Source organism: Lissotriton helveticus, chromosome 12 (assembly GCF_964261635.1).
Source record: "Lissotriton helveticus chromosome 12, aLisHel1.1, whole genome shotgun sequence".
Lineage (NCBI taxonomy): Eukaryota > Metazoa > Chordata > Amphibia > Caudata > Salamandridae > Lissotriton > Lissotriton helveticus.
In genome coordinates this window covers 19,936,342-20,216,241 of record NC_136073.1, presented here as the reverse complement: position 1 = coordinate 20,216,241, position 279,900 = coordinate 19,936,342, and the positions used below count along the sequence as shown (strand labels likewise).

General features: G+C 47.9%; 2 protein-coding genes across 5 annotated transcripts in view; both read right to left on the bottom strand.

The window, feature by feature from the left end:
• Positions 1-51,391: 51,391 nt before the first annotated feature.
• Positions 51,392-173,201, bottom strand: LOC144798708 (occludin-like). Of its 3 annotated transcripts, XR_013603622.1 has the most exons (9): positions 172,807-173,201; positions 150,950-151,748; positions 120,830-120,991; positions 71,922-72,094; positions 62,711-62,902; positions 60,908-61,079; positions 60,093-60,134; positions 51,671-55,186; positions 51,392-51,607 (listed from the first exon to the last, which is right to left on the bottom strand). XR_013603622.1 is itself a non-coding variant. In XM_078669716.1 (8 exons), the coding sequence occupies exons 2-8, from the start codon at positions 151,664-151,666 to the stop codon at positions 55,085-55,087; spliced, it is 1,560 nt and encodes a 519-aa protein (XP_078525842.1). In that variant the 5' UTR covers positions 151,667-151,748; positions 172,807-173,201; the 3' UTR covers positions 51,392-55,084. The 3 variants fall into 3 exon arrangements, 2 of the variants coding, with proteins under 2 accessions (XP_078525842.1, XP_078525843.1); XM_078669716.1 differs by having other exon boundaries at positions 51,392-55,186; XM_078669717.1 differs by having other exon boundaries at positions 51,392-55,186; positions 172,811-173,185.
• A 71,682-nt stretch (positions 173,202-244,883) lies between these two features.
• The window catches only part of OCEL1 (occludin/ELL domain containing 1), a 102,628-nt gene continuing 67,611 nt past the window's right edge, over positions 244,884-279,900 (bottom strand). Inside the window, exons 5-8 of one of the 2 annotated variants that reach the window (XM_078671168.1) lie at positions 248,709-248,759; positions 246,802-248,174; positions 245,705-246,440; positions 244,884-245,653 (exon numbers count right to left, since the gene is read on the bottom strand). In XM_078671168.1, coding sequence (XP_078527294.1) covers positions 248,055-248,174; positions 248,709-248,759 — 171 coding nt within the window. In that variant the 3' untranslated portion in view covers positions 244,884-245,653; positions 245,705-246,440; positions 246,802-248,054. Of the gene's footprint in view, positions 246,441-246,801; positions 248,175-248,708; positions 248,760-279,900 lie in introns of both variants that reach the window. The other variant, XM_078671167.1, reaches the window with a different exon arrangement.

Genomic DNA, 279,900 nt, shown 5'->3' with positions numbered 1-279,900 from the left:
GCCAACAAAGGTCATACCAGTCCTTTCAAAGTAACCAACAATACCAGTCCCAACGCCAACCGTCTTACGAACATTGAAATACCTCCTATTCACAGAATAAGAGAAAGCCCTCCTATCGCAGACGAGACACATCTAAAAAACTGTGACAACCTCCACCTGCCACCTATTCTACCGCCTACCCCCTAAAAGTTGGAGGGAGATTCTCCCAATTTTACTCGAACTGGTCCGCTATAACATCAGACAAGTGGTCCTGGACATTGTGGCCAGAGGCCATGTTCTAGAGTTCATAAAGATTCCTCCAAACTCTCCTCCCATAGGCCCACCACCATCTCATCTCAAGGAGCTTTTTTCCCAAATAAATTTGATGCTACGAAAGGGAGTGATCAAAATGGTTCCGCAATCGCAAGGAGGAACCGGGTTTTATTCAAGATTTTTCCTGATAAAGAAAACTTCGGGAGAATGGCACCCCATTCTGGATCTTCGATCCCTCAACAAATATTTTTAAAAGTAATCCTTCCGGATGTTAACGCTTCAAGAAATACTTCAACTCCTTTCTGCGGGGGATCACATGGCCACCCTCGACTTCCAGGACGCATATTTCCATGTACAGATTCTACCCAGACACAGAAAATTCTTGTGGTTCAGAGTGGCTGGCATGGACTTCCAGTTCAAAGTCCTTCCTTTCGGACTACGTTCCGCACCCCGTGTGTTTACGAAGGCTCTAGCACCGGTGGCCGCTCACCACCGTCTGGAGGGGATCCAAATCTTTCGATAACTAGACGACTACCGTATCAAGGCAAATTCTTTCACAGTCGCAAGCGCCCACATTCAGAGATCTTTGTCCCTCTTCCAATCTCTGGGCCTCTCCATTACCCTCGACAAGTCTCATCTCGTCCCATCGCAAAGAAAGACGTTCTTGGGAGCTACGTTAGACACTCAACTGACACAAGCATTTGTCTCAAACGAAAGGCAACAAAAAATGTGCAGACTTGCCCACCTGTTGCGATCAAAAAGGTGCGTTTCAGTCTGGCAGTTAGTCATTTCTGGGGATGATTTCTTACTGCATTCCTTTAGTCCCCAACTGCTGTCTCAGAATGAGACCCCTACAAGAAGAGCTCAACGACCAATGGTTGCAGGTTTCAGGGTCCTTCGACAATCTCATTCGCATCACTCCGCGGATGTGAGAGGCCTTACTCTGGTGGTCTCTCATAAGGAACCTGGAAAAAGGGTGCGCATTCCTAGTGGAAGCCCCAAGTTTCACCATCACCACAGATGCATCCCTCGAGGGGTGGGGAGCACACCTTCAAGGCAGCGGCAAGTGGAACGTCCAGCAGCGGAAGTGGCCTATCAACCTTCTTGAATTGCTGGCCATCTTCCTGGCCCTAAAATCTTTTCGCACCATCATTCTGGGTGTATCAATATTAATCCGGACGGACAACACAAGTATGCACTACTTGAACAAACAAAGAGGAACAAGGTCTGCCCTGCTCTCTCAACAAGCTCAAGATACGACACAGGATCAGCTTGTCAGCGATACATTTTCTGGGAGTTTCCAATGTCCTGGCGGATTCCCTCAGCAGATCAACAGTATCCAATCACGAGTGGGAGCTACATCAACCAACGTTGGATCGAATGTTTCAGGAGTGGGGCCGTCCTGATCTAGACCTGTTTGCGGCCAGTCAGAACCGCAAATGCCCATTCTTCGCAAGTTGGCTTCCCCGCAAGGGGTCACGTGGGAATGCGTTTTCGATTAATTGGTCACAGATCTATGCTAACGCCTTTTCTCCAATACCTTTGGTTCCCAGGTTTCTCCGGAAAATGAAGAGAGAACCGTGTCGCCTAATTATTGCTCCCAGGTGGCCTCCCCAGTTCTGGTTCATAGAACTCCTCCTCTCAGAATGCTATCCCATTCAGTTTCAACCAATACCGAAACTTCTGTCCATCCAGAGCGGACAGATCTGCCATCTGGACCCTGCATCTCTGAGATTAGCGGCCTGGTGCCTGAGCACCTTGAATTCGCTCATTTAAACAATCCTTCAGACTGTTAGGAAGTCTTAATGCTCGAGCGCCTTCCACTATTACGACGTACTGGCTTAAATGGAAGAAATTTTGCATGTGGTGTCAAACTGCCAATATTCATCCAATCCATGCAAAACCGGAGCAGATTCTACCATTCTTTTTGCAATTGGCAAGATCAGGCCTTTCTCATTCTACTCTGAAGGTATTTTTAGTGGCTATTTCAAGATATCGTCAAGATGATTCCAACTCTCTTTACTCAGCTAGGATCATTCAACAGTTCTTCAAAGGATTGGTTTGAACGTTTCCTCCTATTCGCCGTCCACCTCCATCCTGGCATCTTAACGTGGTGCTTGCACAACTTATGCGACACCCTCTAGAACCTATTCATAGAGTGGATTTGACGTTTCTGTCGTGGAAAGTGTCTCTGCTGTTAGCTTTAACATCAGCTAGGAGGGTCAGTGACATTCAAGCCTTCACTATGAATCCGCCTTTCCTTCAATTCACTTCAAACTCGGTAGTGCTACTCACTAACCCCAGTTTTGTGCCTAAAGTACCTTCGGACTTCCACCTAAACGTACCAATAATTTTAAAGACTTTCTTTCCTAATCCTCAATCACTTGCTTAAAGGACTTTGCATACCTTTGACATCAAGAGATATCTCAAATTCTATTTACAACGGACTTCTTCAATCCGTAAATCTGACCCGCTATTTGTGGCCCATGGAAGGATACGCCAGGGACACCCAATATCCAAACAGACCATAGCTCGTTGAATTCTGCTGCAATTTGTTTGTCATCAGCAAGCAGTAAGACCATTACAAACAACTCCAAGAGCACATTCTACTAGAGCAATCTCCTCCTCTACTGCTCTTTTTGCTGGTGTACCTCTTCAGCAAATCTGCAGAGCTGCAACATGGTCCTGCAGGCACACGTTTACCAAGCACTACTGTTTGGAAGCTGCCAGTAATGCAGATACGTCTGTAGGACAAGCGGTTCTCCGTAATCTTTTTAAAAAAAAGGTGAGCCTCTGTTCTTCCCTCCTCCTCTTTACTGTTTCCCAGACACATATCAGCTATGCTTATTATTTATATAAACATTGCCCTAAATTTATATATATTTAGTATATATATATATATATATATATATATATATATATATATATATATATGTGCATATGCATATTATGGAACTTCTATGTATGCTACTGCATAATGTCTCTTATACATATGATTGTTACAAGTAGAATCTTACGAGCATTTTTGGGATGTACTGCTTTCTACTCTGATTCAGGCTTGTGAATCTATGAAAGATACCCCAATACTGGAGAAGAACAATTGTTACTTACCTGTAATCCGTGGTTCTCATGTATTGGTATCTTTCATAGATTCACGTGCAACCCAGCCATCTCCCCTCAGAGGCTCTCTTATGCTCTTTTCACTTTGGTTCACTCTTATGCGAGAAAATCTGAGAGCCTGAGCCTCTGAGGAGAACATTCTGGAGGGTACTGTCTCCTGATTTGCTGCAGTTTGGACTGTATATACTGTCCTAAATGTGGAAGTTTTTTTCCTTGCAGTTTCTGCCTACTTTACTTCCTGGTTCTGGTTCCATGTTACCTATGTTATGGTTATTATGTGCATAATTATTGTTTTTTTTATGTACTGTGGGACTCCCACTCCGATGACGGGGAATGATTCAGGCATGTGAATCTATGAAAGATATAAATACTGGAGAACCACAGATTACAGGTAAGTAACTATTGTTCTCATCCAGTATTGGGGTATCTTTCATGGGTTCACATGCCTGAATCATTCCCCTTCACCGAGGCGGGAGTCCCACAGTAAATTACAAAAGTAGTGCCATAAGTAAGTAATAGTAGTAGGCTAAAAGAAAAAAGCCAAAGGCCTAAATCTTAGTAGGTTATCTACATCCGTATAGTAAAAAGAACTAAAAGTCAGCTCCAACCAATCCGCTACCAGCACTCTCCAGAACACTCTCAGCAGAGGCAGTTCTCAGATTTTCACCGATCGTCGTGTGGAAGGCGTCTCCCTGAGTGCCACTCAGTTCTTATCTACAACTCTTCACACTATTTTGCAGAAAAGCTCTGTTCAAACCCTGCAGGACCTGTGATAAGAAGAGGGTCCATATTGATGACCAACATAAGGACTGCATTTATTGCCTTTATCCTAAGCATGAGGCAAAGGATTGCAAGATCTGCTGTACTTTCCCTACCAAGACTCTTAGGGATAGAGAGCCAAGACTGCTGTTGTTGCTCAAATCCTCTTTGGCTGAAGAGGATGACCGAGCCTCAACTTCTAGCAAAAGAGCTAGATCCCATGACAGCTCTTCAAGTGAGGGAAGAAAACACCTTAAATCTTCCCATGATGTTTCTGACCCTTCTCAGAGGTCACCTAAGCTTTCCTCTGGGTCAACGCTACTTCCACCCCCTACATCGGTTAAGGAGTCTAAGAAGACATCTACTTCAAAATCTGTGAGTAAAAGCCATGTCAAATCTGTCACTTTGACTCTATCGTCGATGATTGGTTTGACTTCTTCTGCCCTATCGACAGCTACTGTCTCGACAACGGCCATTACTTCACCTATTCTGTCTACCAGAATCTCAATCTCGACCAAAAAAGCCAGTTTTTGAAGAATCGTCGACGAGGAAATCATTGATGAAGTCCCCGTCGACGACCGCGTCGATGACGAGTCCATCAATGACGATACAGTCGATGCCTCCACTGTCGACGCGAAGTCTACGTTGTCGACGACTGCCCCGTCGTCGATGTCGACGATTGTTCTGTTGACGACCGTTCCGTTGACGACGGCACCATCAGTGAAGAGCACGTCGACGACTGATTTACGAATTCAATCTAATGTACCGACGGTGATAGTTTTACTTTCGCAGTCAACGCCCATATCGTCTGGGCTTTACCAACTCGAGACTTTTCAAAGTCATCAGGATTACAGTAAGATTTCTCGGCTTCTGCTTTCACATCTCTTAGAAACTTACGTTGAAGATGATCACTATGAGGACGAAGACCATGAAGGACCATTTGGCACAGCTCACCATCCTTCTGAGGTTAACATCAAGTGTCAAGATGATGACGACAATTACCAGGAGCAATATTATCAGGAAGAACTTATGGTTCTCTACCATAGATTTCATGAAGGGAGTCACGCCAGAGGGAAATGAGTTGCCTCCTTCCAACGCTCATACAGGATCTCCAGGCCATGCTCGCGGATTACCGTCAAAGTTTTCCCCCCACAACAGGCTGTCCCATAAAATCCACCCCAACCAGCGGTGGTTCCTGATCCGTTACCTCAGTCTGAGGTTCCTGTAACATGGGCTCATCTTTCAGGTCCTTTTGAACAGGTGCATCATGACACTACCTCCTCTGAAGATGAGGTTGAAGAGGGCGAATTACCTGAAAATACTCGTATTACGGATCCCTGGGATGAATATATAATACTGATGCCTTCCCCACCTCTTCCTCTACCTTCTGATTCTCCCCCTGAGGACATCGGGGGCTTTCATAATTTAATGCAACGGGCGGCAGCTAGATTCCAACTGCCTGTTACGGTTGAACAGACAGTGTGTGTGTTTTTTATACATGATTTCAAGGAGGAGTTCAGGAAAATCACGCGAGCTGTACAAATCATAGACTATATCTGGAATGAAGGAGTTAAGATCATGAAGACGCCTGCATCTATTCCGACAGTGCTTCCTCACATAGAGAAAACATACCGTGCCCCTGTTAACAGCCCATCTTGTCTGATTGGTCATCCACGATCAAATTTGGTAATTTCGCAAGCCGCCCAACAGTGATCTAAAAATCCTGCAACGCCTATCGCCACACCGCCTGAGAAGGAAGGAAGTCATCTGGACCTCATAGGCAAAACATTCTCTACCATGGCAGCGGCCTCTATTAGAGCTGCTAACTCTCTAGCGATAATCGGCCGTTATGACCGTCAAATGTGGTCAGATGTGGCGGGTCTCATTGACCTCATTCTTGAAGACCGTATAGACAGGAAGCCAGGAAAATTCTGTTCTTAGGAGAACGTGCTGCATCAGAAACTATAGATTGCGCACTGGTCATTGTAAACACCAACTTCCGTCACCTCGCTGGGGCTGCAGTGCTTAGACGTCAGGGATGGCTTAAAGCCACTACTTTCAGACCTGAGGTACAAACAAAGAATCTGAAAGAAACAGGTTAGTATTAGATTCCTTACCTTAGAATATCCCCAGGCGTCAGTCTGGATCCGGAAACTTTTGCGTAGCAGTACCCCTGCACGTCGGTAGGCGTCGTCTGCAGGCGTCCCCTGCGGCTCCGCGTCCGTCGTCGGCGTCGTGCGCCGTGATGACGTCGCTGGAGTATATAGACGCCGCCTCCGCGCGCTGACGTCAGTTCTTTTTTCCGCGCAGATCCGAAGAGCAGTACTCCGGTCTTTTGACCAAGTTTTTTGTTTACTATCTAACTCTTACGGTGCCGGTAGGATGCCCGGTTTTAAGAATTGTGACGGGTGTGACCGCACGATGTCGGTCACCGACCACCATCGACTCTGCCTCCGGTGCCTGGGCGCGGACCACGACGTGGAGTCCTGCGTCAACTGCCGGGCCTTAACGAGTAAGGCTAGACGGGAGCGGTCCCGCAAGCTACTCGAGCTCCGGGTGTCGGCCCCGCGTCGAGAGCGGTCCCGGTCCGGCCGGAGGTCAAGGGAGCGGTCGAGGGAACGGTCGTGGAGCCGCCACGAGCGCTCCGGAAGTCGTCACCATTCCTCCGGTAAGAAACACAAGAAGTCGGGGCGTCGTCATCGCACCCCCGACTCCCCCCGACACTCGCGCGATGCGGCCGGGGGTTCGGGTGGCCCCACCCCCGCGGCTCCGCGTGGGTCGCCGACGCTGCCTGCTCCATACCCGTCGGTCCCTGGGCAAGGCGCGTCGCGCGAGGAGATAGAGGAGTTCCTCATGGCCATGAGGGCGCTGTCTCCTCCGGCGGGGCCTACGGCGCCTGTGGGCCCGGTGGTCCCGTCCGGGGGCCCGAGCGGTTCGGGTGCTCCTGCCCCGACGCCGTCTTGATACGACCGACTCGCTGTGCAGAGCGATGTCCACGACGGTGGCGATTCGTCGCCACGCCTGGCTGAGATCCGCCAATTTTTCGGCAGATGTCCAAAATACTTTGATGGACATGCCGTTCGATGGCAGTCGCCTGTTTGGCGACAAGGCGGACCACGCGCTGGAGCGCTTCAAGGACTCCAGGGTCACGGCCAAGTCCTTGGGTCTTTCGACCCAGCGCCAGCAAACGGGTTCGTTTCGCTCCTTTCGTGGCCAAGGAAGGGGCGGTCCCACACGTGCTGCCAGCCACGCACCGCAGAACACTTCTCAACGCGGTGGCAGCCGTGGATTCCGCCGTGGAGGCGGTCGGGGACAACGGCGAGGTCAGACCACACCTCCCCCCGCAGCGACAGCCTCCAAATCCTCCTAGTCCGTGCTTTCAGGCCCATGTGACGCCAGTGGGTGGCAGGGTTCGCCATCACCACTCCCGCTGGCGCACTATCACATCGGACAGGTGGGTGCTGCAGCTTGTCCGAAGGGGCTACTCCCTCCCCTTCGAGACCACTCCTCCAGCCATGCCACCGCAGAACCACCGTGTGTCGGGGGACCACTTGACACTTCTGCAGGAGGAAGTTACGGCCCTCTTGGCCAAGGGGGCCATCGAGCGCGTTCCTGGGCCAGAAGTAGGGTGTGGTTGCTATTCCCACTACTTTCTGGTACCCAAGAAGGACAAGGGGGGCCTGCGTCCTATCTTGGATCTACGGAACGTCAACGGCTTCCTCCGGAAGGAGAAGTTCAAGATGTTGACTTTGGCTCAGGTCTTGGCTGCTCTAGACCCGCAAGACTGGATGGTGGCGTTGGACTTGCAGGATTCGTATTTTCACATCCCCGTCCTGCCGGCCCACCGGCGTTACCTGCGGTTCACGGTAGGCCACGAGCACTTTCAGTTTATCGTGCTCCCATTCGGCCTTACCAGCGCCCCACGGGTGTTCACGAAAGTGATGGCGGTGGTCGCAGCTCATCTGCGCCGGTTAGGGGTTTCAGTCTTCCCCTACCTCGACGACTGGTTGTTGAAGGCGGGCTCGCCCCAGACAGTCGTCCACCACCTTCAGATGACGGCAGACCTCCTGCACGAGCTGGGGTTTTCCATCAATGTGCCGAAATCACACCTGTGTCCCTCTCAAAAGCTCCTTTTCATCGGAGCGGTTCTCGACTCGGCGCAGTTTCGGGTTTATCCTCCGGAACGGCGGGTCCGGGATATACAGGCTTTGATTCCCATCTTTCAGCCGTTATCCCGGGTCTCGGTCAGGTTGACGCTGCGGCTTCTGGGGCTGATGGCCTCCTGCATCCTTCTGGTGCATCACGCCAGGTGGCGGATGCAGGCTCTGCAGTGGGACCTGAAGTTTCAGTGGGCCCAGCATCAAGGCAACCTATCCGACCATGTCCTGATCTCGGAGGGCACTGCGAGACAGTTGCAGTGGTGGCTTACGGACCGCGATTGGGTCAGAGGCAGATCCCTCTCCCTTCCCCAACCGGAGCACGTAGTTGTGACGGACGCGTCCCTCCAGGGCTGGGGAGGCCACTTGGGAGAGGCGGAGATCAGAGGCATCTGGTCTCCGGCGGAGTCCCGGCTCCATATCAACCTGTTGGAGCTGCGAGCGATTCGCCTAGCACTGAAGGCATTCCTCCCCTTTGTCAACGGGAGTGTAGTGCAGGTGTTCACGGACAACACCACCGCCATGTGGGGTACTGCAACAAGCAGGGCGGAGTGGGGTTGTGGACCCTTTGCCAGGAGGCCCTGCGTCTCTGGCAATGGCTGGAACGTCAGAGCGTGACTCTGACGGTTCAACACCTGGCAGGTTCTCTGAACGCCAGGGCGGACGAACTCAGCCGTCGGTGCTCGGTGGATCACGAATGGCGTCTGAACTCGGACGTGGCGAAAGGCCTCTTTCTGCAATGGGGAGAGCCTTGGTTAGATCTATTCGCCACAGAAGAGAACGCGCAATGTCATCAGTTCTGCGCGTTGGAGTTTCCAAGACGGCACTCGCTCGGAGACGCCTTTCGGTGCGAGTGGAGTTGCGGTCTGTTGTACGCCTTTCCGCTTATACCACTTCTGCCCAGAGTGCTGAAGAAGATCAGGCGCGACCGGGCCCAAGTTATCCTTGTGGCTCCGGACTGGGCTCGAAGGTACTGGTATCCCGAGCTACTCAGCATGTCAATCGGTCCCTCGATCCGCCTGCCCCTTCAGGAGGACCTTCTGTCGCAGCAGCAGGGGACGGTCCTCCACCCGAACCTGTCCAGTCTCCACCTCCATGCGTGGAGATTGAGCGGCGACAGTTGAGGCCATTTGACTTGCCTCCTGAAGTCTGTGATGTGATTCTGGCAGCCAGGCGCCCCTCCACAAAGTCGGTATACGCCTGCCGGTGGAACAGATTTGTGGCATGGTGCACAGCAAAGGCTGTGGATCCCCTTTCTGCCCCTCTCTCCGAGGTTCTCCTCTTTCTTCTCTCTCTTGCCCAGCAGGGCTCTGCTCTGGGCACTATCAAGGGCTACCTTTCTGCCCTTTCCGCCTTCTTACGGCTACCTGATCAGCCATCTTTGTTCAAGTCCCCTATTGTAACGAGATTCTTGAAGGGCATCACGCACATGTATCCACCTGTTCCGTTCGTGATGCCTCAGTGGGACTTGAACCTGGTTCTGACTTTCTTGATGTGCGCTCCCTTTGAGCCGCTTCATTCCTGTCCTCTCCGTCTCCTGACTTTAAAGACGGCCTTCCTGGTTGCCATCACCTCTGCCAGGAGAGTGAGTGAGCTCCAGGCTCTTTCTGTCAAACCTCCTTTCATGTCCATTCATCCAGACAAGGTGGTTCTGAGAACTAGACCTTCTTTCCTGCCCAAAGTAGTTTCTGCTTTTCACATCGGGCAGTCCATCACCTTACCCTCCTTCTTCCCGCCTCCGCATCCTTCAAAAGATGAAGAGCGGCTCCATCGTCTGGACCCAAAACGTGCGCTTTCATTTTATATGGATCGCACACGCCAGTTCCGGGTGGATGACCAACTGTTTGTTGGCTACGTGGGTGAGAAGAAGGGAAGGGCGGTACAGAAACGAACCATCTCTCGGTGGGTCGTCCTGTGCATCAAAGCGTGCTACTCTTTGGCTCGGAAGGAGCCTCCTGTTGGGCTGAGAGCCCATTCCACTCGGGCCACGGCGGCTACTACTGCCCTGGGCCGGGGAGTCCCTTTGCAGGACATTTGCCAGGCGGCTACGTGGGCCTCGCTGCACACCTTTGCGAGGCACTACTGCCTGGACAGTCAAGTCCGGAGGGATGGCTTCTTTGGCCGTTCGGTCCTCCAGGACTTTCTGGTGTAGGTTTGTATTGGTTCGCAGACCCACCACCGGGGTTGGTATTGCTGGGGTATCTATTCTAAGGTAAGGAATCTAATACTAACCTGTTTCTTTCAGATGAACAAGTTACTTACCTTCGGTAACGATATATCTGTAAGAAACAGTAGTTAGTATTAGATTCCTTACCGCCCCTCCCATCCTCCCCGTTCTGCGAACTGATACCTAGGGTTGAGGACATCCCTTTCAGGGCCCTAGTTTCAAATGGCACCAGTGTTGGTTCTCACATGGCTCTGCGTGTTCTGGCGCTGAAAAGCTGTGTGCAAAGAACTGACGTCAGCGTGCGGAGGCGGCGTCTATATACTCCAGCGACGTCATCACGACGCCGACGACGGACGCGGAGCCGCAGGGGACGCCTGCAGACGACGCCTACCGACGCGCAGGGGTACTGCTACGCAAAAGTTTCCGGATCCAGACTGACGCCTGGGGATATTCTAAGGTAAGGAATCTAATACTAACTACTGTTTCTTACAGATATATCGTTACCGAAGGTAAGTAACTTGTTCTTTTAGACTTGCCCTATGACGGAGTGTCTTTGTTTGGTAAACACATTGATTAGGCCCTCCTAGCTATCAAAACGGACACAGATACTGCTAGATCGTTAGGCGCCCTTCAATACAGGCGCAGATCTTTCAGAGGTGCAAGAGGATTTGGTTTTACATCAAGAGGAGGATACCAAAACCAACAAAACAGGCAGTATCAATCTCAGTATAGACAGCCTTACAATCAGTCATCGTACCGCCAATCCTCTACGGTTTGTTTCTCCTGTCAGGGTGGTCGAAGGCGATCATTAAATCAAAGTCAAGGCATTAACAGGAAACCGTGAGCGCCAACCAAATTACCCTCCATACCTTTGGGCGCAAAGATTTCAGCTTTTGTTCACAAGTTGCAGGAAATTACTTCAGACCAATGGGTCCTGGACCTAGAAATCAACGGCCATACCCTGGAATTTATCAAACAGCCACCTACTACTCCGCCCAGGGGTCCCCTCCCCTTCACTTATTATTCAAAGAAGCCTTAATGATGCTCCTCAAGAATGCGATAGAGAAGGTTCCATCATCTCAAAAAGGAACAGGTTTACATTCTCATTTCTTCCTGATCAAAAAGAAGTCAGAGGAATGGCAACAGATTCTAGACCTCCGCAAGCTCAACAGATTCCTCAAAAAGCAAAGTTTCCGGATGTTCACTGTTTCCGAGATTTTAAGCTATTTAAAAAAGGATATTTTATGGCTTCTCTGGATATGGAAGACTCGTATTTCCACATCCCTATCCACCCCAAACATCACAAATATCTTCGCTTCAGTGTGGCTGGCGCCCACTATCAGTTCAAAGTGCTCCAGTTTGGGCTGAAATCGACAACAAGAATCTTCACGAAGTGCTTGACTGCAGTATTGAGATCTCGTGGAATCCAAGTGTTCCCTTATCGCCACGATTGGCTGCTCAAAGGTCCTTAGGAACACGAAGCCAAGGTTGCCACAACAGCATGTCTCCATCTCTTCGCTTCTCTGGGGGGGGGGGGGGGCTAACTTTCAACTAGAGAAAATCGCAGTTGCGTCCACTCAGTCATTCTTTTTCTCGGAGCAATGCTAGACATGGTCCTGTGCAAAGCATTCTTGTCGCACGACCGTCAAATATGTCTCCAAAAATTAGCAACTATAATTTCAAGAAGGTCCGTTTCTGTCCGGATGTTTGCTTCACTCCTGGGAATGTGCTCTTCTGCAATAAATTTCATACCCTTGGCACGGCTCAAAATGAGACTTCTTCAGTAGGAGCTACACCTTCAATGGCAACAAGCCGTGGGTTTGTTTGACTATTCCATGATAGATTCTCTGCATTGGTGGTCACAAATAGCGAATCTAGCCCAAGGTCTCACATTCCTACAAACCATTCCAGACTTTGTTTTAACGACCAATGCCTCCATGGAGGGATGGGGAGGTCCTCTGCAAGATTTGAAGATTCAAGGAAAATGGTCTCAAGTACACAAACTACAGCATATCAACAGACTGGAGCTCCGTGCCATCTTTCTGTCTCTGCAAGCGTTCCTCAGTGCTGGTCCGTACCGACAATACGAGCAGCATGTATTACATAAACAAGCAAGGAGGAACAAAATCAGCTCCACTCTTGCAGGAGGCTCAGGAATTGTGGGAGTGGGTCACATTCCACAAGATAACCCTGAGAGCCGAACACGTCAGAGGTCTCCACAATACCCTGGCGGACACGCTGAGCAGGTCTCAATCGGACTGACACGAGTGGGAGCTAGAGCAGGCGAACCGAGTATTCCAGGCTTGGGGCAAACCAGCACTGGATCTATTCGCAACGAGGGAGAACAAGAAATGCCGATACTATGCCAGCAGGTTCCCTCAACAGGGCTCAAAGGGGAATGCCCTCTCCATGCGATGGTCATGGATTTGTGCATACGCTTTTCCCCCCAATACCTTTGATCCCGAAAGTGCTCCGCAAGATAAAGCTGGAGGGTTGCCGTCTAATTTTGATTGCACCCCGTTGGCCAAGGCAGTATTGCTTCCTAGAACTTCTGCTCGTGTCTCAAGACAAGCCCATTCGTCTTTTCCGATGCCTACAATGTTGTCGAGGGACAGAGGCCAAGTGGTTCATCCGGACCCACCGTCCCTACACTTGCACTCATGGCTCCTGATTTGTTCGAGTTCAAGGACCTCAACATTTCACAAGACTGTCGTGAAATTTTGGCCAAATCTCGTGCCCAGAGCACAATCATGACTTATTGCCTAAAATGGAAGCGATTTTGCTGTTGGTGCGAGGCTAATAATAATCACCCAGTTCGAGCTCCTGTGAGACAAATCCTCCCTTATTTGCTTTCTCTAGCCAAGTCTGTGCTTACCTTTTCATCAGTCAAGGTCCATCTTGCTGCTCTTTCCAGATTCAGAAAATGCGTTAACTTTACTTCTCTCTGTTGGTCTTCACTTGTCAAACAATTCATGAAAGGGCTTTTCTGAGTCTTCCCTTCAGTGCGAGCACCCCCTCCAGAGTGGGAACTCAACATTGTGCTAGCGCAATTAATAAAACATGCATTTGATCCGATCCACAAAGCTGATCTCAAGTTCCTCACTTGGAAGGTTGCCCTTTTACTGGCTCTTACTTCTGCAAGAAGGGTTAGTGAAATCCAGGCTTACGCTATCACTGAACCCTTTTTACATTTTACTCAGGACTTCGCAACTCTTCGAACAAATCCTAGATTCATCCCTAAAGTACAGTCACAATTTCATTTGAATGAACCAGTAAGATTAAGAACTTTCTTTCCGGATCCATCCACTCCAGCTGAAATGTCATTACACTCTCTGGATGTTAAGCGCGGTTTAAAATTCTACCTACAGAAAACTAAAGATATCAGACGTTCCAACCAACTGTTCTTGGCCTATGGTCAAGCAACACTTGGAACTGCAGTGACAAAGGCAACAATCGGCAGATGGCTGGCATCTACAAGTCATTTCTGACATGACAAGGCCAACAAACCTGTACAGAGGAGAGCCAAAGCTCATTCTACAAGAACTATGGCAGCTTCTACAGCATTGTTTGCTGGAGTGACTGGAAAATAACTGTTGTGCTGCGACATCGAAAAATGTCCACAAGTTCACGAAGCATGACTGTCTTCAATCTGCACAACAAGAAGATGCAGCGGTTGGACAGGCTGTCCTATGCCATCTCTTGATTAAGGTCCGATTCAGGTACTTTTTCTCTTTTTATATGCTGTTCTATTGCTTTCATTATTCATGCTACAATGTTTCAAGCAACATACATATGTATATGTCTAAAGAGATGTGTATGTGTGTGTATATATATCCATATGTTAATATTTATGTATTCATGTTTTATTTTGATAATGTCTTTTAAAATGGCTTTTGATTTCTTAAAGGCTTGGTCATTTAAAAAAATTCTTAACCATTGTGGATGCAGTTTGGGAGTTTATGAAAACTTGTCTCCCACCATCCGCAAACGACAGTACGTTTGATGTACTGCTTGCTACTCTGATTCAGGCATGTGAATCTATGAAAGATACCCCAATACTGGATAAGAAAACAAGTTACTTACCTGTAACTACAGTTATCCAGTATTGGTATCATTCATAGATTCACATGCACCCACCCTCCTCCCCGGCGAGGCAGTTCTCTATGATTGGAATGCTTACTTCCCATTTGTGCTTAGAAAATCTGAGAACTGCCTCTGCTGACTGTTCTAGAGAGTGCTGGTAGCTGATTGGTTGGAGCTGACTTTTGGTTCTTTTCACTAAAAGGATGTAGATAGGCTACTAAGATTTAGGCCTTAGGCTTTTTTCTTTTAGCCTACTACTTTTATTTATTTTTTAATTCACCGTGGGACTCCCGCCACTGCAACGGGGAATGATTCAGGCATGTGAATCTATGAAAGAAACCAATACTGGATAACTGTAGTTACAGGTATATAACTTGTTTTCTTCTCTCGCAGGGGATTTCGATGTATAATCATACGTGCTAAATAGTCCCGCTCATGTGCGGGGACCCAAGAGCAGTTGTTTATATGTTCGAGGCATATGAGCTGTAGATCGTATACTTGTGCATAGATCTTCATCTGGTGTTGGGCTCGGATGTTTGCACTTTGATTTTGTCTTGGAAGAAGTCTTTGTGGTCACGAGGTAGGTGACTCCTCCTTAGGACGATAGTGCGCATGGGCATCAACTCGCATCTCCAAATTGTTTTTTCCGCCATCGGGTTTCGATGTGTATTGCACCGCTCCAGTTCGGGACGGTCTTCGAACCTTATCCACGCGCAATCCTTACCACTCGGCGGTATTGTTTTCGATCGCGGTTTCCCTTTCAACGCGCATCGTAACAAATCCAACGACTTCAATCGACGCGGGCCGTGAGGCCTACCTGCTCCGAACACAACGTCAGTCCATGGAACGGACTCCATTTAAAAAATGACCCGGGTGTGGTGCTAAGTTCCCACACACGGACTTGCACATGGTCTGTAACCTCTGCCTCTTCCGAGAGCACGAAGATACCAGCTGCGAGGCCGTCAATCGTTCAGTTCGAAGAAAACAATTCGTGATTGTCGGGCTCGACGGCACCAGATGAGCCGCGGCACTAGTCCGGTGCCAGATATCTTCCGTGTCAGAAGCCGACGACTCAGACATGGAAGAGGACTCAAGCATCACTCCGGGTCAATGAACTGTGAGTAACAAGCCCAAACTGCCCACAAAAACACCAAAGACTCCGGTTACACCAAGCCCAAACTGCCCACAAAAACACCAAAGACTCCGGTTACACCTTCGCCTTCGGGCTTAGGTCAACACCGTGATACTATTTCAGACGTCCCGCCTTCGAGCCCGTCTATGAAACATAAAGACAAGCCCTCCAGCTCGATATCGAGCCAACTCCGTCCAGGTGTCGACCCTACATCTTTGGCAACGAAACACAAGGCTAAGTGTGACGCATCGCTGTCGGCACCGAAAGACTCTCATAAGCCAAAGACTTCAGAGCCGATGCCACCGAAAGCTTTGGATCCAACACCCGCTAAACCAAAAACATCAGAGACAATACCATTTAAAGAAAAAAAAAATCAGAACCAAAACCAAAAGAAAAGCCTGAAACAGGGGAAACCCAAGCCCCTCGGAGCTGAAACAACCCGCACCTAAGGGCACCAAGCCTAAAAACACACAGAAGCCCTCCTAAACATCCATCTAAAGAATTGTCTTCACAAGACTGTTTGGATCCGAAGCAAAAACAGCTACATATTGACTCAAACACTGGGAAAAGTCGAGCAACACTTCCCAAAAAACGGAAACTGGACCTCCTTGAAGACTACCACATACCTCTTAAGAAAAAAGTCATGGGTACTATCCCTTCTACCCCTTACATACCTCCCTCTCCTCCACCTTTTAATCCACATCTTATAATTTCACCAGCAAATTCACCACCAAGTTTTTCATCTGGGCCACAGGATGATAATGATGGGGATGGAGATGAAGAAGGAGATGAGTAAGGGGTTGGGGATGATAATCAGGATAGCATCCCACAGGACCCAGACAACTGGGATCATTATGATAAAGACCCAGATCATACTAATGACCCCGATCTATATCCCTCAAGACCATCACCACCAGATGACAATATTGGTTTCGCACAGCTCATTAATAGAGCTGCTCAGTACCATGATTTTCTAGTGGAAATTTTCGGTCACTCATAAAAAAAACATACTCTGCCCATGGTCAAAGGTACGATAAAACACGCTAATGAGGTATTCAAAGACCCTGTTGGAGCCAGAATACTGACGCCAAGGGTAGAGAAAAAATATAAAGCAGCTCCTACAGACCCAATTTACATCAGGGGTCAGGCACCCTTCGATTCGCTTGTTGTTGCAAATGCACGGAAAAGGGCAAATTCTCAGACAACAGGTGACGCCCCTCCACCTGACAAAGAATCAAAACTTATAGATGCATCAGGCAAAAGAATCGCATCTCACGCTGCCAACCATTGGCACTTTGCCAATGCACAAACTCTCCTGGCGTGGTATGATAGAGCTCACTATGACGAGCTAGAAAAACTAATGCAACACTTACCAGTCCAATACAAGGATAAAGCACCCGACCTCATTCAAGAGGGTAAACTTATCACAAACACTGCCATCATATGTGCCGCTGACGCAGCTGACACAGCCTCGCGTGCCAAAAACGGCAGCGTTTTGCTACGCTGACACGCTTGGTTTCGAATCTCAGGATGCAAACAAGAAGTACAGTCAGCACTCCTTAATCAGCCATTTGATCAACAACAACAACTTTTTGGCCCCACAGTCGATTCTTCATTGGAGAAAATGAAGAAAAAGACAGACTGCTAAATCCATGGGGGCATTACAACTCCGAGGTTCTTTTAGTTGCTCAAAGACGGCTGCATCAGAAAACACCTCCTCAACTTATAAAAGCCCCAATCAATCAATGTTCAGGTGCAAGAGTTTCTTGCTGCGATGGGCCGAATCTTTGGGCCGTCTGGCACCGCCGGTGCGCCTTCGGGCCCCGCGGGCCCGACTGGGGGTCCTGCCCTTCCGACGCCGGTGGCTTCGTCCCCGGCACCGCCAACTGCTTCGGCCCCGGTGGCACAGGACCGCCCTGGATCCAGTCTTAGATCCCGGGCGAGGCCGGTTGACCTCATAGCACCTCCATCGGTGTCGACCCCACCTCCGGCACAGTCCGGTGCAACCGTCTTACCCGGTTTCAGCCCTGAGCAGGACGATTCCGACACTGATGGGGCCTTTCTACCCCTACTTCCCTCCTCCTTATTTTCAGTCTGTTTCACAGACTTCGGAGGAAGGGGAGGACTGCGAGGGGTCTGAGGACCCTCTCACACAACAGTGTGGTTATGACGCGGACTGAGCAAAGGATTTGGGGGGTGCCAGTGGTCTAGACACCTCACCTGACCTTGGCATGCTGTCTCCTCCTTCCGTGGCTACGGAGGAGGGTGCAAGTTACGCAGTGGTGTTGCGTAGGGCAGCCGGGGCCCTCCACCTCGAACTCCCTACAGTGGCCGTCAGCACTAACCTCCTGACTGAAGTGCTGCAGCCTGCGGCAACCTATTCGGAGCTCTTGCTGCCTTTTAATGATGCACTGTGTGACGTTCTTTTGGGTACTTGGTCCAGACCCAACACATGGGCTCCTGTGGACAGGAACGTGGCCTGAAGCCATTGCCCGGCTCTGGGTGACCTCCTCTTTCTCTCCAATACCACACCCCTGAGAGCTTGGGTTGTCCAAGTTGCTTCCCAGAGCGCATTCCCTTCCGCACCTCCGGATAGGGAAATCTAAGAAGCTGGAGCAGCTTGGCAAGAAGCTGTTTTGTTCTGCCAGCTTAGGGCTGCGGTCGGTGAACACTGCATGCCTCTTGGGCCGTTACCCCCACTCTGTGTGGGACACGGTTGTGCAGGTGCTGCCCAACTGTCCGGAGGAGGCCCAGGCAGTACTCTCCCAGGCTATTGCAGCTGGGAGAGACGCAGCGAAGATCACCATCCGTTGTGGGCTTGATACCACCGATTCGCTACGCAGGGCGATTTCCACGAAGGTGGCACTTCGGCGGCATGCCTGGCTGAGGACAACTGGCTTCTCGGGGATGTCCAGAACACTTTGATGGACAAGCCCTTTGATGGCATTCGCCTTTTTGGCAATAAAGCAGATAGTGCGTTTGAGCGCTTTAAGGACTCGCGGGCTACGGCCAAGTCCTTGGGCATGTCTGCAACTCTGCCTCCTCAGCCTTCTGCTTTTCACTCCTTTTGTGGCCACGGAAGGGGTTCCCCAACACGTTAATTTCAGAGCCACAGGTCTGCGCAGCAACAACCTCAGCGCGGCTGCGGACGTGGGAACCGCCGGGGCCGTTCTGGGGGCCAGCGGGCGGGTCAGTCCAGTCCACATCCACCCCCGCAGCATCCACTTCAAAGCCTTCCTAGTCCAAACTTTCAGGCCCATCAAACGCCAGTGGGTGGCAGAATGCACCATCATCTCCCCCACTGGCGCAACATCACCTCGGACAGGTGGGTGCTACAAATAGTCTGAAGGGGCTACTCCCTCCCCTTCAGCACTACCCCTCCAGCCATGCCACCTCAGTACCAGGGATTTGATTTACAATCTATTTGAATTATTCATAAAATTAAATTTCAGGCCTCTTCTCATTAGTAGATTTCGATAACTGGTGTCGGTTATTGAAATCTACTATCGAAATCTACTACTAATGAGAAGAAGCAACTATTTGCTTGGCCTGAAATTTAATTTGATGAATAATTCAAATAGATTACACTTACCCTATCGTTTCATTTTGGCCTGAGCCCCCCAAGGGTATATTGGGTTGCCCATTTCTGTACAGTACCTCAGTATCTGAAAGAAACAGGTTAGTATTAGATTCCTTACCTTAGAATATCCCCAGGCGTCAGTCTGGATCCGGAAACTTTTGCGTAGCAGTACCCCTGCGCGTCGGTAGGCGTCGTCTGCAGGCGTCCCCTGCGGCTCCGCGTCGTCGGCGTCGTGCGCCGTGATGACGTCGCTGGAGTATATAGACGCCGCCTCCGCGTGCTGACGTCAGTTCTTCTTTTTTCCGCGCCAGTTAGCGCAGATCCGAAGAGCAGTACTCCGGTCTTTTGACCTAAGTTTTTGATAACTCTAACTCTTTCAGGTGCCGGTAGGATGCCCGGTTTTAAAAGTTGTGACGGGTGCGACCGCCTGATGTCGGTCACCGACCACCATCGACTCTGCCTCCGGTGTCTGGGCACGGACCACGACGTGGAGTCCTGCGTCGACTGCCGGGCCTTGACGAGTAAGGCTAGGTGGGAGCAGTCCCGCAAGCTACTCGAGCTCCGGGTGTCGGCCCCGCGTCGAGAGCGGTCCCGGTCCGGACGGAGGTCGAGGGAGCGGTCGAGAGAACGGTCGCGGAGCCGCCACGAGCGCTCCGGAAGTCGTCACCATTCCTCCGGTTCCTCAGGTAAGCGACACAAGAAGTCGGGGCGTCGTCATCGTACCCCCGACTCCCCCCGACGCCCGCGTGATGCGGCCGGGGGCTCGGGTGGCCCCACCCCCGCGGCCCCGCGTGGGTCGCCGACGCCGTCTGCCCCATACCCGGCGGTCCCTGGGGAAGGCGCGTCGCGCGAGGAGATTGAGGTGATCCTCATGGCCATGAGGGCGCTGTCTCCTCCGGCGGGGCCTACGGCGCCTGCGGGCCCGTCGGTCCCGTCTGGGGGCCCAAGCGGTTCGGGTGCACCTGCCCCGACGCCGCCGGCGGTTCCGGCCCCGGCGCCGCTGGGCCCTTCAGGGTCGTCGCCGGCTGGTCAACCGGCCTCTCCGGCGCCGATTCCATCGGGGCAACCCGTGGTGCCGCCTCCGCGCGGCGCCGTGACTCCGACGCCGGTTCCGGCCGGCGTCGGGGCTGCGGCGCCACCCCCATTCCCTCTCCGAATCCGGACGCGGAGTCGGACCGGCATCGTCCGACGCCGAGTCCGGCGCCGTTGGGGCCCATTGGCTCCGAGGAGCCGGTCTATATCGTTGATTCCAACTATGGCGATGAGGACGATTATGGAGAGGGTTGGGAGGGGTCTGAGGACCCTCTGTCACGAGACTGCCAGTACGACGTGGACTGGGCAGGTGACTTGGGTGATGCCAGTGGTCTGGACGAATCGCCTAACCCTGGGTTTGTCTCGCCTCCCACTGTGGCGTCGGAGGCTGGGGCTGCCTATTCTGTGGTACTGATGAGGGCTGCCAAGGCCTTGAGCCTTGAGCTCCCCGTCGCTAAGGTGACATCCTAACATCCTCACCGAGGTATTCAAACCGCAGTCATGCCCACAGGAGCCTCTGCTGCCGTTTAATGACGCCTTGACGGATGTCCTTTTGGGCACGTGGTCCAGGCCCGCTTCCGGTGCACCTGTTGATCGGAACGTTGCCTGGCGCCACCGTCTGTGTTCGGACGACCCTGCCTTCCTGTCCACCCATCCCTCCCCTGAGAGTTTGGTGATCCAGGCCTCCACTTCCCAGTCCGCATTCCCTTCGGCCCCGCCCGATCGGGAATCTAAGCGGTACGACCAGTATGGCAAGAAGGTCTTCTCGTCTCTGAGTCTGGGGCTGCGGTCTTGCAACACCGCATGCCTCTTGGGCCGCTACACCCACTCTCTGTGGGATACGGTCGCAGAGTGCCTGCCTCAATGCCCGCAGGAGGTACGGGACAAGCTCGGCCAGGCTTTGGTTGAAGGCCGAGACGCGGCGAGGTATTCCATTCGGTGTGGTCTTGACACGACCGACTCGCTGGGCAGAGCGATGTCCACGACGGTGGCGATTCGTCGCCATGCTTGGCTGAGATCCGCCAACTTCTCGCAAGATGTCCAAAATGCCTTAATGGACATGCCGTTCGATGGCAGTCGCCTGTTCGGCGACAAAGCGGACAACGCGCTTGAGCGCTTCAAGGACTCCAGGGTCACGGCCAAGTCCTTGGGTCTCTCGACCCAGCGCCAGCAAACGGGTTCGTTTCGCTCCTTTCGTGGCCACGGAAGGGGCTGTCCCACACGTGCTGCCAGCCACGCACCGCAGAACGCTCCTCAGCGCGGTGGCGGCCGTGGATTCCGCCGTGGTGGCGGTCGGGGACAGCGGCGAGGTCAGTCCACACCTCCCCCCGCAGCAGCCTCCAAATCCTCCTAGTCCGAGCTTTCAGGCCCATGTGACGCCAGTGGGTGGCAGGGTTCGCCATCACCTCTCCCGCTGGCGCACTATCACGTCGGACAGGTGGGTGCTGCAGCTCGTCCGAAGGGGCTACTCCCTCCCCTTCGAGACCACTCCTCCAGCCATGCCACCGCAGAACCACCGTGTGTCGGGGGACCACTTGACACTTCTGCAGGAGGAAGTTACGGCCCTCTTGGCCAAGGGGGCCATCGAGCGCGTTCCTGGGCCAGAAGTAGGGTGTGGTTGCTACTCCCACTACTTTCTGGTACCCAAGAAGGACAAAGGGGGCCTACGTCCTATCTTGGACCTACGGAACGTCAACGGCTTCCTCCGGAAGGAGAAGTTCAAGATGTTGACTTTGGCTCAGGTCTTGGCTGCTCTAGACCCACAAGACTGGATGGTAGCGTTGGACTTGCAGGATGCGTACTTTCACATCCCCGTCCTGCCGGCCCACCGGCGTTACCTGCGGTTCACGGTAGGCCACGAGCACTTTCAGTTTATCGTGCTCCCATTCGGCCTTACCAGCGCCCCACGGGTGTTCACGAAAGTGATGGCGGTGGTCGCAGCTCATCTGCGCCGGTTAGGGGTTTCAGTCTTCCCCTACCTCGACGACTGGTTGTTGAAGGCGGGCTCGCCCCAAACAGTCGTCCACCACCTTCAGGTGACGGCAGACCTCCTGCAGGAGCTGGGGTTTTCCATCAATGTGCCGAAATCACACCTGTGTCCCTCTCAAAAGCTCCTTTTCATCGGAGCGGTTCTCGACTCGGCCCAGTTTCGGGTTTATCCTCCGGAACGGCGGGTCTGGGATATTCAGGCCTTGATTCCCATCTTTCAGCCGTTATCCCGGGTTTCGGTCAGGTTGACGCTGCGGCTTCTGGGGCTGATGGCCTCCTGCATCCTTCTGGTGCATCACGCCAGGTGGCGGATGCGGGCTCTGCAGTGGGACCTGAAGTTTCAGTGGGCCCAGCATCAGGGCAACCTTTCCGACCATGTCCTGATCTCGGAGGGCACTGCGAGACAGTTGCAGTGGTGGCTCCAGGACCGCGATTGGGTCAGAGGCAGATCCCTCTCCCTTCCCCAACCGGAGCACGTAGTTGTGACGGACGCGTCCCTCCAGGGCTGGGGTGGCCACTTGGGAGAGGCGGAGATCAGAGGCATCTGGTCTCCGGCGGAGTCCCGGCTCCATATCAACATGTTGGAGCTGCGGGCGATTCGCCTAGCACTGAAGGCATTCCTCCCCTTTGTCAACGGGAGTGTAGTGCAGGTGTTCACGGACAACACCACCGCCATGTGGTACTGCAACAAACAGGGCGGTGTGGGGTCGTGGACCCTTTGCCAGGAGGCCCTGCGTCTCTGGCAATGGCTGGAACGTCAGGGCGTGACTCTGACGGTTCAACACCTGGCAGGTTCTCTGAACGCCAGGGCGGACGAACTCAGCCGTCGGTGCTCGGTGGATCACGAATGGCGTCTGAACTCGGACGTGGCGAAAGGCCTCTTTCTGCAATGGGGAGAGCCTTGGTTAGATCTATTCGCCACAGAAGAGAACGCGCAATGTCATCAGTTCTGCGCGTTGGAGTTTCCAAGACGGCACTCGCTCGGCGACGCCTTTCGGCGCGAGTGGAGTTGCGGTCTGTTGTACGCCTTTCCGCCTATACCACTTCTGCCCAGAGTGCTGAAGAAGATCAGGCGCGACCGGGCCCAAGTTATTCTTGTGGCTCCGGACTGGGCTCGAAGGTACTGGTATCCCGAGCTACTCAGCATGTCAGTCGGTCCCTCGATCCGCCTGCCCCTTCAGGAGGACCTTCTGTCACAGCAGCAGGGGACGGTCCTCCACCCGAACCTGTCCAGCCTCCACCTCCATGCGTGGAGCTTGAGCGGCGACAGTTGAGGCCATTTGACTTGCCTCCTGAAGTCTGTGATGTGATTCTGGCAGCCAGGCGTCCCTCCACAAAGTCGGTATACGCCTGCCGGTGGAACAGATTTGTGGCATGGTGCACAGCAAAGGCTGTGGACCCTCTCTCTGCTCCCCTTTCTGAGGTTCTCCTCTTCCTTCCTTCTCTTGCCCAGCAGGGCTCTGCTCTGGGCACTATCAAGGGCTACCTTTCTGCCCTTTCCGCCTTCTTAAGGCTACCTGATCAGCCATCTTTATTCAAGTCCCCTATTGTACTGAGATTCTTGAAAGGCATCACGCACATGTATCCACCTGTTCCGTTCGTGATGCCTCAGTGGGACTTGAACCTGGTTCTGACATTCTTGATGTGTGCTCCCTTTGAGCCGCTTCATTCCTGTCCTCTCCGTCTTCTCACTTTAAAGACGGCCTTCCTGGTTGCCATCACCTCTGCCAGGAGAGTGAGTGAGCTCCAGGCTCTTTCTGTTAAACCTCCTTTCTTGTCCGTTCATCCTGACAAGGTGGTTCTTAGGACTAGACCTTCTTTCCTGCCCAAGGTAGTTCCTGCTTTTCACATCGGGCAGTCCATCACCTTACCCTCCTTCTTCCCGCCTCCGCATCCTTCAAAAGATGAAGAGCGGCTCCATCGTCTGGACCCAAAACGTGCGCTCTCATTTTATATGGATCGCACACGCCAGTTCCGGGTGGATGACCAGCTGTTTGTTGGCTACGTGGGTGAGAAGAAGGGAAGGGCGGTACAGAAACGAACCATCTCTCGGTGGGTCGTCCTGTGCATCAAAGCATGCTGCTCTTTGGCTCGGAAGGAGCCTCCTGTTGGGCTGAGGGCCCATTCCACTCGGGCCACGGCAGCTACTACTGCCCTGGGCCGGGGAGTCCCTTTGCAGGACATTTGCCAGGCGGCTACGTGGGCCTCGCTGCACACCTTTGCAAGGCATTACTGCCTGGACAGTCAAGTCCGGAGGGACGGCTTCTTTGGCCGTTCGGTCCTCCAGGATTTTCTAGTGTAGGATTGCATTGGTTCGCAGACCCACCACCGGGGTTGGTATTGCTGGGGTATCTATTCTAAGGTAAGGAATCTAAAACTAACCTGTTTCTTTCAGATGAACAAGTTACTTACCTTCGGTAACGATATATCTGTAAGAAACAGTAGTTAGTATTAGATTCCTTACCGCCCCACCCATCCTCCCCGTTCTGCGAACTGATACCTAGGGTTAAGGACATCCCTTTCAGGGCCCTAGTTTCAAATGGCACCAGTGTTAGTTCTCACATGGCTCTGCGTGTTCTGGCGCGGAAAAGCTGTGTGCAAAGAACTGACGACAGCGCGCGGACGCGGCGTCTATATACTCCAGCGACGTCATCACGGCGCACGACGCCGACGACGCGGAGCCGCAGGGGACGCCTGCAGACGACGCCTACCGACGCGCAGGGGTACTGCTACGCAAAAGTTTCCGGATCCAGACTGACGCCTGGGGATATTCTAAGGTAAGGAATCTAATACTAACTACTGTTTCTTACAGATATATCGTTACCGAAGGTAAGTAACTTGTTCACCAGGGCATGTCGGGACCATCTTGCGCTTCTGCAGCAGGAAGTCACGGCCCTCTTGGCCAAGGGGGCCATCAAGCGCGTTCTTGGGCCAGAAGTAGGTTGTGGTTGTTATTCCCACTACTTTCTGGTCCCCAAGAAGGACAAGGGCCTGCGTCCTATCTTGGACCTCAGGAACGTCAACCGCTTCCTCCAAAAGGAGAAGTTCAAGATGTGGATCCTAGCTCAGGTCTTGTCTGCCCTTGACCGTGGAGACTGGATGACAGCGTTGGACTTGCAGGACGCATATTTCCACATCCCTGTCCTGCCGGCCCACTGGCGTTACCTGCGGTTCACGGTAGGCCACGAGCACTTTGTTTACCTTGCTCCCCTTTGCCCTTACCATTGCCCCTCGGGTGTTCACGAAAGTCATAGCGGTGGTCGCAGTTCACCTGCACAGATCAGGGGTGCCAGTCCTCCCCTATCTCGACGGCTGGTTGTTGAAGGCAGGCTCGCCCCAGGAAGTCGTCTCGTCTCCCACCTCCAGACTACGGCCGACCTCCTGCATTTGCTGGGGTTCTCCATCAACGTGCCGAAGTTGCACCTGATTCCCTCTCAGAAGCTCCTCTTCATCAGAGCGGGTCTGGACTTGGCGCAGTTTCGGGTTTATCCTCCTGAGCAGCGAGTGCGGGATATTCAGGCTACGATTCCGATCTTTCATCCTCTATCCCAGGTTTCGGTCAGGATGACCCTCCGGCTCCTGGGCCTGATGGCCTCCTGAATCCTGCTAGTGGATCATGCCAGATGGCATATGCGGGCTCTGCGGTGGGACCCGAAGTTCCAGTGGGCGCAGCATCAGGGTAAACTGTCCGATGACGTCCATATCTCGGAGGGTACTGCACGACAATTGCAGTGGTGGCTCACAAATTGCGATTGGGTAAATGGCAGATTCCTCTCCCTTCCCCACCCGGAACACACAGTTGTGACGGACGCATCCCTTCTGGGATGGGTTGGCCACATGGGAGAGGTGGAGATCAGAGACCTCTGGTCTCCGGCGGAGTCCGGGCTCCACATCAACCTTCTGGAGCTTTGGGCGCTCCGGCTTGCAGTGAAGGCATTCCTTCCCTCTGTCCGGGGAGGAGTAGTGCAGGTGTTCACTGACACCACCGCCATGTGGTACTGCAACAAACAGGGTGAGGTGGGGTCGTGGACCCTTTGTCAGGAGGCTCTGCGCCTCTGGAGATGGCTGGAGCATCAGGGCATTTCCCTGGTTGTTCAACACCTGGCAGGTTCTCTGAACGCCATGCTGGACGAACTCAGCCGCCGGTGCATGATGGATCACGAATGGGGTCTGAACTCTGACGTGGCACAAGGTCTTTTTCAGCACTGGGAAAATCGCAGTTGCGTCCACTCAGTCATTCTTTTTCTCGGAGCAATGCTAGACATGGTCCAGTGCAAAGCATTCTTGTCGCACGACCGTCAAATATGTCTCCAAAAATTAGCAACTATAATTTCAAGAAGGTCCGTTTCTGTCCGGATGTTTGCTTCACTCCTGGGAATGTGCTCTTCTGCAATAAATCTCATACCCTTGGCACGGCTCAAAATGAGACTTCTTCAGTAGGAGCTACACCTTCAATGGCAACAAGCCGTGGGTTTGTTTGACTATTCCATGATAGATTCTCTGCATTGGTGGTCACAAATAGCGAATCTAGCCCAAGGTCTCACATTCCTACAAACCATTCCAGACTTTGTTTTAACGACCAATGCCTCCATGGAGGGATGGGGAGGTCCTCTGCAAGATTTGAAGATTCAAGGAAAATGGTCTCAAGTACACAAACTACAGCATATCAACAGACTGGAGCTCCGTGCCATCTTTCTGTCTCTGCAAGCGTTCCTCAGTGCTGGTCCGTACCGACAATACGAGCAGCATGTATTACATGAACAAGCAAGGAGGAACAAAATCAGCTCCACTCTTGCAGGAGGCTCAGGAATTGTGGGAGTGGGTCACATTCCACAAGATAACCCTGAGAGCCGAACACGTCAGAGGTCTCCACAATACCCTGGCGGACACGCTGAGCAGGTCTCAATCGGACTGACACGAGTGGGAGCTAGAGCAGGCGAACCGAGTATTCCAGGCTTGGGGCAAACCAGCACTGGATCTATTCGCAACGAGGGAGAACAAGAAATGCCGATACTATGCCAGCAGGTTCCCTCAACAGGGCTCAAAGGGGAATGCCCTCTCCATGCGATGGTCATGGATTTGTGCATACGCTTTTCCCCCCAATACCTTTGATCCCGAAAGTGCTCCGCAAGATAAAGCTGGAAGGTTGCCGTCTAATTTTGATTGCACCCCGTTGGCCAAGGCAGTATTGCTTCCTAGAACTTCTGCTCGTGTCTCAAGACAAGCCCATTCGTCTTTTCCGATGCCTACAATGTTGTCGAGGGACAGAGGCCAAGTGGTTCATCCGGACCCACCGTCCCTACACTTGCACTCATGGCTCCTGATTTCTTCGAGTTCAAGGACCTCAACATTTCACAAGACTGTCGTGAAATTTTGGCCAAATCTCGTGCCCAGAGCACAATCATGACTTATTGCCTAAAATGGAAGCGATTTTGCTGTTGGTGCGAGGCTAATAATAATCACCCAGTTCGAGCTCCTGTGAGACAAATCCTCCCTTATTTGCTTTCTCTAGCCAAGTCTGTGCTTACCTTTTCATCAGTCAAGGTCCATCTTGCTGCTCTTTCCAGATTCAGAAAATGTGTTAACTTTACTTCTCTCTGTTGGTCTTCACTTGTCAAACAATTCATGAAAGGGCTTTTCTGAGTCTTCCCTCCAGTGCGAGCACCCCCTCCAGAGTGGGAACTCAACATTGTGCTAGCGCAATTAATGAAACATGCATTTGATCCGATCCACAAAGCTGATCTCAAGTTCCTCACTTGGAAGGTTGCCCTTTTACTGGCTCTTACTTCTGCAAGAAGGGTTAGTGAAATCCAGGCTTACGCTATCACTGAACCCTTTTTACATTTTACTCAGGACTTCGCAACTCTTCGAACAAATCCTAGATTCATCCCTAAAGTACAGTCACAATTTCATTTGAATGAACCAGTAAGATTAAGAACTTTCTTTCCGCATCCATCCACTCCAGCTGAAATGTCATTACACTCTCTGGATGTTAAGCGCTGTTTAAAATTCTACCTACAGAAAACTAAAGATATCAGACGTTCCAATCAACTGTTCTTGGTCCATAGTCAAGCAACACTTGGAACTGCAGTGACAAAGGCAACAATCGGCAGATGGCTGGCATCTACAAGTCATTTCTGACATGACAAGGCCAACAAACCTGTACAGAGGAGAGCCAAAGCTCATTCTACAAGAACTATGGCAGCTTCTACAGCATTGTTTGCTGGAGTGACTGGAAAATAACTGTTGTGCTGCGACATCGAAAAATGTCCACAAGTTCACGAAGCATTACTGTCTTCAATCTACACAACAAGAAGATGCAGCGGTTGGACAGGCTGTCCTATGCCATCTCTTTCATTAAGGTCCGATTCAGGTACTTTTTCTCTTTTTATATGCTGTTCTATTGCTTTAATTATTCATGCTACAATGTTTCATGCAACATGCATATGTATATGTCTAAAGAGATGTGTATGTGTGTGTATATATATCCATATGTTAATATTTATGTATTCATGTTTTATTTCGATAATGTCTTTTAAAATGGCTTTTGATTTCTTAAAGGCTTGGTCATTTAAAAAAATTCTTAACCATTGTGGATGCAGTTTGGGAGTTTATGAAAACTTGTCTCCCACCATCCGCAAACGACAGTACATTTGATGTACTGCTTGCTACTCTGATTCAGGCATGTGAATCTATGAAAGATACCCCAATACTGGATAAGAAAACAAGTTACTTACCTGTAACTACAGTTATCCAGTATTGGTATCTTTCATAGATTCACATGCACCCACCCTCCTCCCCGGCGAGGCAGTTCTCTATGATTGGAATGCTTACTTCCCATTTGTGCTTAGAAAATCTGAGAACTGCATCTGCTGACTGTTCTAGAGAGTGCTGGTAGCTGATTGGTTGGAGCTGACTTTTGGTTCTTTTCACTAAAATGATGTAGATAGGCTACTAAGATTTAGGCCTTAGGCTTTTTTCTTTTAGCCTACTACTTTTATTTATTTTTTAATTCACCGTGGGACTCCCGCCTCGGCAACGGGGAATGATTCAGGCATGTGAATCTATGAAAGAAACCAATACTGGATAACTAGTTACAGGTATATAACTTGTTTTCTTCTCTCGCAGGTGATTTCGATGTATAATCATACGTGCTAAATAGTCCCGCTCATGTGCGGGGACCCAAGAGCAGTTGTTTATATGTTCGAGGCATATGAGCTGTAGATCGTATACTTGTGCATAGATCTTCATCTGGTGTTGGGCTCGGATGTTTGCACTTTGATTTTGTCTTGGAAGAAGTCTTTGTGGTCACGAGGTAGGTGACTCCTCCTTAGGACGATAGTGCGCATGAGCATCAACTCGCATCTCCAAATTGGTTTTTCCGCCATCGGGTTTCGATGTGTATTGCACCGCTCCAGTTCGGGACGGTCTTTGAACCTTATCGACGCGCAATCCTTACCACTCGGCGGTATTGTTTTCGATCGCGGTTTCCCTTTCAACGCGCTTCGTAACAAATCCAACGACTTCAATCGACGCGGGCCGTGAGGCCTACCTGCTCCGAACACAACGTCAGTCCATGGAACGGACTCCATTAAAAAAATTACCCGGGTGTGGTGCTAAGTTCCCACACACGGACTTGCACATGGTCTGTAACCTCTGCCTCTTCCGAGAGCACGAAGATACCAGCTGCGAGGCCGTCAATCGTTCAGTTTGAAGAAAACAATTCGTGAATGTCGGGCTCGACGGCACCAGATGTGCCGCGGCACTAGTCCGGTGCCAGATATCTTCCGTGTCAGAAGCCGACGACTCAGACATGGAAGAGGACTCAAGCATCACTCCGGGTCAATGAACTGTGAGTAACAAGCCCAAACTGCCCACAAAAACACCAAAGACTCCGGTTACACCAAGCCCAAACTGCCCACAAAAACACCAAAGACTCCGGTTACACCTTCGCCTTCGGGCTTAGGTCAACACCGTGATACTATTTCAGACGTCCCACCTTCGAACCCGTCTATGAAACATAAAGACAAGCCCTCCGGCTCGATATCGAGCCAACTCCGTCCAGGTGTCGACCCTACATCTTTGGCAACGAAACACAAGGCTAAGTCTGACGCATCGCTGTCGGCACCGAAAGACTCTCATAAGCCAAAGACTTCAGAGCCGATGCCACCGAAAGCTTTGGATCCAACACCGGCTAAACCAAAAACATCAGAGAAAATACCATTTAAAGAAAAAAAAATCAGAACCAAAAGAAAAGCCTTCCGATCCTGAAACAGGGGAAACCCAAGCCCCTCGGAGCCGAAACAACCCGCACCTAAGGGCACCAAGCCTAAAAACACACAGAAGCCCTCCTAAACATCCATCTAAAGAATTGTCTCCACAAGACTGTTTGGATCCGAAGCAAAAACAGCTGCATATTGACTCAAACACTGGGAAAAGTCGAGCAACACTTCCCAAAAAACGGAAACTGGACCTCCTTGAAGACTACCACATACCTCTTAAGAAAAAAGTCATGGGTACTATCCCTTCTAGCCCTCACATACCTCCCTCTCCTCCACCTTTTAATCCACATCTTATAATTTCACCAGCAAATTCACCACCACGTTTTTCATCTGGGCCACAGGATGATAATGATGGGGATGGAGATGAAGAAGGAGATGGGTAAGGGGTTGGGGATGATAATCAGGATAGCATCCCACAGGACCCAGACAACTGGGATCATTATGATAAAGACCCAGATCATACTAATGACCCCGATCTATATCCCTCAAGACCATCACCACCAGATGACAATATTGGTTTCGCACAGCTCCTTAATAGAGCTGCTCAGTACCATGATTTTCTAGTGGAAATTTTCGGCCACTCACAAAAAAAACATACTCTGCCCATGGTCAAAGGTACGATAAAACACGCTAATGAGGTATTCAAAGACCCTGTTGGAGCCAGAATACTGACGCCAAGGGTAGAGAAAAAATATAAAGCAGCTCCTACAGACCCAATTTACATCAGGGGTCAGGTACCCTTCGATTCGCTTGTTGTTGCAAATGCACGGAAAAGGGCAAATTCTCAGACAACAGGTGACGCCCCTCCACCTGACAAAGAATCAAAACTTATAGATGCATCAGGCAAAAGAATCGCATCTCAAGCTGCCAAACATTGGCGCTTTGCCAATGCACAAACTCTCCTGGCGCGGTATGATAGAGCTCACTATGACGAACTAGAAAAACTAATGCAACACTTACCAGTCCAATACAAGGATAAAGCACCCGACCTCATTCAAGAGGGTAAACTTATCACAAACACTGCCATCATATGTGCCCCTGACGCAGCTGACACAGCCTCGCGTGCCAAAAATGGCAGCGTTTTGCTACGCTGACACGCTTGGTTTCGAATCTCAGGATGCAAACAAGAAGTACAGTCAGCACTCCTTAATCAGCCATTTGATCAACAACAACAACTTTTTGGCCCCACAGTCGATTCTTCATTGGAGAAAATGAAGAAAAAGACAGACTGCTAAATCCATGGGGGCATTACAACTACCCTCTAATAGAGGTTCTTTTAGTTGCTCAAAGACGGCTGCATCAGAAAACACCTCCTCAACTTATAAAAGCCCCAATCAATCAATGCTCAGGTTCAAGAGTTTCTTGCTGCGATGGGCCGAATCTTTGGGCCGTCTGGCACCGCCGGTGCGCCTTCGGGCCCCGCGGGCCCGACTGGGGGTCCTTCCCTTCCGACGCCGGTGGCTTCGTCCCCAGCACCGCCAACTGCTTCGGCCCCGGTGGCGCAGGACCGCCCAGGATCCAGTCTTAGATCCCGGGCGAGGCCGGTTGACCTCATAGCACCTCCATCGGTGTCGACCCCACCTCCGGCACAGTCCGGTGCTACCGTCTTACCCGGTTTCAGCCCTGAGCAGGACGATTCCGACACTGATGGGGCCTTTCTACCCCTACTTCCCTCCTCCTTATTTTCAGTCTGTTTCACAGACTTCGGAGGAAGGGGAGGACTGCGAGGGGTCTGAGGACCCTCTCACACAACAGTGTGGTTATGACCCGTACTGAGCAAAGGATTTGGGGGGTGCCAGTGGTCTAGACACCTCACCTGACCTTGGCATGCTGTCTCCTCCTTCCGTGGCTACGGAGGAGGGTGCAAGTTACGCAGTGGTGTTGAGTAGGGCAGCCGGGGCCCTCCACCTCGAACTCCCTACAGTGGCCGTCAGCACTAACCTCCTGACTGAAGTGCTGCAGCCTGCGGCAACCTATTCGGAGCTCTTGCTGCCTTTTAATGATGCACTGTGTGACGTTCTTTTGGGTACTTGGTCCAGGCCCAACACATGGGCTCCTGTGTACAGGAACGTGGCCTGACGCCATTGCCCGGCTCTGGGTGACCTCCTCTTTCTCTCCAATACCACACCCCTGAGAGCTTGGGTTGTCCAAGTTGCTTCCCAGAGCGCATTCCCTTCCGCACCTCCGGATAGGGAAATCTAAGAAGCTGGAGCAGCTTGGCAAGAAGCTGTTTTGATCTGCCAGCTTAGGGCTGCGGTCGGTGAACACTGCATGCCTCTTGGGCTGTTACCCCCACTCTGTGTGGGACACGGTTGTGCAGGTGCTGCCCAACTGTCCGGAGGAGGCCCAGGCAGTACTCTCCCAGGCTATTGCAGCTGGGAGAGACGCAGCGAAGACCACCATCCGTTGTGGGCTTGATACCGCCGATTCGCTAGGCAGGGCGATTTCCACGACGGTGGCACTTCGGCGGCATGCCTGGCTGAGGACAACTAGCTTCTCGGGGATCTCCAGAACACTTTGATGGACAAGCCCTTTGATGGCATTCACCTTTTTGGCAATAAAGCGGATAGTGCGTTTGAGCGCTTTAAGGACTCGCGGGCTACGGCCAAGTCCTTGGGCCTGTCTGCAACTCTGCCTCCTCCGCCTTCTGCTTTTCACTCCTTTTGTGGCCACGGAAGGGGTTCCCCAACACGTTAATTTTAGAGCCACAGGTCTGCGCAGCAACAACCTCAGCGCGGCTGCGGACGTGGGAACCGCCGGGGCGGTTCTGGGGGCCAGCGGGCGGGTCTGTCCACATCCACCCCCGCAGCATCCACTTCAAAGCCTTCCTAGTCCAAACTTTCAGGCCCATCAAACGCCAGTGGGTGGCAGAATACACCATCATCTCCCCCACTGGCGCAACATCACCTCGGACAGGTGGGTGCTACAAATAGTCTGAAGGGGCTACTCCCTCCCCTTCAACACTACCCCTCCAGCCATGCCACCTCAAGTACCAGGGATTTGATTTACAATCTATTTGAATTATTCATAAAATTAAATTTCAGGCCTCTTCTCATTAGTAGATTTCAATAACTGGTGTCGGTTATTGAAATCTACTATCGAAATCTACTACTAATGAGAAGAAGCAACTATTTGCTTGGCCTGAAATTAAATTTTATGAATAATTCAAATAGATTACACTTACCCTATCGTTTCATTTTGGCCCGAGCCCCCCAAGGGTATATTGGGTTTCCCATTTCTGTACAGTACCTCAGTACCAGGGCATGTCGGGACCATCTTGCGCTTCTGCAGCAAGAAGTCACGCCCCTCTTGGCCAAGGGGGCCATCAAGCGCGTTCTTGGGCCAGAAGTAGGTTGTGGTTGTTATTCCCACTACTTTCTAGTCCCCAAGAAGGACAAGGGCCTGCGTCCTATCTTGGACCTCAGGAACGTCAACCGCTTCCTCCAAAAGGAGAAGTTCAAGATGTGGATCCTAGCTCAGGTCTTGTCTGCCCTTGACCCTGGAGACTGGATGACAGCGTTGGACTTGCAGGACGCATATTTCCACTTCCTATCCTGCCGGCCCACCGGCGTTACCTGCGGTTCACGGTAGGCCACAAGCACTTTGTTTACCTTGCTCCCCTTTGCCCTTACCATTGCCCCTCGGGTGTTCACGAAAGTAATAGCGGTGGTCACAGTTCACCTGCACAGATCAGGGGTGCCAGTCCTCCCCTATCTCGACGGCTGGTTGTTGAAGGCAGGCTCGCCCCAGGAAGTCGTCTAGTCTCCCACCTCCAGACTACGGCCGACCTCCTGCATTTGCTGGGGTTCTCCATCAACGTGCCGAAGTTGCACCTGATTCCCTCTCAGAAGCTCCTCTTCATCAGAGCGGGTCTGGACTTGGCGCAGTTTCGGGTTTATCCTCCTGAGCAGCGAGTCCGGGATATTCAGGCTACGATTCCGATCTTTCAGCCTCTATCCCAGGTTTCGGTCAGGATGACCCTCCGGCTCCTGGGCCTGATGGCCTCCTGCATCCTGCTAGTGGATCATGCCAGATGGCATATGCGGGCTCTGCGGTGGGACCCGAAGTTCCAGTGGGCGCAGCATCAGGGTAAACTGTCCGATCACGTCCAGATCTCGGAGGGTACTGCACGACAATTGCAGTGGTGGCTCACAAATTGCGATTGGATAAATGACAGATCCCTCTCCCTTCCCCACCCGGAACACACAGTTGTGACGGACGCATCCCTTCTGGGATGGGTTGGCCACATGGGAGAGGTGGAGATCAGAGACCTCTGGTCTCCGGCAGAGTCCGGGCTCCACATCAACCTTCTGGAGCTTTGGGCGCTCCGGCTTGCACTGAAGGCATTCCTTCCCTCTGTCCGGGGAGGAGTAGTGCAGGTGTTCACTGACACCACCGCCATGTGGTACTGCAACAAACAGGGTGAGGTGGGGTCGTGGACCCTTTGTCAGGAGGCTCTGCGCCTCTGGAGATGGCTGGAGCATCTGGGCATTTCCCTGGTTGTTCAACACCTGGCAGGTGCTCTGAACGCCAGGCCGGACGAACTCAGCCGCCGGTGCATGATGGATCACGAATGGGGTCTGAACTCTGACGTGGCACAAGGTCTTTTTCAGCACTGGGGAGAGTCTTGGTTAGATCTATTCGCCCCCGAAGAGCACGCGCAATGATCATTGTGAGAAGTTGGCCTGATATATGATGTTCACTAGTTCTAGTGATCACCTTGTATCAGTCCAAACAACCCTTATGGTGATTGGTTGTAAGTCAACCTTATAGACCAGCTATCCTAATGGTAGCATGGACAAAGCAGTCTTAGGCTAAACTCTTTTGGCATGTGAAGCCAGCTGTTTTACCACATATAACCCCTTGAATACCAGATGAAAGGACACCACACAGGTTGTTATGAAAATAAACAATATATTTATTAATAACAAACACCTCTGAACTCTTTATGAGATCAGAGGGCTAAGCACATGACAATCTCTTAGGAAAAATACGATAAGTTGCACAAAATTACAATGGTGCCCTAGGGGCACGGCAAACCATATACTAAGTAAATGGTATAATGAAATCGATAGAGGAAATGGAGCTGTCCAGAGGCTGTAGGTTCGCTGGGACTACACTATCCTAACCACAGGTAAGTAATAGGAGGCCCACGGAGCGCGTGTGCAGAGTGTGAACTCACACGCGGGATGCGGAACAAAGTCAATGGACAGTACAGTTTACGAAAAAGGTAAGTACGGACAGTCTTTACTATCTAGGACTAAAACGACTGGGAATCTGGACACTAGGAGAGTTAATCTACCCTTGAGCACCGAAATGCTCTCGTTAACTCACCCACGGGCTGCGGGTGCATAGGTGTCAAAGTGTGTCGGGTTTCCGCGTCGAAGTCAATGGAGCCTTGAAGAAAGATGCTGCAGGCGACCAAGTGGAAGATGTCCGGTGCGATCCATGGGTGGATCGAGGAAGAAGAGGACCTGAAAGCAGAGGGGACAATGTTCACAGTCACTAGCCAGTGACTGGAGTGGAACCAGGAAGGAACCAGATGTCGTCGTCGCGATCAGGTGAAGAGTGGGCGCTTGACTCTGCAGCCACGTGGACCAGGAGGTGTCTTCGACGACCAGGATGGAGGCACGAGCTGTCCCACGCAGGCTCTCGCTGTCGGCGGTGTCTGTTCCGGATTCGGCGTCAACAGGCCTTGACAAAGGCAACCCACGCGGTGAGTGGAAAAGGCGTCTGGTGCGGACTAGGAGAATCCGGGGTGCTCCTCTTTTGGAGGGGAGCAAGGGCCAGTCTGGAGCAACCAGACCAGCAGTGAAGATTTCAAGGATCGTTGTCTAGGAGGTCACTAGCCAGCCGGCAAGTGACCAGACAACACGTCGAGCAGCAACCAAGCAAAAGAGCCCCACGCAGATCTCGTGGATGCTGGAGGGCTTGTCTTCGGTGCAGGGACCTTAGAAGTCGTGCTGGAAGCGAAGTGCAGTTTCTTTCAAGATGGCCGGTCCCACGTGTCTCGTCGCACTCACGGATCTCAGCTGTGCTGCAGATGTGAGTTGAGGTCGGAGAGGTCTGGGAATCCGGGTCTCTTCGGGCTCTGAAGTCTGGATCCTCGAGGGAAGACGACAAAGGGAAGCTGCTGGACGCTTGATGGTGCCTGCAGTTGCAGGGTGGACACTCCTTGTCCACAAGGGAGATTCTTCAGTCTTCTGTGGAGCAGAACGTCGAAGTCCAGAGTTTCTTCTTGTAAAAGTTGTTCAGGATAATCTAATTTGGAATGGGACCAGCTCCTACCTTTATTCTCCTAAAGGGGGCTGCACTACGACTAGGTCCCTCCCATGGGTGGGACCAGGAAGGGGGGTGGTTACACCCCCTATCCTTTGTCCGGCTTCGCGCCAGAACTGGGGCAGGGGTGCCCCAGCAACTGGTTTGAACCGGTGTATGCACAGGGCACCTTGTGTGCCCCAGGCATGTCTCATTCCTTTCAGGCCGGTCCTACCCAATACACAAAATCCTGTCTGGGGTGGTGCTAGCACCTCCCAAGGCAGGAAACCCTTTGTCCAAGCCTCCCTCGCTGGAAGGACTCCCAGCAGCAGGAGGTCAGACTTGTGTCTGTGGTGTCAGCATCCATTTTGTGATGCTGAGGCTCGAGTTAACTTTAACCGGGGTTCACAGTTACATACATGTCGTGTCCCTCTAGAAGGGTGGAATGCTGCCCCCGTCGCCAGAACTGGCGAGGGGGTAGTATTCCAATTCGTATGACACCTTACTCGACATGTTTTGATAATGTTATACCAAACTTGGCATTCAACCGCGAGGATGATAATGCACTTAAGAGTATATGGTATAGCGTTATCATGGAACAGCTATTAGGACTTGGTTCCGCAAGCTGCAGACAGGCTCAGCTCATGCCAGAGCACCATATCACATAATTCCAAGCACTCTGCCCTCAGGATCGATAAGGTCTGCCATAGGAGTGACTGATAGGAGGATATGTGTCCATTTTAGGGTTAGATATAGGTATACTATATCTACAGCAAAGGGTGATTACACCACCTTGCCCCAGCTGTCTTACCAGCCAGTTGTGTCTGTTTAGAGGGCCAGCCAGGGGTGGCATAATACATGCTTCAGCCCCTGGTAGGCCTTGGGTTCACCTATGCCCGGGGTACCTAAGGTACACTGTACAGGGGCTGATAAGGTGTCCCAATACCAATTGGTAAATGCACCTAAAGTACATGGATGTCAATTTAGAGAGAGAACAGCGAGGCTGTGGGTCTGATTAGCAGGCCCACAGCCAGGGAAAGTCGTAAACCAGTGAAGCAAAAAGCAAACATCTGGGGTGACCATAGGATTGCAGACCCTACTCTCCTACAATCATCAGTTCTGCACGTTGGAATTTCCAAGGTGGCACTCGATAGGCAACTCTTTTCATCGCGAGTAGAGTTGCGGTCTACTGTACGCCACTTCTACCCAGAGTGCTGAAAAAGATCAAGCGCGACCGGGCCCAAGTAATCCGTGTGGATCCGGACTGGGCTCGAAGAGTATGGTATCCCGAGCTACTCAGCATGGCTATCGATCCCCGATCCGACTGCCTCTTCGGAAGGATCTTCTGTTGCAGCAACAGGAAACAGTCCTCCAACCGAACCTGTCCAGCCTCCACCTCCTTGCGTGGAGATTGAGCGGCGGCAGTTAACGTCTTTTGACCTGCCTTCCGAAGTTTGTAATGTAATCTTGGCAGCCAGGCGTCCCTCCACTAAGACGGTATACGCCTGCAGGCGGAATAAGTGTGTGGCATGGTGCACAACAAAGGCTGTGGATCCCCTTTCGGCCCCTCTTTCAGAGGTCCTTCTATTCCTCCTTTCTTTGGCCCAGCAGGGATCTGCTCTAGGCACTATTGAGGGCTATCTCGGCCATTTCAGCCTTTTAACAGCTTCCAGATCCGCCTTCCCTTTTCAAGTCCCCGTTGTAAATAGATTCTTAAAAGGCATTACTAATCTTTTCCCTCCTGTTTCTTTCATAATGCCTCAGGGGAACTTGAACCTTGTTCCGACATATTTGATGTGTGGTCCCTTTGAGCCACTTCACAACTGTCCTCTATGTCATCTTACTTTAAAGACAGCTTTCCAGGTGTCCATCGCCTCTGCCAGAAGAGTGAGCTCCAGGCTCTTCTAAACCTCCTTTTCTCTCTGTCCATCTGGACAAAGTTGTTCTAAGGACTCATCCTTTTTTCCAGCCAAAGGTTGTCACTGCCTTTCACATCGGGCAGACCATCACTTTGCCCAACTTATTTCCGCATCCCTCAAAAGAGGAAGAGAGGCTCCACCGTCTGGACCCAAAACATGCGCTCTCGTTCTATTTGAACCGCACACAACAGTTCCGGGTGGATGATCAGCTCTTTGTTGGCTACTCGGGCGCCAAGAAAGGTCGGGCCGTGCACAAGTGTGCTGTCTCTCGATGGGTCGTTCTGTGCATAAAGGCTTGTTATTCTTTGGCTAAAAACAAGCCTTCGTGGGGCTGCGTGCCCATTCTACCAGGGCGACGGCAGCCACTACTGCTTTGGGACGGGGAGTTCCCTTGCATGACATCTCTCAGGCAGCTATGTGGGCCTCGCTGCTCACGTTTACCAAGCATTACTGCCTGGACAGCCAAGTCCGGAGAGACGGCTTCTTTGGCTGTTCTGTTCTCCAGGACTTTCTGGTGTGATTTTGGTTCGCAGATCCACCACTGGGGTTGGTACTGCTGGGGTATCTATTCTAAAGTAAGGAATCTATCACTATGTGTTTCTTTCAGATGCACAAGTTACTTACCTTCGGTAACGATATATCTGTAAGAAACATTAGTAGTGATAGATTCCTTACCGCCCCACCCATCCTACCAGTTCTGCAAACTGATTTCTAGGGTTAAGGTCATTCATTTCAGGGCCCTAGTTTCAAGGCACTAGTGGTCAGTTTCTTCCATGGCTCTGCATTCCTGGCGCGGAAAGTCGCGTACAGAACTGACGCCAGCTCGCATGGGTGCATCTAAGTAGCTCCAGCGACGTCGTCTCGGCGACAAAAATACCAACGACGCACGCGGAGCCGCACGACGACTCCTACCGACGCGCAGGGGTACTGCTGACGAAAACTTTCCGGATCCAGTCTGATGCCTGGGGGTAATTTTAAGGTAAGGAATCTATCGCTACTAATGTTTCTTACAGATATATTGTTACTGAAGGTAAGTAACTTGTGCAATAGGATGCTTCTCTCGTGCTTTTATGTAGAATATCCTCTTTCAACTGAAAGTCCTGCAAGCAGACCAGAATATCTGCTGGTGGGGCTGAGTCCGCTCGCTGTGTGCCTACATTGTGCGCTTGATCAATTTAGATCTCAAGAGTAGGGGGAGCGTCCATTACAACTCAAAAGAGGTTCGAGACATAGCCCCTGAGATCGGTGCCTTCTGTTTTGGGTGGTACGCCTCTAATCCGATGTTGTTCCATCGGAACCTGTTCTCCAGGACTTACTGTTGCGCCTATAGGTCCACCTGCTGGTCCCGAAGCTGAAAGGTTTCTTGTTGTAGCGCTTCCACTTCTTCTGCATATCCGTTGCCTTGGTCTTCCAGTGCAGAGACCCTATCTCCCAGCGAGTCCACGTCTCGCCTAATTTCCAGGATGTCTGAGGAGAGGTCTTGTTTGACCTCTTGCAGGTCGTCTCAGAGCAGTAAATCGGAATTCCAGGAACGACTGGGTTACCGGTTCTTCTGGGCATTCTTCCTCCTGTGTGTGTTCTGTGGACAGCGGGGCGCTCACTGGCCTGACCTCCTTGTGGTCTAGAGAGCATTTGTTTTAAGATGCAATCCTTTTTGGCTCTGGCAGCCGCCATCTGGGCGGGGAGGGGACTAGCACCCCCCGGTCCGGTTCGTACTGCTATATGGCCACCCTCTGGGGAGGCTCCTGGAATCGTGACCACCTGGTTGCAATGGGGAGGGAAGTAGCCGCTCTCTCGAAGTCACTGTTGCGCCAAGGAGTACTCTGATATGCCAGCTGGGTAATGCTATGGGGGGGGCAGACTGCTGCTTTGTGTCTCCGCGATCCTCAAGCCGGGCCCCTGTTCTGCCAAGACAAGTGACCAGTGGTGGAGTACACATCAGCGCAGCTTTGGCCCATTGTGTTTCCTTTGGTGCCTACACCAACCCCTGGGCACCTGCGTGCCAGCGTGTTCCAGCTATGTGGCCTCTACGCTTGGGTCTTCCAAGACCCCCTGTTATGTTATGTTATGTATACTTGTATAGCGCATGGCTACCCCAGCAACGGGGCGTCCCAGCGCTGCGGACATGTCAAAGGCTAGTGCGTTGGAGGATGTACTAGATGGACGCAAACAGCCAAGTTTTTATCAGTTTTCGGAATTGCAGGTGATTTGAAGTGGCCCGGGCTTTTGGGGGGATGGAGTTCCAAAGCTTGGGGGCCAAATACCTGAAGGAGCGGCCACCGGCTCTACTCCTCCGAATCCTGACAGTGCAGTACAGTGACCCTGCTGCTTCTACCTCCACCAATCAATCTAAAGAAATATTTAACATCGTAGAGGAACTGTTTAATCCAGACAGAGTATTACGTAAGCCTACTCCCTCACAAATTCTGTGACAAATTGAACAATTTGTTTATTGAGAAAATCTCCCTTATCAAGGATAGCATTCCTACTCGTATAGCCCAGAAGTTTCCCCCTCCATATATAAAAACTCGTGTTCCTTGGGCACTTTCTCCCCTACTTTTTTATTTTTTTTAATTTTTATTTGGAAAACCTCACATGCAGCAGTACAGTCAAAAGCAAACACCAGCCGAAGAATCACAAAGCACCAACTCAAAAAGATTCAAAGCCTCGCGCAGCGAGTGACGACAGTACAGTTATCTTCAGTCCGGCTTAGTCCATTAAATCAGGATTCATAGATAGGTTGTCCACAGTGTCTCAGGAGAAAGAGGTTCCCATTTTATAATAAGGGTAGAAGGATCAAATGGCCAGCGATATCGCGAAATCGTAAACTAAGCAAGTCTTAAAACAGGATAATAGGCTTCAATTGAAATGCGCAGTTGGGAAGTCAAAAACAGGACTTGAAGCAACAATAGCTATGTACTAGCACTCAACACCATACTCATGAAGCAACAATAATAAAGCATATACGTAAGTACATATTACAGGAGTCTTCCCAACATGACTAAAACCCACCCCAACTATGAAAAATATTCCAGAAGAGAAGGGACACTATAAGAAGAGAAGAAAGGAAAAGTAGGCCATAGAGACAAAGAAATAACGAAAAACACTTCCCATCCCCCAACCCCCCACCCTACATACCAGCAGAGGGCTACGGCCCACCCCCTCCCATAGGCATGCCTGTCGCCCCAAGAAGACCCCGAAAGTGGGATCCACAAGGATGGCCTTACTGTAGCAGCTAACTTCCAGAAAGCTATGCTTGAGGTCAGTACCTGGATGGCCTTGAATTGCCTTAGGCTTAACTCGGACAAGACCGAGATTATGACCTTCGGAAGACTCTCCCCTGAATGGTCTCTTGGTTGGTGGCCAGAAAAGCTTGGCCATCCACCTGTCCCAGTGGAAAAAGCCAGAAATCTGGGAGTGATTTTTGACAACAAGCTGGCTTTTGACCTCCACACTAATAAGGTCGTGTCGTCGTCATTTTTCATTCTGAAAAAAATTAAGAAGCTGTTACCTTATCTCCCTCCGTCAGCTGGGAAGACCCTGGTTTCTACCTTAGTCTTCTCTAAAATAGATTATGGGAACGCTCTCTTTCTCCATACTCAGAAGCGGGTCACAACGAAGCTGCAATCCATACAGAACGCGGCTGCCAGGATTCTTCTCAACATTCCTCGCCGCAAATCTACCACTCTTGGTATTCGTCAGCTCCACTGGCTGAGAGTTGAGAGCCGCGTTAAATTCAAGGCCCTCTGTATAGCTTATAAGGCCATACATGGCATAGGACCCAGGTTCCTGATTGAAGCCTTTCAGCTGTATACTCCCAGAAGGCAATTAAGATCGGCCAATACCAGTCTTCTGCCTGTGCCACGCACAAGATCGGTCACTTGGGGAGACAGGCGCTTTCTTGTGGCCACCCCAAAACTTTGGAACCTTTTGCCATTCGCCATCAAAGCCGCCCCGAATCTGATGAGTTTTCGCAGGCTTTTGAAGACATGGCTGTTTAACCAGTGAGAGGACGGCAGGATAGCGAACTTTAGTTGCTCCACAGCGCCGAGACACCTTCGGGTATTTGTTGCGCTATAAAAGTTGCGTAAATAAATAAATAAATAAATAAAGTGGAAAAGCCCGGAGGAGGGCCCCAGCCTCGGCCCCAGTCCCACCCCCTCACCCCACTGACCGAAAAGCATGTGAGCCCACCAAGATGGAAAGTGAGCATCAATTTACGTTCATCTCAGCCCCCCAAAATCACAGTCAAAAGCCATGGTCCACATCATAACTAGGATCACCCAGAAAACGCCGCAAACAGTCCGCGATCAACCCTGGCCAGTCCGAGCAGATACAGACAAGTTCCACAGTCCCCGAGCAGGCAAATCCGATGGACCCGCTGTCGCAATAGGGGCCACCCGGGCCCTCAGCAAAGAGTGCGGTACAAAGTTAACACTGTTCCTCCATGGTTCACCGTCCGTTATCAAAAAGGCAAGGCACTTTTGTTCCGGAGGTGGAGCAGCCGGCAGGTAGGTAACAAGGGCGGCAGACATGCAGCTCCGGCCGCCGTGCTCACTGGTTTCACATCCCAACTCTGGACACTCCAGGGAGTCCTCGGCATCGACCCACTGGAAAGGGCCGGGCATCCAACCTACACTGTGCCCATCTGTCTCTGTAAATCCCGTGGCAGGAGCAATGATCGCCTGGGAGCCATTGATGACCAACCACCAACGTTGCAGGGTGGAGTGCAAATCCGTAATGGCCGATAAGACATCCCTCACTGTGGGTTCCATCCCTCCGCCGCCAACGTACAAAACACTGCCCCTCTCAAAGGAGCCTCCGAACAGGAAACTGAGCAGTTCGATCAGGCAGCTAGGACAACAACATCAGACTGCGGCGCGCATATGGGTCATAATACGAACCCACTCACTCGCTCAATGCCGCGCACCGCTCACCGGCCGTAACCAGGCAAGGGATCCACATCCGATGTCCGCCTCAGAAGGTGCGTGGTCGCCCACTGGCAGCCCCTAAAGAATGGCCGGCCTAGGTTAGTCACTCCACTTTGCACCCCAGTTTATCCACCTCCACAGGCGCCGACTCAAACCTACGCCACAAAGCTTGAGGGTCCAGAGCTATGTCGAGCCCATCCGCCCACTGCTCTGTATGCGCGACGAATTTCGGCTCGGGTTACCGATCCAATATGGCCGACCAGGGCCGATGTTGATCACTTCCACGGCGGGTGCAGTGCAAATCGAGGTCCCGGCTCGCCCACTGTAGAGGCCGGAATCTTTACAACGACGGCACTCGGCCGTCCGGGGCAGTTTTCAGTGCGGAGTCACACGGCCGGGCACCGCAACCGTTCATCTACGCGGGGCCACAGCCGAGATGCAGGATCATTGCCAGGATGAGGCGGGAGGCGAGGGCGAGCGGCGGAGCCGAGCGTCTAAGCGGCCATGTTGATCGCCGTCGTGGCTCCTCCACTTTCTCCCCTATTGATTCTGAGACCTTTCATAGCCTTCTGTTTAAAGTCAGCTCTACAGACCATTGCTCTCCACATGTCTTAAAGGCGGTCTTTACTTCCCTTCCTAGCCCTGCTCTTGCCTTGCTAAATGACTCTTTATCTCAAGGCTATGTACCTAAATATTTTAAATAAGCTACAGTGATCTCCCTCTTGAAGAAATCTGGAGCCGACCCCCTGACACTGTCCAACTATCGACCCATTTCCCTGCTCCCTTATCTGGCAAAGATGCTGGAGGCTCATGTGGCAAAGTGCCTGTCCAGTTTTCTGGAACAAACTAACTTTCTTGATCCTCACCAAGCGGGTTTCCGTTCCGGCCATTCCACCGAGACAGTCATTACTGCAGTAATGGACACCCTATAGGAGAAGGCTGATAAGACGGTTACTCAAGCCCTGGTGCTGCTGGACTTATCCGCAGCTTTTGACACGGTGGACCATGGTATCTTAGTGGACCATGTCAAGGAAGCGGGCATCCAGGGGCCAGCCTAAAGCTGGATTTGTTCCTTTCTGGAGGATCGCTCCCAGGCCGTTTGCCTGGCTCAGTTTGTGGCGCCCAAGCAAAGTACCACGTGCAGGGTGCCACAAGGATCTTCGCTCTCTCCACTTTTATTCAACCTATATCTCCTTCCACTGGTCAGGTCACTGAAGATAAGAAAAACGTTTACCTTCAACTATGCTGAAGACCTGCAGCTACTCTTCACCGTTGATAACTCACCCCTCGGAGTCTCTAATTTACAGTCAACCTTGCGATTTATCAGTCACTGGATGGACAGAAATCATCTAAAACTAAACCCAGAAAAGACTGAATTAATCTTGACAGGTGGCAACCAGAAATTCTGGGGCTCTCACTACTGGTCAGGAGAACTGGGTCCATCTTCCACTCCCTCCTCTTCTGCCAAGAGCCTTGGAGGTACGATATTCAACGACCTGTCCCTAAAGAGGCAAGTGGGTTCTGTTATATCTTTGTGTGCTCATCAGCTACGTAAAAACAGAAAGATAAGCAGATTGCTGACCCAAGCCGAGCTGGTACAGGTTGTAATGGGCATGGTTCTATTGCGGCTCGACTACTCTAATGCAATTTACCTTGGTTTATCAGCTGTTCTTATGAAACGGCTGCAGATAGTCCAAAACCAGGCGGCCAAACTGATATATCGGCAACCTAGGTGGCATCATGCTTCCCCCCCTTTTGAGGGAATTGCACTGGATCCCTATGCCCCAACGCTGTGTTTTTAAGATTTGTTGCTTGGTATTCAAGTCACTGCATGGCCAGGACCCTGGATTCATAAATAGTCTTATTTCTAGATACACTCCCTCTTGAAACCTTCGATCAGCTCCCCTTCAGCTACTATCAATCACCACTTACAAATTAAAGCGACAAGGAGGTGCCAGGTTTGCTACCCTGACCCCTAACCTATGGAATTCCATCCCTCTGGAAATCGGGTCCACTGCTGACCTACTTAAATTCAGAAAGCTGCTTAAAACCTGGTTGTAGTGTCAGGCTTACAATTGAACTATCCATCTCTCTGGCATTTCCTAGATCCAGCGCCAAGAAATCTATCCGGTGAAGGAGCGCTTTACAAAACACTACTAACATAACATAACATGCGTTATACCAAGGGCCTTGCTGGGGCTCAGGAGCACTCCGGGAGCGGCTCCGCCGCAGGCGGAGACACTCTCACTCCGAGGGACGGCCACTGCGACCAGCACTATTTCCAGGTTGCGCCCGGCCTCCTTCTGGGATCCGCATAGGCAGCGGTCGCCATTACGTGGTGCTGGCAGCCTGCTCTCCGGCATCTAATAGTTCCGGCAGGTCAAAAGCTTGCCAATTGGGCTCTGGTAGTCCCCGTTTCCGCCTGTGGTGAACGTTAACTTTCCTGGGCGATTTTGGCGTTTGCTGCAGTAATGGCATGCGGCGGTGCCGAGGAGACTAGAAGGACACGTTTCACTAGCCAGCCATCAGTTCCACGCCCCCCTCTTGGTTTTAGAGAACTTTGGGGGCTGGTTGGGACCTCCTGGAAGGATCATAAGCCCTAGATTGCCTTCCCTCCTGGAGATGGGTTTGAAGTGGCGCTCTACATGCTGCAAGAGTGTCTTCACCAGGGGGGCCACCACCACGGCCAATGCCTTTGTTATTGAGGATTCCATGACCTTGGAAAAAGCAATGGGAAGGTAAGTCATAGACTCCTCCAGGTAAGTTTCTTCAATGTTGCTCATGGTGACTAGTTAGCATGAGGCACATAATGCGAAATGTTCCCAACTTAGTTGGGCCCAGGGCCAGCACAGGCCAATGACTCGGACAATTACTCTGGGGGTCCAGCTGTTTCCTCCAGAGATTATATAATGGGGATATATCCACACAATTATAGAAGTCCACAGGGCCAATAACCGGGTTAGGCCCTGGGGGACACCAATCCGCCACTTGAACTACTAAGGGCAGATGGACTTCCCAGGCAAGTGTCCATGTTCGGAGGAGGGAGAACGCGCTAAGCGCAGTGTGTAGATCTCTTACAGCAACTAGATTTCTGAAAGATTTCATGTCCACCCTACCAGTACTAAGGTATTGTTCCTGACTGACAACATCCATGTCCCTACAATCGAATTTGTCTGTAGCCCACAGAAGCCACTCCTTATGGTTTTGTCAAGCATTAGCCCTCACACTCCTGTTTTCCAATGTTTTTATTTGCACTTTTCTTAGGTCTGTCATCTCCTTTTGCTCATTTTATTTTTTTAGCTTTGGCTCCTAACCTGCTGAGAAGGAGGGAGGAACACGTGCAAGAAAAAGCTAAATTACCTTTATGAGAGTATTAAATCAGTACTCCCCTGTCTTCACAACACACACAGTCATTGCCTGTAGCTTCATTGTGCAGTTTGAAAACAGATAGCCTCTCGTGCATTGGATGTGTGTTGTCTTTCAATCATGTGTTACAGCAAACAAATGATTGACGGAATGCAAACATTCTTCCCCAGTTGAAAGATCTGGGTTAAATCCATCGTTCTTTTGCTCACTACGCCACCCAAGTTTGGATCCAGCCATATGCAAATCAGTCTTGACCCTGTGCCCCTTGGGAACAGTCCAGACTGAACTGCCGGGCCCTCCCTAGACCAACAAGCATTTACAATGCAACGGTCTCGCCTTTGCAAAAGTTAGAGCTATTGGCATTGTAAATGACAAAAAATGTTTTTGTGTTGGTTTTGAAAACAGATAAATAAATGGCGTTGTCATTTACAATGCCAATAGCTTAATCTCTCGCAAATGCGAGACCTATTGCATTTGCACACACACAGAGCCCCACGCACACACACACACACACAGAGCCACACACACACAGAGCCACACACACAGCCACACACACAGCCACACACACAGAGCCACACACACACACACACACACAAGAGCCACACACACAGCCACACACAGCCACACACACACAGAGCCACACACACACACACAGAGCCACACACACACACACAGAGCCACACACACACACACACAGAGCCACACACACACACACAGAGCCACACACACACAGAGACACACACACACACACAGAGCCACACACACAGAGCCACACACAGCCACACATACACACACACACAGAGCCACACATACATACACAGAGCCACAGAGTCGCTGTAAATTCCTGGCGCAAACTTCCACAAAATCTCAAAATCCTTAATAGGATTTAGAAAAGCACTACTTTTGATTGCAATTTGTAGCACTATACAGCTCGATGATGATGCTGGTGATCAAATAGAACCCTCATCCGACTATCTTCAAGAGGGGACGAGGAGCAAAACCAAGGCCCAAGTGATTGGTTCTTTCTGAAATGATAGTGATGAGCTAAAATGATAGCATGGAATGCACTGCTAGTGATTTAGAGTAATTCAAGCATTTCCACGTGTCACTTTTATTCTCTCCCAGGAATGTGCTGCCATCATTCTCACCTAAGATCCCATTACTTGTTAGACAGGTGGGCTGATAATCGAAAAAACAGGTGTAAGAGCTCATATGTTAAGTAGTTCTTATTTTTCAACATGCATTGCTGTAAGTGTATGCGTGTTTGTGCTCACATCAATAAAGAAGGGAGAATTTCGAATATATTTGTAAATGAATCCACCTGTTCTGGCCACTCCCCACTCCTCTCCCATCCTGCATTGTTATGGTGGGCGAGAGGGTTTAGTATTTAACTGACAGGGGAAAACTTGGTCAGCAGACGCCATGAGAGTCAAAGTAGATGCAATGTCCCCATGACTCTCCAGCCGCATTCTGGGACTGCATACCTTTGCCTCGCCCACTCGGGCAACCTCATAGACCGTGGCCATTAGTAACAATACTGTTTGCCAGAAATATCATGACCAAATTATCATTTATGAAGGAATTGCCCCATGCCCTAAACTGGTAAACTGTGGGCCTAGGCACCCAACTCGGTGTGAAGGTCCTTGCAGAATAAGGCTTGCAGCCCATCACCTCAGTGCTGTCCTGAAAAGTAATGGATGGAGAGCAAATCTGTCATTGAAATCATTTAATGTTATGCTATTACCGCCGCTCCACCATGGGAAACTTAAAACCCCCAAATCCCCCAAGGTTAAGGGGCTGCGTGTGTGGGTGTGATTATTGTTTGATTTCAATCTAGAGTGATGATGCCTCACCCCGGACCCCATGCCGCGATGGTCACTTGAAAAGAGGGAACACAAGTCGCTGCCTACCCTAAGTGGCTGCTGGTCATCACAACATAGGGGCGGAATTGATGGGTTAATCGCATCCTAGGCTTTCTGGCTCCTGCCCGTGACTTACAACACAGGACCAAGAAGTCCCGCCTGTGCTGCCCACAGCCTCCCCTTCTTTACACCAGAGTCACTAAGTAAGAGAGGGTCGAGAACGCGAATGGGCCTCATTGCCTAGTGCTCTGCTCTTGACAGCCAGAGTGTCGGGAGGAGTGTTTTGAAAATGTCCTTACTAGTGTACACGAACAAAAAATGCAATTGGAAGAGCAAACGGCAAGAACAATAGGTATGAATGGGTCAGGGTTCCTGACAGGCAGCACTTATCGAGCTGTTGGCAAGGCATTCAACGGATTGCACTGTAAATGTCTGCAGTGACTGTCCTGTACGGGAATGTGAACTGCCTATTCACTGATGGACATAGACCAGTCAAATGCAGAGCTTCCAGGGTTAGTTTGAAAACGTGTAAACTGTAAGATAGGTTACTACGCCCACTCCTGAAATCATTGTATAATTTGTAGATCACAGGATCAAAGTCAAGCAGGGCTGGCTCCGCCTGTCACCCATTTCAGGTGGATAAGATAGATGTTATTTCCAAGTGGGAATTATGAAAGTGTACAAAATGTTCTCACCCTAAATTATGAAATATAACGAGTCACACTTGCATAGTAACCCTGTGCGTGGATCTCCCTCCAGTGCGCGGTAAGGCGGTGCAGGTCCACCCTGCTGTGTGCAGCCTCGGCTGAGTGATGATGCCTCACACCGGACCCCATGCTGCGATGGTCACTTGAAAAGAGGGAACACAATTCGCTGCCTACCCTAAGTGGCCTCTGGTCATCACAACATAGGGAGCGGAACTGACGGGTCAATCGCATCCTAGGTTTTCTGGCTCCTGCCCGTGACTTACAACACAGGACCAAGAAATCCCGCCTGTGCTGCCCACAGCCTTCCCTTCTTTGCACCAGAGTCACTAAAATAAGAGAAGGACGAGAGCGCGAATGGGCCTCATTGCCTAGCGCTCTGCTGTTGACAGCCAGAGTGTCGGGAGGAGTGTTTTGAAAATGTCCTTACTAGTGCATACGAATAAAAAAATGCAATGGGAAGAGCAAACGGCAAGAACAATAGGCATGAATAGGTCAGGGTTCCTGACAGGCAGCACTTATCGAGCGGATGGCAAGGCATTCAACGGATTGCACTGTAAATGTCTGCAGTGACTGTCCTGTACGGGACGAGGGTCTGAAGCAGGGCACGCGTTTCCTTCGTTTCTCCCCGAAACCTCTCGTCTCTGTAAAAAAAAAAAAAAGCATTCGCCATGACACAGCCCCGTCCCTTTCAGACTGACTTCCTGCTGGCATAAAAGCTTCCTTATCTTCTTTATGGGGCCATCTGGACCCATAAAGAAGATAAGAAACCTTTTACCACAAACGTAAGGCAAGGAACCCAGTTTGAAATGGACGGGGCTTAAAGAGAAAGAAATACGTCATGGCCAACCTCTTCTCCAATGGCTGACCACCGTTTAGGAGGCCAGCCGATGGAGAAGAGGGGCAGGGCCTAACCCTCGCTAGTGTGCACACTGTAAAACATAAAATCTCGCTAGCTCGACTGCGCATGTGCGCAGTAGCCACGCAAGACCTAAAAACGAGCATCCTGAGACCGGTTTCAGGGTATGTCACCCTTCTTCAGCCAGACGATTGATTTGCGCCCAGATCTCTGTACTGGGGTGAATGTATGACATTGTTCTGCATTCTTTCCATCAATTGTTCTTTTTGCATTTGTCACCCCGAGAGGGACGGGTATGCCCAGACGTGGGTCCTGTGCTCTCCATGCCACTGGAGTCAAGCTGTCCTGGCTAATGAGGGCTGAAAGCCCAAAACTGGTCCTAGGAGGCTTGTTTCCAGTCCAGGGAGGACCAGGCCTGGCAGTTTGTGCCGGACTGTTCCCATTGGGCGCAGGGGCAAGACTGATTTGCATATGGCTGTGTCCAAACTGGAATGGCGTGTTAAGAAAAAAAACGATGGATTTGGGCCCAGATCTCTGTACTGGGGTGAATGTATGACATTGTTCTGCATTCTGTCCATCAATTGTTCTTTTTACGTCTTTCAGTCATGTAGCAATAAGTCATGCCCATGTGAAGGCTGCCAACATGACGTCCATGATCCATGCTAGGGGCTTGTAGAGCTGCTGAGTTTTTGTCATCCATGACACCTTCAGCCATTATTGGCATTTTGGCCAATAGGACCCACATGCCGGGTTTCTGAGTTCACGTTTACAGCCTTAATGGAAAACCTAGAAGTTCCAGAGTGCTAAGTGCAACTGGCTAAAAAAAAAAAAAAAAAAAAAAAACGTAAATGTCTAAAGGTGATGCATGTTTAGAAGCGGACACCATTTGCACACTAAATGTATTTACTTCATCAAGCATTGATTGAGTATCTGCAACAGTTAAAGTTGGAGATCAAGATTTATTTACAATATTCTGTTAGTCCCACATTGCATGTTTTTACAACTGAAAAATTTATTGCAGTACAATTTAAGATAGGAAAGGCATACGATTCACAAAATTAAAAACAAATAAAGTTACACCGAGAACTACCTATTTTCAATAATGTCTTGGATGTTTACAACACGTTCCCTTAACCCCTTCGGTGCTGATGACGGCTCCCGGTCGTCATCAGTTACGGTGGGCGTGTGATGATGACGGCCGGGAGCCGTCATGACCACGCCCGCCATCGGAATGTGCCGCACAGGCACAGAATTCCGGCCGCAGCCAGGGGGTTAAAACAGAATTATAACCGTAAATATTATTTTTGCTACTTGCAAAGCTTATATTACATATGTACATGTTTATTAATTATAAAAGGATGGTATGCTCATGTTTATTGTGCAATACACTAAATGTGATCTATCTATAGGTAATTGCGGTAGTGGTTTTCCATTCCTATTTCATGTATTGTTTGTCCTGCGACTTGTGTACTTGAAGTAGCCTCTGTAACAGTCACCGCCGGCTTTCACCCTCTGCATCCTGAAGAGTACTTATGCCAGGGACACATGACTTGGCTCTGCCTCAAGTTTTATTTATCATTTTCACCAACATTCTTGTTTCGAATAATAATATTACCTGTACTTCTACTCAGACCCAGTAATGACCACCGCTTAGATTCTGGCCAGCAGCACTGCGACTGACTTTCCTCGCGCAAGTACCTGGAGAGTGACGGTTGTACTCCTTTTGAGAAGTGCAGGTGTCCCCACCACTTTTTTGGGTTGGATGAGTGGTAAACAAATTAGTTGTCCAGACAACCTTCCTTTCTTGTTCCTTTCTCTATCTCCCTTCTCTAAATTAGAAAGCCACTGCTGCCCTTTCCCTCACTGAGACTTAAAATTGACAACTGCTGCTTTGTCTGGGTGGGTCCCACTTCCCTATTACAGGTTCTTCTTGCAAGCCTCCTGCACCAACTCACAATCCGACTGACCTGCCCATTTTTGTATATTTCTTGTAAATCTTGAGTACGTTTGCACCAATGAGAATGCTGCTATTTATTGTTTATTTACTACACATTTTCATAGAGTGCTTATCAGCCCCACTATCATCAGGCTAGTGTACAAAGGGAAAAAGGAAACGAGAAAACAAGCGTACATTGCTTGATATTAAATACAATAACCTGTATAAAATATACAGGATAGGGTGTCGCTCAAAAGTTAATGAGAATAATATACAGACGTGTTTACGTTTAAAGGAAAGAAATGACAATAAGGTAGATCACAGAGGTACACAATAAGTGCAGATGACTGTCGAGCAAAAAATCAGATGTAAATCCGTAGTCCTGAGCAGACCTTGAAACTCCAAAAACCACATGAGATGCAGAGGACTAAGAGGGGCGGAGACTACAGATCAGCTAAAGCATGGAGTGAAGTATTGATCAAAAGAAAGGGATTTTGCCCTCATTCAAAAGTGCAATGGTGCGAATCAACCGCAGAATAGCATTCCAAATTCAGGGAGCACATCTAGAGAAGGGATGGTTAAAAGTTTTTTGTTAAATACAAGGATTTCCGGAATACCACTATCCAAGCAACCATATTGTTGAGAACACCTCAAAGTCTTCTGTTTACTTGCTGTGTATAGTATTCAGAGTTTCAAAGTTTGTACACTAAGCATGCAAGGTTGCGGATTTGTCTGCCCCTAATATGGAGTGAACAGACGTGATCAGAGCAGCCAGTCCCCGAGATCAAGCGAGCTGCCGCATGCAAGGAAGCCTTGAGTGGAGCACGGGGAGCTTTAGACGTGCTCTTGCAGATATCGTTGATTCTCAGTAATATCAACGCTTTGGTCACACCTTGAGGTATTATTCGCAGGTAAAATCCAATCATACACCATCAAACAAAGGGAACATTTGGAACTTGAGTCCCAATTAAACATCATCAAACTAAGACACAATCTGGAACTTGAAATCCACCTAGACATCATGAAACAGAAAGATTCGTCAATCCTTGTTGGTGATGCAGAATGGACAAGGAAGCTTTTCAATGGATACCTAATTACGATAGACAAACATGGACTCTGCTTTTAAAACATGAACACCTTCCTCTTTAGTATTATTTAGATGTCAGTTCCCTCAATTGGCATAGCGCTGGGACGCTTTCTCCTTGAGCCGTCACTCGCACTTTACAATAAGGTCTTCATTCATTCCTTCCTTCCTTCAAAGTTAAATACTATTTTAGAAATCCCTGGACCGATATTTGGTGATGGCACCAGAACCAAAGAGGCTCATAACTGAAGCTGAGCTAACGTTGTGTGAGTCTTCATAGATAATATTACTTTATTAATTTATTTTTAATTGTGCAATATGCCATATTTGGTGTTGTCGGGCCACAACAGGTTGAGAGCATATGACAGCAATCAGCGGTCGAGATAGGCCGTGACAGAGGCTGAAGGTTTCATTTTTCTCTGTGCCTGGGCATTCTTGAACTGTGGCATTGATGGAGCAGGTGGGTGAATGGGTGAAGGGGTGGATTTCTCATTCATGAGTTGGTTGTCAGCAGTAGATCGGTTAGAGTGTTCGAGGTTCTAGGACAACACACAGTTCTACTGAAGATGAAAAGGCTTTAATGTTTACAAGTTGAGTTTTCAGTAGTTCTGTGAACACTGGAATATCAGTTGTACCTCATAAAAGGGAGAGATGTGTAGTTGTTTCAGGAGACCACAGCCATATCTTGTACTTCTTGATCCAGGAAAGGGGAGTGTAAGTTGGACAGTCACGTGCTCCTTCATAATACACTTTGTTACTATCTATGCACATGGCTGGATTCAGATTTGGCAAGTCACAAGGATTGCTAATGTAGAATTAATTCCAAGCGTAAAGTACCTTAGACATTATTGTGTGTTTTTGAGATTCCCACTCCATCACACCTCTGGATATTTCAACAATCGTTTTCCAATTGCTCTTTTGCGGCATCCATTTCTAGTCCAGCACTTAGATCTTACACGAAGTTCCTCATTCCACCTGTCGCACCTTTATTGGCCTTTTATTTTTGATCCCATATGAAATGTGATCGAATGATTGTCTTTGAAGCAAATGGAGTAATGAGCAACTCAGGGTACCTTTGAAGGATCATTGAGAAGTCCCAGGATTGGAAAATAATGCTTACGTATGTCTAATGTAAATTCTAAGGTGAGGAGACCATAGGAAAGGCTTTGAAAACACATTTTCGTTGTTTCTCTGAGCTTTGGAATAACTATGCTTATGTCCACCCACCCTTGCTTGATCACTCACTGTGCTGGTATTGGCAATGCCCTTTCGGGGGTGGAAGAGTGTGCAGAGGTGCCAGTAAAACCAAGAGAGGCGTCTGCAGAATGACGTTTGTGTTGGAACCTTCCATTTTGAGTTATTCTCTGTTGTGCGGCCAGCCTGCCATAGTAAAAAGATTCAGAATGGTAAGATCCTATACAAGAGCCCACATTAAAAAAAATTCTAATTCGAAAATGTTCCTAGCTGCATCCTACATGTGTTCAGATAACATACTAGGATGCTTCTTTTCAGTAACGGTCTTTGGCATGGTTCTTAGCAATGTTCACGATTGAAAGGTGAATTTTGTTCATTCACCACACTTCGCTCAGTAATGGGGGAATGAGTGTGCTTTTCATCCTCTTGCTTTGTCATAATCACCAACCATCCGCTTGAGGTGAAACAGCTTGGTCCGAAGGTGCTTGGTCTCCAGTTTCTTGGTCTGGTAGTCTGGGGTCTGGAAGAACAAAAAGAGCGGGTTAGCCACAAAAATAGTTTATCCGCCACAGCCACCACGTTATATTGACAGATTATGTTTTTCTTTTCTTTTCTAAGGGAGGTGACCTTTTCTCCCCCTCCACTGTGTTCTCCCACTTTACCTTTTAATTCTTCCCAACTTTTTGTAATCTGGCATTCTCACGCCTGATGCAGGACAGAAACCCCATCTTTTTTAATCAATTATTGTAAGGAAAACTGTGTTTTAACATCATGTCCCTAAATTCAGGGTCACGAAACCCCAGATAGAGCCTCATCAGAAATCTCAGGACCAAGGACGGTTTGTTGAATTCAATGTGTATAAAGTTCTCCAAAAAGAAAAACTCCGTTGCAGTGAGTCAGACGACTACGTAGAGAGGAAGTCACACCAAGTGAGTACGAATGTACGCCAACAAGTAAGGCTCCCACCCAATGAGTGAGACTGTGCTCTAAGATGTAAATTTCACATTTGCGAGTGCTCCAGGAAGTGAAACTCAAACCCAATGAGTTATACAGTGCTGCAGTGAGTCTTGAAACCCATTGAGAGAGACTGACCACCAAGAAGTAAAACTTGACCCTGGGCTTCAGTGCATGAGACTTGCACCCAGTTAGGGAGGGTGAATGTCTTCCTTTTTGCTGTCTCTGATGCCTTCCTCTTTACCTCTCTGTTCTTTGTCACCACCACCACCACCCTTCTGTCACTGGTGCCCACACTTTCACGTCCTATGTACTCTCTTTTTCTGTATGCGGTCTTTAGTCTTGTTGCCATCCAGTGCCTGCTTCTGACAGACTGCAGATTTTCAGAATCTGGGCTTTGGCTACAAGAAACTGAAGCAGTCGCACAAGGAATTTAACATTTATCCAGTATTAGGGGTGTCTTTCATAGATTCACATGCCTGAATCATTCCCCGTCGTCGGAATGGGAGTCCCCGGTATATAAATAAAGTAATGTCCCATAGACATATAGATAAATAGGCCTAAAGGCCTCACATTAGTAACCTATCCCTGTCCTTTTGTAGAAAGGACCAAACTCTAGAAAAGAGCCAATCAGCTGTCACCTCCCTCTAGAACCCTCCGGAAGCAGCCTCAGTCCCTCAGATTTTCTACCACACGTTGTGCTAAGGGAGTCTCCCCTGAGCCTGCTCAGTTTTTTTCTTCACAACTGGTTTCCAGTGTTCTAGGATATTGTATTCTGATCCATCTGTGATTGCTAATATCACCATGGCGGAAACACCAAAAAAGGGTCTTTTTAGATCCTGCGCTTCATGTGGAAAAAAGAGGCTGCATATTGATGACCGCAAAAAACACAGTTGATGGACAGAATGTAGAACAATGTCATACATTCACCCCAGTACAAGGATCTGGGCCTAAATCCATCGTTTTTTGCACTCCACACCACCCTGGGTTAGACACTGGCTATATGCAAATCAGCTCTGACCCTGTGCCTCATGGGAACAGTCCAGTCCGAACTACCAAGCCATGTCTTTCCCAGACCGGAATCAAGCATCCAAGGACCGGTTTCTGGCTATCAGCCTTCTTCAGCCTGGATAGCTTGACTCCAGTGGTGTGGAGAGCCTGGGACTCACGTCTGAGCATACCCAGCCCACTCGGGGTGAAAATTGCAAAAAACACAGTTGATGGACAGAATGTAGAACAATGTCATACATTCACCCCAGTACAAGGATCTGGGCCTAAATCCATCGTTTTTTGCACTCCACACCACCCTGGGTTAGACACTGGCTATATGCAAATCAGCTCTGACCCTCTGCCTCATGGGAACAGTCCAGTCCGAACTACCAAGCCATGTCTTTCCCAGACCGGAATCAAGCATCCAATGACCGGTTTCTGGCTATCAGCCTTCTTCAGCCTGGATAGCTTGACTCCAGCTTTTCTTCAAGAGCTACAGATAAGCGGAAAGTGGTCCCCCTTAGAAAAAGGGCTCCATATTAATCTCCTGGAACTGCGGGCGGTCTTCCTCGCCCTTCAAGCCTTTCTTCCAAGAATCAAAAATGCTCGTCCGTACGGACACTACGACGATGCACTACCTCAACAAACAGGGAGGGACTTGCTCTCTGACACTCTCTCTCGCAGAAAATCTGGAATTGGTTAATTGGACACAATATATCTCTTCGGGTGGAGTACGTCCCAGGCATGGACAATGTACTCGCCGACTCATTAAGCAGACAGACGACAACGTCTCACGAATGGGAACTGGACCTTGGAATCCTCAACCAAATCTTCTCGCGATGGGGCACTCGTCAGATCGACCTGTTCGCCACAAGATCCAACACCAAATGCCCCCACTTTGCAAGTTGGCATCCCCAGAAAGGGTCCCTAGGGAATGCATTTTCGATCGCATGGTGCAAAGTCTTTGCATACGCCTTTCCACCATTTCCTATGATTCCCAGGGTCCTCAGAAAGTTGAAAGCAGAACCTTGTACACTCATTCTGGTAGCCCCAACTTGGCCATGCCAACATTGATTCACGGAGCTCCACCGCCTATCTTTGGAGCCGCCGATCCGCTTGAAACAGTTCCCGTCTCTTCTCACGATGAGCAACCAACAACGCCAACATCCGAATCTAGCCTCACTCAAATTAGCGGCTTGGCTCCTGAGTTCAGAGAACTTCCGAATTTGAATATTCCGCCAGACTGTAGGGCCATCCTAGCTCGAGCACGGGCAGATAGCACCAACAAAACATACTCTTAAAATAGAAGAGATTTTGCATCTGGTGTAAGGCTCAAGGTATACATCCTTTCTCTTCTTCTCCGGAACAAATATTGCCTTATCTTCTCCATCTGGCGAACTCAGGCCTTGCTCATGCTTCCATTAGGGTCCACTTGGCGGCGATATCTCGTTACAGAAGATCTCATACTGGCCCTTCTCTTTGGTCTCACAGATTGATCAAACAGTTTTTAAAAGGACTCTACAGAACTTTTCCCCCTGTGAGAATTTTGCCACCTACCTGGCATCTCAGCACAGCCCTTAACCAGCTCATGAAACATCCCTTTGAGCCAGTTCACAGGGCTGACCTGAAATACCTTTCTTGGAAGAAAGCCCTCCTACTTGCACTCACCTCCGCAAGACGAGTGAGCGAGCTCCAAGCTTTCTCAATACAGGAACCTTTCCTACAATTCAAGCAGGATAGAGTAATTTTACAGACGAATCCTACATTTATTCCAAAAGTCCAGTCGGACTTCCATCTCAAAGAATCTGTGGTCTTACGCTCTTTCTTCCCGAATCCTACTACGGCAGCGGAAAGGTCGCTACACTCTCTGGATCTTAAGCGCTGCCTAAAATTTTATATTGAAAAGACAAAAACCTTCAGGAAGTCTCATCAGCTATTCGTGGCTTACAGTACGCCCAGGAGGGGTCTTCCACTCACCAAACAAAGTATTTCCCGCTGGATTTCTGCAGCTATTTCGTTTTGTCATGAACAAGCAGGGCAACCCCTACAATCTAAAGTGAGAGCCCACTCTGCCAGGGCAATATCTACATCCATGGCGCTTTTTGCCGGTTATAGACATTTGTAGAGCGGCAACATGGAAGTCGCCACATACCTTCACGAGGCATTACTGCCTGGATACAGAACTCATGAAGGATGCTGCGGTGGGACAAGCAGTACTTCGTCATCTGTTTCAGTAGAGGTGAGCCTTTCTTTTCATCCCTCCATCCTTCTCATGTATGCACATTTCTCTATTGTATAATTTGGCGGTATTTCTTGCTTGCGAATGCATGTTTCTATTAGTCATTTGGTATGTTGACATCTAATGACTTGTATATCCTATACCATCCGAAATGTGCTTTGTTCATTGCTTGCTACTCTGATTCAGGCATGTGAATCTATGAAAGACACCCCTATTACTGGATAAGAAATGCGTTACTTACCTGTAACTGCAGTTATCCAGTATTTGTGTCTTTCATAGATTCACATGCAACCCTCCCGCGTCCCCTGTAAGGGCTCACCTACTTCTCTCAGTAATACGCCTACTTGGCTTTGTACATACGAAAATCTGAGGGACTGAGGCTCCTTCCAGGAGGGTTCTAGAGGGAGGTGACAGCTGATTGGCTCTTTTCTAGAGTTTGGTCCTTTCTTCAAAAGGACAGGGATAGGTTACTAATGTGAGGTCTTCAGGCCTATTTATCTATATGTCTATGGGACATTACTTTATTTATATACCGGGGACTCCCATTCCGACGACGGGGAATGATTCATGCATGCGAATCTATTAAAAAAACACCAATACTGGATAACTGCAGTTACAGGTAAGTAACGCATTTCATATGTTACGCATCTCAAACAAATAATCGCCCACTAAAGTAGGAAACTGCTGAGTCGACCCTCAAGTCCCAGGGATTTGGCTCTACATGGAATACAACTGTAAAGAATTTGTGACTTTAACGTTAAGCACAAATCTTCGCAGCAGTTGCATTAGGCTAATATATGGAGTGTATGTATATGTAAATAATGGTTGTTGCAAAGGCATATCGAGCTATTCTGAAAACTTTATTGCAGTATGTTTGCTGTGAAATGGTTTGTTAAAGGGACTGTAATACAATTGTGTAGCATGCAGGGCTACCCTCGCGACTGAAGCAACCGCGCTATACAAATACTGATTGATTGAACATGTTACACTCATGGAGGTCGGTATAACCGCAAATGGCTACCAAACACGTTTAGTGACATATACCGATATTTTGCTTCGGCTGGCAGAGTGAGTGAGTCATGATTCTCAGAATCTGCTATATACTAGTATACATGCATATGGTTTTTATGTATACATTAGTGTTCTTTTATAGACATTTGATAGGAACCTGGGCGATAAAGTACACTGTAGTGGAGGACATTGGCACATCTGTAGTTTACTATAATTCAAGAGACATACTTACCCTCTTCAGATCTTTAAGTCTGTTGTACTCTTCAGCCACTCCCTGGAAATAAAATAAAATCATACCTGTATTTACTTTTATCTATGTGTTTCAGATACATAAACACGTACACAAATGGTGAAGTCCCCACAATGCCAGTTCCTTCGGCTGAAACTCTTTGAGCCATCTACTTGACTCATACGGTCTTCCTTCGTTTACCCAGCTCATTATAGTAATCAGAAATGCAATCATCCCTTACATGACATATGTACAGCTGAGGCAGCCACAGTGCAAGCATCTCTCACATACTGGTGCAGCGCAAACACCAGCTGCACGTTACCGTCGTATAGAGCAAGCTTTCCTAAGATATACTGAACAGGAGCAGTGCAGTCTACCCTCACCCAAAACAGGTACTGCACGCAAACACGCACAGCAGATGTACAAGCTTCTTTTACACGCAGAATATGTATATCATTTGCAGAGGTAGTTCCCTGGTGCAGCAGTACAAGCTTCCCTAACACACAGAACAGTATCAGCACTTGCGGAGGCAGGCCACCATTTACACACACACACACACACACACCCCACTCCCCACACATTCCCCCAGGCAGCAGTAGTACATGCTTTCCTCAGACATAGACCAGGTGCATCCTATGCAGGTAGTTCAAGCTTCCCACATGCACAAAAGTGACACATCACAGGCAGCAGCAGTACACACTTCGCTCAGAAACAAAACAAGTGTAAAACTGAGAGCGGAGTAAAGTTAGTGTGCTGTCACATTGTCCACAGACTGTGCCAGCCCGCTGCACTTTGATACTGTAAGTCTCCTGTGGTACCTGGTACGGCGGACTGTCCTCAGACAGGCCATCCAGCTGCTTGTTGAGCTGATTAATCTGGTCGTTGATGTCATCCATCTCGGCGCACATCTGTTTGTAGTGTTTCAGGTCCAGGTCAAACTCCCTCTTGTACTCCTGGCGAAGCTCGTCAGTGGTGATCGGAGGATAGACACTGGCAAGAGAGACGGGAGAGATGAGGGTGGTGGAGGTGCAGCAGACTCAGTGTGTTTGCCACCTAGAGAATAGGTGATTCAGTGCAGACTGAGTCTCACAGGGCAGACCCTGAGCATCATTCAACGGTGGGAAGAAGCAAGCGCAGTGAAGTGTTGAGCCCCAGATCACACACTCAGAGGCAGTGGCAGCTTGAAGTAAATCCTTTCTACTCGCCTAGTCATATTAAATCTGCTGTTAGTCTGCACAGGAATATAAAAGCTGCAGCTGCTGGTTATTTGAAGGGGAAGATTAAGTGTTGCCTTAATCTCAAAGATGAAAAAGTAGATATCATTAAACTTGTCTATAGGAATGAATTGCTCCTCCTTGATCTTTGTGCAAGTAGGCAGATGAGGGAGGATCTTCTTTTGGTGACCATAACACAAATTGAGAGCTCTTCTCGTCGCTTTGATCCACAGCAAGAGAGAAACGCACAAAAGACAGAAAGAAGGAGGAAGAGAGAGATGGAAAAACTCTGTCCACGGGAGAAAGAAGAGATGAAAAAGAGCCAGCCAGAGTGAGATAAAGGCAGGGAGTGTCTGGTGGATTAAAAGGGTATAAGGTGGATTCAAGCCTATGTGCCTTGGTGTTAAGCCTCCTGATCTTTGGTAGCATTTGACACTGGTTTCTAAGCAAAACTGCATCTGTCCTACTGCTAAGAGGACCGAATACCTTGGTAGTATATAATCTGATTTGTATGTTTTGTAGTTGAAGCCCGATACAAAGGTCATCTTGTTGACCTATTACCCAGTTGCCCCACAGTTAATACATTTATGATGTTGACCAAATCAGCAGATTCGCAATTAGTAATATTTAGTCAAATACGAGGGCACCAGTTGTGGCATCGTACGACCTCATTCACTTTTAATCTTTCTAAATATACTTTGATATTTGGACATTGAACAGCAACATCTGTACGCTTTAGAGGAAATGGAAGACATCTCTGTTCATACCTGTGGAAGACATAGCGGAGACAATCACTACCTTATCTCTCTCCTGCTCATGCATCCAGGGCCAAAGTCCACAGTAGTGCAATATCTTTTTACTTCCACTGGCAGTTTTATGCACCTTCTGTTACATACTGACCATAATGTCTTTCTTTGAATCCGTCCCCTAAACTCACGTTACCGGAATAAACAGACACAAGTTGGCCTATTTGAAAACAGATTGTGCAGTGGGCCAGGGCTTCTGAAACCACGGTAGACAGTGTCTGAGCCAGTCACCTTGTAGGAAATGCTAGCCAGAATGGTTTCATAGAGGCAGCGTGAGAGAATGTGTTGTTGGACTAGTTAAGCTTAGCCTCGTTGATGCCCTATGGAAAAGGGTGTGAATCTGAGAAGTGATACTTAGCCTAGCAGGAGTGTTATGGGCTAGTGTATTGCCCTTTACCTTTTCGGTTTAACCCTGTAAGAACATCATGGAACAGTGTGTGAACTCTGATCTTTATTGTTTTACCCTAGAGGAATTCTGCGTCTAAGTGCGGACAGATAATTTAAGCTGTAAGGTGTGGACTCTGGTCTGTTCTACAGGGACTCCTAGCCACCTTCTCAGACCTGCCCCACCCTGCCTTACTGGACACTTGTGAATACAGACCTGCCCCACTCGGTCTCGTCGCGGTCATCTCCAGACTCCATGGCAGTGGTGTAGTCCGTTTCATATTGAGATTCGTCCAGTTCAGGGTTGCGCCTCTTGCGTCTCCCCCTGCGCGCTGCGGGCTTGCTCGGTGTCTCTTTGTCCACTGTGCTGGTGCTGAAGGTTCTCGCTGGGTAATCTGCTGTTGGGGTACTAGAGTGGAAAGAGGGAAGACATCACCATCATAAAATAGAGCTGCTAGAAAAGAGCTGTCCCGGACAGCACATAGTGACATCGAGGTACCTCTCCGTCTGAGATAAATGTACTTGATCATGCTTGCTCTGAGAAAAGCCATCCATGTGTGCTCGAGAATGCTGTGTAAGAAGGATGAAGCCCAAACGTCTTCACTTCCGTGATATTTTGAGATCTGACCTTGTCGCTAAAGATGCTCGAGTGGGCAAAACATAAGACACCCACCAGCATTGTGCTATTTGGGTCGGTTTAGGCATGACTGGAGAAATGCCTCTGGTGTAAGGACGTGTCTGTGGCAATTGATATGGAAGAAGAACAATAGTTACTTACCTGTAATCTGTGGTTCTCCAGTATTGGTGTCTTTCATAGATTCACATGCCTGAATCATTCCCCGTCGTCGTAGTGGGAGTCCCACGGTACATAAAAAAGCAATAATATGCCATAAATATGTAGTAAATACCAATAAAAAACAAACCAGGAAGTAAAGTAGCCAAAGCTACAGTATGAAAAACGTCCACATCTATGACTATCCTAGTCATTTTGTATAGTCCAAACTACAGCCAATCAGGCGCCAGCACCCACCAGAATGTTCTCCCCATAGGCTCAGGCTCTCAGATTTTCTCGCAAGGAGTGAAGGTAAACCAAAATAGCCTAAAAGCCTCTGAGGGGAGGTGGGCGGGCTGCATGTGAATCTATGAAAGACACCAATACTGGAGAACCACAGATTACAGGTAAGTAACTATTGTTCTTCTCCAGTATTGGGGTGTCTTTCATAGATTCACATGCCTGAATCAGAGTAGCTAGCAGTACATATCCGTGCTAGGCAGACGCCAATGGTTGTAAAGCTTGTCAGCATATAAGTCATAAAACAGTGTAAACTGAAAATACACATATCATATAAGCATAGGAGAATGCAATCATGTAAACATGTGTAAAAACATAACATATGAAGCGTCTGACAGCAGTAATGGAGGTGGGAAACAGAGGCTCACCTTATTTGCAAAAGATTTCGTAGAACTGCACGACCCACAGAAGTATCAGCTTCGCTGGTTGCCTCCAGACAGTAATGCTTGGTAAATGTATGGCGACTGGCCCAAGTAGCCGCTCTGCAGATCTGCTGAAGAGGAACTCCAGCAAATAAAGCCGTAGACGATGACATTGCTCTTGTGGAATGAGCTCTAGGAGCTGCTTGCAACGGTCGTCCTGCTTGCATATGGCAAAAGGCAATGGCAGAAGATATCCATCTCGCAATAGTCTGTTTTAAAACTGCCTGCCCTTTATGAATAGCACCGTAGGTGATAAACAGTTGGTCAGAAGAGCGTAAGGCGGATGTCCTCGGCAGATAGAATTTAAGACATCTCTTAACATTCAGCGTATGCAATGCCCTTTCCGCCGGTGTTTGCGGGTTAGGAAAAAATGACTTCAGAATTATTGGTTCGTTGAGGTGAAAATCCGAAGGTACTTTAGGAATGTACTTCGGATTAGTGCGGAGTATCACAGAGTCACTTGTAAACTGCAGGAAAGGATGGTGAACTGTAAAGGCCTGAAGATCACTGACTCTTCTGGAGGATGTTAAAGCCAGCAGCAGTGCTACCTTCCACGAGAGATATTTTAGATCGGCCTTGTGGATGGGTTCGAAAGGATGCCGCATGAGTTGTGCCAGGACAACGTTAAGATGCCACACCGGAGGTGGTCGTCGTACTGGAGGGAACATCCTAAAGAGGCCTTTAAAGAATTGTTGTATAATCCTCGCAGAGTATAAGGAATTAGTACCATCCTGCCGATATCTTGAGATCGCCGCCAGGTAAACTTTCAGGGTTGCGTGAGACAGGCCTGATTTTGCTAATTGTAGGAAGAAAGGTAGGATCTCTCCGGCGTTGCTGAAAAAGGGTGAACCCCGTTTGCGCGACACCAGATGCAGAAACGCTTCCATTTTAGACTGTATGTCTTTATGGTAGCGGGTGCCCTTGCCCTGGCCAGAACCTCCTTGCATTCCTCCGGGATGTTTAGGTGGGCGAACTCACGGTACTCAGGCGCCAAGCCGCTAATCTCAGTGATGTCGGATTTGGATGATAGACCTGACCGTTCTGCATGCTGAGTAAGTTCGGGACTGGATTCAACTGAATCGGTTCGCACTCTGACAGAAGAAGAAGTTCTGTAAACCAATACTGGCGCGGCCATCTGGGGGCAATCAGGATCAATCTGCAAGGTTCCTTTTTCATTTTCCGCAGAACCCTGGGGACTAGTGGAATCGGTGGAAAAGCGTACGCATATGTCAGAGACCAATCTATCAAAAACGCATTCCCCTGAGAGTCTTTGTGGGGATGCCAGCTTGCAAAGAATTGCCATTTGCTGTTGGTCTTTGTCGCAAATAGATCTAGGTCTGGACTACCCCACAGGCGAAAGATGCGTTCCACTGTCTGCTGATGTAGTTCCCACTCGTGAGTGGAGACTGTCGTCCTGCTGAGTGCGTCTGCCAAGACATTCTCTGTTCCTGGAACATGCACTGCTTGAAGATTTACATTGTGCTTAAAGGCCCATGCCCATAAGTCTTGGGCTTCCTGGGATAGGAGAAGAGATCGTGTTCCTCCCTGCTTGTTGACGTAATGCATGCTTGTTGTGTTGTCTGTTCTTATCAACACATTGGCATCCTGAATGAGTGCATGAAACGCCTTGAGTGCTAGAAATATGGCTCGCAGCTCCAGACGGTTGATGTGCCATCGCTTTTGTGGAGCAGTCCACTTGCCGCTGATTGTGAGACCCTGAAGATGCGCTCCCCAGCCCTCGAGAGACGCATCCGTAGTGATGGTGAGGCTTGGTGCCTCTTGAAGAAATGCACACCCCTGCTGGAGATGTCGTTTTTGTGTCCACCAGCGTAGAGAGTTTTGCATGAGCGGTGTGATCCTGATAAGATCTTCAAACGTTCCGGAGACCTGTAACCACTGCAGGTTTAGCTCTTCCTGGAGAGGTCTCATTCTGAGGCGACAGTTTGGTAGTAATGGGATGCAAGAAGATACCATCCCCAGAAAAGACTTGTATAGCCGAACAGAAACTGACTTTTTTGATAACAGATTCTGCGCCATGTTTTTGATCTTCATTTGTCTCTCCTCCGAGACAAAAGCTTGTAGTTTCTGGGTGTCCAATGTTGCTCCCAAGAAAGCTTGTCTTTGAGAAGGTCTCAATTGGGATTTTTCGAGATTGATGGAAAGGCCCAGAGATTGGAACAGGTGTAGACACTGTTGTAGATGAGATTGCACGACTTCTCGAGAATTGGCCTTTATAAGGCAGTCATCTAAGTACGGCAAAATTTGGATTCCCTCCAGCCGGAGGTGCACCGCTACTGGAGCCAGAACCTTGGTAAAAACTCTTGGCGCTGACCGTAGTCCGAAAGGAAGAACTTTGAATTGGTAATCCCTGCCAGCCACCCTGAAGCGCAGGAATTTTCTGTGGCGAGGTAGAATGGGAATATGGAAATATGCATCTTGGAGATCTAAGGTGACCATGTAATCTCCCGCTGCCAAAATATGTAATATTTCCTGAAGCGAAAACATCCTGAAAGTTAATTTCCTTAAGTACTTGTTTAGAGCGCGAAGATCTAGAATCGGGCGTCACTCTCCGTTTTTCTTCCTTATTAGAAAAAATCTGGAGTAAAACCCCATTCCTCTCATCTTCTGAGGTACGCTCTCGATCGCTCCTTTTTGCATCATCAATCTGATTTGGGCAAATAGCTCCTTCAGGTGAGCTGGAGGTGGTCCTTTCGGGGAACATTTGGAGGACATTTCTCGAATTCTAGGGCATGACCCCTGGCCACAATATCCAGGACCCATTTGTCTGATGTTATTGACTGCCAATTTGAGTAAAATTTTGATATTCGCCCTCCAATCCTTTCTTGAGAGCAGGGCAGTGGTGGTGACAGGTGAAAAGTCTCATTGGCGCTTATCTTTTCCGCGGTAATTCGCTTTTCCCCTGTTCTGGGCATAAGTAGGCTTTCTCTGGCCGTAAGATTGATAGCGTTGAGCATGGTATCGTTGATTGTTTTGTCTGTAAGAGGATTGTTGGTTATATCCACCTCTGTAGGAGGATGATCCTCGTCCTCTCGCTCCTCGAAAGGGCGGCTTGCGGAATTGGAGGGTGCCTAAGGATTTTGCTGTTTTTGTATCACTCTTTATTGTCTGTAAGGCGTCCTCCACCTGAGGGCCAAACAGATATTCGCCATCATATGGCATGTCCAGCACCTTACTTTGGACTTCTTGTCTAAAGGAAGTAGAACGTAGCCAACCCTGTCTACGAAGAACCGCAGCCCCCGCTAGCTGTCGAAAGCCCGTTGAGGCTACATCCACTGCTGAATCAATAATCTCTTCTGAGATTCTTTGGCCCTCTTGCAGTATCTTGAGCGCTTCAGCCTTAGAAGGTTCAGGGAGGAGGTCAATGAATGGTGCAATGTCTGACCACATCTGTCGGTCATACCTTCCTAAGATGGCCAACGAATTTGCCGCTCGAACTGTCGTAGCCGCCATAGTGGAGACACGTTTCCCTATCGAATCTAGGCGTTTGCCATCTCTGTCTAGCGAGGCTGTAAGCGGAAAAGAAGGGTTCCGAGCCCTCTTTTGAGCTGCCTGGACAATCACAGAGTCAAGCTCCGGCTGTCCGATAAGGCACGCAGGAGATTTGTCCGGTTCTCTGTACTTCTTTTCCAAACGTGGCAGGACTGGAGGAATGGATGCCGGGGTTGCCATGACTTTTATACCCTCCTGCCAAATAAAGCCAATGATGGGTATAGACTTAATCTGTTTCCTGGGCTGATCCTTAAAGTCATATAGGAAACAGTCTTGTTCCTTATGCTCCATATCGATGTGAAAACGTTTAGTTGCACGTTCCATTAAAAGGTGGAAGCTAACCACGTCCACTGGTGGTGAAATTGAGACTGCTTGATGCGAAGGGGAAGGTGTTTGAACCTGATATTCATCCCACTCCGACTCATCCTGTACCTCTCCTTCTTCTCTTTGCTCCTCGTCCTCCGAAGAACGAGGATCTACTTCCTCCACCTGAGACTGCGGAGTAGGTGAAGCAGCATTCGTTGGTTGTAAAACTGGCACCGGTACTTCAGAGGCCGGAGTAGCAGGCACTGAGCCTGTAGCTTCAGAAGGTGGAAACCTTCTATAATAATCGTCCAACATGTATTGTAGGTTGGTCAGTAAAGCAACTGGTACTTGCGCGACAGGTACACTGTCCATCTGGGGCGCCATCTGTACAGGTGGTTGTTCATCCTCCTGTTTCTCTTCTTGCAACTTGATATTCAGTTCAGACGGACTAGTGGCCGCTCCGAATGTATGAACCACGTCATCCTCACTGTCCGAGTCTAAAAGTCGGTCAGGCACCTGCGATGATGGCTTTGGTGTAAAGAACACCGTCGACGGTGACCATACCTGCAACGCAGTGCAAGATGACAATTGCGGCGTCGACGGGACGGACTTCGTCGACGGAACAGACTTTGTCGACGGAATGGACTTCGTCGACGGGACGGACTTCGTCGACGGGACGGACTTCGTCGACGGGATGGACTTCGTCGACGGGATGGACTTCGTCGACGGGATGGGCTTCGTCGACGGAATGGGCTTCGTCGACGGAATGGGCTTCGTCGACGGATTGGGCTTCGTCGACGGAATGTTCGTCGCCGACGGTACAACCTTCGTCGACGACTTCGTCGACGGTGGTAATTTCGTCGGCGGAATGGAGCTCGCCGACGAAACCGTCGATGGCATCTTCGTCGACGGTAGAGCTTTCAGAAGAGCCGACGACGAGGTGTCGACGACGGCCGTCATCGACGAGAGAGGTCTTACGGTTACATAGACCATGGTAGGTGAAGAAGCTGTCGTAGTCATAACCATAGTTGGTTTAGGAGATGAGAAGGTCATCGTCAACGTGGATGATGCGTCGACGGAGGTCTTCGTCGACGAGAAGACAGAAGAAGGCGTCGTCGACGATAATGAAGTTTCCTGAGGTGAAACCTTGTCAGTTGTCTGAGGCAAACTCTTGGTGGACCGTTTTTGAGGTACAGAAGAAACCTCCAAGCCCTTGCCTGTGGTGCAGCCTTAGAAGTGGAAGGCTTGTCAGAACCCTTAGAAGGTTGATGTTTCTTAAAACCGCAGGCCTCTTTCTAGACGCTGAAGTGGAACCAGAGGCAATACTGCCAACCTCAGACACAGGATTATCAGAATCCTTAAGCCTTTGTAGCCACAAAGCAACCGACCCTCTCTGTCTCTGAGAGTCTTTTGAGGAAAGGTTCTGCAGATCTTACAGTCCTTGACTTGGTGATCTGGATAGAGACAATAAAAACATTTTTTGTGGGGGTCCTCTTTAAAAAGCCGGAGCTTACCACAAGATTCACAGGCTCTAAACAGAGACTTCTTTGAAGACATTCTTGAAGAAATGATCCAAAAGGAAGATAAGTTGAAAAAGCTGAGCAGAGCTCAGGGAGACTCCCTTCACACGACGTGCGGTAGAAAATCTGAGAGCCTGAGCCTCTGGGGAGAACATTCTGGTGGGTGCTGGCGCCTGATTGGCTGTAGTTTGGACTATACAAAATGACTAGGATAGTCATAGATGTGGAAGTTTTTCATACTGTAGCTTTGGCTACTTTACTTCCTGGTTTATTTTTTATTGGTATTTACTACATATTTATGGCATATTATTGCTTTTTTATGTACCGTGGGACTCCCACTCCGACGACGGGGAATGATTCAGGCATGTGAATCTATGAAAGACACCCCTAATACTGGAGAAGATGGCTGTCCAGGCGGAACATTCTGTAGACCTCCTGCGTGAAAGGGATGCGCAGACTTCTGCCTGTATCGTAAGTAGTGTTTGTTAGGAGCAGTTTCACTGCTGCGGTCTGTCCTGTGTGTGGCATAAGCTTGTACTGCTGCTGCTTCCTGTCGCCCAATGCATGCGAGGGAAGCTTGTGCTATGGCTCCTACCGTGCATTGCCAGTACAAGAGACGGTGCACTGCAGGCTCCACCCAGCCCTTGCAAAAGAACTGCGTTCACTACTGCTGCCTCTGCTGTAGGTGCTTGCACTGCTGGCGCCTAAGCTTAAGTGTGGGATGCTTGCTGTCTTATCCCCTACCACGTGCGGTGCCTTATCTGTGTAGCAAGGCCTTTGGAAGAGCTCCTGCCCAAAGCACATCTCAGTGTGGTGCGACGATACCATTAAGGAGGGAGACGCGGGATCAGGGAGATTGTATGAACACAAAGGGAGAACCTGTGTAGACGCCTTCAGTGACATGATGTCTGTACCTGTGGGCTGGATAAGATAAGATGAGGACCATGGAGATTCTGAATATTGACTCTATGATTCCAGAAGGAAGTATCATTCATAGCCTCGCACTTGAGAAATTATTTTAAAGATGGTTGTCATTTTGCAATTTCAGAAGACTACTTGAGTATCACTTGGATTAGATGCACATTGAGAAAATTATCTTTAAAGCCCTAAGTAGGGCATTGTGCGCAAAACACGTGTTGACTGTAGATTGTATTTGATGTATACAACTAAAGATTTAATAAACAACAGCAGAAGAAATAAAAACTACGAAAGAATGAGTGTTATGTGACTTTTGGTCATATCTCAGTCTTGTTATTTTGTATTATTAGTCACTATACTGGTGGGGACCAGTACACTGAGATCATAGCGCCGGGTGAAATTCCTAATACCTAAAACATTCTCTAAGAACACACACACTAATATATATATATATATATATATATATATATATATATATATATATATATATATATATATATATTATACTTGGAATGAAGGTGTGCAGTTGCGTTCCTACATATAAGTCCCTCCACAGTGTCGCCAAGACCGGGTCAGCTCATTAACCTAATTTCTTGGTTGTCAACCAATTGAATTTTACTGGCTCTTGCTTCAATCGTTCGTTTCTCTATTTTTGTACATATGTGCTTCCCACAATTTTATGCCAAACACGGTCTACCTGCAAGCTCTACTTTAAAAGAATCTAGGAGCCGAAAGATTGTTCGTACCTTACCAGGACACACAGCTGGTATCGAAGAAGGGTGTTACTATGTACATGATTGACACTTTATTTTCGCTTGCTGCTAGCTGGAACCCCTAGCTGGTTGAATATCTTTGGTATCTGTGCTTCTGGGCCATATGTATCAACATTCCGTTTTGCGATTCCTAAATAGCGATTTTTAAGGAATCGCTATTTAGAAATCGCAAAATGGTATATATGTAGGAAATCGCTTCTTTTTAGCGATTCCTTAAAATTCCTAAATTGCGATTAGCAAATTGCTAATCGCAAATTTCCCATTCATTTCTATGGGCCAGGAGGCCCATAGGAATGAAGGGGAAATTTGCGATTAGCAATTTGCTAATCGCAAATTGTGAATATTTTCAAGGGTGCAGGAGTGTTTCAAGAACACCCTGCTGAAAATGACATGTGTGCGCATATGGCGCACATACATGCCCTAAGGGCATGTATGAGCGTCACATGGCACCTTTTGATGTTCAAAAAATGCTTTTTTAAAAGAATTCGCAACTTACCACCAACTAGAAGTTGGTGGTAATTTGCGATTCCTTAATGGCATTTTGGGATGTTTTTTTCCTTGATACATTGCATTTAAGGATCGCAAAATTTGCAATTCCTTAAATGCAAACGCAAAATAAGGAATGGCAAAGTTAGCGATTCCTTATTTTGCACCAAAAAAGTTTCATACATACCATTTAGCGAAAATGGGTTCGCAAACGCTGGAATTCTATGAATTTCGGCGTTTGCGAACCCATTTTGCTTTGATACATATAGCCCTTAGTCTCTTGTTTTGTAGCATACACACACTGTGCACCTCTATCTATCCCGACAGATCTTCAACCCTCCACACCCGTACAGCTGGCTGGTGCCACATTATGCCAATCCTGAAGCCCAGCGGGCCCGTCTTCCTCTCTGCCGTCACTCACCTGCTGCTGTTGTGGTAGCTCGCAGTGCTCGTCGGGCCCAAGTAGCCGTTTTCCTTCAGCTTGTAGCTGCTGCCAGTAGGGAGGGCGTTGGCAGCCTGGACGGGGCTGAGTGGTTTCTCCGAGTAAACCAGGGTGGCTGTATCGTCGGGGGTCCCCTCTCCAACATTCTTCACCTGGAAGAAAGCAAGGATCCCATTGAAGACACAAAGGGGGTGTTCAGAGGAAGAGTGGACGCCCCCACTGATTCTGCTGCTGCCTCCGCCCTGGTGTCAGATCCCAACAAGGGGGCAGCAGCGGCGGTCTAGGGCTCGCTGAAAGGAATCTTTCAGCTAGATTCATCATTGAAAAATGGGCTCGCAAAGGGCCAGATTCTGAGAATCTGGCCCTTTGCGAGCGCAATTTTTGCATTTGGGATTCATCATCCCAAATGCAAAAATCGCAAAATTGCGAGGAATTGCATTTAAGGAATCTCTATTTGAGATTCCTTAAATGCAATTCATGAACCATTTTGGAATTGCGAATTCGCAATTTTTGGCCGCTATTTACCGCGAAGTCTGACTTCATGGTAAATAGCGAAAACATAGAAAAACGCAATTTAGTGCATTTTTGTAAGTTGTATGTTACACACACACATGTCCTTTGGACATGTGTGTGCGCAACATCAGTCTACATTTTCATTTCAGGGGTGCTACAGGGTGTCCTTTGGACACCCCTGGCACCCTTGAAATCGCATCCTTATTTGCGATTAGCAAATTGCTAATCGCAAATAAGGAATAACTCCCCATTCATTCCTAGGGGGCCATTAGGCCCATAGGAATGAATGGGGAGTTATTCCTCATTTGCGATTAGCAATTAGCTAATCGCAAATAAGGAAGCTGTAGGAATCGCAAAAAAATATTGCGATTTCTACAAGAATCCCGTTTTGCGAGTCTGTAATAGCGATTCCTTAATAATCGCTATTACAGACTCGCAAAACATGCCGATGATGAATCTAGGTGTTAATTTTAGAGTCCTATTACGCGGATGGATAATTCTCTTTTTTACTCAAAAGTGAAAACGTTTTAAGGAGAGATTTCCAACTCATGTCCTCGTTAATCAAAGATCTTCGCCTTAGAAGATTGTGCAAGCGTTCCCACTAGTTGCTACTTCCCCTGTTCTCAGGTGTAACTCTTCAATAAAGGCGCACAGGTGTGTGGCGATCCCTTCATTTCGCATCTATTTGTATGTTTTGGCCGGCAGGGTAGCTCCAAAACAAAAAACATAAAGGAAAACTCATAGGTAAAATGAATGCTTTGTTACCTTAGACATATGTATAGAAACGACAGGGCCAGTAGTGCCACTGAGGGCTGTAGTGACACCACATACCACGAGTCAGATGCAGAATAATTTGTAAATGTTACCAGAAACCCAAGATGGCAGTATAGGACACTATTACACATTTGCCTGTTATGTATGTAATGTCTGTTTTTGCTGCATAATGTTGATAACTTTAGCACTTAGTTTGGTCCCCTATGCCGCATAATCCAAGTAGCCTTGACAATGGTAAAGGGCGCATTGGTTTGGGGGATATATATATATATGTGTGTGTGTGGTGTGTGTGGGTATATATATATATATATATATATATATATATATGTGTGTGTGTGTGTGTATATATATATATATATATATCAACTCACAATCTGTTTTAGCTGCAAGGGATGTATGACGTTACAACGCATACTTTTACAACGCATACCGTTACAACGAATTTTTTACAACGCAAAAACTTTTACAACGCATACCATTACAACGCATGTTTTTACAACGCAAGTACTTTTACAACGCATGCCATTACAACGTAAGTATTGGTAAGTATATAATATTTTTTTTATTTTAAATTAATTGTAATTAATATAATTTAATTTAATTTAATGTAATTAATTTAATTTTTTTTTACCCTGTACCCCTGTACCCCAAAAAAACCCAAATTAACCCAGAACCCTAAAAATACCCCTGTACCCCAAAAACCCAAAACTGTCCCTGAACCCTAAAAATACCCCTGTACCCCAAAAACCCAAAACTGACCCTGAACCCTAAAAATACCCCTTTACCCAAAAACTGAAAACTGACCCTGAACCCTAAAAATACCCCTTTACCCAAAAACTGAAAACTGACCCTGAACCCTAAAAATACCCCTTTACCCAAAAACTGAAAACTGACCCTGAACCCTAAAAATACCCCTTTACCCAAAAACTGAAAACTGACCCTGAACCTTAAAAATACCCCTTTACCCAAAAACTGAAAACTGACCCTGAACCCTAAAAATACCCCTTTACCCAAAAACTGAAAACTGACCCTGAACCCTAAAAATACCCCTTTACCCAAAAACTGAAAACTGACCCTGAACCCTAAAAATACCCCTTTACCCAAAAACTGAAAACTGACCCTGAACCCTAAAAATACCCCTTTACCCAAAAACTGTAAACTGACCCTGAACCCTAAAAATACCCCTTTACCCAAAAACTGAAAACTGACCCTGAACCCTAAAAATACCCCTTTACCCAAAAACTGAAAACTTAAAAAAAAAAAATACATATAAAATATAAAATATAATTATATACTTACCAATACTTACGTTGTAATGGCATGCGTTGTAAAAGTACTTGCGTTGTAAAAACATGTGTTGTAATGGTATGCGTTGTAAAAGTTTTTGCGTTGTAAAAGTTTCGTTGTAATGGTAGTGCGTTGTAAAAGTTGCGCTGTAAAGGTTGTTTCCCGGCTGCAAGCAGCCTTGTTTTGTGAGCACATGTACAGACATTTCTTCTAAATTAAGTGTTTATGGAGGTTTGATCTCAAGTGAACCAATATGTTCAGACTCTGATATTTTACTTAACTAAAGTCTAAAGTACCTGATTACCACCATTACTCTTGAATGGGTCTATTCTGTAACATTTTAATAATTCGCCATGATTTCAGGTAGCAGTTGTTGAAAGTGCCGTGCTACTCAATGCAGCTGACCCTTAATTGTTAGAACACCTTTGTGCTGCCCAATAAGCTTTTTTTTTTATATTGGTGTTGCCTAACTCGCTGACTTTCACTTCGCAGAATTCCACAAAGTTATATAAAAACTCCACAAGGTCCACGGAGGTCCGCCAATGGGCAGAAAATATGCAGCTTGTGCTGCAATTTAGCACCGGCAGTGCGAGCAGTGCTGAAAGTCCGCACAAACTGCGCCATGCATTGCGCAAGAGCACGCAGCCATTCAAGTTGGTTCTGCGGTTGCTCGAGCAGAAAATCTACTAGAGCGTCAGCAAATCTGCTGAAATGGCAGACCTCTGACTGCAACCACCCGGGTTAGAAAATAGCGCTGGGAGATACCAAATCTCACTCGCCAGCTCGCATTTTCTAGAGCCTCACAAGAGAAAAATTCTGCCACGCTGTGATTGGCGGAAGTTGGCAAGGACTCCACATTAAAGAGAAACACGGAGTGATGAAAATTCCGCCAAGTTCGCAGGTGGAACAAACATTCTATCAAACTCAACTTTTTAATTGGATTTATGGTACATCCCAAATACCTAAGTTTTGGTCTTAGCGTTTTTCAGAACAAGTGTTGGATATCCTCTATTTTGTTCAGGGAGCACCTGGCTTGTCAGTTCGGGCTGGGCTGTTCCTATTGGAGCAGGATCAAGACTGATTAGCATATAGCTGGTATAGGAAGCTAGCTTTCTCCATAGTGCACTCAAACGAAGTGCAGTGTGTAGTGAGTCCAGGCAAACTCCTATTGGTTTACAGAGGCAAACATTTTAACATTAAATGCTCTCGTTTGTGGTAGTGTGGGCGAGCAGTTAAGGCTTATCAGAAGTTAGTACTATGCATTTTTTATACTCACAGAGGCAACAAATGAGACACACACTCAAAGAATAAATCTGAAACCAATTTAGAAAAAAATAGCACACATTTTTACGTAAATGTTGATACCAAAAACGTTATCAATTAAGTACTTTTTAAAATATCGACTTTTACAGGTAAGTAAAAATGTTCACTTAAATGCGTCTTTATGCAGCAATGCTTTCCTATTGGAAAAAACGCATATGTTGCATACAGTTAGCTATGGTCGTTTTCTGGAGGCCTCCTTCAGGACTTGGGGTCGTAGGGGCCTAGCTCCAAAGCACCACCAGCAGTTACTCGCTACCTGCCCTGGGGCGTACGAGTGCAGAGTTGCTGGTTAGGTTGGTAGCTTTGCATGCTATGCCATTAAAAGGAAGAGGGGGGTCACCTGGAAACAGGCTGCAGAGGGGGACTTGGGGATGAGTCCAGCAGCTCCCAATGGGGAGCTTGCGTCACAAGATTCCTGGGTGCAAGAACGCATAGTCGTTTCTCCAGTACCCGGGCTGGTCCCCTCGGTTGCATAATAGATAGGTAGCATATACATAGTGAAAATCAAAAATCTCCCAGTGATCATATACACACAAACATGAGACCTTGGTGACGCACATGCAGAGGAAAATAGCAGACAAGACAGGTGCTCCTGCAGTGTATATTTTAAATGAAGCAACAATTGGGCCAAGAGGACTACAATTTAAGGAGGGTAAAAATAACCCTATCCCCACATCGAGTGAACCCCGGCTGGGGTCTGAGATGTCATGGTACATAACTAATGAATACTGTTTTGGGCACACTATTATGTGTCATTCTTTTAGAACATTTAAGGCTGCATTTGGTCTGTTTTAGTCCTGAGTAGGCCTGGACGGAAAACTACGCTACGCTCGCGTAGTTTGTTTAACTACGCGCTACGCGAATTGCATGTAGCACAGTGCAAAAACGCGTAGCAGGCATTTTTTGCTTGCTCGCGGTCCTCAACGTCAAGTTGGCGACCGTGAGTGAGCAAAATTACATCCGGGCGAGACTTTTTCCTCGTTCGCGTTCAGCAACATCAAGTTGCCGATCATGAGCGTTGAGAAAACTGCAGTTCGAGTACAAATCTACTCGAGCGGCAGAAAACGGCGCTTGCACTGTGCAAGATGCCGTTTGCAATGATTGCACAGTGCGGACAAGCATCCGGGACTGTGCAATCATTGTGAACAGCATTTCCTACCGCACTATGCAGCTCGCGTAGTGCTACGCGTAGCTCACGTAGTGCGAAGTGCACTTCGCGTAGCTATGCGGAATGCTACTACTCGAACTACTCCCAGGGTTAGTCCTGAGGAAGAACTGCCATGATGTAGTCAATAACACTTGAACACAGGGTCAAAACGTCTACGACATTACGTTATGTCCTATGTCAGCTATCCTTGAATTATGTAAAGAAGATATAAGGATACATTGAACAAAACATTTTTGGGACATTTTGATTATATGTGGTTCCAAGGTCTCATGTTTGTGTATGTGATCACTGGGAGATTTGTGATTTTTCACTATGCATATGTAATGTGATGTATTGTTCTTGATGTTCTCTGGACAGCCGTTGAAAAGAGAAACATGAAAAGAGATAGATATACATGTTTTGATATAGGAAAAATAATATATTTAAAATATAAGTTAATGGTTGCGTTGTATCAGTGTTTTTTTGATATCATTTTCTTGAAAGATTTGTGTGCAATTTGAGCCAGAAGTTTCACACGTGTTTGAGGGAGCATTTATAGGACTTTCTAGTATTTAATGTTTAAGAAAAAACATTATTTACAATTCTCCTTGAGGAGATTTTGTTCACCTGTCAGAACTATTTGTAGCTCATTACTGTATACCCAGGCTCTGAAGGACACAGGGTAACCCCATTATATTTAATGTTCCTGTGGGAAGTGGGCATAGCTGACGGAGTAAACCTAATTCCACCAAAAAATGAAAAACAAACAAAGGTAGGGGAATTCTATTTTTCGTGTTCACAAACTTAGGGGTGGAACTAGCTTGATGGAGAATATGCCTCCTGACTAGCTACTTTTACTGTTTCTCCTGGTGCCAAATGGGCCCAGGCCAGGGGGTTTCATTTCCCCTGTCTGCGGAATCCAGTGTCACATATCAAAGGTGGCAGAGGCCTTTGAAGCCTCCTGCCTTGATATGCTAATTATTTAGCCTTCCTTCTTAAAGGAGGTGACAACACCTCTGGCTAGAGCAGGCATTGTTTCTGCCCTCAGAGAGTGTGAACTCTCACCTGTAGGGTGTCAGAAACTTGTCTGTAGTGGCAGGCTGGTCTACACCAGTCAGCCAGTACATTAGACGTCAATAGGTTTTCAGGGGGCACCTATAAGGTGCTCTCTGTATGCATGATTTAATAAATCCATCACTGCAATCAGTATGGGTTTATTAATATGAAATGCTTTATACCAAACATCATGGGTTTCAGTGAAGCCATCATGTAGCTGGGGAACTTGTAATTACCAGTGTCCGGCACATGTACTTAAAATGCCTTCTCTGTTCTCTTGCAAACTGAGATTTTAGGCTGTGTAACAGAGTGCAGAGAAAAATTAAGACACAACATGGCACACTTCCAGTCTGCCATGTCTGCAGACACTGCATGCAGTACAGGTAAGTCGCCCCAACAGCAGGCATTACAGCCCTCAGGCTGGGTGCACTATACTACATGTGTGGACATATTTGTATGGCAGATATGCACTTCTGTCTAAATTGGATCAAATACCAGGCAATAAATTGGGGTACCGTGTCATAAAGGGCACTTTCCTACAGCTGGGTCTAATCTGGGGTGACATGGTGAGCAAGAGAACGATGGATTTGAATGCTGCCCCATACAATTTCCATTAGCAAGACTACATGCAAGCATTCCTCCCATCATCTTTTATAGATTTGTAGTAATGCCCTAGGTGGCCAAGATGGCCAAGGGTATGCCCAGATGTGCATCCCTTGCTCACTGAGCCACTGGATCCAAGCTGCACTCGACAGACGACCCTAATATGGGTGAAACCACTCTTGGGTTTCTTGTGTTCTGGTTCAGAGAGGACTTGGCCTGGCAGTTTGGGCTGGACTGTTCCTATTGGAGCAAAGTCAAGGCTGGTTAGAGCTTACCATGGAAGAATTTTAGTAAATGACTATCTGTAGCTTTCAAATCTCTGCTGAAACCTAAAGTCCTGTCTTACAAGCCTATAAAATAAATTAATTAGAACATTTCATGCCACAAATGAAACAGTTCTTAACATTAAACATTCAGGTACCTGTGGCCAGTTCACAAGAGATTTCCTGGTTTGTATCAGCTGAAGAAACGGTTGATCCCAGGTCAGGTCTTATAACATATTATGAATATTCTAAGGAAGTTTGGAAACATCATTACAAGTATTAAACGCTAACCAATCATTTAGTGACTTGGAGCTACTGGCTAGAGCCTGAATTCCCATTCAAACTTAATCTAAAACTGCTAGCAAATAAGTTATATTTCATGTTAGCAAATTATTCCTCCCCCTTGATGGTAGTACTAACTTCACTCAACTGAGAGGAAGAGATGCATTCTGTTTGAAGTGTTTGTGCCACCGCCTGAGTTTCTTTGGGCAGTTCAAATACTTTTTCTCCTCTCATCCTGCCTCTCTTCTGAGTTGTTTATTGCTTTTTGTCTGGCGTTGGTTTACTTGTGTGTGATTTGACTGTGCTTTACAGTATTATTTACAGACATGTAGATTTAAATACTGCTTTCTGGTATTAAAGATTGGTGGTAGCTGCATGTGCCAGAGGAATAGTTGAAGGCGGTGACCGGTACATAGTTTAAGGTGGGTGCTTGCAGGCATGACGTGGTATTCATAAATTTCATAGGCGCCGATGGTGGCTCTTGCGGTATTACAGGTGTTGTCAGTGCTGTCTATAGGTACCATGGGTGCGGGTGTTGTTGCTTATAGCTATTGTTTTCGGTTCTTACAGGTGCAGATGGTGACACTTACAGGTATCAGAGCTACATTATTGTTCAGAACAGAAAGTGAGGCTGAACGAAGCTTGATTGCGTGTGAGAAGGATTAGGTAAAGCGAAGGCAGTTTGCGTCTGCTGGTTTGTGGAACTGGCTTTTTATTGCTGTTTATTTGTTCATTGGCTTAGTCCTGACTTCATATTTAGAAACTGGCCTCACAGCTGCATCACATAGGACTAGGGGTGGACAGACTGTGCTCACCTGACCCTGCATCATTATGCTGCGAAATAATGCAGCTGGTTCTCCTCCAGGGAGCATGAACATGAGGATGTTTATGTTTAGGTTTATGTTTATTAAGCTTATAGAGCGCACAGATACTCGAAGTGTCCCGGCGCTAGCTCCTGAAGAGTGAATGAATGTGCGTCAGATTAAAACAGCAAGGTCTTGAGTTTCTTTCTAAAAAAACACTGGATGGCAGTGGTCCTGTTTGTCACACATTACATACTGCCAGCATCTCACTAAGAAGAATTCAGTAACACCTGCACCTACCTCTTGATTTCTGTGTAGGGAAGGGGAAGAACTAAATCTATCGTTTTTGAGTTTAGAGACGTGGTCCAGGTTCGGGGGAGGTAGAAGGAGACCTTTATCTCAAGGTGTCGTATTGAGATGTGGTCAAGGTTTAGAGAAGCAGGAAGGAGGCCCTTATCTCCAGTGTTTAATTTGAGCCAGTGGGGACACCTACACTCATTTGTGGGGCCAATGGGGCCCACTGGCACTAATTTCTTGGCACTGGCACGTTTTTTTCCTCATCCAATATTTTCACCTACGAAGGAAAACAGACAACTGAGAAAGATGGAAAAACCATCACTAAGGGAAAAAGCAAAAACCTACAAGAGAGAGATAAGGGGCAGGGAGTGTTTGAAATTGGGGCAAAGAGGCATGAGGTTGATTCTCTTCCAGGGGATCCTCATCAAAGTCATAAGCACTGAATATTCCCGCCCATGTGCGGAACCCCGGAAACAATATAAAAATATATATGTAAAGAATACATATATCTCGCTCGAAATATATGTAAATACATATATAATTTTTCTCACACCAATGCAGCCCTAAAAACAAGGCTAGACAATGTAAACCCTTGTATATGTATAGCAATTAGAAAGGAAACAAAAAACACATTAGGTCAAATAGTCCCTGAACTTTGTGTTTTAATGAGTAAAACCACTCATAAATCCTGAAAATTGCTCATAAAAGACATTGTCAGCCATAGGCTGCATTGAGAAGCAATAACACAGAAACTGAAAGCATTTTCAGCTAAAAACTTGCACCTTGCCTCTAGGGCAGCCATGACCCCAGGCTTCCCATCATGCCTCAGGGGTGACAGTTAGGTCAGTTGTTCTTTCCGGCTCTTTCAGTCAGAACCCTGGTTAAACAGCTCCTACCTTTTTTGACTTTCTGTCAAAAATACTTGGTGTTTTCCTTCAACTTTTGTATTCACTCGACGGCTTTTGGCCTTAGAGAGATAGTGCTACCTGTTTTGGGCTCAAAAAAGGTTAATTTTTTGTCAAAATGCCTTCGCTTTTTGATCCCTGCCCTTCCTGTGGGAAGAAGAAGACTAAGTCTGACACATTCTGTGTGTATCCTCTGTCTTCCTAACTCTCATTCTGCAGAAAGCTGTGTTCACTGCAAGTCCTTGTCAAGTAGAACTCTCAAAGACAGAGAAAAAATCAGAATGTATGGACTTTCTGAGAGAGGTAGGTCTCCAAAGAGACAGAAAAAGCAGAGGACGCGGTTGACGTTGAAAGATGTCCCGACTTGCTCTCCTTCGGGATCGGCGTCGAAGGTTCCACCGACGACGAGTCAACTCCCCTCGACGGTGAAGACTTCAGCGTCGAGAGTCAAGGTAACTCCGCTGCCGTCAACCGGGCGACGGGCAGCGTCGAGAGAGAGGTTGCCGTTGGAGCATGGCAGCTCAAAGTCGATACCTCCGCCGTCGAAGTCTCAGGTCCAGTCTTCGACGCCGAGGCCTTCGTCGACGCCTAGTCATCGGCGTTCGACGTCGAGGCATCCTCCGTCGGCGTCCCATCATCAACGCTCGACGTCGAGGCATCCTCCGTCGGGGTCACATCATCGACGCTCAACGTCGAGGAACCCTCCGTCGTCGCCAGGCCATCAGCGATCGACGTTGAGGCACCCTCCATCGCCATCGACGGTCGACGTCGAGACATCCTCCGTCGGCGTCTCACCATCGACGCTCGACGTCGAGACATTTATCGTCGTCGACAGGACATCGGCGTTCGACGTCGAGACATGCATCGCAGTCCAGTCGAGGGCATTCAGCGTCCAAGCATCCTCCGTCTGTGTCCAGTGATCGGCGCTCGATGTCGAGAAAGCCTCCGTCGACGTCACCTCACCGGCGTTCGACGTCGAGACAGGAGACTCCAGCACAGTCTCGACAGGTTCACCATTCCTCGGCACAGCCTCAGCCAGTGGTGGCACAGCACACCGAGACGTCGACTCGACCAGCTCCGTCTTCGAGTCATGGGCCTACATCTCAGAGGTCCTCAAGAACAGCTTCAGCTGCGGAAGGTGACCAGGGCTCTCCAGTGAGCATCAGTCATGCTGCCAAGAGGAAGAGAACACCAGAACGTGGTTCTCGCAGTCGCACAGCTTCTCCTGTGAGTCTGTTTTCCTCGTCAGGCTCATCTTCCGGCCCTGATGTGATCATTTATACCTCAGGTAGCGAGGGATCAAGGCATTCTCCTACACCTCCTCCACATGGGCAAAAGGATGTCACACCTGTGCGCTCTCCAGTGAGGGACACAGCGCAGCAGTCTCCTGCCATCAGACTGTCTCCGCGATGGTATAAACCACTACATCACTGGTCTACAGACTAGGCCTAGAGAACGGTCACGCTCTCCGGTGAGGCCCAGAGAAAGATCACGCTCCCCGGTTCGCCATAGGGAAAGATCACGCTCCATGGTGCGATCCACCAGGCGTAGATCAAGATCTAGGTGCAGGAGGAGGGAACGAAGATCTCCTACTACCTCTTCTTCTCCAACACGCTCTCCCACTCTGACGGACCCCCCTCCATCAAGGGTATCTCCGATCGATATCGTCACCTTTCAGGACATACTGGGTAGAGGGGCTCTGAAACTGGGAGTTCCCTTAACAACTCCGCAGGTCAAGACCTCAGTGATTTTTGAAACGCTGCATCACAGGTCTGCACCCAAACCCCTTTTGCCGTTAGTGCCTGGGATTATAGATCTGGTGATGGAAGTATTCCTCACCCCAGCAACGATCAAAGCGGCTCCGGCGAGGATCCTGAAGAAATACAGATCTCCAGAGGAGGACCCTCTGTTTCTCAGAGCTGATCCGCCCCCAGACTCAGTAATCATCGCAGCAGCGAAGATGTCCTGTGCGGTCTCCTCTTCCGCCACTGTACCTCCGGACAAGGACAGCAAGACACAAGACTCATGGGGTAGACGAGTCTGTAGTACTTCAGCGTCCTTTCTCAAAGTTTCCAACACGGAAGCCCTTTTGGGGCGTTATGATAGGTCCCTGTAAGATTCGCTACAGCGTTTTGTGGAGAAGCTCCCTCAAGAAGACCGTAAGGATTTTGAGGAGATCCTTCTGGAAGGCAGTCAGGTCTCCAATCAAATTATAAGTGCAGCAGCGGACGGGGCTACTCTGGCGGCGCATGGATATGCCCATGGAATATCAGCAAGGAGATCGTCCTGGTTGCGCCTAACGGCTTTAAAACCAGAAGCTCAAGCGCGCATCTTGAACTTGCCCTTTTCAGGGACTTCACTGTTTGGAGCGAGCACGGACGAAGAGATGCAGCGCATGAAATCAGAGCTGCACACTCTCAAGGAGGTAGGGCTTAAAAAGAAAAAAGAATTCAAAAAGAAATATCGCTCCTACAACAAGGGCTCTTCAAAACAGCGGGTTCAAACCCCTAACTGGCAGAAGAGTCAAGACCAGCAGGGACAGCAAAAGTCCCAGTATAGAGGAAAGCGTAATTCCAGAGGAGGAGGGAATCAACGCCAGGGCAACAATAACGGAAAAGCCCAGTCAAAGCAATGAGTCTTTCCTTTTCCCAGCGCCGTGGACCACTCCAGTGGGGGGGGGGCCTTGTGGGTCATTTGGAAGAGTGGCGAAACATCACAAAAGACAGATGGGTGTTATCTACACTTCAGAATGGATACTGTCTTCGTTTCAGTCATCCGCCTCCACCTGTTCCCCCGATGGCAACATCGAATCATCAGTTACACCTTCTGCAAAAAGAAGTGGCCACTCTCCTCGAGAAGTCAGCCATCGAGAGAGTGCCAAAGGGGAAAAGGAGTGTACTCCCGATATTTTCAGGTCAGAAAAAAGGGCCAAAAGGCAGAATACTGACCCATTCTGGACTTGCGAACTCTCAATCTGTGCGTCAAAAAGGAAAGATTTTGCATGTTGGCGCTTCCTCAAATATATCCACATCTCAGGAGTGGAGATTGGATGTGCTCGCTGGACCTCCAAGATGCCTACTTTCATGTTCCAATACCCTCCAGTCACAGACGATTTCTTCGGTTCCGGGTGGGGACCTCCCACTATCAGTTCAAAGTCCTGCGGTTTGGGTTGAAGTCGGCTCCCCGGGTGTTCACGAAGTGTGCTGCAGTGGTAGCAGCCGCTCTACGCCTCAGAAGGGTCTTCGTATACCCATTCCTGGACGATTGGCTGTTGAAGGGTCCTTCCCCAGACAGCGTAAGAAGTCAGTTTCAGACTTGCATAGAGCTCTACCAGCGACTAGGGCTACATGTAAACTTCGGAAAATCAGTCTCTCAACCCACCCAGAAGATTCACTTCCTAGGGGCTCTGCTCGGCTCCGAGGTAAGAAAAGTGTTTCCTTCGGAGGAGAGACAGTTTTCGATAACCCAGAAATGTCAGCTGGTACTTCGCAACAAGGCTCAGAAAGTGCGCCGGATTGCCTCCCTGCTAGGGTCGATGGCATCATGCATCTTCCTGGTCCCGAATGCCGGACTTCGAATGCGTCCTCTTCAGCAGGATCTGGAGGACAAGTGGGACCAATAATCTGCTTGCTGGGACGATCACATCACTCTCTCAGACGCAGATCGAGCTTCCATTCCATGGTGGACTAAAAAACAAAATATGCAAGTGGGAGTTCTGTTCCATCAACCTCCCCCTGTACAGACACTGATCACGGATGCTTCCCTTCTAGGTTGGGGAGCGCACATGGGTCAACTACAGGTGCATGGTCTGTGGTCTCACAAAGAAAGTACCTACCACATCAACATGCTGGAGCTGAGAGCAGTCCATCTAGCTCTCAAGGCGTTCCTTCCCTCGATTCACGAAGCTTCAGTACTAGTACAGACGGACAACACCACCATTATGTACTACTTGAACAAGCAGGGGGGAACACGCTCACGAACTCTGTCGTTGGAAGCACAACGGATCTGGCATTGGCTTCTGGCTCGCAAGTTGTCCATCACAGCAGTCTACCTCCCAGGAGAGCAGAATGTGATGGCGGACGCTCTAAGCCGTCATTTCGACGACAGGGAGGATTGGGTCCTCCACGACGCAGTGGTAGAATGCATTTTTCAATCCTGGGGTCGTCCCACCATAGACCTGTTCGCGGGCGACCAAAACACTAAGGGCCAGATGTAGGTGGGAGATTTTGGCCATTTACCAGCCGGTAACGGCCGAATTCGGACGTTACCGACCGGTAAATGGCCATGGAGATGTAGGGGGATAAAAAAACATGCATTTTCGGTAATTTTACCGAATCGGTAATTTTACCGATTCGGTAAAATTACAGAATCGGTAAAATGACCGATTCTGTATATTTTACCGAATCTGTAAATATACCGGTCAGTAAAATTACTGAAAATGCATGTTTGGTATGTAGGTGCCAATTTTAACATTGACACAGGGCTTTGAAAATCTGTATTTTACCATGCAATACAATTGCATGGTAAAATACCGATTCAGGTGTACATGCACATCTGTGCATGTAAACCTGTGCCATGTGGCACACATACATGCCCTTAGGGCATGTATGTGTGCCACATGGCACACAAGCCTAAAACAGGGGTGCCAGAGGGTGTCAAAGTGACACCCCCTGCACCCGTGCAAAATTCGGTATTTACAGATTCGGTAAATACCGAATCGGTATTTGATATTGAATCCTATGGGGTTCAAGGTAAATACCGATTTTTACCGATTCAGTAAAATTTACCGAATTGGTACCTACATTAGAAATACCTACTCTTAATTACCGAATCGGTAAAATTCGGTAATTAAGAGTCGGTATTTCTGATTTTGCTACATCTGGCCCCAAATGCCGAGACTTCGCCTCCAGGTTCTACCGGCCAGGATCGAGAGGGAATGCTCTTTTGATCGACTGGTCAGGGGAATTCCTGTACGCTTTTCCACCCCTTCCGTTGATCCCGAAGGTGGTGAGCAAACTGACACACTCGTGCACAACGATGATCCTCATCGCCCCAGACTGGCCGAGGCAATGGTGGTACACTGACCTGCTTCACCTGTCAGTGACTCCTCACAAGAGGCTACCATGCAGGCCGTACCTGTTGTCCAAAATGAACGGGAGGATCCACCATCCCAACCTTCCGTCACTGAGCTTGGCAGGATGGCTCCTGAGGTCATACAGTACGGCCATCTAGGGCTGCCAGAGGACTGCATGTTCATTCTAAAAGAGGCAAGACATCCCTCCACAAGACATTCTTATGCATGCAATTGGAAGCGATTTTATATGTGGTGTATACAGAATGATCATAATCCAGTTCAATGTCAGGAAGAAGCAGTTCTTCCTTATTTGTTAATTCTGGCTAAAGCAGATTTAAAGTTTAATTCCATCAAGGTGCACCTAGCTGCTATAACAGCTTATAGGAGGTCACCTTCGCAAACTTCTTTTTTCCGGTTGCCACCTGTCAAGGACTTCCTGCAAGGGTTAAAAAAAAGTGTACCCTTCAGTGCGTCCTCCTTCTCCTCCCTGGGAGTTGAACCTGGCGCTATCGGAGCTAATGGGTCCGCCTTTTGAACCCATTCACAAAGCTACTTTACAACATCTTTCCTGGAAAGCAGCTTTTTTGGTAGCAATCACGTCAGCTAGTAGGGTGAGCGAGATTCAAGCTCTCTGTTCCTCTGAACCCTATACGGTGTTCCATTTGAATAGAGTGGTGCTACGGACGCAGCCATCTTTTCTCCCTAAAGTGGTGTCAGATTTTCATGTAAATCAGACCATTTCTCTGCCCACTTTCTTTCCCAATCCCTCCACTCCAGCTGAGGGTGCTCTGCATTCTCTAGACCTGAAAAGAGTTTTAAAATTCTATCTAGATAGGTCTAAGGGTATTCGTCATTCTGATCATCTCTTTGTTAACTATGGATCGATCAGGACAGGTCATGCTGCCTCAAAACGTTCTATTTCTAGATGGATCGTTTCATGTATTAAACTTGCTTACCAGCTAGCGCAGAAGCCCCTGGGGTTTTCTCCCAAAGCGCATTCCACCAGAGGGAGAGCTGCGTCTGCGGCTTTCCTCAATAATGTACCCATGTCTGAGATCTGTAAGGTGGTGACCTGGAGGTCCGTCCATAAATTTACCAGACATTACTGTCTTGATTCTGATACGAGAGCAGATACCCAGGTAGGCCAGGCCTCCTTGCGGAATCTGTTTAACAGCTAGTTTTAAGGTTGTTATGATTGGTCTTTTTAAGTTGGGTCATGTACTTCTCATTTACCTGCAGGTGGTTGATGGGCTTGCTATTCTCTTCAGTGCTTATGACTATTGATGACGATCCCCTGGAAGAGAAGGATACGTTACTTACCTGTAATCCTAGTTCTCTTCCAGGGGTATCCTCATCAAAGTCATATGCAACCCACCCGCCTCCCCAGGTAAATGAGAGCTGTACGTCTCTGACTTGTGGTTTAGCCCTGACTTCAGGGTTATGCAAAGAACAACTGACCTAACTGTCACCCCTGAGGCATGATGGGAAGCCTGGGGTCATGGCTGCCTTAAAGGCACGGTGCCAGTTTTTAGCTGAAAATGCTTTCAGTTTCTGTGTTATTGCTTCTCAATGCAGCCTATGGCTGACAATGTCTTTTATGAGCAATTTTCAGGATTTATGAGTGGTTTTACTCATTAAAACACATTGTTCAAGTACTATTTGACCTAATGTGTTTTTTGTTTCCTTTCTAATTGCTATACATATACAAATGTTTACATTGTCTAGCCTTGTTTTTAGGGCTGCATTGGTGTGAGAAAAATGATATATGTATTTACATATATTTGCAGCGAGATGTATGTATTCTTTACATATATATTTTTATATTGTTTCCGGGGTCCCGCACATGGGTGGGAATATTCAGTGCTTATGACTTTGATGAGGATACCCCTGGAAGAAGAGAACTAGGATTACAGGTAAGTAACTTATCTTTCCAGACTATGGAGCCTTGGTATTCTGTGTGCAGGTGCCAGCTGCAGGTTTCTGAGCAAAGCTTTGGGCACCTACACTTATTTCTCAACAAATTAAGCACTGCTTATTTCAAGTGGTAGTCCAGGTTTGGAGGAGCACGAAGGAGGCCTTTAACTCTAGCTATGGTCCAGGTTTGGAAGAGCAGGCAGGAAGCCATTGTCGTGAGATGTAGTCCAGGTTCAGAGAAGTAAGAAGAAAGCCTTTATCTAAAGGTGGCAGAGTCAGATGTGGTCCAGGTTCTGGGAGCATTATATTTGGGGGGAAAGGGAAGAGACCTTCATCTCAAAACTGTGCAAGGTGGCTTTCAGGTCAAGGTAGTAAGATCAGGTGTGCTCCAGATCATCAGCCATTCTGTCCCCTAAGAATTGGGACCGAGAAGGATGGCTCTGGGTCTGCATGATCTAGAATAGTTCCTCTAAACATTTCAACCAGTGGGTCACAGTCTGTGTGGAAAATCCAACTGCACTGCTAGGCTCTATCTGGTGGGCCCGTGGTGGTCTGACGCAAGCCCTTAGAAGGACTCTGATCACCAGTGACAGAAGGGAGGACTAAGCCAGTTCTCTTTGAGGCCCATCTGTCACTCAATGCTAAGCCACTTAGATTCACATTAGGCAGAAATCTCAACTTCAAGGAACACACTGCCCAACATAAAAAGATGGAATAGTACCGGCTCTTTCTTCTCAAGTAGGCTGCACTGTTTCTTTCAGAAAACGAATTCAGAACTGCTGTTAAAGCCCTTGTACTCTTGCTTTGGGATTGGGTTTCCCAGGCTCCTCACGTGTACCACTTAAGGGTGTCTTACACACCGCAGCATGTCTTATCCAGGGTCCGATGAAACTCCATCAGCTCCCTTTGCCTGTGGCTCTCGGCACAGCCAGGACACCATCAGACTACGGACTAAGAAGTGTAAAAAAGGACAGAATCATGGCAGTAGACCTTGTTTCATCTATGCACCCGGGATCTGGAACAACATCCTCTTATTCCTCTTGACTTCCCCAAGGCTGTTCCAATTTAGGAAGGAGTTGAGGACTAGGCTCTTTAACCACTTGAACGCTATGGGGATTTTTCCCCTGTGCTGTAAATACAGGAACACCATTATTCATGACGAGCTGGGCTCGTCATCAGTGTAGCAGGAGGCTACTGCATGACGAGCCCAGCTCGTCATGAGCGTGGAAGGGGTTAAAGAACACAACATTAACAATGTGCTTCTGCTCCCAGAAGCCAGCTGCCTCTCCTATTACTCATCACTGTATCCTTGCCTTCGACCCTCTAGGGATCTCTGCTATCTTTTGGCTGGGTTTGCACTATACAAACACCACATATATAGAGGTCCCAAACAATACAAAAGGCAAAGATAATATTTGGGACTCCCTCATGTAGAATATGTATCCTAGACAATAAGAAAGCCCCCTGTCTCATGTCAAGAGATACTTCTAAATGGAAAGTTGAGACTAATATTGTTAATTGAAAGAAAAGGGATGTCCTGTGTGCTTCCGCTCACAGCAGGATGGCGGCACAAGCAGTGTGCAGGTCTGCCTTGATGCAGTCCCAGCCAGGATGAGGCTGCCACCGATCTCGTAGGTGAGAAGCACACTGACTGGTCACATGAGAGACGTGTGTGTGCCTGCCTCCCTCCCTCCTTTGCCCCCCAGTCCTTTGTCACGGAGTTGGCCTCGGTAGGTGATCATTAACCTAACCGAAACTACCTTATCACAAATAAACATTACTGGATGGGAGGAAAGAAACTTCAAGTGCCTGATACGCGTGAATGCAGATTTTTCGTTGCAGTGAGTGCTACCAGCCGTCAGGGAAACTGCCACCCTATTGTGCTGTCTGACCGCGGGGAGTGCCAATGCTCTTTCAGAAATCACCTTCTGCCATTACCTGGTGCTGTCTGTCGCCAGGGAGCGCTCCAGGATTTAGTTCCATCAGAGAGAGTCTGCTAGCAGGGGGCCCTATCTTTGTGGTGCTTGTCCTGTTCTGTGTATGTCCTGTCTGGTTGGGCGAATAGGGTGCTTGCGAAAGAATATGAGATAAAACAAATTTTGTCTTATAGTTGTACTCGTTTTGACTCCATTTGCTTTACCTAACTTATTATTGTCTGATGGGCCCCTGGCATTGTTTTCACTTTGCAAATAAAAAACAGAAACATGCACTTTTGGTGGCAACCACAACACACATTCAGCAGTAGCAGCAGTGTTATGACATCACAGCTGCACCTGAACAAAGAAAAAAAGAATATAGCGATACCAGTAAGAGAAAAGGGACTGGCAGGTGTCCCCTTCTACAAGCCAACTGGTCTATTTGTAGGACTGACTAGACCGCACAAATGCCATCTAACTATTTTTACTTATTCTTTTTAAAATATATAAAACGGGCCTTGATTCCCGAGTGTTGTCTCTCTCACCTTATGCCATTGACTAGTTGCTGCACATTCTGCCCTCTTGGGTTGGCAAACATTGAAGTGCATGAGGGACTCTTTTACATCTGAAATGCACTCACTCATCTCCTTGTTTTTCACGCTTAGTTCGTCATCTCCTACATACATTCTATACTGAAAGTAACCCTTTTTAGCTGCACATTTTTCCAGCACTGTCAAAGCGTAGAGTAAACAGTTTCTGTACAGCACATTGCATCAACATTTAGGTTTGCATGTATTAGCACATTAGAACCAGACCTTTTGGTTTGCAAATGTTGTTTCTATCTGTGTCAGAATTGGGCATAGGCAGTTTTGTCTTGCATCCTACTGCTCCAGGCATCCCAGAATACCCTCACAAGCAGGTCGACCCCTCTGCGAAACTTCCAAGAACAGTATCTTTCTTCATGATCACAGGGAAAGGCTCTGTTCTCACACAGCACTGCATTTACAAGTGGCAGGTATACCTTTAGAAATTATGTTGCTGACTCCAGTATTGGAACTTTCTTAGATTCACATGCTTGAATCCTTCCCCGTCGTCATGATGGGAGTCCCTGGTACATTTAACATAGTAGTACTGTGAGAAGTTGGCCTGATGTGCAGTGCTCACTATTCTAGTGATCACTATATATCAGTCCAAACAACCCTTATTGATGATTGGTTGTAAGTCAACCTTATAGACCAGCTATCCTAGTAGCATGGATACGAGCAGTCTAAGGCTAAGACTCTAGAGGGCGTGTTAAGCCAGCTGTTTTACCATCACATTACCCCTTGAACACCCAGTGAAAGGACACCACACAAGTGTTATGAAAATAAACAGTGTATTTATTAGAATCACAACAACCCTGTACTCTTTATGAGGACAGGGTGCTAGGCACACAACAAAACTCTTACGAAAATACTTAAGTTAGCACGTTATACACAAATGCCCGAGGGGCACGAAAAACCATATACTTTAAAAGTGGAATGCGAATTACTAGCAGGTAAGTAACAGTTCTAATAGGCTTTGGAATCGCTAGGACTGGACTAGGGAATCGTTAGATTACTACTAGGAGACCCAGGGGACTCGGGTGCAGAGTGTGCACTCTCACGCGGGATGCGGGACAAAGTCTATGGAGGCTAGTAAAGGCAAAGTTAGTGTTCACGGGCGAACCCGACCTGGTAGGAAGAAAACGACAGTGGATCCTGACCCTAGGATAGTGAGGCTATGCTGGGACACCGAAGTGCCGAAGTTACCTAGCCCAGGGGCTGCAGCTGCATAGGTCTGAAAAGACGTCGGGGATCTCGTTGCCGGACCAGGAGCCTGGAAGGAAGAAGTTGCTGGCAGGCGACCAGTGAAGAAAAGTTCGATGGATCCAAGCCTGGATCAAGGAAGAAGAAAACCTGAAAGCAGAGGGGACCAAGTTCTTGAATCACTAGCCAGTGATTAAGTGGGCACCAGGATGGCACCGGGCGAAGTCACCGCAGTCAGGTGAGTGGGCGCTGCTGGGCTCTGCAGTCTCTCGGACCAGGAGGCGTTGTCGGCGACCAGGATGGAGGTGCGAGCTGTCCCACGAAGGTTCTTGCTGTCGACGTCGCTGGACCCAGGATTGGGCAACAAGTCTTGGCAAATGCAAGGCCCATGCGGTAGGCCTAAAATGGCGTCTTGGGCGGACCAGGAGGGTCCAGGGTACTTCTCCGATGGAGGGAAGCAAGGGCCAGTCTGGAGCAACCAGACCAGCAGCAGAAATGTCGTCGGGCGTCGTCAGGAAGGCCACAAGCCAGCGGGCTAGTAGCCAAACAACGCGGTGAGCAGTAAAAAGCAGAAGGGCCCCACGCAGATCGTGGAGATGCTGGGGGGCTGCTCTTCGGTGCTGGAGCTGCTCAGGGTGGGGGCTTCTCGGACCCCAAAGCACTCACCAGGAATTCACTCGGCGGGCTTGCTGGAAAGAAGTCGTGCAGTCTTGCAGATGGCCGGTCCCTTGAGGTCTCGTCGCACCCACGGTTCTCAGCTGGGCTGTAGAGGTGGGTAGAGGTCAGAGGTGCCAGGGAAGCCGGTTCTCGTCGAGCTGGACAGTCGGATTCCGGAGGAAGGACTTGCAGCGGACCGCAGTGTTCTTAGATGGTGCCTGCGGATGCAGGGTGACTACTCCTTAGTCACAAGGGAGAAATCTTAGGAAGAAGTCTTGAGTTCCTTTCGCAGAAAGTAGTTTCAGGATTCAAAGATGATCTGATTTGGAAGGGGGCCAGTCTCTACCTTTATCCTGTAAAAAGGGGCTGGCACGCGACTAAGTCCTGCCCTATGGGTGGGACTAGGAGGGGGGTGGTTACACCCACTTCGTTGGCGGGCTTTTCCCCAGCACAGGGTCTGGAGAGACCCTGGAACTGGTTCCAGCCAGCCTATGCACAGTGAGCACCGGGGTGCCACGTGCAGTCACCTTCCTCTAAAGCCCTGCCTACCTACAATACACAAAACCCTGTCTGGGACGGTGCTGGCACCGCCCCTGGCAGGAAACCCTTTGTCTTTATCTCCTGCTCTGGGAGGACTCCCAGCAGCAGGAGGGCAGACTTGTGTCTCGGTGGCAGCATCCATTTTGTGGATGCTAAGGCTCTGTCTGACTTTAACCGGGGTTAGGGGTTACATACATGTCGTGTCCCTCTAGAAGGGTGGAATGCTAACCCCGTCGCCAGAATTGGCGAGGGGTTAGTATTCCAATTCGTATGACACCTTACTCGACATGTTTTGATAAAGCGATACCAGAGTTGGCACATAACCGCGAGGATTATAATGCACTTAAGAGTATATGGTATGCGATATCATGGAAACGGCTAAGGGATGGATCCCGAAAGCCGCAGACAGGCTCAGCTCATGCCAGAGCACCATCTCACACGATTCCAAGCACTCTGCCTTCAGGATTGTTAAGGCCTGCCATAGGAGTGACTGATAGGAGATCTGTGTGTCCATTTTAGGGTTAGATATAGGTATACTATATCTAAAGCAAAGGGTGAGTACACCACCTTGCCCCAGCTGTCGTGCAGCCAGTTGTGTCAGTTTTAGTTAGTCAATCCAGGGGTGGCACAATACATGCTTCAGCCCCTGGGAGACTTCTGGGTGCACCTCAGCCCTGGGTACAGGGACTTGGAGAGGGCCCAGTGCCAATTCAGTACCTAAGTACAATTTGGATAGAGAGAACAGCTAGGCTGTGGGTCTGATTAGCAGGCCCACAGCCAGGGAAAGTCGTAAACCAGTGCAGCAAAAAGCAAAAATCTGGGTGATCATAGGATTGCAGACCCTACTCTCCTACATGACCCCCCCCCCAAACTTTGGGACAATAAACTAACCTTGACCAGGTGAGTCTTCTTGCTCTAAGTGGAAATACCTGGAGAGCCCATCAGCATTGCTGTGATCAGTCCCAGGTCTATGCTCCACTGTAAAATCCATCCCCTGTAGGGAAATGGACCACCTAAGCAGTTTGGGGTTCTCACCCTTCATCTGATTTAGCCACAAGAGGGGCTTATGGTCTGTCTGAATGGTGAAGTGAGTGCCAAACAAGTAGGCCCTCAGCTTCTTCAGGGCCCAGACCACAGCAAAGGCCTCCCTCTCAATAGCTGACCAATTTTTCTCTCTGGGTGTCAACCTCCTACTAATGAAAGCAATAGGCTGATCATTACCATCAAAATTCAGTTGAGACAGAACAGCTCCCACACCCAACTCAGAAGCATCTGTTTGGACAATGAATGGCTTGGAGTAATCTGGACTCTTGAGGATAGGTGCTGTGCACATGGCCTGCTTTAGGTCATTGAATGCTTTCTGACAGCTTGCTGTCCACTGAACTTTCTTTGGCATCTTCTTGCTTGTCAGGTCATTAAGGGGGGTCACTATGGACCCATAATTTCTGACAAACTTCCTATAGTACCCAGTCAGGCCCAAGAAAGCTCGAACCTGAGTCTGGGTGATTGGAGGAGTCCAGTCCTTGATGGCCTGTATCTTACTCTCCAGTGGCTGAACCTGGCCTCCACCTACAAGGTGGCCCAGGTATACAACCTGTGACTGCCCTATCTGGCACTTTGTGGCCTTGATAGTGAGGCCTGCCTTTTGCAGGGCCTCTAACACTTTCCTCAGGTGGACCAGGTGATCCTCCCAGGTGGAGCTAAAGACAGCAATATCGTCAAGATAAGCTGCACAGAAGTCATCCAGCCCAGTGAGGACTTGATTCACCAACCTTTGGAAGGTGGCAGGTGCATTTTTCAGTCCAAAGGGCATTACCACAAATTGATAATGCCCTCCAGGGGTAGAAAATGCTGTCTTAGGTTTGGCTTCCTCAGCTAACCTGATTTGCCAATACCCAGCTGTCAAATCAAATGTGCTTAAGAAGTTGGCAGAAGCCAATCTATCTATAAGCTCATCTGCTCTTGGTATTGGGTGGGCATCAGTCTTAGTGACTGCATTGAGGCCTCTGTAGTCTACGCAAAACCTCATCTCTCTCTTACCACCCTGGGTGTGAGGCTTTGGCACTAGAACTACTGGGCTAGCCCAAGGGCTATCTGAGGGCTCAATGACTCCCAGCTCCAACATTTTCTGCACTTCAGTTTTGATGCAGTCTCTAACATGATCAGGCTGTCTGTAGATTTTACTCTTGACAGGCAGACTGTCTCCAGTGTCAACATCATGGGTACACCAATCAGTTTGGCTGGGTGTCAGAGAGAACATATGTCTGAAGGATTGCAAGACTTGCCTGCAATCCTGTTGCTGATGTTCAGTGAGGCTGCCACAAAAGACAACACCATCAACTGATCCATCATCAGGATTCTGAGTGAGCAGGTCTGGGAGAGGGTCACTCTCTTCCTCCTGTCCCTCATCTGTGGCCATGAGCAAGCTCATGTCCTTCCTGTCAACATATGCCTTGAGCCTGTTAACATGGAGCACTCTGAGAGGGCTCCTGGGAGTTCCAAGGTCCACCAAGTAGGTAACCTCCCCCTTTTGCTCAATGATGGTGTGGGGCCCAGACCATTTGTCTTTCAGAGCTGCTGGGGCCACTGGCTCCAGCACCCACACCTTCTGTCCTGGCTGGTATACAGTCAGTACAGCCTTTTGGTCATGCCAAGCTTTTTGAAGTTCCTGGCTGGCCTCAAGGTTTTTAGATGCCTTCTCCATATACTCAGCCATCCTGGAGCGGAGACCAAGTACATAGTCCACTATGTTGGTTGCAGGCTTTTTGAGAGGTCTCTCCCATCCTTCCTTCACCAAACACAGGGGTCCTCTTACAGGATGCCCATACAGAAGCTCAAAAGGGCTGTAGCCAACCCCCTTCTGTGGGACCTCTCTGTAAGCAAACAAGAGGCAGGGGATCAGGACATCCCATCTTCTCCTAAGAGTTTCAGGTAGTCCATGAATCATCCCTTTCAGGGTCCTGTTGAATCTCTCAACAAGCCCATTGCATTGTGGATGATAGGGTGTGGTGAACTTGTAGTTCACACCACACTCTTTCCACATGGCAGTCAGATATCCTGACGTGAAGTTTGTACCTCTGTCAGAAACGACCTCCTTAGGGAAACCCACTCTGGAGAACACTCCAACTAGGGCTCTTGCCACTACAGGGGCTGTAGTGGTCCTAAGGGGAATAGCCTCAGGATACCTGGTGGCATGGTCCACCACCACCAGTATAAACTGGTGTCCTGATGCTGTCTGGGGTTCCATTGGACCAACAATGTCAATCCCCACTCTTTCAAAGGGAACCCCCACCACAGGTAGTGGTATGAGGGGGGCCTTTGTTGTGCCACCTGACTTACCACTGGCTTGGCAAGTGACACATGAGCGACAAAACTCCTTGGTATTCTCATTCATATGGGGCCAGTGAAAGTGTGAGACAAGCCTGTCCCAAGTCTTTGTCTGACCTAAATGACCTGCAAGGGGAATCTCATGGGCCAAGGTGAGAAGGAAACCTCTCAGAGACAAGGGGATGACCAGCCTCCTGGTTGCACCAGGCTTGGGGTCTCTTGACTCAGAGTACAGGAGTCCATCTTCCCAGTATACCCTGTGGGCACCTGTGGCATTCCCTGCAGCCTCAGCAGCAGCCTGCTGTCTGAGGGGTTCAAGGGAAGGGCAGCTCAACTGTTCCTTCCCCAGGTCTGCTCTGGAGGGTCCCCCTGAGCCCAGGAACTCAACTTGATCAAGTTCAAGCTCTTTAGGCTCAGTTTCCCTCAGCTCTTCTAGATCAGCCTCCTCAGAGACCTGATCCTCAACCTGGGGCAAGGGGGAAGGCAAAGCCTTACCCTTACTGCTCTTCTTCTTGGGAGGTGTCTGGTCCATAATTTCAGGATCCAGCACCTGTTCAGTGGGGCATCTTCTGGCCTGTGACCTAGTCACAGCAAGCACATGTGCTGGCAAGCCTAACATCTCCATGTGAGTCCTCTGCTCCACTTCTGACCATTGTGATGACTCCAAATCATTGCCCAACAAACAATCAACTGGGAGGTCTGAACTGACTACAACTTTCTTTTGTCCCTTCACTCCACCCCAGGAGAAAGCCACAATTGCCACACTATGACTAGTAGTGACATTGCTGGCATTGGTCACCAGGAAATCAGTACCTGGCATGATCTGTCCAGGGTCCACAAAGTTAGGTGTCACCATGGTGACACTGGCACAAGTGTCCCTATAGGCCTGAGCCATTTTGCCATTAATCAAAGGTGTCTGCCTGTATTTGCCCAAAGTATTGGGACTTATTTCAGGGGACATATCCATATCCCCTGTACAGACAAGGACAGCCTGAGTGAGTGTGCCAACTAAGTTGTCAGACCCCTCAGTACCCAAGGTTAACCCAACTAATGCCTTGGGAGTGACACTACCACTACTGACTGTACTAGGGGTTGCAGTTGCTTTAGGAGCTGTAGTGGCAGGAGTTTGTCCTCCTCTTTTGGTGCACTCACTAAACCAGTGAGATTTACTTTTGCAGTACTGGCACCACCTTTTTGACTGGCCTTCTTGAGTCTTCTTCTTCTGGGAAGCCTGACCCCCACCCTCTTTGGTTTGTTGGGGACCTGGTGAAGACTTCTGGTCATTTTGCTCATTCTTAACATTACCCTTCTGGTCTGCTTTCTTCTGACCACCCTGGTTCTGGTTCTGGTTCTGCTTGATCCTTGTCCTGACCCATTTGTCTGCCCTCTTTCCCAATTCTTGGGGAGAGGTCAGATCTGAATCAACAAGGTGCTGGTGCAGCAACTGGTTCTGACAATTGTTCAAAATTTGTTCTCTCATCATTAGATTATACAATCCTGTGTAATCTGTAACCTTGCTACCCAGCAACCAGCCCTCCAAAGCCTTAGTGGCACAATCCACAAAATCAGACCAGTCCTGAGACTGAGTTTTCTGGGTGTCTCTGAACAGCAACCTGTACTGCTCAGTGGTTAAACCAAACCCATCAACCAGTGTATTCTTCAGGACCTGGTAATTGTTAGCATCCTCCACTCTTGTAGTGAGGAGCTTATCTCTACCTTTACCATCAAAGGAGAGCCACAGTATAGCTGCCCACTGACTCTGGGGAATGCCCTGCACAGTGCAGGCCCTCTCCAGAGCAGCCATCCATTTCTGGATATCATCCCCTTGCTTAAAGGGGGGCACTATTTTAGTCAGGTGTTTAGTATCTAAACCCTTCTCTCTATCTCTTGGGAGATTGCTGCCACCAGTGGGAGCTAGCCCACTCATCTGCTGCTCTCTTGCCAGGGCAAGCTTCTCTTTGGCCAGGGCAATTTCTTCCCTTTCAATCCTCAGTTCAGCTTGTCTCATCCTAGCCTCATGCTCCCTTCTCTGAGGGGAAGTAACTCTCCTCTGTGGAGGATTCCTTCTCCCCTGAGAAGAGGCATTAGAGTGCAGAGATCTATTGGAGTCCCTAGAAAGAGATCTATCTCTCCTAACTCCAAGGTTAGGCCCACTTCGGGTTAGTACTGGGGGTCCCCCAGATCCTAGCCCAAGTAAGTCTAAGTTGGTCCTAGTTAGCCTTCTGACTACCTCAAGACCCTTGTCTACCTCATCCCCAGAGAGTACCTCCTGATCCTCCTCCTCAACTGCTGAATCAGTGTTGGGGAGATCTGGATCCCCAGAGGTTCCCTCTAAGGCTGGCATGTTCTCATGTAACTGAGAAAGCTTTCTGGCATCATATGTCTCTAAGAGACCTATCAGAAAGGGAATGGTGGGGTTAGACCCCTGCTTCAGTTTCCTGGAGACACAGATTTGTCTCATCTCCTGAAAACTGAGAGCTGCATATCTTGAAGTGACCTGTGGAGGGTCAACACTGACCAGGGGAGTCTCAGTAGAGTCCCCCTGAGTCGACATGCTTTTCTAGTGAGGTGTAAGTGGTGCACTTACCTACACTATATGTTTGCCTACTGATCCCTTGCTAGAGTTGTAGTTTAGGGTGTGCTAGGCCCTAGGAGCTACAACAGCTGGTTCAGTAGAACTCAGAGTATTCTAAGCTAAGTTATATGTACCTTTAGTACTTATGTGATCTTTCACAAGATATTCTTAGGGCATGTGTGGTAAAACAACAGCAAGCTCAAATCCCAACCGCTGCTCACCAATGTGAGAAGTTGGCCTGATGTGCAGTGCTCACTATTCTAGTGATCACTATATATCAGTCCAAACAACCCTTATTGATGATTGGTTGTAAGTCAACCTTATAGACCAGCTATCCTAGTAGCATGGATACGAGCAGTCTAAGGCTAAGACTCTAGAGGGCGTGTTAAGCCAGCTGTTTTACCATCACATTACCCCTTGAACACCCAGTGAAAGGACACCACACAAGTGTTATGAAAATAAACAGTGTATTTATTAGAATCACAACAACCCTGTACTCTTTATGAGGACAGGGTGCTAGGCACACAACAAAACTCTTACGAAAATACTTAAGTTAGCACGTTATACACAAATGCCCGAGGGGCACGAAAAACCATATACTTTAAAAGTGGAATGCGAATTACTAGCAGGTAAGTAACAGTTCTAATAGGCTTTGGAATCGCTAGGACTGGACTAGGGAATCGTTAGATTACTACTAGGAGACCCAGGGGACTCGGGTGCAGAGTGTGCACTCTCACGCGGGATGCGGGACAAAGTCTATGGAGGCTAGTAAAGGCAAAGTTAGTGTTCACGGGCGAACCCGACCTGGTAGGAAGAAAACGACAGTGGATCCTGACCCTAGGATAGTGAGGCTATGCTGGGACACCGAAGTGCCGAAGTTACCTAGCCCAGGGGCTGCAGCTGCATAGGTCTGAAAAGACGTCGGGGATCTCGTTGCCGGACCAGGAGCCTGGAAGGAAGAAGTTGCTGGCAGGCGACCAGTGAAGAAAAGTTCGATGGATCCAAGCCTGGATCAAGGAAGAAGAAAACCTGAAAGCAGAGGGGACCAAGTTCTTGAATCACTAGCCAGTGATTAAGTGGGCACCAGGATGGCACCGGGCGAAGTCACCGCAGTCAGGTGAGTGGGCGCTGCTGGGCTCTGCAGTCTCTCGGACCAGGAGGCGTTGTCGGCGACCAGGATGGAGGTGCGAGCTGTCCCACGAAGGTTCTTGCTGTCGACGTCGCTGGACCCAGGATTGGGCAACAAGTCTTGGCAAATGCAAGGCCCACGCGGTAGGCCTAAAATGGCGTCTTGGGCGGACCAGGAGGGTCCAGGGTACTTCTCCGATGGAGGGAAGCAAGGGCCAGTCTGGAGCAACCAGACCAGCAGCAGAAATGTCGTCGGGCGTCGTCAGGAAGGCCACAAGCCAGCGGGCTAGTAGCCAAACAATGCGGTGAGCAGTAAAAAGCAGAAGGGCCCCACGCAGATCGTGGAGATGCTGGGGGGCTGCTCTTCGGTGCTGGAGCTGCTCAGGGTGGGGGCTTCTCGGACCCCAAAGCACTCACCAGGAATTCACTCGGCGGGCTTGCTGGAAAGAAGTCGTGCAGTCTTGCAGATGGCCGGTCCCTTGAGGTCTCGTCGCACCCACGGTTCTCAGCTGGGCTGTAGAGGTGGGTAGAGGTCAGAGGTGCCAGGGAAGCCGGTTCTCGTCGAGCTGGACAGTCGGATTCCGGAGGAAGGACTTGCAGCGGACCGCAGTGTTCTTAGATGGTGCCTGCGGATGCAGGGTGACTACTCCTTAGTCACAAGGGAGAAATCTTAGGAAGAAGTCTTGAGTTCCTTTCGCAGAAAGTAGTTTCAGGATTCAAAGATGATCTGATTTGGAAGGGGGCCAGTCTCTACCTTTATCCTGTAAAAAGGGGCTGGCACGCGACTAAGTCCTGCCCTATGGGTGGGACTAGGAGGGGGGTGGTTACACCCACTTCGTTGGCGGGCTTTTCCCCAGCACAGGGTCTGGAGAGACCCTGGAACTGGTTCCAGCCAGCCTATGCACAGTGAGCACCGGGGTGCCACGTGCAGTCACCTTCCTCTAAAGCCCTGCCTACCTACAATACACAAAACCCTGTCTGGGACGGTGCTGGCACCGCCCCTGGCAGGAAACCCTTTGTCTTTATCTCCTGCTCTGGGAGGACTCCCAGCAGCAGGAGGGCAGACTTGTGTCTCGGTGGCAGCATCCATTTTGTGGATGCTAAGGCTCTGTCTGACTTTAACCGGGGTTAGGGGTTACATACATGTCGTGTCCCTCTAGAAGGGTGGAATGCTAACCCCGTCGCCAGAATTGGCGAGGGGTTAGTATTCCAATTCGTATGACACCTTACTCGACATGTTTTGATAAAGCGATACCAGAGTTGGCACATAACCGCGAGGATTATAATGCACTTAAGAGTATATGGTATGCGATATCATGGAAACGGCTAAGGGATGGATCCCGAAAGCCGCAGACAGGCTCAGCTCATGCCAGAGCACCATCTCACACGATTCCAAGCACTCTGCCTTCAGGATTGTTAAGGCCTGCCATAGGAGTGACTGATAGGAGATCTGTGTGTCCATTTTAGGGTTAGATATAGGTATACTATATCTAAAGCAAAGGGTGAGTACACCACCTTGCCCCAGCTGTCGTGCAGCCAGTTGTGTCAGTTTTAGTTAGTCAATCCAGGGGTGGCACAATACATGCTTCAGCCCCTGGGAGACTTCTGGGTGCACCTCAGCCCTGGGTACAGGGACTTGGAGAGGGCCCAGTGCCAATTCAGTACCTAAGTACAATTTGGATAGAGAGAACAGCTAGGCTGTGGGTCTGATTAGCAGGCCCACAGCCAGGGAAAGTCGTAAACCAGTGCAGCAAAAAGCAAAAATCTGGGTGATCATAGGATTGCAGACCCTACTCTCCTACAAGTACCATTATAGGTATAAAATAGAAAGGGCCTAGGCCTCTTAGTTAAGTAACCTATCATAGTTATTATTAAAAAAGAGACCAAAGTTATGTCCTAACCAATCAGCATGAATCACCCTCTAGAACACTCCTGAGAGAAGCCCAGTACCTCAGATGTTCTACCGTACGTTGTGCTAGGTAGTCTCCTCTGTGCTCTGCACAGCTTTCACATCTACAACGTCTGACAGAAGATTTCTGGGCTTCATTCTTCAGGAAAGTAATTTTATTTGAGATATACTCTTAGACCGATATATTTTTCAGTCTTTGTAATTGTTTATTTGCCACCAAGTTTGACTGAACTATATCAGACAAAGTGAAAAAGGCTCTCTTCAGACAGTGTGCCACTAGCTTAAAGAAGAAATTATATGTAGAAGATCCTCACAAAGAGTGCATTTATTGCCTGCAACCGTCCCATGAGGCGTCACACTGCAAAATATGTTGCATGTTTTCAAATCAGACTCAGATAAAGAGCCTTACACTAAAGGCGCCAAGAAGTCCTTTCATGACTCTTCTACAGAGCGCAAAAAAGGTTGCCCCAGTATTGGAACTTTCATAGATTCCCCTGCTTTGTATCATTCCCCCGTCGTCGGAATGGGAGCCTCGGTAAATAGAAAATACCATAGCAGTAGGAACAAAAGAGAAAGAAAGGCCTAGGCCTCAACTCATTTTGTAGCCTATCCACCTCTTTTTGTAAAAGAGACCAAAAAAGTTCCAACAACCAATCAAAATAGCCTCACCCCATAGAACCCTCCTGAGAGAGCCTCAGAGCCTCAGATTATCTACTGCACGTTGTGCTAAGGGAGTCTCCTCTGAGCTCTGCTCAGTTTTTCTTTCTACAACTTGGGATTCAACTATTTTTTCTTCAAAAGATGTCAGATAAGGAGAAGAAACCTTATTTAAAGCTTGTTTTACCTGTTCAAAGAAAAGGCTATATGTGGAAGACAAGCATAAGGATTGCATTTACTGTTTGTACCCAGACCACAAAACCACTGATTGCAAGATCTGCAGAACCTTTTCCACTAAGACCTTGAGAGACAGGGAAGGAAGACTTTTGACCTGGCTGCAAAAGATGAAGTCTCGGAAAGTGGTGATTTCCAGTGACAGCGAGGATTCCTCCTCGGCTTCTTCATCAAGGAGGTCTAAAAAGAGGGGTAGGTCTTCCCCTTCAACATCAGTTGAGCCTCCTTCTAAGACCTCTCAAAAGACCTCTGATAGGTCTAGTAGGCCCAGTACCCGAAAATCTCCTCACCGAGGTGCAAAGGAGAAAGAGGGATTTGCGTCTGAGGTGGTTTCTACTCAGAAGGGGTCTCAAGGGCCTTCTGTTCTCTCTCCACCTCCTGGGAAGGTAAAAAGTTTTAGGAAACCTGCTTCCTTACCTCAAGAAGGGAAATTTGCGAAGAAGATCCGCTCGTCGACGATGGCATCTTCAGGTACGTCAACGACGACTGCTAGAATCCATTCGGTCCCGTCGAACGATAGCTTCGACGACGACTTCGTCTACAGCTCAAGTTCCTCTACCTGTGTCGTCGACGATATTAATATCCTCAACGTTGACGATGATGATGCCGACGGTGGTATCGATGACGATGGCGCTGACGGCTGCTTTGATAATGACGACGAGCTCGTCGACGATGATCCTCCGACGACGGTGCTCTCGTTGACGATGATTCCATCACCGTCGACGACAACTCCATTGACGGTGCAAAAAGTTAAAATTTCAATTAGAGGACGCCAGATTACACTGGAGATGACATCTCCGCGAAGGGTGACGCCCCTTCTTCCGGCCTTACTTCTAGAGGAAGACTACTCATAGGAGGATGATAGTCCATATGGGGATGCCTACAGTCCATCTCAGCTCCAAGTCAAATACCAGGACTCAGACTCTGATGACTATTACGAAGAACAGCGACAACCTCCTCCAGGGAGAGAACACAGGAGCAATCCCAGCAGGGTATGGTTTCTATGCCCTCCTCTTTGATAAATGACTTACAAATCATGTTGATGGATTATAGGAGAAGATTTCCATCTCAATCCCTTAAGTCCATACAGCCACCTCCTCCACCACCACCACCTCCTCCACCACCACCTCCTCCATCAGCTTCTGCGGCTCAGCCAACAGAACAAGAACCCTCGGAAGGGAGACAGACTATCACCACGGGTCAAACGTATGGTGATAATGACGATGATTCTTCTGATGATGGACGGGAGGTGTCAGTGGTCCCAAACCGGATAGAGAGTGGGACGATTATATTATTCCAGAACCGCCTTCTCCTTCACCGGATCCGGTTGATTCCCCTCCAGCAGACATCGGAGGTTTCCATAACCTCATGGAAAGAGCTTCAAAAAGGTTTGGCCTTCCGGTTCCAGTGGTTCAATCGGACTGCTTCCTCTATGATTTCAAAGAGCCATACAGGAAATCCATCCGCTCTATTCCCATCATAGAGCATGTATGGTCTGAAGGTGTGAAAGTCATGCAGTCTCCAGCTACCGTTATTCCGGTACTACCACGGCTGGAAAAAAAGTACAAGGCCCCTGAGGGTAGTCCCGCTTGCCTGGTTGGCCGTGATCTCCCAGGCGGCACAGAGAAAATCAAAGAACCCATCGGCCCCTCTGGCTGCACCACCTGGTAGGGAAGGTAGACGCCTGGACAATGTGGGTAAAATATTCTCTTCAATGTCCAGCCTCCTGGTTCGTGCCTCGAATGCATTTGCAATTTTGGGACGATGTGATCGCCAAATGTGGTGCGATTTGTCTCCTTTTGTGGATCAGCTACCTGACAGTGCTAAAGCGGATGCAAGGAAGATTTTGGAGGAAGGGGAGGGTTCTCCCTCAGAGATAATTGACTGCGCCATGGACATCGCCCTGACTGCTTTTCGTGCCTTGGCAGGTTCGGCTGTCCTGAGAAGACAAGGTTGGCTTCGGGCTACCTGGTTTCGCCCTGAGGTGCAAAATAAGATTTTAGATTTGCCCTTCGATGGTGATATGCCTTTTGGCAAGCATATAGATGACGCCTTGCAGGATATTAAAAAGGACACAGAGACAGCCAAGTCCTTAGGCACGCTGCAATATCGTAAGGTACCTTTCCGAGGAGCAAAAGGCAAGAATTTTTCCAACTACAGAGGAGGCTACCAACAGTGCTACTCCTCCTATTCCCAATCTTCTCAAACCTATAAACCACAATACTCTCATCAACTGTTCATCAAGGGGGCGATAGAGCCTGTACCTCAGTCTTAAAGAGGACAGGGATTCTATTCCAGGTTTTTCCTAGTTCGCAAGACGGAAGAGAAGTGGCACCCAATTTTAAACCTGAGGGAACCCAACACTTATCTCATAAAGCTGTCATTCAGAATGGTATCTCTTCAATCTTTTTTACGGCTTCTCAATCCAGGAGATTACATGGCAACTCTGGAACTAGAGGACGCATATTTCCATGTACCCATCCATCCAGCTCACAGACGATTCTTACGCTTCACAGTAGCCAAGAGCCACTTTCAATTCAAAGTCCTTCCTTTCGGGCTCAGATACGCCCCACGGATATTCACAAAGATCTTAGCCCAGTGGCGGCGTTTCTCAGAAAGCAATCTCTAGAGGTTTTTCCCTACCTAGACGATTGGTTAGTAAAGGCTCCATCCTTTCAAATAGCTTCCACAGCAGTCGACAGCTGCATTCGACTTTTCAATCAACTAGGTCTACAACTCAACAGGAACAAATCTGTTCTTCACCCATCCAGGTCGGCCAGATTCCTAGGTTCCATTCTGGATACAAGTTGCTGCAAGGCTTTCCCTTCGGAAGAAAGACAGAAAAGACTCATTCTTTCGGCTCCTCTCTTGCAAAAGAAACGGTCTCTATCGGTCCATCTGTAAAAGTCGCTCCTAAGATCGATTTCATCTTGCGTACCCTTAATTCCGCACTGCAGACTTCGGATGCGTCCGCTGCAGGAGCAGCTAGACAAACAATGGTGCCAGGCATAAGGCACATTCAACGACAAAATAACAGTTACACCAATAATGAGGAAAGCGGCCAACTGGTGGACGGTAAAAGACAATATCTCAAAGGGACTCACTTTCAAGATTGCTCCATCTCCCTTGTTTCTAACCAGGGACGCCTCACTGGAAGGCTGGGGAGCAGTATTGCAGGATCTACATGTGAGCGGTCATTGGACCCCCGAGCAGCGCATGTTCCACATCAATCTTCTGGAACTCAAGGCCATTCAATTAGCTTTGCAAGCTTTCCTTCCAAGAATTTGGAATTCCACGGTACTGGTCCGTACAGACAACATGATGGCCATGCATTCATATAAAGAAACAAGGCGGGACAAGATCTTTAGTTCTTTCAAGGGAAGCACAAGAAATATGGAATTGGGCAATTCTTCACCGGGTTTCTCTTTCAGCAGAACACCTTCCAGGTACGCTCAACACGACACCGGATGCATTGAGTCATCTAAAATCAATCTGTCACGAGTGGGAGTTGGATCAAAGCACTCTCGACGAGGTGTTCACCTGTTGGGGCACTCCGACTATAGACCTGTTTGCGAGTCCAGAAAACAGGAAATGCCAATTCTACGCAAGCAGGGATCACCATTGCAGTTCACTGGGGAATGCTCTTTAGATAGCTTGGTCAGGCGCATTTGTTTACGCCTTTCCTCCAATACCCCTGATTCCGAGGCTGATCAGGAAACTCAAGGCGGAACCTTGCAGAATAATTTTGATCGCACCAGCATGGCCCCGCCAGTTCTGGTTCACAGAGCTTCTCCTACTCTCTCAAGATCAGCCAATTCACCTACGGCCCATCCCATCTCTATTGACAATGTCTCAGGGCCAAGTGCTGCATCCAGACCCGAGCTCACTCCAATTGACAGCGTGGCTCCTGAGCACCGAGAATTCCAGGATTTGAATATCACTCGGGAGTGTAAGGAAATACTATCTCAAGCCCGGGCACCAAGTACAAATAAGACTTATTGTGCGAAATGGAAACGTTTCTGCTTATGGTGCCATCAACAGAATCTCCATTCGTACACTTCTGCTCCTCACCAGATTTTACCTTACATTCTTTCTCTGGCTAAGTTAGGTCTGGCGCATTCCTCCATCAAAGTGCACCTGGCAGCTATCCATAGATTCAGACAGACAGCCTCAGGTCCTTCTCTTTGGTCCACAAGAATTTTCAAGCAATTCCTAAAGGGTCTTTTCAGGGTTTTTCCTCCAGTCCGGCCTCCACCTCCGGTCTGGCAACTCAATTTGGTTCTGGTTCATCTCATGAGACCCCCATTTGAACCTATTCATAGAGCGGATCTTAAGTTCCTTTCATGGAAAGTAGCTCTTCTTTTAGCCTTAACGTCGGCTAGAAGGATAGGTAAGCTCCAAGCGCTTACTATTATGTAACCCTTTTCACAATTCAAGAAAGACACTCTAATCCTGAGAACAAATCCGAAATTCATTCCAAAGGTCCCTTCGGATTTCCATTTGAACGAACTAGTGGTTCTGAAATCATTTTTCCTCGACCATCATCTCCAGCAGAAAGGTCGCTACATTCCTTAGATGTCCAAAGATGTTTAAAATTTTATCTGGAACGGACAAGAAGTTTCAGGAAATCTTCACAGCTCTTCGTTGCTTACAGTGCTCCGCGGAAGGGTTTTCCGCTTTCAAAACAAAGCATTTCACTGTGGATTTCCAGTGCAATTCACTTTTGTCACCGGTAAGCGGGCAAGGTGCTAGAAAGACATGTTCGAGCTCATTCGACGAGATCAGTCTCATCCTCTGCGGCTCTCTTCGCTGGAGTCCCTATCAGAGACATTTGTAGAGCGGCTACGTGGAGCAGTACCCACACGTTCACAAAGCATTACTGCTTGGACTCTTCCATGAGAAGCAAAGCTGCAGTCGGACAAGCAGTCCTGAGAAATCTTTTCCAATGAGAGGTGAGCTTTCCCTACTGCTAGCTACTCTGATACAAAGCATGGGAATCTATGAAAGTTCCAATACTGGGGCAAGAAAACAAGTTACTTACCTGTAATTTTGGTTCCCCAGTATTGGTAACTTTCATAGATTCCCATGCGCCCACCCTCCTCCCCTGGGAAAGCTCAGCCTCTCGCAGATGTGGTTACTGTTACACAACGGATTCGAAAATCTGAGGTTCTGAGGCTCTCTCAGGAGGGTTCTATGGGGTGAGGCTATTCTGATTGGTTGTTGTAACTTTTTTGGTCTCTTTTACAAAAAGAGGTGGATAGGCTACAAAATTCGTTGAGGCCTAGGCCTTTCTTTCTCTTTTGTTCCTACTGCTATGGTATTTTCTATTTACCGAGGCCCCCATTCCGACGATGGGGGAATGTTACAAAGCATGGGAATCTATGAAAGTTACCAATACTGGGGAATCAAAGTTACAGGTAAGTAACTTGTTTTCATCTCTCAAAAATGAAGAGCCGTCCAAGACTGTATCTGAGCCTAAAACTCCACCTCCAGTGCTCAAACTGACATTCAAAATACCTTCTTCAGACAGGGCGTTGATGATCTCTGCCGACAAAGAAAGGTTTGTCAGCACCGTCGACGATGAAAGGCTGCTGCCCTTCAGGGACATCGATGTCTACTACCTCTGCTACCCTCTCACCATCAGATCTTGTCGATCATCCCACTGTCGTCTTTATCTAAGCCGGTGACCCCTCACCGTCGACGAAGCATTCATCATTGTCTTTGAAGATGAAGCTGCCGTCGAAAAGGGCATCACCGTCGACGGAGAAGACACCGTCATTGGCTGAGAAACCAGGGTCGGCGAAGACACTGCCATTGGCGAAGACGCAGTCACTCCTGTCGAAGGAGTCACTACAGTCGACAAAGTCACAGTCATCGACAAACACATCGTCATCAACAAAGAGAATGGTAATGCCAGAGGTGAAGATATCGTCATCAAGCCCACCTCTATCAGCAGTGAGGCACCAGTCGCTGAAAGCCCTCTCCTCAATATATACTCCATATCCGCCAAAATCACTGTCGACGGCCAAATCACCATCGCCAATGAGCTTCCCCCAGTAAAATGACGCCTCTTTTACCCACTCATCTCCTGGAAGAAGATTCCAAAGTGGAAGGCATTTGTGGGGATGCTTATAGTCCGTCTGACTTGCGTGTTATGTGTCACCTGGATGATGACGAAGAGGATGAGCAAGAGTACTATGGTCATGCCTATTTTGCCCAACATGAGCAGTGCCATCAGCAGTATCAACAAGAGATGGTGGCAATGCCATCTCCCTTACTCTCAGATCTTCAATCCACGTTAGAAGATTACCACCGGCACCACCCACCTTCAGTGCCTATTGCCAAGACTCCACCTCCACCAGTGGGATCACCAGTGCAACCAACTACTCCTACGATACTTTCAGTTCTGAATACTCCACAGTCAATCAATTCCACTCCAGTAAACGATCTCTTTGGACAAAAAGAGGTGCGAAAGAGAACTTCGTGACATGGCCACAAAATGGGACAATTATATGATGTCTTTACCCACATCACCAACACCTCCTTCGGTAGATTCTCCTCCGGAGGACTTCGGAGGATTCCGTAATCTATTAGAACGTGTAGTCAAATGATTTGCTTTACCAATACCTTCAGAACAATCTGACTGTTTCTCAAATGATTTTAAGGAACCATTACGTAAGTCTGTCAGGGCTATACCCATAACTGATTACATCTGGGAAGAAGGTATTTAAGAGTATGAAAACCCTGGCCTCTATACCAATGGTACTTTCACGCCTTGACAAAAATACAAAACTACAGAGGATGTGCCAGCGTGTCTCACGGGGCACCCTAAACCGGATTCTGTGGTCATCAACATGCTCAACGCAGATCAAAAAAATCTTGCAGCACCTCTTTCAGCTCCTCCTGATAAGGACAGCAGACGCTTTGATTCCATCTGCAAGCGGTTCTCTGTCCTGGCAGCACTTATAGTGAGGATGGCTAATTCTCTGGCGATCTTAGGGCGCTATGATCACCAGATGTGGTTGGACATTGCCCTCTACATCAGCCATCTGCCTGATTTTTTTTTTTGTAAAACAATTTTTATTGCAGAGGTAATTCGGGTCAAATCATACATACACCAGCATGGCCCAGGGTTGTAATCCACTTTCGTATCTCCACCCACTATTTACACTGCCTTAAAACCCACATCCCGGAGGCTGGGCGGCGTATAGACATGTATCATGGTGTCCAACCTCTAGTCACATATGTCACAGTGATTCAACCCCCTCCGCTTTTGTGTGTATCGCTCCCACTGCATCCATGGTGGTGTAGTAGTTCCCTTCGTAGTAATGAGTAATTTAACTGTTTGTCCCACCCCCCTCCCCGTGTCCCTGGTGTCTGAGCTAACGTGTCATGTTCGTGATCGCAGTCGAGTTGGAATAAGTAGGATCATGGAAACAGTGCTTAGGTGTGTGTGTCCGGTGTTTGTGCGGTGTCCGACCCTGTCTCTGCTGGGGGCTCCCCGTGCAGCATTTCGTCTTCATCGTCTCCTGTGCCTTCGCTGTCCCTTAGCGCTTGGACTAGGGTCTCCCACGCTAACGCCGCTTCCTGCGCCTTTTCATCCGCCATGCGCCGGGCTAGTTGGTACCTAAGTGTGCTCTCTGCCGCCGCCCATTTCAGAAATTCGTGTAACCATTTTTGATGTGTTGGTGCTGCCTTAGATTTCCAACCCCTGGTGAGCTCCTTTTTGCAATCAGTAGACCCATGTCTATAAATTTGCTCGATATTTTGGTTTTGCGTGTGTGTGGAAACCAGTGTAGGAGGGTGACCGCGCTATCGTAGTGCAGGGTTCTATCCGTGATCTCATTCAAGGTGTCCCCAATTCCCATCCAATACTCCTGTAATCGCGGACAGTCCCTGAGCATATGTAGCAGGTCCGCACCTATTAGCGCGCATCTGGGGCATGCCGCGTCCTGCGCGCCAAAGTACTGTATTATTTTACTTGGGGTGAGGTAGGCCCTATGCAGGATGTAAAGGTGTATTAGTTGGAAACGGGCGTTTCTAGTGCTTTTCCTGGCTCGCTGAATTAGTTGGGACCACGTCGCATTCGGGATTTCTTTTTGCAGGTCTGTCTCCCAGTGCGTCTTGAGGCGCGTTAGCGGTGGAATGTTTTCCGTGCTCATTCGGGAGTAAAGACAGGTCACCGCCTTGAACGTGCCTGCTGTCATCATCGTGTATTGACACGCCAACGACAATTTAGGTTCAAGCAGTCCTTCCCCCCAATGTTTCTGAATTGCTCTCACCACAGCTGCATGCAATAAATAGTCTCCTCGAGGGAGGTCATATTGTGCCTGCAGAGCTTGGAAGTCCATCAGCACCCCATCGGTGTATAAGTCTCCGATCATTTGAAGGCCCGCCTCCTCCCACAATTGGAGGTTCGACCAATCTCCTCCGTGCGGGAGGGCTGTCAACATCCCTAATGGGATCTCAGGTGCGTAGGGGTGGCCTGGACCTGCACGCCGTTGCATGCGGTTCCAGCATAGCCGCAGTGTCCTTTCCTCCTGGGTCAACCCTCTCAAGAATAATTTCTGTTGTAGGGCCACGTATGCCAGCACGTGGCGGGGGGTGCCCGTGTCCCTCTCGTGTTCAGGTCCCCGATATACCCTTGCCACCTCCTGCGTGAAGAATTGAAGTTGCGCCGCCAGATAATAGAGCTCGAAGTCTGGGACTGCAAGCCCTCCCTGGTCTTTAGGGCGCATGAGAGTCGCCAATGCTATTCGCCGCCTGCCTCCCCCCCATAGGTTTGACACCACGTCGGATTTTAAGCGCCTGAAGACTTCTCCCGGTATCCATACCGGAAGGGTCCTAAAAAGGTACAACAAGCGTGGAAGTGCGATCATTTTGAGGAGGGACACCCGTCCCGTCATGGACACGGGAAGGGTAGCCCAAAAGGACATGTTGCCTTTCAATGCTCGAATACAGCGACCAATGTTCCCGTCCAACAAGTTGGTGGGGTCGTGATAGATGTAAACCCCAAGATAGTGCAGGCAATCTGGTTCCCAGCGCATGTTAATGTTTGCCGGTGGCCGCCTCTCTTCTTTCCGGAGTGGGAAAAGGCAAGTCTTCGCCCAGTTCACCTTCAAGCCCGATAGTGCCCCGAATCTCATTAGCAGGCCCTCCGCGCCCCTAACCGCTTCTCCGGTGTTATCCAGGAATAGCAAGAGATCATCCGCGTATAGCGATATATGGTGGTGTACCCCTCTTGCTTCGAGGCCGCGGTATGCCTCCCCTCTCCTAGCTAGCATCGCAAACGGCTCCATAGCCAGAGCGAACAGCAGAGGCGACAGTGCACAGCCCTGCCTCGTTCCTCTGCTCACCTCGTATCGGTCCGATATTAACGCTCCCACTCTTACTCTCGCTCCTGCCCGCGCATACAGCACCTTGGTCCATTTTATATAGCCGTCCCCGAGGCCAAAACTCCGCATCACTGCATAAAGGTAGTCCCATTCCAGGCTGTCGAACGCTTTTTCTATGTCAACTGACAACACTACCGGGCTCTCCGCTGCCTGTGGCGGGTCTGCCAGCAGCCTGAGCAGCCGTCGTATGTTGTGGGACGTGTTCCTGGTGGGGATAAAGCCCGACTGGTCCTCGTGGATCAGACCCCGCATATGAGCTATCAGTCTCCCTGCCAGAATCGTACTCAGGATTTTGTAATCTGTCGTCAGCATCGATAACGGTCGGTATGATGCTGGATCTGTGCCATCCCTACGCGGTTTTAGCAACGGAATCATGATCGCCTCGCGCATCGACTGGGGTAACTCTCCCTTCTCTTTGGCTTCATTATACACCGTTCTAAGTTTTGGGGCTAGTATCTCCATATACTTCATATAGAACTCAATGGGTAGCCCATCCATCCCCGGCGTTTTGTTTCGCGCCATTTTCATTATGGCTCCTCTAATTTCGGCAAGGTCGATCGGGCCACCAATTGCTGTGGCGTGGTCCGGGTCAAGTTGGGGTAGTCGTGACTCTATCAATAGGGCTTCCGTCGTTTCAGGTTGGGCCTCCGTTCCCCTATTATATAAAGCGCCATAGTAGTTTGTGAAGCATTGCACTATACCTGGTTGGGTGTTGTGCACTTCCCCGCTCATATCTGTTAGGGACAGTATCGGGGAGGAACCTCTATGGGGGTTGGCCAGCCAGGCGAGGAGCGTCCCCGTCTTGTCCCCTTCAGCAAGAGTCTTAGTTAAATAAGATTTATAAATCGAAGCTACGTAGGCTCTCCATTGCAACCGCAACCGCTTCTCGCGCTGCTCCAACCCTGCCCTGCAACTCGGGACGGCCAGGCCGTGATTTCTCTGCTTCCCGCAACGTTCGTTCTGCCCTGTCTAAGTCCTCCACCAGTGTTCGACGAGCGGCTGCAAACTTCCCAATACAGTGTCCCCTCACTACTACTTTGAATGCGTCCCATTCGACTGCTCTGGAGGCGGCGGTCTCCTCGTTTTCTACAAAGTATTGGGTGACCCTAAGTTCCAGGTCCGCCCTGAATGGCGGGTCATCCAGCGTGTCCGGACGGAGCCGCCACGTTGGAATTGGCGTACTTCCGCTCATCCAGGCAAGGGTGAGTAGCAGGGGATTATGATCTGAGATCGTGCGTGTTAGATATTCCGCCCGGGCTACCAAGGGTAACACTTGTTGGGAGCATAGGAACGCATCTATACGGACATGGAGGTCATGCATGCAGGAATAAAAGGAATAGTCCCGTACCCCAGGGTGCTGTGCGCGCCATACATCAGTGAGGTCCCATTGCCTTTGCCATTGTAGTCTGTGTATCGCCAGTCTGTGCACCGGGGATGCGTGCAGCGGTGGGTGCGACCTATCCAATGTGGTGTCCTCAATAGAATTGAAGTCCCCCCCCATCAACACCGGGCCCGCAAAGTAGGTTGCTAAGTGTTTGGATAGTTTAGTGAAATAGGGTGCCTGCTCTGTGTTCGGTGCATAAATGCTGCAGAGCGCTACATGACGACCCCTCAGTAACCCCTCGACAGCTACAAATCGGCCCTCCAGATCCACTGTCTGCCTAGTGACCTTAAAGGGGATCCCCGCCCGGATCCAAAGTAGCACCCCCCTAGCAAATGCAGAATATGCGGTGTAGAACAGGTGACCCCTCCACCTCCTTTGTAACGCAACCCCTTCCTTTTTAGTTAGATGGGTTTCCTGCAGGAAGGCAATGTGGACCCCCCTGCGGACCAGGTAAGAATGAACCTTGTGCCTTTTAGTCATTGAGTTCAAACCCCGCACGTTCCAGGACACACATTTTAATGAACCCACACTATCCATCATCACGATTTCGTTTGCTAAGGACTCTGTCCCACAGTCGCCAGACACCAGTAACGCCCTCCCCATCCCCCATCCCCAACTGCTCTGCCTCAGTTCCCCATCGCCCTCCAATCCTACTCCGCCCCATCCCCCTCCCCTTGCCCCCCACCCTGTCCTGAGTTACCCCAACATCTCTAGACATCCACCCCCCCTAGAACAGGACCCAACCACAAAGAGTCGCCCCCGTCCAAACAATAGAGCAAAATGCTCACAAAACTGTCTACTCCGCAGTCTGTACTGCGGCGGCCTTAGGGGCCTCTGGGCACGTGAACTAGCTACTTCAGCAAGATTCGCCTCCCTTGTCCCTTTCCACCCCACAATAGCCATCCAAACTCACGATTGACCAGTCTCACATCGACCTGCTCCAGTGTTCGGGTTCGCCAGTCCATCCAGGCTGTCGCCACAGCCCCCCCCAGACTTGATCTTCAGCTGCCAAATACTTCCTCCGCTGTTTGAGGCGTCACAGTCGGGCCCATCGTGCTGTCCACCTCCGATAATTCAGTCTCCGACCCCGTCTGTTTGTCCTCTGAGAGCGATTCCCCTTGCCGCTGCGGGGTCACCACCCCAGAGACTTCTTTCACCGCTTGCAATGCTGCCTTCCGCTCCACTGCCGTCTGTGAATCCGTCGGTCGTTTCCTGTGCTGGTCACGCCTCCGAAGCCTCTTGGATCGTCGAACTGATCTCTGTTGGAAATCCTCCGCAGTTCTGTGGTGGGCCCCATCCGTTCCAGCCTTATAAGAGTCCCACCAAGTCCAGGCATCAGCCGATGATGTGAAGAACAGTGCTTTCCCATCCAACGAGATTCGAAGCCTTGCTGGGAACAACAGCGAGTATTGCAGGCCCTCAGCACGCAGTTCTTTTTTAATGGAGAGGAAAGAGGCTCGTTGCTTTTGAGTTTCGAAAGTATAGTCCGGGAACAGCGTCACTTTGCTATTTTCAACCTGGAAGGGTCCCGCTTCTCTCGCTCGTTGTAGGAGCCAGTCTCTGTCCCTGTAGTGGAGTACTTTAATCACCACTGGTCGCGGGGGGAGACCCGGCTTCGGGGGTCGAGCAGGCACACGATGTGCTCGCTCCAACGTGAAGAACGGGGACAGACCCTCCGGCGCCACGACTGTCCGCAGCCAGTTGTCCACGTAGCCCAGCATGTCTGCTCCTTCACTTTTCTCCGGAAGGCCCACCAGGCGTATGTTGTTCCTCCGGCTTCGGTTTTCCGCATCCTCCGCTCTCCTCTCTAGCGTCTGGATGCGCTCCAGGGCGTCCGTTAGTTTACTTTCTAAAGCTTTTTGCCCCGGCACAACATCTTTCAGAGTGACTTCAGTTTCTGTGACCCTGTCGGCCAGCTTTCCATGATCAGCCCGCAAGAGCCCCAGGCTCGTCGACACCTGAGCAATGTCGTCTTGTAGAGCGGTCCTCGTGGCCGCTATGGCCTCCAGGATTTTGTCTTGCATCGTCAGCAAGTCTGATTGGGGTTGTTGCAAGTTGTCCGGGGTCTCCGCAGCCGTTCCTGACTCACCTTTTGGCCCTTTTGGTTTCCCCATACTTCCTCCCGGCAACCGCTGGGCCGGACAAGGTCGGTCGTGGATGATAGGAGTTGCAGCAGGATGACCGGTCGCCGCTTCTAGGCCAAGCCGGTACTCGCGAGGTTGTAGGCCGCGGGTGAGCGGTCAGGAGTCGCCCGTCTGTAGCAGCAGTCGTGCCCCAGGGGTCCCGTCGCCGCACTCAGGTGTCCCCCCCCCCCACTACGTCGGGGGAAGGGTGGGAGCCCCCGGTCGGCCTCTACTGCGGTGTGGCCCCACAGCGGCCCGCTTATGTCCGTCGGTCAGGACCGGTTCCCGCACTGCACCGCTGCGTCGTCCCACCTCGTTCCTCCACTCACCATGGGTCGCCAAGAGACCGGACTGTGTGTTGGGCGTCCGTGCTCACGTTCCCGCACTCCCACCAATGCAGGTCCGCCAGTGGGGGGCTGAGCCGCCGAGTCGTTGATGGGGCAGCCAGTCTCAGCCGCCAGACACTAGCCAGACCACATATCCGCCCAGCCACAGATCGCCGGCCAGTCGTCGTCTTCTCCCGTGTGGGCGGATTCAGAACCTACTATCTGGGTCTGAACTGCTCTCAGCTTCAAGGCTCGTATGCCCTGTCCTTCCTCTTCGTAGGCGCACCCCCACGCCGGTCAGCGCTGCGCTCCGTGTGCCTCAGGGTGTGCGCAGGGTGCTGGTCATTCCCGCAGAGGCCCCCAGGAGTAGGGCAATGGAGTGAGGCTGTAGGACGGGTGGGCCGAGGTGTCGAGTCAGGGGCGCCCCCCTCAGTTCTGGTCACAGGGAGAGGCGGGTCGGTCTCCCGGCCGGACTCGCGCTCAGCACTGCGCCGTCGGGCTCACTCTCTTAGGGTCTCCCGCCCTCCACTGCCGGTGTGGTCACTGTACCTCCGGCGGTCCGCTGTAGCGCGCCACCCGCGGCTCGGGCTCAGCCACTCTCCCGAGATCCACTCAGGGGTCCGCCCGTCTGCCTCCCGCGCGCGCGGAAGGATGCCCCCACGTCCGAGGGGAGGAGGCCCAGAAGCCGGGACGTCGATTTTCAGGCTCCCTAGGGTCCCGGTCCGCGCTCCGCCTCACAGCGCCGCTGTCGCCTCACCCCAGTTCACGGACACCAGGTCGCCTCAGGAGGTCAGTCCGCTCCCACCGATGGTGTCGGAGTCTGATCGCCGAGCTCCGGGTCCCCTCACCGACAGGTGCGAGGCTCGCCGCGTCCTCACTCCGCCATTTTGTCGCCGGTCGTCCCCGGGCTCAGAGGTTTCCCAGCGCCGAGTGCGGGCGGTCTTCAGGCCCGTTACAAATCCTGGGCAGGCTTCGATGAGTAGCGCAGAATCAACCCGACTTCCACGGGGATTCTGCGCTTAATTACGGATATTTTGGCGGATTACTGGGGTAAAGGACGGGAGCCTCGTTAGGCTGCGTCCGCCTGCATCGGCTGCTAGCCACGCCCCCTTTCATCAGCCATCTGCCTGATGATGCCAAGAAGGAAGCAAAAAAGATCTTGCTTGAGGGGGAGGGAGCATCTAGTGAAGTTATAGATTCAGCCATGGACGTGGCCATCACAAGATTCAGGCAATTGGCAGGGGCGGCAGTTCTTAGAAGACAAGGATGGCTCAAATCCACTTCATTCTGTCCGGAAGTTCAAAATAAGATCTTGGACCTCTTGTATGACGGAGAGGCTCTTTTTGGAAATCATGTAGAGGAGGCCTTCAAAAACATCAAGGCGGCCCCCGATACCGCCAAGTCTTTAGGGATGCTGCAGTTACGGAAAACTCTTTTTTGTGGATCCCGGGGAAGAGGACAGCCTTCCTATAGAGGGGGTATCAACAGTACCATTACCCTACCTGTTCCTCGAATACTCAGTCTTACTGTCCCCAGTTCCAGCCAAAATAACCACCTCAGGCATCTTATGTCAGATAAAATAGGGTAAAACAGCACGTGCTGGCAAGAATACCAACCTTCGCCAATTATACTTTACAGGCTCCGGTTCCAACTCCTCCGTCTCCTTATGCTTCTCCGCCACCCCCCCCTCCCACCTTGCCACCTTGGAGGCAACACTTCCAACTACCTCCACCAATTGCAAACCATTACTACAGATCGGTGGGTTCTGTCGCCTCAAAATGCAATTCAGGAGGCGTTGGACAAGCACTGGACACAGTCCGCCGGCTCCTTCGACAACATCATCAAGGTTACTCAATGCATGCTAAAACCCTTAAAGTGGTGGTCAGACAAAAATCATCTGTCAATCTGGCTATCCCTACCACAAATAACAGCACCTTTAGTGATTACTACGAATGCGTCCCTGGAAGGATGAGGAGCTTACCTTCAAGAACTTCCAAGTATGTGGCTTCAGATCCCACATAAATTTACTGTAACTGAAAGCAGTAATTATGGCCCTCCAAGCTTTTCTTCCCAGAATGCAACATTCAACAGTGCTCGTCTGTATGGACGATACAACGACGATGCACTACATCACCAAGCAGGGTGGCACATGATCTTGCCTGCTTTCCAGGGAGCACAGAAGATACGGGAATGGGATATAACACACAAAATCTGCCTCCGAGCTGAACATGTTCTGGGAAAACAAAATACGTTGCGGACACGCTCAGCAGGCTCACAACATCATGCCACGAGTGCAAACTACACCAGCAGACCCTGCACAAGATTTTCCTTCGCTGGAGCAAACCAGACTTGGATCTATTCGAAACTCCCCAGAACCGCAAATGCCGGTATTATGCAAGTTGGCATCCCCAACTGGGGTCATGGGGGGAATGCCTTTTGAATTGCATGGTCTGGCATCTTTGCTTACGTTTTACTTCCCATTCCTCTCCTCCCAAGAGTCCTCGGGAAGATGAAGGTCGGACCCTGCAGACTGATTCTCATTGCTCCAGCCTGGCCACGTTAACACTGGTACACAATTACTTCTCCTATCCCAGGTTTCACACATCCGGTTTTCAGTCTTCCCCAATCTTCTGACAATGAACCAAGGACAAATCCTACACCCGGATCCCAGGCACCTCCACTTATCGGCATGGCTCTTGAGTTCAATGAGTTCCAGCATTTGAAGGAAGGTAGAGAGATCTTAGTCAGGGCCCGTGCTGACAGTACAAACAAAACTTACCGCTTCACGTGGAAACATTTCTGCATCTGGTGCCATCAAGCAGAGATGCATCCGCTTTCCTCCTCTCCGGAGCAAGTCTTACCATATTTTTTTACATCTGGCGCAATCAGGTTTAGCGCATAATTTGATAAAGGTTTACTTGGCAGCCATTTCCAGTTTTAGAAGATCTCTTCTCCACTGTTATGGTCTTCTAGAATAATCAAAGAGTTCCTTAAAGGACTGTTTCATACATTTCCTCCTATAAAGCCTCCACCTCCGTCATAGGAGTTGAACCCTGTTATCTCGTAATTGATTAAACCTCCCTTTGAACCAATTCACAAAGCAGAGATCAAGTTCCTGTCATGGAAGCTGGCTTTACTCCTTGCTTTACCCTCAGCCAGAGAGTCAGCAATATTAAGGCTTTTGTTATACAGGAACCTTTTCTGCAATTCAGAACTGACGGAGTCCTCCGCATAAATCCAAAATTCATACCCAAGGTCCCTTCTAACTTCTATCTTAATGAGCCTGTGATACTTAAAACTTTCTTCCCAAATCCTTCTACAGCAGAAGAAAGGGCTCTTCCCGCGCTAGATGTTTTACCTGCAAAAGAAACAAGCCTTTCACAAGTCTTCTCAGCTGTTTGTCGCATACAGTGCTCCAATGAAAGGTTTCCCGCTCTCCAAGCAAACTATTTCTAGGTGGATTTCGAATGCCATTCAATATTGCCATCAGAAGGCAGGCAGACCTTTGTCTTCAAATGTCAGTCGTCATTCCACTAAAGCTGTATCTACTTCTACAGTTTTATTTGCAGGAGTGTCGCTTCCTGAGATTTGCTGGGCCGTTACTCTACACTACTGCTTGGATTCAGGAATTCTCAACAATACGGCAGTGGGCCAAGCAGTGCTTGACATCTTTTTCATTAAGGTGACCAGGGGTGGCCTATCACTACTGCTGTATACACATTGCCATAGTTCAATATGGTTTCCTATTTAAATGCTTAGAGGAATAGATTGCCTAAGTATTATTCCTGTTATTACTATGAATATACTTGCTTTTGAATACATGTTGCCCAATGCTATTGTACATGTCTTATTAAACTATTAGCTATTCTGATTCAAGCATGCAAATCTATGATCCAGTACTGGAGTAAGAAATTAGTTACCTGTAACTTTAGTTCTCCAGTATTGGAAGCTTTCATAGATTCACATGCAACCCCCCCTCCTCCCCTGGGGAAGCTAACCTCCTTCAATCTCAGTATACTTATGCTAGCACTGGTGCTCGAAAATCGGAGGTACTGGGCTTCTCTCAGGGGTGTTCTAGAGGGTGATTCATGCTGATTGGTTAGGACATAACCTTGGTCTCTGTTTTAATAATAACTATGATAGGTTATTAAACTAAGAGGCCTAGGCTTTTTCTAGTTTATACCTATTATGGTACTACTATGTTAAAAGTACTGGAGACTCCCGTCATGACGACGGGGGAAGGATTTAAACATGTGAATCTATGACAGTTTCCAATACTGGAGAACTACAGTTATAGGTAAGTAACTAATTTCTAATATTGCGCCCACTGCAGAACTTACCTGCTTCCGCAGAGGTGAGTAGTTGGAATATATGGCAATGTATACAAAGAATGAGTTCGGCTTCTGCAAGGCAAGTGGACGGGTCTGACGGAGGTCAGGATACATAGTTAAGGATGCCTCATTACAATAGTTCATTACAATGGAAAGGATCATCATGTATTTTATGAATCTCTTATTGAGCTTAGGTAGTCATTGGTTTGTATTTCTAGTTTCTTAGAAAGTTCAGCTGGCTGTCCCTCACTGCCATATTCATCATACAGAAGGGGTGCGTTTTCCTAACTGATCCGCACTCCCCTCCACACCCCCTTCTCTGATATTGGCCCTCTGGCGTCTCCTTACCACACTCACCCATTCTTCCACATTGGGCCCCTCTTGGACTGCAGCCAGGGGCTTGTCCCAGTACACGTTGGGCTTCCCATACCTCCAGATCTTATGTCGAGTCTTGTGCGCAAAGTAGCAGCTGACACAGAGTAGAATGGCGATGATGAACCCGCAGACGATGGCGATGGCCTGGGACAAAGGTAGAGACAATGGGTTATAGAGACTAGAAATGATAGTGAGGCATTGGCATGGGAGACCATAAATTAGAGTATGGAAGAGACAGTGGGGGCAGTAGAAGAAAAACAATGAGTTTGTGTATGGGAGGGACAGTGAGGCAGGAAGAGAGAGACAATGATAGTATATATATATATATATATATATAATAAACATGTCAGGTATTGAGGTATTGCAGCTGCAATACTCAGAACATGCACTTGTCTCAAACTCAATCCAGAAAGATCACCAATTCATAAATACTGCTAAATCTTTTGTTTTAATCCATGAAGCCAAACAAACCCAACGCGTTTCAGCGTCAAACATGTCTTGATCACGGGTAGGGCACGTTTGGAAACATCAACATTTAAAGGTGAATATACAACATAGAAAAAGGACACGTGCCATTTGACAGTTTATGGTTGCAGAGAAAACGGCAGACATCTTAGAATGTATAAATTACATCGCACTAAATGTATAAAAAAATCCAGTTCTTGCCTGCATGCACAACGAGTGCAATATCCGGTTAACTTAGCCTGGTTATGTAGCCATAAATCAAACGTATGACTAAATTGAAATCCTCATACTGCAATGTTGGCAGACCAAAAAGTATATTGAAAAATTCATTAAATAGAACACACAAGCGGCCCATCCACACACAAAGTAGTTTCCTTCTGTAACATGGACTATAAGACAAAGAGTTATTTTTTAGACCCAAAAATATTTTTGTGTTTAGACTTTTTTTTAAATATTAGAACACCATAGCTGACTCTACTAACAATAAAGCTTTACAGAAATCCTAACAAAACAAAAGAAGTATTAACAACATCGAAAAACTGGCATCCGGAGCTGACTTATTGGTAAAGCTAGTTTTTTTTTCTGTTGCCCATTTTAATTATGGTTTATTTGTGTGAAAGAATTCTGGCTTGTTATGATTTGAAAGCAGCATTGGTTTGTCTGTTTCAAAATGCAGGCATGCGCAGTCTCTTTCTCTCTCAATTGAAACTAAAAGTCTCCGAAAACAACATGGCTTTAAATTAAAAGACAGGATTTAGTGAGTGTGGCCCACAAAACATTGTATAGCTAGTTTGATGTTCAGAATGTTAAGTGTCTGAGACTTACAGCACAGGTTCTTTTTTGCAGATTTAACTTTAAACTGAAGACAAAATAAATCATCAAACTAGGCGCCTGAGATGCAGGCAAAATAAATAACTGCAATTTAAAGTTAATATCAAAATTAACAAAATTGATAAAGAATACTTGAATACAGACTTACCGCTAAAGAGAAAGTAACTAATTTTAAGCGAGTGTGAACAAAGCACACAAGTTTTGTAAGTCAGTCAAAGTGAAAGGAGCCAATGGGAAAAGTGGGCTGACCCATTACCCCACGCTGCATGCTGTGGTGGGGGGAATCAAAATGTGATTGACAATTTATCAGACCAATGGGTGAAACCTGCTGATCAAAAGAACCTCAGTGTATGTATATTATATTAGTATGTGTGCTATGAACGTTTTAGAAAAAACAATATTATAGTGCTAAAACTGTTTCAAAGGCCAGACCTAAAAATGAACAGAATACAATCAACAAAATGGAAGAAATTAAAGAAGAATGGCCAGTTAGAAAGAATAGAGCACTAGACACTTTTTGGTGCTTGTGAAGCTATAAAGTATCATTTCACTCGCGGTATATGTTTCAGAGCATTAAGGTGTCCTTCGACATGGTGCTTACATGTCACGCCAAAAACAACACTGAATCAGGAGCCAGTGCCATGATATTATTATTCACTAATTATGTGTGGCAAGTTTGCAACGTTTGTGATATCGAGCTCACGTGTGCTTTTAGCCTGAAATGCTAAGCATGCTGGGGCTTGTAGTCCCTGATTGCTAATAGGAAAAGTGACACTACTTTTCCCAGGATGCGTAGATTCGCTGTTTGAAAAATCAGGACTGGCAGAAAGGACTATCATGACATGGAGCTAGCACAAAACTGTATGAGGGCAATTCTGTGACAAACGGAATGGCCGAGGGTCTGTAAACCAAGTGTCAGTAAGTGTGACATTGCACAAGCTGACACATGAGGTACTCTGCCTCAGCTGTGGCAGAGTGAGGAAACCCCAAGTCTCCTATCTTTAAAAACAAATTGCTTCTAACACTAACTCACTGTTTTTTGTTTTTTTTTAATTGTCAGCGTCTTTCTTCATCCCATAAGTAACCCCTCTGTACTATCTTTGACACAAGAAGTATGTGAATTCTTTGCCGGTATTTTCTTTTAATTGACAAATCCAATAACATCTGCTTAACATTTTCCATGAATACTACTTTTGAAGGTTATTTGATCAATATTTGGGATATCTCAATCGATGAGAATCCATGGCTATTTGTCACACACGTTGACCCTCTGACTCCAGAAATGATAAACAAAACTCCTTCTCTTGGTTAAATTTGGTTGTCCCGGAGAAGCATGCACTTTGCGAATCTTTGGGCATATTACCAACAACTAGCGATAATTATCGCTGTGTTGGCTTAGCTGCAATATTTCTATCGCCGCCCTTCACCTGTTTTTATCGCTGAGATAACTTGCTATTAGCAAGGTTTATCTCAGGAGCGATAAAAAACAGGCGAAATGCGTGAATATCGCTGTCAATACAGCGATATTCACGCATTACCGTGACAATGCTCTTAGCCATGTTATCCACCTCTCATTGGATAAAATGGCTAAGAACTGGTCAGGGCAGGCGTTAGCTTTTGGAGATATTCGCGCTTAGCGCGAATATTTCCAAAACAACGCCTGTGTTGATCATAGGAGATAGCGATGTTTGCGACTGTTTTCAGTCGCTAACATCTTGGCACGCCCACTTTGCATGTCATTAGCGATAATTATCGCTGACATGCAAAGTGGGCCCCTAAATGCCCGCTATCGCCTACAAGCTGTCGCTAACTTATGTTAGCGACAGCTTGGTAATAGGGCGATAAAATTATCGCCGCATTAGCGGGAAAAAGTCCCGCTAATGCGGCGATAATGGCTCTTGGTAATATGCCCCCTTATTTGGCACGGATAAGCTTGCTTCGCTGATCACGGTACTATGCAATGCCTCTTTATTCTCGGCCCTGGTACCTTTGTCCTGGAAGCCCGCTTTGTTACCCCGCTTCTAAAGAAGCTGCTGCTGATCCAGACAGTCCTAGTAATTATTGTACTGGAGAAGCAAGTTGAATTTGCTATTGCATCCTTTCGAGGATCCGGTTCTATGCGTACCCCAGCTCGGTCAGGTTTTCACACTCTATAGCTCTGAGTGTGCCATGATCGAGGTGGCCGAAGCACTTTGTTGCACACTGGAAGAAGGTGTCAGCGCGGCCGCCATTCTTCATTGCTATTTGGTCACATTGGACACCATCTCTCAGAACAATCTGTTGATTGGACTACACAAGTTTGTACTCAAGGCCCATCTCTGAGATAGTTGGGACCCAACCCTCAGGACTGAAGAGAAGCCGTCAAGATCTCAGCATCTAGGCCTGTAAACCAAGGAATGCCACAGGGCTCTTCCTTGAGCCCTACTCAGTTTCATACTTGATCACGGTATATGGCTTCACCTTTATGACCAACGCGAATGATGCAAAACTCCTCTTCTGTCTGGACGGCCTCATCAGTCACACCAAGAAACAGGTTAAAAACTGCCTCTAGCATTGACTCTCTGATGAGTAAACAAGCAAAACCCAAGCACTTCTCTCAGGCTGTCCCCAAGAAGTTTGTTTTTATACTTGGTGGCCCAAAAATGTCCTTCTCTTAATTTTTGTGTCATGAGTGTGGTGGTCGTACTTGGGGGAGACTCAGGAGGAATGAAGGGCCGGGTATGGGCCATATATCTATATATATAATTATACGTGCTCACTGTCCTACTGGGTGGTGAGGACAACCACGAGCGGTTGTTGCTCCTTGTATTTATAGCCTCCGGTCCGCGCCCGGGCCGGGAGGCTGAGGTGGATACATTATATTGCAGTGGCCGGATGGCTCTACAAGGAGTTTGGGTGTTTGACTGGTCAGATCGCTCACAGCCGATTTACAGGTTCATAAGGTCATGTTTTCGTCTTTTTTCTTGCAAATGTTAAAGAAAGGTAGCCCTCGTTTGCCTCTCAGATCTCGTAAACGTGTCTTCCCAGCCACCATAATGTCGGGATCGGATTATTTCCACGAACTGTAGCTCGGTTTATCTAAGAATTAGGAGCGCTAATCCAGCTAATTCCTTAATTGGCTATATGTCATCTTTGGGCTGGACGGAAGGACGCACGCGCATTTCCTCAAGAAGACGCCATCTAAGAGTGGCAGAGTGTTGCTTCACTCTCTCTGCCTCGCCCTCCGGTTGGTTCGCCGTCTGGCTCCAGCCCCCTTCAGACCAAGGGCCATATGTATCAAGCGAATTCGCATTCGCAAAGGCCGAAATTTGCATTTGCTAAATGGAATGTATTAAGCAAAATGTGGTGCAAAATAAGGAATCACAAAATTGGCGATTCCTTAAATACAATGTATGATGCAAAAAAAATTGCTAATTGTCCCTAAGGAATCGCATATTACCACCAACTTCAAGTTGGTGGTAATTTGCGAATTTCTTGAAAAATGCCAATATTGGCATTTTTCAAAGTGCCATGTGATGCACATGCATGCCCTTAGGGCATGTACGTGCACCACATGTGTACCCATGCTTATTTCAGGGGTGCAACAGGGTGTCCTTTGGACACCCCTGCACCCTTGAAATTATTCTCAATTTGCGATTAGCAAATTGTGAATCGCAAATTGAGAATAATTTCACATTCATTCCTATGGGCCTCCTGGCCCATAGAAATGAATGGGAAATAATTCCTTAATTGTGATTAGCAATTTGCTAATCGCAATTAAGAAATTTTAAGAAATCGCTAAAAAAAAAGCGAATTTCTACATACATACCATTTTGCGATTTATAAATAGCGATTCCTTAAAAATCGCTATTAAGAAATCGCAAAAGGGTATGTTGATACATATGGGCCCAAGCTGCCTCTCCATCATCAGCTGATCTCTGCCTTCCTCCTCTCTTGCTGGGCGAGTCTGCGAGGCGGGGGTCGCTGGCCCGGGATCCTGGCGGCCACACAATGGCCAGACCATGTGAACGTCAGGAAAACGTCAAAACACATCTTTCCTGGGGACTGCGGGCGTATGCAGCGTCATTTCCGGTCATTCTTCTAATCTAGGGCATTCTTTTGGGCATCAGTGGGTACTTTAGAAGTGTCTTCAGCTTAACACAGCAGGGCCATGTCCGGGGACCCCTGGATAGGAGGGTATGGTATGGGGGAAGGCCTGGGGCACCCGGCCGAATCCGACAGAAATGCAGGAGGGAACCCTGAAGATGGCGTGATATGCAGACGGGCGTGTGCCACCCGGTGACGCCTTCTGGCAGCTTGTGAAACGTGATCATTGAGTGTAAACGTATAAACTTGGGACAATAATTGTACATCTATAAACAGGCCATAAAAGGAGCCATTGCCGAGCTGAAGTAACTCTAGTACAAGAGAAACGATGAGGTAAAGGAGATGACGATGAGGAGGGGTGGGGGTGGGGGCCCCAGGATAACCTGAGCAGAGAGAGGGGGCGGGTGAGAGCAAGCAAGATGGGAGAGAGCGAGTGAGAAGAGAGTGAAAGAGGGTGAGAGGGAGGATGGGCAGGAAGAGGGGCAAAAAGAGAAAAAGAGTGACCTGGGAGGGAGCAGAAACTGCAGAGACGAGTGTGAGAGAGGGAGGACAGGTAGAGGGGAGAGAGAAAAGAGTGAGAGAGGGGAGGGAGCAGAAACTGCAGAGACGGGTGTGAGAGAGGGAGGACAGGTAGAGGGGAAAGAGAGAAAAGAGTGAGAGAGGGGAGGGAGCAGAGACGGGTGTGAGAGAGGGTGGACAGGTAGAGAGAAAAGAGTGAGAGAGGGGAGGGAGCAGAAACTGCAGAGACGGGTGTGAGAGAGGGAGGACAGGTAGAGGGGAAAGAGAGAAAAGAGTGAGAGAGGGGAGGGAGCAGAGACGGGTGTGAGAGAGGGTGGACAGGTAGAGGGGAAAGAGAGAAAAGAGTGAGAGAGGGGAGGGAGCAGAGACGGGTGTGAGAGAGGGAGGACAGGTAGAGGGGAAAGAGAGAAAAGAGTGAGAGAGGGGAGGGAGCAGAGACGGGTGTGAGAGAGGGTGGACAGGTAGAGGGGAAAGAGAGAAAAGAGTGAGAGAGGGGAGGGAGCAGAGACGGGTGTGAGAGAGGGTGGACAGGTAGAGGGGGGAGGGAGAAAAGAGAGAGAGGGGAGGGAGCAGAAACTGCAGAGACGGGTGTGAGAGAGGGAGGACAGGTAGAGGGGAAAGAGAGAAAAGAGTGAGAGAGGGGAGGGAGCAGAGACGGGTGTGAGAGAGGGTGGACAGGTAGAGGGGGGAGGGAGAAAAGAGAGAGAGGGGAGGGAGCAGAAACTGCAGAGACGGGTGTGAGAGAGGGAGGACAGGTAGAGGGGAAAGAGAGAAAAGAGTGAGAGAGGGGAGGGAGCAGAGACGGGTGTGAGAGAGGGTGGACAGGTAGAGGGGAGAGAGAAAAGAGTGAGAGAGGGGAGGGAGCAGAAACTGCAGAGACGGTGTGAGAGAGGGAGGACAGGTAGAGGGGAGAGAGAAAAGAGTGAGAGAGGGGAGGGAGCAGAGACGGGTGTGAGAGAGGGTGGACAGGTAGAGGGGGGAGGGAGAAAAGAGAGAGAGGGGAGGGAGCAGAAACTGCAGAGACGGGTGTGAGAGAGGGAGGACAGGTAGAGGGGAAAGAGAGAAAAGAGTGAGAGAGGGGAGGGAGCAGAGACGGGTGTGAGAGAGGGAGGACAGGTAGAGGGGAAAGAGAGAAAAGAGTGAGAGAGGGGAGGGAGCAGAGACGGGTGTGAGAGAGGGTGGACAGGTAGAGGGGAAAGAGAGAAAAGAGTGAGAGAGGGGAGGGAGCAGAGACGGGTGTGAGAGAGGGTGGACAGGTAGAGGGGAAAGAGAGAAAAGAGTGAGAGAGGGGAGGGAGCAGAGACGGGTGTGAGAGAGGGTGGACAGGTAGAGGGGAGAGAGAAAAGAGTGAGAGAGGGGAGGGAGCAGAAACTGCAGAGACGGTGTGAGAGAGGGAGGACAGGTAGAGGGGAGAGAGAAAAGAGTGAGAGAGGGGAGGGAGCAGAGACGGGTGTGAGAGAGAAAAGAGTGAGAGAGGGGAGGGAGCAGAAACTGCAGAGACGGGTGAGGGAGCACAGAGTGGAAGGGAGAGAGTGCGACGATGGGAGAAACAACGAGAGGCCATGAAACACAGGGAGGAAAGGTAGAATTGATGAAAGAGAGTGGGGCATAAGGCGATGGGGTAAGCACGAGACGGGGCAGAGTAAGGATGAGGGAGGGGTTGGCTGGAGTAAGCACGAGACAGGCCAGAGTATCGATGAAGGAGGAGGTGGATGGAGCAGTTCACAAATTGGGGGTACATGCAGATACACAGCATCTACCCACTCTTTTCACAGGGTGCACACCGTTCCCTCTGCCAAGAAGTTGGGCTCCACAGAAATATGCTGAACTTGTCCCGGTGTAATTTTCTGATACCAGGACACTTTCAGCAGCGCCTGGGCACTGTCTGCTTTCGATTCCCAGCAGCAACGTTCAGCAATGGGGGAGCTTTTGTTTTCACCTCCAGCTGGGCTGAACTTAAGTGGCCATCAGGCCTCCATTAGTTTGAATATCCTTGCTGGAGGCGGCCTGGAACCTCACACTTAAATGTAAATGTCATGGAGGGGAAATAAAGGCACACCGCTTGTTATCTCCTCACAGGCACTTAGAAGAGGCATACTTTTGCCTTTGTTCAGTCCCTGTATATTAGAGATGCATGCCCAGTAGGAATGTCAGGTATGTTTGTCTGTCCCAGTAGTTACACAAATAACAATTTGAATAGCACTATTTTATTTCTTTTAGAGTGCTATGCAACCCAACGCACGGTGTCAGAGCTCTTTACGTAACATACACATTATACATTGACAATACATCATGTACATGAGTAAATTGATGTACAAGATGAGTTACATGAGACAGTGAGGGTTACAAGGTGTAGTAGTCACATGTCATTCATATCTCACTGGTCTTTTACAATGATTTCAATTTATGAACTGCAGGGTAACGAAAGGATCTCTGTGTTAAAAGCAGCAACCCACTTTACTATCTACATAAAATAAAAAAAATCTGTCATCTGCGTGCTAGATGGTATGCTTTGCAGGAGACACATTTACCTTCTCTACAACTTTGATTCAAAGCTGGGACTTTACAAAACACAGATCTCTCCAGCAAGTCCATTAACCACCAGAGTTATCTCACCAATATTGCTATTCCCTGAGATTTACTGGGAACTTTCACTGCAGATGCCTTAACCCAATCAAATATTTTAAAACGCTGACTTTGCAACCAATTAAGCAAAACAGATCTACCTCCATGCTTCTCCTTGTTGCCAATTTCTTTGTGGTAGGGTTTAAAAACATGTATCAATTGGTTGAGGCCCAGATTTTGCATAGGGATTGAGCCACTTTTTTGGTACAACCCGAACCGCAAATCTCATTTGTTAAATATCATAATGCGCTTAAATGTACTCTTGATATACCTGATAAACATATGTGTGAGGTCTTAATATTGAATGTCGCTTTCTCTGATGTCACGTGCAATGTTACGCTTCATGACATCATGTACTGTGATGGCGCGCGTCATGATTTCACTTGCATACTACCTAACCTGGTTAGTCTCCCCCACTTCTTTTTTTAGGACTTGTGCCCTGGGAAGGAGTAAGCATGCGGCGGGGCAGGGTATCGATGAGGGAGGGGTGGATGGAGTAAGAACGAGAGGGGCGGTAGTATCAATGAGGGAAAAAGGATGGAGTGAGATGGGGCAGGGTATCGATGAGGGAGAGGGTGGATGAAGTAAGCACAAGACTGAGCAGGGTATAGATGAGGGAGGGGGTGGATGGAGTAGGCATGAGACGGGGCAGGGTATCCATGAGGGAGGGGGTGGATGGAGTACGAAGGAGACGGGGCAGGGTAAAGATAAAGGAGTGGGTTGATGGAGTAAGCACGAGATGGAACAGGGTATCGATGAGGGAGGGGTGGATGGAATAAGCATGGGAACGGGGCAGGGTATTGAGGGAGGGGTGGATGGAATAAGCATGGGAACGGGGCAGGGTATTGAGGGAGGGGCGGATGGAATAAGCATGGGAAATGGGCAAGGTATCGATGAGGGAGGGGGTGGATGGAGTAAGCATGGGAAATGGGCAAGGTATCGATGAGGGAGGGGGTGGATGGAGTAAGCATGGGAAATGGGCAAGGTATCGATGAGGGAGGGGGTGGATGGAGTAAGCACAAGACGGGGCAGAGTATCGATGAGGGCAGAGGAGATGTCCACCGTCAGCTCAGGGACTTTTACATGTGCGCTTCGTGCTGTTCATTTTCATATTTCCACCAGTGGCCCTGGAGCTTAGTGAGGCTGCCAGCTCGGCATACCACCCCTCACCATGCCTCTGATCTAGGGGAAGAGGGTGGGAGGGGCGGTCTCCATGCCAATTAATCCTTGAGCCTCTTTTCTGTAGGGGCCAGGGAAAGGCGCCAGCTCTCAAGCCATCTCACAGGAAATATTTGGCTGGCCAAGGGAGTCTGTGCCCCCCCATCCCCAAGACTTTTGTGAAGGTCTAATTTCCTCATGATCTCCCTCCACTGCTATGCGTTTTCACGTTCCCCACTGTAAGAATGCAACTTCAAGTCCCAGAATGCTTAGTGCCGTTGGCTGAAATACTAAAAGGCCTTGGCTGAAAAGTCACCCTCACGTCATAGACACAGTTGTTAGGGTGTTCGAAGCTGACAACCCTCACTTTTTGTGAAGGTGGGCAAAGTTTTCAGACTTCACCAGACTTTTTTTGTTCATCGAAATTTAGCTTCTCTTCAGTGTAAGCACCGGCCTGCAGATAGATATCCGGCCAAGATATGAAAGTTCACTGTGATTGCACCCCTCCCTTGACCCTGTAAGACAACTTCTATAAATGCGGGTCTGATGAGGTGCAGAGGTTTTGTATAGCACCATTATGCCTTATTTCAGCAACTTCAGAGCAACAAAGACAATGTAAGCAACAAATCGAACAGTAAGAAGGGCTGTGGAAGCTCATAAACCACCCCTGGCACCAGGGTCAGACTGGCCTACTGGGCTATCATGCAATGCCCGAGGGGCTTGTTTTTATTGTTGATTTCCCTTATATGCCCACAAACATTGCCTGTAGCAAGCACAAATTCACGCAGTCTCCTATACCTAGCAAAACATCTATGCAACGTGTCTTTACAAGTTCAAAACTGCAATATTTGTAATTGTGGGCCACTTTTTAGGTCTCGCCTAAGCAGCGCTTGCGCTGTCTCTTCGAGACATGCTGCGCTCAGGTATGGCCTCTAAGCTCTGCTCCTCGCCCAACAGAGGGTTGTTTCTGGGATCTCTGCTATTTACTGGCTCACTTCTGTCACCGCAGTCACTCAGGCTCCACACGGAAAACAGCAGCAGGTTGCAGGGTAAGCGTTTCGGGGCCAGGACTTCCTTCCAGCATCTCAGGCTCCTCACATGGTGTCCACCACCACTCCAGGTCCCTGGAGAAACCTTTGCCCTCCAGCTATTTAATATTTTTATCCCGGGAATTGTCCCGCAATAGCTGGGCTCCATCTCCCATCTTCACTCCTCCATATCCGCGCACGGCGTTAGTCGGCCACGTCCTTCGGTCACCACTCGGAGGGAAGGGGGCACCTTCTATCAGGCCATGTGCTCGCAGCCTCCAGATTCCCCCGATGGACTCTGTTGCATGGGCCACGCCCGTCTCCTTCTCAGGACCGCGGCTCCAGCCGCCCACGCAAGTCCGATGCAAACTGCCCTCCAGGGGCCGCAGGCGACTCCTCTCACTCGCCGAGAGCTGCCGATGTTCACCCTGGGCCCAGAGAACACGGCGGGGGTTCGGCGGCACCCAGCAGGTACTGTTATTTTGCGAATTAGGGCCAGATTCATTATGTTAGGAGGCAGCGGTCCGTGGGAGTCTCGTTAAGCAGCTACCATCTCCGCTGGCGCTTGGCCACGCCCCCGGCTCTGCTCTTCACTTTTGGCAAAGGCACCATCCATGCCATTCCCAAAGGAATACAAAGAATGGTGTACACTACAAGGAATATGCCTCTTCACCAAGCATACCATTATCCTACATGCTGTCACAACGCGGTCGTAACAACGACCACGTTGTGACAACGCATACCATTACTCCGCAAGTCGTTACGACGGCTTGCGCAGGGTGGGCACTGGATGTTGGAATAGTAAAATGTACTAATCCAACTGCAGTCTGTGCGGACTGTAGGGAAGGTGTTGGATTTTAAATCCAACACCTTCTCCCCCCCTCTGCAAGTGATTGTATCGACTGGCGGAGTAATGGTATACGTTGTCACAACGCGGTCGTTGTAACGACTGCGTTGTGACAGCATGCAGGGTCACGGATGCGGGGTGAAGGTGGTTTACCCACTACAAGGGTTTATTGTTAGTAACTCCAAAAGGAATACCCTAACACTGTAATGGAATGCTAGATTCCGTAAAACGAGAAATACAGACGAGAACCGACTCATTGACATGGATTACTGGAACATTTATTACATTCATTGTTCGGAAATCTTCAATGTTTTCCCAGTATAGTTACGGAGATTAATATAGACCCTGATATGGACCCATTTCAGTGCCTGTTCTAAAATACTACAGGGTCTGAGACCCGGAGGGACCGAGCCCACTTAAAGCCCTGGCTGCAGATGCAAATTTAGACACACAAAATATTTGGCTAATGGTGCAAAATATTTAATATTTAATATTCTACCTGTGTTTAGCTCCCTTGAGTTGAAGTGAAAAATACTGAAGTGAAAATGTAGCTAGCACAGAGACACCTAGCAGTTGCGTGCATTTTTTTTTTAGGATTTTGTAGCCTTTGCAATAAGAAAATAAATTCTACCAATAAAGGAAGAAATGCTTGCGCTCGTTCCTTAAGCCACTGGGTAATGGGATTCCTATAATAGGTCTTAAGGAAAGGATGCAGTACCACAGGCTGGTACAGCCTTTGGTATTGCACCCTTACCTTCATTAAAGGTTTTTTTTTCTTATGCTACTGCTGGTATAAATGTAAAAGAAAAAAAACATAGCATTTGCAACGCCAATAGCTCACATTTTCACTAATGCGAGACCTATGGCATTGCAAATGCTTGTTTAACTATCTGATTCGCAGATGGGGGACAATTTTATTTTGGCATCTGAGCCTATTTTCTGCCCCAGTCCCACACTGCCTGGCACTCCTGAAGCACTACTGAACCAGGCTCTGTTTGTGAGGGACCAGCCCCAGACCAGGTGCCAGGTCTTTAAATGGAATGGCACTCTTGGGTACTTCGGGGCATATTACCAAGGGCCTTATCGCCGCTTTAGCGGGAATTTTTCCCGCTAAAGCGGCGAGAATTTTATCGCCCTATTAGTTAGCGACAGCTATTAGGAGATAGCGATCATCTTGGGGCCCACTTTGCATGTCAGCGATAATTATCGCTAATGACATGCAAAGTGGGCGTGCCAAGATGTTAGCGACTGGAAACAGTCGCTAACATCGCTATCTCCTATTACCTACTTTTGGAAATAATCGCGCTAAACGCGATTATCTCCAAAAGCTAACGCCTGCCCAGAGCAGTTCTTAGCCATGTTATCCAATGGAAGGTGGATAACATGGCTAAGAGCATTGTCACGATAATGCATGAATATCGCAGATTTTTCAGCGATATTCATGCATTTCGCACGATTTTTACCGCTTTTGAGATAAACCTTGATAATATCAAGGTATCTCAGCAGTAAAAATCGTCGGAGCGCGGCGATATAATTATAGCCGCTAACCAAGCTTAGCGATAATTATCGCTATTGCTTGGTAATATGCCCCTGAGTGTCTGCAGTTCTGTACTTTAAAAGGGAGAGTACTGGCACTTCTCAGCAGGGGTGCGGTGTCTAATGGGAGAGTTTCAGCACTTCTGAACAGCAAACAGGTACCCTATTGTAGTGATTACAACACTTCTTGGACTGGTAGGACCATAGACAGAAGAGGCGGAACCTCAGTCTCTGTGTCCCCTGATCTGGAGTCTCTGCATTGCAGAAGCGCTGCACGTGGCCTTTGAGGTGGCTGGTGCCAGCCACAAGGACTGCTGTCAGCTTACTCCGGAGCTGGGCTCTTATTAGACTGGTTACTTGGGGCGGGGGGGACAAAGAAGGAGGAATGATTCAATTAATCTCTGCCACTTGTAATTACTTGGGGGCTTATGTCAGTACATAGAGACACACAGAAAATAGATCTGAGTTCCTTCTGCTCTTGCAGAGGGTAAGCCCTCAGCAGTTTGGTTTGGTCTCTCAATATTGGGGCAGAACCAAGACTGTTTTGCAGATGCCTGGTTCCTGTATACAGTGGCACATTAAACAAAAATATGGACTAGAATGCAGACCAAAGAACACCAGGGTCTGATATTTTTTAATTCCTTTCAACACCTTTTCTTTATCCCCTGTGGGAACTCTGACTATGACAGGCATGCTCAGATCTGTGGTCTGTATTCATAGCACTCAAGATGCACCTCACTGATGAGGTACAGGAACAAGAATGTCTGGGGTTGTGTGAGTTGCCTTCCACAGAAGATGCTGCCTAGTAGTTCAGTCTGCATTGCCCTTACTAGAACAACCGGGGTTGCTGGTGTTCCCTTCCACAGGCGATGCCGCCTAGCAGTTCAGTCTGCATTGTCCTTACTAGAACAACCGGTGTTCCTGGTGTTACCTTCCACAGAAGATGCCGTCTAGCAGTTCAGTCTGCACTGTCCTTACTAGAACATCCGGAGTTGCACGAGTGCCTTTCACAGGAGATGCTGCCTAGCCGTTCAGTCTGGACGGTCCTTACTGGGCTAGAGCCAGGACTTGTTTGGATAATGTAAGTCTCAGTTTGTAGTGGAACAGTAAGCAAAAACTTGATGGACTGGAATGTAGCCTCAGTGAGTATGCCTATTGAATAGTAGTCGTATCAAAGTGGTCTTTAATGGGCTGGTCTGATAAGGGGCTGCTTGGAGCAGGCACAAATGTAATGAACAAAACAAGAGTATTCCAAAGCAATTAAGGAGACCATCAATATGGAGCAAGAAACGACTTCACTTAAGGCGTTTTGAAGAAAGCTCTCACTCACCACCTAGTGATGACATGCTTCATCATCGGGCCCCACAGAGGGGATCTAGCATCCCCTCTGTGTGCTGCAACGCCAGATCTACTGCGGAGCGGGTTGGTGGGTAAGGACAGTGCTGTGCAAAGAATATTAAGGGAGTGATGTGAGGTTTAAAAAAGTCTGTAGTGTATCAAAATTAATTTTATTAGGATCACTAAGGACTTATCAATAAAATGATGTGTAGGAAATACGTCCACAATTATTCAAGTGGTAGTTTCCTAAGTCAGTCGACATGTTTCAGCCACGAAACAGTGTGAATTTACCTGGCATTCTTCAGGACTTGGTGTGAGTAAACCCTGGCGGTATGGACTCTCTACGGTCCACCCTTACCTAGGGACGTGAAAGTGAAAATAAATAATGAAAAAGTGCAAAAAATTAGAAAGAAAAGCAGTCTTTCTAATAACTCCTGGTTTAGGAGGCTTCCGATATTACGGTTTCTGCACCTGTTAGGGAAAAAAAGGACAAGGACAGACAAAGAGACAGAACATACAATCAGTTGTATTGATGATCGCCTATTTACAGTCCATTGTGCTCCAGTTGGTGGTATCAGAGACATCATGTGGTTGAATAACAGTATAGTTAACACCACCTTGGTCCCCAGAGGTTAGAGCGTTATGGGTAGGTAGTGCTAAGTGCTATACGTGCTATGTACAACGCGTGATATTTACAGGGGTTGTGGGTTTAAAACGCTATCAACCTAAAAATATTGGCGCGATCATGATCGTGCCGAAAAATTAAAATCAGGGTAATTTCTCACTTTGATAGTGTGATGATTTTAGACTCTACCAACTGGACCCACCAAGCCTCAAAAAGTTCGGAAGTATCGGAAGCCTCCTAAACCAGGAGTTATTAGAAAGACAGCTTTTCTTTCTAATTTTTTGCACTTTTTCATTATTTATTTTCACTTTCACGTCCCTAGGTAAGGGTGGACCGTAGAGAGTCCATACCGCCAGGGTTTACTCACACCAAGTCCTGAAGAATGCCAGGTAAATTCACACCGTTTCGTGGCTGAAACATGTCGACTGACTTAGGAAACTACCACTTGAATAATTGTGGACGTATTTCCTACACATCATTTTATTGATAAGTCCTTAGTGATCCTAATAAAATTAATTTTGATACACTACAGACTTTTTTAAACCTCACATCACTCACTTAATATTCTTTGCACAGCACTGTCCTTACCCACCAACCCGCTCCGCAGTAGATCTGGGCGTTGCAGCACACAGAGGGGATGCTAGATCCCCTCTGTGGGGCCCGATGATGAAGCATGTCATCACTAGGTGGTGAGTGAGGGCTTTCTTCAAAACGCCTTAAGTGAAGTCGTTTCTTGCTCCATATTGATGGTCTCCTTAATTGCTTTGGAATACTCGTTTTGTTCATTAGACTGATACTGGGGTGTAAGAGTATCCCACTACCCTACCTCTCCTTTTGTTTTGATATGCAGGCACAAATGTGTCAGTGAGCAAAGGTGTGAGTACCATGTGTGTCGAAAGATGCATCTGAAAGGGACAATCCAGGAGGGAGTGCAATGCTAAGCGAAGACTAGTCTCTATAAGGGACTTCGATAGATTACAATGAGAAGGAAGAACTTTGCACCCCTGATTTGTTCCCATTTTAGAGTTCCGAGTGTGGGGTCTGCGTCTTGCTGGATGACTGAAGAATGAGTTAGATGGGTAACCTGGGGGCTCCTAAAGATCACTCCTTACACCCTCCCAGCACCACCATCCTCTCGCCAACAATCCTGTCTCTTCCATCCCAGGTCTTACATCCTGGATTAAAAGATTTGATCTTGGTTTATCCCTCAAGATGGGCACAGTGCCGAAGATGCTTTCTTGCTCTGTGCACATTGTGACTTCCTTTGTGATAAAAAATATGATGCTTCAAACATCAAGAGGGAGATATGCTCTAATCCTTTCAAGATCCAGACGTAGCAAAAAAGGGAGCTGGGTGCTTATCCCAGCATAGGCCCTTTCTGAAACTCTTACGGTTCATGGCAGGCAACTGAATCTCTCTGTGCCTCAAAAAGTTGTAAATGTGTGCAATGGAACTGGAAGATTCAATGTGTAAAGTACAATTGATGTACACGCTGCAGTGTTAGGAAGCGTAGGGCCCGCTGTCCGTGCCTCCATGGCTTTGTTGACTGAAAAGGCTTCCATTTTCTGGGAGTACGTGGCAGATCCGCTTGCAAGATGGCAATTGAGTTGTGGTTCCATTTGTTGTCCCAAGGTCCTTTGCAGGTCAACTACCATTGTGGCCAGTTGGACCATTATCTGACAGTGAGTTATCCCAAACCATCATGGCTCCCTTCCAGCCATTTTATGGTGACTCGATGTAGACTTGTTGAGCGATATCACTGCACAGATTACCCAACACGTTGCTATTTTAGGAACATTCGGTAAGCATTGCATGTAGTGTGATAAACACCGAGATATCAATCTTGACAGTGGTCCAGAAGTGTCCGGCCTCAACCGGTCATGTGTTTCCTTTTTCTGGTGTGTACTCTAGCTTGAAGTGGTTGATCACTAGACCTTGGGTTCTACTCCTGTAGTTCTAGGTCTTACTAATGCAGTATTCTACTACTTCGCTATAACCCTGGCAAGTCCTGGTTGGTCAGTCACTACCTTGCTATCAGATGCAAAGGCCTGAAAGGGAGGGATGTGGCCTGACTTTTGAACTATGGAACCAGGTTCAAGTCCTGGAGTTGGCTCAACATCGTGCGATTCTGAGCAAATCACATACTCTCCTCATGCCTTAACCACATGAGCGCTAGCGAAATTCCCCTCCTGTGCTCTTCTTTACAAAAACCCATTATTCATGACGAGCTGGGCTCGTCATGAGCGTAGCAGGAGGCTACCTCATGACGAGCCCAGCTCGTCATGAGCGTCGAAGGGGTTAAAAAAAAAAATCCAGCCTAATTGCTCCAATGCTTTCGAGCCAAGTCTGTACTATATAAAACTACAAAAAATAAACATAAAAGGTTCAGCCTCTGTCGAGATAGTTTACCTCAGCAAATAAAAGATCCAGGATGCTTTCCATCCAACAAGCCAGTATAGACACTTGACCCACACACATGGATGAGAACCCAGAAGGGGGGGGGGGTTAATTCTTATGTGTTCCTCCTTCTGGGATTTATGGAGCTACTGTGCGGGGAATCTCTATGATTCAGGCTTCTGATGGGAGAGGAACTTGGGGTGCAGAAGGAGGATGTGGATGCTACCGTTTCACAGACTTTGAAAGGTTTTAAAGTGAGTCCACCATTATTTTTGCTCCTGTGCAATAACGTGACGAGAAGGCTTCCCAAGTAACTGATCATAGAGATCCACTAGACTGTCACTCGCTCCTTCATTACCAGCCAAGTAGAATACAGTATACTGGTCTCAACACTGGCCTCATTTATTTCAACAGAGTTTAACTCTCTGCCAGTCACTTGACCTGGGAATATCAATGAATCTTCAAACCTTGATCTTCAGTGGCCACCTGACCTTCAGCTTCATCCCTACCTCTCACATCACCGGCCACCAAGCCTTCAGCGGAGCATCTCTGTCTCTCATATCACCGGCCACCAAACCTTCAGCTTCATCCCTACCTCTCACATCACCGGCCACCTGACCTTCAGCTTCATCCCTACCTCTCACATCACCGGCCACCAAGCCTTCAGCGGAGCATCTCTATCTCTCACATCACCGGCCACCAAGCCTTCAGCGGAGCATCTCTATCTCTCATATCACCGGCCACCTGACCTTCAGCTTCATCCCTACCTCTCACATCACCGGCCACCAAACCTTCAGCTTCATCCCTACCTCTCACATCACCGGCCACCAAGCCTTCAGCGGAGCATCTCTATCTCTCACATCACCGGCCACCAAGCCTTCAGCGGAGCATCTCTGTCTCTCATATCACCGGCCACCTGACCATCAGCTTCATCTCTATCTCTCATATCGCCGGCCACCTGACCTTCAGCTTCATCCCTGCCTCTCACATCACCGGCCACCAAACCTTCAGTGGAGCATCCCTTATCTCTCATGTCACCGGCCACCTGACCTTCAGCTTCATCTCTACCTCTCACATCACCGGCCACCAAGCCTTCAGCGGAGCATCTCTATCTCTCACATCACCGGCCACCAAACCTTCAGCTTCATCCCTACCTCTCACATCACCGGCCACCTGACCTTCAGCTTCATCCCTACCTCTCACATCACCGGCCACCAAGCCTTCAGCGGAGCATCTCTATCTCTCACATCACCGGCCACCAAGCCTTCAGCGGAGCATCTCTATCTCTCACATCACCGGCCACCAAGCCTTCAGCGGAGCATCTCTATCTCTCACATCACCGGCCACCAAGCCTTCAGCGGAGCATCTCTATCTCTAATATCACCGGCCACCTGACCTTCAGCTTCATCCCTACCTCTCACATCACCGGCCACCAAGCCTTCAGCGGAGCATCTCTATCTCTCATATCACCGGCCACCTGACCTTCAGCTTCATCCCTACCTCTCACATCACCGGCCACCAAGCCTTCAGCGGAGCATCTCTGTCTCTCATATCACCGGCCACCTGACCTTCAGCTTCATCCCTACCTCTCACATCACCGGCCACCAAGCCTTCAGCGGAGCATCTCTATCTCTCATATCACCGGCCACCTGACCTTCAGCTTCATCCCTACCTCTCACATCACCGGCCACCAAGCCTTCAGCGGAGCATCTCTATCTCTCACATCACCGGCCACCAAGCCTTCAGCGGAGCATCTCTGTCTCTCATATCACCGGCCACCTGACCTTCAGCTTCATCCCTACCTCTCACATCACCGGCCACCAAGCCTTCAGCGGAGCATCTCTATCTCTCATATCACCGGCCACCTGACCTTCAGCTTCATCCCTACCTCTCACATCACCGGCCACCAAGCCTTCAGCGGAGCATCTCTATCTCTCATATCACCGGCCACCTGACCTTCAGCTTCATCCCTACCTCTCACATCACCGGCCACCAAGCCTTCAGCGGAGCATCTCTATCTCTAATATCACCGGCCACCTGACCTTCAGCTTCATCCCTACCTCTCACATCACCGGCCACCAAACCTTCAGTGGAGCATCCCTTATCTCTCATGTCACCGGCCACCTGACCTTCAGCTTCATCCCTACCTCTCACATCACCGGCCACCAAACCTTCAGCGGAGCATCTCTCATATCACTAGCCACCTGACCTTCTGCAGGCCATCCTTAACTCTCTTATCACTGGCTGTCTGACCTTCAGCAGAGAATCCCTAACTCTCATATCACTGGACTTCAGCCCTTCACTGGAGTCTCTCTTTATGGACATGCAGCACTATAGAGTTACACTATTGACCTTTTTTGGTTACTTGGAACCCCACTCCTTCCTACATCCACCAGCATGGAGTCTTACACCAACAACCGCCTTATCTCATCCACCAGCATGGATTCTCACACCATAGACCTCCTTCATGCATCAACCAGCATGGAGCCTCACACCATGGACCTCCTTCCTGTATCCATCAGCATGAAGTCTCACACTATCCACCAGCATGGACTCTCACACCAAAGACCTACTTCCACATCCATCAGCATGGAGACTGACAGCCTCAGGGGTCAGTGCCAGGCGTGTACTCGTAGACTACATGTTACAGAAGCTCCCTTCACCCTTCGAGTCTGGGATTGATGCGGAATATATACATTTAATGCCCGTGAGTGGTAGTAAGCGAACATGGCACCTTTTTGGTCAGACGGCCACACTGCCAAGTCTCTGATAGGAGCAAAAGCTGCTGGGCGCACCATTTCCTCAACAGAGAGGACACCCCTCGTCCAAAAACTATGACAATGCCCAATCCGTGGCAGAAATCTGCACTCTTTTTAATAGAATTCGTAATATTTACTAAAATAATTTCACACCATTTATATTTCTCTAAATATTCACATATAATACCACACTCGTTAAAGAATGTAGTAAATGTTTAAAGTGTTATGCAGATCTTTTGAAGATATTTTATATTTTGTACTTATGTTACACACTTTAAATAAATTCTCAACATTGCTAAATAATTTTCGAGGCTTTTCAAAGCATTTGATACATATTTGATTATGTACATTTCAGAGAATCAACATACATAGCTGAGTATGGACCTTTGAGCGAGACCTGCACATCTTTGCATACGTCTGTAGACTTAAGAATTAATTTTGTGTTTTTTAAATACATACTTAACACTATCTTAAACAGCTCACCAATCCTTAACAATATAACACAGATTGAAATGGCAAAGCATGGCTTTTTATAAAGTTCTAACTATTTTTTAAATAATATGGAAAAGATTTTAAAGACCTGCATTTAAAAAATGTATTTCCGTCCCAATTCCAGGGACCGATGCACTTAGTAAAGGACACTGCAATTTATAGAATTGGGCACTCTTTTCTGTACCTTTCTACATTTTATGCAAATTTATGGAGACTTAGAAACATTTGCAAAAAGTTTAAGTATATTAATTTTCTTCATGGCCTCCTAAGTGATTTACAGAACTAGAATTTTTTTCCCGACCTCACAAAACTCACTAATACACATGTGTAAATTTAGGGTTAAACGTTTGCGTACTTTGAAGCTCAGCTGATTTTTTTTTAAAGATGCCCTCACTTTAAAAGATGCTGGTTTATTTTACTATTTTAGTCTCAGTGCACTTTTAACAACATTTTGCAAATAGTTAAATAATTCTGTAATTTTTTTTATCAGAATGCTACATCCTCCTTTAGAATAGTTTGCACTTTTTATGAAATATTACATGCTTTTTCTATCATTTGCACCTTTGTTAACTTATTCTCCTGTTGAAGTAATATTATTTTTTTCAAATATTTGTGAACATATTTTTAGTAAAATTATGCACTCGTAAACAAAACTTACAGTTTAACACACTTCAAATACATAACTCCTTTGAAATAACTAAGCACATGCATGTATGAAAACTTGCAGATAATGTGGTTTCTTCAAGAACTCTGCAAACTTTTAAACGTACTACATTTTCTAGAGAATCTGACACTTTAAGATACTTTTGCACACATTTAAATAATAGTGCAAACTCATAAATAATTGTGCATTCTATAAATAGTTCACTATTTCTTCTACTCTTTCTTTTCATTGAATTCTATACAGGATTAGTGCATTTCTTTCCTTTTGCAAATTGCATACCTTTTGATTGTGCCTAATTTGAACATTATCAACGGTGCAAACCAAACTGCCTTTGGGAATGTGAACAGGTATAAAATTCAGCAACATAGTGAGCTTCCCCTGAGATTAATTAGTCTCCTGGAGAAATTAAGTCATATTATAGCAGTGCGATAACCACAGAACAAGAGACCTCTCTGCATACCCCTTAGGTGTATGTATGGAGTATTTGCACATCATGAACATAGCCAAAAGATACCAGGGAGGTGCACAGGGTCAAAGGCAAGGAAATAGCCATTGAGTGACGGGTGAGGTAGCTGGCATCTATGAGCAGAAGTGAACTGTTACTGCATTGTGATGCAGTGTTCTGTAAAGAGATGCAGCTACATGGAAAATGTTAAGTCATGAGACTTTGTTTGAAGCTGCACAGGCCAGTGAGACAACAGAACTGCAATATCCTAGTTCCCTGCTTTGCACACAAATTTACAGTTAGCAGATTTGCTGTTATGTTTACTTCTGTGAGCCGCTGTCTTTTTTCTTTCTAAGACACATGTTTGGAATCAAGAGCATCAAGCTTTAAGAGAAAACCAAATAAGGAAATCATAAGTACAGCTGTACTGAAGTAAATACCAGGCCTGACGTAGCCACAGGATGTTATGATAATAACATACTTTACCCACCAGTGACACACACACCCTAGCTGGTTCCGCAAGTAGTTAACTTCTACTGGTAGAAATACTGTTCTGTCATCAATGCATCAATAGGTAATATGGTTCATTTGTAACAAACAAGTATTTACACTGCAACGGTCTCGCCTTTGCAAACGTTAGAGCTATTGGCATTGTAAATGACAACATTTTTATTTATGTGTTGGTTTTGAAAACAGATAAATAGATGGCATTGTCATTTACATTGCCAATAGCTTAATCTTTCGCAAATAAGAGACCTATTGCATTTGCACCCACACACACACAGAGCCACACACACACACACAGAGCCACACACAGAGCCACACACACACCGAGCCACACACACAGAGCCACACACACACCGAGCCACACACATACAGAGCCACACACAGAGACACACACACACACAGAGCCACACACACACACAGAGCCACACACACACACAGAGCCACACACACAGTGCCACACACACACAGAGCCACACACACAGAGAGCGCTACACACACACAGAGCCATACACCCACACACACACACACAGAGCCACACACACACACACACACACACACAGGGGCTCCCCGGGACGCGGCACAGCTGAGGCTCTGACGCAAGTAGCACATCTGCTTGTAGGATTTATACTATGGTGTAAAGTGGTGGAAAACGCGTGTGATCTTTTGTAAGTTGCAAGAGGATGGGCGCGAGAATGATGTGATCTGGGTCAACAGCAGATACTGAAAACGAGATATTTTATTTTTTTGGTGCATACACGTAATGAAGCAGAAGTGGTTCTAAAGCCATGGCATACTTTTTCAATTCACCCTCCAAGCCCCAAAACGATGGTGATGGCCCTCTGATTGTTATTAATGCAATCCCCGCCATCAAACCTCCACTCCCACCCATGACACAACACAAGCAGCTGGTACTGAAGGAGGACTAATAGTTCAGAGTTACCCCCACCACACAGGTACCACAAACACTCACCTATGGTGGAGATGAAGGTGGTGTTGAAGGCATCGTCTGAGAAGCGGAAGAGCACGCAGGTCTTGCCCACCCCCGTCGCCGATGAGCAGCAGCTTGAACAGCAGGTCATACATCTTCTTCGCCATGGGGAGGTGGCTGGGGACTAAGGCCTGTCACCGGACAGGGGGCATGAGATCTGTTACCGACGGGGGTTGGGTGAAGCAAGCCTCGAACCGGGATGGGGCGGGCGGGGATCTTGGCTCTACACAGGGTCAGCTCTGGGGGAGATGGGGAGCCGGGTCTGTCACCTGGAGCGCGCCTGTCACTGGGTGGGCGGAGGCTGTCACAGGCAGGGAGTGGGAAGCCAGGCCTCTCGGGAGGGAGGGCGGGGCTGTGGACTCTCACCCACAGGGGGGCGCAGCTGTCTTCCTTCCCCGCACACTCAGCGGCGGAGCCAGGCGAGCGAGACTGCTACAGGCCGCGACACCCCCTCATTATTTGAGCCCTGCTCTCTCAGCCCCTTCAGCCTGGCGCAGTCGCAAACTCCTTTTCTCCAGCAGGCTCACTCATAACAAAATGTCTCCCGTTCACTCTCCGCTCCAGCCTCGCGTCCGCCCCTGCTAAGCACATGCACAGTCTGCTGCCGGGGGACATGAAACACTACCGCTGGCTCGCGGGCGTGGGAATGTCCGGCGCTGTCGCCACAGTGAGGTTAGGCAAGCCTATATGGTACTTCCCTTACACGAACCAACAGCCTGCTGATGCATGAGTGACATCTGGCCTGGCCTGAAGATGGCCGCCGAATGGAAACCGGCCAAGCCTGTGTCAAAAGAGAAAGAGCATTCCATGTTTTGGTGTCGTAGATTTCCCCGCCTTCTTTGTGCCGAGAGACGTGCACGACAGTGCCGCCTTCAATTTAAGTTCGTTTGGTTATATCTGTAAGTCAAACGGTTACTGACACGCCAATACAACATGAATTATGCGGCGTGGGAGTCTGGAGTGGCAGGATGAGATGAGTTCATTTATTTGACCCCTGAAACATTCCGGCTAACTACTCCCTTTAGCGTCTCCAAAAAAACAGAGCAAAATACCCCCTATCTTGGTGCAGATTGCCTTGAACCTAAGCTGTTGGATGCACTGTCTCCCGTGGTGGAAATTCAAGCCACTGACCGTATACAGATTTATAGAGGAGTGGGCCACGATGTTCTGCTGTCTCATTAAGAGCCTGACTTACTGCTGGCATAAACGGTTCCTTATCTTTTTTATGGGGCCATCTGGACCCATAAAGAAGATAAGAAACCTTTTACGCCAGCAGTAAGTCAAGTAAGCCAGTCTGAAAAGGACGGGGCTTAGAGAGAAAGAAGAACGTCACTAGGACCTCTTCTCCAATGGCTGGCCACCGTTTAGGATGAACGGTGACGCCAGCCAATGGAAAAGAGGGGCGGGGCTTAACCTCGCTGGTGGAAAATACTCTATGTCATTAAATCTTGACAGCTCAACTGCGCATGTGCACAGTCTTTCGCAGGCCGTGACCTAAAAAGGACTACACCAAAATGATGTTACGTTTCATCTATTTTTTTAATCTAGAAAGTGAATGAGGAAGCGAATCACTTTAGGACCCTCCTCGACTCTGCGAAGATCAGACTAAAAAACTATTTGACCTAATCAAAAGTACTAATAACTCTTCCTCAACTGCCAAATTTGATGACCCTCCCAAAAAAGCAGCAGAATGTTCTCAATTCTTCAATGAAAAAGTGAAATCGCTCGTTGACCATGCTACGCATCACACCAAGCTTGAGCACTGCAAATCCAAAGTCTCCTGGCACAGCTTTGACATCATCACTGAAGATGCCCTCTTCAAGAGTATTCTGAAAACAAAACCTTCTAACCATTCTCTTGACCCCATCCCCAGTGACATTCCCATCGACTTATACAGCTACTGTACTAGTCTGGTTAACCTCTTCCTCATCCAAGGCTCCCTTACTGCTGCCCTCAAAACAGGTCAGGTTACCCCACTTCTAAAGAAACCCTCTGCTGAACTGAAGTACCATAACAACTTCCACCCTATTACCAACCTCCCTTTCCTTGTCAAAATCACTGAATCTGTGTAGCGGAGCAACTCTTCCAACTTATCAAGGACAACAACCTCCTTGATGAATTTCAATCTGGCTTCAATCAAGGCTGCAGCAGTGAAACAATCCTGCTACAAGTTATCGATGATGCCCTGTGGGTACTCGCCTCAGGCAATTCCTGTCTCCTGATCCTTCTAGACCTATCTGCATATTTGACACTGTTAAACATAAAATTGTTCTGAACACATTAAAACAAAGAATGGGCTTTAAAGGCACGGTGCTGAACTTGTTTGACTCATACCTCTCAGGCAGGTCGCAGGTGATTAAAATAGAAAACTCTCTCTCTACATCAAAGGCTGTGGATCAAGACATTCCCCCAAGATTCGATCCTCGCACCCAAACAATCTTCAATCTTTACATGGAACCACTGAGAAACCTTAAAACGTCTGGGATCCATTAACATCTCTATGCTGATGACACTCAACTCTACCTAAAGGTGTCCCCGGAACACAACATTTCTATCCTTAACACCACCCTCAACTCCATCCGTGATTGGATGATATCTCATCATCTAATTCTGACTGTCTTTAAAATGAATTCCTTCTTCTCTCTTCCACAACTCCGCTCCTCCACTTCAATCATGGATGGACAATCTGAACATTCTTAACAACAAACCCACAATCATTAACAGTGAAAAATCCCTAGGTCTCATTCTAGACAAAAGGCTAAACTTACATTCCCAAATCATCACCAGGGCCAAGAATGCACGCTACCAACTGTGCTTTCTCTGGGGGACTTGGCGTTTCATTCCTGAGCAAGACCTGAAAACCTTTGTCCATTTTTGGTTCTCTCCAGACTAGACTATTGCAATTCTCTCCTTGTTGGGCTCCCCAAATTGCACCTGTCCCCTATATAATCCATTCTCCATTCAGCTGAGCGTTTCGTCTTGGGGCCAAAAGAAATGATCTTATTACACCCATACTGATGTCTCTTTGCCGGCTTCCCATTGAAGCTAGGTAAATATACAAGACTGTTAAACAACAAAGAAATCCTTGGGTCTGGGATGCCAAGACAAACAGGGACGAGACACTAGAGATTATCTCAGGGAGCTTGTGGGGGGGAATCCCTTTTAGGACAAAATCCCTCACCCACCAAAGGTGGCATGCTTCATCATCTGGGATTCTCCTCTTGGCGGGAACGCAGATGAGAAGAAAGAAAACAGGTTGGGTCGAGGGCGCGGCGCAATAAAAATACAACTTGTGTGGGTAGTGACGACAGCTCGAACACCTAACTTTCAAAAGGGAAAGACTTACGGCGCAATCCTTCTCAGGTAATGCAATTAGAATTTGGAATTCGCTACCTCCAATCCTTCGAATTACCACCTCCTTCCGGACTTTCAAAACAGATCTTAAAACTCTTCTCTTCCAAAGACACTTCTATGATTAATCCTTCTCTTCCCTGGGTCATGAGCCTGACTGCCACATGATACTCACAAGTGCTCAATCTTGTAAATATACATTTTTACTTGTATTAGCATTTTCCGCCACCTTTTCGTATTTTATAATCTTTAATGTATCTTTAACTTGTTAATTTGCAACTTACCCTATTTGTAACTTAACCCTTTCGCGCCACCATTTCATATTTTATCATTTTTAATGTATCTGTAACTTGTTAATTTTTAATTTACACCACAAATACCTATAAGTAGTTGTACATACTTCCATGCTACATTCTTACCTTATGTAATTTACTTCGCTCTATTGTAAAGCGCTCTGACGCCTCTGGGTAAAGTTTGCGCTAAATAACTAAAACTAGATTTTTTCCCAAATGTTGAATATGCATAAAGCTTTCAAATTGTTGAACCTCATATAAAAGCTCTTTCTGCTTCCCATTTTACCAGAAGAAATGTAAACTGGAATGCCCGAGGGTAACCGTGCCCTATACAAAATTCCAAATAATAATAATAATAATAAATTAGATGGATCATGCATTTTTGATCTGAGACTTTCATAATTCAGTGACCTGTAATAGCAACAGTTTTACTATAGTTCCTGCTTTTGAGAGTGGTAATCATTACATTCTGATTATTGCTCTAACATAAATGGGCTTTTGGGATGCACTGCAATTTCATTAACTAGCCAAGAGGCATCCTATATGCAAATTTTACAATCTTTCATTATTTTTTTTATTGAATTTCTTTTTACAAACCTCCTATTTACATTTACTTGTAATTGTAATGTTAACCAATAAAAACAACTGTTCAGAGAATTAATCTTGGAGAATAGTTTTCACTGCTCTGTTTATGAAAAATATTGTGTGCTGAATTTGCATCAAGGCATCGAAAGTCTACATCTTTCTGTGCCTCTAGCAAGCCCATCACAGCTCCTGAAATGAAGTTCAGGAACTGAAAACTGGCTTTGACAATGTTAGCAGAGTATATTTAGCTTTCTGGACAATTCTAGACAAGTTCAACTTTTTGCTAATTGTTTTGTATTTGTTCAAATTCATGCTATTTTGCACTGTTGTGAGCACATGCTAAGAGTGACTTTAAAAAACGATGGGCCTCATTTATGCAAAGTGACGCATCGCTGCGTGAAAACAGCGATGCATCACTTTTCATTGCACCCTCCTTGTGACATGATGGATGCGTCATTTAGTGTATGACGCATCATGTCGCAATGAATGACAGATTGTCGTCGCAAAAATGACACATTGCTGGAGTTGTTTCGGAAGTGTGATGCAACTGCAGCAATGCAGGGGGAGGGCTATGGATATAGCATTGTGTTACCCATACGCCTGCCATGAGGCAAGCGTATGGTTTTGATGCATTTGCATCCTAGAAGTAGCGCAGTGAAATCTCATAGATTTCACTGCATCACTTCTATGCGGCTTACTTGCGTGGGAAAGCCCCCCTGCATACATTATACCTGACGCAGGTATAATGTAGCACAGGGACTTACAAAGTGACGCATCTGCTGAGATGCGTCACTTTGTAAATAGGGCGCAACAGGGGGCATATTTTGCGCCGCCGATGCGTCACAAAAAGTGATGTAACATCAGCGCAAAACTTTTGCAAGGCCTCAGAAATAAGGCCCTATGTTTCACGAAATGTGGATGGACACTTGTTTATTATGAATAAAGTAGGATTTAAGAAAAGGTCCGAAGAACTATGAATCGTTGCAAGTTATATCTAAAGATGGAAATTAGCTTGAATATTCTGAAGTAACAAAGTCCTGTGCTATTATTTATGTTTGTTTTCATTTAATCAACTCCATCTGAACTTAGAACTTTTTAGCTTGCTCTTCGATCTTTGGGAATTTGGTATTTTGTTAAATGCAATTAATATTTTACTAGGTTTTCAGTGAGAAATTCTCATCTGGATTTTGGGCCAATATATTTCAGACGCACTGACTGACCTCCTGTGAATTTTTCAGATCTTCCTACAGCCAATCTGTGGATGAATTTCCACTGAGTGTTAAGCAGCAGTACTGCTTCAGCAAAGAACAGGAGCCAGAGTTCCCCAGCCTTACCCAACAGCTCGACAATCATATCCCAACAGTGGAAAGATAATCCGAGTCCAGATAATGCCTTTCTCACAACCACGACTAACTGGCTCCAGTCTCACCGGAAGGTAGGAACTACCAGAGTTCAAACCCTGCTCATGAGCCCATGGTAAGAAATGGTGTTTATTTTCTTAATCTTTTCGCATTTTTATCTCTGGAGCAGATGTGTGGGCAGGCGGCCAGGGAGTTAAAAGAACGGAACAAAACCAGCAGGTACCCTTTCAAGTTCAGCATTTCACATAATGCAGGTTTATATTTTGTGTTCATATGAATTCCTTTCCAATGTCTCTCTGGGCTGGGCACAGACACACCAGGGCGTGAACGCTCAAGTACAACAACTTGCACGTCCTATCTCTCTCCACACACCTACGTGCACACAAATCACACAAAAACACACGCCTATACACACACCAACAACAACGGCACACACACACAAGCAGACAATACATATGGTGAAGTATGTCATTATACAACAACACATATGTTGATTTATGTCCACACATGGGATGTATGACGTTACAACGCATACTTTTACAACGCCTACCTTTACAACGCGGTTTTTACCACGCATACCATTACAACGCATAGCGCTTTGAGGTGCTGGATAGTGAATAGTTTAATTTACTATTCCAACTCCAGTCCCCGTGGATAGTAGGGAAGGTTATTGGATAGTAAATTAACCTATTCCCTATCCTAGAGCGCCCCCCAGGGCAATGCGTTGTAATAGTATGCGTTGTAAAAGTTGCGTTGTAATGGTAGGTCGTTGTAAAAGTTTCGTTGTAAAGGTTACATACCCCACACATGTAATGCACACCCACAAATAATTAATGTTATTATTCTGTTCCAAGAATAGTCAAAAGAGCTGCCATTCCTTTGCCTAGTCTGTATTTTATGGCACACTTTTTGTATTTCCTAACTCTCTTCCGTGTGTATGTGTGTTCAGAGAGAAGCAGGGTATGCGCTATAGGGTGAGAATATGTGTGCGAGGACTATTTGTGTTGTGCGAGGACGGGAAGTGTGTGGGGTTGTAAATATTGTGAATATCTATTGTGCCTGAAGACTCCTCGTACCTTCCTCTGCACGTGTTTCCTTTTGCATCCAGTGCCCTGACTTCTTTCCTTGCATTTGCCTCACAGTCACTCACACAGATCACATGCTTTGTTCACCTGCAGTGCTAGGTACATGGGGTGACTCACCTCCTGTGGGTCCACCATGCAGTAGTGGTACAGGTACTGGTTCATGATCCCGACTCCGCCCACGGGTGAGTAGATCTGGTTGCACATCATCATCATTTGACTGTAGTACATGCTGCCGGTCATCTGGGCACGCGGGTTCACCCCGACGATGTAGACGATGGACGCAATGGCCTCCAGGAAGCCCAGAATGGCACTGACAACGATCACAATCAGGTAGAACTTCCTGGACCGTGACCCGTCGGACTTAGTGACACTCATGACGAAGAGCGCCAGGACCGCCACGAAGCACACCACCGCCATGGCCATCATGAACCCGCTGGCGGCCTGTGGGTTGTTCATGCCACCGTACCCATAGCCCATACCTCCCATGGAGCCGCCGCCATAGTAACTGCTTCCGTAGTACCCGCCGCCGCCGTAGTACCCACCCATGGACCCCATGCCCATCATGCCATAGTTGTACTCCCAGGCCAGCGTGGATGCCACACAGGCGAAGACTGCGATGCAGAGGAGGACCACCGTGCCCTGCAGGATCCGAACAATGCCAGGCGGCGACTTCCACTTATAAAACTCCTGTGGCACGTCCTCCATGTAGTAGGAGCCAGGCCCCTGCGAGTGGACATTGTAGGGGTCGCCGGGGGGGATGTAGCTGACTGACTGCACATAGGCACTCGGTGGACTGTACGTTGGGGGGCTGTCGTAGCGTCTTCTGTCATACATTTTGTTCTGTTGTTAAGATGGTCCTACACCAGACAGTGGTCCAGTCCTGGGCTGTGCAATGAGAGGAAGCAAGAGCCTTAACCTGAAAAGAAAAGAAAAGAAAAAAAGATATCAAATTCTTAATAAACCTAAGTTAGCAGACATGTCTCATTCAGTGTTGTATTGGATGGAGAAACATAAATACATGGACCTAATGCAGAGTATTATCCTATGAGCTATGATTGAATTTGAATTTAAAAGTATTTATTAAGCGCACGATTACCAGGCGGTTTCTTGGCCCTGAAGGACGCGGACCCTAGGAGGCAGAGAAGCTAATGCTAAGGGGAGAAGGCTTGCAGGAAGAGAAAAGTTTTAAGGGCCCCGCGGAACTTGAGATAGCAGACTGCAGATCTTATGTGGGGGGGAAGGGTGTTCCAGAAAGTAGGAGCGAGAACAGCAAATTTCATCCCCCCCAGTTTGTTCTTCTTGAACCGTGGCACAGAGCGAAGGTTCTGAGAAGATGAGCGTAGCTCTCTGCAGGGAGTGTACGCCTTGATTTCAGAATTAATAAAGGCGGGGGCAGTCCCAGCACGGGCCTGAAAGGTGGTGCAACCCAGCTTGAAAAGGGCGCGTTCTTTAATGGGGAGCCAGTGCAGGGCCTTAAGCCGAGGGGTCACATGAGAAGATTTGGAAAGACCATAGACAAGGCGGGCAGCCTGATTTTGGACCAGTTGGAGTCGTTGGAGGGCATAGGCAGGAATGCCGTTATACAGGATGTTGCCGTAGTCTAGGCGCGATAAAACCAGCACCATGAGAATGAGTTTCAGGGCCGGGAAAGAAACAAAACGGGAGATCTTCCGAATAGTGCGGAGGGTGAAAAAGCGAGAAGAAACTACAGTGCTAATCTGGGAGTACAGTGTGAGGTGTTGGTTCAGCGTAATCCCTAATGTTTTAGCTGAGGGGGAGGGTGACGGGGGTGAACCAAGAGAAGGGGGCCAAAAAGTGGGGGTCCAGGGACTGCGATGATTAGGCCTATGTGATTTTTTTACGCCAGCATAATCTTGCATGATTGTAAAACTTTCGCGTAATGAAAAATATGTGACATTTTCACTATTTCGAATTAACTTGAAACTCTTCATAATGTTTGGCCTCGGAATACTGGCTCAGTAGAACATTTCTCACCAAGACATTTTTTTTATACTCAAACGAGACATTTTCTCTTGAAACCAGTATTTTGCCGGTATTCGGGTTGACATTTTTATGTGAGGTGTACCTTCATAGAGGAAAAATGCATTTTGTATAATATGTATAAACTAGGCGGATTCTTTTACATGCCTACAGAGCAATTAAGGAATACCTCCCCATTCATTCCTATGGGCCTAGAGGCCCATAGGAATGAATAGGAAGACAATCTCAATTTGCGAATCGCAATTAGCGATTCGCAAATTGAGATTGCGATTTCAAGGGTGCAGGGGTGTCCAAAGGACACCCTGTTGCACCCATGAGATTGATATGTGCACATATGTTTCGCACACACATGCCCTTAGGGCATGTGTGTGCGCAACATGGAACTTTGAAAAATGCACTTTAGTGCATTTTTCAAAGTTTTTGCAAATTACCACGAAGTTGTACTTCATGGTAATTTGCGTGCCCTATTAGCGAATTCGCTATTTTAGAAACTTTCATGCAGTGCATTTAAGGAATCTCAAATTGAGATTCCTTAAATGCAAATAATCGCAATTAAGCGATTTCTAAATTGATGCATCCCAAATGCAAAAATACCGCTCGCAAAGGGCCAGATTCTCAGAATCTGGCCCTTTGCCAGCGGATTTTGGTTTGATGAATCTGGCCCTTAGTTTTTGTGACAATCACCAGAAGAGCAGAAAGCTATGCGGGTCGGGGCTTAGCAAAAACTGTACCACCCTACTGCAGGCCTATGACCATGGATATACCGAAGACCGGGCCAGTTGACAAAGTCCAGTCTGGACGGTGTCTAAAGGAAGCAGGCCAGCAGAAGCCACAAGAACTAGGACTCCTCAGGTTCACGTTGGGCTCAAAAGCCCCCGTGATCAAGTGTGCGGACCGCCTACAGAGAATTCTAGTACATCCCTTATGGAGTGCCTGCATCAGCTGCGTCCTACTCTGCACCACCCCTGATGGAGGTGCAAACCCTCTACAAACTCTTGGGCTGAACCCTCACTGCTCGTCCGTACTATCTTTGGAGAGATAAATGTACTAAAGGATTGGGTTGGTTTTTCAGTTGCAGGACAGAGTTGGTAAATGGCACTACCTGCGAGGGTGCTGCCGAGTAACATTGACCGCACAACTGGCTTTCGTCTTTTTGGCCAAACTCAATGTCCTGGGTAAGGCTCATCTGAATGCACGATGTGCCGAAACGACCAATAACGATTTTATTTTGATTTGCTAACATGGACCATTCGAAGCAATTGGTGCTTCAAATTAACTGTTTTTGCCCTGATTCACCACCTTTAAAAATGTGCATAATGGATGTATGATTTTTTACAACAATCTCCGCTGCCAACTGTTTGTAAGTAATTGAGCGTTTTACATGGCTAATGTTTACATTGTACCTTACATTCTGTGAAAATTGAAAGATCTTTATTCGGTTATGATACAAATAACCATAACAGCACAAGATAAAATTCATTCAATTCATTACTACTTAAATACATGATGGTACTAAGATAATAATCAAAAAAACACAATACAGTTCACAAGATAATGAGGTCTCAGTGGCATTTAAATTCATATTCACAGTTTACAATAGTAGTGTTTTCCTTAAGTTAAAAGCGTATTTTAAAAACGCAGTAACTGATGCAATAACATATTCATTCTCAATGTATTGTATTGCAAGAAATGCGGGACATTTTAATGCATTTTTTCAAGTAGACCATTCTAATTGGTTAATCGCCTGTGGAGGGATTCACAAAACTATTTGTGTGCACAAGCGAGACATAGGTGAGCGAATAGAAAAAGCATTTACTAGTTCATGCTCAACATTATGATTCACAAAACAAACATTTCCACTCATAGGTGATTTACACTCACGTGGAATTATCCGAGTATTGTCGGGGTTATCAGAGTCTGATTTGTCAAGAGTTTTAGTCCAGTCCCTAAACTTAGATTCATAGGATATAAATGTACCTTATGTGGATGTATGGTAGTTTGTAATCTGCCATGGATCCGACACTCGTGAACCAACATTGCACATTTCTGGTAACTCTTCTGTACAAGGGGCCTCATTTATGAGGCTGTGCGTCACTTTTATCTATAAGATTTCACTGCGCCACTTCTAGGACACAAATGCGTCAATTTCTCTGCCTGCCTCACAGCAGGCGTAAGACTGACGCAGGCCCTTTCACATGGGGCTTGCCCCATGTGAAAGGACACATTGCTGGAGTTGCGTCACTTTTGTGACACACTCCAGCAATGCGTCACTTTTGCGCCATACAGATACGTCAGAAATACTGACGTATCTGTAACCCCTTATGCCATGATGCGTCATAATGTAAATATGACGCATCATTGGTGTCGCAAGGAGGGCGCAGTGAAAAGTGACGCTTCGCTGTTTTCACGCAGCAATGCGTCACTTTTCATAAACGAGGCCCAAGGTGCTGTGCAACACCGGTGGGGATTATATCTTAGAAGCACGCCGCGAAAGACAGGAAGTCGAGGCTAACAAACAAAAAGCTATGAGATGGCACAACGGTATTGCATCCAGATGAAGGCCGCATGTGTAGCGCTGTGTCTCTTGCTTAAGGCCACATCTAGGGTACAGGTCTTTTCCATCTGTGCACTCAGGATGAGGCAACATCCTGGTATCCATGATGATGGCCCTAACGCTGCTCCATTGTAGGATATAATCGAAGACACACCTCTTTAAAGAATACTACATCACAATGCAGTAACAATCCATGTCTGCGCCAGACACCCACTACTTCCCTTATGTAATGTAATGTAAGTTACACTTTTATAGCGCTACTACCACTCCAAGGAGTATCTTGGCGCTTAATCGCCGGTTGACTGTACCCGGATCATGACCCTTTATAGTGTTCTGCTGCCTTTTGCTTATCATCTCCATACAAACCCTGCCCAGTACAAGAAGCTACTACTGGTGAACTGTGTCTACATCTGGACATTCGCCCATGGGATCAACGCATTTTCCCATAGACACATAATGGGTAGAACCTTTCAATGCGTCAGGCCCACTGTGTCTAGTCCCGGAGGCGATATAGAGAGTACCATGTCCGATAAAGGCCTCCACTGGAGTTCAGCTCCTAATCCTGAACAAGACATCTGCCCACCTATGGAGTGTAGATTATAGTGCTGGAGGCCTCATCTGGAGTGTGCACTCACATCCAGAGGCCACATTCCCTCTTCTGGATCTACCATTGAAGTGAACTCTGGAAGTTTGAGGACGTACTACCGGGTGACAAAAAAAAAAAAAAAAAAAAAAAAGAGGGCAGGGAATAGTTATCAAATACACGGAAAGACAGAGCAGGATACTAAAGAGATACTGTGGAGATTCAGTAGGTAGAAGAAGAATCAGAGAAGAGAGACTAATCTAATGCCACTACCATGGCTTCACCTTTTGCAACATTTAAATGCATTGTGTACGTTTCAGTGTTTCTGGCATTGGAAGGGGTTCATTGGGAGGTCTGATCTTCAAAGCTGGTTTCGATTCGGAACATTCCCTTGGGGGAACATCCTTTACAACGCAACTTTTACAACGCACTACCATTACGACGCAACTTTTACAACATAAGTTATTACAACGCATTGTGCTGGGGGGCGCTCTAAGATAGGGAATAGTTTAATTACTATCCAACACCTTCCTTCCCTACTATCCACGGGGACTGGAGTTGGAATAGTAAATTAAACTATTCACTATCCAGTGCCCCCCAACGCAAGTCGTTGTAACGACTTGCGTTGTAAAACCTGCATCGTAATGGCATGCGTTGTAAAAGCATGCGTTGAAACGTCATACATCCTTCCCTTGTTGAACTCGAGTCTCAACACTTCCTGAGGACTCTGGGTAAACTGCACATCACATGGCCAATGCCTTCCACTTCTCGCGGCCCCTGCTCCGCGGGAGCCGTTCGTACCTTTATCTGCGAGGGTGTGCTGTCCTCACTTTTGGGAACTGAATCTGCGCTGAACCTCACACCTGGACACCCACCCACAGGCTGACTGCGGGACTGCGAGGACCAGCGTGCAGTGCGGCTTTGATCTGCCGCAGCTGGTCCTCTTCCCGCCTCCTCCGCGCAGGATAAAATCTCTGTCTGGACTCTACCTGTTGGATGCCATTTTACTCGAATTAGTGCAGCTGAGGGAGTGCTGGTGAAGCCCTGGACCTCTAACCTTTGCGGAGCCATTTTACTGAACGCCTTCCACTTCTCGTGGCCCCCGCTCCGCGGGAGCCGCTCGTACCTTTATCTGCGAGGGTGTGCTTTCCTCACTTTTGGGAACTGAATCTGCGCTGAACCTCGCACCTGGACACCCACTCACAGGCTGACAGCGGGACTGCGAGGACCAGCGTGCAGTGCGGCTTTGATCTGCCGCAGCTGGTCCTCTTCCCGACCCCTCTCCTTATCTTGTTGCTGGCCAACCCGCGCACGCGGGACGCGCGCGGGTGCCCGCCGGGCGAAGCCCCCGTTTAAGCCCGTTAAAGACCGTGTGAGACCGGACCGGGCCCCCCTCTTCTCTTTCTCTTCAGCATATGTTCTGTATGTATCATATTTTTTGATTTACATAATTAGATCTGAACTGTGGTTGTATCTTGTGACTATTTACTTATAATGTCGACCCGAGAGAGCAGGAGTAAAACAGCCGCAGGCAGGGCACAGATAATAGGCCCGCTAGATAACTTTATAACTAGGGCAAATTCTGTAATTGATCAAGGGATTAGCCTTATGGAACGAAGAGTGTCTCAGGACTTAGTGCTGGCGAAAAGGTCATCTTTGGGCCAGTTTGCGCTGGCCCGAACTCCTGAGCACAATAAGGGAGGTGGTGTCATAGAAGCATACCACAGGTTGTAGATTTGTCGGTCTCCCAACTACTATCTGATTCCCAACTAAATCTGTCCTTAGAAAGGTCTCCAGAACTGGTTTTAAACCTTACACCGGAGGAAACCAGTATTAGACAGACGAGGGAAGTAAAGGAGGGTGCAATACCCAAGAAGAAACGTGTCAACACTATTATGTCGGGGGGAACAAATCCAAACCAACTAAAGTTAAGGAGGTCAATGTCCCAGCAAAAAAGACAGGGGAGGGACTAACTCAATTTTTTCAGGTAGGGCGAGAACAAACACATACCGATATATTTGGAGCAGGAAAAGGTATTTGTTGCCATTGTTGAAAATTTGGCATGTAAGACAGTGTAGAGCGGCTTTGTTTAAAATCCAACAATTACAAGATGAAATGACAATAAGTACGATATCTCTGTTCCTAAAATCTACCATTAGATATAGAGCGACCATGCGTTAGTCATATGTTTTTAACTGAATTGACTTCATCTGAAGTTATTGTATTTAAAATTAATTGATGTGAGATGTCGTTGCATCTATTGTATTTTCTTAGATTTACCCAGAATATGCATGAAAAGTGTTTTTCTTTTTTATTATTATGTTTAAATTATTTTATGCTTGTATTGTTATGTGCTTTTATGGTTCTCTATTTTGAAACCGAATAAAGCTATCTTTTGGCTTTGACTTAATTATGTGGCAAGAAAAGACAAATTATGCTGCACATTTTTTTTATAGTATTACTTTATTAGTTTGTCATTTTAACACATGGCAAAACTGTCCGGACAAAGATTTCACAACAGTAACAACCAAATTCAGAAATAAGCAACTGGAAGTCTACCAGTTAAGCTTTGCAAAAGCCCTTTCACTGCGTGCAAACACGTCTCAATCTTTTGATACGTTTGAGCTAAAAACTAATTTTATATTAACATCTGCAGATTATGCCGCAGATGATGAATTATGTGGCACACACATAATCAGTAATTATACAAAAAAAAACTGTGGCTGCGGAATAGCATAATTCTAGTGGGCCTCAAGTATGGCACTGACCCACCACAGTACATATTACTCAGCTTATATGCACTTGATTTATTGACCCGAGATGCATCACACCGTTTCGCATCCCCCCTTTGCAGTCCAACTCATAACACGCCCTTTGAAGACAGTTCCTCTCAGCAGGAGTAGCTGAGGATTGCACCTCACTTAATGAACGCAGGGCACTGGATTTGTAGGCCTGTGAACTCGGGGCCTCATTTATGAGGCTGTGCGTCACTTTTACGCCGCGGTGCGTCACTTTTTGTGACGCACCAATGGTGTAAAAAATGCGCCTTGTTGCGCCATATTTAAAAAGTGACGCATTTAGGTAGATGCGTCACTTTTTAAACCCCTGTGCCACATTATACCTGCGCCAGGTATAATGTATGCAAGGGGGGCGTATTGATGCAAGGAAGGGTCGTAGAAGTGACGCAGTGAAATCTATGAGATTTCACTGCGTCACTTTTAGGACACTGTTGCGTCAAAATCTTGCGCCTGCTTCACAGCAGGCGTAAGACTGACGCAGGCCCTTTCACATGTGAAAGGGCGCATTGCTGGAGTTGCGTCACTTTTGTGACACACTCCAGCAATGCGTCACTTTTGCGCTTACAGATACGTCAGAAATACTGACGTATCTGTAACTCCTTGCGACATGATGCGTCATACATTAAATATGACGCATCAGGAATGTCGAAAGGAGTGCGCACTGAGAAGTGACGCATCGCTGCTTTTACGCAGCGATGCGTCATTTCTCATAAATGAGGCCCCCGGTTTTAGGCCTGGGACATCAGCCTAAGAAACGCTTGGCGCAGAGTTGAATTTTTAAAGTGTGACAAACACCACCTAATTGTGTCTTTTTGAGGACTAATATGCAGCTTTTAGTGCTTACTGTACCAAAATTCGTATGTTCCAGTAAATTCCAGAGGCCTCATTTATGAGGCCGTGTGTCACTTTTACGCCTCTGGTGCGTCACTTTTTGTGACGTACCAGCAGCGTAAAAAAATGTGCCTTGTTGTACCATATTTACAAAGCGACGCATCTAGGTACATGCGTCACTTTGTAAACCCCTGCGCTACATTATACCTACGCCAGGTATAATATATGCAGGGGGCGTTTTGATGCAAGAAAGAGTCATAGAAGTGACGCAGTGAAATCTTATAGATTTCACTGCGTCACTTCTAGGACACAAATGCGTCAATTTCTTACGCCTGCCTCACAGCAGGCGTAAGACTGTCGCAGGCCCTTTCACGTGGGGCTTGCCCCATGTGAAAGGCCACGTTGCTGGAGTTGCATCACATTTGTGACACACTCCAGCAATGCGTCACTTTTGCGCCATACTGAGACGTCAGAAATTCTGACGTATCTGTAACTCCTTGCGCCATGATGCGTCATACTGTAAATATGACGCATCATTGGTGTCGCAAGGAGGGCGCAGTGAAAAGTGACGCATTGATGTTTTCACGCAGCGATGCGTCACTTTTCATAAATGAGGCTTTTTACCATGAGTGGTAAAACCCATCAAATCCCATCCAACTGGTAACGTGGGCCCCTGGCTTCACATTTACAAATGTTTCTTTTTGGGTGGGGTAATCCCTCGGATTACAAGGATTCATAAACAGCGCTGGTACACCGCAGGATTCTATTGTAATTGCATTTATTACTTACTGCCCCTGAGGGGGTGTACTGCCATCGCCCGCCTGTGCAGTGGATTTTAGCAGCCTGAGGCAGGCAGGTTTCTGGACAGTCCTGGGGGGCCTGTGTTTTCCACAGGGCATTTCCCCCGGGGCTGCAACCTTTGGAGGGCGTTTTAAGGTAGGGTTCTGCAGCTGGCACCTTTATCTAATTTCCGCGTGTATATTCAGCGGGTGGTGGATGGGGGGGACTTCAGGGGTGAGAGAGAGGGATAAAGGAGCTAGGAAGCAGGAAGGCTGGCTGGTTTGAGCATGGTTGCCATGGCTGCTTTTGGTTCCCAGTCCGGCCCTCTGTGTGGCGGAGTGCTCACTAGGACAAGTGTGTCAATTTCAGTAATTTCTAAGGCCACTGAATCCTACAGGGTCTACAACTCCCAGGATGCACTGTGTGTCAAATTAACGACGAAGGCTGGAAAAGTGGTGCACCAGCGACACAGAGGGAAGCCCAGGACGTGAGGTGTGTTGCCAACATCACCATTCTAAATTATTCACCTGTTTCCAGGGATACCGAGCCCCGGGAGAGCCGTGCACACTGCTTCTTTGTTACCACTCTGGGCTCCCAGCAGCACTCACTTTTCAAACCACAATAACATCTGCTGCGCGTCCCGCGCACCCCCGGAAGTAAGGTACAACAACGCCTCCAGGCCTTGTTTATGTTGGGAAGGTAACTCGGTGGATTAATGCACTGATTGTGCTTCCTGACGCATTTCTTTATTGAGGATTTCTGGATTAGAAAGATGATGAACGAGCAGTAACACAGCACAACAACGTGCATGAATGTGTTGATGCAAAGCAAATAGTATCTGATAACCAGCTAGACAAGGTGTCACACCAACAGAGCAACCAGTGGTGTGTAAAGACCTGCGAGACGGAAGTGATACCTCGGTATTACCCACAGGAAGTGAAAATGAGTAAGTGAAGTGGAAAGGTACGCTCAACCCCACTGTAATCTATATGCACCCCTCAACCTGTTGCAGGATGAGAACCGTGGGGTGGTGGGTGAAAGTTAGCGTTTGGTACCCACAGCCACACTCATAGGCCTACCATAAGCCAGCTTAGCCCCAGTGAAAGTGACATTAACCCCTCCCACGCTGGTGACGGAACCGTTCCGTCACGCCCCTTGGGTGGGCTGTGCTGGTGACGGAACCGTTCCGTCACGGCCCGCTTGCCGCGCCTGTGCGGCGCGTTCTATTGAGCGAGCCGTGGAATTGACATTTGCACAGAGAAGTGCACTTAAGAACTTGGAAGCAGACAGAAATATAATAATCAAACCGTCTGACAAGGGCGGGAACGTGGCGCTGCAGACCAGGAAAGACTACTGTAATGAGGCCCTCCTACAATTGAGTAATCGTGACAATTACGTTCCCATTACTACAAAGGATTACCTGGAGAGCATCATACAATATGAGGCATTGACACGAAAATGGCATCTAAAAGGTATGTTGTCAATGGAGGAATTTCAATTTCTGCAGGTCCCCGAACCTAGGATACCTACTTTTTATCACCTACCAAAGGTGCATAAAGACAGGTTGAAACCCCCAGGGCGCCCTATAATTTCATCAATAGGAGGATTGTTGGAAAACATGTCCAAGTTCATTGACTTTTATCTGTTTCTGTTTGTGGAGGAACTCACCAGCTATACAAGACACACTAAAGACTTCCTACGCTATATTGAGGGGAGTCCGTGGGACCCCGATTTCCTAATGGTGACCTTAGATATAGCCAGACTTTATACCAACATCTCCCATGAACAAGGTTTAGACGCTATTACCCAGACTTTGCAACAAAGACCGCATGAATTCAGAGAGCATAGTGAGATGCTCATTGACTTTCTTCATTTCTGTTTATTTAACAACATTTTTATTTTTCAGGAACAGATTTACCGCCAGAAACGGGGGACAGCCATGGGACAGCCATGGGAGCCTGCTTCGCCCCCAGCTACGCGAATTTATTCGTTGGCTGGTGGGAGAAGCGGGCTGCATGGTCGGACTCCTGTGACCACTGGGTTGATAAGACCATAATTTGGAGGCGTTATATTGACGACCTCTTTTTGGTCTGGAAAGGCGATAGGAAGTCAATTGAGGCATACATCAGACATCTCAATAGCAATGACTTAAATCTTAGATTCTCTGGGGAAATCAGCAAAACTGAAGTAACCTATCTTGATGTGAGAATCTTTGTAAGTGATGATAAATTACAGACATCACTCTTCAGAAAGCCCACTGCGGGAAACTCAGTGCTTCATGCACGTAGTAGCCATCCCACAAGTCTTAAAAACAGTATCCCCTATGGGGAACTTTTGCGCATTAAACGCAATAGCTCTAGACCTAGTGACTTCCAACAAGCAGGGGAAGCAAGCATTCAAAGATTTAGGCAGCGTGGCTATAAGGAGAGAGTCTTAAGTGAGGCATGGAGAAAGGCGCAGAGTAGAGATAGAACCAACCTGATCAAAGATACGCCAAAACACAGAACTGTCTCTAACACTAATCTCAGGCTCATTACCAACTTTTCCAATGCTGCAAAGAGCGTGAAGAAAATAATTTTTTCAAATTGGAAAATTCTGAAATCCGACCCCATCATCGGCGTGATATACCTGCCCAACCGTCCATAACCTTCCGTAAGACAAGATCACTAAAAGATCTATTGGTACAAAGCCATTTGGAACCTATCAGTCATGGTATTCAGGGCATAAAGGGATTCTATCCTTGCAACAAATGCAAGGCATGCACTGATAGTAAAAAAGTCATCAGTTACCATGTACCGGGTAAAAATGACCCAGTAGTGATCAAAAAATTCATGAACTGTCTGACACCCTATGTTGTGTATTGTCTGAGCTGCCCTTGCGGCCTCAGATACATAGGGAGCACTAAACACCAAGCTAAGATTCGCATCTTGGAACATCAAAGAGCGATACAGAACAATGATAGTAATTACCCAGTAGCGCGACATTTCTATATACATCATAACAGCAATCGCAAACTTCTGAGTTATTTCTGTCTTGACCATGTGGCCGTAGACTCCAGGGGAGGGGACCGAGACAAACGCCTGAGGAGATTGGAGTATCGTTACATTATTGATCTGGCCACAAAAACCCCTTTGGGTCTCAATATGGGAGAGGAGTTGAAGGTGCACCTGTAAATACTGTATGGACTGTATATAATAACTGAAATTTTCTGGAAATTTTCTGTTTATTTGTCTCACCTTGGGAATTCCAATACCGAAACTTGCACTTATTAATTCATGTATATTTGTATATATCATTTTCTGTTAGAGTAAGGTAGATCTAACTAGTTGGTAGTGAGTTATGAGTGTGTATGATAGCTTCTGCTTTGGAGACAGTGTCTTGATTGCCCATTCGAGAGCTTCAACAGTTTTCTATCCACTGTAATGGGACGCATCCATTACAAGCATTTGATGTATGTATTTTTACGATCAATTTTTATGCATTGTTTGGTTTCCTGAACACATCTCTCCATGCCACACAATCATTACTCATTGTAATTTTGATTATTTTTTGTAAATAATGTCTACAATACCTAAGTAAAGACTAAGTACAAGTGTTGATACAGGTTGAATCGTCTGTAGCCAGGGATACTGCCTGATGTTAAAATGGCGGCCTGGCGAGACTATTCCCGTGAGATTTGGTGAGATAATGTATGTATATGTTGCAGCGTTATGGCGGCCGCCTGTAACTGACGAAGGCGTACCGCCGAAACGCGTCTTTTCTGTGTGCAATAAATCCTTTCTGGATTTGACCCCCGCGAGTGCAGTTTTCTGCATTTAATACATATATATTTATATATATATATATATATATATATTTATATATATATATATATATATATATATATATATATATATATATATATCTCTCCTCCAGTGTCGGTAGATGCGTGGGGTTGTCCCGGCGCGGTCCTGGTTAGGCCACCGACAGGCCTCAAATATGTACCAATCCCCTCCAAATTCTGAAGGAAGCCAGGACGCTCAGAGTTCGTTGCAGAATATTTTTATGGCAGTAGAATACGGTGCGACGCGTTTCGCCGATAAGGCTTGCTCACGCTCGTCAACAACACATAGTCAGCCATTTTTAAATGCTGAAAAACACACCCCCAGTGTAATACAGTGTACTCAGACGTTAACACAAAGTCGCCATCTTATAATGTATAAAATACATTGAAAGAATTATCCTATAGTGTAAATCATACAAAACAAAGCATTGTGCGCGTAAGGGGTTAAACATAATTCTTGCATGATGTATGCTAAGTAAATTTCAGCCACAGATAAGATATTGGGTTGCTATCCCTGCATGCGCTAGTAAAACCACATAGTCCAGTACAGATTGTTATCGAGTATCGTTCAATCATTAAAAGCTAATATAATAAAGATCTTGTGATAGCGAAAAGTTGCGATCACGTGGTTTACTAGGAAACAATATCCCCGCGCTCATTGGCTGCTATAAACATGTCTGAAGTCAAACCCCATGTGATTGGATATCGTCGCTAGGTAACGAGGGAAACAACAGTTTGTCACGAAAGGACGTGTAGCTGTAAATAGCAATTCAAACATTGCCCAAGTGGGCAAAAGAATACTAGTGTTAGATTGCAACATATATCATATATACACAATGATGTTACGATATAGAGTCCAAATGCGCCGTGAGTGATCATTGATCGCGCCATTTCAGTGACAGTTCAAGGTCCTTGCCCCAGTGGGCATTAGTGTTGTATTTCCATAAATTGTTCCAAACGAAATAGTATCCAAATCCAATCCACACATGGTAATACGCAATGCCACATAACGTCTGTGAAAGAAAAGGTTTCTTGTGTAAGTGAGTGAAATTAAAATGAAAGGATTTAAAATACAGACAGCATATATACAGTACAGTTCATTGTAATGTGTGTATCATTCTTCATGTAAATGAATGGCCAGTTCCTCACTGGTATTCAGTCCTACAGGGGCCAGACATTGAAAATCTATAATGTATCTGGATTCAAGTTTTCTCATGGAGAGCTCACAGTTACCACCCCGTACCCCCAGATCCACACAATCAATTACCACCATGCGTAACTTAGTATCATCCTGCATGTGGTGGTCAAAAAAGTGCCTGGCGACGGGATATTGCTTGGTATGATTCCGAATCGCTCTCAGATGTTCTAACACCCTCTTTTTGGCCTCATGTTTGGTACTGCCCACATACCACTTGTTACATGGGCAGATTAACAGGTAAATACTGTAGGGGGTGTTGCAGGATAAGCTCTTTTTAATGGTAAAGACCCTCGATGTACCAGGTATGGTGAGAGATTTACAATTGGTACTGAACCTGCAGGCCTTACATCTCCTACAGCATGTGAATCCATTAGATGTGGCTTGGGTGGGGGGATTGGTGTCTGTCACATAATTGCTACTGAGCTCATCACGTAATGATCTGCCCTTTCTAAACGTTATCTGGGGGTTGTCTCCTAGATATTTTTTGAGGTGATCATCCGTATTTAAGACATGCCAGTGTTTCTTGAGTACTTGTCTGACATCATGGGATTGACCAGAAAAGGTGGTGATGAATCTGATGGTTTCAGTTTGTTCTTGAGGTGGTTTAGGAACTAACAGTTCCTCACGGGATTTGCTGCTACTACGTTCTATGGCTTTGGCAATAATTTTATTGCCATAACCTCTTTGTCTGAACCTTTGGCACATGATTGTTTCTTCAGCTTTGTAGCTCTCTTGTGTGCTACAGTTTCTCCTGGCACGCAAAAGTTCTCCATAGGGGATACTGTACACAAGGCTTTTGGGATGGCAACTGGATGCTTTCAGAAGGCTGTTCCCTGCTGTACTTTTCCTAAACAGTTTAGTAGTCAGGGTATTGTCAATCACTTCTACTTCTACATCCAAAAACTCCATCTTCTTCTTACTGATATGTTCAGTCAGAGTTAGATTGAGTGTGTTGTTATTAAGTTTGTCAACAAATTCTTTCGCCGACTTCTCATCACCATTCCAAATGAAAAAAATATCATCAATGTATCGCAGCCACAGGGACACATTGGTGAATTCCGCCATCTCTTGGACAACCTGCTCCTCCCACCAGCCCATGAAAAGATTCGCATAGCTGGGGGCGAAGCAGGTTCCCATGGCCGTGCCAGTCGCAGGGCACGGCCATGGCGGAATTCACCAATGTGTCCCTGTGGCTGCGATACATTGATGATATTTTTTTCATTTGGAATGGTGATGAGAAGTCGGCGAAAGAATTTGTTGACAAACTTAATAACAACACACTCAATCTAACTCTGACTGAACATATCAGTAAGAAGAAGATGGAGTTTTTGGATGTAGAAGTAGAAGTGATTGACAATACCCTGACTACTAAACTGTTTAGGAAAAGTACAGCAGGGAACAGCCTTCTGAAAGCATCCAGTTGCCATCCCAAAAGCCTTGTGTACAGTATCCCCTATGGAGAACTTTTGCGTGCCAGGAGAAACTGTAGCACACAAGAGAGCTACAAAGCTGAAGAAACAATCATGTGCCAAAGGTTCAGACAAAGAGGTTATGGCAATAAAATTATTGCCAAAGCCATAGAACGTAGTAGCAGCAAATCCCGTGAGGAACTGTTAGTTCCTAAACCACCTCAAGAACAAACTGAAACCATCAGATTCATCACCACCTTTTCTGGTCAATCCCATGATGTCAGACAAGTACTCAAGAAACACTGGCATGTCTTAAATACGGATGATCACCTCAAAAAATATCTAGGAGACAACCCCCAGATAACGTTTAGAAAGGGCAGATCATTACGTGATGAGCTCAGTAGCAATTATGTGACAGACACCAATCCCCCCACCCAAGCCACATCTAATGGATTCACATGCTGTAGGAGATGTAAGGCCTGCAGGTTCAGTACCAATTGTAAATCTCTCACCATACCTGGTACATCGAGGGTCTTTACCATTAAAAAGAGCTTATCCTGCAACACCCCCTACAGTATTTACCTGTTAATCTGCCCATGTAACAAGTGGTATGTGGGCAGTACCAAACATGAGGCCAAAAAGAGGGTGTTAGAACATCTGAGAGCGATTCGGAATCATACCAAGCAATATCCCGTCGCCAGGCACTTTTTTGACCACCACATGCAGGATGATACTAAGTTACGCATGGTGGTAATTGATTGTGTGGATCTGGGGGTACGGGGTGGTAACTGTGAGCTCTCCATGAGAAAACTTGAATCCAGATACATTATAGATTTTCAATGTCTGGCCCCTGTAGGACTGAATACCAGTGAGGAACTGGCCATTCATTTACATGAAGAATGATACACACATTACAATGAACTGTACTGTATATATGCTGTCTGTATTTTAAATCCTTTCATTTTAATTTCACTCACTTACACAAGAAACCTTTTCTTTCACAGACGTTATGTGGCATTGCGTATTACCATGTGTGGATTGGATTTGGATACTATTTCGTTTGGAACAATTTATGGAAATACAACACTAATGCCCACTGGGGCAAGGACCTTGAACTGTCACTGAAATGGCGCGATCAATGATCACTCACGGCGCATTTGGACTCTATATCGTAACATCATTGTGTATATATGATATATGTTGCAATCTAACACTAGTATTCTTTTGCCCACTTGGGCAATGTTTGAATTGCTATTTACAGCTACACGTCCTTTCGTGACAAACTGTTGTTTCCCTCGTTACCTAGCGACGATATCCAATCACATGGGGTTTGACTTCAGACATGTTTATAGCAGCCAATGAGCGCGGGGATATTGTTTCCTAGTAAACCACGTGATCGCAACTTTTCGCTATCACAAGATCTTTATTATATTAGCTTTTAATGATTGAACGATACTCGATAACAATCTGTACTGGACTATGTGGTTTTACTAGCGCATGCAGGGATAGCAACCCAATATCTTATCTGTGGCTGAAATTTACTTAGCATACATCATGCAAGAATTATGTTTAACCCCTTACGCGCACAATGCTTTGTTTTGTATGATTTACACTATAGGATAATTCTTTCAATGTATTTTATACATTATAAGATGGCGACTTTGTGTTAACGTCTGAGTACACTGTATTACACTGGGGGTGTGTTTTTCAGCATTTAAAAATGGCTGACTATGTGTTGTTGACGAGCGTGAGCAAGCCTTATCGGCGAAACGCGTCGCACCGTATTCTACTGCCATTAAAATATTCTGCAACGAACTCTGAGCGTCCTGGCTTCCTTCAGAATTTGGAGGGGATTGGTACATATATATATATATATTTAAATGCATCTTCGCTTGAGGCAATGCAAGAGTTGAGCATATCTCCATTTCGGACTTGGGTGACATATCTAGGGGTGTGCGAAATTTGTGTAGTTTGCATGCGCGTAATTATGCAAAATTGTGGTAATGGTACGCAAAATTATGTGTAGTTATGCAAAGCAAATCGACCATGTCACACTATATATTAGATACGTAGGAATGTTATTTTGTATTCTGTTAATACTGCAGCCTTGAAAAAAAAATATTTTTGGAGACGAAACACGTGTCGCCTACCAGATATGTTTGTGTGGATTGTACTGTCCAATCAAGATCATCTACAATATCTGACGTAGTGAAAACAAAGGAGAAAGAAAACGCATAGACTTTATTATTCAGTAACCCAAGCCCGGTGGGCTCCAGTGTCTACGATTATTAACGCGCCGTGGTTGTAGCGTGCACCTCAGGTGGTAACACGGGGCAGGGGCACTGTTTGGGGCAAACAACAAAGGAAGGGAATCGGAGCATAGGTGCCTGCACTAGTTCCAAGGTTGCTTCTATAGTGGCATGAGAAAAGGTGCAAAAGGGGCTGGAGGCACAATTCCCTATACCCCCAAAAATTGAGAAGCAGGTCAAAACCGGCTTCTACAAAGCCAAATATACAAGATAGCCCAGCACACTTTTATACATAAATATAGCAATGGTATGATAAACACAAATCAAAGATTGTTCCAAGGATGAGTCGATGCTGTATTAGATTTCAATCCTTTATTCAGTTCTTTTTAAAACTTTTGAAACTGCCAACGCGTTTCGTCCCGTCCAGGGACTTCTTCAGGGCTGATGGAAAACGCCGAACAAAAAATTTTGAGCTGTATTTGTTCATCAGTAGTGTTGATTAGAACGAAGAATTCCAGATATCAAAAGAGAGCGTGGTTTCTCCATTAATTTTTTTAAATTCCAAATATAATTCCACAGGGCTTCTCATTAAAGGCAAAGTGTCCTAATTCCGGAGTATGTGTCCATACGAGCGTCGTAGTGGCGTATGTACTGTTTGGGGCACCTGATATATATGAAATTATGCTGGATGTTGGACTTTGAGTTGGATTCACTCAACCTTTACTTCTGATCTCATCCAGTGTATAATTGTTTTTAGCCATGGCTACCAGTATATCAGTAGCGGCTGGCATTGCTCGTGGGTGGGGGGGCAAGCACGAGTGTCACAGGGAAATTTTAAAAACATTTTTTTATTAAACCTACCGTTCTGCCGGGTCCAGCGTCTTCTCAGCTCCTGCTATCCTGGCACCACAGGAACAGGAAGCAGACAGACAGGCTCCCTCCCCTAAACCAATTACAACTCTACAAGCAGCGTTGTGATTGGTCGGACGCCGCCCAGCCAGGGGCTAATGGGGTGGCCATGCTCTTCCTTTAGGCTGCTGTGCAGCCTGCATGGAGAAGGAAAGAGCGCACATGACTGGTTTATGGGGCTGACCAGACAGACACTTGCCCCTGGATTCAAGCAAGCCGGGCTGAAGACGGCTGTAATGCCAGAAACCGGTCCTCGGAAGCTTGTTTCCGGTCCAGGGAAGGCATGGCTTGGCAGTTCGGGCTGGACTGTTCCCATGAGGCACAGGGTCAGACTGATTTGCATATAGCCATGTCTGAACTGGGGTGGCAGAGTGGGTAAAGGACGGTGATGGATTAAACCCAGATCTTTTGACTGGGTGTGAGTGTTTGATTGGTTCAAATGCTCCGTCCATTACCAACCCCTTTTGGACCAAACAGACATGGCGCACTCAGGAGTGGGCAGCCACTCCTCCCCTGCCCAGCCCTGCTCGCAGAGCAGCTCCGCCCACCTGCCCGCAATGCACAAAGTAAACATAAAATAGTAATAACTTTTAGTTACCATTTTGTGTTTCGGCTTTCTCGTACTGCGAAAAAGCAGTGGGGCGATGCTCCTCCGCCCTAGTGGAGGAGCCACCCGTGAATTTTCGCCCTATATAATAGCGCTAAATATGTTCTTCATCAGTGTTTGGCTTGAGGGTGCATTTAACAGAAGCAGTGAGCGCGCTCCCATGCATGCCTCGAGTGGTTCTTGTCAAGGTGCATGTTTTCAGCTAATGAAGCAAAATTATGCGGAGAGGCACCGGGGCGTAAATTCACGTAGCAAGCAAAACTTAGAGGGGCATATTATCAAGGGATTTATCTCCGCTTTCTTGGCTTTAAAAGCCAAGAAAGCGGAGATAAAATGACCGCCCTATCAGCAACAGGGTGCTAACACGCAAATTCGCATGTTAGCACCCTTTTTCTCTACGCTTCCCCTTGCATCTCTAATGAGATGCAAAGGGGGCGTTCCAGAGAAAAATAATAGGAGAAATGTTGTTAAGCGACATTTCTCCTATTATCAAGGATTTCGCTAACCCTGTTAGTGATAAAAAAAAGCAGCGCTAACCGCGGTTAGTGCTGCTTTTTTACACCTGGTATTTTCCTGACTTAGCCATGATATCCTATGGAAGGTGGATATCATGGCTAAGTTTGTGAGCCACTATCATCAAGCTAACGCCAAACTTCGAGATATTATCGTTGGTTTTCCAGCGATAATCTCTCATTTGGCAGTTAGCGTGAGGATTTTTATCACTCCTGAGATAAACCTTGCTAGTAGCAAGTTATCTCTGCGATAATTTCCGGCGATGCTTAGCGATAAAAAATTTGTTACAAAGCCTCGTTAGCGATAAATATCGCTAATCGTTGGTAATACGCCCCAAAATTCCCAAACTGAAGCCTTCCGCGGTCGGTACATCGAGTCCCCAGGGTGGGTAATAATTAACACTTGTTATCTTCGCTTAAGAAACTAGACAGTTCGCGCTCCGGCAGAAATGACACTTTCGATCACCCTTCCAAGTGACAGGTGACAGCTGCCCCGCCCCCTAGTATCCACTTGCTTCATAAGCGCCGTCCCAGTTATTGACCCCCCAAAATATATTACACCATCCAACATGCAATTTCGTCTTTCCTCGGTGTACTTTCGTTAGCTTGTGTCACACAACCAAAACTTTCTAGCAGCTCGGGGCCCGCTTGGCAGGTGCACCCGAGGGTGTGAGAGGCGCGCCCCAGCCCATGGCGCCCCCTAACACCGCAAGCAGGGGCTGGAGAGGCCGCCCCTCACCCCCTCTCTGGCCCGGCCGACGCTCACTCCAAGCGCCTTCCTGACAACAGCGAAACTTGGCTCTGTGACAAGGCGCCGAGAGGCCGTTCCTCGGGCGCAGATCCAGGTTTTGGGTAATTTGTCAACCGTGAAAGCAGGAGATGCGAGTCCTAATCCCGGCTCTCCGCCTCAGCGCACCGTGTGATCATGCGCGCAGGCAGCGCTTCGATTCTCGTAGCCCCGAGTCATGTCTGTAGACCTGAGAGCAGGGTGCGCTCTGGACTCTGCCGTCAAACACAGGCGGACACAGTGGCCGCCGCCTGTTAACCTTCGAAGAGCCCAGAAAGAACCCGTGTGCACTTTCCAGGGCTGAAGAGAAAACAAAGGCACTTTGCCGAGATGCAACGTAGTGCGCTTTGGCATTAAAACTCACTTTTATAAAGTTCGGTGTAGTGTTGTTTATGCTTGTGCGTAGTGTTGTTTATGCTTGTGCCTTTACCTCTAAGTAGCTCGAGCTGTATATCTCTTAGTAGCTCGAGCTAGTAGAATGTTTGTAGGTCTTTCTGTGTATTCTAGTTGTCGAGCATTCATTAAGTGACTGGGGACCGTTTGTACCTATTTCCCTGGCGCTCACCTGTTGCTGAATAAATAACCTTCTAACCACCAGGTATATGTCTGCTTTGCTGTATATTTCATCTCTACATTCGGTGACTGAGATATTTGAAAGCCCCCCCCACCACAATAGAAAGAAACCTGGATATTCGTGGGGGGGGGGGTCGTTCGCATGTCAGCAGCAGCAGGTGGTTCCCTAAGGTAGGGGCAGATTACGCGCGTGCCAGACAGGTTGTTAGGGCTGTGGATGTCAGACTTGTGTCAAAAGGTAGTTAGGGCCGGGGCAGAGTCCGTTTGTGCCAGGCTGTCAGTGCCTTCAGATGTTTGACCGTGGTCTGGGGTGTGCCCGGCTCTCCCACCCCCTGACCCCTCCATCCCCCGGTGTCCTACCTGCGCTCGGATCCAGTCACTCGTTCCTTGCTGGAGCTCGTGTCATGTCCTCCACGGGGTCTGGTGACCTCTGTGCCCTTGGCGAACCTCTGCCCTTGGGGTCCAGGCAGGTCCCCCTGGCCCCCTCTGGCCACTTCTCCCTCTAGGGGGGTTCTGTGGGTTCAGGTCGGTCTTCTCAGGGCCTCTCTTTCTCTCGGAAGTCCCAGCTGCTCAGGGGGGTTCTGGGGCCACACAGCACCGCGGGCGCCTCGGAGGGCCCCTGGGATGACTCCGGGGTCACGCAGTCCTCGCTCTCCCCTCAGAGCCCCTTCACCCCCGCTCCGCGCTGCTCAGGTGCTGTGTCCCTCTCCCTGCCTCTCCGTACGCAGGGCACGGGCCCGGATTAATCATTAATAGCTGAGAAAGCCGCCCCAGCCCCCCTCCCTGCTTAGGGGGGGGGGGCAGGTCCACTGGAGACCACGCCCCCCACGACTGGGAGGCGGGGCTAGCTCAAACCAAGGGCACGGGGGAGGGAGTCACAGGGAGAACCCAGGAGGGCGAGAAGCAAGATTCATCCATGGGGAGGTGCAGAGGGAAGTCTCGAGAGAGGGGGGGGGGGCGAAGAGTGGCTGGAGCTGCAGGCGAAGGAAAAGAAGGGGGGGGGAGAGGGCGGAGCTCTGGGAGGGAAAGGAGGGGAGAAGTTTACAAAGCTGTGTGAGAGTAGAAACCGTAAGGAGAGAAGTTTGGTGAGAAGTTTGGTTGGCCGCGGGGAAGTGAAAATAGAGGAAGTAAAGAGGAAGGGAGGTGTGAGGGCAAGAGGTGAGAGAGGATATAGGGACCCTGTGGGGCATATTTACAATAATTCCTCCTCCTATCTACTTCTCCTCCTATCTACTATCGTTACCAACTGCGCCTTCTTTGGGGAATCCGACGCTTCTTCCCGGAGCAGGACCTTATAACCCTGGTGCAATCGCTGGTCCTCTCCAGACTAGACTACTGCAATCCTCTTCTTACTGGCCTCCCCAAATCTCACCTGTCCCCACTTAAGTCTGTTTTCCATTCAGCAGCTCGCTTCATTTATGGGGCCAAAAGAAGCGATCACATCACACCGATGTTATCCACCCTCCGCTGGCTTCCCTTCGAGGCTAGAGCTATCTACAAGACCGCTTGTATCACCCACAAAGCCTTGCACTCCTCATCTCCCAGCTACCTGGCGAACAAACTGAAACTCTCTGGAGGCTCTAGACCCTCACGCAATGCGGAGAATCTTCTACTTGAACCTCCCACTTTCAAGAAGGAGAGAACAATGGCCCAATCCTTTTCAGGCAACGCAGTGAGAATCTGGAACTCACTTCCGCCTCTGCTCCGGACCACTGCCTCCTCCCAGGCCTTCAAAAGGGACCTCAAAGTTTTCCTCCTCCAGAGACACCTCCAAAAGTAATTCACGTCCTCTTGTTATTTGGAGGAAGACTTCCCACTACTGATAATTTCCACGACCATGGAAGTGCCTTCCCAGGGTATTCCTGGGGTTGGAGTGTCTGCCTCTTTGGAGTATTTTCCATGTACTTGTGTTTGGTGCCCTTGTGTAACATGCACACACCACTTTGCCCTTGTAACACACGGTTTGCTACCTCTCACATGTTTTTACCTTTGATACTGGCACAAGTGCCTCCTTTGCCTACATAACGCTTGTTCTTGTGCCTGAGTGTCTAGCACCTTTTGCAGTATTATACCTCAAATGATACTTTGTTTTCTCTTATAACTGCACACTTGTCACTTTTTCCTCCTGTGCACTTTTTACTACCTCATGTATTTTTGGCTGCTCACAATTTTTACTACCTCATGTATTTTGTTTGCTCACAAATGTCACTATTACCTTATGTAACGGAATGTATGCTTTTGTAATCTGCTCTTTTGTAATGTTTCTCATTATGTTTCATTTCTGTTCCTTTTGTGAAGCGCTCTGACACCTTCGGGTAAAGTCCGCGCTATATAAAAATGCATAAATAAATAAATAAATACTTCTCCCCCCCTCCTCCTGTTCAATCTTGGATAGATCAGCTGAAGTTACTCAACAACAAACCCATCATTGTCGACAGCGCCAAATCCCTAGGTGTGCTACTTGACAAAAGACTCAACCTAAGCTCCCATATCAACTCTATTGCTAAGAACGCACGTTATCAGTTGCTCCTTCTGTGGAGGATTTGTCAGTTCTTCCCGGAGAAAGACCTAAAAACCTTGGTACAATCGCTGGTTCTCTCCAGACTGGGTTATTGCAATTCTCTTCTGACAGGCCTACCCAAATCCCATCTCTCCCCTCTCAAATCCATACTCCATTCAGCAGCTCGATTTATTTCAGGATCTAAACGAAGCACCCACATCACTCCTATCCTGTCTTCTCTTCGATGGCTTCCCATCGAGGCAAGATCTGGTTACAAAACTGCCTGCATCACACACAAAGCCTTGCACACGTCCTCCCCTCGTTACCTGGCGAATAAATTGAATTTGTCTGGAGGCTCCAGACCTTCTTGCAATGTGGAAACGTTTCTGCTTGAACCCCCTCCTTCAAAAGGGAAAGATCGATGGCGCAATCCTTCTCAGGTAATGCAGTGAGAATCTGGAACTCACTTCCTCCATTGATCCGTGCCACCACCTACAGCCAGATCTTCAAAGCGGACCTCAAATCTCTTCTCTTCCAAAGACACTCTCAAGAACTAATACTTTCATTCTCAGGCCCCCCTAGGAAGTTCACTCTTCATTGTAAATTTGTAATTTTTTTCTGTACATTTCTCACCCTTGCTTGCTGTGTTGATATTGTGTTTGTGTACCTTACCCTTTTTAGTCTCCTGTTTATTTTTATAAAGTTCTATTGTGTCACACTTTTCTGATGTAATGTAACTGGTCCTATTGTACAGCGCTCTGACACCTTCGGGTAATGTCCGCGATATCTAAAAATGCACTAAATTAATAATTAAAAAAGAACTTAACGCCGCTGTAGTATAAATGTTTTGACGTTACGGCAGTTTTTAAAAAATTGCCTTATTTACAAGTTGCTGCTAACTGCAGTTAGCAGCACTTTTCCATCTAAACGTGAATTTTCAGCGCCACTACTGTTAGTGGGACTTAACGAAAATGGAAGCTAGGCATTCCGGTGAAAAACTGCTGTTAACCACACTTTGCGATATTTACAATGAAATTCCAGTACATCGACAACCCCCCAAAACTGCTGCTAAGTCCAGTTAGAGGCAGTTTTTTAAGACCAATAAAGAGCTGATCTTAAAATTTGTGCAAACACTTGGGCCCACGTATAAGATGTATAAGTGCTGGACAGCTCTGCAAAGAATGTTGCTAAAAAGGTCAGGAATGCGCCCTATCAATAAGATAGGGCGTATTCTTGGGCTCAATTCATGAAAAGTGTTGCATCACTACGCTAAAACAGCGGTTGGACACTTTTCACTGGGCCTTCCTTGCGACACCATGGCTGCGTTGTATTTGCTGTACGGCGCTACATATTTTCCTCAATGACAGATACATCTGGAATCCTGACGTATCTGTCAGCGCTAAAGTCACACATTGTTGCAGTTGTGTCGCAAGCATGACGCAACTCCAGCAATGAATGGGGCCAGCCTATCCCTATAGTATTGCGTCACCCCTACGCCTGCCATGAGATAGGCATAAGTTATCCAGTATTGGGGTATCTTTCATTCATTCACATGATTAGAATCATCCCCGCCGACGAGGTGGGAGTCTCGCGGTACAAATAAAATATTTACATTATAGTAATAAAACATTATAAAATAGGCTACTATGGATAGTAAAGTCACTACATTAGCCTATCTTAGTCTTTTTCTAAAAAAAACCAAATATGGAACACAGCCAATCAGGCTTCAGGACCCTCTTAGAACACTCCACAGAGAGGCAACCCCTCAGATTTTCTACCGCACGTCTTGTGACAGGGAGTCTCCCTAAGGTCTGCTCAGTTTTCTTCACCTTTAGTTGTACTTGTGAGTAGCTATGTCTGATACTTCAAAGAAAAGCTTGTTTTTACCTTGTTCTTCATGTGGAAAGAAGAGATTACATTTCGAGGAACCCCACAAAGAGTGTATTTACTGTCTTTATCCGGCTTTATCAGTTAAAGACTACAGAATTTGTAGAACCTTTCCTTGCAAGACTTCGAAAGACAGAGAAGGAAGATTGCTGGTTTGGCTTGAGAAGTTGAAAACTACATCTGACGTTGTTTAAGGAGATGATGGCAGTGTTAGTCCTCAGGTGTCCACCCTCTAACCAAGAAGAGGGATAGATCTGATGATCCCCCTGAGCGACAGAGTAAGACCTTGAAGAAGCCTCACTCTGAGACTGGTCACTCGTCCTCTAAAAAAGAGAAGCTTTCATTCTCTTCAAAGGAGAAGGCTGGTGAAAAAAGAAAAATTCCACAGAAACTGCCTCATAACAACATAAAAACTCACACTGAGTCTCTCAGGATTCCTTCGACGTCGAAAAAAGCACAGTCGACAACGAAATCTCCTCAGATGGTGAGTGCTTCCTCTTCGTCGACGAAGACAATCCCACATCGACAATCGCTCCATCGACGGCGACACCATCGACGATGATAACATTGCCCGTTTTGTCTCCGTCAACAGTACCAGTAACCAGCATAGTAATTTCTCGTAGACACTGACCTTGTTGATTACAAGTCACCTCCCGTCGACGCTTCCGCCGTCGACGACGATTCAACTCCCATCGACGCTCCCGCCCTCGATGAGGATTCAACCCCCGTCGATGAGTCCACCGTCAGCCGCGGCTTCAACGACGACAGCATCGTCGACAATGGTTTTTCCGTTGACGTCGATAATGACAATGTCGATGGTAACTTCTGTAATGGCTGTTTCTGCTGGAACTGAATCACCGTCTCTGTACATCTCGTCAACGCTGAAGCGTAAAAGGCCTACATCTCTACAAATTACACCAGTTTTAACATCGAAACTATTGTTGATGTTCTCATCTTCAAGAAACTATTTCCAGGACGTTTCTCATATTTCACCCTTGCCTCCTAGTCACTATCTGGAAGAGTCAGAGGATGATGGGCTTTATAGCCCAGCACGCAATCCTTCTCAACTCCGGATTAAATATCAGGATGAGGAAGAGTACTATGAGCCTTGTGAATCATTACGAGGTCCTCAAGTGACCTCATTGCAGCAGGAACCTATGGTGCAAATGCCTATTGCCTTAATGCAAGACCTGACGGCTATGTTAAAGGATTATCATGCACGTTTTCCACCAGCAGCGCCTGTTCAAACACAACCTACTACGCCTTCTGTTTTGAAGATCGCAGGTCCGTCTGTCCCTATTGATGAACCTCAGGACGTTTTACCTGTACAGCATCTAATCCAGGATGATGATGATGATACTGTTGCAGAGGATGGGTAACTACCGAATTCGCCCACGACTGTGGATGAATGGGATGAATACTTGATTCCTACGCCATCTTCACCAGTTCCTCAGGCAGTAGATTCCCCTCCTGAAGATATTGGAGGTTTTCATGTAATTTGGAGAGGGCAGCAATCGGTTTCACCTTTCTGTATCTATGAAGCAAACAGATTGCTTCCTTTACGATTTTAAAGACCAGAGTAGGACGTCAGTTCGTTCTATCCCTATATTAGATCATATCTGGGAAGAAGTAATTAAAATAATGAAAAATCAATTTTCAGTGCCTGCTATTCTTCCTAGAATCGATAAAAAATACAAAGCACCAGATGATGCTCCTGCATGCCTGTCCTATCATCTTAGACCAGATTCCGTTATTTCACAGGCTGCTCAACGTAAATCTCGGAATCCATCCATTCCTGTTACAGCACCGCCTTATAAGGATGGGAGGCGCCTTGATAACATCGGTAAGCGATTCACCACCATGGCGGGTGCTTCAGTTCGAGCCACAAACTCCCTGGCAATTCTAGGGAGATATGGCCGCCAACTATGGTTGGACATTGCTCCATATCTCGATTTCTTACCTGATGAAAAGAAGCAGGAGGCAAGGAAAATTCTCCTTGGAGGAGAAAGAGCTGCATCCAAAATAATTGATATTTACCACTTTTCGCCCTGAGGTCCAAACAAAGATTTTGGACATGCCATTCGATGAATATGCACTCTTTGTCAGGCACATAGATGAGGCTCTGCAAGACATCAAAAGAGATACTGACACTGCCAGAGCCCTTGGCACCGTACACTAAAGGAAGGCTCCTTTTCGGGGATCCAGGGGCAGAGGATCTTATTCCTTTCGTGGTGGCTATCAAAGATACCAGCCACAAGGCTATCAGGGAAAATATAACTATCAACAGCAGCAACAGCAGCAGTCCTACATAAACCCTCCGGCTGCCGCTTATAGACAACATAATAGAAGACAACAGCCCCAACAGGGCAGGGATTCTGCTAGAAAACAGTGACAACTTCCTAGCTTTGCAGCAGCTCTGCCACACCTTCTTTCCAGGATTCCGAACGTATCCCAACATCTCAACAATTGGAAACGATTGACCACCGACAAGTGGGTCTGGATATTTTCAAATTTGGGCACACCCTGGAATTTGTTAGCATTCATCCTCCTCACCCACCTTTAAGGAAACATCCACCACATCTTGCTCATCTCAGGAAGGAAGCAAAAACCATGCTCTTGAAAAGAGCGATAGAAAGAGTGCCTTGCTCTCAAGTGGGGAAGGGGTTTTATTCCCGTTTTTTTTCAAGTAAAGAAGCAATCAGGGGAATGGAGACCTATCCTGGATTTAAGGAAGCTGAACACATATCTACAAAAGAAATACTTTTGCATGGTCATGCTCCAGGAAATCCTTCAGCTTCTGGACCATGCAGATTTCATGACAACGTTGGATCTCCAAGATGCATACTTCCACCTCCCCATTCACCCCAAACATCGGAAATTCCTCTGTTTCACTGTGGTAGGGGCTCACTTTCAATTCAAAGGACTCCCCTTAGGTCTCCAATCAGCCCCAAGAGTTTTTACAAAATGCCTGGACCCGGTGGCCGCTCACCGCAGACTTCAAGGCATACAACTTTCCCTTATCTGGCCGATTGGCCGATAAAGGCTCCTTCTTTTTGGCAGGCCTCTCAAGCAACGTCCACATGTCTTCAACTATTTCAATACCTGGGACTGTCCCTCATCATCAAAAAAACAGTTCTTCATCCTTCTCAAAGGAATCAGTTTCTGGGGGCAGTCTTGGGTACTATCCAGGACAAGGCATTCTTGTCCAAAGAAAGGCAATCACGTCTAATTTGTCTGGCATCAGACCTCCGAAGAAGACAGTTTGCTTCTGTGAGAATCATCAAATTGTTCCTGGGAATACTGTCCTCAGCAATACTGTTGGTACCTCACACCCATCTAAGGATGAGGCCTATCCAGGAGGAACTAGACAGTCAATGGCTGCAGATCTCAGGGTCGTTCGACGGCCTAGTGAAAATAACTTCAATTATGCGGGAAGCGCTGCTTTGGTGGCTGCGCTCCAAGAATGTCTCAACCGGGCTTACTTTTCTTCCTTCTGTGCCAGAGTTCATCCTGACTACAGATGCCTCCCTGGAAGGGCGGGGCGCACATCTTCAAGATCTTTGCATAGGAGGAAAGTGATCGATGCGATGGCGAAAATGCATATCAACTTCTTAGAGCTTAGAGCCATTTTAATGGCGTTGTAGTCTTTATTCCCAAGGCTTCAGGGGTCAACAGTTCTCATCAGAAACGACAACACCACTTGCATGCATTACCTAAACAATCAAGGGGGTACCAGTTCACACATTCTGTCTCAAGAAGCTCAAAGAATTTGGGAGTGGCTACTTTCTCACAACATCACGATAAAGGTGGAACATTTGCCAGGAATTCACAACAATCTAGCGGACACTTTGAGTAGGACTTTGAAGTCCTGTCATGAATGGGAATAAGATCATCAGTTTTGGAACACGTATTTCAGAGGTGGGGCAGGCCAAATTTAGATCTTTTGCCTCCAGAAACCATTGGAAGTGCCCATTCTTTTCAGGTTGGGAACCGGAGAAGGGCTTGTGGGGGAACGCCTTCATGATGAGATGGACAGGGATCTTCACATACACATTTCCCCCTTTCCGTTGCTTTCAAGGCTTCTGCGTGGGCTCAAGATGGAACCATGCTGCATGATTCTCATTTCTCCACGATGGCCGCGTCAGCATTGGTTCATGGAGCTTCTCCTGCTGTCCGAACGCATGCCATACCGCCTTCATGCAGTTCCGAGCCTGTTATCAATGAGCAAGGATTGGTGCTAGTACGTATTCTCCTGATGTAATCAAGGTGTCCTGTGCCTCCTGGGTATCACTCCCTGAACCCGAGTGAATCAAATTAAGATAGGCTGCATCCCCACAGATGTGGGGTATGTCCCCAGTGCACTGGTGTTGGGATATGTAGTGCTTAAACTACCCACATAAATGAACTTATATTGAGAAGAAACAATATTACATACATTAAATAAAGCAATTTCAGTGAAACATTTGTTTTGATTTGATTTACTTTTTGAGATTGAATGGATTAACCTCATTCAGAGGATATTACACCAGTGCCTTGGGGACATACCCCACATCTGTGTGGATGCAGCCTATCATCAATGAGCAAGGGTCAGATTCTTCATCCTCATCCAGCCCTATTGCATCTACATGCTTGGTTTCTGAATGCACTGAATTCAAGGAGCTAGATTTGCCTCAGGATTGTAGAGACATTCTTGCAAGGGCAAGAGCTCCTTCTACTCTAAAGACTTATGCTCTGAAATGGAAGCGATTTTGTTCTTGGTGCAGTAACAAAGATATACATCCATTAAGATGCTTCCCAGATAAAGTTCTGCCTTGTCTTCTTTCACTATCTAAGTCTGGTCTTATGTTTACATCTGTTAAGCTACATTTGAGGCCATCTCAACCTACAGACTTTCTGCAGGAACTGCATCCCTTTGCTCTAATCGTTTCATCAAACAATTCCTAAAGGGTCTTTTCAGAGCTTTTCCACCCATCAGAGCTCCTCCTCCAGAATGGAGGCTTAGCCTGGTTTTACAACAGCTCATGAAGCATCCATTTGAGCCTGTTCACAAAGCTGACCGTAAGTACCTCTCCTGAAAAACGGCTCTTTTAGTAGCACTCACCTCTGCTCGTAGAGTCAGTGAAATTCAGGCTTTTATTATCAAGCAACCTTATTTGAAATTCAACAGTGATTATGTTCTCCTCTGAACTAATCCAACGTTTATTCCGAAGGTACCCTCTACATTCCATCTTAATGAGGCTGTTATACTGCGTTCTTTCTTTCCCAATCCGTCTTCCTCTGCTGAAAAGACTTTGCATACCTTGCATGTTAAAAGGTGTCTGAAATTCTATATCTCACGTACTGTGTCCATCCGAAAGTCGGATAAATTGTTTATTTCTTATGGGGGTCAAAAGCCAGGAACAGCTGTCACTAAATCCACTATTGTAAGGTGGATTGCGTCTGCGATTCAATTCTGCCATACTAAAGCTGGGCATCCTTTGTCTGTGAAACCCAAGGCTCATTCCACAAGGGCAGGGTCCTCCTCTCCTGTTCTTTTTTCCGGAGTGCCCTTGGAGAAGATTTGCCATTCTGTGACCTGGAAAAATGTGCACACTTTTACACAGCATTACTGTCTCGATCTGGCAACAGAGGCTGAATCGGCTGTTGGTCAAGCAGCGTTGCAAAACGTTTTTAAATAAGATAAGCCTCTGTAGTGAGGTGATTATATCACTACATGTTAATATGTACAAGGTGTATTGTTTCTTTCTATTTTGATACTGGTTATATTGCTTTACTGTATTGTGAGGTATCTCGTCTTTCTTATGATACCCACCGTCCACTATACAGCTAAGGAATTTACTGCTAGCTATTCTGATTCTAAGCATGTGAATCTATGAAAGATACCCCAATACTGGATAAGAAAACAAGTTACTTACCTGTAACTTCAGTTATCCAGTATTGGTATCTTTCATAGATTCACATGCGACCCACCCTCCTCCCCGGAGAGGCTTACCTTATTGCTATTATATACTTACTGTCACTTGTGCTACGAAAATCTGAGGGTTTGCCTATCTGTGGAGTGTTCTAAGAGGGCGCTGTAGCCTGATTGTCTGTGTTCCAAATTCGATTCTTTTTACAAAAAGACTAAGATAGGCTAATGTAGTGACTTTACTGTCCATAGTAGCCTATTGTATAATATTTTATTACTATTATGTATATATTTTATTTGTACCGCGAGACTCCCACCTCGTCGGCGGGGATGATTCTAAGCATGTGAATCTATGAAAGAATCCAATACTGGATAAATGAAGTTACAGGTAAGTAACTCGTTTTCTTTTTATTACATTGAAATTTGATAGATTTCACTGCACCACTCCTACGTGGTTTTGTTGCGTGGGAACGCACACCCTGCATACATCCTACCTGACTCAGGTATAATGTGGCACAGGGCTTTACAAGGTCACACCTATGAATAGATGCGCCACTTCATAAATACGGCACAACATGGTGCAAAATTCACAATCCAAGTTTGTCAGTAAAATGATGCACCAGCGGCATTAAACTGTTGGAAGGGGCTACGTTGACACACAATGGCTGCCATGCGCCAACGCAGGCCCCCTTGAGCCATACTGCAAGGGTGACTGCGTTGCAGAATTGATTTATGTTGTGCAGGAAGGGACACCTAGCTGCACATAGCTTATCAATCCAGGGTATCCCCTCTTTCACCGTGTGCTGGTGAATGCTTCACACACAGAAAAAGTAAAAAAAAAACCAGAAGAGCCATTAACACATTTATCCACGTAACGCCTCCCAAACGTCAGCCTTGGGGTAGTATCAGATTCTGATGCATTCTGAAGTTTTACGGTTTCCTGTAAACCTGGGAATGGTTCAGATTCCATTGGGTGGGCGTGGGAACGTCCACAGCAACACCCATTGAACCAGTGGCGGCTCCTCTGCAATGGCGGAGGAACGTCACCCCACTGCTTTCAAATAGTGCGAGAAGTAGAAACATAAAATGACAATATTTTTCAGTGTTAGCATTTCATGTTTGTGCTGCTTTACAGGTGGGGCTGCTCTGCTCTGGGATCAGGGCAGGGGAGGAGCGGTTTGTCCACTCCTAAGTGCGCAATGACTGTTTGATCGGGCCTCTCGGGCTGCCAAAACCAGTCATGAGCACTTTCCCCATTCTCCATGCAGGCTGCATCACAGCCTACATGGAGAACATGCCCAGGCCCCCATTCTCTGATTGAGCGTCAAACCAGGACACACATAACTAATCACAACACTGCATTGCATCGCTGTGATTGGTCAGTGGGGCCTGGCTGTGCTTCTTGTTCCTCAGGGAGAGCAGGAGCAGAGACACGGGACCCGGCGGCAAGCTAGGACACACACACACACACACACACACACATATATATATATTTATATATTTAATTTATAATGCGCACCCTCCCGCAATCATGACCACCCGCGACCCCCTGAACCTGTCCTCGCCCTGCCACTGGCGAGCCATGCTGGCCGCCACTGCATGAAACGCCCCTTTCTCATTTTTTTATGCGTGAAAGGGGCACATATTTACAAGTCCATGGAAAGCCACGTAAAGTTGCTTTGCATGGCATTGTAAACATGCTGTGGAACATTGCGCAACCAGAACATCAAACACGTGAAGTCACATAGTTGCAAGAGTGCCGCTAGTATAATCGAGGAACCCCCACAATTCATCCTTGGCAAGGTCAGCAATGCCATCGACCTCATGCCATTGCAGCTGAGATCACCAAGGAGACCACCCCCACCCCTGAAATGCATTGCTCACCTGGACAACTGCTCCGTTCCCTTTGGTGATGACTGAACCTGATCACCTCTAAGTGCTGTCCTCGGTAGACCCGAACTACAGCAACAGGGAGCTGGAGACCAGGAACCGCCAAAAGCCAGAGAATCTCCGGAGCTGTCTGTAACCGTGGAAGAAGGGGAGATGCATGACCAGTCAACATTAAATAATGTTTTCTTGGGGGAGGAGCCAAGATGGCGATCGGAACAGTCGCATGAACGCTTCGCTCTGAGGTCCCTTCCTCCCCGCTTACCTATCCTGTCGATAATCCTGTTCGAGGCTTTCTGATTTCTACTGCTAGAGAAAATCGCTCACTTACCGTCTGATTTTGGGGCTCCAACGTGCAGTGGTTCCTGCGATCTGCCCTTGTCTGCTTGCTGGCCTTCCCGGCCCTGACGCAGGGGCCTCGAGTGCAGCGCCTGCCCGGCGGTGTTCGGAGTGTTGGTGGCCCTGGTCCGGATGAGAAGCCTGTTGGTGGGAGCCTGAGAGCCGCGAGCCGGGAGAGATGGAGCGGACCCACTCCCAATAGTGGGTCACCCAGTATGCCCGAGCAGTTGGTGAACCGGAGAGAGGCCGTGTTGTCCAGTTCCCCTTGGGTGGGACGCCCACTCATGTTAATAGTCCCGTCCGGGAACCGATGCCTGGCTCCCGGAGAGCTGCTGGGAGCACACCCGGCCTTCTGGTGACTCTCCTTTCTTCGCCGGGCGCCGACCGCCGCTGATCGGCTGTGGGTCCTGTTGCCTCTGGCGGTCATGATGGACTTGGAGGTGGAGGGGATAATGGCGGCGAACGATGTGCTCAAGATGGCGGATGACCCCTTGGAGTGTATCCCTCCCGGAGACGGTGACACTGTTGCATTTGAGACCCCCAGACCTCGGTTACTCGGGGCGGCGCTTACACGTAGTCAGGTGCTGTTTGCGCTGGTTACTCTGCGGACCGATCTGCTCTGGAAGTCCCGGGACTTGGAGTTACGGATCGCTGCCATTGTTGATCCGCCATTTTGTGGCGTAGTGCCTTCTCCCCGAGTTGGTCCCGTTGATTCTCCTCCGGTTGCTGAGCCGGGGTCCCCGGATGAATCTACGATTTTGAGGGAACAAATGGACCTGGCGCCGGTGCTGCAATGTTTCCCACATCTTGTGTTCTCCACTCCGTGCTGGGCGGACCTGATTTTGGACTTGGCCGCGTTGGTGATTGGCGTACTGTTGCATTCTGGCTGCCGCCATGTATCGTTGGCTACTTCTTGGTGGCTGGGACAGTGTTGTGCGAAGATGCCGCCTGCCTCACCTGACTGGTATGGACTTTTTGTATCGTACTGTCTCCTGACTGCACGGATGTTTGGCAGTTCTACTATTCACAGAAGTGGCCAGGGGTGACCTTGCCTAGGTCCTGGCGGGACTTTCTCTTAGTTAATGGCGTATCCGGGACTCGTCTTGTGGACTGTTATTGATTGTACCCTGTGCTTTGGCTTTTCTCTGTATTCTTTCTGGCCTCGATCTGTAAGCTTTCTGCTGCGGGGATGGAGGGGACCGGGTGTTTCCATCGCCGGCTCCTCTCCTCATTCTTTCTTTTTCTCCCTTTCGTTATTTTTCTCTTCTTCTTCTTTTATTTCTTTTCTTTCGGGTGACTCTGGGGCGACAGACACGCTGTTAGTGGGGTAGGCCATAGCCATTACGGTGATGTAGGGTGGCGGGTGATGGGGGGGGTTTGTTATTTTAATTTGTTTTGTTCTATGGTCCCTTTTTCTCCCCTTTCAAGGGGGTTGGCTATGTCTCTTTTTTCTCTCCTTTATTTATTCGGTGTCTGCACTTGCCTTTCTTACTGTCTGGTGCGGGTGGGCTTTCTACACGACGTCTTGCTAAATTGCTTGCTATGGTTTGACCTTTACTTCTGGCCCGCCTTTGGTGGGCGTAGGGTGTATTTGGCCCCGTTACTTATTATTGCTTTCTGATTGCATGGGGGGATATACCCCTCCCGTCTCCTTTTCTTTGATTGTGTTGCATGACGCCTTGGTTGATATAGCCGCTGCCTCCTCTTAATATCATAAAAATGAAACCTCTTTTATCCTTGCGCTTTCCCGTGTTACGACCTCATCTTACGGCTATACTGTACTTACTTTTTATCGTACACGTCTAAACTGCTCTGTTTTTGATCTCCTGATTTTGTGGCCGGCCCCTGTGGTTGTAGGCCTGCGCTTGTATTGCTCTGCTTATATTAATAAAGGTTTAAAAAAAAATAAAAAAAAAATAAATAAATAATGTTTTCTTCCATCTGAGGAGTCACATCCGGGGGCTGCATGGACTCTCCACCGGATGACCATGTCGCAGTGGAGCCCACGTCACTGGGGGAGCATTCAGGTAAAGTGTTGTGATCCTGTCTCTGACGGCAATAGCGCATCATCGGCGCTTCACTGCATCAGCCAGTTCTGCTCCCTCAGACAGTCCTAACACACTCATGTTGTTACGCTGGAAGCTGCCTTCCACATTCTCCGCTGTTCTTTCTAGTGACTTCACCTGTGCCATTAGCTACTACACCTCCAAAGCTGCACTCAGGGTACTCGGAGGGACTTTGGCCTGTTCTTGCTCAATGTCGTGTACCTTGTAAGTCAGCTTGTGATGATCTGCGCGGTCCAGGGTGAAGTCGACTATGATTTTGTCTATGTGGCCATCAAAGGAAGTGCCCGTTTGTTCAAGGGAGGTACCCGCTGCGCCTACGGAGTCTAGTTTGGAGTCTAGGCTGTCCACTGTCACCTGCCCCGGTGGCCAGTGATTCCCAGCCACTCGGTTCACTGACACGGAGGAGTGGCCAAAGGTCGAGAATGCCGGTCTGCAGGCAAGCCATTGTTGCGCCAGACAATGCATGACATACGGTGCAGTGCAGTGTGGCCAGCCGGGCCCTCTTCTCCAGGCAGGTGTATGCTAGCCAGGAATCTTCATTCGGGTGGCACCAATGGAAATCCCTCATATACCCAAGAGCTCGCTACCAGGGGGCGAGGAAAGCCAGCACCACCCGGTTACCACCTCCGATCTGACAGTGACAACTAGAATCCATGTTCCCCAGTTCCCCACTGAGTGACGGCAGATTAAGAGGCGCACCCAAGGGCCTGGTATCCGCTGCCACCAACGGCCGATATTAGCTACTAGAGCCAGTTAGTGGAGTCCCCCACCAGTCTTGTGCAGTGCCCTCAGTGATGTTGGTCAGCCGTACAACTATTTGTATAGTGACGGATCCTCTAGTAGCCATCTCTCCAAAGTATATTCTGATTCATCACTTGGGCAATACCACCAATTGTTGAGAACTTGTAAATGGGAGGCCACATAATATGACTGAATATCGACGGCGCCAATGCCCTCACAATAGGTGGAGAGAAAACATGTGCGAAGTGCAAGTCTGACTGCCCTTCCTCACCAAAGGAACTCATTTAGCATTGAGTTAATCTGTCTGAACCACATCTGCGGAATGGGATAAGGGTGATTCTGTAACTGATATAAGAGCAGAGGGTGGGAAAACATCCTGAATATTGCCGAGCGGCCATACAGGGATGAGGACAACCCTGCCCAGGACTTTAGTTCTGTTTTTAATCTGCGTGAAAACCAGGCACCGCAGCTAAGACGACCAGTCTGCTGATCCTGAGTTCTTCCGGACTTCGTAACGCTCTGCAACACAGGTGGTGGTTTGCCACTGCTCCCGAGGCCTGCCATGCCCTCTCACCAAGTTTGAGGCCAGTATCCCTCATGGGGGTTGCAATAACCAAACCCCTGTACACCGCCTCAACTTGCAATTGCAAAGGCTTGTTGGCTTCTTTCCAAGAAGAACTTCGGGCTCCAAGTAGCCCCAACCTCAGCCACCTCCAGTGACCAGAATTTTCAGCCACATCACATAATGTGCCCCGTGGCCTGCATCTTTTGGTGAGCTGCTCGAGGTCCTCTCACGACTCCAGTTCCTCTGGCCTGTGGGTCCATATGAGGGTCACACTTTTTTCTCTTGGGCTCCCCTGTTTGCTCGGTGCCTGCCTAGACTCTCCTGCTTGTGGTGAGACCCCTGGACCTTGCTGGACCCGACGTTGCTCCTTCTTCAATTCTTGCGTTGGTTGCATTTGCCAAAGCGTGTTGGTGCTCCCGCCGGACACCAACCCCTCGGCACTCGACATCCTTCGTGGGACAGCTCGTGCATGGCTCCTGCTCTTCCTCAGCATGGCCTGGTCCTCACAGCTGCAGAGTCAAGGTCATCGTCACCCATCCCTCAACATCCGACATCGGAGGGTATTCTTCTTCCAAGTCTTCTGATCACTCCCGAGTGACATAGACTCTGTCCCCTCTGCTTACAGGTACTTCTCATCTAGAATCCACCTTCGGATTCCACCGAACACTTTCTCCTTCTTCAGCAGCTGCACTTTCCTAAAGTCCTCCATTGGGTTCGACTGTGGTTTCTGACACCACTTCACATGTATGCACCTGGCTTCCCTGGTGTAGGTAACGTGGGTATTAGGGTATCCACAGGTGGGATGGCTCTCAAACTTTCTGTCTTCCACAGAGTTCCTTCAGGGTCCGCTGGGAAGGGTCCTTAATCTGCAAAACTCCAACTGCAACTTACACGTAGGCTTGTACGGAGCACGCGATCATGTTCCCACACTGCACACGCATCCTGTGGGGTTCCAAGTCACTCACCTTGGGTGGTTTCTTGGGTCCCTATCACTTCTACGTCCTCTCGATATTGTCTTCACTCGAGTTGTGGTTCTTATACCACTTTCTTAGTATATGGTTTCGTCCCCCCCCGGGGCCAATTGTGCTATTTACTTTGTTTCTTTGCCAAGTATTGTGTGCATTGTGTTTATCTCCATTTAGGAGATATCTAAATGTGTTAGAGAGTATTATATAGGAACATATTGTTATAAGTACCTTGTGTGGTTCTTTTTCACTTAATCTATACTATAAGATTGCATTCTGGTAAAACAAGCTGCTTTACACACCTTCTGGACGAAACCTGAAGGCTGCTCTCCATAGCTACCACTTAGAGAGCTTTCTAAGGTTGTCTGAGACCTCTTAAATCACCATAAGGATTGTCTAGACTGGTGCAAGGTGCCAACTTACATAAGTGGACATCATATACCAGGCCAGCTTCTCACCAAAAGGAACAGTAGTAGTCCACGAATCTGTCAGCCAGCTCCGCAGGGTCTGTCACAAGCGTGTTATCAGGGGTGTCGAGTCCTGGGAGTGGAGCATATGTTTGCACTTGTTGGCACAGTCGGAATAGGATTTTCCTGGATTTTCCACCCCACTGATAGATTCTACTTTGTCTAGCACGCCACGCACCCCATGCCTCATCCATCAGCATGCCCTGGTATTGCTGCTGGACCAGGCGCAATTGCCGACGTGTCACAGCACCATCTTCGTCTCTGGCTCGACGTTGCGCCTCTAAATGGATAAGCGACTGTCGCCGCCTTCTGCGTTCCACTGTGCAAAAGCTAATGTTCACTCCCCGCAGTGTGGGCTTGATGTCCTCCCAGAAATGAAAGGCCAAGGAATCAGTCCCTTCATTATGTGAAATTTTTCTGAAAGCATATTATGTATATGAGCATGGTATGTCAGATTATGTAAGTGCCACGCCGAAAGTCGCCAAAGAAAGAGGGGTTGGTTCGGGCCTATCAGTAGATGTATGGCCACTGGACAGTGGTCTGACAAACCCCTGGGGAGCATCGTTGCAGTCGTTTTTTTGTCAACGAAGGCGCGGGGATAATTATGTATCAGTGGTGCAAGCTTCTTTCACACACAGCAGAACATCACATGGGCATCAGTGGTGCAAGCTAATCTCACATACAGTAGACTAGCTCATGGGCATCATAGGTGTATTCTTCTCTCACACACAGCAGAACAGCACATGGGCTTCAGTGGTGCAAGTTTGTTTAACACACAGCAGAACATCACATGGGCATCAGTGGTGCAAGCTTCTCTCACATAAAGGAGACTAGCTCATGGTCATCAGAGGTGTATTCTTCTCTCATACACTGCAGAACAGCACAGGGGTATCAGTGGTGCAAACATCTCTCACACAGCAGAACAGCACATGGGCTTCAGTGGTGCAAGCTTCTTCTACACACAGAACAACACGTAGGCATCAGTGGTACGAGCTTTGCACACACACAGCAGAACAGCACATGGACATCATTAGCGCTAGCTTCTTTTACACACAGAACAGCACAGGGGCATAAGTGGTGCAAGCTTCCCTTACAAACAGAGCATGCACCAAATGGGCTTCAGTAGTTCAAGCCTCCGACTTATGCAGAACAAAAACCATGAAAGGCAGCAACGCAGGCCTCCTTTGCACACTGAACAGATACATTATGGAGAATAAGCAGCAGCTTAAAAACAAAGCTACCACTCTTAACTGCTGTTTGAAAGCCTGGAATGCACAAAGAAAGGTCTGCGCGTATGCTTTGTGACACAGTTTCACACTTGTGCGATACAAAAGAAATCCTGGGAGATAGGGGCCGGTATCCAGCTCAGTGCAGGGCTCGGCTTTGTTTGGTGTACAGTTTCGGTGTTTAATCCAGATACACACTGTTATCTGGGGAGCTGCTGTGTCAGTGGCACACCCGTGAAAGCACTCATGAGAGGGAGGGTGAAACTCCCTTTGGTTTCGAAGTGTTATTTTGTAGAGAGGCATGTGCCGGTAACCCCCAAGTACTCCTGGGTAGGGAGGGGCATCTGAGGACTGAGCCAACTCCAGCTATATAGAAATTGTCAACTATTTCCCTACCTTCTTAAGAGGTCTCAACATTTGTATTTCCTGTCTTTCCTCTGCTGTTTCGTGCACTCCTCATATCTCTCTCATACAATAATGTACCTTCTCATTGAGTGGGACTTTCACGTCTTGGAGCACAGCCTCACTAACCATTTATGTTCAATTCTTTGAGAATCACTTTACTCACCTGATGAAAATTCCATACATTGGGTGTAACTCTCACACCTTGTGATACAGTCTCACTCAGTCAGCGGTACTCCACACCTTGGTGAGCAGTGTCATTTATTCAGTGCAAGTCCACAAGTGCACAGTCCCTCTCATGTGTTGTGAGAGCACACCTTGGTGCACAGTCCCTGTCATTTGTTGTGAGTCTACACCTTAGTGCACAGTCCCTCTCATCTGGTGTTGGTCCAAACCTTGGTGCACAGTGTAGGAGAGTAGGATCTGCTTCTTATAGTTACCCCCACTTTTTGCTGATATTTCACTGTTTTTCGACTTTAGTCTGGCTGGGGCCCTGCTATCCAGGACCCCAGCCTAGCTGCTTCCTCTCTAAAATGATTGCATGTACCTTAGGTACACCACAAATTGGATTCTGCGGTACCCTTATAAGTCCCTCGTATATGGTATCCTATATACCCAGGTCATAGGTACCCCAGAGGCCTCTCAGGGGCTGCCACCCGTGAGACACCACTCAAAAAGACACCACAGGTCTGCTACAGCAGCAGCCTGTGTAAGGTGGTGTATGCACCCCTTACTTAGATATAGGTTCCCTATATCTATCTTATATCACTACACATATAAACCTATCAGTCACCCCTATGGCAGGCCTTATCAATCCTGGAGGCAGGGTACTGGGTTTTCTTTTAGAGGGTGCCCATGCATGAGCAGGGCCCCTCTGCAGCCTTTGGAATCTATTCTCCGGGATTGTTCTGTGATACAGCCAACCCATATACTCTTAAGTGCCTTATAACCTCGCGGTAAATGCTAACTTTGGAATGGCTGCAAGAAAACATGTTGTGTTTGGTGTCAAACACCTTGGAATCATACCTCCCCGCCAGTCCTGGCGGCGGAGGTATGATTTCCCCCAACCTAGAGGGAGAAACGTGACTCCACCGGTACACCAGGTACCAGCTTAACAGAACCCTGACATCACAAAATGGATGCTGCAGCCACAGACACGAGTCTGGCCTCCTGCTGCTGGATGAAACTTCGGCAGGGGAGGCTGGACAATAGGTTTCTTATCACAGGGAGGTGTAACCACCTCCCAGACAGGCTTTAGTGTATTGGGGCTGGGCGGCTGCACTCCAAGAGTGCTTTGAAGTCTGCACTGGGGGCACATTTGGTGTCCCTGTGCATAGTCCAGCTCAAACCGGTTGCAGGGGCTACACCCGCGTAGCTAGGGGGGGGCGAGGGGGGCGGACCGCCCCAGGCGGCACTGTTTTGGAGGCGGCAAGGCGGCGCGGCACTTGTGGCACGTTGCACGCACGTTGGTGTGCTGCGCGCGCGAGTCAGGCAGTCTCTCCTGGGCAATGACAACCTCCAGCGTGTGCAGACACGGGCTAATGCGGGGACGAGCCACAGGTGAGGTTCTAGAGTCATGCAGCAGCTGAGCTCAGCTGCCGCCTGCAGTGTGCATCGCCGGCCGCGCAAGAGGCATGATCGTGACAGGCGGCCCGGGTGCGCAAAACTCTTCTGCAGCCGCCGGCTCACAGTGAGAGTCTGGCTGGCGAGCGGCACGGGGGCCCGGGACGAGTCTGAGTCACAGTGGCCAGGCAGCCTGAGAATAGGCTGCAGCAGAGTGCACCATCGATGGGCAGCAGTGCAGTCACGCACGGACGGTCCCGGCCGCTGCACTGACTCTGTGAACTCTGCCCCCTGCACAGCCGCCTCTTCGCCCTCCTTTCACCTCTCCTCCTGCCACTGAAGGTCGCGCTCCCTCTCCAACTCACAGGAACTGACAGCTGGGAAATTCACTCGACCCCGAGAACTGCCCTTGGGTTTTCATATTATAACACCTCCGAGTGAAGTCAGCGCTACATACACCTGCAAAAAATATTGGTTTTAATATTCAAAGATTAAACAGCATTTTTACAGGCTAAACGCTCATGTTATACCCGTCCAATAAAGCCATTATAAATTCTGCTCTTTAAGTTTTCCTAAAGTTTAACGTGAAACTCTCAGGAAATCTATTTTTCCGAATTGACTTTTCTAAGTCTACTTCTTTGGTTACTCCTTTCTTTCTTTCATGTGGGTGAAAAATGCTGTGATGCATACTGAAACGGTGCATAATTGGCATAAGGGACATATCAAGGTATTTACATTTTTTAACTTCTTTTTATTAAACAATTTCAGCAGTACAAAACTGTTACATAGGCATGCCCTGAGGTACGTGTTCCCTCGATGATTCACACAATCTGCGATCCACAAATATGGTATTACTGTCAATTAGTCCGGATATACACTAGGGCCGAGTTTGGCAAATTGAAAGACAGTGAAGTACCGGGGGTGGTGGCCGAGCCCTCTCAATCTTTTCTCCTGAGGCTTGCATGCACCACCATGCTTAATTGTGTCTCAATGTTAATTGCTTAGACTTGCAATGCAACGTAGCTTCAGCCTCAGGTTGTTAATAAATAACGGGCGGCGCCGCACACCCTGCTATTATCAGCGAATTAATTTTTTATCAAATTGCTCAATGTGTCTTTTTGAGATAAATTACAGTCTGCAGAGGGTTTGTGACCTCTAAGCTATGCGTGTACCCTTCCATTTCCAGTACTTTGCTGCCGTTTTAAAATCTTCTTACAGTTCTCTTGGCGCAAATGGGTGCAATTTCTGATATTTATGTTTAACTGTGTAGCCTTGGACCGTGTCATGTATGTGCATGTAACTTGCATGATCGAGGTAACTATTAGCGGTGATACTTCGTGACTCTCGGTCCTTTTTCCCCAGCCCCCTGCCCTGGGGCGGCAATCTGAGGGATAGCCCCGGGCGCCACAAGCTCTAGCTACGCCCCTGAGGGGCTACCAGCCCCTGCTCTGGCGCGAAACTGAACAAAGAATATGGGTGTAACCACCCCTCTATCCTGTTCCTCCCATAGGTGGGTCCCCAGAGTTTGCCCGACCCCTTCCTTGGGTATAAAGTAGGTACCCCTGACGACAGGACTTTAAATTTACCTGGACAAAACTCGGACACATAATCCTGGAACTTCGCTGATCTACAAGGCGCTAGATAACTGAAGAATCTCCCTTGGAGTAAAGGAGTTACTTCCCTCCTTGGCAGGCACCTAAGACGCATCTGACCGGTTTGCATCTCCAAAGCTCCCACCGGACCCCGAAGAATTTGCAACACAGGAGGTGGGTTCCCAGACTTCCAAGCGGCTGACCCGAGCTCCCAGCAAAGCTGAGACCCGTAGCCCTCAAGGGGACATTGGAACCGGAACCCCTGGACACCGTGCACATTTGCAAGTGCATATGCTTCTTGGCGATCCTTGAGGCTGTACTTTGGGCTACTTGTAGTCGAAACCCCAAGCAGCGTTTCTACAGAAGATTACTGGCCTACACTCACCAAGTGTCCCGTGGGCTGGTATTGTGTGATTCCTCTCGAGGTCCCTTCACGATCCCTGGTCCGTCGACTGGTGGGTCCCTGTGAAGGGAACTCTAACTTTCAATGGGCTTACCTGGTTGCTCCAGACGTGCCCTGACTCTCCAGCACTTGGGGAGTTGCCAGGACCTTGCTGGTCCGCACTGAAGCATCTTTTCTCTTCTTACGTGGGTTGCTATTGCCAAGGCTTGTTGTGTTCAATCCGAGCACCGATGCCACAGCACTCGATATCCTTCATAGGACAGCTCAAATCCAGCTCCTGGTTGTCGTCGATGCCTCCTGGTCCTCGTGGCTGCAGAGTCAAGCTTCATCTCTTCGCGCCTGAAGCACCCGACATCAGTGGGCATTCGTCTATCATGCCCCTGGTCACTGGTAAGTGACCCAGACTCTGTCCCTTCTACTTTCAGGTTCTTCACATCTTCGATCCAGGCTTGGATCCCTCCGGACACTTTCCCTCTTCCCGGTAGCAGCACTTTGCAGCAGGTCGCTTTTGAAAACGACAACGCGACCTGACACCTACGCAGCCGGCATCCCTGGTGAGGTAACTCGAGCACTCTGGTGCTCCCATGGGTGTTGGCCCTTGAACCCCCTAGGTCTAAAGCGGTTTGCTCAAAGTCCTCTCCTAAGTGTCCTTAAATTTTAAAATTCCAACTGCGACTTTCCCTATAGTAGCTAATGGAGCTTACGGCTGTATTCTCACACTGCACACGTCCCCCGCGGGTCCCCTGTGTCACTACCTTGGGTGGTTCCTTTGGGTCCCAGCGATTCTATGTGCTCTAGGCACTGTGTCTAGTCAAGTCGTGGTTCTTATACCACTTTCTTAATATATGGTTTGGTCTCCCCCTGGGGCCCATTGTATATCGTGCTATTTACTGTCTTTCTAAAGTGTTGATATTGTGTATCTTGTTCTCTAATCTCATAAAGAGGTTAGTTGAGAGTGTTTAGTAATAAATACATATGTTTTATATATATCTTGTGTGGTTCTCCTTTCATTAGGTCATTCAAGAATTTATAATCTGGTAAACCAAGCTGCTTTACACTCCTTCAAGACTTAGCCTGAAGGCTGCTCTCCATAGCTACCACTAGGATAGTTTTCAATAAAGGTTGTCTTTAAACCTATCACCATTAAAGGTTGTTTGGACTGGTGCATGGTGCCCTCTAGACCTAGTGGACAGCATAAGCCAGGCCAACTTCTCATACACAGTCCCTCTCATCTGGTGTGAGTCCACACCTTGGTGCACAGTCGCTCTCATTTGTTGTGAGTCCATACCTTGGTGCACAGTCCCTCTCATTTGGTGTGCGTTTACACCTTGGTGCACAGTCTCCCCCATCTGGTATGAGTCCACACCTTGGTGCACAGTCCAGACCCTCTCATTTGTTGTGAGTCCACACCTTGGTGCACAGTCTCTCTCATCTGGTGTGAGTTTTCACCTTGGTGCACAGTCCCTCTCATTTGTTGTGAGTCCACACCTTGGTGCCCAGTCCCTCTCATTTGGTGTGAGTCCACACTTTGGTACCCAGTATCCCCCATCTGGTGTGAGTCCACACTTTGATGCACAGTCCCTCTCATCTGGGGTGTGAATCCACACCTTGGTGCACAGTCCCTCTCATTTGTTGTGAGTCCACACCTTGGTGCACAGTCCTTTTTAAATGGTGTGAGTCCATACTTTGGTGCCCAATGCCCCCATCTGGTGTGAGTCCATACCTTGGTGCACATTCCCTCTCATTTGGTGTGAGTCCCCACCTTGGTGCACAGTCCCTCTCATCTGGTGTGAGTCCACACTTTGGTGCCCAGTCCCTCTCATTTAGTATGAGTCCACACCTTGGTGCACAGCCCCTCTCATCTGGTGAGAGTCCACACCTTGGTGAACAGTGCCTCTCATCTGGTGAGAGTCCACACCTTGGTGCACAGTCCCTCTCATCTGGTGTGAATCCACACTTTGGTGCACAGTCCCTCTCATTTGGTGTGAGTCCCACCTTGGTGCACAGTCCCTCTCATGTGGTGTGAGTCCACACTTTGGTGCACAGTCCCTCTCATTTGGTGAGAGTCCACACCTTGGTGCACAGTCCCTCTCATGTGGTGTGAGTCCACACTTTGGTGCACAGTCCCTCTCATTTGGTGTGAGTCCCACCTTGGTGCACAGTCCCTCTCATGTGGTGTGAGTCCACACTTTGGTGCACAGTCCCTCTCATTTGGTGAGAGTCCACACCTTGGTGACAAGTTTCACACATTGATATGTGAGTTCAAAAGTGCACAGTTCTCACTCATTCAGTGTGAGTCCACACCTTGGTGCACAATTACTCTCATTTGCTTCGAGTCGAATGCCTTAGTGTTCAGCCCCTTTTATAGGTGCCCTAGTGTTCGATCCTTCGCATTGGGTGCAAAACATACACATTAAGGCAGTGTCGAACTAGTTTAGTCTAATTTCTTGATGCACAATCTCATTATCTCTACCTGCCATGTCTTGTTCACAATCATTATTTTTAAGGTGGATACATGTTTTTTAAAAGATTTTTTTAGAAAAAAGCCAAGGTTTTAGGTATCATCAGACTTAAACAGACATTTGCCAAGCCATTCGATGTCATCCTTTACTGGCGTGGTTTATTTCATATTGTGCAACAACAATTTCCCTATTGTTGCTGCACAATATGAAATAAACCATGCTTGAATGCATTGGAGCCGCGGTACAGTTTTTATTGAGTTTGGGCTAGTACTACCCGACGGTACAGGAAACAGCTTTGGTGGATATTTATATGGATTTGCTACCCCACCGCGAGGCTCATCGCCACAAGTGGCTCGGGATTCAGCGATTCTAAGAAGTTGGAATATATATACATACATATACATATATATATATATATATATATATATATAAATATATATATATATATATATATATATATATATATACACACACACACACATATATATACACACACACACAGACAGATTTGTTGTCCCAAAGAAAGACGTACTCAACCAGCAGGAATTACATTGCTCAGGGCTGCAACAGTTACAGCATCGCCTAATGCGTTTTGGATGATATAGTCCTTGATCATAGGCTTGCATGGCATTGAAACAAAACAGCACCTGACCACTGCTCATTTACACAAGTGCCTTTATTGCCCTCAGGTGGGTTACTCGGGCTGACTTTAATTCAATAATTGTCGCATGCAGCCAACTGGAGGGCAAAGACATTAGTGATTAATAATGGCATCATCACAACCACCGATGGGGCATATTGTAAATTAAGTTGGACCATGTAACACAGAATGCAATTAGAAATGCTCATCTGAGTTACCCACAAAAGGGCAAAAATGGCAATTGTGTAAATGAGCACCAGTCGGATGCAGTTTTGTTTCAATGCCACGCAAGCCTGTGATCAAAGACAATGGAGTCCGAAACGCGTTAGGTGATGCTGTAATTGTTGCTGCCCTGAGCAATGTAATTCCTGCTTGCCAAGTGCGTCTTCGTTTGGGACAACAAATCTGTGGATACAGAACGGCGCATCCAGCCGTGAAGACTGTACCACCGCGTCATTGGAAGCGGGTCTGTATTGGTTTGGAGAATCATTAGAGCCAAACAACAGAACGGGCTCAGGGATTGACTTTTAATTTCAACAATTATGGCATGGCAACCCACTGGAAGGCAAAGCCATTATTGATTGATCATGGCATCATCACAGCCACCAAGGGGGCAGATTGTGAATGCAGTCGGACCACGTATCCCAGAATGCAATTGGAAACGCTCATCTGAATAATCCACCTGAGGACAATAAAGGCAATTGTGTAAATGAGAAGGAGTTAGATGCAGTTTTGTTTCAATGCCATGCAATCCTATGATCAAGGACTATGGAGTCCGAAATACATTAGGTGATGCTGTAATTGTTGTAGCCCTGAGCAATGTAATTCTTGCTTGTTGAGTGCGTCTTCATTTTGGACAACAAATCTGTGTGTGCATTGTATATATATATATATATATATATATGTATATGGAAGAAAGAGTTGCCCCTAGTTGGGATGCACTTACAGGTAGGAATTGATGCCAAAGCAAGGGCCCGAGCCGCGAACAAAGTCCTTTTCCTGCCAGATGCGTTTCGGGCCAACGCCCTCTCCAGTGGCAGACCATGTGACATGACGGCAAGCAGCAAGCACCAGTAAATACCCACAGTAATTATACGCAGGTGTACAACCTGAAGCAATGCTTTCTGGGACTGGTGGTTAAGTAGAACCCAAGTGGGTCGCCGCCGCCATTCACATGCAAAAAAGTATTAAAAGGATTGCCAATGTCCCCGCAAGCACCCCGCAAGTAAAAGGCACCTCCCGTACCACAATTTGCTGCCCAAATGAGGTAGCTGTGGACCCGCAGTTTTTCCGCGGTAGTGCAATCCCGCAACCGGGCTGGCCGCTAAAAAATGGAAGAAAGAGTTGCCCCTAGGTGGGATGCACTTACAGGTAGGAATTGATGCCAAAGCAAGGGCGCGAGCCGCGAACAAAGTCCTTTTCCTGCCAGACGCATTTCGGGCCAACACCCTCTTCAGTGGCAGACCATGTGACATGACGGCAAGCGGCAAGCACCAGTAAATACCCACAGTAATCAACTCTTTCTTCCATTTGTTAGCGGCCAGCCCGGTCGCGGGTTTGCACTACCGCGGCCTGTTTTGAAGTGATTCCTAATGGCTGGGAGAGATCTTGGGGGGTTATTTAGAGTTTGGTGGACAGGGTACTCCATATTTAGAGTGCCATTTGGACACGTAATATGGTAGATGGGATATTAACCACTGTTTTGATGGAGGTCTCTGCTGACCTAAATAAGAATCATTATTTTCACATTCTATAGTTTTAAGTACTTCTTACATTCTGGTCCTTATGGCTGAATATGTGATGGGCATGAATACCCTTCAGCAGGGCCGCGGACAACCTTTGCACTCACCCCTCCAATTTTCCTGCACTCACACATTACACCAAGTGGGTGTGTATGGGACTCCTCCTAATAGTAGGGGCATCTCATCTGTATATGGAGGAGGAAAGGGTAACACAGAAGACAACTGGGCACTCTCAGTCTGCTTGTTTCGCTTGTGATGAAATGTTATGATCAACACTGGGTGGGGTTTTCCGAGGGTGGCAAGACTCAGTGTCATGACTCTGTTTGGAAGCTTACTTGGGTGCTACTGCCTTGCCGTCCAGCCTCCCTGTATCTCTGGAGGGATTGACCGCCTCTGCCGGTTTCCAACAGCTTGCAGCACCCGCTTTGCGGGTGCCGCTGCGCGGCTTGAGGCGTGGGGTCGAGGCTGCAGGAGGGCTGCCCAGCTGCTGAAGGGAGGAGGGAGCTCCGTGAGGCTGAAGAGAGCGCGCGCCGCAGGGACTCTGAAGACCAGGAGTCCCTGCGCTGCACAGGTGTGCACGGCCGCGCCCCCAGCAGGACACGCCCCCCGGCCGACCAGAAAGTAAAAGCGGGAAGTTTTCCATCTGCAGTGGGACTCTGTTTGGAAGCTTACTTGGGTGCTACTGCCTTGACGTCCAGCCTCCCTGTATCTCTGGAGGGATTGACCGCCTCTGCCGGTTTCCAACAGCTTGCAGTTAAGTCAGCCCGTGGCCCACAGTTCTTATGGTGGTGCATTCCCCGCAGCAAGGACTGCCGCGTATTAAATTCATGCTCCAGGTGTCCCTTTCTTGGAAATGCACTCGCAGAGGTTGGTGTCACAATCCTTTATTAGGAACAAACATCTCCCAACGCTGTAGGGATTACAGCATGTCGAAAAGCCTTACGCGTTTCAAAGCAGATTGCTTCTTCCTCAGAGGCTCGACTGATGTAAAGGGTCACACCCACATTTTTAACACATCCCACGCCCATCTGGGGGCAAAGCATTCTGGGTCCTGTAGTGTGTCCTGAAAAATAACACCCAGCGTTGGGAGATGTTTGTTCCTAATAAAGGATTGTGACACCAACCTCTGCGAGTGCATTTCCAAGAAAGGGACACCTGGAGCATGAATTTAATACGCGGCAGTCCTTGCTGCGGGGAATGCACCACCATAAGAACTGTGGGCCACGGGCTGACTTAATATGACCTGTGATGTGGGACTTGGTTGGTATCGCATGAGCATCGCCACGCTGGGGCCCATCTGCGGGCTCTTATAAAGGACTGTAAAGGGCAGCAAGTGAACATTGATGTGCCTAATTGTTGGTGTTATTTTTCAGGACACACTACAGGACCCAGAATGCTTTGCCCCCAGATGGGCGTGGGATGTGTTAAAAATGTGGGTGTGTCCCTTTACATCAGTCGAGCCTCTGAGGAAGAAGCAATCTGCTTTGAAACGCGTAAGGCTTTTCGACATGCTGTAATCCCTACAGCGTTGGGAGATGTTTGTTCCTAATAAAGGATTGTGACACCAACCTCTGCGAGTGCATTTCCAAGAAAGGGACACCTGGAGCATGAATTTAATATGCGGCAGTCCTTGCTGCGGGGAATGCACCACCATAAGAACTGTGGGCCACGGGCTGACTTAATATGACCTGTGATGTGGGACTCGGTTGGTATCGCATGAGCATCGCCTCGCTGGGGCCCATCTGCGGGCTCTTATAAAGGACTGTAAAGGGCAGCAAGTGAACATTGATGTGCCTAATTGTGGGTGTTATTTTTCAGGACACACTACAGGACCCAGAATGCTTTGCCCCCAGATGGGCGTGGGATGTGTTAAAAATGTGGGTGTGTCCCTTTACATCAGTCGAGCCTCTGAGGAAGAAGCAATCTGCTTTGAAACGCGTAAGGCTTTTCGACATGCTGTAATCCCTACAGCGTTGGGAGATGTTTGTTCCTAATAAAGGATTGTGACACCAACCTCTGCGAGTGCATTTCCAAGAAAGGGACACCTGGAGCATATATATATATATATATATATATATATATATATATATATATATATATATATATACCTCTGCTCCCCATCAGGAAACGAACACGCACATGAGGGCTATTCAGGTAAAGGCCTCTTTATTAAACAAAGCCTTCCCAGCCACAGAGAGACGCGTTACGGCTGACGCAGCAGCCTTCCTCAATCTAATGAGAGCCATTTTAAGGATTATACACAGATGTATTCATAAACATTTATATATATGTGTGTGTACATATATATCCACATGGACAGATATCTATTTTGCCCTACGCAGCACCTAGCTGGCAATTGTATTCTGGGACTGGGAGTTCCGATGGACTTCCCATGGTGAGCAGTTATTGGTCAGGGAGGAGCGAGATCCCGTGATTGGGATTGGTGCAGGACTGATTTTAAACAGGTGACAGAAGCCGCCTGAACACTGAAGGCATCAGAAGAAGGCCGACTGGGGCCGAAATGCATCATGCCCTTTTTCCAAATAAAGAGGTGTAGTGTAGTTCCTATCTTCCCAATAGGCTCTGCGCATTGGAATAATACCTACAGCAGTAAAGGCCTAGGCCAGACGTTAACTAGGTCTACTACTGTCGATACTAGACTTAAAGTTTTGGGTTTGCCAGCGTAGCTCAGAGTTCGCTAGAAACTTTCTCGAATGTTCAAGGAGGAATTAACTTCCCTGATTAGACAAGAAGGGATTTAGTTTCTGACAACCATAGAACATGACAACTTTGCTCTCCCCTAATCAAGAGTCAATCTCGAGAGTCGTGTGAACAAAAGGCAAATTATTTTACTCAGTCAGTACGTGCGTTCTTAGTCTCATCAGAATGTAGAGAAAAGGAAGAGACGGGCGTGTTCAATAAAAAGGTGTCATTTATTGATCAGTCTCTTTTCTCATACAAGAGAAATGGATCGATATTATTGCAATACTTATAGTTAAGTAAAGTGCATACATTAAAAGCAATAGTATAAAGTAATACTGTAAAAACATTGATATGGTTTCTAAGCCATAAGATGTTTTTAAAATGAATAAAATATATTACATACACATATACATTTGACTAAACGTACTCAACTGGTGTTTCTAGATACGCCTACCCCGTGTACCTGACCTAAGTCTAATACGTGGGCGGGAATAGATAGTTACAGTTTAAGTTAAGTTTGTTTTTGCCAAGTGAATAACTAAAGAATTCTCTGTGAGGGGTTATTCAGTTCTGTACCTGGAATTTAGGATGAATGAGGAATGGTATCTCTCTCTCTGGTCTCGATATTCCAGGCGGCCTGCGAGGGCTGCCCAGAAACGCCGGTGCTGGATTCTCGGCAGGAGAAAGCAGCGCGTCTTTCAGCGCGTCAGAAAGGCGGGGCTGCTGCCAGCGGGGTCTGCTCTGCTCTCGGCTTCGGCAAGTATGGCTGCTCCGTCTCGTCACCACGCGTGTGTTTGCATATGGCAAGATCGGTAATATTTATACCTTTAAGGTGCCGAGATTGACGTAAGGATGGACATAGATACGTCAATAAAGATGTCATACGACTTGCTCGTTAGCACATTCTTTTACTAAAGTTCTCGGTGAAATCAAAACAATGGCCGCAGGGTTTTGCCCAGGTTGTCATAGGTTTGATTTGTTATGAGAACTCCGTATGCCTTATCAGGGGCTGGAGGAATATCGCTTGTCTAATTAGATCGCAAGCGTTATGACCTAATCTGATAACACGTTCCTGTGCCGTAGTGTGACTGCGTCAGATAACGGTATCTGCATCATGGGGGTTTTCTGCCTCATGGGCTGACTGCTAGTTAACTTGTTGGTTTGTTTAACTAGAATAGGGTCAGGAATAGGGGGATCGATTCAGAACCGATAGGAATACATGACACCCACTCCACGCTAACTATGGACATATTTACTAATCTAGGCATAGTATAACATAGTACAACATACTATAGAGTAGTGTGTATACCTTACCACCCCAAAATACATAAATGCATTTTGAAATTTTCAAATATACGGAAAAATTGCAGACATATATATTGTATGCACTCAAGCTGTAGAAAAATGCCAACGTAATCGCATTTGTATACATTATTGCTTATTTGGTATATGAGAATTACACATGAAATGGTTTCTGACAGAAAAAAGTTTCGAGACCATTCCATCACAGAATAAAATATCTTTATGAACATGCCAGCGGGCAGCTAATGTCTATAAGCTATCAAAAATTTAGAAACCTTAGTTCTCTAAGAATAGTTCTTACTTTAAGCAGAAGATAGTGTCCCGAAAAATATGCAAAAATATTTGGGGCTGCTGGAAAAACTGCTGTCCGTGAACTGGAGCGAAAATGTTCATGTGACTTTATTTTTAAAGTTGAAGGCCGAATTCAGGGAACGCCGTGTGCGAGCTTGCTCAAAAGTCTCTATTTCTGTTCGGGTGAGAACATCATATCATTTAGGCTTTCGAAAAAACTGTCAACAGCTTCCTGGGAAAGTTCCACTAACTCGGAAATAGGTGTAATCATGCATTCTTGCGCATGATTGTCTCCATTGACATTCTGATTTGCATTACTGACAGAAGGTCGTACCTGTTCGATGCTGCTTTCATCTTGAACTTCACTACCCATCAATCGTAGTGGTGAAGCTTCCACGAATGCCGTCATCAGGATTGGTAGCCTTTGAGGGCAGCACAAAGCATGAACCTTGATCGGGCTCAACAATGTTTCTGCATCCATCGGCGCATCCGATTGTAGCGTCAGACAGTTGTCTAACGCGCATTCTTCTCCGCATAGCAGACACCTCAATACAGGTAAAACACATCTTTGCCACATTGGTCGAAATGATAGAAACCAAGTCATGTTCAGGTCTCTAAGCCGGGAGAGTCCCAGGATTTTTGATATCCGGTCCCGGTATCCAATGGCTAGGATTGTTTCTTCCCTTGTCGCAAGAGTTTTGTCTGTGACATGGGTTGCCATAACGAAAAATAAGGACTAAGAATAGGATTCCTGCAATTAGTCCCAGGATCAGGGGAAGTCCGCCAAAAATCGAATGGACGAAATCTGGAAAAATACCCAGTATGGCTTTGAATGGTGTTAATGCCATCGAAAATACTGTCTTAAATACCTGTGAGACCCCATTGGTATCAGAAATATTTAAGATTTCATTCAGGATTTCCGCGAAATGTACGGGGGTATTAGTTGATAATAATGTATGTATCTCTGCAGTCGTCCTTGCGACTTGTAGATCATACGTTTCTTTTGATGACGAGAGCCTGGTAGGCGTCTGAAGAAGGACTGTTTTCATTCTGCTTAAAGTATCTATTCGAATAGAAGTAATTTTCAAATCGGGCCATGCCCTTGCCTCCCTGTCTGGGAAGGAGCTGGGGAACAATGAGCGTCCACAGCACTTGACCTTCGCAGTCGTAGTAACTAGATAAGGAGTCCCGGGCATAAGACTACAACATCTGCGGTCTACAATAAGAATGTAACTCCCATTATAGAGTCTTTGAAAGAATGGTTCTATTTCAGTTGCAGGTGCGCCTTGCTGGTGACATGAAAGGTTGTATGAATTCCCTTCACAGGCTCCATGCAAACTAATTCCGTTACACAGAAGCGTGCCGCTTAGTGACATCGCACAATTGTTGCCACTAAGAAACACTTTCTGTCCTTTATTACTGACACATGCATGTGAATAGGGCAGGTTCCAAGTTGTTTTAAGGTACCCCTTTCCCAATTTCTCGTACATGCCAGCCTGTATATATTTTTGGCAGTATTGAAACCTGAAGGTTGAGATTGGAATATTTATGATTCCGTCTATTATCCATTCACTGACAGGTCGTTCTGACATTGTCATTGGTAATCTTTCTAGTTTTTCAATGCTCAAGATTGTATAATCAGCACCCTTTTGCGCCATACCGATTTGTCTATCAGTAAGGTTAAAGATTTGGAATAATGACGTTGTGTTGATTAAACGCCAAGGCACATAGCCTGAACGCAGATTTTGTAACGTCCAGCCAAGCTGTACAATAGAACGCAATTGCGACTGACCATGTTGTAATAACAGTAAGTCTTGCGATAATATGTCGATTGCTGAAGACACAATGCTGTCCAAAGAAAAAATTCTGGAGGACAGAGTCATTAACCCATTGTCCACTACAGAAAGTGATTTTTCCAAATTAATACGGTCAATTTCCCGTATTCTCTCTGCTGTTTCAATTTGAGTAACCTTCCAGGCCTCATTGTATGCTGCATATACAGAGGCTGCTATGAAACGCTTTTGACGCTGTTTGCGTGGTCCCAAAGTGAAATCACGCAAGTCAGCACCCTCAGTAAGTAAAGTTAGGTGTTGCTTAATTTCTGCCAGTGTGGAAGTTTGTAGCCACTGAAGGCATAATTTGCCCACACTGTAGGTTGTTATTATCCCTGGGTGATGTCATTGGGGATATCTAGGGTCTGGCCTGGTCATTTTGAACCCCTGTGTTTTGTTCAGGAATCTGTCTTGACAGTTATTAGTATCTGTGGGCCAGATCAACCACTGTTTCCAATCAGGATGTGTTCTGTTTTGGTTTAATATATGGTTTACGTCTATCTCTTCATCTGTAGAAGTGTTGCTAAACATTGTTGGCCTTGGAATAGACGGTTTATTTAAATCTTTGATTTTGGCTAGGCCAAGACAGGTGGTTTGTTGAACAGTGTCATTTAAAAATATCATTTGTTCTGGGATCATGCAGGCTCTAAACAAAGCTTCTATACCCTGTACTTGCCATTCTTTTGTACCCCAAACACTTTTCAATTCAACATTTTTGTCCCAATAATCAAATCCAAAAGTATTCATTTGTTCAAAAAATGAGTCTGAATATAACAATTTTGTGTTGGTTATCATGGTTTTGGTTCCTGTCTTGTTCGACAATTTAAAATAAAATGTTTCAGCATTACTTGTGTTAAAACCTGAAAAATATGAATATTTGTCGTAAACGGTTCTTGAGCTCCCTTTTGGAGGTGTTGCACAATGTTCCCATTGATTATAATTTAAAACATTTCTAGGTTGTGCAGATCTATGTAAAAAGTGATTACCATAGTGGTTATAGCAATACATACTGTCATAATTTGTAGAACCCTGCAAATAATCATGTTTGGTAAATTTAGCAGACATTACTAAGTCAGACATCATATTATTAATGCTTTCGAAGTCCCAATCATCAGCAAATGAGTTTGGTTTTGCAAAGTCACTCAATGAGATCTTAATTTGGTGCGGATATTTCAGGATCTCGACCGGACCATAAATTTCATAGTCAGTGTTGTCCCAGGCTACCCCACCAGGTATCGGATTGGCTGTGAAGTTGGCTGAAGAAAGTTCTCTTTTCTCGACGTGTGAAGATGTGTGTGGTTTGAGGATCAAGTTGATTTTCTGACTTGCTGTGTCCATTTTAGCATATTTTCCCTCAATGAAGCGTCCCAAAGTAAGTACCATGATGAGCCAAAGTATGAGGATAAATGCACCAAAACCCACCCAAAATTCAATCCATGGGGAAATCAGATATGTTTCTTTCAGTTGTTTCAAAAGTTCCTTAGCTTTGTCTTTAAAGGATTTTGATGATGGCTGTGTCTTTGATTCACTGAGGCTTTCAGAGGAATCATCGAAGTTTATGAAGTAGCCGGATGCAGTTCTGTCAATTGTTCCAATTGGTTCAGGATTTTTGTTTCTTGCATTTTCACTTGGTACTTCATTATAGATTGGTGTGTCTCTGCTAAATGTTTTTATTTGGGTTTTCAGAGGTCTGAGTTCTATTGCTTTGTTGCATAGTCCCTGTTGTTCTTCTGTAGGCGTTTCGAATGTGATGAGCCTCTTCGTTAGGACCTCTGTACTGGTAGCAAACCTTGGTGTTCTGCTACTTATTGGGAGTCCACTTGGTCTACTGTTTGTTATCGGCCACATGTTGTGGTTTTACCAGGTCGATGGATACAACTCGGTTCTCCTTTTTACCAGCAAGTGGCGGTAGTACAACTGATCTTGTCCCGTTGACAGACAAGACAGGAACTGCTTTTCTGTAAGAAGGCCCAAATTCCTTCTTTACCGCGATCTTTTCCCTGACTAGATCCCCGACTTTTGGAATCCAGACAGGTCTTGCTGGGACAGGTGGTGGTTCTTCAGTGGTTGTTGGCTGTTGTTTCAACTTTATGTTGCTCAGGTCTTTTCTTGTTTTGTTTAAGTCCTGCAAAATAGCCAAACGGTCTTTGATATCAAAGCTTTTTTCTTTCACCACTGAAGTCTGACTATCAATGTCAGAGATCATCATCCTAGTTCCAAATAATAATTCGTACGAACTGAATCCCTTCAGAGAATTTCTTGGCAAGTTATTGAGACTACGTTGGACACTTATTAGATGTTTGACCCACCCAGCTCCCGAACCTAATACCTTTGCCGTTATAGATTGCTTTATGTCACGGTTTTTTCTTTCAACAATTCCGTTCCCCTCAGGGTGAAATGGACAAGAGTACCGCAATTGCACGCCCATGCTGACCATGGCCTCCTTATAAGCCCGAGAGCTAAAAGCAGGACCATTGTCCGAATGCAGCATGCCAATTGCGTATGTGCCGATAAAGACTCGCAAATCTTTTATAACAGTTCTGGCGTCAGCCGTTCGCTGGGGCCACATCCATATGAATCTCGTGCATGAATCCACTGCGACCAGGATATATTTATAGTTACCATCCCTTTGTAAGGGACCGCAGTGGTCTAGATAAACACATGCTAATGGTTTATCCGAGATTAGAAGGGGCGTCTGAGCTGGACGTCTCACCGTTGATACTTTCATTCTTTGACATATTTCACATTCTAGAACATAGTTCCTTGTTTGTCTTCTCATTTGTGGCCACCAGTATCTCTGTTTTAATAATGATACTGTGGCTGAGACGCCAGCATGTATAGAAGCAAGCCCTTCGTGTGCCGCTATTATTAGTCCTAACCTATGTTCCATGTTTGGAATTGCCCTATCCCCCACTCCAGGGATTCGAGCAAAAGGAACATTGTTTGCATCAGTTATGTATGAGTATTTTACTGGAAAGCCTTTAGGGAGTGGTTCTATCGAATCCTTTTCTGAAGCGCTGACAGCTTGTAATATTTCGCTGTCTATTTTTGTTTTTGACCGGGTGACGGCAGCTACGGAAGCCGTTTGCACAGCTGCCTTCGCGGCCTCATCAGCCAATGAATTCCCTGCAACGTGAACGCCATCACGTTGATGACTCAGTGTATGTATCACGTGAGTCTTTGGTAGTTCTTTTTGTAAAAGAACTACTTGTTCCCAGAGCATTTTATGCTTGATTGTGCCACCTTTCGCATCCTTGAAACCATTCTGAAGCCAGATCTGCAAGTATTCATTGTAAGATTGAACGCAATAATACGAATCGCACACTATGAGTGTGGGGAATTCTCGATCGGTATTTTCAAGCGCCATCTTGAACGCCAGTAGTTCAGCTCGCTGAGCTGTACAATCTCCTAAAGATTGTGTTTTAGTGATTGCTGGTTTAAATTTTCCTTCGTGCCAGCGGCCTTTAACGATCGCGCACGCAGCACTGTAAGCCTGCTTACCCCCCACTGCGGGTTGTGCTGATCCGTCTGTATATATTATACAGCCGTAGTGGTCTAGAGGCAGAATTTCGGTTGGCGGAGGACATTCAAATTCATATTGGAGAAATTCTTGTGTTTTTAAGTAAGGATCAAATTCGTACACCACGTCTGTTGCAGCAAGAGAATTAGCCCATTGTATCCATCTCGGATGGAGTGCTTTAGCATTTGGAATGCTTGCCTTTGTTACCGCCTCTAGGGCTGGTATTGGTGTCACGATTATTATTCGTTTACCTTGTGCCAAGGCTCGTTCTTTTGCTATAGCTGTCTGTGTTGCTGTAAGAATTTTTTCCGTTGGGCTAAATTTCATTTCAGCCTTAGTGTACAAGTGTGATTTGAATGCAATTGGTACCTTTTCTCCCTCATTAGAGGTCAGGTATGTGAATCCGCATCTCCCTGGGATGACTCGAATCACAAGATTGCGTGTGTTATCACGTGTTTCTAATTTTGTTTTAATTAGCATGTCTGTTTGTAAGGATCTCAAAATTTCTGTGTGTATTTGAGTCCAATTGGATCTTTTAAAATCTGGTTTAATTAGATCATAAAGGGGTTTGACCCTTTCTGCGTAATTTGCAATGTATGTTCTTCCGAAATTTAGGAAGCCTAGAATCGACTGTAAGTTTTTTAGTGTTCTAGGTGCTTGGAGTACGGCACATTTCTCTAGGAAATTGTCAGCCAGGCTTTTGCCTTCACTTGATAACTCATATCCTAAGAATAGGACCGTCAGATGGGCAATTCTGGATTTTTTAAAGTTGAATTTGTAACCCTCTGCTGCGAACCCAAGTATTATGGTGTTCACTCTTTTCAAGTGAGTCTCCAAGTCATCATCTGTTAAGTAAATGTCATCGACATAAGATAATGCTTCATCATCATATAGTTGTAGTAATTCTGTTACTCTCGCTGAGAATACCCCCGGGCTGTTCTTGTACCCCTGGGCTAACCGACAGAATTGTTTTTGAGTGCCATTTACTGAGAATGCAGTTAAATATCTGCTCTCTGGTGCTATGTTTTGACAAAAGAATCCATTGGATATGTCCAAGGTTGTTTTGTATTTTTTGCGCACTATGTTATTCATTAGTGCAGCACTGTGTGAGTTTTGCACTGCAAAAGTTTTGCAACATGTGTTAAGGTGTCGGTAATCCAAAACTAGACGATATGAATTGTCTGGTTTGGAGACCGGAAACAAAGGATTGTTCATTTGTGAGGTGCAAGTTTCAATCACCCCCTGGTATTCTAGCTGATCTAGTATTTCATTTACCTGTTTTTTAGCTTCTTGCTTAATTGGGTACTGCCTTTGTGCAGTAGGTTGTGATTTTAACTGGATTTTGTGAGGAGGAGAATCCTCATCCCATCCTACATGATTTTTATATAAAGCAGGTGCTAGAGCCACTGCCCACTTTCTAGCAAGTGTGTATTTTTTATGAATTTTTATTAAAAAATATTTTTTCTGGACTTTCAGTCAGTTGCGGTTTTACTGGTATTCCACCTAAACTATCTCTACCTAGTTCCTCATAGGATTTTTCTATGATTCTGGCAATTTCAGCTGGTTGGTCTGCTATATCTGTCTCTTTTAGCCTCTGGCGGATCGCCACGTTTGCTGCTTCACCTTTTATGTTGGCTAATAATATAGCCGAGACCTGCTTGAAGTCTTTCAGTAATTTCATACCAAGAGTTAAAGCGGGTTCAGGACCATATTCGTCTTGAATTTGTTTTAGCACATCTGGTATTACCGAAATGGATGGAACACCGTGCGTTTTTGTGTAGATGGAAGCAAAGACTGTACCCCAAGTGTCACAGTCCTCAATGTGTGGTGCGATTCCCATTGGAAGACAGATAGTCAGAATCCTGTGTTTTTCTAGCGGGGTGGTGTCAGGAAACACCGCCTCTATTTGGGTAATTTTCTGTGCCAACCAGAATGGTATTTGTTCCCGTTTAGCCGGTACTTTACCTAGGCAGGATTGGATGTTCTGTGGTGTAATTTTATTTGTGTTCCCCTGGTGAGGGGTCAGCTGTGGAAGTTTAATCGCTGGCTGAATTGTTGAAGTCCGCATTACATATTGGACTAATTGTCTATGAATTTTTAGTAATTGTTTTAGCTGTATTAACAGCTCTCCTGTAGACATCCCTTCGATGTCTGGGTGTGGTGCGTATCCGGCTAAGACCGGCCACGTTGCTCCTGGTCTACCTAAAGGACCGAGCCTGGTGATGTGATTATTGTGTTTTAGGGCGCCATCAAATAAGAGCAAATGCTCTTGGAATTTGAGTGGTACTTCCACCTCCTCGAAAGGAGTGTACATTTCAGGAGGTTCCTCTATTTTGTAATAGTGGAAGTACTTTGTTACAGCATTTGCTGCTGGAAAATGTATCCATGAATAGTATACCTCTGTCTGCCGATATTCGTGTGCCTCAATTACGAATATGACTGTGCCACCTCTAGGTGTCAGTCCATTTTCTATAAGTTTTAGGGTTATAGATCTCCTTTTGATGACCGGGATGAGTATTATATCCTGGTCTGCTTCCTGCATGGTAGCATCAGCTGCTGCGAGTTCAGTTGCTAATCTAACTGCCTCTCTTTCTTCTTCATTGTCTGACATTTTACTGTCCTGAAGGTTATTTTGTTTGTTTGCAGATCAGGTTTCTTATGGAAACAAAGATTAGATGCACAATATTTTGGAACTGTTTATCCTTCAACGTTGACTATACCAAGAACCATACATAGGAGTTCCCTCCTGCGAGGTCTGGAGGATATAACCTTTCACCCACTCCAGACGTCTTTGGAGTATTTGGGAAAAGGGGTCTGAGTGAGAAAGCACGACTGAGTTACTCTAAATGTCTTACGTTAGTTTTATCGCCCTTTCCAAACGCGTTGGGCGCCATGTAGTGTAGTTCCTATCGTCCCAATAGGCTCTGCGCATTGGAATAATACCTACAGCAGTAAAGGCCTAGGCCAGACGTTAACTAGGTCTACTACTGTCGATACTAGACTTAAAGTTTTGGGTTTGCCAGCGTAGCTCAGAGTTCGCTAGAAACTTTCTCGAATGTTCAAGGAGGAATTAACTTCCCTGATTAGACAAGAAGGGATTTAGTTTCTGACAACCATAGAACATGACAACTTTGCTCTCCCCTAATCAAGAGTCAATCTCGAGAGTCGTGTGAACAAAAGGCAAATTATTTTACTCAGTCAGTACGTGCGTTCTTAGTCTCATCAGAATGTAGAGAAAAGGAAGAGACGGGCGTGTTCAATAAAAAGGTGTCATTTATTGATCAGTCTCTTTTCTCATACAAGAGAAATGGATCGATATTATTGCAATACTTATAGTTAAGTAAAGTGCATACATTAAAAGCAATAGTATAAAGTAATACTGTAAAAACATTGATATGGTTTCTAAGCCATAAGATGTTTTTAAAATGAATAAAATATATTACATACACATATACATTTGACTAAACGTACTCAACTGGTGTTTCTAGATACGCCTACCCCGTGTACCTGACCTAAGTCTAATACGTGGGCGGGAATAGATAGTTACAGTTTAAGTTAAGTTTGTTTTTGCCAAGTGAATAACTAAAGAATTCTCTGTGAGGGGTTATTCAGTTCTGTACCTGGAATTTAGGATGAATGAGGAATGGTATCTCTCTCTCTGGTCTCGATATTCCAGGCGGCCTGCGAGGGCTGCCCAGAAACGCCGGTGCTGGATTCTCGGCAGGAGAAAGCAGCGCGTCTCTCAGCGCGTCAGAAAGGCGGGGCTGCTGCCAGCGGGGTCTGCTCCTCTCTCGGCTTCGGCAAGTATGGCTGCTCCGTCTCGTCACCACGCGTGTGTTTGCATATGGCAAGATCGGTAATATTTATACCTTTAAGGTGCCGAGATTGACGTAAGGATGGACATAGATACGTCAATAAAGATGTCATACGACTTGCTCGATAGCACATTCTTTTACTAAAGTTCTCGGTGAAATCAAAACAATGGCCGCAGGGTTTTGCCCAGGTTGTCATAGGTTTGATTTGTTATGAGAACTCCGTATGCCTTATCAGGGGCTGGAGGAATATCGCTTGTCTAATTAGATCGCAAGCGTTATGACCTAATCTGATAACACGTTCCTGTGCCGTAGTGTGACTGCGTCAGATAACGGTATCTGCATCATGGGGGTTTTCTGCCTCATGGGCTGACTGCTAGTTAACTTGTTGGTTTGTTTAACTAGAATAGGGTCAGGAATAGGGGGATCGATTCAGAACCGATAGGAATACATGACAGAGGCTTATCCCCTGCGTGGCCTCTGCTCTTTGTTATGAAGAGACTGGAGTGATATATATATATATATCTATATACCTCTGCTCCCCATCAGGAAACGAACACCCACACGAGGGCTAGTCAGGGGCTTCCCCGACCCAGCACAGAGAGACTCGTTTCGGCTGACGCAGCAGCCTTCCTCAATCTAATGAGCGCCATTTTGAGGATTATACACAGATGTATTCATAAACATAAAAGAGTTCCTAACAACTAAAATAGTTAACCACTTACACTTATATATATGTGTGTGTAAATAAATATATATATATATATATATATATATATATATATATATATATATCTGTTTCTCTTGCTCCAAATGTGATTCTTGAAGTGTCAGAAAAGGCAAAGAAAGGTTGGTTCCTACCCTGTGGCACTTGTGGTAAGAAGTGGCTTTATTCTGCTGACCCTCATCAAGATTGAATTTACTGCCTATATCCATCTCACAAGACCAAGGACTGCAAGGTTTGTCATACCTTTTCTTCAAAAACCCTGACAGACCATGAAGGAAGACTGCTTTTATTGCTCCAGAAACTTAAAACTAGAAAGAATCTGGTGTAAGATGATGACAACAGTGAGGATTATTCATCTTCCTCAAGGGGTTTAAGAAAACAGAGCGAGACATTTTAGATTCTCATTCCTCTCCGGAACAACCTAAAAAATCCTGTAAAAATACCCGTCATAGGTCTCACATAGAGCGCAATCCATCTATGTCAGCACAGGAGGAGAAGATTTCCTCAAAACGCTTGGAGAGCAGAGAGAATCAACTTTCTCTTCAAAAAGATTTTAAAAATCAAGGACCAAGCCTCCTACACGTCCGCCTCACGTTCTCCACAAATTGTACTGTAGTCAGCTCGGTCGACAGAGACATAATCAACGAGTTTTTCATTGTTGATGACCAAATATTTGTCGATGCAGTCTACGAAGAAGACGAACGCTGCAGCATCTATGACGTCGACTACCACAATGGTAACCACACTGTCTATTGCCACGTCCTCCTCGGTGACGACTTCCTCATTGGTAACTCAAGTTCATATATCGTCGACACTGAAGATAATTCCGGACACATTGACAATGATGATACTCCTGTCGATGACAAAATCTCCTCAACAACGTCGTCACTGAAGCCTCTGTTGACGACCTCGAGAACAATCTCATTGACTACCTTTTCGATGTGAGAAAAATCTAAAGAAAATATTCAAAATCAAGAAAAGTCCAAACATCTCACACCAGCGCATACATCACCCAGTAAGGTGTCACCTTAGCTACCTACCCACCTCTTGGATGAGGATGATTAGGATGATGAAGGTCCGTTAGGCATTGCGCACAGTCCAACAGAGCTGCACGTCAAATATCAGCAGGATGATGATGACCACAAATATTATGACCACGAATATTACCCTCCTCAAGAACAATATAATCAGCAATATCAAGAGGAGATGGTATGTCTGCCTTCATCTCTAGTATCTGACCTACAGTTTATGATACTAGACTTCCGAAAGCATTTCCCACCAATGTGGCCATCAACTAGGCAGACTCCTCCATCTGCAAAGTCTCCACCTGTGCAATCGTCAACCTCTCAAACTCAACTGCCATTACTTCTACCTTCATCTCCATAAACTGTCCCCTTCCGGGATCCCCATCTTCATTTGATGACAGAGAGGAGGGTGAGCTGTTTGAATCACATAATGAGTGGGATGAATTTCTTCTGCCAATGCCATCATCCCCAACTCTGCCTCCTGCGGATTAACCTCCAGAAGACATTGGGGGGCTTCCATTACCTTCTAAAAAGGGCAGCAAGGAGATTCGAACTTCCCATGCCTACAAAAGACAGATTGTTTTCTTGATGATTTTAAAGAGCCCTTCCGAAAGAGCACCAAGGCTATGCCCATTATCGACTACATCTGGGATGAGGGCATAAAAACATTGAAAAATCCGCCCATAGTAGCTGCTGTGTTTCCATGCCTTGATAAGAAATACGAAGCCTCGAAAGACTCTCTTGCATGCTCACTGGGCATCCCAAACCCAATTCTGTGATTACACAGACAGCCCAGCATCGTTCAAAAAGCCCTTCCACACCTATTTCAGCATTCCTTCAGCCAAGTCAATCATTATGACTACCCAGGCCTGCTCCGGGCAATATTACCTGGCAACACAATGTCGTCAGGGGTCAGGTGAGGAGAGGGCAGTTGGTCCACCATGCTGAGGGTCCAAAAGGAACAATCAATGAATGGGGAATGAACCAGGGGAGCCTCTTGGAAGAAAGAGGAACCCCGTCAGGCACACATCGATCAGAGTCACACTCAGGCAATCTGGGCACATTGTCTGGTGCGCGGTGATACGAGTTACAACAGAAAATTCCGGTCACCCACAATGAAGAGTTGCAAATTCCGTAGCTCCCTGGAAAGGAGGCACAACTTCCAGTGTGCGTTGATATGGGTCGCACGAGGCAATCCCGGTCACATACAATATAGAGTTGCAAAGTCTGTACTGACCTGGAAATTAGGCACAACGCTTGGTTCACATTGATACTAGTCGCACCAGGCAATTCTGAGTCTTCTGAATGCCAACAAAACTCTTATGCGTGTTGGGGTCAAGATGGTGCGGGGGCCACATGCCTTAGATGCAGGCAAGACTTTTGGGGCTCCTCACAAGGCAATCCGGATTCCAGGCACAATTCTTAGTCCCTCGCTGACATTGCACTACCAGTTGGGATCCCAACAGACGATGTGGGCACTTAAGAGGGGACCTGCTCACCAGTTGTCACAAGTAGACGGTGTTGGTCCCTTGTGGGAGGTCTTTGATGTTCAGGGGGCAACCCAACAAGCCCTTGGGGAGCACACTTCAGGGTGCCACACAGCAGCTGGTAGTCAACACAGGACAGCTACTACCCAGGAAGGGGACATGGTCATTTCCAATGGCAGCAATCCTCCTTGTGCACAACAGATTACTCTAGAAGTGTGCAACACGCAGTTCCAGGCACTCTTTGCTCTGCTTAAGTATGGAGCCAGTAGTGATACTGTAGTGTGCCTTTGAAGTTGGGGGTGGGTCAGAGTGTTTCCCTTTGAACCACAGATGTCTCCCCTAAGTCCTGTCTGCCATGAGGTGCAAGTGTCAAAACCTCTCCCTCCAATCTATCGAGCTAGGCCCACAAATGGCAGCAGTCTGTCATTCCAGTTGCATGCCCAATGTTTATAGATGTCACTCGGGAATGCCCAGATGTGCTCCTCCAGTGTGGACTAGAATTCAACTAAAAAGCACATTGAGTTTTAGAGCAGAGAAATGCCCGTTTTCTAGAAGTGGCATATCTAAACTATCAATGACAAATCCCTCTTTACCACAGGAGATGTGAAACATCATGAGGCTGCTCCACTGCAATCCACAATTGCAGCTTGAAGTAATTTCAACCATTCCCCCATGTGGGTATCTGGGTATCTGGGTTTTATATCGCGCCAACTCACCGACAGGTCTCAAAGCGCTTCTGACCGAGTACAGCAACAAGAAACAAGAAGGGAAGATATGGAATATCGGCCAATCTTACGGGGATGCGAACGCGTCCTTGAAAAGTAAGGTCTTCAGGGATTTCCTAAAGCGGAGAAGATTGGGTTCTCTACGAAGCACCTCCGGCAGCTTGTTCCAGATGGAGGGAGCTTGGACTGAAAAGGATCTGCCTCCTTTAGTTGCCAGTTTAAAGCGTGGGCAGGATAGCAGATAGGAGTCGGAGGATCGCAGGGCGCGTCTAGGTTCATACACTTCCAGCCTATCTTTTATATAGGCTGGGGCCTGTCCATGAATTGCTTTGTGACAAATGCACATGCTCTTAAATTCGACTCTCTGCTTCATAGGGAGCCAATGTAATCTATAAAGCAGGGGGGAGGCATGGGTCCGCCTGGGAACTCCGAATATTAGGCGGGCTGCGTCATTCAAGATAACTTGAAGACGATTGATGGAATTTTTTGGGAGACCTAGGTATAACGCGTTTCCGTAGTCGATTCTGGACACTATTGTGGCTGAAACAATAGTTCGGAGCATATTCATTGAGAGTAGGGGGACGAGCTTACGTAGCTGCCTGATCAGGTTGGTACAGGAGCCAACCACAGCGGACACTTGGTTGGTCATCGAGAGTTCCTGATCGATTTTCATACCGAGGCTCTTTACACTAGGGCACGGTTTTGGGGTAGGTCCAAGTTCCTGTGGCCAGAACAGATCGTTCCAGGGGGAAGTAGAGGTTGAGACTACGAGGACTTCCGTTTTGTCTGGATTGATTTTTAATAAGTTGGACGACATCCAATTTACTGTGAACCGTAGTATATTTTGGGCTATGGACTGAGCCGATGTTGTGTTGTCGATACTCAGCAGCAGCTGAGTATCATCGGCATAGTTAACAACTTTACAGCCCATGTTTGCCAGGGATTCTATCAATGGCTGTAAGTACAGATTAAATAAAAGTGGAGAGAGCGCGGACCCTTGCGGGACTCCACAAACTAAGGCGCCCACGTCGGAGACCTGATCTGCTAGCTGGATCCTCTGCGTCCTCCCCGATAAAAAGGCCGTTAGCCATTGGAGAGCTAGTTCTCTTATCCCGGACCTGGCTAGTCTGTCCAGAAGCAGTGCATGGCTGACAGTATCAAACGCCGCTGAAAGGTCTAATAATATCAGGGCGCTTGGCTTTTTACTGTCAGCCATGCATCTGAGCTCATCCAGTACTGATAGCATTACTAGTTCCGTGCTATGGTGGGCACGAAAACCAGCTTGCCGCTCCTGGAGGAGATGGTGGGATTCCAGAAGGGATGACAATGATTTTAACACATGCTGTTCTAGTACTTTCGATAGAAATGGCAGCTGGGAAATTGGCCTGTAGTTCTTCAGGCTAGTTGGATCTGCCCCAGGTTTTTTTATCAGGGGTCTGACGCGTGCCTCTTTAAAGGTAGTTGGTAATGATCCAGTAGCTAATGAATTATTTAGGAGGTCTAAGATCTGGTCCTCTAAAATCGGAATTGCTATTCGAAAAATATCGGGAGGGCAGGGATCGGCGGGGGGACCTGATTTGGTAGATGTTACTAGTTGTCTAAGGGTAGTGGAATCAATTTCGGGAAATCTAGTGATGATAGGGGTTGAGGGGTTTAAAGGGGACAACGGCATGGTGTGTATAGTTGAATTGTCTTTCTTAATATCTGACAGTATGGTCGCTACTTTTTCAAGAAAATATCCTTGGAAAGTGTCGCAATCAATCAATGTATCTGCCTTTTCCTCTTTTTTGCTTAGCTCTTTCAGTATTTGGAAGGTTTCTTTCTGGATATTTGTGGCATTATTCATACGTGTTTCATAGTAGTCCTTCTTAGCTGATACGATGAGCTTTTTATACAGTTGGAACGATGATCTGTATAATTCCCTGTCAGTGTCCTTTTTAGATTTCCTCCAGCATCTTTCAAGATAACGGAGCTTTCTTTTTTGATCTCGCAAGCTTTGGGTAAACCAGGGGGCCCCTTTTTCTACACCCTTTATTTTTTGTGTTTTTTCAGGGGCTATCACATCAATTGATTGTCTGAGGGTGGTTGTAATAATGTCATAGTTTAGATCTAGGTCAGTGCCATCTAATGGAATTATGGCTTTATGCTTGTATTTGGGCAGGACTTTAGTCAGGGTTTCAAGGTTGACTTTTTTCCATTGGCGCACTTTTTTGTTTTTTAATGGGAGTTTAGCCTGGGAATTGCTTTGTGGTATATCACACAAGATTAGATAGTGGTCCGACCAGATACAAGGTGTAATATTTGTGAGAGCCACCTTTGGTATAGAGGACCAGATGAGGTCGAGAATATGCCCTTTTATGTGGGTTGGGGCCTCCACTACTTGTGCCAGTCCAAGAGCGGTCATGGAAATCTGCAGTTTCTGAGCTAAAAGATCTTTATCCCTTTTATCCCAATGGACATTAAAATCACCGGTCACCACAATATTTTTATAACGTGTGCATAGATCCGATATTATAGGGAAAAGGAGATCATTGAACATTGGAGTACTTTGGGTCCGCAGTAAACTGTTAAGATGATAAGACAGGAATTATTCATGGTGATTTTTATCCCCAATAAGTCGACGGCATTTATGGTCTCAGTTAGGATTTTGGTCACCGTAAACTGTTTTTTAAAGATCGTTGCTACACCGCCGCCTCGGGCCCCATCTGGGCGGTTATGCCAGATCATATCATACTCGCTAGGGAGGGCGGCTATGATATCCGGGGAGGAGGTGTCACTCAACCAAGTTTCGGTGAGTGTCAGAATGTCGATAGTCTCATCCTGTAAGAGGGTGAAAATTTCCAGGTGGTGTTTCTGGAGTGACCTAGTGTTGAGGGTAGCTAATTTTAAAGGGAGTAAAAGGCTGCCATACTTAGGGCTGGGGATACAGAGGATATTATTTTCCTTGAGAGTGGCGCATACGGTGGGAGACAGACTGTGCCTGTCAGAGTTCAGTGCTAGGAGATCATTAGTAGTATAGGTGATGTGTGTGCCAGAGTTCCTGAGCCCTGTGCTCGATCGTGCGCGGACGGGCGCAGACGGGCAGGACTCTGGCACGACTCCGGCGCAGGTCCGGAGCATCCGCTGTTCGCGTCCGCTGCGCGGAGCCATCACTGTCTGTTTTTATAGCGCTGTCAATCGCGTCACCAGCCCAGCCCGACCCAAGATGGCCGCCAAAACCGGCGCCCTGCCCTCGGCGTCAACACTCGGCCGAGAGCAGGACCGGAGCTACAGGGAGGGGGTGAGAATGAATCTAAGGCGCTACTAAGCGCAGGGGGTCTCAGCACACCTATTTACTCAGGTGTGAGCAAAGTACAAAACAAGTGCAAGACAAGTAAAATCGGCAATTAAAATACAAGGAAAGATAGGAGACCTACCGGCTTCCGCCTCAGGAGGGGGAAAATGCGTGCAATGTCAGAATTACCTGCACACTAACACAGACGCCTTTTATAGCGCTGTCAATCGCGTCACCAGCCCAGCCCGACCCAAGATGGCCGCCAAAACCGGCGCCCTGCCCTCGGCGTCAACACTCGGCCGAGAGCAGGACCGGAGCTACAGGGAGGGGGTGGGAATTAATCTAAGGCGCTACTAAGCGCAGGGGGTCTCAGCACACCTATTTACTCAGGTGTGAGCAAAGTACAAAACAAGTACAAGACAAGTAAAATCGGCAATTAAAATACAAGGAAAGATAGGAGACCTCCAGGCTTCCGCCTCAGGAGGGGGAAAATGCGTGCAATGTCAGAATTACCTGCACACTAACACAGACGCCTTTTATAGCGCTTTCAATCGCGTCACCAGCCCAGCCCGACCCAAGATGGCCGCCAAAACCGGTGCCCTGCCCTCGGCGTCAACACTCGGCCGAGAGCAGGACCGGAGCTACAGGGAGGGGGTGAGAATGAATCTAAGGCGCTACTAAGCGCAGGGGGTCTCAGCACACCTATTTACTCAGGTGTGAGCAAAGTACAAAACAAGTGCAAGACAAGTAAAATCGGCAATTAAAATACAAGGAAAGATAGGAGACCTCCCGGCTTCCGCCTCAGGAGGGGGAAAATGCGTGCAATGTCAGAATGTTAGCCTATGGGAAGAGCAAACCTCATAGGTAGTGGAAATACACACGGGTATTCTTCACTACCTGGGCAGGGAACGCATGTTTATCTGCCCTGACTTTCACCTATATATTTAAAAGGAATGTCTGACATAATATCGACAGACAGAATATCTACATACAAAAATATCGACACAAAAATATCGAAATCAAAAATATCGAAATTATATCTACATAATGGTAAGTACAAAAATATCGAAAAAATAATATCGTAGTACAAAAATATCGAAATTAAAAATATCGTTTTTTTAAATGTATTAATAATAATGTAAAAATAATTTTAAAATACATATAATTTAACAAATATTAAATAAAAACATTAAAACATAATTAAAAAATTAAAAGTCATACATATACATTTAAAATAAATTAAAAACGTAATAATTTAATGTAATTTTATTTTTTTTAATTTCATTTAATTGATTTAAAATAAATTTAAATTTATTTTATTTTTACCCTGTACGCCTGTACCCCAAAAACCCAAAACTGACCCTGAACCCTAAAAATACCCCTATACCCCAAAAACCCAAAACTGACCCTGAACCCTAAAAATACCCCTTTACCCAAGAACTGAAAACTGACCCTGAACCCTAAAAATACCCCTTTACCCAAAAACTGAAAACTGACCCTGAACCCTAAAAATACCCCTTTACCCGAAAACTGACCCTGAACCCTAAAAATACCCCTTTACCCAAAAACTGAAAACTGACCCTGAACCCTAAAAATACCCCTTTACCCAAAAACTGAAAACTGACCCTGAACCCTAAAAATACCCCTTTACCCAAAAACTGAAAACTGACCCTGAACCCAAAAAATACCCCTTTACCCAAGAACTGAGAACTGAAAATATCGACACATACAAAAATATCGACACGATATTCTGTCTGTCGATATTATGGCACATCGATATACTATACCATCGATATTAAAACATCGATATTATTGTATTTCGATATTTTAATTTCGATATTTTGTCTGCCTACCATTTAAAAGCAAGTGTGCACACGCAGGCCTGTAATGTCAGACGCAACCCACACGTAAACATCACACATGCAAGTGCGTGCACACAGGCCTGCAATGGCAGGCTTGTGACATGTTTAGGAAACATCATACGTGCAACTGCTTGCAACCAGTCCTGCAATGACAGGCCTGTGGCATTTTGAAAAAACATCAGGTAAGCAATACTCCCTAACGCATGCAGGAAGGGCGTGTGCGCACTGTCACAATACACATTTACAGTGGAAAAGTGCCCAGAGCCCTAAGGCCACTAAAAGAGAATCAACAACACCCCGTGTTGTCCCATGGGAAGAGCGACCTCCTGGTCAGGGAAAACCCACATGAGGGTTCTTCACTACCTTGGCATGGAACACCCATGTGTACCTGCCCTGCCTTTCGCTTACCACCTGCTTTGCCATTCAAGGCTTACCCCAGGGGTTGTCTAGTGGGAGTGGAAGGCCTACTCAGGTTTGGCTAATAAGTGAGAAATGCCAACATAAGCACAAGTGCCACTGCACCCCCACAGGCTTGCAGTGGCAGACCTGATACATATTGGACAGGCTAGTCTGGTGGGTGGCGAACTCAGTGCTGCATCCCACTACTAGCCAGTGCCGTACCCGCCCCGGTTATGTGGTGTACGTTTTACAGGGCACTCATAGGTACAGCACCTAAACCAACCATGTAAGCGCCCCTTCCTGGCATGTGTAGGGCGGGCACGCTTTCCCACTGCAGTACAGTGGGAAAGTGCCCAGTCCTAAGGTCATGCAAAGAGGGTCAGCAGAAACCAGGAGAAGAAAGAAAAACGTTTTAGGGAAGTCCCTAAGAAGGGCCATGTCCAACAAGCAGCTTTCAAAAGAAATATCAAGTGTTTCCTTATCTTGACGACTGTGTAGTCAACACCCTCCTGCCAGGAGGCACATACGTCAACAACTGCCTGCATGAGCCTCTTCAGCAAGCTGAATCCACAGAAGTCAGTTCTTCAACCATCACAAAGAATACATTTTTGGGGGGGGGTTCCCTAGATACAATGCCTGACAATGCATACCCCACACCAGCTGGACAACTAAAACTGATAACCCTTGCAAAATTGGTACAAACTTTCCATTCCCCTCTATAGGTCTCTCTTAGAGATGATGTCCTCTTGCATTCCTCTAGGGCCATCTTGCATGCGTTGGCTGCAAGAGGAATTGGGCGGACAGTGGATACAAGCTACAGGATCTTTCGATTACCTCATCCAAGTCACTCCGGGTATGATCAATATCTTGTCCTGGTATACACAGCAAGCACATCTGTCAATTGGTCTATCTTTTCTAACTCAGGCTTCTCCTTTGGTTATCAACACTGATGCTTCCTTAGCGGGTTGGGGAGCTCATCTCCAGGATCTACAAGTCAGTGGCAAATGCTAACCTCCTCTACCTAGGGGGCGTGGCTACGCCGTGCACGGGATGGCTGTGTGGCGCTGAAGCTCTCCTGGATCTAGCGCCAAAACAACATTATCCCGGACATCTATTGGCTCCAAACTGCTGGAAATTTTACATGCAACCCTACGGGCGGCACTATTGACCTCAGCGCGATGCTGACAGCCCGGGCGGAGGTGGCATACATCGGGTGAAGCGGAGCCTGCACGGAGCACCCTGGGCAAGATGGCGGCCGCACGGATCCTGCTGGAGGAAGGGGCCGAGGAGGAGTGAGGACACGAGCAGTGCGGTGGGGCTGTGTGCGCCACGCACGGCGGCGCGTGAAGGGAGCTGAGGGCTGGACGGGTCCGGTAGTCCGGGCTCCTGGCTGGCCCCGGGCCGTGAATGCCGCAGTCGCGTGGGGTGGCCCCGCCCCACGCAACTTGTCAGCGCCGAGCTGGGCCCGGGTTTCCTCTGCCTGTGGCGCTCCTGGGGCACAATAAACAATGCAGGGCCCCAGCGCCTGGGATTATATGCAGCAACTCCTCCCCCCTTGGGGCTCTTGCTTGTTTGAGAGGTCGCCTGCTGGGCTGAGTGGCATGAGCACGCCTTTGGGCCCCCTTTGCCTACTTGGAGCCTGTGACTGCGGGGGAGAACACCAGCCTACACTTATGCCTCCTCTACCACTACATATCGCGGTGAGGTGAGCGCCACATCTGCGGCCTGCGCGGTCTTGGGAGTGTGGGCCAGGTCCAGTCTGGGGCCCAGCTGGCGGAGCGCTGGGACTAGTCGCGGCTGGGGCGCACCTCCTACGGCTGAGGAGAGTTTCTAGGCCTTGCACTATCTGCGGTGGGCTACTCTGGCATTATATCGCAGTCTGCTTGTCACCGTAAGTTATAGCCAAGCTTCATGAGTTCACCTGCCTGAGTAGCTGCGGCATAGGCCACAAAGAACCTAAACAGCGCGTCCTCCCCTTTGAGAAGCTAGGGGAATCTTCCAGAGACCAACTGGGCAGCATGGCGGATGGTGGACACCCTCCTACTGCTCCGGTGGACGACCCAAACCCCTTGCAACCCCTGCTATTGGAAATGAGAGCCGGGTTCAAGGCTCTGGATGTTCGCTCCGACTCATTAGACAAGCTCATAGAAGATCTTGGCGTGAAGCTTCAGGTGCACGATCGCAGACTGGATGTCGTCGAATCCCGCACGTCGGACCTAGAAGATGGAATGGCGCAAGCAGTGAAGAAAATAGACCGCATGGAACGAATAATGAAAGAAGTTGCGACAAAGAACGAAGATTTGGAGGCGCGAAGTCGTCGCAAAAACATTCGCCTGGTGGGTGTGCCGGAGTCCACAGCCTCAGGGCGCATGGATAATCTAGTGGAGACGATCCTCACTTTCCTGTTTGGGAAAGAAGCTTTTACTTCTGGTTTTGTGGTGGAGCGCGCACACAGGTCTCTTGGCCCCCGCCCTAACCCGGGATGCCCACCCAGGCCCATCATCACGCAAATAATGAACTTTTACGACAGAAACACTGCACTGCGGCTGGCTCGTGAATGTGGCGAACTCTCCTGGCAGGACTCCAGACTGTCACTATATCCGGACTTTACGACCATGGTCCAGGACCTGAGGAGGAAATGTCTAGGGGTTAAAGCTACACTAAAAAATCTTGGACTGAAGTATGGCATGCTCTATCCTGCCAGGCTGAGAGTGGAGGTGAATGGTCGTGTTCGCATTTTTGAATATCCTACAGAGGTGCAGGAATTCTGCCGCAACTATAAACTTAACAGCAAGAGCCCCGCAGACACTGAAACTGCTACACCGCCACACAGTGGCTCCGCCAGCAGTGTGGATTTGTTCTCAAACTCTGGGCATGGTTGACTGCTGGGCTCAGGATATCTGCTACTGTACCTCGCATTTGGATTGTTACTGTTAGGAACCGGGACGACATGCTTTGAGTGTATTATTTGTTGGGTTGCTGGATCGCGGAGGGCAGTGCACCCCCCACTTTGGTGAACACCAAAAAGATCTTAATGGTGATGTTTGACAGTACTGCATTGATTTTATTGTTGGTTATAGTTGTACGACCATCGGTGAGATTACAAGTTCTTGGAATGTTGGTTTTGCCTCTCCTGAAGGGCAGGAAGGCTGGGTGGGGGGATTGCACTGCTGCTGTAATTCCTATGTTTGTGTCCAGGTTGTCTGGGTATTGTGTATGGTTACTTTTGGACATAAGTTTTTTTTTCTGTGGATGGCGCAGTTAGGTTATAATTCTGGCCCTTCGAGTGTCACATTAGCGACATGGAATGTCCGAGGTTTAAATGATACCCGGAAGAAACGGCAGGTGGTTCATTATTTGCTAAGGCACAGGGTGGATGTTGCCTTTTTACCGGAGACGCACCTTCTCACCAGTGACCAGTCGCGGTTCGCAGCCTCTTGGGGCCCGAATAGATTTTTTGCAAACTATAGCATTTATGCCAGAGGCACAGCTATCCTTATACACAAGAGACTCTCTTTTAAATGTCACTCTGTCACCTATGACCCAGAAGGCAGGTTTGTGATAGTGGTGGGAATGCTGCTAAGTCACAGAACAGCATTGGTATGTATATATGGCCCGAACACTGACTCCCCTGAGTTTTATGATAGACTGTTATCCAAATTGCTACAGCTCGGCCCCATGCCCCTTCTACTAGGGGGTGACTTATCGCATTGCACCCGCTCACTGACAGCACCTCTGGGACCCAAGCCCCAAGCGCGTAAGGCTCTGCACTCCATAATTGAACACTTTTCACTCTTAGACATCGGCCGGACACGAGACCCGAGCCACACCACCTAACACCCATTACAGCAGTTCCCATGACACCTGGACCAGACTGGACTATTGGTTGGCTACTCCGGACATTTCTAGGTGGTTCAGTAAAATTCAAACGCTACCCAGAACATACACAGACCACTCTCCAGTGCTACTCTCCCTGTCGATTCCTCGCCCTGCAGGTTTTGAAAGGAAATGGAGGTTCCCCCACCGGACCCTAGAAGACGAGGTTTTTAGGAAAGAGGTCCAGGACGCTATTGTAGAATACTTTATGCTCAACACCGGGTCGGTAGACACGGAGGCAGTATTATGGGAGGGCTTTAAGGCTTACATTAGGGGTGTGTGCATGGCCAAAAGTTCTGGAGTGCTACGTGACATTCGTGGCACTCTGACATGGGTGGAGGGTGAGATTGGCGCCCTGGACGCTGCTAAGGTGACAGCTACAGACCCGACCTATGGCAAAAAGAGGGCAGCGTTACTACTGGAATACAGGGAAACGGCGGAGAGGGAAATTCTATATATGGGGAAATATCACACTGCTAGGGTACATGGAGAAGGGGACCGCCCCGGTAGGATCCTGGCACAGATGATTAGACCCCCTTACACGAAAACCTACATCATGAGCTGCAAACACAGGCGGGACACCACATCACTGACCAAGTAGGCATACAGCAAGAATTTCTCACTTATTTTAAGACGCTATATTCCACCAGATTGGGGCAGGACCGTTCTGCACAAGAGGCCTATTTATCAGATGTTGCACTTGTCTACCTAGAGACATTTATGCAAGACTTCTTGGCGATCCCCATCACTGCAGAGAGCAAAGATGAAGCCATCACCTCCTTGAATCCCTCGACTGCCCCCAGGCTGGATGGGTTCACTGGGGAATTTTACAAGGCATACAAGGAGCTCTTGATCCCTCATCTGTTGGATATGTATGCTGAAGCTTTGGAGAAGCAGATCCTTCCACCTACACTCCGCGAGGCAGTGATTATATTACTTCCCAAACCTGGTAAGGATCCGCTGTTGTGTGGCTCTTATCGTCCCCTATCCCTCCTCAATTTAGACTATAAAATCCTGGCCAAGGCATTAGCATGCCGCCTCTCGCTCCTGATAGAATCCATAGTCTCTCCGGCTCAATCATCTTTTATACCCCATCGCTCCACGGCATTCAACCTCCGTACGCTGTTTAACACCATACATAGAATATGGCTGGACACCCCCGCAGCTGCCATCCTGCTAGACACGGAGAAGGCCTTCGACTCTCTGAAGTGGCCCTTTTTTCTGTCTGTAATGCAACAAATGGGTATGCCGCAGGGCTTTGTGGCTACCACAACCTTATTATATAGCCAGCCCAGTGCCAGACTCCGACTCAATGGCACTCTATCTGTCCCCTTTTCTTTGTTCCGAGGTACCAGACAGGGGTGCCCGTTGTCTCCTCTGTTGTTCATACTGGCGATGGACCCACTAGTGAGGCACTTCCAGGAGAAACATTTACACAGAGCCCTGCGATTCCGTACGGGACCACTGCTGATATCCCTTTATGCGGACGACACAATCCTATATGTCCATGACCCTCAGACTAATTTAGAGCCCCTTCTGAGAGAAATTCTGCGCATTGGTACACATTCTGGGCTGGGGATTAATTGGCATAAATCGGTTATCTTTCCTCTCACTAAGAGTACGACCCAATGGACACTGGAATTTCCACTGGTATGGTGCTCGGACTCAGTGAAGTATTAGGGGGTTCACATATATCTAGAAGTCGACCAAATCATTCGTCGCAATTATAGCGAGGCTATTTCTAAACTTGAGACGCAAATTGATCGTTGGCTGAAACTCCCACTTCCCATGTCGGGACGTGTAGCACTCATTAAAATGATAGTCCTACCAAAGTTCTTATATTTATTTCACAATATCCCAATTCCCCTTACAAATAAGTTTTTTAGCGCACTTCGTGCCCAATTGATCAGGCTGGTCTGGGACTCTAGGACGCCCAGAGTTAGGTGGCAGGTCATGACACTGCCATACGCCAGGGGGGGATACGGCATACCTGATTTACGACTATACTACCTGGTAGCGCAATGCAGCTTTGCGCAGGCCTGGTATCACCCGGATGCCAGAATCGCCTTTCTGAAACTGGAATCTGACTTTGTCCTTCCAGACACGCTGGCCGCGGTGCTTGCCTGTTGGTGTACCACGAGACCGCTCAGGTATCCAACCGGTCTCCTCAATTAGCTGGGCTTGGACCCAATTGGGGCGACTCACGAACACCCAAATGGTGTATTCCTCAGACATGCCACTCCCAATGTTAAGCTACTACCGATAACAGGGGAAAGGCTTATACAGAAGACCTGCGAGAAATTCAACATCACCAAGCTGGGAGATTTTTTCCCAGCGGGCCATATATTCGACGCTGAAGACACATCCATTTTTCCAGATGCCACATTCATGGATAGGTTTGTCCTTGCCAGGCTCCGTTCTGCACTTCGGGCCAGATTCCCAGACTTCCCGATGGAGACTCCATCTTTCCCGCCACTTACAAATGCTATAGGTAGTAGTAGGGTTGTTCACTTGATTTTGCAACTTTATAAAACGTGTACAGAGTTGATCCCGGTAGATGATAGCAGGGTGCGGAGTGCATGGGAGGCAGATCTGGGCAACCAGATATCTGATGAACAATAGACAGCATGTTGTCAGGAGACCAAAACTGTCTCCATAAACAGCAGACACAGACTGATCCACTTTAAGTTCCTACGACGCATGTATGCCACTCCAGACAGAACACACAAGATAAATCCCAATAAGCCCCACCAATGTCGGATATGTCAATCCCCTCACGCTGATTTTGCACATCTGGCCTGGACGTGTCCACGTATACACGCATTTTGGGTGGAGGTTCACCACACACTGAGCAACATTATTCAAGTCCAGATCAACCCACTCCCAGAGATTGCACTTTTGGGGTATGTTGTACAGCTTCCTCTTAAGGTCAGACGACTGCCCGCTATTGCCTTGTTATTGCCCAAAAGAGAAGTAGCAATACACTGGGGAGGAAGGAGGGCACCCACGAGGCAGGGCTAGCTTTTAAGCTTGGCATCCTGTTCTAATAGGAGCGAGCAATATGCAGACACTACCCCCCCCCCGGCCTCTAGACCAAGAAACATTTGGGGACCCCTCAGGGAGTACCTGGCGTCACAGCGGCAGGAGCAACCCTCACAGCGGGAGCAGGGCCTGGTGCCGACAATAGTGGGATAAGGTCCTGTTCTTTATTGGGATTGTCTCAAGCCTTACCATCCTGCCACTCTAAGCGAGCTGCCAGGCCCGCTACATTCCCAGGTAGAGGGTCGGGGAATGCTGACGGAGTGGTATTGGGGAATTCAGCAGCAATAACTAAGTTGAGCCTTTAAGGTGTTAACATCTCCCGATGTTCTGTTGCAGTGCCATTATTATGCTTCAATGATGTTTAATGAAAATGTTCAGTATGTATGTAACCAAGATACCTTGCTATTTCAGCTCAGTGCTTTGCTCTATGTTGTATTTCACGAAAATGCTAAATAAATTTAAAAAAACCTTCTCAGCTACCTCACCACATCAGTCTGTTCGAATTCAAGGCAGTGCATATAGCTTTGCCAGCTTTTCTTCCCAGAATAAGAAACTCTGCAGTGCTGATCCGCACAGCCAATGCTACCACAATGCGCTACATCAACAAGCAGGGTGGCGCAAAATCTCACCTGCAATGCCAAGAAGCACAAAATATCTGGGAATGGTCGATCCATCACAAAGTGCACTATGAGCGGATCATGTTCTGGGGAAGCAGAATACCATAGCAGACACTCTCAGCAGAATGAGAACCACTTGCCACAATTGGAAAATGGATCACAAGATCTTCAACGTTTTTGAACAGCAGTTAGTTAGTTGATTGCTGCTATGGAAGACAAACGGTAACACCTAAGTTCCTGCACACCTCATGACAGCTGTGGGTGGAGGGCTCATTCGTTTTGAAAAAAAATCTAGTGCATTGCTTTTAAATACTGCCCTGGACACCTACTTGACTGTTTTTGCTTGCTCTGGTGCCCCGGTCCACCGCAGCCTTGTGGCTGATTGATGTGGAGGGCTGAAAGAGGAGCGAGCACCGGAATACTCACTTCCGGTAGCGCGCACTGACCCGCCATTTTGGTCGGCGGTCTAGTTGTTCTTGCTATTTAAATTGCACTGAAACGCGTCCACACTGTTTGAACAGCAGTTAGTTAGTTGATTGCTGCTACAGGGGACAAACGGTAACACCTAAGTTCCTGCACACCTCAAGACAGCAGTGGGTGGAGGGCTCATTCGTTTAAAAAAAATATCTATTGCATTGCTTTTAAATACTGCCCTGAACACCTACTTGACTGTTTTTGCTTGCTCTGGTGCCCCGGTCCACCGCAGCCTTGTGGCTGATTGATGTGGAGGGCTGAAAGAGGAGCGAGCACCGGAATACTCACTTCCGGTAGCGCGCACTGACCCGCCATTTTGGTCGGCGGTCTAGTTGTTCATGCTATTTAAATTGCACTGTAGCGCGTCCACACTGTTTGAACAGCAGTTAGTTAGTTGATTGCTGCTACGGGAGACAAACGGTAACACCTAAGTTCCTGCACACCTCATGACAGCAGTGGGTGGAGGGCTCATTCGTTTTTTAAAAAAATCTATTGCATTGCTTTTAAATACTGCCCTGAACACCTACTTGACTGTTTTTGCTTGCTCTGGTGCCCTGGTCCACCGCAGCCTTGTGGCTGATTGAGGTGGAGGGCTGAAAGAGGAGCGAGCACCGGAATACTCACTTCCGGTATCACGCACTGACCCGCCATTTTGGTCGGCGGTCTAGTTGTTTTACGTCCCCTGACAACTACTTTAGGCAGGTATGGAGCGCGAGCGGAGCAGACCCGCGCAGCGGGCGTGCCAAAGGCAAGCCCGTCTGCGCCAGTCCGCGCCAGTACGTCGCCTCTAGCCAGAAGTGCTGGCCGTTGTACATCAGGAAGACGCACTTACTCGAGAGAAGATCTGCTAAGTTTGCTCGCATCAGCCCATTTGTGTAAACCCCCCACTATACCCGTTAAGTGGCCCTACCAGCTGCCCGTGTGGCAGGTTCTCACTTCCCAAACCCTTGGCCCTACATACCCCCCTTGTCACACCTCCCCAAAACCGGCTCAAAATTCTGCAGCTGAATGTAAGATCCTTAGTGAAGCACCACGCAGAAATCTATGATCTCATTAGAGACGAAAGCCCAGATATATTCTTTCTGAGTGAGACATGGCTCAATGAAGATGCGGTAGCCGAGCCTAATCTGGCTCTCCCCCCTAACTACTCTATATATACGATCAATCGAGAAACCAGGGGAGGCGGCATTGCTGTCGTCACTAAATCCTGCTACTCCTGTCTCTTCAATAAGATGGTGATAGAGGGATCTCAAAAGTGCCAGTTTTTCCATCTCTTTGAATCCCCATCTCACCCTTTCTGGCTTAATGATATACAGGCCTCCAGGACAGACTACTGACTTTAGAAACGCCCTTGTGGAGACAGTAGGTTCACTAGCTATGGGAACCGCCAACTTTAGCATCTTTGGCGATTTAAATCTCCATTTTGACCTTGCCCAGGACCAGACTATCAGCAGTCTGCTGGCTGTTCTGGCAGCACTCCAACTCCATCAATTGGTCACTAGCCCCACTCACGTAGGAGGTCACCTGTTGGATCCCATATTTACTAATATAGAGACTGCCACAGGAACGACCCCTATCCCGATGGCCTGGTCTGACCATTCGATGGTTGAAATGACTCTTCATGTATTAGATCAACCACATAAGAACACCCAGCGGGCGGTATATAAACGTCCCTGGCGAAAACTCAGACTTGAGGCATTTCACCATCTCCTTAGAGAGTATCCTCTGGGTCATCTCCATAATGTTGAGGCAGATTATGACAAATTCTGTGCTTGGATTACAAGGGCACTTGATTCCCTAATCCCGGCAACATGGATAAAAGGATGTTCCCAGGAATCTAGCCCCTGGTACAACGATACCCTGACACTATGGAGGAAAACATGTAAAAGGAAAGAAAGAGATTGGAGAAAAGACTATGCTCCGGATAAAAAAAAGTTGTACTTGGCCGAATTAAAGACATATCACAGAGCTATCTGTACGACACGAGCAGCTTACTATGCTAATGAGATTAGACTCCGCCCCAATCCTGCTAAATTCATATTTAAAGTTCTCAAATACCTCAGTGCCAAGAAAGCCGCGGCACCTATAACTACTTCTGAACTCCACTGTGAAGAGCTAGCCTCCTTTTTCTTGGAGAAAGTAAGAACACTCTATCGGTCATTCCCTCCTGTAACTACTTCCTATACATATATTTCCTCCAGTCTCAGGCGGGTCTCATGTCTTAAAATCATTCCACAGATCTCCTCCGAAGAACTTAGCATATTGCTTACAAAAATCAAATCTGGCTCCCCTGCCGATCCACTTAAACCGGCTCAGATCAGAGAATCCTCCTCGCTCTGCCTGGTGCCTCTGCAGCAGCTAATTAACGCCTCCTTCTCATCTGCCACTGTGCCTGCCAAGTGGAAACAGGCCTGGGTTTCCCCTATCCTTAAGAAACCCACCTTGGATTCTACGAAGCCCGAGAACTTTAGACCTATCTCTCTCCTCCCTTGGGTGTCTAAGGCGGTTGAAGCCCATGTTAATAGCCTACTTACCAACCATCTGCTCTCTAACAACATCCTAGATGTAACTCAACATGGCTTCCGCGCCGGGCATAGCACAGAGACAGCTCTCCTTGCTATGGCGGAACATCTTCGGACCATTCTGGATGCCGGTCAAACGGCGGCACTGATTCTTTTAGATCTCAGTGCCGCCTTTGACACGGTCTCGCATGAGGTTCTGATCAGCCGCCTGGAGGAGGCAGGAATCTCCGATCTGGCCCTTGAATGGTTCAGATCCTTTCTGACAAGAAGATCTTTTCGCGTGTCCACTCCTCCATTCCTATCCCAAACATATCCGATTGAACAGGGTGTACCCCAGGGCTCGGCATTGAGCCCCACTTTGTTCAATCTTTATGTTCAGCCGCTGGCTGGGGTCGCCCGAGAATGGGACCTCACCACAGTCTCTTACGCGGACGACACGCAGCTCTTTCGGATGGCTCGAGCCCGAACGTATCCAAGTTTAAAAATGGACTTGCTGCCGTGGCAGACTGGATGACATCAAATTGTTTGCAATTGAACGCAAACAAAACCGAAGTTCTGATAGTCGGTAAGAATACTGAGGCATGGGGTGACCAGTGGTGGCCTACTGCTTTAGGTAAGGCCCCCGAACCTAGGAATGAGGTTAAAAGTTTGGGGGTGTGGATAGACTCCTCTCTTAGCTTTCACTGCCACACTAAAAAAACCGCTGCCACCTGTTTCGGCATTCTACGAGGCATTAAACCCATTCTAAAAATTTTCGATGCATCCACTCGGCAGCTGATAATTCAGTCGGCCATCCTTTCTCGTTTAGACTACGCTAGCTCTCTGCTTTTGGGGGCTAATCAAGCCGAGATCACCCGGATGCAACGGATTCAGAATGCAGCTGCCAGGGCCCTAGTTGGCCTTCCACGGTCTTGCTCAAATAAAAAGCTTTCACAAGTATAACCAACTATTTGTAGCGTAGAGCGCTCGAAGAAAAGGCTATCCTCTCAAAGCAGAGCATAAGCTAGATGGGTTTCCAGCGCCATTCAATTCTGTCATCAGAAAGCTGGCATGACATTGTGCACAACGGTGCATGCTCATTCTACAAGAACTATGTCTACTTCAAATACACTTTTACCGAGAGAGAGAGAGAGAATTTCTTCACCTATGTGAATATATCTTAGACTTTATGAAAGAATGTGCTATTCAATACTGGAGTAAGAAAATAGGTTACTTACCTGTAACTGTAGTTATCCGGTATTGGAATATTTAATAGATTCACATGCGACCTACCCTCCTGCCCTAGGAAGATCACCACCTCTCTCAGTGGGTGTTTATCTACACTCGTCCTCTAAAAATCTGAGAGACTGGAGCTTCTCACAGGAGTGTTCCAAAGGGTGGTGCAACGTGATTGGTGGTACTTAAGTTTGGTCTCTTTTTAATAATGACTAGGATATGTTACTAAACTGAATGGCCTGGAGCCTTTCTATTCTACACCTATCATTATACTGCTTTTCTAAGGTACCGTTGGACTCCCATCTCGACACTGTGATTCAAGCATGTGAATCTATAAAAGATTCCTATACTGGAGAACTACATTTACACGTAATAATATTATTTTCTTTTTCTTTCTTAACTTTTTACTTACAGTTGCACGTAGCGGACTCTAATCCTGGAGTGGTAAATTAAAAAAATATGTGCAAATGCACATTAAGGTGCTGGGCCCTCCAAATGATTGTTTTATTTTTTTAAGAACGTGACGGCGGTCAATGTCAGAGCGGAAAAGCTGAGAGCAAGAGTGGACGTGGGCAGGGACCAGGAAGGAGGGTTAAAAATAACAACTAAAATTAGCTGGATGGGAACTGGTAGGTGAAGCAATGGACAAGCTGGATGGGGTAGCAACACAGAAAGGCAGGGGTGGGGATTTGAGGAGGGGACCACCACAAGAGTGGGAGAGAGCTTAAAAAGACACGCACTATCACGGAGACCTGAAAAAAAGGCAGTAGTCACTGAATATGAGAAGTGGAAGGATACAAGTCATACAAAGAAAAGGGATGATAAAGAAGCTACAGGCCAGGGGAATGACAGGGGAAAGACAAACACAAGAAGTGAAAGGAAACTCAACGAATAAGAAGCGAGCAAATGAGAGTGACAAGAAAGACAACCAATCGTAAGCAATGGGTGAGCCCAAATAACTCTAAGCAATGGTATTGCCCATAGTAGGTTCTTTGGCAACAGACAGCTGTAGGCGAGACCTAAAAGGAAGCTGTAGAGAGGGATATTAACTATGACAGGGAGAATGGTGCAGCCTGCAGGCTGGGAGTGGGAAACAGCAGTCGGGTGACACGGTGCTATTGCGCTACCAGTACACTAGTAGCCCAGCCACAACGGAGGCCAGGAAGCAGGCCAGTCCTAACTGGGCGACTCCTTGGCTGGCATGAACTGGTAGCATGCAAGAAAATCTGCCCTGGGCTTGCAGTGTGTGAAACATGGATTTAGGGGCATATTACCAACAACTAGCGATAATTATCGCTATGTTGGCTTAGCGGCAATATTTTTATCGCCGAGCTGCGGCGATTTTTTTTTTGTGTAACTTTTTATTGTAGAAAACAAAAGGAAACAACACATCAAACATACAATCAAGGCAATGCTGCGGCGATTTTTATCGCTTAGGAACCTTGCTATTATCAAGGTTTATCTCCTACGCGATAAAAATCGGCCGAAATGCATGAATATCGCTGAAAAGTCGGCGATATTCATGCATTACCGAGCTAATGCTCTTAGCCATGTTATCCACCGACCATTGGATAACATGGCTAAGAACTGCTATGGGGCAGGTGTTAGCTTTTGGAGATGTTATGTTATGTTATGTTAAATTGTGTTTATATAGCGCTCGGCTACTCTAACAGAGTGTCCCGGCGCTTTCCACATACAGCTCAAGTGTAGAACAACATAACAAGAAAAAGTTAACTCAAGAGAAGAAGACAGCCACTAAACAGAAAGGTTAAAAAGCCAGGTCTTCAAATTTTTCCTAAAATGAAGCAAATTGGGGGTACTGCGTAGAGCCAGCGGAAGCGAATTCCACAACTGGGGGGCCTTAAGGCTAAAAGAGCGCCCCCCAATGCGGGCTTTCCTCACACGCGGGACCACAGCAGTGAAGAGGGATTCGGAGCGCAGTGAGCGGGCAGGGCGATAGAAAATCAGTCTCTTCTGCAGGTATCCCGCGCCTGAGCCAAACAATGCTTTGTGCATCAATGTCAGGGATTTAAACATGATCCGCTTCCGGATCGGCAACCAGTGGAGCGACTGCAGCAACCCAGAGGCTCGTGCTCGCCTATGTAGACCAAAAATCGCACGGGCTGCGGAGATTTGTACCACCTGCAGGCGCTGGACCAAGTAATCCGGGAGGCCTAAGAAAAGTGCATTGGCATAATCTAGCCTGGATCCGATGAGCGCCTGAACCGTGATCCGCCTGTGCTCCGCAGATAATAAAGGAAGAAACTTGCGGAGCATCTTCATAATGCCAAAACAGGTGCCGGACAAACCAAGAACGTGCGCTCTCAATGAGAGCTTGTTGTCCAGCTTAACACCAAGGTTCTTTGCAACCAGAGAGGATTGTGCTGGAGGACACATAGTGGGAGGCCACCATTGCCGCCATTCGGGGTCGATGGTACAGCCAAAGAATAAAACCTCCGACTTGCTGGAGTTGGCCTTCAGACTGTTCCGCTGGAACCATCCAAAAACCATCCCCAGGCAATCCCGAATTCTCTCTCCATCAAATGGCTGATCTTTGCCACATGTGAAGAGGAGTTGCGTGTCATCGGCGTAGGACACAATTTGGGCTCCGTAAGCCTCCGCCGCAGCCGCCAGAGGGGACATAAAGATGTTAAACAACGACGGGCTCAACACAGAACCCTGTGGAACCCCAACTCCCAATGGCGGCATCTCGGCGGAGCTCTGGGAAACCCAGATCGTCTGTCGGCGGCCATCCAAAAAAGATGTAAACCATTTGAGCACCGTCCCCTTAGGCCGATGTCATGAAGCCTAGCCAACAGCGCCTCGTGGGGGACGGTGTCAAAGGCCGCCGACAGGTCCAGCATGATTAACATGGCCTTGCCACCCACATCCAAGGCTTAGCGCGAATATCTCCAAAAATTGATAATAGGAGATAGCGATGTTAGCGACTGTTTCCAGTCGCTAACATCTTGGCACGCCCACTTTGCATTTCATTATTGATAAATATCTCTGACATGCAAAGCGGGCCCAAGATGGTCGCTATCTCCTACTAGCTGTCGCTAACTAGTGTTAGCGACAGCTAGGTAATAGGGAGATAATTTTATCTCCGCTTTCTTGTCTTTTAAAGCCAAAAAAGTGGAGATAAACCCCCTTGATAATATGCCCCTTAGTGCGTTTGTGCACGTGTGTGCAGTGTGTGCACGGGCACCATGGTGCCTCACGGTCGCTGTGACCGTGAAGCGCCTGGAGCAAACATTACGCGGTGGAACAGCCTGTGCGCCCACCTCCGTCCACCTCAGCTCTCTCTTCACGACGGGAAGTGTTTGCACTCCTGAGAGGAGGCGAGCGCACTGCGGGACTCCTGCCAACATCGTCGAAAACCACCTTGAGCCAAGTGCACAAGAAGCCCTCGGCAGCCCGCCAGTGTCTTACTCCCGCCGCTCAAACCTTACTCACTGAGGCTTCAGAAGAAAGACTCACTGAGGCTTCAGAAGAAAGACTCACTGAGGCTTTAGAAGAAAGGAGAAAACACAACTTTGCTCCATGTTTTTGTAACTCCCCTCCTTCCGTGATCCGTCCCACTGAGCCTGTTTTTGATCCAGGCCGTTCGTTTCTTGTGTTCAGAAGCTTATCTTGCATATTTCGCATATTTTTGGAGCCCGGCTCTCTGGCATTGTTCCTGCGAGACTGATCCGCGTGAGTGGGCCCCCCCCCCGTCAGACACAACTCATAAATGGACGCCCTTCGTGGTTTACGGCCTCCTTCGCTGCTAGGTCCTCTGAGGGGTTAGTGGGCCTGGCTTCAGCGAGGCGCGCCCAGTAGGCCAGTGTCGGCTGGGATAGTAAAGCGAGTCCCGGCTCTTAAATGCCCTTCTCTGGGCTGCTGGCGCGTGCACTAGTTTTACTTCTGCTGCTGGGCCATAGGGTGATGCTGAGGGGGCAAGAAGGCAATGTGGGAGCCAGTAGGGCAGGCACGGGGGAGCTGAGCGCTCTAGTTGTATCTATGCACCTATGGAGGTTTTATATTGTATGCATTGCATAGATGTATGTATGTTTAGAGATTTTATATAGTGTGTATGGGCCCGATTCACAGAATGAACTTAAGACTCAATCCTAAACACAGAATGAATTTAAGACTCAATCCTAAACTTACTACTATTTTGGTATTCACAGAATGCACTTACTACTTTTGGTATAAGTTAAGATTTTGTCTTAAGTCTGTCTTAAGTTTGTCTTAAGACAAACTTAAGACAAACTCCTAACTTCTGTGAATACCAAAAGTAGTAAGTGCATTCTGTGAATGCCAAAAGTAGTAAGTGTATTCTGTGAATACCAAAAGTAGTAAGTGCATTCTGTGAATGCCAAAAGTAGTAAGTGTATTCTGTGAATACCAAAAGTAGTAAGTGCATTCTGTGAATACCAAAAAAGTAGTAAGTTTAGGATTGAGTGTTAAGTTCATTCTGTGAATGGGGCCCTCTGTATGGGGATCTTATGTTGTATGCATGCACGGGGATTTTATATGATATGCATGTAGGAGGTGGGCTTGGTATATGGTGCACACTTATTTAAGCGAAGCACCTTCCACTAATACAGACATCCCTCATAGTAATTTTGTGGTCTTAGACAACCATAGAAAGCTTTCTAAATGGTAGATGTGGAAGGCAGCCTTCAGGCTTAGTCCAGAAGGAGTGTTAAGCAGCTTGTTTTATAACCAAATAGTATAGATTAAATTAAAAAGAAGCACACAGTGTGGTTATAAAAATAGTTACATTTATTATATACACACTCACTAAACATTGGTATATCTCCTAGCCGGAGATATCAACACAATACACACAATAGTTCAAATGGAAACAGGTAAGTAAGTACAAATACACAGTGGTCTCCAAGGGGAGACCAAACCATATACCAAAGAAGTGGAATGCGACCAAAGTCGAGACTTGGACCAAAAGACTCAGAAGAGCTGGGGACCCAAGGAACCACCCAAGGTAAGAACCCTGGAATCCCACGGAGGCTGTGTGCAGAGTGGAAACACAGCCCCATACTCAATTCAAGCCAATGGGGAAGTCGCGGTTGCAGTTTTTAAGAAGAGGGACCCTTCCCAGTGGCCCTGAAGAAACCCTGTGGAAGATGAAAGGTTGGAGAGTCACCCCACCTGTGGGAACCAGGATACCTATACCAGGGAGGCCGGGTGCATAGTTGCGAAGTGACGTCGGAAACAACCATAGACGACAATGGAGGACTTCAGTAAAGATGCCACTTGCGAAGAAGGTGAAAGAGTCCGGTGGAATCCAAGGATGGATTTTTGAAGGGGAGTACCTACAAGCAGAGGGGACTCAGGGGCATATTACCAACGTTAAGCGATATTTATCGATAACGATGCTTAGCAACGAATTTTTTAACGCTAAGCATCGTCAGAAATTATCGCAGATAAACCTTGCTATTATCAAGGTTTATCGCAAATGCGATAAAAAACGGCCGCAATGCATGAATATCGCTGAAAAGTCCGCGATATTCATGCATTACTGAGCTAATGCTCTTAGCCATGTTATCCACCTCCCATTGGATAACATGGCTAAGAACTGTTCAGGGCTGGTGTTAGTTTTTGGAGATATTCGCGCTTAGCGCGAATATCTCCAAAAGTTGGTAATAGGAGATAGCGATGTTAGCGACTGTTTCCAGTCGCTAACATCTTGGCACGCCCACTTTGCATGTCATTAGTGATAAATATCACTGACATGCAAAGTGGGGCCCAAGATGGTCGCTATCTCCTACTAGCTGTCGCTAACTGGTGTTAGCGACAGCTAGGTAATAGGGAGATAATTTTATCTCCGCTCTCTTGGCTTTTAAAGCCAAAAAAGCGGAGATAAACCCCCTTGATAATATGCCCCTGAGTCTATGCCACTCAGGAGTGACCAGAAAGCACGGAACACCAATGACCACAGATGATGGAAGATGCAGGAGTGATGACGGAGACCTTTTCGCTGCAGCTGTGAGGACCAGGCAACGTTGTGGAAGACCAGGAACTGTTCACGAGCTGTCCCATGTCAGAAGTCAAGAACCAGGGGGTCGGTGTTTGGCGGGAGCACCAACAAACCTTGACAGCATCAACAGATGTGGAAGACGAAAAAGGTGCAGCGTTGGAAAAAAACAAGGTCAGAGGGACTCACCAAGTTCAGGAGAGTCAGAGCAGTCCCCGTTGAAACAGGGGAGCCCACTGAAGCCAAAGAAGAGACTCAAGAGGACCCACAGGCTGAAGGCACTAGAGTTGCTAGAGGACCTCGAGCAGCTCACCAAAGATGCAGGCCCATGGTGCAGTGGAATCGGTGAGAGATGCTGGAGGCTGGAGCTTCTTGTAGTCCAAACATCTCTGGAGGAGAGTCAACAAGCCTTGACAATGGCAAGTCGACTAGGTGCACAGGGGTTCTGTTACAGCGGTTCTGACTTGGGATACTGGCCTCAAACTTGCTAAGAAGACAGTGCAGGCCTCGAGGGAGCTGCAGAACCACCACCTGTGTTGCTGAGCCTTTTGGAGTCCATCAGGAGCAGCAGACCGGTCAGCTTCGTTGCGGTGCCTGCAGATGCAGGGGAGTGACTTCTTCACTCCAAGAGAGATTACTTCGGGTGTCTTTGATGCCCACAGGCCTGGAGAAAAACCTGCATGGAGAACAGGCACAGATGACAAAGAAAACTAGCAGGAAAAAGAGACCAGAAGCAGCAGTAGTCTTCCTCGATGCAGTCTCGGTTCCAGACAAAGTCCAAGGTGCTCAGACTGTTGAAGTGGTTTCGGATTTGAATCTTGTCCCACGGTGAATCTGAAGAGCCACCCATAGGTAAGCCCTTAAGTATCCAAAGGAAAGGGTTGACAATTGAAGGATCCGTCCCAGAGGAGGGGCTCGACAAAGGGGAGGAAACTCCCATGTCCTTTGTCCAGTTTTGCACCAGAGCTGGAGCCATGGGGCTGGTTCCTACTGGACTATGCAAGGAGGGCACCAAATGTGCTCTTCAAAGCAGTCTAGTGGCGCTGGCAAGCGCCCCCACCCGAGCCCAAAACACTAAATCCTGTCTGGGAGGTGGAGCAGAATCGTGTCTGTTGTCGGCTGCAGCACCAACTTGCTGTTAGACCCTGAAAGGTTGGTATCGGGAATACAGGGAGGCACGCTAGGGTAGCCCCCCTGTGAATGGGATCCTACATCCAACCCTGGAATCGGTGTTGGGGCAGGATTCCAACATGTTTGGTACCAAACTTGACTGGCTTTGGTGCAGCCAATATATAGTTAGACATCTCATATTTGTCTTGTATGTATTAAATGGCTGACCTTAATTACAAAGCATGGAGAACCGACTGTGAAGTTTGTAGTGGAGCCCTGCACATGCAGAGCACCCTCACACATGTAACCAAGCACCCAGCCCTCAAGACTGTAGAGCCTGCCATAGGTTTCAAGTGCAGTGACCTCAGATATAAGGAAACATATCTGTTGTAAGTGGTGCTAGCACCAGCTTACACAGGCTGCAATGGCAGGCCTGTAGTCACAGATTGAGTGGACTCCCATGGGTGGCATAAAACATGCTGCAACCCATGGGAGAACTCTGGTGTACCTAAGCCCTGGGTACCTTAGTACCATATACTAGGGACGTATAAGGGTACACCAGTAGCAAATTGGGAAGGTACCAAAGTACTTACCACTGTCAAATTTAGGGAGGAAGCACAGTGACTGGGGTCCTGATTAGCAGGATCCCAGTCACACTATTCAGAAAAAAGAATAACCCCAGCAAAAAGTGGGGGTAACCCTGAAAGTAGATCCTACTTTCCTACAATGCATGTATGTATGTATGCATGGAGATTTTACATAGTGTGTATGTATGGGGATCTTATATTGTATGTATGTATGTATGTATGCATGGAGATTTTATATTGTATGTATGAAGAGGGATGTTATATAGGTTGTATGTATGTGTATTTTATATTGTATGCATGCAGATTTTTCATAGTGTGTATGTGTGGGGATCTTATATTGTATGCATGTATGTATGTATGCATAGAGATTTTACATAGTGTGTATGTATGGGGATCTTATATTGTATGCATGTATGTATGTATGCATGGAGATTTTATATTGTATGTATGAAGAGGGATGTTATATAGGTTGTATGTATGTGTATTTTATATTGTATGCATGCAGATTTTTCATAGTGTGTATGTGTGGGGATCTTATATTGTATGCATGTATGTATGTATGCATGGAGATTTTATATTGTATGTGTGAATGAAGATGTTATATAGGTTGTATGTATGGGTATTTTATATTGTATGCATGTATGTATGCATGCAGATTTTTCATAGTGTGTATGTGTGGGTATTTTATAAAGTATGCATGTATGTATGTATGCATAGAGATTTTATATAGTGTGCATGCATGGGTTTTTTATATTGTAAGTATGCATGTATCTATATATGGAAATTTTTTATTGTAAGGGCTTATTTACAAGCCCCTTGCGCCGCCAGTGCGTCACTTTTAATATGGGAAAAGGGGCATACCGGCAGTGCAAGTGGGTTGTAAATTGGCCCTTAAGTATGTATGCATGGGTGCTTTTACACTCATCTACAACAGAGTCCCTCGTAACCCCTTCCCTCAATTTAACACTTAGCCCTTCGACCTCCGATCCTACTTATTTGTCTGCTTGTTTTGGGTGAGACACTCTGAATCCATCTTTGCACTTAAGGAAAGAGAGAGAGAGAGAGAAATACTTCTCCTGTAGAATTCTTCAAAATGGCAAGAAACACAGAACGAGGAGTTCAAAGTGTAAAAGTAGCCACTGCTGACGTATCCAAGAGATAGAACAGAGACTACAATGATGTAAAGTAATTTCACTAGACACTGGATCCCCGCTCCAACCCACTTAACGCCAGGCACCTTCAAATATCACTCAAAGAAATAATCACTGACTTCACATTAAAGACATCCTATGTTTAACCCCCCGGGTACCAGTAAGGCGGAGGAGTGTCGCCCCACTGCCTAGCAGCAGTGAAAGAAAGGAAAAATAAAATGATTGTAACTTGATGTTATTATCATCTTATATGTTCCTGCTGCGGCAGCATGGAGGCGGGCGCGACTGCTCTGCTCGCAGGGCAGGGGAGGAGGGGTGGGCACACTGAAGCATGCATGACGCTCTGACCGGACGCCTCGGGCCGGCCAAACATTCATGCGCACTTAGCATGTTCGTGGAGAACATGCCCAGGCCCCCAGTCCCTGTCTGAGCGCCGAACTACGGCGCTCAGACCAATCACAATGCTGCATTGCAGCGTTGTGAGTGGCTCTGGGGAGCCCGGTTGCTTCCTGTCCGGCTGAGAAGAGATGACGTGGAACACAGCGGCGAGGAGGTAAGAGTATTTTTCTTTTTTACACCACCCTACTCCCTCGCCCCCAAAAACCCCGCTTTGTTGCCGCACTCGGGAACAACATGAACGTCGATTAACAGGAAGATATGGACTTGGGAAACCTGCACACTGAAGCGTAGTGGGATACAGAGAAATATACACGATTTTACATGGGACACGCCGCTCAGATACAGAAACCCGTTGTGGTCCGGAAGTATCCCCACAAATCAAGAATGACTACTTGGAGTATATAGCCTTGAGGAAGTTGCGGGACAACACCCCAAACCCGACGAAACACGTGTTGGCTGTTGAGAGCTGATTCTGAAGCCTACATGAATAACTCTTGAAAAAGAGAACACAAGACATTTACATCTGTTTCACTGTGTGATACATTATTATTTGTTTGCTGTTGTAAAAACTGGGAGACCATTTGTTTAATTTGACGTGTGCTGGGGAGTTAATTATCTTGTTTGCGTAACTCCTCCCAGTGAAGATCCAGTCGACAAACTAATGCTGCAGCAAATATGTCTTCACTTCTCGTGACATGGATGAAGAAGGAGTGTGCCGGTCTTCATAGGACCATTGCTGTTCCTCGACCGCCATTATTAATTCCATAAAAAATAAACAAATAACTTGAGTGAGGGTCATTTTCTCAAAGACTTTGCATCAAATCCCAAAGGGGACTCAGGGGGCGGGGGTCAATATATATAATTTCAATTCTAGGTCTTCTTTACAAGCCCTCTCTTTATTGTCCTCCTTAAACGCCTGATCTGCCCCAGGGCACTTCAATGTGAGGTTCATATTGTGGCGCCTTCTATTTCTTAATATTAGCACTGAAAGAATATATAGGCAGTGGTGTCTCCTCGACAAAACACTGGAACACAGTTATCCATTTGACCCTCCCCACCCAACCTGAAACAGTGCTGTTACATAGTAGAACCTTTTTCACAAAGATATTGTGATATACCCCAAACTATCAAGGGATGAATCTGTAAAATGAATATTAGGTAGGGTTTATTAGGTTAACCTCCACGTTTTTGTCAATGGAAAAAAACCACTCTTAGAATTGAAGAAAAGCAAACTTTGCTCTGATTGGATGCAGGTTAAATCAGACAGTCTGGGCCAAGCACTTCAAACTTGCATTCTTAGCTCCTGCGGTGAGTTTCTGGCTTGATTCACATGACAGACAAAAATACATCATTTTAAAGACTCATTGAACCTCTGCGATTGGCACCCGGCCAAATATTTGAAACAGAGATGGAACTGCATTCCTAAACACACTCAGAACCTGCGAATGAGAGAGGTTTTGCCAACAAACTGATTACTTATTCAGTCCTTCACTTAAAAACACCCCCAGCCAGGAGGGTTCCCGCTGGGCACATTGGAGAGTTTCGGGCCTGTCCAAGGACACATAAAAAGGTATATGGTGCTATAGGCACCCCACCCCCATGACGTCCCCCACCCTGTCTGGTCATATCTGGATGCCTCCAAGGGATTAGTCGTGGTGTGACAGCGGTCTTTGTGCTGCCAACCAATGACCCCTGCTGACTGGAATCAGTCCTGCCATTAACAGCTAGATTCATCAAAGTCCCGTTTTGCGAATCTGTAATAGCGATTCATAAGGAATCGCTATTAAGGACTTGCAAAAAGGGATTCATGTAGGAATTGCAAAACAAATTGCGATTCCTACATCTTCCTTATTTGCGATTAGCAGATTGGCAGATTAGCAGATTGCTAATCGCAAATAAGGAATAACTCCCCATTCATTCCTATGGGCCTATAGGCCCATAGGAATGAATGGGGAGTTATTCCTTATTTGCGATTAGCAATTTGCTAAACGCAAGTAAGGATGCGATTTCAAGGGTGCCAGGGGTGTCCAAAGGACACTCTGTAGCACCCCTGAAAAGCAAATGTAGCCAGATGTTGCGCACACACATGTCCAAAGGACATGTGTGTGTATAACATACCACTCAGAAAAATGCACTAAAGTGCATTTTTCTGAGTTTTCGCTATTTACCACGAAGTCTGACTTCGTGGTAAATAGCGGCCAGAAATAGCGATTTCGCAAATAGAAAATGGTTAATGAATTGCATTTAAGGAATCTCAAATAGAGATTCCTTAAATGCAATTCCTCGCAAATATGCGATTTCGCAATTAGAGATTTTTGCATTTGGGATGATGAACCCAAATGCAAAAATTGCACTCGCAAAGGGCCAGATTCGCAGAATCTGGCCTGTTTTCGGCTTGATGAATCTAGCTGTAAATGATCTCTTCTTGTGTTGATCAGTCCTGTCAATGAGTTATCTCTGCAGGTGGGGATCAACCCTTCTCATGAGTTGTCTTTCCTGGAGCGGCTCAATCCCTCCGAAGAGGTGTCTCCCCCAGTGTGTATCAGTCCTGCAGTGAATGACCTCTGCTGGCATGCATCAGTCTGCCAGTGAATGAATCTCTGCTGGTGTGGATTAGTCCTGCTGATGAGATAGGACTCTGGTGTGGAATGGTCTTGCCGATGAGGCATCTGTCCTGCTCACGAATGGTCTCTTCTGGTGTGGGTCACTCCTCCTGATGAGTGCTCTCTTCGGGTGTTATACAGTCCTGCTGACAAGTGATTGCTGCTGGTGTGTTTGTGGTCTCTACCGAGCACTCTAGCTGTTATGGATCTGGTGATGCCGAAGCTCTGGTCCAGACGTTCCCTTCCTATAGCATTTGTTCTGAAACATACAGACCCCTCCAGTCACGATTCGGTGTAGCCAGCTGAGAAGTATCCAGCTTATTTACTAAGACTGAGTTCATACAACTGGTTTAACCGGTTCCCAAAAAAAAACATTTCCATACTTTGATGTTTGGCCATTGTCCTTCGGTCATCTTCAAACATACATGGACTAATTCTATGGTGCCCACTCATATTCCCGGTGACGCCTTCTCAGAAGTAGATCAAACTGCTGTTTGACGTTCAGTAGTAGCCCTGGTGTAGACTTCTCAGAATTACACCAAACCTTTGCTAGATGTTCAGTGTTAGTCTTGGGGTAGCTGACTCAGACATATACCAAATTGATGTTCATGTTCTGCTGTATCCTTCTCAAAAGTACACCAAACTGTTGTTTGGTGTTCAGTAGTAGTTCTGGTGTAGCTGACTGAGAAGTAAACCAAACTGTTGTTTGATGTTCAGTGTTAGTCGTGGGGTTGCCTTGTCAGACCGTTGCTTGATGTGCGGAAGTAGTCCTGGTGTAACTTCTCAGAAGTACTCCAACCCATGATTTGGTGTCCAGTGGAAGTGCAGGTGTAGCCAGATCAAATTTACAATGACTCTTGATTGATGTCCAGGCATGGACCTGGTGTAGCGGGCTCACAAGTACATTTATCCCATGCTTGGCATCCCAGGCTTAGTCCTGGTGTTGGCTCAGAAGTACACTAACCCCTTTTTGATGTCCAACAGAAGTCCCAGTGTGGACGGCTCAGAACTACAGTGATCCCTTGGTTGAAGTCCAATCATAGGCCTGCTGTAGCCAGCTCAAAAGTACACAATCCCTTGATTGATGTCCTGTGGTAGACCTGGTGTACCCAGTTCACAGATACACCAACCCGATATTTGGTATTCAGGTGCAGACCTGGTGTAACCAGCTCAGAAGTGCACTGTAACTCCTCATTTGAGGCTCAAGTTAGACCTGGTGAAGCTGGCTGAGAAGTACGCCAACCCCTTGTTTGTTATCAAGTGCTAGACCTGGTGTATCCAGCTCAGAGGTACATCAACACCTTGTTTGGTGTCCAGTCATAGAACTGGTATGCCTGACTCAGAAGTACACTGGTTCCTTGTTTGAAAACAGAAATATTCCTGTTGTAGTGGCTCAAAATGACTATGACCCTTGTTTAATGTCCAGTCAAACACCTGGAGTAGCTGTCGTAAGTTCGTCTACACCAACAACCCCATGTGACCTAAAGGCTAGAGCAGTCGACTTCAATGCTGGGGATCCGGTGTTGAGTCTTGGCAGGGACGCATAACATCCTGTGTTTCTGGGCAAGTCACATAATCTCCCTGTGCCTAACAAAATGAACGTGTCCGTCTTTAATGCAACTGGTGCTCATGTAAAGCGCTCTTATACCTTTGGGTCGAAGTTGCGCTATATAAAACATTAAAAAAAACAAAAAAGTTGCAGGCCGAGTGTAGCTGGCTCAGAAGTACACTGATCCCTTGTTTGATGCCTGGTCGTATCCCTGGATCTGCTTCTTGATGTGCGAGAGCTTCGCCTTCAGGTAGTCGCAGCGGTCCTTCTTCTCCAGGAAGGCAGGATCCTGTGGGGAGAAGATTCTGAGACATCAACCTCATTTTAGTAGGAAAATATAGATGCAAAGTGCTTTGGTGGCATCATCACAAACACCTGCCTCACTTTTTAGCACAAGCGTTAAAGACTGGCCCTTCCATATTATTAAGTCCTGCACCTTAAAGCATGCGAAGAGGGGCACACGGGTAGATGCTACAGTACACCAGTCATTTTCTAAACATAACTTTTAGTAGTCATATTTATTTCCCTGTTTGCATCGCACAGACGCTGTGTGATGTATACTTATTAACGTATTTGTGTGTATTGTTTTGAGGTTCAAATCATAGAATTTTTTTAGGTGGGAGGGTCCCTGGATACCAAAAGTGATTCAATGACACAAATGTCAAAAAGTTAAGAATAACTATTTCACTCTGTTCATCTACATAACATTTCAAGGGTGGTTTATTAGTTTAATGATAAAAAAAAGAAAACTACAACATCCAAGCTCCCTCCCCTCTCCCCTCCCCCACACACGCCTCTCCTGTCGCCAGCACTCTGTACTTACATTTTTTCTCCTCTCCAAATCCAATAAGACTTGGTTGATCCTGGCGTTCTCCTGTGGGGTGTAAAGGACATCCCAGTCATGTGACTGTTTAAGCATGAGGTCTTTAATTTACTTGAATACACAGGTTTTGCGGGTAAGAGGCAGTATACTTTTTGTGGGACAGGTAAGATATGTTGTGCAGAAATGCTAACTTCTCGTGCACAAAATAAGTACAGCGCAGGCATCAGCAGTGCAAGCTTCACTCACAGAACAGGTGCAATACAGGACCATCAAAGCAACCTTCAATCTATTACAGAATAAGCAGTGCAAGCTTCCTTCATGCACAGGCCAACTGCAGTACATACAGCAGGAATACGCTTCTATCTGACAGAGACACGATAGTGGTAGATTTCTTACCTTAGAATATCCCCAGGCGTCAGACTAGATCCGGAAAGTTTTGCTAGCAGTACCCCTGCACGTCTATAGCTGACGTCCTGAAGCTCCGCGTCAGTCGCTGGCGTCGTAAGCGCTGAGATGACATCACAGAGACTACTTCGGCACCACCCATGCACGCGGACGTCAGTTCTTTCTTTTTCCTCGCCAGCAAGCACAGATCCGGATAGAGCACGTACCTTAGTAATTTTTTAACTACTCTTTTGAGACTTTTGTCTCTCCCCTTTTTTCTCCTGTGGGGCCTGCCGTCGCAATATGTCGGCCCCCCATGATGTTTGCCTCTACTGCCTGGAGACCGACCACGACTGCCGGGACTGTCAAGCTATGGCCCGAAGGCCTTGAGGGAGCGCCGCAGGAAACTGCTGGAGGCCAGGCACTTGTCCCGGCGCCGCTCTGGGTCCAGGGACCGCTCCCGCATCCGCAGTCGCCGCTCCTCGGGCTCCAAGTCTTCGCCCTTGGATTTTGGTAAGCGACGACATAAAAACAAGTCAAAGAAGCGTGTTCACTCTCCGACGTCCCTCCATCGGTCCTCGGATGAAGGGGACAGGGGTTCTGCCCCTGCGGCTCCCTTGGAGCATGGGAGTCCCGCGGCCTACCCACCTTTCCTGGTCCGTCAGCGACTCCCGAACAGGTGCAAGAGTTTCTTGCCACAATGGACCGCCTTTTTAGGCCTCGGGCTCCCGCCAGCGCGCATTCGGGCCCCGCGGTCCTGTGTACAGATCCTGTTGGCCTGCCGGTGGATACAACTTCGGCGCCACAGGATCCTACGCCGTTGGCTCTGGCCCTGGCGCCACGGGGTCCGACGCTGCAGCTCCGGCGCCGCCCTCGGCTCCGCCACTGGTGCCGCAGTGGGTGCCGTTCGTTCCACCCTTGCCCTGGTTCCAGGACCATTTTGTTCCTGTCTGGGATCCGCTTTGGGACACGGCGCCGACTGCGGCCGGCGCCATTCACGGCGCTGTTTCCGACGCCGTATGTCCCTTCTCCGGCTCCGGCTCTGCCGCCGCAGCCAGTTCCTCCTGCAACAGAGATGGAGGATGATTGGGAGGGGTCCAAGGACCCTCTTGCCCGTCAGTGTGACTCTGAGCAGGATTGGGTGGACGATCTGGAGGACGCAGGCAACCTCGATGTTTCTTCTGACCCGGGGTTTGCCTCTTCTCCGCCTACGAGGGCGCTTCCTACATGATGGTGCTCTGTTGGGCTGCGGAGGTCCTCAACCTCGACCTTCCTACGGTGACCCTCAAAACTAACCCCCTCACTGAGGTGCTCCAAATGGCGTCTACTTCGTCAGAGCCGCTGCTTCCCTTCAATGACGCCCTCACCGACCTCTTGTTGGGCACTTGGTCGGGGCCGACCACAGGACCCCTGTGGATAAGAATGGCGCCAGGCGTCACTGCCCGGCGCCTGGTGACCCCGCCTTTCTCACTACTCATCCAACTCCTGAGAGCCTGGTCATTCAAGCCTCGATGCCGCAGAGTGCCTTCCCCACGGCTTCGCCGGATAAGGACTCTAAGAAGCTGGAACAGTTCGGTAAGCGGTTGTTCTCTTCGGCCAGCTTGGGGCTGCGGTCGGTGAACACCGCCTGCTTATTAGGCTGCTATTCCCACACAGTGTGGGATACCGTTGCTTAGGTGTTGCCACAGTGTCTGAGGAGGTTCAGGCTGTTCGTTCCCAAGCGGTTGCTATGGGTAAAGATGCGGCTAAGTTTGCCATTCTGTGTGCTTTGGACACCGTTGACTTGTTGGGCAGGGCGATTTCTACGACTGTGGTGCTGCGTCGCCACGCCTGGCTGCATTATACTAGGTTCTCGCCCGGTGTCCAGTACTGGCTCATGGACATGCCCTTTGATGGCACTCGCATGTTTGGCGATAAGGCTGACAGTGCACTCTTTGCATTTTAAGGACTCGCAGGCCACGGCCAAGTCCTTAGGTCTTTCTGCGCAGGGTCCGGCCACTCCTGGTTTTCGTTCGTTTCTTGGCCACAGCAGGGGCGCCCAGACACGTCCCTCAAGCAAGCCTGTGCAGAACCAGCCTCAGCGCGGACGGGGCTTCCACAGGGGCAGGTCTGGGAATCAGCGTGGGGGGCAGTCCACCTCCGCCCGCTGCTTCTACCTCCAAACCTTCCTAATCTGAGCTTTGTGGAGCACCCCATGCCGGTGGGTGGCAGGATCCGCCACCATCTCCCCCACTGGCGCGATATCACATCGGTCAAGTGGGTGTTGTAGATCATCCGCGGGGGTTCCTCCCTTCCCTTTCCGTCCTTCCCTCCGGCCATGCCACCTCAGTGCCACCGCATGTAGGGGGATCACTTGGTGCTTCTCCAGCAGGAAGTCACGGCCCTCTTGGCCAAGGGGTCATCAAGTGCGTTCCCGGGCAGAAGTAGGGAGTGGTTGTTATTCCCACTACTTTCTGGTCCCCAAGAAGGACAAGGGGGACCTGCGCCCCATCTTGGACCTCTGGAATGTCAATCGCTTCCTCCGGAAAGAGAAATTCAAAATGCTGACTCAGATCCTGGCTGCCCTCGATCTTGGAGACTAGATGGCAGTGTTGGACTTGCAGGACGCATTTTTTCACATCCCCGTCCTGCTGGGCCACCAGCGTTGCCTGTGGTTCACGGTAGGCCAGGAGCATTTTCAGTTTGCTTTGCTCCCCTTCGGCCTTTCCAGCGCCCCTTGGATGTTCACAAAGGTGATGTCGGTGGTTGCAGCTCACCTGCACAGGTCAGGGGTGTCAGTCTTCCCTTACCTGGACGACTGGTTGTAGAAGGCGGGCTCGCCCCAGGCGGTCGTCAACCACCTTCAGACTACGGCTGACCACCTGCATTTGCTGGGGTTCTCCATCAACATGCCAAAGTTACACCTGAGTCCCTCTCAGAAGCTCCCCTTCATCGGAGCAGTTCTGGATTCGACGGTGTTTCAGGTTTATCCTCCCGAACAGTGAGTCCGGGATATTCAGGCTATGATTCCGATCTTTCAGCCTCTGTCCCGGGTTTCGTCAGGATGACCCTCCGGCTTCTGGGCCTGATGGCCTCCTACATCCTGCTGTTGACACATGCCAGATGGCAAATGCGGGCATCGCAGTCGGACCTGAAGTTCCATTGGGCGCAGCATCAGGACAACCTGTCCGATCATGTCCAGATCTCGGAGGGCACAGCACGACAATTGAATCACGATTGGGTCAATGGCAGGTCCCTCTCCCTTTCCCAACCGGAGAACACAGTGGTGATGGATGCGTCCCTCCTGGGACGGGGAGGCCACTTGGGAGAGGCGGAGATCAGAGGCCTCTGGTCTCCGGCGGAGCCCAGACTCCATATCAACCTTTTGGAGCTTCAGGCGATCTGACTTGCACTGAAGGCATTCCTTCCCTCTGTCCGGGGAAGTGTGGTGCAGGTGTTCAAGGACAATACCACCGCCATGTGGTATTGCAACGAACAGGGCGGGGTGGCGACCTGGACCTTATGTCAGGAGGCTCTGTGCCTCTGGGCATGGCTGGAACATCAAGGCATTACTTTGGTGGTTCAACACCTGGCAGGTTCTCTGAACGCCAGGGCGGACGAACTCAGCGGCCGGAGCTTGATGGATCACGAATGGCAACTGAACTTGGACGTGATGCAAAGTCTCTTTCTGCAAAGGGGAGAGCCTTGGTTAGATCTATTTGCCACCGAAGAAAATGCGCAATGTCATCAGTTCTGCGCATTGGAATTTCCAAGTCGGCACTCGTTCGGCGACGCTTTTCGTCGCGAGTGGAGTTGCGGTCTATTGTACGCCTTTCCGACTATACCACTTCTGCCCAGAGTGCTGAAGAAGATTCGGCGTGACCGGGCCCAAGTCATCCTTGTGGCTCCGGATTGGGCACGAAGATACTGGTATCCCGAGCTACTCAGCATGGCGAGCGAACCCCCGATCCGACTGCCTCTTCGGGAGGATCTTCTGTCACAGCAGTAGGGGACGGTCCTCCACCCGAACCTGTCCAGCCTCCACCTCCATGCGTGGAGATTGAGCGCTGACAGTTGACGGCTTTCGATCTTCCCCCTGAAGTCTGTGATGTCATTCTGGCAGCCAGGTGTCCCTCCACTATAACGGTGTACGCCTGCAGGTGGAACAAGTTTGTGGCATGGTGCGCAGCTAAAGCTGTGGTTCCACTTTCTGCCCCTCTTTCTGAGGTACTTCTGTTCCTTCTTTCTTTGGCCCAGCAGAGCTCTGCTCTGGGCACTATCAAAGGTTATCTTTATGCCATCTCCACCTTTCTAAGGCTACCTGATCAACCTTCTCTTTTTAAGTCTCTGGTTGTTAACCGTTTTCTGAAAGACATTACGCACATGTTTCCCCCCGTGCCGTTCATAATGCCTCAATGGTACTTGAATCTTGTCTTGACAGATCTGATGTGCGCTCCCTTTGAGCCCCTTCATAACTGTCCTTTACGTCTTCTCACTCTCAAGACGGCTTTCCTGGTAGCTACCACCTCTGCCAGAAGCTCCAGGCTCTTTCTTCAAAACCTGCTTTCCTTTCTGTTCATCCGGACAAGGTGATTCTAAGGACCCGTCCTTCTTTCCTGCCAAAGGTTGTCACGCCATTCCACATCGGGCAGACCATCTCTTTGCCCACCTTCTTTCTGCCTCCGCATCCTTCAAAGAGGAAGAGAGGCTCCACCATCTGGACCCAAAACGTGCGCTTTCGTTTTATGTGTAGTAAAAGTTACAGGAGTGTGACCCATATACCTAATTAGGACTGGGTATGAAAGTTATAATCAAAAACAATGTCCTAATAGGATGAACTAACAGTCAATTAAACGTGCATGCGTATCGCATTGCTGGCAAAGAAAAAGGAGAACACTCTTTAGTTTAAAGTAAGATAATCATTCATCTTATTTTATGGTATGAATTCATGGTCAGTAGTATACAGTTATAAGCAGCACTGCATAAACTCAATTTGTGACAACCATATAAAACTTGGTGCTCTACATAAGTGACTGTAGTGAGGGTGGCGACGCAAGTGAAGGGGTGAACAGCATGGACGGCGCACAGTGAACAAGGTGCAAACAATCTACAGTGGGTGGCTCAAATCATGTGACAAGGTGATATCACAGATTCAGGATTGCTATTCAATATTTAAACCACATTAGAGAGGTACGCCTGTTAACCCTTTCCATGCTCATGACGGAACGGTTCCGTCATGAGCTACGGTTGAGCTGTGCTCATGACGGAACCGTTCCGTCATGACCACGCCCGTTTCTATTAGGGCCCAGCACCGGAGGGGGAATCGCGGTCGCACAGAAAAGGTTAATGAGCTGTAAAGTCGACGGCGTTTCGATCCACGTAAGTAAGGATCGTCATCAGGACTGGGTTGTCTAGCTTGGGGCGTGCTGGAGAGACGCTTGATAGCGTGCGATCTAAAGAGATCGTCAATTGGGGAATGAATCTGCACAGCGGCACGGTAGGGAAAGCTAGGTGGCCGTGCGATTTCTGCCGATGACCAGCACGAGTCCTTTAAGATCAGCGTGCCGGCATAGGACAGCGTCCTATAGTCTGGAAAATTCAGGCTTGAATCCTCAGGTTTGACGAGCTCGTCAAACCCGAGGATTCAGTCCCTCTCCAGCATACAGATCCCAAAGGACTCGTGCTGATGCAGGCGCGCTTCACACAGCCGCCTGGTCATTCCAAAAAGTCAGCCCCTCACGTGGAAGCAAGTCCAGCTGCCAACACCAAGCCTGAATTTTCCAGACTATAGGACGCTGTCCTATGCCGGCACGCTGATCTTAAAGGACTCGTGCTGGTCATCGGCAGAAATCGCATGGCCACCTAGCTTTCCCTACCGTGCCCCTGTGCAGATTCATTCCCCAATTGACGATCTCTTTAGATCGCACGCTAGCGCTGGGATGCTCTTTGAGTTACTTCGCGCTTTATAAAACCATTAAATAAATAATAAATAATCAAGCGTCTCTCAAGCACGCCCCAAGCTAGACAACCCAGTCCTGATGACGATCCTTACTTACGTGGAACGAAACGCCGTCGACTTTACAGCTCATTAACAGGCGTACCTCTCTAATGTTGTTTAAATATTGAAAAGCAATCCTGAATCTGTGATATCACCTTGTCACATTATTTGAGCCACCCACTGTAGATTGTTTGCACCTTGTTCACTGTGCGCCGTCCATGCTGTTCACCCCTTCACTTGCGTCGCCACCCTCACTACAGTCACTTTTGTAGAGCACCAAGTTTTATATGGTTGTCACAAATTGAGTTTATGCAGTGCTGCTTATAACTGTATACTACTGACCATGAATTCATACCATAAAATAAGATGAATGATTATCTTACTTTAAACTAAAGAGTGTTCTCCTTTTTCTTTGCCAGCAATGCGATACGCATGCACGTTTAATTGACTGTTAGTTCATCCTTCGTTTTATGTGTAGCGCACACAACAGTTCCGGCTGGATGACCAGCTCTTTGTTGGCTATGTGGGTGCCAAAAAAGGTTGGGCTGTGCACAAACAAACCATCTCTCGGTGGGTCGTTCTGTGCATCAAAGCGTATTACGTGTTGGCTAAGAAGAAGCCTCATGTGGGGCTGCGTGCCCATTCTACCAGGGCAACGGCAGCCGCTACTGCCTTGGGACACGGCGTTCCCTTGCAGGATATTTGTCAGGCAGCTACATGGGCCTCGCTGCACACGTTTACCAAGCATTACTGCCTTGACAGTCAAGTCCGGAGGGATGGCTTCTTTGGAAGTTCTGTTCTCCGTGACTTTCCGGTGTAATCTTGTTCGCAGACCCATCACCGGGGTTGGTATTGCTGGGGCATCTATTCTAAGGTAAGGAATCTATCAGTAACATGTCTCTTTCAGATGCACAAGTTACTACTTGTGTAACGATATATCTGTAAGAGACATTAGTTAGTGATAGATTCCTTACCGCCCCACCCGTCCTCCCCATCCTGCAAACTGATTTCCAGGGTTAAGGTCATCCCCTTTCAGGTCCCTAGTTTCTTGGCACCAGTGGTCAGTTTCTTGCATGGCTCTGCGTTCCTGGCGCGGAAAGTCGTGTACAGAACTGACGTCAGCGCGCATGGGTGGCGCCTAAGTAGTCTCTGTGACGTCATCTCGGCGCTTACAACGCCAGCGACGGACGCAGAGCTGCAGGACACCACCTACTGACGCGCAGGGATACTGCTAGCAAAACTTTCCGGATCCAGTCTGACTTCTGGGGATATTCTAGGGTAAGGAATCTATCACTAACTAATGTCTCTTACAGATATATCGTTACACAAGTAGTAACTTGTGCGTTAGCCACAAAACAGGTACAGTGCAGGCAGCAGTGGTGCAAGCCTCACTCTCTCTCTGGGCTGTACTGGCCGTAGCGGGCATTGGGCATTTGCCCGGGAGGCTGGAAGAGTGGGAACTGGTTTTGGAGCGGTGGGGGCTGGTTTTGTTATAGGGGCCCGGTTTTGCAGCAATATTGCTGTATCGGCCCTTAATAACAAAAGCAGCACTTCTGGCGCTGGTTTTGTTAAGCAGCAGTGATTCACGCTTGCCCTCCCCAGTCAAACAAAATTTCCAGGTCTGCTTTGGGTTCCCAGTGCGGCCCTGCTCACTCTCACAGCAGGGAGAGCGTAGGCAGCAGAGGTGCAAGCTTCACTCACTCTCACAACAAGAAGAGCACAGACAGTAGCAGTGCAAGTCTCCCTTACATACAGGACAGGTGCAGCAGTGGTGCAAGGTTCCATCACACACAGGACGGTACAGCTCTGACAGCAGAGGTGCAAGCTTCTCTCACACACAAAACAATTGCAGCACTGGCAGCAGCGGTGCAGGCCTCCATCACACGGGACAGGGACTGCACTGGCATCAGGGGCCCAGGCCTCCATCACACAAGCGAGTTTCAGCACAAGCAGCCAGAGGACAATATTTGTAATACACATAAGGTATTGAGTAAAAAAAGGTTCTATCCATGGACGTGACTTTCAAAAGATTTACGAGAAGGGAACAAACATCTTCAACTGGCCCCTACTGAGTGAGCCTGTGCTTGGTTTTCAGGTTACTTCTCACATATTTTCTCCTGGGTTCTATGGTTTCCAAGCGCTGTATTGTGGTACTTTTTGGAAACTCACTGGAATGTATTTACTTCTCAAAGAGCTCAGAACTCACCAAAATATACCTAATGTGACTGACACAGAAGATACATTAGAAAGCTCCCTATGATCTAAGGTTTTAAGAGGGTTACACAGGAACATGATAAAAAAAACATTGGCAAAGCCAATAGGTCTGGTTTTGGCTGCCGGGCGTTTTTTCAGGGTTTTTCCAAACTTTATCATGGGGGAAGCTGCTTGGTCCTTACAACATAAAAAAAATCAGGAGCTAAAAGAAAAAAAGAAAAAATAGTCTCAAAAAGCACACTTTGCTATGGTAGTTCCTGGCACTGACGGGAACTGCTTTGCATGTGGAGGAACACCATGTGAAAGAGCAGAATGCGCGCAAGCATAGTAAATTAGGTGCCCCATTGCCCCATGCTGTTTTATGCTGTAGCGGGCTGAAGGAAAATGTGAATGACAAAACCGTACATCAGTGAATAAACGGGGCGGGCTAACAGCCAGAAAAATGATATCATACATGTAAATTTAGTAAAGTGAAAAGGAAAAGGTCTTGGTTAAAGCCAGGCCTAAAACGGTCCTATGCTTATCTATCCTTGACTGAGTTCATTCAGTCTTGAGATCGGGTCTCGCGCCATGCCCATTCATTCTATGGCTTCTCGGCTGAGACCGCCAGAGTACCCATTGGTGCCAGCTGTGGCGATGATGCTGTCAGTTAAGCGAACGTCAGCTCACCGGGAAGCGCTTGACGGCAGCCACTCATTACACAAAGACCATGACACCCAATGTTTTTTAAATCTGTGCCACCCTGTGGTGGCTTCGACCCGCGGCGTCGCTGCGGCCCCTTTACAGTAGTCTGTCCATCACCCGGAGCCGAAGGGGCTGTGGATTAAACGGCCCGTGCTCGGCAGAGATAAGACTAATTAAAATCAATACCTTCGGGGTAAGGAGCCGGACGCCGCTGACTCGCAGGAAATCCGGTGACCGACAGATAACGCTGATGTCCTTGCTGTCAGGCGCCTCAGATCACACGAGCTATCGGCGTCACCCCTTATCGGGAGCCGAGATCTGCTCACGGAGCCCCGACGCTGGCACTGTCTCTGAGGCCTCCTGTCCTCCGACCTTCACTTTCTGGGCCTTTGAGAGACAGCGAGTGTCTGTGCACACTGAGAACAGGGACACATCCCCTCCCAACACACGCTCACAAGGGTGGTGAACATAGAAAGCGAGTGTGCACTCAGGCCCAGTCACAGATCTCCTCCTTGAGTGTCACCGTAACTTAAAAAAAATATGTTAGGTGGCTGTAAATATGCCTCCTATACCTGTATTAACCTAACTCGTGCACCTCTTATTTTATCTTTACCTGTTTAATTAGCCTGATCGTATTTGTTACTTGTTCTTAGTGTGTAATTCTCTTTATGCCACGTACTTGGTTCTATTGTAAAGTGCTCTGACACCTTTGGGTAAGGTCCGCGCTTTATAAAACTGCATTAAATAAATAAACACAGTAAATGTAAATGTAAAATGTAAATTGATACTTGTATAGCGCACTACTCACCCGCAAGGGTCTCAAGGCGCTTGTACGAATACCGCTGTGGAACCCATCCTGGCTTTCCCTGTGAAGTGTCCACTCCTGAGCACCCCCAAGGTGGAGGCCAGGCATCCTTAGCGTTGTGGGGGCCGTTGTGGAGATTAAGCAAGCTATTGCCCAGAGTTGCAGAGTGGGACTCCATGATTGGAATAGGCACCGAGGCGAGAATTATCAGGTCCGTGGAATTTTTGAGCCCAAGACCCGCCGAGGCGGGGAATTGAACCCTGGTCCCAGGCTAGACCTCTGCATCAGGGTCTGCCGCTCTAACCATTGAGCCACACTTCTCCAGTGAAAAGGTTGGTGAACATAGACAGCAAGTGTGCACGCTGAGGCCAGTGCAGGAAGGTACCCAGACTTTATAATGGTGGCTCTTACCCCGGATGTTATTTCACCGCATCCTCTGGCTGGGCTCGGCTGGAGGTTATCAATAAAAGGTGGTTTGCCTGCACACGGTCTTTGCCCACGTGACAATCCAAGGTGTGGTTCATTGTGTCAGCAGGTGCGGTTGCAGAGTAGCTAGGGTGCTCTAGCGGCCAGGCCCTGTCACCACATTGGCGACAAGGTAGCACCCACAGAGCCCCCAGAGCTTGGAGGCTTCCTCAAGGAGCGGCTCTCAGTGCTTCAAAAGCAGCTGCAGCTCCACCCACGAGCAAAGCGAGGAGACAACCCGCAATTCCCGCGATTGTGAGATGGCGCTGGTTTGATCCGCGTGGAGCTGGAATCCACGATTTACCTGTGCACCGGTGGGGTTTTGGTGGTGCATTCCATGTTCGGCCAATGTGAAGCTGCCTGCGGTAGTGTTGACCACACCCTGACCAAAGCGGTAAGTCCCACGGGGCCCAGAAGCATGTGTGCTTGCTCATCTCGCCCAACGTGCCCCAAGAGTGGCCCTGTGGGAACTGTGAGTTGTTTTGGACTACACCACAGCATATAATTTGGTGGATAACATTTGGGGTATGTCAAAAAAAGATTCCCTTTTGGGAATCTTTTTTTTTGACATTTGTCTTCAGGCACCCTACCCTTTTGGGTGTTGGGGTCCCTCTCTTTTGTTAGAGATAACATTTGGGGTATACCTGACTTCGTTTCTAGAATTGGCTGTGAGTGCCGCACAGTGCCCGTGCATTTTGATGCACTGCCCAGATTAACTAGAGATTCTTCAGTATTAGGGTGTCTTTCATAGATTCACATGCCTGAATCATTCACCGTCGTCGGAGTGGGAGTCCCACGGTACATAAAAAAGGAATAATATGCCTATAATAAACAAAAATCCTTGGTAATACACAACCAGGAAGTAAAGTAGCCCCAAGCTACAAGAGAAAAAACTTCCACACTCATGACTATCATAGTCATTTTGTATAGCCCACACTGCAGCCAATCAGGTGACAGCACCCACCAGAATGTTCTCCCCAGAGGCGCAGGCTCTCAGATTTTCTACCGCATGTCGTGTGAATGGAGTCTCCCTGAGCTCTGCTAAGTACTTCTCTTTTCTGACTGGATTTCTATCCTTAGGATGTCATCTACTAAAAAATCTCTCTTCAGGCCTTGTGAATCTTGTGGGAAGCTCCGGCTTTTTAAAGAAGATCACCACAAAATGTGCATCTACTGCCTGTATCCTGATCATGAGGTGAGAGATTGTAAGATCTGCAGGACCTTCCCTCTGAAGACCCTCAGAGATAGGGAAGGAAGCCTACTTCTGTGGCTACAGAAGATTAAAGACCAGGATAACCCTTTATCTGAAGTGGAAAGTGTGGCTTCAGGGTCATCTGTATCCTCCAGAAAGAGGATGGCTGAAGAAGATCTATCTTCTCCTGGGGCTAAGGTGTTGAGGAAAGTTCAGCCCTCCAGGGGCTCTGGCTTGTCTTCTACAAAAAAGGCTTCTCCACCTTCTGAATCATCTTCTATTTTGCCCCCTAAAAAGACTGGAAAGTCTCTGGCGTCGAAACAGCTTCCTGAGAAGGTTTTTCCTCAGAAGACAAAGACCTCGCCGTCGATGGGCTCTTTGACTGCTCCTTCGTCGACGATTATCGTCGTCGATGCTACTTCAACATCGACAGTCACCTTCTCATCGCCGAAGCCTTACATGATCATGTCGTCAGCCTCTTCACCGTCGACGCTGGTCTCTGTTTCAATAAGAGCTATCTCGGCGACAAAGGTAATGCCATCTATCGTTGACGCTCCGTTGTCGGCGACAAAAGGAAGAACGATTCAGTTGACGAGTACTCCGTAGATGAAAACCACTTCGACAACGGCTTCGTCGTCGACGAAGACTACCCCGTCGACGGCTACCTCGTCGATGAAGATTGGCTCGAAGTCGACGAAGACTACCTCGTCGTCGACGGCCAATTCGTCGACGAAAAAGGTCTCATCAACGAAGACATCGTCGACGAAGGATGCCTCGTCGTGGGAGCTACCGTAGACGAAGATTTCACCGTCAACGAAGTTAAATGTCTTGTCGACACCATCTCCTTCGACGACGGCACAGTCGAAGGCAAGACCGTCGACGCCTCTTCTGTCAACTTGCACTGATTTGCAAGTATGGTCCTCCACGCCGTCTATAGCCTCCTTTGCCGCACCCGCTACGGCAGGTTCTTTACTTGAAAGACGTGGCTAATCATTGCAAAGTTTATCACCACTTAAATTGCCTGACCAACTGCTGGATTCTGATGACGACAAGGAGCAATCTGATGTAGACAAGAGGTAGACGACAGGTTCCGCACTGCGACGAGTCCGTCAGAATTGCTCATTAAATTTTAGGAAGAAGATCAAGAGGAGGAGCACTTTTCTGAGCCTGTGCATCAAACTCCTACTACGATGCATACAGCACAGATGCCTTTGGCCCTTCTCAATAATTTGCAGTACATGTTAGACGATTACTATCGTCGTTTCCCTCCATCTGAGTCGGCGGGGTCTCTCCCATCAACTCCTGTGCCTCAGGCCTCTGCATCTTCTTTGAGATCTCCAAGACCACCTTCTCCAGCGCCATCTCATCATTCTCAGGAGGCTAACACCACGGATGAAGATAGAGAGGAAGGAGAGGTGGATGACAAATCTGTTCTGTCGGAGTGGGATGAGTACCAAACGCAGACGGCATCACCTTCTGCACCAGCTGCGGCTAGTTCCCCTCCAGTAGACATCAGAGGCTTCCATCAACTGATGGAGAGGGCTACTAAAAGATTTCTAATTCCAATAGAAACAAAGAAAGACAATTGTTTTCTTTATGACTTTAAAGACCAGCCACGAAAACAGGTCAAAACTATTCCCAATATTGACTTCATATGTAAGGAAGGTTTAAAAATTATGGCAACACCCAATTCTCTTCCCGCTGTCTTGCCCCGGTTGGACAAGAAATATAAAGCACCGGACAAATCACCTGCATGCCTAATAGGACAACCTAAGGCTGATTCAGTCATTGCCCAAGCGGCACAGAGACGGGCCAGGAACCCCTCTTTGCCTATATCTGCTCTACCAGATAGGGATGGCAGACGATTGGATACCATCGGAAAATTGGCCAACATGTTGACGAGGCCTTACCAGCTATCAAGAAGGACACGGAGACAGCAATATTTCTGGGTAGCCTTCAGTTTCGTAGGTTTTCCTTTCGAGGTGCTAAAGGGCTTGGATCCTATTCCAACAGAGGAAACTATAATCGGCAGAGGTCATACCAAACTTCGCAAACTAACCAGAGATACCAGCCCTACAAACAGCAGTCTTACGGACAGCGAGGTAACTCCTACAGGAAAAAATCCACCTACCGTGGAAGAGATTCCAATAAGAAACCATGAGACACTTCACCTGCCACCATCTCTCCACTCCCCCCAGTCAAAAGTTGGAGGAAACATATCCTGTTTCTACTCGAACTGGTCCGCAATTACTACAGACAAGTGGGTCCTGGATATAGTGGCCAGGGGCCACAATTTAGAATTCATAAAGATCCCTGCACATTCTCCTCCCAAGGGCCCACCTCCAGCTCATATCAAGGAGTTGTTCACCAGATAAATTTGATGATACGGAAGGGAGCGATCGAAAAGGTCCCTTATATGCAAAAAGGAACAGGTTTTTACTCAAGGTTTTTCCTCATTCCGAAAAAATCGCGAGAATGGCGCCCTATCCTCGACCTACGCGCCCTCAACAAATACTTGAAAAAGTTGTCCTTCCGGATGTTAACGCTTCAAGAAATCCTCCCGCCTCTCTCAATGGGGGATCACATGGCCACACTCGACCTTCAAGATGCTTATTTTCATGTGCCGATCCTCCCAAGACACAGAAAAATCCTACAATTCAGAGTGGCTGGCAGGGATTTTCAGTTCAAAGTACTCCCCTTTGGACTTCGATCAGCGCCCCGTGTTTTCACAAAAGTTCTGGCTCCGGTGGCGGCACACCTCCGCTTAGAGGGCATTCAAATATTCCCATACTTGGATGATTGCCTTATCAAGGCGAGTTCTTTTGCAAAAGCAAGCGCTCACGTTCAAAGATGCCTATCACTATTCCAGTCGCTGGGTCTTTCCATCAACTTCGAGAAATGCCATCTCATTCCGTCACAAAGAAAGTCCTTCTTGGGAGCCACACTGTACACCCAACTCACTTAGGCTTTCGTCTCAAAAGAAAGACAACACAAGATCTGCAAGTTAGCTCGCTTGTTACAAGAAAAAAAGTACGTTACAGTTCGGATGTTCAAATCTTTCCTAGGGATGATTTCATCCTGCATCCCTCTGATACCCAACTGTCGTCTCAGAATGAGACCTTTGCAAGAAGAACTCAACCTCCAATGGTTGCAGGTTTCGGGGTCATTCGACGACATCATTCACATAACTCCTCGGATGCGAGAAGCCTTTCTCTGGTGGACTCAGATAAAGAATTTACAGGAGGGATATGCATTCCTAGCGGAAGCGCCAAACTTCACCATCACCACGGACGCTTCTCTGGAGGGATGGGGAGCACACCTTCAGGGAATGACTATCAACGGAAAGTGGAATGTGCAACAAAAGAAGTGGCACATCAATCTCCTGGAGCTGCGAGCCATTTTCTTGGCCTTGAAATCCTTTCGAACAGTCATCCAAGGGGCCTCGGTACCTATTCGGACAGACAATACAACAAGTATGCATTATTTAAACAAACAGGCCGGTACAAAGTCAGCCCTGCTCTCTCAACAGGCCCAGGAGATCTGGGACCAGGCATTGAGTCAGGGGATCAGCATCTCGGCTGTCCATGTTCCGGGGATCTTCAATGTTCTAGCAGATTCCCTCAGCAGATCTGCAATTTCCAATCACGAATGGGAGATCCATCAACCAACGTTGGACCGGGTTTTTCGGGAGTGGGGCCACCCCGATCTGGACCTGTTTGCAACAAGTCAGAAGCGCAAATGCCCACACCTTACAAGCTGGCTTCCCCACAAGGACTCGTGCGGGAATTCGCCTTCGATAAACTGGTTACAGATATATGCATACGCCTTTCCTCCGATTCCGTTGGTTCCCAGAGTCAACCGTAAGATGAAGAAACAGCCTTGTCGTCTCATTCTCATTGCTCCCAGATGGCCTCGCCTATACTGGTTCACTGAACTTCTCCTCCTTTTGGAGTGCGGACCCATTCAGTTTCCACCAATACCGAACCTTCTGTCCATCCAGGAGGGTCAAGTCTGTCACCCAGACCCAGCCTCCTTGAGATTAGCAGCTTGGCTCCTCAACACCTTGAATTCGCACACTTAGATATCCCTGCGGATTGTCAAGAAGTATTAGCCAATGCAAGGGCACCTGCTACATTTAAAACATACAAACTTAAATGGAAAAGATTCTGCGCCTGGGGTCAATCTGACAATTTGCATCCATTTCATGCCAGACCAGAACAGATCTTACAGTTTTTTCTTCAATCAGGTTTATTGCTTCCACGTTGAAAGCATTCTTGGCAGCTATCTCAAGGTTCCGTCAGGATGGTTCTAACTCTCTCTACTCTACTAGAGTTATCCAGCAATTTTTTAAGGGCCTATTTCGAATGTTTCCTCCTGTCCAGCGTCCGCCTCCATCTTGGCATTTGAATGTGGTGCTCGCTCAACTCATGTGTCACCCCTTAGAACCTATTCATAAGGTGGATCTTAAGTTCCTTTCCTGGAAGGAATCTCTCCTTTTAGCGCTGACTTCAGCTAGGAGGGTCAGCGACATTCAAGCTTTTACGGTGAAATCACCTTTTCTATAGTTCACTTCCAATTCAGTGGTGCTTCGTACCAATGCCAGCTTCATGCATAAGGTACCTACGGATTTTCACCTCAATGAACCAATAATTTTGAAGACTTTCTTTCCAAATCTTCAAACAGCGGCTGGAAGAGCCTTGCATTCCCTGGATGTCAGGAGGTGTCTCAAGTTCTATCTTCAATGAACTGCAACAATTCGGAAATTAGATCAGTTTTCTATAGCGTATGGAACACTACGTCAAGGCTATTCTGTATCCAAGCAGACCATAGCACTTTGGATGTCTGCAACGATTAGCCTATGTCATCAGCAGACGGGAAGGCCTTTACAGACAATCCTAGGGCACATTCTACGAGAGCAATCTCCTCATCTACCGTGCTCTTTGCTGGTGTGCCTCTTCATCATATCTGCAGAGCAGTAACGTGGTCCAGCAGATACACTTTTACCAAACATTACTTTTTGGATGCTTCAAGTGATGCAGATACGTCAGTTGGACGAGCTGTTCTCCACAATCTGTTTAAATAAGGTGAGCCTCTGTTCTCCCTCCTCCAGTTGCTCTTTTTAGACGCTTATTTACATGCGGTTATGTATTCTGATCTAGTATGCATATGCTACCACTAATGCATTTGTGTATGTTTATGATATTCCTTATGCTTTTTAGGTCTCGTCCTTTTCCATTCCGAAGGAATGGGAAATGGCCGAGAATTCAAGTGCTCGAACTGATTGTCAAACCACCGCTTTTTTTCGTGGCGTTTTCTTCGAGTGCACGTACAGGCACGCGCTTTTGGCCCATACACTTTCATGGCCATCTGCTCCTGTTCCTCAATGTCCCTCCCACCCTTCGTTTGATCTTGCCGCGAGTTCAGGCTAATGGCCCTCCCCCAGCACAGAGCGCGCATCGCGGCCGCACAGCACATCAAAGGGCTTCTCTCAGCATGTGCTGTGCAGCTTCTCCTCCCCTAATTATGTGGCCGGCCATACTTGTGTTTCCTGGCCGCTTCCCGGCCGCTCTTGTATTTAATTAGCAGCAGCAGCATTTCTCCTGCACCAGGCCACATCAAAGGCTCTGTGCCACTTTCACCCACACAGCAACACTTACAGACACGCAACGCCACTCACACCCACGCAAGCCCACTATCATCCACGCAACACCACACTCACCCACGCAACGCCACTCACCCAAGCAACACCACTCACACACGCAACCCCACTCATCCACGCAACCCCACTCATCCACGCAACACCACTCATCTAAGCAACCCCACTCATCCACGCAACGCCACTCATCCACGCAACGCCACTCATCCACGCAACGCCACTCACCCATGCAACGCCACTCACCCACGCAACACCACTCACCCACGCAACACCACTCACCCACGCAACCCCACTCATCCACGCAACGCCACTCATCCATGCAACGCCACTCATCCATGCAACGCCACTCACACATGCAACACCACTCACCCACGCAATGCCACTCACCCACGCAACGCCACTCACCCACGCAACGCCACTCACACACGCAACGCCACTCACCCACGCAACGCCACTCACTCACGCAACGCCACTCACTCACGCAACGCCACTCACCCACGCAACGCCACTCACCCACGCAACGCCACTCACACGCGCAACGCCACTCACACGCGCAACGCCACTCACACGCGCAACGCCACTCACACGCGCAACGCCACTCACACGCGCAACGCCACTCACACGCGCAACGCCACTCACACGCGCAACACCACTCACACGCGCAATGCCACTCACACGCGCAACGCCACTCACATGCGCAACGCCACTCACACGCGCAACGCCACTCACACGCGCAACGCCACTCACGCACGCAACGCCACTCACGCACGCAACGCCACTCACACACGCAACGCGACTCACACGCGCAACGCCACTCACACGCGCAACGCCACTCACACGCGCAACGCCACTCACGCGCGCAACGCCACTCACACGCCAACGCCACTCACATGCGCAACGCCACTCACACGCGCAACGCCACTCACACGCGCAACGCCACTCACACGCGCAACGCCACTCACACGCGCAACGCCACTCACACGCGCAACGCCACTCACACGCGCAACGCCAATGACACGCGCAACGCCACTGACATGCGCAACGCCACTCGCACGCGCAACGCCACTCGCACGCGCAACGCCACTCGCACACGCAATGCCACTCGCACACGCAACGCCACTCGCACACGCAACGCCACTCGCACACGCAACGCCACTCGCACACGCAACGCCACTCACACACGCAACGCCACTCACACAGGCAACGCCACTCACACAGGCAACGCCACTCACACAGGCAACGCCACTCACACACGCAACGCCACTCACACATTGTGGGTGCAGATTGTGGGTGCAGATTGTGGGTGCAGATTGTGGGTGCAGATTCAGAGAAAACTCAGCAGCACCACCACCATTGCAATGCAATAGGTCTCGTTTTAACGCAAATTTAAGCTATAGGCCTTGTAAATGGCAAAGCCTTTTATTTATGTTCCAAAAACCAGAACTCAAAAATAAAGGGCATAATCATTTACAATGCTAATAGTTCAGACTCGCGTTATTGCGAGACCTATTGCATTTTCAATGCTTGTTATTATATGTATACTGCGATACAAGGAGCGTCTAACAAGCATTATGTTATGTACTGCTTTCTACTCTGGTTCAGGCATGTGAATCTATGAAAGACACCCCTTATACTGTAGAAGAACAATAGTTACTTACCTGTAATCCGTGGTTCTCCAGTATTGGTGTCTTTCATAGATTCACATGCAACCCGCCCACCTCCCCTGAGAGGCTGGTTTAAGCTATGATGTTTTGCTTACTCCTTGCGAGAAAATCTGAGAGCCTGAGCCTCTGGGGAGAACATTCTGGTGGGTGCTGTCGCCTGATTGGCTGCAGCTTGGGCTATACAAAATGACTATGATAGTCATGAGTGTGGACGTTTTTTCTCTTGTAGCTTGGGGCTACTTTACTTCCTGGTTGTGTATTACCAAGGTTTTTTGTTTATTATAGGCATATTATTGCTTTTTTATGTACCGTGGGACTCCCACTCCGACTACGGGGAATGATTCAAGCATGTGAATCTATGAAAGACACCAATACTGGAGAACCACAGATTACAGGTAAGTAACTGTTGTTCTTATGGCGGATGATGTGAATGCGGGGGCCACAAATAAGACTGGTTCCCTAGCAGTATGCTCTAGTGGGCATGCTACAACCATTTAGTGAGATGTTCGACCCAACCACTGCGTACAATTATTTTATTGCACCCAAGAGACTGATGGTGCAGATAAGCACGACCTGCTACTACACAATGCAGGTGAAGAGATCTATACGTTATTTGAACACCTTCCCAACACTGGCGCAGCAAATGACTACGATACAGCAGTGAGAGCCCTAAATGCGCATTTTGACCTGCAACTGAATCCAGACTTCAAAATGTTTAAATTCTGCCAGGCTTTACCAGTTTGAAGGTGCGTCCATTGATGCGTGCTATACACGTCTTTGCGAGCTCGCCAGTACGTGGACGGCATACGATCAACCTAAAGAAATAAAAGCGCAAATCATTCAAGGGTGCTGAAATAAGACTCTGAGGCCTGACGTTACGGCAACCTAATGTTAGCCTGCATGACTTTCTGATCATGGCTACATCTCATGACTTGTCTGCCGCAAGAGCCTTAGAAATGGACATTGCAATTGCCCAAACACTAGTGAAAACCTTGATCGTGAAGCTGGAACGAACGGATGCCATAAACACGAAAGGAAAAACATCCAAGCCCAAAAGGCCAATGCCGTTGCCCATTGGGGCTCACTGTAAGTACTGTGGCTGTGAGGAACACTCCCTAGATGACTGCCCAGCGCAAGGCGCACATGCTCAAAGAATGGAAAGGGCAACCACTTCACAAGGGTGTGCCGCTGGGGTACGAGAGGAAGGGTAGGTAGCAGAAGGCAGGCCCCAACGAGAGCTATGCACCAGCTATCGCTGAATGACCCTGAGCACCCCGATGCAGCCACACACTCCCAGCAGGGCGGGCGATGGCAGAAAGAATTGCCTTTGGAAGATGAAGTGGAATTCTTCCATATTTCATTTACAGGAGACCTGAAGCGACACATGTGACCGCAGTCCACATGTGTAGTTGAAATTGCACGGTCAGAAGTCAAACCCCTCATCGACACAGGGGTCTCAGTACATTTAATGGGGGTACAACAGTATTGAGGCCTCCACAAGAGGCCCACGTTCTCGCCATCCAACATCAAGATCTACGCATATGGGATCCAGACCCCATCACCCCTCAAAGGACCCCAGGCAACATTCCAATTAGTCAACAAAGAAGCTGACCCCCTACTAGGTAGCCACACCACAGAGGAATCTGGGTTTCGTGTTGTTCGCCTAGAACATACAGGCCTATCACATAGACAAATTGCTGAGTCATTTTCCAGAGCTATTTACCAGATTAGGATGTCTACTAGCCCCATGGATTAAGCTGTATATCGACAAGTCAGTCAAGTTGGTAGCCCTGCGTCACTGGCGTGTGCCATTCCATCAAAGGCCACAGGTTGATCAGGAGCTGACAAGCATGAGAGCCTGGGAGTAATTGAGAAGATATCTGGGCCAACACCCTGGTTATCCCTTACGGTAATTGCTGCGAAACCAAAAAAGCCTAGTAAGGTGCGCCCGTGCATAGATATGTGCCTCCTGAATGAGGACATCAAATGAGAGAGACACACAACGCTCACAATGGAAGATATTATTGCGGACCTAAATGGAGCCAGGTGGTTCTCAAAATTAGACCTTAATGCAGGCTACCACCAACTTCAGCTGTCAGAAGAAAGTTAACACATAACTACTTTTTCCACACACCTAGGCCTGCACAGATACAAATGATTGAGTTTTGGCATTTCCTCAGTGACAGGAGTGTTCCAGGATGCATTAAGAGAGACCCTTTCAGGTTTGCAAGGCCTCATGAATGGCATTGATGGCATTTTGATTTATTTAGCAAAAGCAGAAGAATTCCATAAGGGCATGAGAGCTACGCTGAAGCGTTTGTGGGAACACGGAGTCACACTCCACAAAGAGAAGTGTTTTTTTTGCCCCAGACTTCTATACAATTTTTCTGATATGCCTTCATCCAGGATGGGGAGCAGGCTGACCACAGGACGTCACAAGCCATTAAGCAGGCCCTGTGCAAACCAACACTACGGAAGTGCACAGCTTCATGGGCATAGCCACCTATTGTGGAAGGTATATCCCAAAGTTCGCAACCATCGCAGAACTACTGAGAGCTCTGACAAATGGAGATGCTCTTTGGATGTGGGGCCCGGATGAGAAAAGGCCTTTCAGAAAGTGAAGACAGCCCTTAGGAGCAACACGACTATGGCTTATTTTTACCACAAGAAATTAACTGAATTGCTAGTTGATGCAAGCCTGTGGGCCTGGGGACAGTGCTCACGCAGAAGGTGAAGCCAAGGAGGTGGGCACCACTAGCATTTATAAACAAAGCATTTATGTCAACTGAGACAAGGTACGCTCAGCTTGAAAGGGAGTCTCTGGCCATCAAATCGGCAAACATACATTTCATTTGTACCTGTGTTCAGAGTAATTACTGATAACCAGCCATTGGTTCCATTGTTCCAGGGCACGGCGCCTCATCCCACACCTTGCATCAAACTATGGGCCATCCAGCTGCAACATTACCAGCTCGAGGTGGCAAGGTTCCAAAAACCTGTCAGACTTCCTTTTGTGCCTCTCATCTCCAACCTCTGGGCATTCAGGTGACGAGGTAGAATCAACAGAATAATACATCCAGATGGTGTCCAAGTTGGCCTGCCTGAGAACCTTAAGCCTACGTGAGATTGAAACCGCAACTGCAGGTGACCCAGTGCTAACAAGAGTATTGGAGGCACCACAGCAAGGCTCATGGCAGAACCTCCTGCGCAACGGCAACAAATGGAATGGGTCAGACAAAGAGCGGCTCACTCAAATGTGGACGTATTGAGTGCCACCCAGGAAGACCTCATTCTGCAAGGCTGCAGACTGGTAATCCCTGCAAGCCTGTAACACCAGGTGGTTGTGCTAGCCCATGGAGGGCATTAGGGATGGCAAAAATGAAGTTGCGGTTGCACCAGAAAGTGTGGTTTCTGGGACTGGAAGCCGTGGTGGATGACCTGGTGCGATAGTATCCTACCTGTCAGCTTACCAGCAGTCCGGAAACCCCGGCGCCAGTCATCACTGAGGAACCATGTACAACCCTGTAGAACAAGGTGAGCATGGACTTTGGGAGCTTTCTGGATGGAAGGGTCCCCATGGTCATCATGGATAGTTATTCAAAGTACCTAGAGGACGAACTAGTTGAGTCAACAGCATTCGTGAATGTAACACTGCCGCTGGAAAAAGTGCTTGCGCTGTTCGGCCTGCCAGAAGAAATCAAAACAGATAATGGGCCACGGTTCCAGGGGTCGGAATTTAAAGATCTGCTGGGAACATTCAGGGATCAAACATCCACTTTTCACACCACATTGGCTGTGAGCAAACTGTGAAGTAAAACGCTTCATGTGAACCCTGAACACGACTGGAAGGATTGCCATGGTCGAAGAAGTCTTCCCAGAAGTAAACCTCCTGAGGTTCCTGCATGAGTACAGAGGAACACCGCACTGCACCACTCGATGTCTCTGTGGCCTCTGACGTTGAAGACACCAATAGGGACATGAGCCCAGTTCACCCAGATTGTATTCTGCCAGAATATGACCCTGTGGGTGTCCAGGCACGGTGCACGCCGAACAACACAAGGGCAAGCCTCAGGAGGCGAGCAACACTATGGCGGCTGGTGCAGGGGGAAAGAGTTATTCTTAAAGATCAGAGACCTGGATGGAAGTTCAGGATACTGTTTGAAGTCAGAGTATGAACAGTGATGAGTGTCTACGGTACCATGATAGCGGCCCAGAAGGGAGATGACGGGGTGTGTCGTAATGTGTCCTGGTTCCGAAAGGTGAGAATGCCTTGTCAGCAAGGACGGGAGGAAGACAAGCCTACAGAAATGGATGTCCCTCCTGTGGCTGAGGAACCTGCAAGCCAACCTCGGTGCAGAGGGCCACAAGGAGAACCTGTGGTCAGAGAGAGGGCTATCAGGAAAGAGAGGAAAGGTTTGGCCACTCACAGCATCAGTGAAATGACCTAAGACCCAACCTGAAATCCAACCCAAAGTTTAAAGACTTTGTGAGTCATGTCCAAGTACATGTTTTAGAACCAAGGGGCATATTACCAAGGGCCATTATCGCCGCATTAGCGGGACTTTTTCCCGCTAATGCGGCGATAATTGTATCGCCCTATTACCTAGCTGTCGCTAACACCAGTTAGCGACAGCTAGTAGGAGATAGCGGGCATTTAGGTGCCCACTTTGCATGTCAGCGATAATTATCGCTAATGACATGCAAAGTGGGCGTGCCAAGATGTTAGCGACTGGAAACAGTCGCTAACATCTCTATCTCCTATTACCAACTTTTGGAAATAATTTGCGCTAAGCGTGATATCTCCAAAAGCTAATGCCTGTCCAGAGCTGTTCTTAGCCATGTAATCCATTGGTAGGTGTATTACATGGCTAAGAGCATTTGCTCGGTAATGCATGAATATCGCTGACTTTACAGCGATATTCATGCATTTCGGACGATTTTTATCGCTTAGGAGATAAACCTTGATAATGGCAAGGCTCCTAAGCGATAAAAATCGGCGGAGCTCGGCGATATTAATGTTGCCGCTAAACCAACATAGCGATAATTATCGCTAGTTGTTGGTAATATGCCCCCAAGTGCGTAATGCATGTAATGTATCACTCAGATGTTATTTATTTTTTTTTGTTTAAATATCCTTTATTAGGGGTATAGGAGAATTGAAGCATGAATGGTACAATACATACAGTATCACATCTCAAAGATGTCTGTCATGGTTACGGGGCATAGCACCCAATGCACAGGTTCTCTTGCTGCATACATCATGGCTACATTTTCCATCACAAACGTTTCAAACCATGTTTGTGTATCAAGGATATAATTTCCGAAATAAACATCAAGGGAAGGAGGGGAGGATAGGAAACAGGGGACATAAAGGGGAAATCAGGGAGGGGTGGATATGGTCAACAGATGTTGGAGTGAGTTGTGTGCGTCTTTGCGTGGGTGTGGCATCATGTGGAGCTTGGGAGACCCTCAAAAGTGTTTAACGAAGTGGGCATGCCCTGGGGGGGTGACAGTATGCCTGCCACAATGGATATCAGGCGTGAGGGGAAGGACGCAACGGTGAAGGCGTCATCAAGTGTGGCTGCACGGAACATGTGAAGGGGGTGCACCGTCAGTAGCGGCCGGGTGGACGACTACCGTCGTGGTTTGTGTGAGAAGGTATTCCTCGTGAAAAGAGTTGAGCATTGTGTCCCAGAATTGCGCAATCGGGAACTGACGGAGGCCTGCCGTTTCCTCGCTATGGAGGGTAGTGCTTTCCGCCTTTGCCCAGGTGTCTAGGGATGAGTGCCAGTGTTCTGGTAGTGGCGGGGTAGCTCTCTTCCAGTGTTTCGTGAGCAATCTTTTTGCTGTGAGGAGGCCAAGGTCCCAGAATCGAGAGGGGGCTTTGTTTAAGGAAGTTCGTTTATACAGGCCTAGTAAGCATGCCTCCCATGTGTGCGGGATTGTTATGCCCGTGCATTTGTCCAGTGTCGTCAGTACCGCCCCCCAGTATGTCTGAATCCGTGGGCACTGCCAGAGCATGTGTAGCAAGTCTGCCTCTTCCAGCGCACATCTCGGGCACGTGGCCGCCGCCCCTTGGAAATAGCGGTTTATCTTACTGGGTGAGAGGTATGCTCTATGCAATATGTAGAACTGTATCAGTTTAAAGCGCGCGTTCCGTGGCACGTGTCTGGGGCCTAGTAGGATCATTTTCCACTCCTTATCCGTCCAGTCCCTCCCCCTGTCTGTGGCCCAGTGGTCGCGTAATGATTGCAGCGAAGGTTGTGTGTGCGACAATAGCGCTTGGTGTAGCCAGTGCACTACGTGTGTGCCATCCCCCATGACATGTAGGCTCTGTATCAATTGGTGCGTCGGTAGTTCCTCCGTGATATTGCCCCACCGCTGCGTGTATGCTAGAAGTATGGAGGCGTGCTGTAAAAATTGACCTGGCGGGAGACCTGTGTCAGCAGCTAGCGATACAAACGGTATCAAGACACCATCAGCATATAGGTCTGCCATAGTGTCTACTCCAGTGCGTGTCCAATGTTCCAGCGCTGTTTCTGTGACTATTGAGGAGGACTTGGGGGTGCCTAAGAGTGGGAGCGCCGGGGCATATGGCTTGGTCGCCTTCGTGAGCCGTAGGCTTCTGACATAACATCGTACCGCCACGGCGACGTGTAGCTGAGTGGATTTCCTAGGGTGCGTCAGGGGGTGGAACATTGTATGTATTTGCGTGGAGGAAAACATATCCGTGTTCGTGGCAGTGTCTTCCAGGTGGTTTCCTGCTAACCAGGCAGTGACCCATTGTAGCTGGGCTGCCAGATAGTAAAGTTCGAGGTTCGGCACCGCAAGGCCTCCCTCATCGACCGGTGCATATAGTTTCCGGAGGGCTACTCTAGGCCGGCCTGTGTTCCAGATCAGGTCTCTGACCATGGAGGCTAGTTCTCTAAAGGTGCGCGCCTGTACGTACACTGGTAGGTTGGCGAAGTAGTATAAGAGTCTGGGGAGTACAATCATTTTTGTCAGTGTCACTCTACTCGGGACATTGAGTGGTAGGGATTTCCAAAAGGTCATCTGGGATTTGATAGACGTGATGGCGCGTGTTAGGTTACCATCCAGTACAGCTTGTGGTGTCCTGTAGATATACACCCCTAGATACTTGAACGTTGTGTGGTGCCACGGTAGTCTTTCCCCATTGATCGTGACTTCAGGGTCAGGGATGTCAGGGTTGAACGAGTATGCACCCGACTTGGCCCAATTAACCCTGAGGCCAGACATGGTCTCGAAGGATTGAAAGATCGCCGAGAGGCCTCGAGGTATGTGGGCAAGGTCTTTGATGTATAAAAGGAGGTCGTCCGCATATAGCGAAACTGTGTGTACGCCATCTGCGAGTGGGATCCCCCAGTGCATGCCCTCGGCGCGCAGTAGTGCAGCAAGGGGTTCTATTGCTAATGAGAAAAGTAACGGGGATAACGGGCAGCCCTGTCTGGTGCCGCGTTGCACTTTAATGGTGTCAGAGAGTAGTCCGCTTGTGCGGACTCGCACTACTGGGCGTCTATACAATAATCCCACCAGTTCGATGAAGTCATCCCCGAGGCCGAATTTTCGCAACACTGCCAGCAGATAGGGCCATTCGAGCGAATCGAACGCCTTCTCCAGGTCCAGGACCAGGCATCCTGACCTGGGCCAGTCTTGTGTTGCATACTGTTGTACCCGGAATAGTCTACGGATGTTTTGGGAAGTGCACCTGGAGGGTACAAAGCCGTTCTGGTCGTCATGTATCAATCCGGGCACCAGTCCTGCCAGTCGTCGGGCGAGAGTCGAGGCCAGTATCTTGTAATCAGTGTTTAGCAGTGCTAAGGGCCTATATGAGCCTAGTACTGTATCATCTCTGCCAGGCTTTAGGAGGGACACTAATGTCGCCTCATTCATAGACAGGGGTAGGTCTAAGTCATCCAGTGCCGCAGCAAACACCCTCAAGAGCTCTGGAATTAGGATGTCAGAGCATGCTTTATAGTATTCCGCTGGCAGCCCATCAGGGCCTGGTGCCTTGCCGTTCGAGAGGGCAAAGATGGCGTCGCGGAGTTCCTCGGCGATCAACGGTGACCCTAGGTCCTCACGTTGTTCATCTGTTGGGGTAGGCAGTACAACGTCTTCCAAGTACGTGGTGATTGCCGGTGGTGTAGCCTGCAGACGGGATTTGTACAGTGCTCTGTAATGAGCCACAAAGGCCTCGTGTATCTGCGCCTGTGTGTACACCACCGGGCCTGCCAGCGACTGCACCGTGACACGGTTTTCGCGTTGTATCAGCCACACCAGCAATTTGCCTGGTTTGTCGCCAGAATGGTGAGTGCGGGCTGAGTGGGCCCTGTAATTGACATTTTTCAATCTGTCAATCAGGATATCATGCTCTGCCCGTGCTTGTATTAAGTCCACGGTGGGGCCAGCGGTTGCGGACTGCTCCAGTCGTAGCAGGTCAGATTCAATGCGCTTGAGATCTGCTTCCAAGCGTCGCCGGGAGTGTGCTTGGGTGCCTAGACATTGTCCTCTGAGGACCACTTTGAACGCATCCCATTCTATTTGTGGTGTCGATGCCGAGCCTGTGTTGTCCTCAAAATATTGTGCCGTCTGCGCGCTGATGGAACTCCTAAACGTGGCGTCTAGTAAGAGATCGGGTTGTAACCGCCATGTGGGTATTGGTGGGCGAGGGCGATCCCATTGCAGGTCTAGGAGGTGTGGGTTGTGGTCGGAGTGTGTGCGACCCATGTAGCAGGTGTCCGTGATATTGGGTAAGAGTTCGCTAGAAACCATGAAGCGATCAAGGCGGACATGCAGGACGTGTGCTCCCGAGTTGTATGAGTAAACCCTGGAGTGTGGGTTGCGAGTGCGCCACGCGTCCTGTATGCCCCATTGCATGGACCACGCCTGTAACGCCTTCGTGGTGGCCTGGGCTTGTGAGTTGGGTAGTGTAGGATAAGAACGGTCAAGTGCCAATTCAAGCGAACTATTGTAGTCCCCGCCAATGACCCATGGGACCCCATGCCAGGGGGCTAGTGTGCGTGACAAGCCGGTGAGAAAATCTGCCAACCCCGTGTTGGGCGCGTAAATGGAAGTTATGACTAATGGGTTACCATCCAATCTGCCGTGGATAGCCACGTATCTGCCCTCGGGGTCTATATGTACATCTTGTGTGGTCCAAGGAACGCCCGGCCTGACCCATATCAGCGTACCTCAGGCGTACGACGAGAACCCTGTAGCATAAAGTTGTCCGCGCCACCTGCGTCGTAGTGTAGCAATTTCAGTGTTGTTAAGGTGGGTTTCTTGTAGGAGGGCAATTTGAATGTGGTGACGTTTGAGGTACGAGTAAATTTGGTAGCGTCGGGATGGTGTGTGTATACCCCTCACATTCCACGTACATATCTTAATGGGGAGCATTAGAGCAATTCAACAAAACCTCCCACCCGCCTCCACCCCCAACCCCCAATACACACCCACTCATCATCATAAAATCGGTCCCCGCCACCCCACAAGCGCTTGATGTGGTGCTCCATTGTTCTGTGACCATGGGAGGGGAAGAAAACATGGCTATCGAAACAGTAAACCATTGAACAATATGAACTTGCAAAATACCACCCCCCTCCTTTTTGTCCTTGCCCTTGAGCCCATGCTTTGTCGGCTTCGATTGATGGCTCCCCAATATGGAATACGCAGACACGGGACTGCACATATTGTATCTGCTTACGCAGATGATATTATATTGTATTTCCGAGACCTGAGGGGAGACCTGAGCTCTGTTTCCCAGGTCTTCGAGGACTTTAGGGCGATCTCTGGTCTGACCATAAGCGAATCTAAGTCCTATGGCTACACATTTGCGGCAACGGGCTTGATTACACCCTTACCCTTCGCCCCTCATGCATTCCAGATGGCGGAAACCACCTTTAGATACTTGGGGATGCAAATATATAGGGAGTCCGACCTGATGATTGATGGAAACCTTGGGAGGGCCATCAGAGCACTGAAATCACAGATTCAATTCTGGTTGACACTCCCACTTTCCATACCCGGCAGAATAGCGATATCAAAGATGGTGATGCTTCCCCGTCTTATCTATTATTTCACCAACTTACCCTACCTGATCCCAGCAGCGACATTTAAGACCCTGGACACTCTCCTTACTGAGCTCATATGGGGGCACGGCCGCAGACGTATAAGCTTGTCTAAGTTGCAACTCCCCTCTGGCGCGGGAGGTATGGGCCTGCCGGACTTTAGAGCTTACAACTACGCGTGTCAGCTTCAATGGCTGGCTTACTGGGTGGCTGGCCGTAATCTCCAAGAGATCGACATGTCGGTGGAGGGCTACGGTGGAGGGAAATTGCACACACTACTCCTACCTAATTCGAACATACCGAGGGATGCCCCACCACTACTTAGACTAGCGATCCTTTACTGGAGGAAGGCTCTGAAATACACTTCGCCTAAGTCTTCCTATGCCCCCACTATCCCACTTCTGGGCATCCCATTGGGCACAGGAGCTCTCACGATGACCGCACTAACCACATGGCATGACGTGGGAGTATCGCATGTAGGTGACCTGTTTACAGACGGCCACTTGTTGCCCTTTGAAGACTTCAGAACCACACAAGGCATACCCGGGGGATCATTCCTTCTGTACGCCGGTCTTCGCAATTATATCACACATACATGGGCACCTGAGGGACAGGAACCTGACACAAACCCCCTCACTAAGATGCACTATCTAATGGGACCGGGTGCACATCTGACGAGATGGCTTGCTGCGGGCATCAGAGAAGGGAGGACATTCCCTCTCTCGTTTCTCAAGGAGACATGGGAGGAGGATATTGGTAGACCCCTGAGAGACAAGGAATGGGACCGAATACTGCAGTTTCCCAGGAAAGTAGCCAGGAACCCCAAGTTCAAATTCATACAATTAATGCTGTTACATAGGGCCTACCTGACCCCGCACCGCTTACATACGATGTTTCCCGATGCTAAAAGCAATTGCCCCCGCTGCGACACTGAAGATGCATCACTGATACACATGATGTGGCAATGCCCCAAGTTAGGATACTACTGGACCACGGTCCATGCATCGCTTGAGAGCGCAGGAGCCCTGTCCCGATCTCCTACATTAGAAGGCACGTTATTGGGGCTGAGACCCTCCCAGCGCAGCAGGACAGTGGCGTCACGCTTTGCAGATCTGGCCTTATTATTGGCGAAGCGAGCTATCACAATGAGATGGAAGTCATCTAACCCACCCAACCCTGAATTATGGAAGGCAGAGGTAGTGCGCTGGAGCAGGGCGGAGGGAGAAGCGCTGCAACGCGAAGAATACAGAGGGTTGCGGAAAAGGCCGATCTCACTGGACTGGTTTGCCATGTTGGGGGAGTTTGAAACGGGGGATGATGGGGAGGAAGGGGATAACAGTGACACACCGAATATGGAATAAAATGTCCGAAGCCGGAATTTCATCTCACACACTGTCACCGGCTGTGTTGCAAGGTTATGGGTTGAGGACCGTCCAATCACTGGCTTGCTGCCTCGCACCGACTAAGTGTACTGAAAAAGAGACTACATGTTGTACTAATAAGGGTGACCCAGATAAATGTTCGTTCTATTCACTTCATTTGATAGCTGCAAAGAGAGTGTCGGGTGGGTTGTTCGAGGGTGGTGGGAGGGTTTCTAAAGATGGGGGTTTGTTTAACTGCGACAGTTCTGATCGCCATAAAATGTAAAATGTGAAATCGAAATGACAAAGCTACAGATTTGTTTTAAGCGGATATCTCCATGGTTTATTTTGATATGCTGAAATTGAAATGTGTGTAACTGCTTCACATACTTTGCTAATAAACAGATTTTCAAAAAAAAAAACTTGCAAAATACCAAAAGGTCGGATGCAAAACGTGCTCCCGTCCATACTCTCTAGGAGAGTAACAATGTTCAAGTCTGAGGGGGGTGGTTGTGCTACACGCACAGGATCAATCGGACTATGTCAATGTGTTTGTGGAGCGAAGGCATATTGCCTTCCCGGGGGGGACGCATCAGGCCATGCCGCCCTCATTGAGAATGGACCCATCACATACATGCGTAAGACGCCATACATTACGTGTTCCAGTCGGGCCATCTCCAGGCGAGGCAGGGTGTCTCCGCAGCT

Coding starts and splice junctions, on each gene's coding strand:
- LOC144798708 (XM_078669716.1), bottom strand. CDS start 151,666: ATGTATGACAGAAGACGCTACGACAGCCCCCCAACGTACAGTCCACCG. Junction 120,992..150,949: donor GCATGGTGGACCCACAGGAG/GTGAGTCACCCC, acceptor CCTTTGTCCCAG/GCCATCGCCATCGTCTGCGG. Junction 62,903..71,921: donor AGCTACCACAACAGCAGCAG/GTGAGTGACGGC, acceptor TTTCCACTCTAG/TACCCCAACAGCAGATTACC.